Here is a 239,226-nt window from a genome sequence, read left to right as displayed (position 1 = left end):
AACCAGGCATGGAGGCCCTGAGGTGCAAGCAGTGATGAGGGAGGAGAGGCAAGAGAATGAGCATCATTAGCATGATTGATGCAGCAAGTACCAGGAGAGCACGAAGAGATCATTGCTATAAAATGGCATGGGTGAGACACAGCCAGGGAATGCTGTGCAGTGGGGATGGAGATGAATGCAAAATATGTTCGAGAGTCAAGCTGTGTTTATTGCTCTGCTTTCAGAAAAGCACCAGGTAGTCTGGCACTGCAGTCTGTAGATGTGATAAATAGGAAGACCCCGTGTTTCTGGGGCTAATAACCATTATTTGATATAATTTGATTGCCATTAAAAAAAAAAAAAAGAAATCTCATTTTCCTAGGAGGCTATTGTAAGCCTCTTAATTTTGGTCAAATGAACGAACAAAGATTTGTGTGATTTCTCCAAGAATAGTAGAATAATCATTCATTGCAGAAATGTTAGAGTGAATTTCTTTGCTACACAAGTGCTGTTTTAGCTGCAGTGATTTGTTTTGTGGCATATACAGAACTCGCTAGGCTGCTGTTTATTGCAGACGGCGAGCCTGGTTTATAGCACCGCTTGCCAGCACCTCCAGTTGATCTGACACCCCCAAACAATAGCCAGGCTGCCATTCATTACTTTCGGCAGCTCATTTCCATATGGTAATTAGGAGCCCGTTTGTAACATACCAGCACGGGTATTCCTGAACTCATCTTATTGTTCTGCTTCACATCTCGAGGATGACAAAGGCTCCTTATCAACAGAGGTAGCTGGCTTTGGGCAAATCCATCTCCTTTGCATTGCCCTGGAGAAATCAGCATCCATCACCTCGGAGGACATGACACACGGCTTGTGTCGGTATTGTGGCTTGCGGTGGGGAGCAAAACAAAGGCAGGGGAGGATCCAGGCGGCTCGGGGGAAGCTTTCCCAGGGAATTGCCGGCGGTGACCGCTCGCGTTCGCGGGGAGCGGGGCTGGACCCGTCCCTCCCTGCGCGGGCTCTGCTGAAGTTGAGGATGCTCTGAGCTGCCCGTGTCCGCGGGGAGGCGGCTGCGGAGCTCCGAGGGGTGAGCGCGGGGCCGGGGGACACCCGGGGGACACTGGGGGACACTCGGGGTGCACCGAGACCTGCGCATCGCTGCCGCTGCCGGGTCCCCCCCCCCCCCCGTCCGGGGCGGAGCTGCCGTCGGGCTCCCCCCGCTCGGGGGCAGCGGGCGGGCGCTGAGCCCTGCCCCGCCGGGCCGGGGGAGCCGGGGCCGGGCTGGGCTGGGCCGGCAGCCCCGTCCCGGGCTGCCCGCACCGCGGAGCCCCCGCCGAGGTAAGGCCGGGCGGGGAAGGGCGGTGCATTGTTCTCCGGGAGGGATGCGGGGCACGGAGGGTGAGGGATGCGGAGCGATGCCCGGGGTCCCGGCGGTGAGAGAGGGCAAATCCCCCTGCGGACCGCCCGGTTCAAGTTCGGGGTCTGGAGGAGCACGGGACCGCCAGGAGAAGCCGAGCCGGAGTCTCTCGGGGAGGGTGAAATTCCCGATGGGATGCTGTGATGGGCTGAGCAGCGCCGATGGGACCTGCTCTCGCTGGGGCGATGGCCAGCACCTGGCTGGGGGGGCTGAGCGCATCCCCAGCATCTTTCACTCTGCCAGGCAGGGCAGACACACCGCTCTGGGCATCTGCCCCTTCACTCCTCTGGAGAAAGGAGTCGAGCAGCGCTGCGCTCAGCCCCGCCGCAGGGTCCGTCAGGGATGTGGGCAGGCAATCGGACAGAATTCTCTCCCTGCGGGTCGAGGAAGCCCTTCCTCTGCCTTTGTTACATTTGTTTCCCTGCCCGGCTTGGCCTCGAGCTCTCCCTCTTGCCCAGAATAGCCCTTTTCCCAGTATTGTTCTCCGTGTGTTTCCTCTCGCCTCCTTCTTCCTCCCGTGCTTAGCGCAGGTTCTCTGCAGACCTGATACCCTGACACGCATTTTCCCTCTCCCCTATGGCATTTTTAGGTCCAGATCTACCTTTTTTAGAGAAAAATTTTCTTTTTTCCTGAGTTTTTAAATTTGACTCAATCTATCATTCCATGGGTTTGAACGAAATTGAAATAAACTTCTCTTAGGACCTGCTACAGAACAAGGATGAGATTTCCGGCTGCCTGTGCGCTTGAGATCAGTTGCAATTACACTGAGCACTGTGTGCTTTTAGGCTGGGCTTTCTAACCTGTCATTGCTATGATACAGAATAAGGTAACACTTTACCTTTGACCTCACTGTTGCCTTTTTTTTAATATATATATAGATGGGATTAGGTGGGTCCTTGGCTCAATGAGCACAGCTTTGCTGAATGCAGCTGAAAACTGTAAATGTTGAACGCATCGCTCTTGGAAACAAGTTTGAGAGTGCCAGAGGGTGAGATCCAGGGAGAGACCAGGTCAGGAGCTTGTTAGAACAGTGTCTCCAAAAGAGTCCAGCCCTCACCTTCTGTACTGCTGCTTTTCAGGCACAGATCCATTTGAAAGTGTTTGTGTCTCTGCTGGAACAGGGCAGAGCACAGCTGCTGCCAGGGGGGCTGTTGATTTTTCCTTTAGGGGATTGTGTTCTTTAAGCACTGCCTTTATTTATAGTTTTGCCTAATGGGAAGCAAAGAGCAGCTGAGCTCATTCTTGTAACTTTTGCTGGATTCCCAATAGCTGCAGTGAAGTAGTCAAGGCTTTAATCAATTTTTACTTGGCTATAACTTGGGAAATCTTTGAGCAGCCGCAGGGGCACTGGCTGGAGAGCTGTGTCTGCAGGCTGGGGAAGACTGCAGTGCTTTAGTTATGCCTGCTTCATACAGAGGCAGGAACATATGTTCAGAAAAATATGTGTATTTTCACTTGTGTTCTCTCTGCTTTTTAAAAATAACCTTCTTGAAGCTGTCCCTTTTCCTCCTGTTGAAGAGTTAATTGCAGAAGTTACCAGTGTTTGCCTTGGAAAGATTTATCTTTCCTGCAACAGCATGGATTTCAAGGATTGGTCTGTTTTACAGAGAGATTAATCTTGCTGATTCCCTTGGACTTGCATGGGTGCAGCCACATTGAACTTGATCCTTTTAGTTTGATTCTGATGAATTGAACATGTAAAAACCCTTGTTAGGAGTTTGCTTCTCAGTCCATTAGAAATGTGCACGTCATCTTAGTCAAAAGAGATTGTACAGAAACTTTCCAGTGTGTTAACAAGCCCTGGAATTCCATAATTTTGAAAACATGACAGGAGTGAATGAATTACTGAAGTGTAAAATGCAGGTGACCATTTTTCTGTGGTTTGCTGGGGTTGTGCTTTCTGAAGCTGGGTGTTTTCTGGGCACTGAGATGAAATTGCTAGAGAGATCCCCGGAGTAAAGGTTGTGATCTCAGCTGCAGAAATTTGGGCTCTTTGCAATACTTTGTGCTACAACACAAAAAACCAGAACTCCATGCACCACCTATGACTGATTTTTCAATCTGTGTTATCTGGCTCAGTCTTGTGAGAGTGTGGAAGCAAAATGTGACATGAGAACACTCCTGTGAGCGTGGCTTTGTCACCACTGTGAGACTCTGCTGATGTGGCCATGGTTGGGCATTCTTGGTTTAGGCAATTCTGCTCGTAGTTTCTGGTAATTAAAGCAACAGAAGGTAAAAAAGGAGGCCCACTGCAGGGCTTACATGATTTTGAAAGGGCTCTTGCATATTTTCTGTATCCTATTTTCTTCCTCCAGTGCTTCTTAGCATTGAGTGAATGGCAGGGAGAAGGGTGGGAAGGACCTGGATAAATGGAGTATTCTGGGATCCAAGAACTCTGTTCGTGCCTGTTGCACCTTCCCAGGGAAGTGGTGGGCCAATGTGTCAATTCCATTTGCAAGCAGTAGTGTAAATTAAAGCTGGGGGATAAGCAGGTTAGAAGGTTAATGAGATGTCTGAACTTAATTGATTTTCCATACAAATTGGCTATAATGTCTTTTGTTTGCTTTTTTCCCCTCCCAGGATGCTGTGTTACAGCAGTTACATAAATATGAAGAGTAGCAAAGAGGGAGGCAGGGAGGGGGGAGTCATGGCTGTTTGGAAAGCAAGGAAACCTTGGTTGTACTCTTGGGAGTGGGCTGATGTGTGATTTTGGGCACAGTAAGGTACCTTTGAATTGGAATGAAGGTACCTTTGGTGGTCACTGAGCCTTGGACAGCAGAGTGCCCTGGCTGTCATGCACAGCTGCTCAATCCCAGGGTTCAGAGGAAGCTTTTATTTAGATGTAGTGTTACACAGGCCAAGCTGGGAAAACCAGTAGAAGAGGAGCTATAATTTGTGTTAAATGATTTCTAGGTGCTGAGGTTGTCAGGTGGCATCCCCATGAGGGTGGCACCACCTTCTGTAAGCCTGGCCTGGCTTTAATATCCAGAGGAACAAAGCTGAAAGTGGATGTTGACTTTATTCATCTGACTGGAAGTGCCTGACTGAACAATGGATCATGCTCAGGGCACCAATTTTTGGTCTTTTTCTGTGTAGGTTTTCATTCCTATTGGGAATGTATTTGAGTTAGTGGTTGCAGCCAGTCCAGTTCCATGGGTGAGAGGAGCTGAGATCCTTCCTGCTCGCTTGGTTCCTGGGCAGTGCTGGTGTTGCCCAGTGCCCCTTCCAGTCTGTGCTGGTTTCAGGTGGCAGGTCCAGCTCAGGAGCAGCACCAGGCTCTGCCTGAGGTCTGGGCTGGGTGGCACAGGCAGCCCAGAGGAGTGGAACACCAGGACAGGAGCCAACTTTGGTCACCCCTTCCAAGGGTGCCATGGAGAAGGAAAGCCATTGTGTGCATGACAATAAAAGTTACAGCTCTTCTTGAGCTCTTTCACTGTGAGAGCCATGTGGTTAAATCACATTTCAGACTTTTCCTCTTGGATTATATACCAAAACATAAAGAATAAACCAGCAAATTCTCTAAGGGGCTAATACTATGTTTTGACTCGTGTTTATTTCAAACTGGACCACCACAGTGGAACAGCTTTTGTGCTTAACATGGAAATTGATTGCAGAGTGACTGTGAAGAGTTGCCTGCAGACAACAGTTTTCATACAGCAGCTGTATTTTGATTTAAGGGTTTCTGAGCAGCCGAGGACAGCTGCAGAGCACACACCACTGCAAGGGAGATAAAGAAAGATCAAGGTTTTTAGACCACCATATCAACACAAGAAGGACTGGTGGGAGACCTGGGCTTGGCACCTTCACATTTGTAATCAGGCTTCAGATAAACCAGCACACACCAGATGCTGCAAGATTGCTCAATACTTGAAACTCTTTGCTGAGAACGACTCAGTCAAGAGTGGAGGGCAGGAAATAGGTCGCTGGACATCGTTTGCATCCTTATCTTGTGCATGTCACCAGTAGTGACAATGTGTGACAATGTTTAGTTGTAGGAACAATTCCTTGGCCAGTTTGGAGCATGCATATCTTATTTTTTGAGCAGGCTGAGCAATTTGCGTCCAGTGTGATGTCGAAAACCCACGGGCAAGGCTGCTATTGTTTGGTTGCAGCCATTTCAAAGCATTAAGCCTTCCTCTTGCCCCAAGTCATAATGCATCAGTGCTTTCAGCAATGGTTAACAGTTCTGTGCTTAAATGATATAGGTTAGAGAAAGGAGGGATCTCTGTTTTCTTTTGCTATTTAAAGCAACACAACAAACCTTTAAACCATAATTCCTTCAGAATTCTAGTAATTTTTGAAAAACATAGAGTGCACATTGAATACATGCAAACTGTAATTTGGGTCCTTTGTTTTCAGTGTTTACAGGGCAGTGTCAGGAAAGGAAATACTTTTATGTGATGGCCTCTTTGTTTAGAGCCTAAACTCTCAGTAGGTCAGCTTTACGCAGAGCTGTCAAAAGCTTCAGGTTTTTCTGCAGTTGTCAAAACTTCAATGCAGAAGGGGGATGCTGAAGGGGTAGAAGAAAATACAGCTCTACTGGGATTATCTGGCAGTTTAACAAACTATTATAAAAACTTTTCTCCAAGAGTGTTTGCCAAGATGCCCCAGAACTCAAATGTATGAAGGTCCAAACCACCCAGGCCCTTCATTCCTCTGCTAAGACAGGATTGATCACTGCTACACTCCTCAAGTTCAAAGCTGAACTCTTTCAGACCCTTTAGGTATGTGTTGAGGTTGTGTGGTCGAGTTATTGAGCCAAAAGAATCATTTCAGCTGCTGCTGGTTGGCCTTGGAGAATGCAGGCGATCGATTATCGCCGTTATTGATCGGCAGTGATCAGTTCCAGTGGTCACAGCCCGGTCAGGCTCTGCTGTGTGGCCTTGCCTTTGCAATGGGAGATGGGCATGTAAAACCCTTTAATATATGTAAGAAATGTAGCCCTACAGTTTTTCTCATGCTAATGTCTGAGCTATCTTTAGTTCCTTTGAAAGAGAGTTCCATAGGCTGGTTAATCTCCCCATATATAAATCTCCTTCATACAATTAATCTTTTATTTTTTTTTCAGATCCCAGTGTAGGGGAGAGATGGTTTAGAAACAAATCCATTTACCTTGTATTGCATTGAAAACAAAACCCTGTGTACTTGAAAGCAGAAACAAAGCACATACACGGACACATTTTTCTGCCTGGTCTTGGTTATTATTGCTGTGTGGTGTCAAAACAAAAGATCTCATAGAATGTTTCTGCCTGCAAAGAACTTCCCAAGAAAGAGATTGCTTTCAGTCCTGAAAATTCTCATGGAAAATCAAGCAGCAAAAGATGCAAAATTGACAAAATCTTGAGCCTCCTGAAGTGAATGGGAATCTTAAGATCAGAATTTGGCCTGGAGTTTTAAAGCAGTACCTCATTGGAATACTATATTTATGTGCTTTTAGAGATATGAAATTGCAGTTTTACTGAAATACCAGTTGCCAGGTGTTCCAGCTTTATGAATAAATGATCTGGCTGATTTTTCCCCTCTTTGAAGTGAAGGATAAGATTAGGAAGCAGACGCCTGGAATACTCAATTATTTTTAAATCATATGTTAAACAGATCAGCAGAAGTTGGACATCCTTTCCCTTCTTTCCCAGCAAGTCATAGAAGCACTTGGAGAGGCATTAGAAGCATCTGGGGACAGAGATCACTTTGTCTAGTTTAGAAAGAAGACTGAAAGTAATAAAAATAATCAGTGGATATTTTTGAGGAGTGCTTTCACTGTAGTCAGCCTGCCCTGGCCCTGAGAACACAGCAGAGGCTGTTGTTTTCTACTCAGAACCTGGGGAATAATTTTGTGTGGTCATGCTCATTGCACTCTGTGCTTGAGTTTAATGTAAGGAAGGGGTAGAGGATGATGGATACAGTAGGAGGATGCTTTAGAACAGGGAGAAAACTCAGGTTGGAAACCTGTAGAAGGGTCTAGAAAAACAGGAGGAGAGGAGAGCAGCTAGGCAGAGTCATTCTTGTGGACTGGGCATGGCACAGGAGGAGGCTGCCATCTGAAATGCAGCCTTGGGCTGAGATCACAGCACGCTGATGGATTTTATGTGACAGAATTCCTCCAGAGGCATTGCAGTGCTAAATGTGTAGGTTATGGGAACACGGGTCCTGCATCCGTCTTTACTGCTTGGATGTTATGGAAAGCAGATGTACACATCTGGTAGCTGTTGTGCAAGGGGCTGAGTCCAACCAGGAAAGAAAGCAGTTCTTACAAAGGTAAAATGTCTTAAATCTCAGAAGGGAGGGAAAAAAAAAGTAGGGGTGTGCATGTTTAAGATTAAACACTGACATGCTCTATCAGGGTGTTTGTTTCTGAAGGTGATAATGATGGAAAAATGTGTGTCTGGAGCTTAGGAGGATCTCCAGGCTGTCTCTCGTGCATGGACAGTGCTTCTTGCTTTTTTCTCACACTTTATCCCTACTCTTTCTTAGTTTACACTTCTGTTCCTCATTTAGAAAACAAACTGCAAGCCCCTCTGGATTGCAGATCCAGCAATTTAAGCATATTTAACTCGGGACACTGAGTTCCCTTTTGTGCATAATACCAAGGAAGTGTCTTTGTTTGCAGGAATGTTGCCTGACAGCAGGACCTGGCTAAAAGCAAATTTTAAATGACCAAAATCTTAATAAACTCTCTCAGTGACATGACTGCACCACACAGGATAGCTGCACACGGAGCAGAAATGAGAAGCGTGGGAACTGTGCAGTGATGTGCTGCAGTAGGAGTCCTTCTAATGGGTACCATATTACTCAATTTTATGGTGAAATAGATTAAGTGTTTCAAATCGCTTGTTTCTCCTCCACTGTCAAAAAAGCTTAGCAGATAACTCATAGAATCTAACATTTTAGCAGCTAAAACACAACTGGCACTGATTTTAAGCATCTTTGTTAGTGGGTTGGAGAGATGTGTATGTATTGTGTAGCTAATGGAGATGCTGAATGCCTGGATTTGGTTCATCCTTCTCACTTCCAAAAAACTTTTTTTTTTTTTTAAATCAAGGCAACAGAATTTCTTCTAACTCTGCTGTTGTCTCAAACACCTTGAAAATCAGTTGCATCTTTTTCTGATTGAAGAAAAAGGAAGAAGAAAAAAAGAGAAAATAGAAGAGAAGAGAAGAGAAATAGAAGAGAAAATTTGGAGAAGTAACCTTACCAAAGCCTCCAGCCCCACCTGATTTTGCTTTCATGGGAGGCAGAAATGGGAAGCTCCAGGAGGAGTCTGCTTGGCAGCCTTGAGGCTGATGCATTATCTGGCACAGAGTGATGTGCTTATCTGTCAGTATTTCCTAGTGCTGACCATGTGAGTCTGCCTCTCTTGGCAACAGCAGAACTCATTTTCCGTGTTTCTGCCTTCATTGCACTTACAAGAAAATCACTGTGAGGGTTGGCTGTGAGAATCTGCTGGAAACGAGAGAGGAGCCATCTAATGATGGGTTTCCATGAAACAGAAGGTGAAACGGAGTAATTATGTTGTGTTAGTTTGGGGCATTCAGGAGACACCAGGAAACTTGGCCAGCTGTTTCTGTGGGTATTGCCATGAGCCTGATAAACACACCAGTGTCAAGGCTTGTTCATTTTATCCCTTAGGTGAGGTGATTATCACTGGGGAAGGAGAGAAAACCATGGGCTTCATCAAGGCAGCCTGACAGTGGTGAAGGGAGGGAAAGAGGAGGGGTGTTGTGCATACTGGGACTTACTGGGATGATACAAGGGTTTGCTTCTCCTGTGCAATCCTTGCTCATCTTTAAAAGTTTCAGTGACCACTGCTTCAGTACTACCCACAGGAGAATTGGTTTTGGATGCACTATGAGTGGTCTTTAGGGATGGAGATTTCTTGATTGTCCACCCCTACTCAAGGGAGGATGTGGGTCAAAGCCACCTGGGTGCATGGTGGGTTTGGAAGGGAGGAGAAGGGTCTTTGCTGTGTGTGTATAAATCCATCTTTAACCCTGGTTTGGAGTATTTTGAAGGTTTCTTGCTGTCTGGAGTTAACTTGCCTGCTGACTTGGTTCTTTCCACTTTAAACACAGGAGAGCTGGTGTTTAGCCTAATTCTCACCTCCTCATTCTCAGCCTGAACCTCTTTTTTTAACCCAGTGTGAGTAGCTTCGATGCTTAATGACAGAAAGTTCTGTTAGCAGTGCATTAACATCTTGTCTTTGAGTAGTTCCACTCTGTCAGAGCATCACGTGCTTGTTGGGGCAAACTACACCTCCCTGAGAAATCCCTTTCCCTGCTCCAAACTCCTCCATAATACTTGAATGGAGCCTGGGCTTTACAGCAGCTGAGATACAAATGTTTATTCAAATACATTTGAGTGTGTCATCTTTGCTCTCATCTCCACCGTAGCTGCGTGGGATTTTAGTGGCACCAGGAGTCAGACTCCCAGTTTGCTTTAACAGTTGTTGTCTCCAGCTCTGCTGTTGGAGCACAGAGTGATGGGTGTGCTGTGTGCCAGACTGTGTGTCTGGCACTTCCTCTGCAGAGTTGTACTTGTTTGGTTTTGTTTCTGCATACTGGTGGTGCTCTGCAGTCCTGTCCTCCTAAAATAAAATGTGGTGAAAGGAAAAAAAACCCCAAAACCCGAGTAAGAAGAACCATGGGTGGGACTGAGCTGGGGCCAGCAGGCAGAGGAGGGACCAAAGTGTGCCAGTGTTCAGTGGGGAGCAGTGAGGGTGGGAATGGAATGAACTGCCTGGAATGAACATCCTTAGAAACTCTCACCCAGTGAGTCCAGGTAAGTGAAAGGTGACCTGACACTGGGAATCTGCCCATTGTTGTGCTGAGTAGGTGCAGTCCTGCTGCAGGCTTGGGGAGAACAGAGGTGTTTGCTTTTATGGCTCTTTGTATCAGCAAAGAAAGATGTGTCACTCCTTGCCTGGTGCCAAAACGTGAGGATAACTTGGGAGATGTGTTCTGCTCTCTCAGCTGTGGGAACTGCAGGGAGAGCTGTGGCTGCTCAGGGTGGGAGCCTGCAGCCTGGGACTTGTCTTCTGAGAGTTTACCAACACAACTCCTTTGTGATGAGTCTTTTAGAGATGTGTCTTATAAAGGTTGCAGGCTCAAACCCCTGCTTTGAGGTGCCAGAAGTTGCATTTAATTTTCTCCTTTCTTTCTTCTTGTTTTTTTTTTTGGTTTTTTTGGTTTTTTTTTTGTTGTTGTTTTTTTTTTTTAATTAGAAATGTAATTTCTACAGTTGCAGTCCAGCCTTTTAAATCTTGGGTACCTGGAGAACCTGATTAACCCTGAGGTGTGTTGGCCTAGCCAGGTGTGTTGTAACAGTTAATCTTAAACAACAGTGGGCACACTTTACTCAGTGGTGGAGTAGGTAAGTGCCTTCAAAGCACAGCAGGGGGGTAGGAGGAAGCAGAGGAAGGTCAGAGACTACAGTCTGACCTTGATGTGTTGTCCTCCACACCTGTCCAGCTGCAGAGCAGTGGAGTCTGGGCCTCACATCCCCAGATTTTAGGTATGAGCTTCCCTTTGCCAGCATGGGTTTGCATCCTCAGGCTGCAAAGTGGGGCTGTGCAGAATTACCAGGAGATAAGAGGAAATGGCCAATAAGCTAATTGCAAAAAGGTACATCCTGGTTCCTTTCTCTCAGGACTAGTCTTGAAATCAGGAGGAGGAGATGGAGGCAGAGGTATGAACTCCAGTGATTCCCATTTAGAACATTGTGGTGGATCTAACACAGCATCAGCTGGAGCTGCCACTGGCTGTGCTGCTGGGATGTCCCTGCAGCAGCCTGTTCACCCTGCTGAAAGAATGAGTCAAGTAAATTGTTTTACACAATTAACTGGAGAGAATAAGGGAGAATGGGATATTTGTTTCCTCTGAGCATCCTACAGGACAGCAGGGCATAGGGGGTATTTTATAACCACGTGTGCTTGTGCTCTATTTGGTACTAAAGGGTGGTTGATGCTGCCTCACCAGGGTCATACTGTGGTTAAAATGGATTTTCCTGGCAATTTATCACTTGTGCCTCTCACCTTCCTCTGCCTCTCTGGGTCAGGGATGTGCTGCTGGGGTGTGTGTGAACACTGGATGAGAGGAGGGGGATCTGTGCCTGACATCATCTCCAGCTCTTCCACCCAGCACTTCCCAATCCTGTGCCCTGGAGCCATCAAACCAGGCCTGGGGAGGGGGTTCAGGGCTGCTGCCCCTCCTGGAGTAGCCAGGAGTGGAAATTCCTGTTGTAGAGATAAAGATGTCTGATAACACTTGAGGTGCTGCTCTGCCCAAAGTAGCAGATAAGCTTTTGGAAAAGAATGAAAGGTTTGGGAGGAGGAGGTGGTGTCTGATGAGGAAGTTTGTAGTAGATGAATGATAACATCTGAGTGTAGTCTGCTTTCTTCCTCTGGGGCTACAACAGGTGGAAGATTTGCTTTCAGCAGCAATGCCCATTGCCTCAGGATGGAAAGACTTTTCAGGTCCCATTCGGTCCCTGAGAGCACTGGCTCTTTGCAGGTTTTCTGGAGGTCTCAGGGTCACTCCTGATGCTGGCTCTCATGTTCCTTTAGCATAATTTACTCCCCAGAAGAAGAAGGAAAGGCCTTTTGGAATTAGCTCATCTTAACTCTTTTTTCATCCTGAGAAATTCTGCAAGTTTGCAAGCCTTACCTTCAATTGTGGAATGTGAGAGGTGCTCCCTGAGGCTTGTGACTTTAAATCCAGAGGTTAATTCTGCATGGAATATGAAACATATTTGTGTACAGGGAGAAAAAACATGGAAAATTAAAAACAAAGCAAAACCTGTTCTTCCTGTGTTTTTGAGGAGTTGGAAAGGTCTGCTTGAAATGCTTCCTTGGTTTAGGGGTCCCTTCTGGGAGCAGGTCCTTGCAGCTTGTGTAGTAACTCAGAGTAAAGGAGTTTAAGGGCTACAATCCCAAGTTGAGGGGCTGCAAATGAACATCAGAGAAAGGGTGGGTTTGCACAGGGAAATGCAAAAAACCCACTACAGATGTTGGATGGGGCAAACCAGCAGGCAGGAGAGCTCCTTGGTGTGGTGTGAGGAGTGGTAGCACAGAGAGCTGAGGAAGCAGGTACCAGCCAGCTTTAGGGATGCTGTGTTAGGGAATTCCCAGATAAAAAATCCCTGCCAGGCCCCAGGATGTTGGCTTGAAAAACGAGCAGAGTGTTTGAGGCAGAGCAGAGGGTTTGAGGTGGATTAACCCTGGCCCAGACAGAGTTGACAGGATCCAAGCTGGGGGACTTCTTGTAGTTTTAATGCAGTTCCTCAACATTGGCATCTCTCTCCTGATGACTGCCTTGGGCTGTGAGAAATACATCAGTATTTGTAGCAGTGTCCATGTGTAACTGAGTCAGTTCTCTTCTGGACTATGGTGACTTTCTTTTGCTTGAAACTGGGATTTTTTTTGTGCCTAAGCAAGACATTGAGTAAGGCATAGCACCTTACCCTGGTGGGAGGAAGGATTCCGAGGGGTTTATTGATGGTGCTTTGTGCCTTTCCCAAGGACAAAAGGTTTTGAAAGTTTTGCATTTGCCTTTTCACTGGGCAATTATTTCAAGCCAGCAATTTCTCTGCAGATGTGACACCCATGTCCATGGGGAAAATGGGGTAAGACAGGAAGAAAAATTTAATTAAATTCAAATTTACCACTGTCCAGTAAATCCTCAGGACTAATATGACACTAATATAACATTAGCAATGGCTTCATTGCTAATTCATTACCACAAATCTTAGGGGTTTTTTTAATGCAGGATACTTCTTTTACCTGCAAGAACCTTCTGGCATGGTTACAACTCCCCTCTTGTCTAAATAATACAGTTTTGAGCAACCATTCACTGGGATAAACGTGTCCACTTGGGGAGTTTAATTATATTGATCAGCAGAGCACAAAATCAGTTGTGTCCTTGGTTTTGGTGAAAACCAGCAGCAAGGCCATAGCTGTCCTGTCAGACTCTGCCATTAGAATCCAAACTGTTTGTGTGAGCTGGGCAGGAATGTTCTGGTATTTACCCAAAATTTGAAGAAGACACTTAGCAGAGGAATGTGCTCTGCATGCTCGCCATTCCGCTAGGAAACTCTGCATATAAAGGAAACCTCAAGCAAATATTTGGAAGGCCAGGGGGGCTTCAGAGGAACAGCACATCCTCCAGATTTTAGGGAGAACAACTCATCCTCACGTTCAGTTGTCCTCTGTGCAAGCTCTGTCCCAACTAACGCTGCTACCTGGGTGGTTCCAGTGATCCTCTTTGCTTCATTTTAATGTCTGTGTGAGTACCTGATATTCAGAATGGGATTAGGAGAGGTGAATTGCTGCTGAAATTGGTAATAATAGAAAGCAAACCTGTCTGACAGCATCTGCCCTGTGATCTTCAGAGAGCAGGTAAAAGGATCCTTAATTAACATTTTGCCAGGGTGGGGTAGTGTTTTTGAGAATTAATTTGAGAAAGTTACAGCATGAATTGTTGTTGCCCAAGTTGGAACAGCCTAATGAATTGCCATAAATTAGCTCCCAGCCTATAGGGAATGCTGTGTTTAAGGAAAAAAAGCTGTAAGGATTGCTCTAGGCTGAAGGCAGGGAGCTGACTCAGAGAAACTTGTTAAAGGTAAAACAAGAGTGTGGTGGCTCTCAACTGTTGTTAAAACATTTCCAAAAGCTCTTTGCTCTGCTCCTGTTTGGCTTCTCTGCCTCCTGGCTCCAGGATTCCCTTCCAAGCTGGTCAGAGGCTCTGGTGCAGGCAGGATGTCATGGTTATACAGGTCCCAAGCCAGTTATTCCACAAATATTTTATCTGCCTTGTGTCCTGGATTGCTGCACATCCCTTATTAACAATTGGTTGGGTGATAGGAAATGGGAAGCTGTTATAAAGCAGTGGGTAATTACTTAGTTTGGGACTAAATTGATATTGCTCCCCAAGAAAAAGCCTTGCCAGACTGTTCTGTGGATGCTGGAGTAACACAGATGGGGCTTTCCCTCGGTGGGGGCTGTGCTCTGCTTCAGGACTGGTGATAAATGTGTCCCCTCAGTGGCTGCTCAGGAGGGGTGAGCACATTGCCACCACAGGATTTATGGTGAATTTTAATGCTTATCATCCAACACCTTGCTGGAAACAAGTGTGGCATGATTGGAGGGCAGGTTTGGAAGAGCAAAGATCCCTCGTGTAGTCACGTTGAGAATGGATCTGGGTGGCTTTACCTGTGGGACAGAACCATCAGAGACACTGCTTCCCAAGAACCTGCTGGCCCAAAGCAAGGTGCTTCTCTTCCCGGACAATAAAACCTCAGGGGTTGTTTAAATGAGAGGCACCGAGTCCCTTTAACTCGGTACAATTGCCTGGGAGGGTTAACAAGTTTGTGATTTAGTGCCCCTGTGCTGCTATTCACTACCATGAAATTCTTGTGTTAAATGCCCTGTCAGCTTTGCCACTCTGAAGGTGATGAAAACTTGATACAAAATTTAAAGTCTCAAGTGAAGCCTGTAGAAATTATATGAATAAATTGGGTAGCTTAATACCCATCTCCTGGCAGCACCAGCTCCTTCAAGAGCTGATTTTCAAAAGTTCTGTGAGTGCTGGGAAGTTTTTTCCCAACTTGGTTAGAAACTGGCTTGTGTCCAGAGGTATCCAAGTGGCTTTAAGTCCTGGTAAAACTCCAATTTATTCAGACCTTGCTCTGGAAAAGGACAAATATTGTCATGCCTTTATGCTTTGGAGGTGCAAGAATTTAATCATCTGTGTGTTTGTCTTGCTGGAGGAACAATCTGAATTGCTGAATTCAGGGAGGGGGGGGGGGGAAATAGCTGTAACATAAACCAAACAGTATTTCTAAAGGCATGATGTCTTGACTGAATGGTTTTAATCAGCATAATTTGAATACTCTGTCATTGCTTAGCAAACAAAGCCCTAGTTGGCTCACAGAGCTATTGAATAACTAAAGCAGGCAGTATCCCTGCCAGGGTGTTCTTATCTTCCACTTTGGCTCCTGTCTGTGCACACAAGTAGGATGAAATTGGTGCATGCAGAGGAGGGAAGGGGAGCTCTTCTGCAAGAGCAGGGAGGTGCTCCTTTGAGATGTCTGCCCAGAAAACAGCTGCCTGTCTGTGAAAGGGCTTCAGGCTCCACTTCTAGAAAATAGCCTTGGGTACCTCCTCATGTTTGCTGTGCAGGTTATTTGGGTTTAAGCATGTTGTGAGCAGGGGGTCTGGTTTAAGATATCAGGTGGGGAGAAAGGTGGAACCCATCAGGTGTATCTTACAGATTCATTTTTAAAAAGAAAAATTGCTCATGTGAAGCTGGCTGTGTGTCAGATGCATGCACAGCTGTGCAGTGCAGGATCTCTGCCCCTTGCTCTGCCAGGCTCTGGGTGAAAACCTGGGCTGCTCACATAGGCACTGGCAGGCAGTGCTGTACCTGAGCTCCTTCTCTCTGCTGCTCTCCTGCTTGCCAGAGGTGCCAGATCCTGGAAGAGAGAGAAAGTGCTTGGGCAGTGGCTGGAGGTGCTCCTACCTGGCAGACAAGCTTTGGCTTGCTTTTCCTGGGGGATCCCAGCACTCCTGAGGTGCTGGCAGCTCCTACCTGGCCCTGGGGAGAAGGTGGCCATGGGATGGGTGCAGCTCCCAGATCAGTGTGGTAAAGCAGGAGGTTTGGACGAATTGGTGCTGCATGAAATGGATGCAAATAGCAAAGGAGATGGAGGAGGAGGAGGAATCCCCGTGGCTGTGGGGAGCTGACAGGCAGGTACTTGCCCAGTGCTGCTCTGTAGCTGCAGACCTACTGATCTCAGCCCTCTCCTTCCAAAAGGAGATGTAAATGTAGGCCCTGAGCCAGGATTCAGCCTGAGCTTTCTAACAATACCTTTCACTGCCTCCCTTTAAAAGCAATTTCTCTAAATAGGCTGTTGGTGTGTTGGAGGTGAATGTGCAGAGCACACATGGGTGTGCAGAGCACAGCTGTGAGCAGGAATAACCACACAGCTGCTCTCCAGGAATTCCCTTCATCTAGCTGCCTTTGCAGGTGGTTGTGTTGGTGGCACAGCCTTGTGTGTAGGGACACTGTCATCTTCTGATGTCCCTGTGTTTCTGAAAACTGACCACTACATTCCTGGTAGTGTTAGATGGAGAATTAATTCTCAAGGCTTTCCAAGGCACATCCATGCTGTTGTGCAGGGGTGTGTGCCAAGGTGTTCTCATTCTCTTACTGAAATCTGACACTGTTTGAGCTATCTGACTTTCAGGGTTGCTCTGAACCAATGAACCTGGGCTGCTATTTAAATAAAAAGGTTGCTTAATCCAGAGATCTCTCTTAGAGAAAATCTAAACCAGCATCAAAATAACCCTGGGAAAAAAATAAAAAAATAAAAATGCTGCTGCTTTGAAGGAGGAGAAATATGACAGAGCAGTGTCTGTGCCTTTGCTAAATTATACAGGGAGCAGGAAAACTGCTGTTTGCTGATGCTTCTCTGAGTTATGACCACATTATCCTGGTGCTGCCAGGCATGGCAAGTGGAGCTGTGGGGATACAGCTTCCTTAATGGCTCTGCTGCAGTGATCCCCTCACTGGAAATCTTCCCATTTATTGCACTTGCTGCATACAAGCTTTGCTCTCAAGCCATCTTTTCCCTCCTTGTTTTAGGCTCTCTGTTTTGGGAACTGTCACAAGGTATTTTCAGATTAATCTTTCTCTCTTCTCCCCCTGCAACCTTCTCATCCTCATCACAATGTGGTCTCTGGCTCTGTTTGTAGCTCCTTACATTGCTGAGACAAAGGAAAACCCACCTTCTGTAGGCTGGTTTCAGGCCAAGCCTGCCTTATTTAAAATTAGTGTGGGCACTTGCCAGAAAGGAATCCCAAGTCACAGTGTTTGAATTACCACGGTGCTGGCACTGGCTGTAAAGGGAAGAGCAAGACAATCCACAAAATGAGTTTATATTTTCATGTCTAGCTGTGTATTTACAGGATGTGAAAGTTTATAGCCGTGCAGTGGGAACCAGCACGGGTAAGGAAGATATTCTGCTGGCAGGCAAGAGCAGCAAGCACTGATTTCCCCAAAAGGGTTTTGTTTTATGAGGATGTTTGTGGCACGTGTTCTGCCCATGTCAGTGGAGGTGAAGAGCAGGTCAGCCCTCTGCTGACATCTCCTCGGCCCAGGAGCAGTGTCTGTGCATATTGCAGGGCATGTCCAAAAAAGCATTTCATAGCCTTTTCCTTCATTTAGGATAGGGTAAGGAATATAAGCAGCAGAGAAATGTTGCAGCTGGGTGTTTTGTCGAGTGGCTAGATGTGGTTTTTGGGACAGAAAGCTCATTACTGCTGTGATTTGTTGGTAATAGGGGTCCTTTACCTACACAGGTAGGTCACTGTGGCAGGAAATGAGGAATATGATGGTGCTGTAGAAAATATAATTCCTGTTTCTACAGTGTCTTCTGATGTCTGTGCCTCTCTGCCCTGGGGATTTAACACGTGAGGAGAGTCCCTTTTTCCTGGGGGTGAGTGCCTGGCCCAGGTGGATGAGCAACTTGCCAGGTATCAGGTGTTGGCCATTCCTGCTCCTGCACAAGCTTTGGGGGACAAAGGGAATCCCCCCTGCTTTGGACACTTTGTGACATTCACTTGCTGCTTCACCTCATCTCCAGCTCCTCGTGGCAGTTGTAATTTCCTGCCCCTGGTTTGCAAAGGGGTGGCCTTTGGTTTTCCCCTCCAAAGAGACCTTTGGGGGACTGCTTTGCCCGAGTTTTCCCTTAAACATCCCTTGTTTAAAAGACACAGCCACAGATATTGCAACAGCACCTCCACACTTGGCACCTGCAGTGCAAACAGTGGGGAACAAGTGCCACTGATGTGACAGTGTGCCAGCAAGGGAAGCAAGTGCCATTTCCCCCGGGATCCTCGCTCCTGGATCCCTGCGTGCCTCGGCTGGGAGCGAGCGCTGCCGCAGCCTTTGTTCCTGCTTTATTGGACCTGTCCAACAGCAGGGCTGGGATTTGCTCTGCCAGCCTTTCTCCTGTCTATTTAATAGGTGCTCGTGGGCATCTAATAATCAAAAATGAAATGCATGAGAAGGTGAGGCTGCAGGCTGGAGATACACGAGCTTTCAGCTGTGTCTGCGAGGGATTCGCGTCCCTGGGGATGTGTGTTCATAAATGCTGGGCTTGTTGATGGCATAACAGAGACAAAATTACAGGTCTGTTCTCTGTCACAGCTGTGTTGTCCTCTTGTATAGACCAGGCATAAATTTGGGGTTCCCAGGGGAAAATCTGAGTAATTATGTGTGTGTGTGTGTATTTTAATGTTACCCACGTAAGCTAAAAGGAAGAATTTCCCACTTTTTGCTGCCACGTGTCAAGGGTTTTTCCCCCTGCTCCTTTGCCAGTAGATGTGGATTTTTAATATTTTAATTTAAACTGTTCTTTCCTCTCTACAATTTGATGTTGTCTATTTCTAAACTTTAGAGGGTGCCTTTTTCTGAGTCAAACCAGCAGGATTTCTACTTTTTGCTCATTGCATGTCTCAGAAGTCAGCGAGTCATCTGATACTTTTTTCTCCAAAATGTATTTTTCAAAAAAAGGTCATGTAACAAAATTTCCTGCAGTAAAGATGGTTTTAAATAGAAGCCCCACTTGGAGCTTCTGAACCTCAAAGCATAATGCCACCAAAGACTGTAAAATCAGGAGGTGGGGTGGGGTGTAAATCTCCATGTTAAATCACATAAAGCCAGAGTCCCTTGAGAATCTCTAATGCTGTGTGATGGATGAGAATTTCCCAAAATAGACATTTGGATTTTTTTCTTTCCTGAAAGGACTTTGTCTCACCATGCCATTGCTGACAGTGATGCATAAAAGCAATACAGGGAGCGAGCTCTTCTCCTGGTTCTCTTCCTCTGGCAGAGGAATAGAATAAACACTGTGTTGAATTCATATGCCATATTTCTCACTGGGGCAAAAATTTAAAATACTGGGGAGGAAATATTGAGCCTGACTGCAGTTATCTCACTGTGGCTGTGCAGAGTACCTGCTTTGATTTCTGTGAAGCCACTCAGGACAGAAAATGGAAATTGAGCTCAGAGCCCTTCCCAAGACTGCTCACAGGAGCATTTTACTGCAATTCTCTTTGTGCTACCCTAATTGTGGCATACAGTTAAAAGCATGAAGTTAAAGCTACGTTTGAGTTTCTGCTTTCATGTTCTCTCTTTTTCTTGTGCCTGTACTTCACAAGCTTTGCAGAGACTTTGAGCTGTGTTGTTAGAAGTGTAGCAACATCAGGTGAGGCATCCCTGGGGAACAGGGAATGTTTTTTGGTCACCCAGCAAAGAATGTGTTAAAAATACCATGATAGGCAGTGCAGCAGCCAAGGCAAAGCACCATGGCTTGGTGCCTACTATGGCAAATAAACAGCTTGAACTTTCATGTCAGGTCCTGGAGAGGCTGAGGTGCCCAGTTTTCTACACTCTTCAACAAAGCTCTACCTCAGACAGTGCCTTGTCACAGGGTGTGCCCTCAGTTTGTGTTCCTTGGCTGCAAATGGTGTGGGAGTGCAAATCTGAGCACATTGGGTGCCCAGTGTGAAAAATTAAAGTCATGTTCACTGACTGGAAAGTGGCCAGACAGGGGAGTGTGGGCCACAGAGCTTGGAGAACTTCAGATGGAGAGAACCAAAGTTGGCTGTCACCCATCAAAGACAGTTTAGAATCCAGACTCTGATTCCATTGAAATTAAAGGGGAGAATTTTTGTTCCTTACTAAAACCAGGGAAAACTTCTTACAGTGGTGAGAGGAGCCTCATGTGTGTAGGTGTTTACACAGTGTACAGTATCAGGACATCTACCAAATCCAAAGTGGCATCCCCAGCTGCAGTCAGCCACCTTCTTTTCTGCTATAAATAATGAATCCATTTTTTGCTGCAAAAGTAGTCCCATTGGGGAAAACTGATCAAGGCCATTTGCAGGGTTTTGGAGCTTTTAATAATGTGTTTTCCAGCTGGGATGCTTTGTCTGCTGTGCTGCTCCTCGAGCTGAGCTGTGACACAGCTGGTGTGACACAGCTGGAGTGTGGTGTGGTCACCCGGTGAAGCTCTTGAGGGACTTGGTTTGTCACATCTTGGGCTGAGGACTGGAGAAATCTGTGAACAGCTTCCCACCCATTGCTTCCAGTGGCACAGCAGTAATCTGAAACAGCCCCACTTTGCCTGTGTCAGGTATGTTTTACTCTTTTAGACTTAAATCATTATTTCATTGTAGTTTGGTCTGTGAGGATTCACTGATTGTTTGTGAAGCAATCTGTGATCTATTACTGAGATGAAATCGTGTTTCCTTACAGCTGTGGAAATGTAACTCGTGTTGAGTTTGAAAGCAATAAGGCTTCTGTCAGGCAAGGTTTTCCTGACTGTTCAGAGGATAAATTACTTTTTGGGAGAGTTCTGTTACACGAGGTCATGTGGGTGGGAAGATTCAGAACTCCGGTGCTGCATCAGTCTGAGAAATTAGAGGTGCTTGGAGGTGCAGCAGTTTTAAACAGTTCTTGCAGGGAAGGTGAGGTGTTAGCTGGTGGCTCTTGCTGAGGGGCAGTTTGAGACCCTTTAATGTCCTTTAAGTGTCAGGTTTCATGTGAAAGGGCAGGAGGGGAGTGGAGAAGGTTGGGGCTGCAGAGATAGGTGCTTCAAGCTGGCAGTAGCTACAGACTGCTTTCAGACTTGGAGCACTTCTACTGACCCTGCTGGAGACAGCAGAGCATGGCTTGAATGATCAGAAGCTCAATTAGCAAATTCAAATGAAAGGGAGCTGTTTCTGTTGTGTGTTGTGAACAACCTCAGCCAATAAACAGCGGGTTTGTGGTTATAGAATGGTTTGGGTTGGAAGGGACATTAAAGATCATCTGGTTCCAATGGGACACCTCCCACTGTCCCAGGCTGCTCCAAACCCCATCCAGCCTGGCCTTGGACACTTCCAGGGATGGGGCAGCCACAGCTGCTCTGGGCAACCTGTGCCAGGGCCTCACCACCCTCACAATATAAAGTATTTTTTCCCAATATCCCATCTAACCCTGTCCTCTGTAAGTCTGAAGCCATTCCCTCTTATCCTTCACAGCCCCTGCCCTGGGTGGGCTGCAGTGACACCTCCTCTGCTTGCTCATGTTGGTGGGTGCCATCACTTCTACTGTTTTTCTCATTTCAGTTTGCTCTTCCACTCCAGCCCTGGGCTTTAAATACCTGCTGCTGAAATGGGATGGGTTCTGATTAAAATAAACATGATACAGCAATTAAGAATGTGATTATAGAATTTGTGCTTCCACCATCGGTAGGTGGGTTTAAACAAAAATGGGGGTGGGTAAAAGTGAAACCAATTTCGTATTAAAAAAACAAACAAACAGTTCTCTTCAGGGCTGTAAATCAGTTTGTCAGATTTCTAAGTGCTTTGATTTAAGCAAAGGTTTTCTTTTGCTGCCCTAAAATCAAAATGAAGCCAAAAATCACAGAACTGAATTAATTATCTTTGAGTTAAATCTTGAAATTAATACTGTATGAACACTTCAGATCCAAAGGGGATTACAGGCAAATACTGAGCTGATGGAACAGTTTAGGGATGTTCTGAATTGCAAAACAGGCATTTAGAAAGCATTTCTGGAGCTGCACCTCTGGGCTGGGAGAGCATGGAGGGAAGGATGAGGCAGCTTAGGGCAAACAGCTGAGAAGAAATTGGACTTGGCTGAGCCTGGAGAGTCTGAATGAGAGCAGAGGACACAGAGAGGAAAGAGAATGGCTGAATGTTTCTGTCAGTCAGGCTTTTCCCCCTGCTCCATCCCATCCTTTCTCAGGTGCTGCTGGTGATGTTTGCAGTTTGTTCGGTGGGGTTTGGGTGTTTTCTGTCGGGAGCTGTGGCTGAGGAGGGAGGGTGGAAGCTCTGGCTGCTCCTGCCACCAGTGAACCTGAGCAAACATCCTTGTATGGATCTGTTTTGTCACCTGGGAAATGAGCAGCAGCCCTAGCAGGGAACTCAAATCAACTGATCAGCAAGTGCTTGGGATGGAATTTTACTTTGGCTCATTCTTGAATTAGAGTGGGGTGTGAAATTCTGTGTTACCATGATGTGGCACAGATCACCTCATTGTGATAGCAGGGGAGGGGAAGAGAGAACTTAAGGTGGTTTTTGTGATGAAGGAGAATAATTAGTGCATTGCATAGTTTTTAATGCTGTAACAGGACAGGTATCAAGTGCCAGATTCTTTCTTGCACAATACAAATGAGTTCTTTATCCTCTCTGTCCACAGTAAGACTATACATGATTAAATAATGGCTTCATTTCCCAAAGAACTGTAGATGAATCTAAAGGCTCTATCTTCCCTGTACAGGCACCTACACAGATTTTGTATTTGTTATAGAAATAATTTGAAAAGTTACTTTGTTTTCCTAGCATTCTGGAGTTTTCCCTCTGTTTGAAATGCTTTGACTTCTCTGTTCTCATATTTACCTGCTGTGACTAGTGGTGCAAGCTCCCTGCACAGTTAATTTCCTTGGATGATTTATTTACCAGTGACACTGCAGAGCCCTTGACACAGTAATTGCAATGATGTGATCATCCAAACATCAAAGGCAGGAGCCCCTGGTTTCTCATCTCCCTCTTGGTGCTGCAGTCCTCCCACCTCCCCTTTGTGCTTCCTCTCTGTTGCTTTAATCCTTTAGGGGAAGGAAAGAATTATGTCATAATTGGATAAGAACTGGGGAGTGCTGGATTAGGTTTCTGTACATAACTGCTTCCCTGGCTGGCTTTGGTCAGAGGTGCCAAAATGCTCTGCCCCATCCCTTGGGCTTTGCTGTCCCCATGTCCCTGCCTGACCCAAGCTTTCACTGGCTGTGTCCCAGCCAAGATGGGTTGTGCTGTAGCTGGGCAGGGAACAGGGGTGGTGCCTGCTCTGCTCATCCTGGGGACAGAGTGGGGGTGGCTGAGTGGGGAGAGCCCTGCTTTTCTTCTTCCCTGTCTGTTTTTGCATCTTCAGGGACCAGATAGGTCTTGTGCAAGAGGGGAAGGTGCTCACCCCTTCATGGGCTGAGCAGGACCTTGCTGTGCTTCAGTCCTCCCTCTGCTCCCTGACCTCAGAATCATGGAATCTCTGAGGTTGGAAAAGCCCTCAAGGACCATTGAGCCCCACCATAATCCCAGCACTGCCAGCTCCACCACTAAACCACGTCCCTGAGCATCACACCTAAATGTTTTCTGAACATTTCCAGGGGTGAGGGCTCCACCAGTTTTTTGGATTCTGTCTCTGCCTGCTCCCCAAGAGCCCAGCCTGCAGCAGAGGCTCCCTGGGACTGGTGCATGGCTCAGGCCTCTGTCCTTGTCACCTCTGCTCTGTGGAGCCTGTCCCTGCAGAAGTGATGCTCTCCCTGGCTGTGATTCTAGAATCTCCCCGGCTGAGACTGACCCTGGCTGGGTCTTCAGAGCAGTCACCAGTCCTCTGGTGTGTGCAGCAGATACCTGACTGCAGTGAGTGCTGCAAACCAGACCTTGAGCATGCTGGAGAAACACAATGTGCAGCTCCTAGAAATGTTTTCTACTTCCCCAGCCCTTCTCTCTTTGCTCTCTTCTTTCATTTAAGAAAATACATCTTGCAAGAGAAGATACTGGCGGGATGAAGCAGAATCAGAACAGGCTTCATTCAGCAGGAATTTATTTTAATTTTAAAATTAATTGAAATGAAAATTCCTGCTTCTGTAGGAACTTGGGTACCTCAGAAATGAGGCTCTTTGCTGGTGTGATTGGGGTTGAAGAGCTCATCTCTTGCACTCTCCTGTCAGTTGCTGTGGGGCTGGGCAGATGTTGCAGATGTTCATCCCTTTGCTGTTGGATGGTGCTGGTTCCCTCCCAGCTCTGCAGCCTCACTGCAGCTCCAGAGCTCAGTGGGAACCTGGGATGCTTCTCCCAAAGAGCTGAGCTTTGGAAGAGGCCCCTCAGCAGGGAGCTAAATGTTAATGTGGGGGATTAAAGACCGCTTGGAAGGTGAAAGTCTGGCAATGAGTGTTGAAGTGCTAAATCACTGCTCAAGGCATGCTGGTTTCACCAATTTAGGCTGAGACCATTAATTAACTTGTTCTGTGAGTGTGCACATCTCGCTTAAGCAGCTTTCTGTTATTTGTGAGGAGTACAAAAGGGGAGAAAGTACTAGGAAATATACTGATATTGTTTTATCTTTTGAAAGACAACTGGAAGCTCCAGTTCCTGCTGAGAGCAGAGTGGGGTGAATTCCCACTCCAAGATTATGCACTCTGGGATTTGAAGGGACCAGCTGACCCAAGGCAATGCACTTAGCCTTTGGCACAAATTCTCTCTCTTCCCAGACAGCAGGAGCCAAGGCTGCTGCTGCTCCATTACATGCTAATAGTCTGAGAAATGAAATACAATTATTAGTTGAATTGTCAAATGGACTTAGAGCCTGAATCAGAGGTTGCTTTCCAACAGCAACAGGAGCATACAGTAAAAAAAAAAAACCAAAAAAAAACCAACCAAACAAAAAGGGAGGCAAAAGGATTACTGCAGGGTTTATTTTTATTATATGCTTAAGGACAGTGCAGTGGAATGTTTGGTAGAGGGGATGCAGCTCTGGATGAGGCTGGGATGTAGCTGTGCTCCAGGCTCTGGAACTGGCTTTTTGTGTGCAGTCAGGTCTGTGCTTCAGTTCCTTTATTGTAAATGAGTGGGCTCAATGAGAAGATGGCAAAATCTATCAAGTTTAATGTGGTCTTTTGTATTGAAGCTGAATATCAGTGTTCAGACTGATACATGTGTCAAGTCCAGCACTGCCATCCTGGAGCAGAATGGATTCTGTTCTTCTGACTCTGGCTGTTGAGTGCTTCAAAACACACAGCAAGTCCTGGGGCTGCACTGGAGCTCTTGTGGGCCAAGCTCCTCTCTCCCTGGGGATAACAGGAAGATGGGATGGGAGCAGGTCCAACATGGAAAAAGCCTGGCACTTTGCTAGGTGCTAGGGTAGCTTTGCTGCAAATTTTGGTGTGGGTCATGTCCTTTTGTCTCTTAGTGAAGGTGGTAGGAGACAGGGAGCAGCCAGCTTGTTCCCCTGCAATGGGAAGAAAAATTCTGTTGGGAGACAACTGCCCCTACTCTCTTAGAAAAAAAAATAGGCCAGGAGTGTTCAAGCTTGTCTGCAGAGCTGTAGGTCAGCATGGAATCTGCTCTTCCCAGAATGGAATGCACAGTGGGGTGTGGAGACAGAGGATGTTTGGTTGTAAGGGTTTTGTTTATGCCAGAAGCTTGGCTGGGTGAAGGCAGATGGAAGTAATTTTAAGGGACAGGAGCCAGCTGACAGTTGCATCTTGATTCAGAACAACTATGGGTGAGCCAGTCCTTGGAGGAAGCTTTTACCATAACCCCTGTCATTTAGTGGTTGTTCTGTGCCCTAAGAATGAGTTTTTATACTCCCTTACTGTCTGCCCATGGTGTTTTTAGATGCTGCTGCAACTCCAGCCCTTCCTGGTAATCACAGAATGCCAGATCGCAGATGATGGGGGAATGATGATTTCCATGATATTTGCAGCTCTTAGAGGTTGTAGCCTTTTGCTTTTGATTTCTTTTCTGACATCCTGAAGTCCAGACTCTTGGAATGTTGATATTGCAATAGCTCCTCTCCCTTTGGTTGGTGTGTGAATCTCAGGGCAGCTGAGGAGATCCTGGAAATAGGAACCTCAGAAGTCAAATGGAAAGAAGCCCAAATGATGATAACTGTATAATGCATTTCTCACTGCTTTATGCTGTCTTATCCCAGACAAAGCTTTATCTTTCATCCCATAATTATGTGATTCCCTGTAGGCAGCTTAAAGTGAGCTTTGGAAAGGTCGATAATTTTATCTATTAGATGCCTCCTATGATCTCTAAGTGCAGACATGGATACTTGAAGGAAGGTTTCGAGGGCAAATTCCTGTCATTTCAGGGAACTTCACTACAAGACTCAATTGCTTTGAGCCTGTTAAACAGGATTGTCCACATTTGCATTTGTGATATGTTTGGGTAATTCACTGCTGGAGGGGGCTGCTTCCTCTGCCACCTTCCCTTTCAGCTTAAGCTTTGAATGCATTCCTCCAAGTTGCTTTTCTTTTACTCCACCTGTCCCAGAAAATGAGCAGAACCAACAGCTAGCATTTTTTGATCTTGGAACTAATATCTTGAACTTAACAGGCATATAAAATGTGTCCAGTTTTGCTTTTTGCTTGTCACCATCTTCTAGGTTGTATTGTATATAATGGTTCACACTAAATGAAAATAAACTTTCATAGGTGGTGAAGGGAATAGATGTTTTCCCAGGCTGAATTCAGCTGCAGCTGTCTAGGACAACACTTGCAGGGTGGCTCAGCAGTGTGATTCAGGGTGCAGAGATTACTCAGACCAGTGATTACAGGAACCACGTCCATTCATTCCTCAGCACTGCCTGAACCCACTGCCCCACGCTGGTACGTGGCCTTTCCCTAAGGAGAAAAAGAGCAAACTTGTGAGCTGCAGGCTAAAGCAAACAGATAAGAAGCTTTGAAAACAGATGGGACTGTTTTGAATCAAATCCTGGAAAGGGGGAGTGAAAGGCACTGGACTCATATGCAAGGGGGATGGACTCACTGCTGTTGTCACCGAGGTCTCCTCTTACAGGATTAGTGATTATTGCCTGAGAACATCATTTATCAGAGCCCAAATTGGAGACAGAAGTCTCTAACCTGACACCCCTTAGCTAAGGCAGAGTCATTTCTCCAGCAAGGTTCCCTTGACTGTCTCTCCAAGGCTCTGGGACCCCAGTGCTGCAAAGCTGTCAGGGCTGGAGACTCACCAGCCTCGCTCCTTGGGAAATGACAAGCACTGGGAACCCGTGGGATTGCATCAGGGATTCATTTGGCTGGTGCAGAGATGAAGTGAAACCGTTGGATTCGTGTCTGGAGGGGAGAGTGCTGCTAATCCTGAGGTGCCTGGTGCTGTGGGAAGCTGGGTTTGGAGCGTGCTGCCAGCTGAAACTCTGCACTGCTCTCTCAAAATGTTTTCCTTCCTTCTGCCCTGGTAACTGCGAGTTTGGGTGTGGTACCCTGCAGCCTGACCCATCATAGGGTACATGTGGATGTGTCAGCACATCCACATCACATCAGCAGAGGGACCCCACTGCCATCTTCTCACGATCCCTGCTCCTGGGCCAGGCCCCAGCTTTGTCTGATGGGCTTTTAGGAACATCTAGATCTAATCTTGAGTGTAGCCTGAGCTTTTATTTAACTGCAGCAGAGCAGTGCTTTGGTTAGAAGAGTGCTTCTGGATGGAAAAATACCTGAAAATGTCCTTAAAAATGCCCCTACCAAAACCCCAAAAGAGATCATCAAACCCCTACCTCTGGAAGTGTCAGGGACCAGAAGAAATAAAGAGGTGTCCACCTCCCCATGGCTGCACAGGAGGCATCACCTGGAGAATGCAGCAGTCCCTGACACACCAGCAAAGTCACAGCTCTCCAGGAACAGGGATTTTCACTCTCCTGGGTTGACATGGGACAGCTCCCAACTGTGCTGTGTATCAAAACAGCCTCTTGAGAAATCGTGCTCAGCTGCTGGAGCCAAGCCCTGGTTGCCTTGTGGGGCACTGCAGATTAGTGCTGGTGCACAATTGTGCTCTTACCACAATCTCAGACATTTAATTAAAGTAACGTGGAACAAAATGGAGAAAATTAGTTAAAAATAACAACTCTCAGAAGTACAGCTTGTCTTTTTATTAGGCTTGTCCTCACTTTCTCTGCTGCTCTGATAAGAAGGATGTTCTCCCTCTGGGATGGAGGGAATAAACTGGGATGAAACTCATTTGTTGGGGCATTATCTATTAATTAATTTTGAACACTAATCCTGTCCCCATACACTGTTTCTTTTTCTCCTGGTTTTAGGTATTAGAATGCAGTTCTGTTTGAGGAGAGCATGGGCAGCTTGTGCTGTGTTCTAGGAGGGAGGAGGTTGTGCTGTCCCCCTGTCCCCAGGGCAGGGGGAGGTTTTCCTGAGCCCTGTGCTGCAGCTCACTTTTGGGAAGGTGGGAACTTTCCCAGGAGCCCACCCAGCACATGGAGAATTTAATATTCACTTCAAAGGATGCCCTGAGCCTCAGCTGCAGCCTCTTGTGGGTGTGAGTCCCCGAGGGCAGGGGGAAGGGGCTGATCCCAGGTGGAGCTGGCACTGCTGGGAGGGATTTTGCCTCCACAGTGGGACATGAGTCCTGTGTCAGTCCCAGCAGTGCCTGTGGTCCTGCACTGGGCAGGAAAGCACTGCCAGAAAATTATTTTAGTTGAGGAAAAAGAAAAGATAAATCATTTTTCTATACATTTCTCTTTTTAGAATAAACCAAAAGAATATTTGAGCCTCTGGACAATATGAGCTGGTTTTCTTTTTGTACCCAGACTTCTGATGGAAGACATTCTGGTTTCAAGTGGTCTCTTTAATCTGATGGGAAGTTTGCCATTCAAATGGGGGGAAACGTGGACTCTCCCTTTAATCTTTTTTGATTAAGTGATATTATTTTTTTTTCCTATTCTTTTTAGTCCTTTCTCTGGCTCAGCAGTTATTCCTGGCTGCCCCTGCATCCTGCTCATTTAGCTTTGCCCAGTCTTTCAAAATCAATATGTGCTGCTAAATTACTGGAGTTGGAGAATAAAATAAAAAAAAATAAATCCAATATGAGGTTTTGGCATCTAAGTATTGCTTATAAAGTCCTAGGATGGTCTTTAATACAAGCCATCTTGCTTTCTCATTTCTGGTATATACATAAGTGTCCATAAGTGAAAATCCCTGTTCAAGGAAAGGAGTAATAATATTCAGCAATCCTGGAAAAGGGCTAATTCTTCATTCTGATCCAAGTTTCTAAGCTACTGCAGGTGTCTCAGGCAGTGACTTCATGTGCTGCCCTGCAGATGCTTTCCCACAGTGGCTCACTTTCTAGTAACAGGGTGAAGGGTGACCTCTGTCCTGTCATCCTGCCATGAGTTCAGGTGGATTAAGGGACAGACTGGAAAAAATGTGTATGAAACGACTTCCAGCTTGCCAGTGTGCTCTCAGAATACACAGTGCAGGAAAACATTAATTACCTGGTGGCTATGGGCACTGATTTCTCACAGGGGAATTATTTGATATATGGTGTATTTCACTCCTTAAAGCAATGAGACATTTGGGGTCTGGGTATGGAATTGGAACCATGATGGCCTTGAAGAGCTGAGAGCAACTTACAAGGAGGAAAATTGTTCTCTTTGTAAAAACCAATGTTCTTTTTGGCAGTGTGTTTTAAATTATGTTCCTTTCTAGTCCGAGAGCAATTTTCTTCTACCAGAGATCATTTTATCTATAATAAAACTGAATTTGGTTGGTTAAAACGTGGAGCAGAACTGACTGAAGGGCAGTCCCTGCTGAGATGGGGTTATCCACAGGGTTGTGCTGGGTTCAGAACCATCTGTTGGCACTGGAGGGACTGACCCAGCCTGGAAAGGCTCCAGGAGGTTTTGGATCAGATTGCTGGTCCCTCACATGAATAACACACCATCAGAAAAGGGTCCACTGGGAATATCTGATCTGGTTAACTATTATCTAAGCCAGTCAGTCCCAGTGGAGGTTATTAAATCCTGGTGAAAACTTAAACTATCTACCTTAAATCCCTATTCCCATGGCATTTCCTAATAGGCTATGGTATTGTTGCCATCCAAAGGCATTTACACCGTGGTAAGCATTTACTGTAAATACCTGAAATGCAGAGCAGGTCTCCCAGCACTGGGGTTTGAGCTCAAAGCTTCTGCCATAAAGGAATTTAACCAGTGAGGTCCTGGGTATTCCCGTGGGAAAGGGGAACTTTCCTGTGGTGCTGTTGGTTCATTGATTTATATTTGTCTGGTATAAGCAGGAAAACAAAATTAGGGCCTGGGGATTTTTTTGATGTGTGTGTGACTTGCTGGGATTTTTTATGAATTGCTGTTTCCCCTCTGTGTAGGCAGCCAAATGATTCTCTGCCTCTTTCTCCTGGTGTTGTGGAGACAAATTTAGAGGGTCTGCTGAAAAACCTGCATTGTTCAGTAAATATTGGCACTTTGGTGGGGAAAACCATGGAAAGCAGGGTTTAGTACTGGAGTTGGTGAGGGGATTTGAGCAGTCAGGGCACTGGGAACAAGGAATGTCCCTCTGAGAGTCCCAGCCCCTGTCTGCGCCACACCACATGCACAGAGCAGGGGTAGTGAAGTGTTTTACTTCTCCCTCATCGCGCTGTCCCTTCTGGAACCGCACATTGCAGTTTATTTATTTGTTTAACAAGCCCGAGGAGGAGGAGGAGGAGGCTCCGTGCTGCGGGGTTTGGGCTGCAGGAGCCGTGTGCTGGCTGCCCTCTAGTGAGGCACTGCCGGGGACGGGAAATCCGGCATCCCCCTGGGACAAGGAAATCCTGCATCCCCCCCTGGACAGGGATCCGCATCCCCCCGGGACAGGGATCCGCATCCCCCGGGACAGGGATCCGCATCCCCCGGGACAGGGCACTCCTGCATCCCCCGGGACGGGGAAATCCTGCATCCCCCGGGACGGGGAAATCCTGCATTCCCCCCTGGACAGGGATCCGCATCCCCCGGGACGAGGCAATATCCCGCATCCCCCGGGACAGGGCACTCCTGCATCCCCCCTGGGACAAGGAAATCCTGCATCCCCCCCTGGACAGGGATCCGCATCCCCCCGGGACGGGGCAATATCCCGCATCCCCCCGGGACAGGGATCCGCATCCCCCCGGGACAGGGCACTCCATCCCTGCGGGAGCGGAGCTCGCCCATCGCCGCCCACCATCCCCGGCAGCCCCAGATTCCCAAGTTTTTGACCAGAGGAATCTCTTTAAGCTCAGTCTGATGATGCTCCTCCTTCCTGGTGGGAATCTGCTCACGGCCGATTAGTGGGTGTTAAGTGAGAGGGGGTATCGGGGCTTTGCGAGAGAGACGGGACCACTTAAAGACGTTTTAAAGCACGATTTATTAATCTTCTGCAGTTCCATGAAGGAGTGAGAACGTCTTCACAAGGTTCACTAAATGTTCGTGGTCAGCAGTCACAAGACTACTGGTCACAAGGTCTTTTACAGATTAATTAGCCAATAAACTAATGGCACAAAAGAATGTTTCTACTTTCCCACCGATAGTTAATTATTTTGTTTTATACATCTCTGCTGCAGTGTCTACATTCTTAACCAATTATATAATGACACATAAACTACTTGCTGTACCTTAGACTTCTTTTTACCTTTATAATTACTTCTGTATCTTAACTTTAAAACTTCAAAACTTCCTACAACTTAATGTCTTTCTATTTAAACTCACATATATTACTTGCCATTCTAAATCTGGAAGCTTTCTCAAATGGCATGTCTATGTCTAAGCTTGGATTTTGAGAGCTTTCTGTGCTTGGAATTCCCACAAGGAGGTAAATTCACCTTTCCTGAAGAGCATCACCATCACAGGAGGTGGGAGGCTGTCTGTGGGGATGTAGTATCCGTATAATAAAATCTAATAAAATTGTGGGGAGGATTTTAGGGGCTGCAGGAGTGGATCAGTGGGCTGGGGTGGTGTGTGTCCTGTGCTGGGAGCCCCCTGTTCCTGTCAGTCGTGGGACAGGCTCTGGGCACCACAGTGTGCTGGCATCCCTCTGTGCCAGTCACACCATGCAAGCACCAGCTGAGGTTCTGCTTCATGTCTGTAGGGCTGAAATGTTTCAGGATGGGCTTTTTTATCCTGTGTTTCTCTAGCTGTTTGCACATTGTAGTAATCGTGGTGTGCACAGGTGTGGGGAGGGTTGAAGCTGTGCAAGTCCTGCCAGCTGCCACCATCATCATTGTGATCACTGGGATTAAAAATACAGTTTTTGAGGTGAGGTTAGCAGCCCTGGAGTCCTTGGGGATGCAGGGCCTGCAGTGTGGGCAGCTCCCCTAGGCTTGAGCTTTATGTGTGAGGGCCTCCAAAAGTGTAAGCAATGCATGCTGCAGCTGCCAAGGAGAAAATCCAGGGAGAGATTTTGGCAGCGCTGGATGTTTTTAATGCTGGAGCTGCCCTCTCTAAGCACAGGTGTGTGGATGCAGGAGGGGAGCCGCAGCAGAATTCACCCAGGAGGGGAATTGGACAGATTCCTTGCATAAGGGCAGGCTTGAAACAGTCACCAGTGCCCTGGGCCATGGAAAGACCGGTCCTGCAGCAGCAAAATGCTGCTGCTTTTTGGGGATACCCAAGGGCTGGAGGAGGGAGATTGGGTAAACAGGGTTAGAAGAGCTTAGTCAGGATGTGTTTGTTTAAAGGATCTGCTTCAGCCTGACTCCTGTAATTTGGTAACAAGTATGTTTCTGCTCCTTGGAAACACTTCATTCATTAGCCTAATGGAGGGAAGGATTATGCAGAGATGAACCTAAAAGATGCTAAGCAAGGAGGGGTTTGCATCTGGACTGAACCTGATGCAGCAGGAGTGGCTGCTGGCCTGGGGGACACAGGAATGTCACCATGGAGCTGTGCTGTGGTTCAGCCTGCACCAGGGTCTTGGCTGTGTCCCTGGTGTTTTCTGTAATCCATGTCTGTTTTATAGGCTGGGACATGGAGGCTGTTCGGTGTGGCTGTGGGTAAAAATCTGGAAAAATGTTTCAATTTAGCATACCTAAGATTTTTTTGCAAGGGAAAATAGGTATTCTGCCTTGTAGTGTCCCATAAAGACACTACACAAACAGTGAAATAATAAAAAGGATTAAATCCATGCAGGGTGTGTAAGACGGGATAAGCAAAGGCTGGAGAACTGTGAGTATTAATTGATTAGGCTTCTCCCAGCAGAGCAGTCCAACAATGGGCCAGAAGTGCTCTCATGCACTGATACTTTAAGATGTTTTAAATCCTGAATGTCAGAATCTCCAAGTGGAGCTTTGTGGGTGCTGTAGGCAAGGCAGTGGCTCCTTTAGGGGTGCAGGTTTTACACTCACACTCTGGGATGCACAGTGAAGCAGGTGAATCTCCCCCCAAACAGCAACAGAACTGAAATGCAGCAAAGCACAAACAGTGCTGCACTCATGAAGAGTGAGGTGTTCAGTGACTTCTCCCTAGGAACTCATTTTACTGGGAGAATTATGAAAAACCATCCCAAGATCTGAGCTCATTTGGGCTGTCTTGAAGAGCTGAAGTGAGGTTGTGTTTCTGCTGGTGTTGAGGGGCAGTCCCACAGCCACAGGTGGGCCAGTGGCTCCTGTGCCAGCCTGGAATCAGCCTTTCCCTTGGCTCTGTGCTGGCTCAGAGCTGGTTGCTCTGTGTTTTGGTGCATTTCTGTGGTGCACCCCTTAGGCAACAAAGCAGCTACTGAAACCTGCAACCATGGGAGATGAGATATTTAAGGGGTAAGAAGAGTGTAACAGGTTGTACTTCCAGATCAACTGGACCCTTTTGAAGCATTGATGGATCCTCTCCTTTCCTTCCATGGGAGATGAGGGCAGGTTGTTTGTAAAGTGATGCTATTGTCTTAATTTCTCACAGCTTGTGACATAGATGGGGCTGGAGGGAAGAGAAGTGGAAACAGGTCTCCTCATTCCTGACTGATCAATAAAATTAGGGCTGTAGAAGAGGGGGTGCTTATATGTAAAAAAAAAAAAAAAAAAAAAAAATCTGGGAGGAGGAAGGATTTGTTTTGCTACAACTTTGGCATTGAAGTTCTAGGTCCCTATTTCAGTCATCGAATAACCTCTTTGAAAGTAGCTGGGTGAAAGTCTCAAATCCTACAAAACCACTTGCTGCTTTGTTTTGTTTTGTTTTGTTTTCCAGGCTGGGGCAGGAGCAAACACATGACTTACACACCTCCAGTGCCGAGCTGGCCTTCAGCAGAGGCAGCAACAGGCTGAACCAGTTTGCTCATTGCTCTGCTCTGCTGACAGGCGCTCTCTTGTCCCGGGTGCCCTGGGAGGTGCTTGGCCGCTTCTCCGGGTGCTGCAGGAATTCCCCTGCCTGCAGCCAGCAGCTCGGTGCTGTGCTGTGTGGCCAGCAGCCTTTGGCCAGCGCCAGCCGCCCGGACAAAGCTGTGCAGGAGAGCCGAGCCGAGATCCAGGGGCTGAGCAGAGTGTCTGGATCCAGATTCAGGAGAGGTTTATGGCGTGTGGCAGAGGGTGAGGTGTGCGAGCAGCTTTCCCTTCCAGGAGGTGCCTGTCTCCTGAGTCTCAGGTGAGAGGAACTTCTTTGGGTTGGTGAATTGATTGAACCTGGGAGACTGACAGCCTTAGGAGTTGGGGGGATGTCCCTGTGGTTGGTGGAGGTGCTCCTGGAGCTTGGGTCAGAAGGGACAGAGCACGAAGGGTGTTCAGAGGGTTCTCCCAAGTTTATTTTGCATGGGTGTTGCTCATGGCAGACCTGCTCCTGGTGTGGTTCCCAGTGCTGGGCTGGCTGCTGGGTCAGCTGTCCATTTGGACATGAGGCTTAACCATGTGGGAATGCTGCCCTGGCTTGGGCCAGGTGCTGGAACCTGTGCCAGAACCTCAGAGCCCCAAAACGACAGCAGCCAGAGCTGCTCCAGCTGTGGAGGGCTCTGCTCCCCTTGCTGAGCACAGAGCCCCACCAGCTGCTCTGCAGGCAGAACAGCGGCATTTGGGTCCAGTTGCAGTGTGGGTTTTTCTGTTGTCCAGCAGTAGCTCAAGGGCAGCTCTGGGAGGGCTCTGCACCCCCAGCACTGGGGCTTGGCACCCCCTGAGTTCCCCCTGGGAATGGCCACCCTTGGGGTCTGCTCTGTTCTGAGCTCCCTGCTGCTTTGGTCACTGTGTGAGATCTGCCTGAATCCACTACACACAAGCAGTTGGAAGCTGCCTGACTGAGGCTTTCACAGCCACTTGTGTACAAGTCCCTTAAATTTCAGTCTAAAGATGTGGAACTGCTGGCTGCTTTTCTCCTTCAGCTTTATCACAGTGGAAAATTTGCAGCAACCCTTGGAATATTTAGAAGAGAAATTGCTGATCTGAATGTGCTCTGGCACAAGGCACAAACAGCTGGAAAATGTGCCTTCCCCTGCAATATTTTAAGGATGTGTAGCATCATCAAGGGCTGTTCACTGGAGCTGGCACTGTCAGCCTGTGCTGTATGACAGAAAATAAATGTTCTGTGCCCACCTTTCAGTAGGTTGTGTCCCAAATAGGCAGTGAGCAGGTGACAGATCCCGTTCTCCTGTGACAGGCAGCTCAGCTCTGCCTTGGGAGGGCTATGGGAGTAAATCCCTGCAATGGAAACTGGCAGCAAGCATATTGAGAAACAGATGGTGCTGTGCTACAATTTTACCTGCTGTATAAGGCAAATGCATCACTTAGCAATATGGAAGAAGGAATTGTATTCCCTTGACTGCTGTGTTCTTGGTCGGGGGGAAGCATTATTTGATTTAATATTCAGCAGCAGGGAAAGGGGGAAAGGATGTTCAATGTAACTATTTTTATATTTTTTTTAACTCCCTGAGGATTTGAAAATGTAGCACCAGCTAGATTTGTTCTCAAACCCCAGAATTTATTTTCCCCTCCTGTGTGAATTCCAGCCATGAGTTAGCTGGGTGCTGAAGGAGCTTGCTGTCTCTGTGCAGAAGGGACAGATCATCCCCATGTCCCTGCCAAGGCCACTGAGTGCCTGGGGAGGGTGGGAAGGACAGGGCTGTGATGAGGGGGGACAGTTCCCTCTATCTGTGCCCCTCAGGATCAGTGTTACTGTCCCTGCAGGCAGCCTATGGGACATGTGGGCCCCTTTCAGCCTTCAGCTGTGAGTTCTTTACCCTCCAAAGGCCTAGTCCTGGAGTTGTTCCCACCCAAAAGCTACTGCCTGACTTGAGGAACAGGTATATGGGGCAGGAGGGAGTGAAACTGGGTGTAGCAGGGCCCAGTCAGAAGTAGCTGGAAGTTCTTCTTCCTCCTTTTGTAGAACTGTAGGGAGAGGAGGACCAGGTGCTCCAGTTTTCCTGGGCTGGATGTCCCCTGTCCCCTTCCAGCCATGTGCACAGGATGGCAGTAGGGTTTGTGGGAAGCATCCTCCAGGACCAGCTGGGCAGGACAGAGTGACCAAACAGGCAGGCAAAGAGCCTTTTGTGCTAGTTTTGCCCATTAATGTGAACGAGAACAGCAGACTTCAAAAAAAAAACAATCTCAGTTTGATCCTCTGACCTCCAAAAGGGCCTAATATAAGCACCCCAGCTCTACTTCCAAGCATCCTCTTCCTGCTCCAAATGGCTTCCTTTCCCTGTCTCATGTCCTCTCCAAGGAGGAAGGGAAAAATGCATTATAATTCTGCAGGCTTGGCAAGTGAGGAATCACACCCATGAAAACAAATACCTGTTAATTAGGACCATGAAATGCTGATTGAATCACAGCTCTGATAATGGCAAGGGCAGTTTTTCAGTCTGCTTTACATCCCAAGGAGGCAGGGAGAGGGAAGCAATGGGATTTCCTATTTGAGGAAGCCAATTTAGCCCCTCTTATCTGTTTAGTTAAAAATTTCTCTGCCAACAGGTACTACTCAGTCCTGCATTGTTTCTATTGGAATCGAGGGGAAAACTGAAGTTACTGCCTGGGATAATTGTTAACAAAAAGCAGAATTCTCAATTGTGCCTGTTATAGCAGGAATAACTTTTAAAATGTATGAATGGTCTCAGATTGACCCCCATTGGGGAGTTCCTGCTGTTGCAGGATGGCCAGAAGAGAGATTAGGAAACTATGGGGAGCCTGGCTGGGCTAAAGCCCCACTCTCAGCATGTCTGCTCTGCTTCCCTTTTTGCCAAGGGGATGAGGGAAAAGCTAAAAGGAGTTAAAAAGCAGAACAAAACACTGGATCCAAGGTATGTTGAGTTTCAACAGCCTGTTTTATCCACAGTCCTTTGGCAAAATGGGAGAATGGGCTTTACCGTCACCTCTCTTCTTTTGGTCTCCTCAGTCAGCTACAAAATGAGTGACTCTGAGCTGTGGGCTGAGGTAACAGCCCTGCCTCTGCACCCTTGTCCTCACCCTCCAGAGGCACTGGGATAAGGGGTTGCACAGTTTTTCCTGTGGGTCTGGCCATGGCCACCAGCTGTGGGGACAGATGTGCTGGCAGGGGGGAGTTGCTGTGCCCCGTGTGTCTGCTGGGGCTGTGAGAACGGGGTGAGGTGTGGGTGAACCCCTCCTGGCAGGGATGGGGCTCCATGGCCAACACCTCACCCCATTTCCCACAGGGCTGAGGTCCTGCTGACCTCAAGGGGTGATTCAGCCCCTGTGGCCATCCCAGCCTTTCCCTCCCGTTTCCTTTCTCATTGTTTGTGTTTCTGACATTTCTGACAAACGTCACTGCTCCCACCCTGCCCGTGCTCCCACCCTGCAGCATCTGATACCGCTGCTGGCTCAGGCCTTTCTCTAGGTGATTTCTTTATAAAAGGGAGAGAAAATTGGATCAGGACTCGTTTCTTTTGAAGGAGCTTTGCTCAGCTTGAACGTGCAAAACTTGTTGTCTCGACCTGTCTTGTGAGAAGAACTTGGATTTTCTGTACCATCAGTGCAGATTTCTTGTCCAGCTCCAGGGCAGACACAAGGGTGGCACTGGGGGAGGACTGACCTGTGTGGTGGCTCCAGAAGGAACCTTGTGAAGCACAGAAAAGCAGAGTTATGGTTCAGGATTTTGGTGCAGATCTTGTGGGCCACAGCTGCATCAGCAATGGTTTCACGACCTGTATGAGCTCCTGGGGCTGCATAGAAAAAGAATTTATTTTTATATAAGTGTATTTAATATATAATTTTGGTGGCTTGAATAGCTAATGAGTGCAAAATGCCTGCTGGGACTAAGGAGAACAGAGCAGCAGTGGCAGGAGGAGCTGCAGGAGGTGAAGAGGTCCCCCTGGGGTCGGTGTGTTTGTTGGTGGGGCAGCACACGGGGCTCCCAAGGCATGCCCGGCCTCCCCCTGAGCCTATTGAGGGCAGCTGCAGGCTTTCCACTGATTTCAATGGGCTTTGGATCAGGCCCATGGCATGCTGCTTGTTTGTTTTGGATGCCTTCTGAGGGTGAAAACATCCTTTCAATGGCTGCTCTTTCTCCTTCTCCTTTGGATCAGCTGCTCCTTGCACCCCACAGCTACGAGGTGACCCCTCTTTGGGAAAATGCCATGAGCTGCTCAGCTTGTTTCCTTCTCCACAGCAAACACCCTGAACCCAGGCTCACCTTCAAGAGATTCTTTACACCAGAGCTCATCTGTTCTAACAACATCCCAACCTGCCTCCTTTCAAATTTTAGATGGTTATTGTCCGTTTATTTGTCCAGAGCTGGCAAATGAGCACTGTGCAGGTACTTTGTTAATGAAATGAGGCACTAATTGTTGTAGCAACAGATGAGACATTGTGAAATGTTGTTTTTGTGTTTCCTAACTCTGGAAGTGCAATTGCATCAGACCTGTCTTCACAGAAAACATCAGTCCACAGCACCTAAAGTGCTGGCAATTTATTTGATAAACACACAGTACCAATTTCTTCCTTTATTAACAAGTGCTCTCTCTTCCCACTGGTTGGTGATTCTCCCCTGGCTGGGAAAATGCACAGCTCTGCCTCGAAAGGATCTGAACTGACCTCACCTGTAGCAGGTGCAACAAGATCTGTTGTTGTGCAGGATCAAGTCCCAGATAAAAATGTCCACAGGACCATTCTCTTGGGCATCCTGGAGTGGTGGGGCTGGGGCCTGGGGGAGATGAAGTGAGTGATGGGAGAGCATCAGCATCACATCAGCTGCTCTGCTGTGCTCCTGCCCTCCTCCCTGCCAGCCTCTGCCAGCCAGCAGCCATGGGCATGGGTTGCCTTAAATAAGGATTTGGATGGAATGCTTGTATCAGTATTGGTGCTCTGCTGTGCCAGATGCTGAATGCACACAGAAGTGACTCCTGCTCTGCTGGGTTTGTGGCCTGGAGCTGGGGATAGGGGGAAGAGCACAAAGGCACCCAAGATGCTGTGTTGGTTTGTGTTTGATGGAATGCAGTGATCTGAGCAGGTCCATAGGGAAGGTGCTCTCCTAGGTACACCTTCCCTGGGCTAGGCATGACCCATGAAGTCTAATCAAGGGCACAGCATTGCTCTGAGTCGTGATTTTTCTGGAGGCCACAGCATCCTGAGTTACTCATGCTAAGTGAATGAATGCGCTGAGGATATAATTACAAGAGTTAGATATCACTTCTTTTCACTCTTTAAAAGATTCTTCTCAGGAAACTGGTAGGTTTGGGCTCTTATTTTTGTCTTGGTGACCATATATATCATGCAGAATGCTGAAACTTTACTATCTCATTTATGCTTCCTCTTACAGAGCTGTAGATCTCTGCCCAGTATTTAGGTTATGTAGTAATTCTGCCCCATTTGCCACAGATTAATGAGGCTATAAAATAATCATAAAGCTGGGGCAGCCGTGGTTTTTCACGCTCCTCACGTACTTCTATCTACTGTGAAATACTTCATCCAGAAGTAATTACCTGGCTTCTCCAGGCTCCCTTTAATACTCCTTGGCGACTCGAAATGAAGGAGACGCTGCCCCATTTTTGTCTGGGACATTAGCAGGGCAATGGCTCCATCCATGGTGGTGCCTGAGGGAAGCTGAGCAGGTGTGGCACCTGTCGGGGAGCACAGCGTCCACCTGAGTGACCAGAGCTGGGGAGGAAACCCTCCTGCTGCCAGGGGGGTGTGGGACAAACCAGTGAGGCTGGATGTGTCACCTGCCTGGAACCCTTTGGTCCTCCAGACTTTGAACCTGCCATTTCTGTGATAAGACCCTGAAGCATTTTGTGGCTCTGGTAAGGTGATGGACAGGAGGAGAGTCCAGCCACAGAGAGGGATTTGGCATTGCTCCAGCTGCTGGGAAGCTGCTGCAGCAGGTCTGGGTGGGAGGTGAAGGGACTGCACTGACTCACCTGAATAACTGGGCACAGCAGGTAGAAATTTTGTCAGCATGGTGTGTCAGTGCACAGAAGATGTTACAGTTTTGCCTCCAAAATTAGGATGCTGAATGTATTTTGTGCACTTTATTACTTCCCCCTGCCAGTTTGGGGGAGGTAGAGGTACTTGACCACTGAGATTGGAGATGTAGAGGGTGTTTGTCTCTTTCTATAATTTATTTTCATGGGGTGTGATAGCTGCCTGTCCCTTTGCTCTGCAGGGTCTCAGTCCCTCTTTGGAGGCTCCTTGTCCCCTCTCAGGCTTGGGAACCATCTCTGAAGGCTGGTATTGGGGTATGAGGCACAGCACAGCCTGCATGGGAGTGAGAGTGACCTGCTGCTGGGCTGGGACCTCGTTAGGAAGCAGTGAGGTGAAATCAGCAGCTTGGAGAGAAATTGCTTTTCCTTCCTCAGCTTCCAGAGGCAGCCACAGTCTCTGCCTGCGGTGCCATCACTTCCCGTGGATGCTTCCCAGAAGGATAACCCTGATCTGGGGGTCGGGGTGTCCTCCCTCTCACAGGGGCTGGCAGGGGTGAATCATTTCCTCTGGCAGCTCAGGGAGGCTCTGGGTGAAGCCCTCTCTGGGAGGGTGGTGGTGGTGCCAATCTCTGCAGCTCTGAGGATGCTCCACGTTTCCACCCTGTGCTGTTTGATCTCTCATTTCCTCCAGATGTGACTTGGGAGTAGCACCAAGTGCAGGATGATTTCCCCCGTCACTGGCAGTGACTCTCCCCTCCTAAAGGAGCTTTCCTTGAGAAGGAAGCCCTGCCCACCAAGCAGAGAACAAGAGGGTGGTTTTCCAGGGTCCTGCCCCATCCTGGAGCAGGGAAGGCAGTGTCACACCCTGACCTGCTGTGCTGTGTCCCTGGGCAGCTCTCTGTGCCCAGACAGGTGCAGACAGTGGTGCTGGTGGCTGGGTAGATGCCAGCCTTCCTGCCAGTCCCCATCCTGCTCTGCTGGCCAGCACCCACGTGGCTGAGAAAGGACATAAACATAATTTGGAAAGCATTCACAGCCTCTCATGTGTGTGACAGAGACAAATCCTCTTTCAGCTGGAGATCAAACTCTTTTCTCCCATCTCCTCATCCTTCTTTCCTCACAAGTCTGGTCTGGTGTTTCTCCTTACAAGGTATCTTTACAGTGCATACTGACATTGAGACTGCAAAGTTCTCCCACCTTAGAAATCCACATTTATAAAAATTTAAATACCATTTGTATGCAGGTGTATGTTAATAGTGACCTGCATTAGAGGTCCTGCTCCCTGCTGCCAGATGTCACGTAGCCTCTCAGCATCCCCAGCTGATTGTGTGTTTGGAGAGGTTTCACTGAAGCCAGTGGAACTGTGGCAAATTACAGCCCTGCTGCTCTGGCCACAGGGTGCTGGAGGAACCAGGTTTGTGTTCTGCAAACTGGGTGATGTTGTTCTGGTGGTGATAGAGTGGTAATGCAGGATGATAAAGCCTGACTCGTGAAACTGGAGCATCTGCCACTTGTTCAGAACCTGACCTGATTTTGTACTTCTGGCTATGGCAGGTATGAAATTTGCTGTTTGAGGAATCAGACAGCAGCTGCTTAATAATTTATAAAGTTAAAAAACTGTGGCACTTCATTTCTGATGTGAAGTGCTAATTAGTTTACTATGGGATCCAGACTGCAGGAAATTCGTGTTTCTGGCACAGTGGCTGTTCATCTTTAAAAATGTGTTTGTCACGGTGTTATGTTTATATTATTAGTGTAGAGCAATATAGTACAGCCCAGGCTCTGTGAGAGGAGGGAAAACATCAGCACCTCATTTAGAAATATGTAAGGCTGCTGTTAAATGAGCTTAGTAGAGGCTGTGCCTCATCTAGAGAGGAGAGCATTAGGTATCAGCCTCCCCCTGGAGCTGTGGATCATTTTGGGTGTAACTGTGGCTTTCAGCTACATCAGGCACTTGACATAGGTGCAGCTCAGTGGGCAAAAGCTGGGAATTGAAATTCTTGGTGTAGAACCTGATAAATAAATAGCTACACTGGATGCTGTTAGCCATAAAGGAGAGTAGCATGGCCCTTTCATTCTTTCTAAATTAAAATTTGATAATGTGAATGACAGTAAATAAATCTTTGTGGAAGTGTAGACTTAATTTCTGAGAGGTCCCCAAATTTGTGCTAATATGAAGGATTAAGTAGGTTAGTTAGAGGCACATTGTGATTAATTCTTTTGATAATTTCAAGGAACCAAATTGATTTGCAAACACTTTTACCATTAGTTGAGTCCTGTGTCAAAAGCTCTCGATCAGGGCAGGTTGGATTACAGATTTATCCTGTGCACTGGTGCTGCTGCTTAAGCATCTTATGTACTGAGAGGTTAGAACATCAAAGAGAGGGTGCCCAGTGTCTGCATTTCACTTAAAGTTGGTAATTAAGGGCCAGAGTGTAGCAAAACCGATTTTTGAAAAGTCCCTTCGTCTTTATTTGGGGTTAATTGCATTAATGCTCACAGCTTGACAGGCTTGGTTCATGATGGGAATTTAAAAGTACAGTTGTAGGGGATATGCAGCCTTCAGCATTGTCTGAAAGTCCTAATTCCCAAGTAATCCTGTTGTTCATGCTCATGAAACTGCCTACAAAACAGCACCTTTGAGCAGTTCTTAAGTTTATTTATAAAGGCAGTGTAATTGTGTGCTGTTGGCTTCTAACTTGAGCAAAATGGGAAGATTTTCATGCAGATCTGCACAGAGGTTTGTACAGAAAGAAGAAACAGGCCTGGGTGAGGCAGGATGAAGTGGGACTGCAGCTGTTCCCGGTGGCAATTCGGAGGACAATGAGGTTTTGGGTTCTGGCATGGACCTCAGTGATGCTGCTCATTGCCCTGAGCCCACCCAGGGGTCAGGGCTTGAGAGCTGGAGCCCCTGGAGCTGAGGTGAGAGCAGATGTCAATAGTGGTGTGTGCCATGAAACAGAATTCTCTCTCATAACTTTGTGAGGGCTCTCTGTGGGGTTTTTTTTTGTGTTCCCTGAACTTTACTGCTCACTCTCCAGAATGGTTATTGGCTGCAATCAGGTGTAATCAATATGAGTGGAAATTATGGATTAGTGCATGTTTTAAAGCTCTGGCTAGGACAGACATCTGCAAGCCTGCAGAATTAGGCATTTTATGCATCGGCACAATAACTCACCTTTTTTTGTGGAAGGTTCAGAGACAGAAAATGATCAAAGCTTTAATTTCATTAGCTATCACCAAGGACTCTGTGTGTGTGTGTGTGTCCTTTCCTGTATGCCTAATCAAAAGTCTTATCTAGGAGCAATACTGCGTTGTAGATTTAAAAGCAGATTGATGCTCTTGTCCTCTGGCCTCACAGGCAGATGAATTCTTTATTCATGTGAACTTCATATGAGCAACTTTGAAAAGAGGAGCAGCAATTCAGATAAGCCTTGTTCCATTAATTTTGGCATAGAAGATAACATGCAAGGAAGCCTGAAAATCCACTTGGGATCATCTTTTCCTATTATGTTGGTAGCAAACCTTTGTTCTTTTTATTATTCATTATTCTGGATCTGCAGTCAATAATGTGAGGAGAGGCATGAGTCTGCCACACATCAAGTTTTCTGGTGCCTTTTAAAGTGACATTCTCCTTAGATCACTGTTGTGTAGGCTTATTCCTTATCAGCAATGAATGCTGTGTTGTTCATATGACTGTACATCAAACAGATCTGCAGTAGCTGTCTCTTGTGCTCCCCTGACAGTGCTACATATCTACAAAGACATTTTCTGAGAGCTCTCTCTCCCTCCTTCTCCTCACAGAATAGAAATCTGGATGGTACAGCCTTTGGAAACCACCTGGGTATTTATCCTGCTGGCTTTCCCTTGCTGAGTTTTGTTTTCTGTTTTGACTCTTATTTAGGTATTTCAGACTAACCCACATGCAATCAGGTTCTTAGAGTAGAAGTCAATAACAGACTGAGACTGATGTGAATGGATAATTCATCAGCTGCACATAACTCCACCAAAATTATCCTGAATTGCATTTAGCTGCTTTTTGCATCACAAACTTCCTTTTCTCTTTTTTCTTCTGTGTGTGTTTAACACTATCCAGGTTCAAGGAACAGTGCACTCCTGTACTCGGGTCAGCTGGGAAGGTGAAGTCCAGGTGGGACTTAATTCTTACTTCTTTTATCACCTACTCCATCTGTCAAAGGGATGAAGAGGTTGGTGAAGTTTCTGTTCATGAGACTGGACTTGAAGTCTGTGTGCCCTGAATGAGGGTGGGGAGAGGGTTCTTGCCTTGCCCCAGCCCACCCATGGAGCTGTAACTTTGCTGTAGGAGCAAAAAGCCTGCACAAGGTCATGAGAATATTGATTTGAAAAGCACCTGGGAGCAGTGAGGAGGGAAGGCCTGAGTACCTATGGCTCTGCCTTCTGAGATGGAGCATCTGAGGCCATTGCTCAGGCTCACAGGAGTTTGTGAAGCATAAAGAATAACTGTGTAGAACATGTAAGTGTAAAGATACCATGGATCATAGAGCAATTGAAAAAAAATAAATGTGCAAACAAACCCAAAACTGGAAAATCCTAGCACAAATGTGCTGTACTCTGTTAAAAAAGAAAATCATCATCCTTATTTTTCAATCTAGTTAGGCAATAGGGGGAAAAAGGCAAAACAAAAAGGCACTGAGGGCAGCAGGCACAGCACAAAACCACGTAAACTTTTCCTAGTGGGTTGGTTGGATTTTCCTGGCACAAGACAGGGCTGTTCCCTGCACTGTTTCTTTAGCTACAAGGGTCCTTTTCTTTTCTTTCAGAAATGGCACTTGAAAACTGGATCTTTTTTTTATCTCTGTGTTTAAATTTGGATATGACTTGACCGCAGTGAACGGATGCCACTGGAGATTTTCCTGGCTGATTCCCCTCCAAAGTAGTGTTTGTGGGGGGATGGCAATTCCCTGCTGCCAAGCCTGGCACTGGAACCAGCTCAGGTTACTGGAATAGCCCCATGGATATTTGTCACCACTCTCTCCCAGTGGAAGAGGGAAACCTTTTGTATTTAGTACCTGTGGATTGCTGTCAAAGTCCTCTGAACACAGTGATGTGCAACACCGGAGGAGGAACACTTCTGTGGCTACAGGCTCTAAGTAATTCCAGGGGATGATAAAACCCTTGGTGTGGGAATGTGGATGCCAGATTTCAATGTGCAGCCCAAATCTTTGCTTCTCTCTCATTACAAGAAGCCATATCCTTCTCTGCTTCAGCTCACTTTGTAGCAGCTTCTTATCCATTTGAAATATGGTCGTTGTTTTCCCCATGTGAAAGCAAGACTTGGAGGGACTGAAACTCCCTGGCAACAGCACAGCCAAGGGACACCGGCACCAGGAGGGCCAGGGCTGCTTTCACTCTGTTGTGCATGAAAGGGAAGATGGTGATCACTTGGAGACACAGGTCTAAAGCCTGTCTCAAACAGGCAGGCAGTCATCTGTCTGCAGAATTACATCACCCAGCCGCCACAGCGTGCGAGCTCCTGCAGCAGGAGCAGGTTGATTAGAAGGAATGAAGTGGGGTTTGTGGACATTTCCTCTCTGCTGTGGGCACGCAGGTGGCTTCCTCCCATCAGCATCCTTTGGGATGGACAGGCAGTGCCCTCGGGGAAGCAGTGCCATGGGGTTTACTCTCCCACCCAGCCTGTGTGCAAGCTCTTCCTACCCCTTCCATTCATTGCACTGCACAAGAGTTTACTCTTATACAGGTCAGCCTTGCTGATGATTTTAGCCAAAAATCTGTCCCTTGAATAGTTTCCTCAACAAGGTGCTGATGGTAGCGTGTTGGGATCCCTGCAGCTTCTGTCCCAAAAAGCTTAGAAAGTGTCAAATCCTCTGGCGGGGGGGTTTAAAAAGATTAATCATGCTCCATCATCCACCCTCCCTGAGCTTGTAATAGGGAAGAGCACTCAAATGAAAGGTTCGGTTTGGGAGCTTTAACACTTGAAGCCCCAGAAGGGCAGGATGCTGTTTAATCTTAAACTGGCTGGAGGCAAGGCTGGAGTCTCTTGTGGGTTATTATTGCAGTGTTTATTTGCTGTGGGCTGTTGTGAAGAGCTCGGCTACAATGCCCAGCTTTGTTTTCCTCATGCAGCAAGTGCTGCGTTAATGGAGTTAGTTTAAGAGTAGAGCAAATCATCTCTTTAGCACGTTTTGGGTGTTCTACCCATATGATGCAACAAGCAGGGATGAAGAGAGGGATGGCTGTTGGTATTTACCACAATCAGAGCTGGAAGAGAACAGTGCATCTATTTCACTGGCACAAGTTGTGTTCAAAGCCAGGCTGGATGGGGCTCTGAGTAACCCGGTCCAGTGTAAGGGGTCCCTGCCCATGGCAGGGGGTTTGGAGCAATATGAACTTTAAGGTCTCTTCCAAGCTATTCTGTTCCTGCGGGACTGATTCCCCCTTCCCCCCGCCGCTCTCCTCCACTTGCTGGTTCCCAGAAGTGCCTTTTTCAAGTAGGATTTCTACTGTATAATTTGAGCACGGGCTCAGCCGGCAGAAAACGATGACAGCTTTGTTCCCTGTATAGCAGATAATGAGGTGTTGGAGGCAGATAGCGCTGGATTCGTGTGTGGAGCGCCTGCCCAGCTCACTCAAGTGCGGCAGCGCTGAACGCCGGCGAGCGCCTTCCCCTCCTTCTGCAGCGCCTGAAAGGGGTTGTTGTCAGGGCATATGGCAAAAGGGTTAAAATTTAATTAGAAAACATAGTGGTAGCTACTGGAGCTTAACGGAGCTTTATATAAGCTGCTAAGGACAAGGCTGCTGTGTGAGCTGCTGGTAGGGCTGAGCTACTGCAGCCGCTGGCTGGGCGTCAGGAGCCGGGGCATGCCTGGGAATCTGCCCAGGAAGCGCCGTGAAAGAGGAGTTTGTTTTAAGGCTTGACCCTGGCTCCGTGCAACACCCCTGCCCGCCGCATAAAGCCGGCCAGCCTCACGCCGGGCGTCTGAGCGAGCCAGGGACGGGGCTTGGAGCTGCTCATGGCTTCGGTGCTGATGTGCGGCGTGGAGGATCTGCTGCTGGGCGGCAGCCGCCTGCTCTGGACCGTGACGGTGGCAGCGCTGCGCCGCTGGTACGCGGCCCGGCTGCGGGCGTGCCGGCAGGCGCTGCGAGCCTGGTGTGGCCTCCGAGATGTCTACCAGGTAAAAAAAATATATATATAACCCAGCTCGCCGTCACGGCTTTTCCTTGGGACGGCATCCCGGCACCTGGCCCGGGTGCGTGCTCTGCCTCCGGAGCATCGAGGCAGCGCCGGGAAGGCGCTCGGAGGATTCTGGAGCTGGCTCTGGGCTGATCCCGGTGTTGCTTTCAAAGTGCCGGCTCTGTGCCTGAATTCAGGGTTTGGGGGAGATGTTTGCTGCGCCAAATATGTTTTATCAGTCGGTCAATCTGTCAGTGTTTTGGCAGCCAGCTGCTCCTCATAAAACAGAGGGAGCCCCTCTGGCTGCTGTCACCGTCCTCGCCCTCGGCATCTGGGGATGGAGCTCCGGGAGCTCCTCTCTGCCGGTGGGATGCTCCCATGGGAGAGCCTGGCTGTGGCTTCTGCTGTGTTTGTGCCACTGAATGGTGGCAGCTTGTAACGTGATAGTGCTTTGCATGGCAGAGGGATTGCTGCTGGCAGTCCTGGAATGGCATCTGGGGGGCTCCCCTTCGTGCAGGCTGGAAACTCAGCCCTGTACTTGCGATTATTGTGGTCTCCAGTTCCAGCGAGGGTGGTGTCACCCCTTTTCGAGTCTGTTTTTGCTGGTAGTTACTTATTTCTGTGTATCTCTGTATTTCTGTCTCGCATGTGAACTTGTGCTGTGCGTGCTTGCTCTCAGCCTCACCATGTGTGTTTGCAGGGTGAATATTTCAAAGCAGCTTCTCCCCTCTCCCTGCTGTGTTGCAATACAGAGAATGACACAGCTCGTAGCAAACAGCTCTCCAGGGCCACCAGGATGCAACTTCCATGGGAAAGTCGTGCTAGCAGGACATCTGTGCCTGTTTAATCCTAAAGAGATCTGTTAGTATTTAGCTTCAGGGTAGGCTCAAGACTGGGAGAGCATCTTTACAGTGGTAGATGTACAGGTGCTTGAATGTATCTTGGGCAGATCACATATGGAAACAGTGTGTGATGTGCCTGACATCACTGTGGGTATGATCCATACATGGATCATGATTAGTTAGGGAATGCAGGAGTAAAGGCATCATTACTCTTCCTTGGCTCTTTACTGACCTGTAGGAATGTGGTGGGTTACAGTCCTGACTCTCTTCTTCCTCTCTAAGTAAATCCAGCTACACCTGTGCTGTGTGGGTGTTATTTTTAGGGTCCATTCACATAAAGAGCATGCAGCTTAGACTGCCTCCCCTCTCCACTGCATCCCCATGGAGGTAAACCCCATCCCTCCAGGGCTGGAATAAAGGCTGGCTGAGGATCAGCTCTGACAACAGCTGTATTCAGCCTGCTCAGCTGCCATACTCTGATGGCTGGCTTGAGGTGAAAAGAGATTTTTTCAAGACAAAATGTGACCGTATCTCTGGCCAAACTTACTGTATCCTAGTGTGTGTCTTTTCTTTATGAAAAGCATCACTGACAGGTGCCTGTGTCTCAAAGTGGGGATGTGAAAATGGGTGAAAAGAGGAGATTGGTCCTTCTCCATCCTACCAGGCAGATCTTGAGCCAGGGAAGTGGACAGGGAGTGCCCCCTCCCCTCTGCCCACAGCTTGCCCTGCTGGGGACATGCAGGGACCTGTTGCTCCCCACTTGATGCTCTGAGAGTCTTCCCTGGGAGGTGAAACCTGGCAGGAGCAAGGCAACTCTCACATTTTAACATCAGGAATTTGCTGCTGGTAATTTGGGGTGTATTAAAGTGAGGTGGCTGAAAGAATGCCCTGCAGCTCTTCCTTGTTGGGTTGTGTAACACTTGGCTTTTTGTGCTGAAGTCTTGGCTCTCAGCTGCTGGAACCTCTGGCTGAGTCCAGTGAGTGCAGGACTGAGCACACAGCATTAAATGTCCCCCAACTGCTCAGATACCAGAGCCCTGCAACAGCCTGAACTCAAACTGCTTTTCTTAATTTTTTAAGCACTTCAAGCTATGGAAACAACTAGAGGCAGTGGCTGGGTGACCCTTGCATACAGGGAGGAACTTTGTGCCACCCTGGGTTACGTTTCTTCACCTCAGGCTCAGTGGAGCAACACAGGGAGCAGCACGAGCAGTGCAGAGCACTCCATGGGGTTGTTTCTCTGAGCATGTTGCAGTGTCTGTGGGACAGGATTCTAATCTTGGATGTGAGATTTTGTGTCCCATCATTACCACAGATCCTGCATTCTCTTGAGCAAATTGTTTTCCTCTGTTCTTTGTAAAAAGGGTATGGCAGCACTCCTACTTGCCAGGGATGCTGTTTGTCCTCAGATTTTTCCTCAGAAGTCCTGTAGTTTTTGCAGCCACACGAAGACACCTTTTTTCCCTGTGTTCTTATTAAAATGGAGTCCTGAACAGGTGCTTTGTGTGTCTGAGCGGGGTCCCCACCTGTGTTTGAGAGCTGGCAGGTGCAGAGGTGGTCACGGGGCAGCGCTGGCTGGCAGGGCAGGCTCAAATCCTCTCTGCCAGCATAAAGCCCTTACCTGCCTTAGCAGCTTTAAGCACAGCTAAAACCCACCCCTACATGCACAAACCAGCCTTTGTCAGTCACCTTCTCCTTAGTGTTTCTGGCATGTCTGTGTGGGAAACCTTTCACCTGTTGTTTCACCTGGTCACTGGTATAGGAGCTTCATCCCCAGCCCAGGCACTAACCCAAGCTGATCCCTGCTCCAGGATGCTTCCCATCATCTGTCCCACCTGCCAGAAGAGAGGGGATGTCCTCCTTGCCCAGAGCCCATTCATCTGGGGGAGGTTGTGAGGCAAAGCACTGCTGGGGTGTCCCATTTCACTCTGAAATAACCCCTGAACCCTCCCGAGGGGAGGGGAGGGTGTGGGGTGATTCTCTGGGCCCTTGGCTTGTCCACCAGGGAACATTGTCTTGTCCGTGGCAGGGAGTGTTTAAAGCCTGTCCTAGAAATAACAGATTTGCAGAGACAGCTGATAGAAAAGCTGGCACAGGTCTTCTTTCTAACAGCAGCAAGTTGCTATGAGTTATTGGGGCTGTTAGGGCTTGGAAAATTCCTGGATGAGAATTTGGCATAGAAGCCTTCACTCAAGGGTTCCCATTTCCTACCAGAGGAAGGACTGAAGGCTGTATTTTGTTGTGGAGCTCTGGCACATAGTTCTGTGGCTTTGGGGGGTCTTCCCAGAGCCCCTCCTGATGCCTGAGATGGGAAAACATGGCATTTCTAGGTGTCCTGATACTATTCCCAAAGAAATCTTTCTGCAGGACCCTCCACGTGCTGGTTTTATAGGCCATCTGTCTTAGGTTTAATTATAGGACAGTAAAGCAAAGTGAAATTTTTGTATAAATGAGGTTAATAAGCAGCTGCAAAGCCAAAAACTTTTACCTGTGTTACCACTGGCCTGGTTTTCACTGAGGGAGTGACATGAAGTTTTCCTCTGAGATACCAATGCTAGTTGCCACCAGTACATCCCACAACACAGTGATTCCTCAGCATGGCTAAGCAGGATCCAGAAAAGGCATCAAAGTCTATTTAATGATGCAGCTAACTCTTATCAGTTAAAAAATGGTCACGTTTAGGGTCAAGGTTAAATGTGTGTCAGTCAATCTGCTCTATGCAAAGTGGTAAAGACATTGGGAAGACTGTAACTCCCTGCAGAACACAGTGGCATGTTGTGATGGATCTGCTGGATGTACAGCCAGATAAGGGAGCATCTCTGTGGTTAAGCAGTTTAGGAGTAACTGAAATTACCAATTGCACTGGTAATTAGCTGATAAATTATGGCGTAAAAGTGTAAATTTTCATATGGGTCTTTTGGACAAAGTGCTTTTTAACCTGAAAGGTCATTTCCTCTGTATGAAGTGACAAGATTTTGCTGATGCAGCACAGTAAATCAGCTTTGTCCGTGTGTCTGGCCCATGGTACCTGGGGTGGAGGGGCAGGAGAGGAAGCGGCCGACTTCTGTTTCCTCCAGTGCTAACGTAGTTGGTTTGGATAGTGAGCACCATGCTTCCTCTGCTGCCACACCTTAACTTTGCATTATGAAAAATGCTGACAACAGATTGAGATGCCTTTTTTCCTCCTCCTTTCACAATGATGAAAGGCGGTGCTGGAGTGGTGAGGGAGAGCACAAAGCTGGGGCTGCGCTCTCAGGGCACAACTTTGTTCCACACCAGACAGACCCTAGGGGTGACATTCAGCAGATGCATCTCAGGTGTTCCTACAGGTCAGGGCTTTTCAAAGGGAGCTTGAAAACCTTTTTAGAGGACACTGAATATGTGTCTGTGTTCCTTCAAAGATTTAAACTCGTGCTCTGGGGATTACGGGTTACCCTGGGAGAGCTTTGCTCTGGCTGCTTTCATCCAGCTGTTTTTCTTTTGGGAGGGATCTGATCTAATGCAGTGATGCTGCTCATATGTCACCTGCCGAGCTTTGGCACTGCTGGATCTCCCATCATGTCCCAACCTGGCACGTGGAGGTGTCCCCATGGCTGGGACTTTTGGGGAGCCTTTAGGAGGGCTGAGAACAAGCTCTGGGCACTGCCTCCTGACAGCTTAGAGTTAAACTTGGCTCTGCACACTTCCAACAACAGCTTTCCAGAGCTCTCTGCCAGATACATTTCCATCTGAGCTCATGATATAGCATTTTCTGTTTGAGAGAGTTTATTCAAACAAAAATATGATTTTGTTAAATTTTTTTTTTTTTTTTTTTTAATGGCTTCTCCCTCTCCCCTCACTGACAAACTTCACAACCAGACTGTGAACTTCATCTCATTTCCTTCGGGGTGTCACAGTGCCAGTTTCAAACAGTGCCTTCTATTCACAAACCACTTGGGCCTGTATAAATATTTTTCCTCTTCGATGTGACGCAGCTCATGAAATACGTTAGATTTCGAATGTCGCTGGCACCACTTCTCAGAGGCAGAAAGTCCTGTACAAAGGTATCACTGTATGAGCTTGCCTGGATAAATCTCCATTCTGGCCTCTGCAGAGAGGCTGGCCAGTTTGCTCTGACTGGACACAAACTGTGTGAAAAGGTAAATTAAAAGTGTTTCAGGCACGTGCTGGTTTTTCCTGGCTTTACTTTTGTCCTTCTGAGTGTTTGTCTCCCTGTCACCCCTTTTGCTGGCATTGTCACTGCAGCGCTTTGTGATCTTGGATGGACTGTCCGTGTGCTTAAAATAACACTGTGCTATCTTTGTCCCCTCATTTTCTGAAAATCAGGCCACCCCTTGTACGGTCTGCATTGCTCTTAAAACCTCTGAGTCATAATTAGTGATTAGTAATTCTGCTAATCTTCTGTACAGATGGAGGCCAGTTCATTCTCAGAGACTGCAAAGAGGATAAAGCTATCAGTGCTGGAATATATTAGCTTAAATACCCTCCCATACACAAATACACATGTATACACTTTTCCCCACTAATTGATCTGTCATTCATTTAAATGTGCATCAGTGGTGTGTTGGGGAAGATGATGGGGAGAATAAGTTTGATCCAAAAGCTGAGAAGAGCTTGAAAGTGCTGGATTTAGCCACTAAAAGTAATCTTTCACAGTCCTAGCAGTGCTAGGATTAAGACTGTGATGTTTCTGTTGCTTTTCCAGCTGAGCTGGGACAGGTGCCTGGGGATGGGCGCCCCAGTGTGCATCTCCCTGCTGGCCATCAGGCACAGGAGTGTGGTGCCAGCAGGGCTGGGAATGGGGCTGGAGAAGTCACCCATGGCACTGCTGGTGGTGTGCTGGGTCCTGAGCAGCCTGGCTTTTCCTTTGGCTGGTTTCTAGGCAGGGAGGTGTGGGCTGGGCAGAGGGTGTGAGGTTTGGAGCAGGGTGCTGTTTGTTAAGCCCTAGTGAAAGTGGCAGTAATTCCTCTCTCATATCAAGCTCAGTTCATCTGTTCACCTTGCTGGGGGGGCTGGGGTGTGCTGCATTCCCTGTAGGGTCACCCTTCAGTGAAGGGCTGTGGCACTGTTGTCCCCAAACTCAGCTCATTCGTGCCTCAGAGTTGCAGAGATTTCCCTCTGCTCAGCTCCCAACAGCTTCCTGCCTCTTACAGGTAGGAAGTGTTTCTTTCAAACTTTCAAACTCAGCTTGAAAAGAAATTTTTCCCAATTATAAAAAGTTCCCTGTACAGCTGAATTATGCAGCCCTGGTTTATGTTTGTTTGGAAGCCACGGATCCCCAGAGGAGCTGTGCTCTCCCTCCTCCAGCTATTCCTGTCCCTGTGGTTATCCCAGCAGGGCAGAAGCTGGCACCACCCAGGTAACCTTCACGTCATTTCTCTAAGGAAACATGACTCACTGTCTATTTTCCATCTTATTTTTGGGGCTTTGGAGTCTGTTTTGGAGACCAGTGCAAGTTTGTTGCTCTGAAATCCTCTCCCAAAATTGTCTCGCTGCCACCTCTTAGGTTGCTGGTGCAGTCTGGAGCAGCTGGCTGGACCTGACCTGGCACCCTCCTGCCTGATGTGGGGCCAGCTTATGGGTTTTTCATGAAACCTGTGATATTGAGCATGGAGTGGAAAGCTTTTGTAGTCTCATGACTATGAGAATGTTGACTTTTACAAAATAACTCTGGGAAAAAAAGACAGCTCTTTGTCTGCAGCTATTTAAGGGGTGGTTATTTGATCAAAGCTGGTTCTTTTGAATTAAACAAGGAGGGTGAGACTCCTCTGGCACCTCACTGCATCCTGGGTGTCTGGGGTAGCTGCCCTCTGGAGGTGTCTGCGCTGATGGGGAGGCGAGGGGAGCAGGGCTGACTCACCCTGTGTGATGGCTGGACCAGGCAGTGCTGCTTCTCTCCCCAGCACTGTTGGGAAGGCTCTGTCTTTACACAGTGCTCTGCAGCTTCATGGAACCTCCTGTTGGCCTCAAACACTTCTCGCAGAGCCTCCTATTTGGGGGACTTCAGGGGCCTCAGGACCTCTGAGAAGAGGGAGCCACATCTGTGAGGTGTTGCTGTCAAAGTTTGACCTGTTTTCATTCTAGGAAAAGCAAGTTAGTTTGTTCCAGGTGTTGAACTTATTTTTTTTTTTTTTTCTATTAAAATAGATCCCTGGATTTAAAAAATTGGGTAGGGAGAGTTCACAGTTTGTCCTCTGTGTGCATAGTGACTGCTCAGTTGAGAGCATAAGTAACTGAGTAAGAGCATTCAGATTTTTGAAGTAACTGCAGGTGTAAATTTGAGACCTTGTGCCTCTTGTGTACCTGCCTGAAGGTCAGGCTGGAACTCTGGAACTTGCAGCCTCCTGGATTTGGGTGCACATTTCTTCGTTGTTGTGGTTTTTTCATTTTCAGTGAGAGCAGTGTCAGTTGTTTGAGTTTTCTTTGAGGAGAGCAGTTTCTGTGCCTGTGTGATTTCTTTGAGAGCAGTTTCTGTGCCTGTGTGATTCCTTTGAGAGCAGTTTCTGTGTGATACCTGTGCTCTGCCTGGCACAGTTACACAGTTTGTGCTGCTGTGTCAGAGCTGGGGGCGTGTGAAGCCTCGTGGGTTGATGTGCCAGGGGGGAAGGAGTCAGGGACTGAAAGCAGAGCTCAGTGTTTTGCACACAGAGAGCAGCCTGCAAAGGAGCAGCAGAACAGCAGGTACATGATTTACTCCCCTGCCAGCAGCAAAGTGCGCTCCTGTAGAGCAGGAGCAAGCTGAGATTGATGGCCAAGGGTGTGAACTGTGTCCACACACTCAGCTCCCTCCCCAGAGTGCAGCACCCCACACCAGAGCAGCAGAGCTGTGCTTTGGGAAGCAGTTTGGGCACCCAGTGAGTGCAGTGCTGTCCCTGGGGTGTCTCTTGCAGGGAGGGACAGTGGAGATGTGAGTTTGTGAATGTGCTGAGCAGACCAGCTCTGGTTGTCTCTGGTCCTGTATCCCTTCAGATGGGCTGGTCCCTGCTGCCACAGGGCTCAGCCTTGCTCCAAGGGGCTCAGACTGGGGATGGCTTGAAGTTTTAGTGCTGTTCCAAGTTTTTCCACAGTGGCCCCTCCTGTCCCCGGGTAGGAGTGTGGGGTGGAGGAGCTGGGAGGGCTGATGGCAGCTCCCAGCGAGCACAGAGCTGCCAGCATGGGGATCCTCAGCCACTGCTGTGACACAGGGACCATGGCCCCACACCAGTGTCTCACTGCCCCAGGACTGGCACCTATGCTATGCCTTTGGTCACTAGCTGCTGGGTTTAATTTGGTTTTGTTTTATAATAAAGGGGTTAATATCACAGGGAAAAAAAAAAAACCAAAAAAAACCCAACCGAAAACCAGCCCACAATTGTAATGCTTTCCCATTTTTAACAATCCCTTTTCAACCCCTTGTGTCCCCTGACTCACTCTGGAAGGGCTTTTGTTTCTGAATGTGTAATCAAAGCAGCAAATGCGAAGGTCACTTCCTTCAGATTATATGGCAACGGAAGAAGTCCAGGAGCGTGTCTCCCTTCTTCCCCCAGCTCAAATGTACAGAAAACATGAAGGCTTAGTGCATGCACGTTGGGAGTACTTCTTGGGTTTCTCAAGTCCATTTCAACCAGCAGGGTGTCTGATGTGGAGGTAAGAGGCTGTATTTTAATTTCTGATGCTTAGCAGTGACAGAAAATGTTATTTATTTAGTGCTCTTGCAGTGTGTCCTGAGTTAAACATCCATGCAGAGCTCGGAGCTGTGAGCCCCAGAGAGCCAGAAAGCAGCACAGAGTGAAGAAAGTTGGGGATGGTGTGGGCTGAAACCTTTCTGCTTGCTCTTCTCTTTGCTTTGAAGGATCAGTCCATAAAAATTTCTTTGCATCTTTTGCACTCCATTGAGGAGATAAGGGGCTGTTTGTTTATCCCAGCATTTACAGCTGCATTTTCCTGCCTTTGTTGTAAATGCTGCCTTGGCTCCTTTAGCAAAGGGCTAAATCCAAGCTGGGTTCTGGAAACTTTGCTGCAGCTGGAGCAAAGATCTCTAACTTCTGGTTAGAGAGAAAACCTCTTTGCAGAGATTACCCTTTTGGGCTGCTCTGAGATATGATTTAACCCGAACAAAGCGCAGATTCATGAGTCCCGAGAAAAGGCGGTCGGCGCCTGGTACAGTAACTCCTTTCAGCATGCAACTATTAAATATCTCCTCATCAGGTCCCCTCCCCTCTCACCCCCCAAAAAACCCTTGTGAAGAGGTGGCCTGGAGATGCAGCAGTGCACACAGAGCTGGGGGGTAAGGCTGCTGAGAAAGAAGCCTTTGATCCAAAGCACTTGTTTAGCTTTAAAAGAGAAATGTGGAACCATCTGGATCAGCCCCCCTGAGTGCCTGGCAAGATGCTGGCACTGGGAATGTTGGCTCCTCGCCTCCACAGAAACGCTGCTCGCTGCCTGCTCCAGCCCATACCCACTGCTGTGACTTCTCTTGGTTTATTTATTTGCTCTCTGCAATTTTTTTAAGAGTTTCAGATATTTAAATGACTTGTGCTTTAGCCTTCTTTTTGATTTATTTTTCATCTCCTTCTTACCTGATGTCTGCCCAAGGCTGGCATCTGGATTTCCTGAGGGGCTGTTGCCAAGCATGAGTGGCTGGAAAAGTCCAGGGGTGTATGCTGGGTGCAGGGACTGGATGGGACAGGAGAAGAAGAGATTCAAAATGACTTTAGAGATGAGATGCTGCCTGGAGGGGATGGCAATTATTTGGTCAGGGTTTGCTCTGCCTGTATCTCCTGCTTTGGGAGCCCTCCCTCAAAAACCCAACTCGGGGTTGAGCAGGGAGGTGGTGGAGGGGACAGAGGAGCATCCTGTGAAAAGCCATCAGAAATGGGGGAGATTTTCAGGGCTGGGGAGACAAAAAAAAGGCACCAAGGGCAGGGTGTGGATCTCCAGAGTTGTGAAAACTACTCTTCTATAAAGGTATTTTTTCATCTTCTGCAACTATTCCTGTAACAGGGAAAGCTGAGTTTGTTCAAGTGGGTCAGGGGTCATGGCTTCTGGGGTGAGATAAAACACAGGAAAAGTTACCAGGAGCTCTGCACGGAATAAACCCTGAGATTGGTGTTGTAGAGACTTAGGCAAAGAAGCTGGAGCTTAACTGCTTTGCCTCCTGGCTGGGGAGCAGAGGTCAGGACAGGTCAGAGGAGGGCAGGTGGCCAGTCCTGCCCCACTGTGGCACTGCTTATTCAGGGACAGAGGATGCTGCTGCCTCCAGGCACTGCCCCTTCATGGGCAGCACTGCATTTGTTCTATCAGGTTGCATCAGGAAAGCACTCTGATCCCACAGGATTCCTTTTTCCCCCAAAATTCCCAGGAGGTTGCACTGGAACAAGCCACCACCGTGGGCTGTGTGCAGTAATGACCTGCCTGCAGAGTCTCAGCACTGCTGGTGATAAGCGTGTCTCCTGCAGACACAAATTTACTGGCTGTGTGCTGCCAAGGAAAGCAGATGTTGGATTTCATTGACTTGATATTTCTGGCAGATTTGTACTGATTGTTTCCTATTAATTTTCCAGATAGGTGTTTGCTTTTTTAAATAGCATTAGCTGTAAAGTTGCCTGCCCATTCTTCTCTTGTTGTTTTAAATACACTGCAGAGTGGCAGGAATGGTACATCAGCACTCGTAGAATGGCATGGCCTGCTTGAGAAACACTTCAGTTTTCAGCTTGAGACACCTTTGAGGAGAATACTCGTGCAATAAAGGTGCTGATCCTTCAAGAGGGTAGCTAACCTCTCCCCTCTGTCAGAGGGACTCAGCATTTGTGATAATTTGCCAGGAGAAGTGAAACGCTGGCTGGGTGCTGCTTGGCAGCTGGAAGTCTGGGGCCAGACTTTAGCAGCAATCCTTCCCCCTGCCTCCTGCAGTGGGGCTGGTGCTGCCTGAGCACTCGAATGCTTTCATCCCTGTGCTGGTGCCCAGTGAGCAACCCCTGCACCCCCATGTGCAATGGAGCAAAGGCAAGTACAGGGAGAGCCATGGGTAGCATCAGGAAAGGCAGCCACACTGCAAGATTTCCTCATGGGGGGGAGAGGGGTGAGCTCTTCACATTGCACACTCCTGGTAGGGAGCAAGAAGCTGAAATTCTGCTGCTTATGTTTGGCTCTTGGCAAAGAGCTGGATTACTGGATTTAGCATTTTGAGGAAGATTCAATTAAATTGTTTCCTAGATTTCAATTTATCGCTGTTCTTCAGTTTTGTTCAGTTTTTTGGGGTCTTACTACAGTGTGCTCCTCATTATTTCAGAGAGTTTTGGGAGAGGAGGATGAGATTTAGAGCCCCATGCCCTGCTCTAGTGAGTGGGATCTTTCTAATGACCCCAAGAGGCTGTGCCTGTCATCCTGTAAAAGCCATCAACAGAGTGAATGAAAGAGTCCCTTAGATCTGCCATCCCCTGCAATGAGAAATAATAGAATAAATGGGGAAAAGGAGGGTTGCATGGAAAATCTGTTGGCACGTGGCCCTGCAAAGCCACAGTGCCTGCAGTGAGGGAGAGAGCACTTGGGCTGTTCCTGTGCCAGACTTTTTCACTGGCTCAGCTGGTGGGGCTTACATGAAAGTCAGTTGATGCTCTGCAGGAGCCAGTTTTTTCATCCCATCTCCAGCTCACATGGCTATTTTAGGAAGGTGCCATGCAACCCAGGCAGCTTCTCAGCCCCCTGTTCCAGGCACTGTGTTTTATCTCCAGCTCATTGCCAAACTTCAGCAGAGCCAACATTTCCATGTAGAGCATCATCAAAGGGGCATCAAAGCGCAAAGCTTGCACTTTTCTCCAGCCTGTCTCATCTTAAAACGTTATTTCAGTGCATGTCATTCAGTTATGGCTTTAAGTGTCCCTGCCTGGCTGGTCCTGAGAAAGAGAATACCCTGAGGTTTGCATAGTCCCTGCAGGGGCTGTGGGTAAACATCTGATGGATGCAGGGCCAAAGTGGCCTCTGCAGCCCTTGGGAGAGGTGGGGGTGGCACTTGGAGTCACCTGGTTGGTCCTGCAGGGTGGTTTGCCAGAGCACAAAGGATGAAAGATGTAGCCAGCCCCAGTGGAGCATCACTGGCTGTTTAACTTTAAGCAGATCCTGGCTTCTGTTAAAGGTTAATAGTGAGATAACAAATGATTTAAGGCAAAAAACCCTGACCCTGTTAAAATTAATGGCAAAATTAATTGACTGCACTGGAGACAGGACTTCAGCCAAAGGCTTCTTTATGACTTGAAGATTAGGAAGGAGAGGCAGTATGTCTGGAGACATGGTCTGCCCCCATAAAGCGGGAGGGAGCTCTGCCACTGCCCTCTAAGGGATCACTGCAGGTTTATTGTGTTTAGAGTGCGGTGTCATGGCAGGAACCCACTGGCTGTCCTGGCTGGTGTGAGCAGAGACTGGGGAAACACCAGATTTTGGACTCAGAGCTGACCCACTGGGCATTGCAGGAGGTGTCAGTGAGCCCAGAGGGGAGGGCACTGCACTGCTCTGTGGCAGAGGAGCTGGTGGAGAGGCACACAGTGGGCTGGGATGTGGCAGTGGGTTGGGGCAATGCTTCCCTTCCTCACATCTTCACTTGTGGGAGAGTGGAGCATTTCTAGTCCTCATCCATCAGTTTCACCCCAAGCACCTCCCACCACGGGACACTGAGTGATGGCACCTACACTGCTCAGGGAAGACCTGTGGGTTGCAGACAGGCTCCCCAGAATGTGCATCATGGTGTTTTTGGAGATCTGTACAGGCTGTTTAAAAAGCTTCCACAGCAATGCTGGTATAGGCCCAAACTTCTGTCTGTTATTTTCCTGCTTATTCCTCAAATTTCTGAGTGACTCCAAGTGCTGGAACATGATGAAGCTTTGCTCTCCCAACAGACACACCAGGAAACTCTGAGGTCATTTAAACCATTATAACTTTTTCCCTCTTCCCCCCAGCTGCATGCAGGCCCCTTCCTTCCAGAAGGACAGGCAAAGGCTTTTATTTTCCTGAGATGTGCCTGGTTAGGGCAGCTCCTTATTGCAAGACATTCTTGCATGTGATTTCACATTTTGATCAGGCTGTGCACGTTCAGGGGCCAGACATAAGCTGGCTGCTTGTACCAAAGTCAATGAAGCAGTGCTGATCTGAGGCAGCTGAGGAGCTGATCCTAAATGCCTTCAGAAGCAAAGGAAAAAAACCCACCTAAATGCCAATGAAAACCTGAAGTGTAGGGGCTTCAGTATTAAGCTTTGAAATCTCTGACAGGCTTAAGAGTTACAGAAGAGAGGTTTGGATAAAAAAAAAGTCTTTATAAGAAATTATCGGTGATGCTTTAATGGGTGTTTAAGTGCAGCTCAGGTAGGGATTTGGAGGTGAAATCCTTTGAAGATCCAGGCTGGTGCTCTAGGCTTGTGCACCTGGAAAACAGCACTGCTGCCTGTGAGTCGCTGCCAAAAGCAGGATGGAAGCATTTTGGGATGGCTTCATGGCACAGGCTGGTGGAGTCAGTGTGCAAAGGGACAGCAGCGCCTTCTCAGAGAGGGAATTTTGCTCTTTGGCTTTTTTGTTATCTGTGTTATTTTCTTCAGTGCTCTGCCTGAGCCACTGTGGTGTGCCTGTGTCAGGAATAAATGAGCCAGTTTTTATGATCTCTGTACTAATGGTGTACCACAGTCCAATTCCTCGCCTCTCAAGCTGCAGGTTTAAGGCTGTGTGCTGGCCATTTATGTAGAAAAAATGCTTCCCCTTTCTCCCTCATCACTGGGTGCATCAATACAGGTCCTGCCTATAAAATATCTTTTGGAGCTATTCATCTGCCAGTGAAGTTTAATTTCACGTGGTTACTGTGCCAGTAGCTCATGGAAATAATGTGCAGAGGAGTAAATCCCTGGTGTCACTCTGGGATGTTTCCAGGAGCACCCTGAACAAAATGTTTTGTCTTGGGAGGAAGGAAAGAGGAGAAGTGGGGGAAGAGGTTTGCTCCTTCCAAAAGACTTCTCATGGAATTCAGGGTATTAAAGGTGTGAAGCCTCACTGGATGTGAGTGGGGGTGGTTTTGAAGCTTCTGCTGGTGAGTATTTAGGTGGCTGCAGGACCCTGGGCAGGTTGTGCTCGTTCAGGGGTGCAGTGTGTGCAGGCTGCTGAGCCCAGACCATGGCACATCCCCAGGGAGAACAGCTGGGATGCAGGCACAGGGCTCCAAGCCTCTCACTGGCAGACACAGCTCCCAGTTTTGTCTTAATTACGTGCAGCTTACGTGTAATCCTCTCTTCTCTGGCCAGAGAGTTTTTAGGGTTTGGGTTTTGTTGTTTGGTTTGGGATTTTTGGGTTTTTTTGGCTTTCTCTAGACCTTAAAAAAAAAAAAAAAAACAAAGCTTAAAAATAGAAGTCAGTGGCAGATAGGCCAAGTGACTTCTTTGTAACTTGCCCAGTTCTGGGAGGGAGAAATCTGACCTGGATGGAATACAACACTTTGGGGTTTGCTCCTGACCCAGACCCTTCATGATTCTCCATTCCTAAGCTTCCCTTCAGGAGATGTGTTATTCTGACAGCTTTTTTTTTTTTTTTTTGGCTTAAGGGTTTGGTTTTTTTTGAGATTTCCTGTTTACACCCTGTCTAATTACTCTTTTCTTTTTCTTATTTTTTCCCTAACGGGATGACACACATGGATGTCTAAAAATATTGCATGTAACAACCATCTTTGCATAGGGAGGATGTTTCTGTCCAAGAGAAATAGCATAAATATCCTGCATGTGCTTTTTTTCCCCAAATAAACATTCAGGCTCAGGATATTATAGGGAATTGGGCTAAGTAGCCAAGAAGTAGGTTTTTTTCCTCTGCCTTGCTGATTTTCTTTTTAAGGGATGGATGTTTTGGAAAATCTGCTTTGATGATTTTGGGTGGAGAATTTGTCATATTTTTTTTTGGTGACAAAAAAGGGAGGACAAAATGTTGTTTCCTCTCAGCTAATGAAACCTTGATGATGATGCTAATTTTCTATGTAGAGTTACAATCTCACCATATGCTTTAATTTCCACACATGGATATTCTGAGAATTGTTTGTTTCCCTTCATTATCTGCCTTTTTTACTGAAGATTTGGGTGAATCAGATTCTTGCTGACTGCCTGTAAATTAGGAGAGCTGCAGTATTTTGATATAACTGTATTTCTGCAGTGGAAAGTATTTATCTCCTTTCAGTCCTCTCAGTTTTTGAGGTTTTGCTGCTTACTTGTGTACAGAGAATACAAGTGACTTTGGGATGCTGGGTTTTTATTGTTTCCCAGTCTCTCAGCATGGTTTTGCCAAAAATAGGGCTGTGTAATGTCTCTCTCCTAATTTCCTATTGGGAATGAGATGAGACACTGAGATGCTTCATGAATTTTATGCTGCTACTTCTTTTACTGGGTAATAGCTTAAATATTAGCAGGCTTTTCAAAAGTAACTGCTAAGACAACCAATTTGAGGGCATGTTGCAGAGATTGTTCATTTGTGCAGACAATGCCAAATCAATGAGAATAAGCTGAAAACAGATGTGTGTGTGTATAAATATCTCAAGACTGTTCACACTGGCTCTTGACTGAGCCAGACAGCTGTGCTCATCTCGTGATGGATTGGTCCAACACACAGAAAATCAATTATATTGTTCAGATTAGCAGGGCATCCTGAATTAAAGATGAAAGAAAATGTCTCAGCGAGGGCTCCAGGGCTTTGGGTCTTTGAGGAGCCTGGTGCCCTGGGAGTTGGGGCACAGCACAAGTCCCTTCCCACAGCCCGAGGAAACAAACCTGCAAGTGGATTTGCTGATAATGAATCACATCAATGTCATTGGGGGAGTTAAAAAGGAGTCCATTGCTGCTCCGGCTCCAGGAGCTGAGAGTCTCCAGTTGCTGAACTGGAAGCATCTTTCCCTGGCCAAAACCCATTGATGAAGGTGATGGAAGCCTCTTTATGAAGCTCTCCAGCTTCATCCAGCATCCTCATCCAGCAAGAGGATGGGACCAGATTGTCGGTACCTGTGAGAGTGCTGGAGCATTGCTGTGGCACTGCTGGGCCCATACAGGGCTGGTGGAAGGGGATTGGCACTCCAAAGCTTGTGAGGTGAGCTTTTGGTTCCATGTCCTGTACAGAAAAGGCTTGTGAAAGGTGAGTGTTGCCCTGTACGTCAGAGGCCTGTCTGCACAGGGAGGCAGCTGGATGTGAGCAGAGCTGTCTCCTGGAGATGACCTCTCTGGTGGGCGACATTCCTGATGTAGGATGGGCTTGTGTTTCCCTGTGATATTAATTTGGAGTGATTTTCTTCTGATTGTAAGAAGAGGGTGAGCCAAGTGCTCTCTGCCCCATCAGGAATGGGGTGTGGATGCTTGGAGTGAGCTCCTGCACAGCTGCAGGAACCAGGGTGCTGGTGGCTGAAGCTTTGGGTGTGCAGGAGGAGGAGAAGGGCTCGGACTGTCGGGGTTAACACGGCTTTGTTTGGAGATTGGAGCCTACAGATGCAAAGCTGACGGTCCCAGCAGCAGATTGGTGCTCCTTGAGCAGGCTGTGGTGCCAGGCAGTGAGTATCCCTGTGCTTCATCCTGGGTGGAGAAGGTGTCTGAGCAGGAATGCAGCCCTCAGGTGCTCAGTAATGGGCTGGGGGAGGGCAGGGGGGTGCAAGCAGCTCCTCTTGGCGCTACAGCCACAGGCATTTCATGCTCTGGACATTGCTGTCCTGTAGCTTTGTCCCTGAAGTGTGGCTGGGGTGGCACGAGCCCGTGGCCACAGAGCTCTGGGGACTCAGGTGGGAGCTGCCAGGTTTGTCACAGCAGAGGCATTTCCTGGTGCTTTGTCACTGGGCACCGTGGCATCTTCTGCAGCTCCTTGACTGAACTTCCCAGCGCTCTGGGAAGTGGATGTGTGATTTCTGAGACAAGATTCCCGATGTCTCAGGGTGTAAATGTCCATATCTGCATTTTTAAATGAGACTTCTAAGATGTTTCCTTATGTTGTCTCATCAGTAAAATCAGGGATAATTATATCTTGCCTATCTTCAGGGGTGTCATGAGGTTTGTTTACTTTTGAGGTGCTTTGCAGTTACCTTGGATAGCTGAATTGAAGCACGGATGATGCTTGGTATTTCTTTTATGTTTTAATCCTTCCAGATACCTTTCTTTCTTCTCAGCACGAGGCTTTGTGGATGTGTTTGCTATAACAAAAACCTTTTTTACTTAACAACAGACAACCGAGGCAATTAAAACAGTCAGAAGTGATTGATGTGATTTCACTGGGTGAAAACTAAAGCAGCTCACAATTAAATAATGGCAACCCTCGTGCTATCTCAGAGCAACAGATGGGGAATGATTTAAAAACACTATTGGGTTCGACACTTGGCAACGGGGGCAGATTGGTAACAGTGTGTCAGAGCCAGAAATATGCTCCACCTTGAAGAGTGCGCTGATTAGATGATTAATTGATAGTAATGGGCAACTTAGTTATGAGCCTGCCATGGCAGCCCTTCAGCTCTCAGGAACAAATGGACCTGGGAGTGGATTATAATGGATTTAAGGGCTCTGGGTACTGTGTTTGGGCAGCAGATAAATCTCAGGGAGCGTGCTGCAAGCTGGAGTTGCGGTGGTGCAGCTTTGCTTCCAGAACCCGAGGGATGAAGTGCTGGAAGTTGTCCCTTGCAGGGAGTGCAGGGTGTGGGGATGATGCTGTGCAGGGTGCAGCAGCAGGGGATGCAGGGGTGAGATCGCTGCTGGCTCCGGCTGGAGCAGCGTTGAGCTCTGACCTGCTGCGCGCACCATGTGCCGCTCCTCATCTGGCACTTCGTACAAATTCGTGTTTGTAGCAGTAAGACAAAGGGAAAGGAAGGGATTTCTTCACTCCAGACTCGCTCTGCAAGCGCTCCCTGTACCAGTATTGCTGTTTGGTGGGCGATGTGATGCTCAGCAGTGCCAGAAGTTGCCGGTGTTTGGGCACAGATGCTGCAGCCCAGTTTTCCCGGCCGCTACAGGGAATTGTGCCTGGAGATGAACATCTCTGACCTGCTTGTGGAGCTCCTCGGGAGGGCACTCCCTCTCTGCTTCTGGTCCAAATGAGCTGAATTAGCTGCAACAATGAAGCTTTGTTGGTTTGGGTGCTGGGGGCAGAAGGGCTGGCTGTGTCTCCACAGCCCTCACTGTGCAAACGGGGGCAGAGCTGGGAGGTCTCTGCGGTGGTACTGGAATCACGTATAAATTGTGTTTATTTTGAAGTCACTGCAAGGTTTGGGTGTGCAGCATGCACAGGGACAGGAGGTGATGAGAGCTGCTGATGGCACTACAGCTCAGCCCTGTCCTTGTCCCTATTCCTGTGGAGCCAGAGGGATGTGAAAGGAGAAACCATTGCGTGCTGCTGTTTAATCCCTCTGGGAGCCCCTGTCTAAGCAAACCACCCCCTCCTCTGCTCATAGCTCACAATTTACAGTTGGCTGGGAGCTTGTGCTGTCAGGAAAACGAGTTACATTGAGGTTGGGAGGACAAATATGAAAGCCAGGTTTCCTTCACCAGCTCTCACCCGAAGAGTGCTGAAAAGCTGGTCCTCACTGAAGCTGCTGAAAGGCCCAGAATTAGAATAGATATTAAATAATGTAAAAGCTTTCATTGAAATGTATTAGATTTCAAAGGGCAGATATTAAAAGGGTATAATGGGCAGCTATTTCTGAATTACTCACCTCCTAAAGAGAGGAAGAGACTTAGTTTGCAGGAGATAAATGTGACATGAAAGAGGTTTCAGATATAGCATCAGAGGTTGCAAAGCTCACCCCATTCTTAGTCATGCAGTTCAAGCACCTTCCTGATGTGTGCAGCTCCTATGTAAGAATCCCATGGAGGTGATGACTTCCAATAGCTAAATGAAAATGTTACTGTGCTGGTAGAGACTCCATCTCTTCTGGACACAGGTCAGAGGACCAGATCTGGGCTGACCCATCTGCAGGGAGGGTTGGATGGATCTGGGTTTCCTGGGTCCTTGGTCATCTACTCCTCACCAGAGCAAAAGCCTGTGGCTGTGGCACTGGCCAGGCTGGTTCATCCTCACGTTTAATTCTCACAGCATTTATGGGGTTTTTTTTATCTGATCCTGAGTGCTGCTAAGCACCCTTAATTCCATCTTGAAGTTGACAGGAACTGAGAGTGCTGAGGCAGCTCCCCAGATGGAGTCCTTGGAGAAGGACTCTCAGCTCGTGTACGGTGTCAATTCCCTTATCCATCAAAATCAGACACTTGCTTCACACTGCCCTTGTCCCCAAGCCTCACGTGCTCTGGTGCAAGGCAGGAATCCTGCCCTTCCTGACGGGGCTGTGTTGCTGTTTTTGCAGATGACCGAGGGCCGGCACTGCCAGGTGCATCTCCTCGATGACAGGAACTTGGAGCTGCTGGTTCAGGTACAAACCTCACTCTTCTGGGGACAGGCAGCCAGTGCCACATTTCTCTGCTGGTTTTCTTCTGGGGGAGGAAGTGAGAGTTGAAGAAAAGTTATACCTCTTAGTAGAAAACCTCACAGGAGTGGAGTAAGCATGCTTGGACAATATGTGCTTCTCCTGACACCTGGGTTAGCTGAAGGACTTCCCTGTGCATCGTGGGCAAAATATTGCAGTTCTGCACTCAGTTTTTGCTTTCACCAAAATTCATAAAATATATTAAACACACCCCTTGTGGTGGTGGTTTTTTTTGTCATTCACATGGGAAGAAAACTCTGTGGGTTTGAGGATGTTTTATTCCTGTAACAGATCTCAAAGCACAAGATCCTCCACTACACAATATTATCTTAATTGAAAATTCCTTCCTGCTGTAAGTGCAGGAAAGCCTGGGTTGCTGCCTTCTCCCCCAGAAAGAGGAAAGCAGCACTCAATCTGTGCCCTTCAGCTTAATGTCATGAATTAAGCACCAAATTGCCTCTCCATGCTCCACACAGCTCCACTGAGACACCCTGGTATGAATCTGATATGTCACTTCTGTATTCAGTTGTACAACAGGGTTTTAGCATGGCCTTATGTACTCAAATGCCAGTGTTTGCACAGAAAACTTCTATTTTTTATTAAAAGCCTGGACTGAAATGGATAAAATTATTTTTATTCTTTCAATAGCCCAAACTTTTGTCTCGGGAGTTACTGGATCTGGTGGCCTCACACTTCAACCTGAAAGAAAAGGAGTATTTTGGGATAACATTTATCGATGATACGTGAGTATGTTTATTTAGTTTAAACAGCTGTGTCATTATTGCGGTGTAAAACCTTATCTCTGATACCGTGGCAGCTTGGTATGATGGAAAAATGACTTTTTCTTTCAAATAAGAAAGGGTTTCATACCTTGTGCTTGTGCTGGGGAAAGGGGAAGGCACAAAACAGAAAATATTTGGAAAATATCTTCTGGGCACAAACCAGAGAATCCTTGTAAAATATTTTCCTGATGATTTCACATTTCATATTTGTCTCACATGGAGAAAAAACTGATTCAGTGATAATTTCCCATGTGAACACCCTCAGCTTTCCTCCTCTGCACTTTCAGTAACAACAAAAAGGTTTTTGCATTTATTTCCAAAATGAATTGCTCCTACTGCTTTGCACCTGAATCTCAGATGTATTATTGAGCCTTTTAACCCCAAGTTTCCCGGGCAGAGTGAGCTGTGAGTTGAGTCCTGCCCAGAACCACGTTCCTCTGGCTGAGCCTGGGGGTGATGCTGTGCCAGGCTCTGTGGCAGATCTGTTCCATGGCATTAACCCAGGGTCAGCTGGCTTCATTGCAGACTCACCTGCTGCTTAGGCTCATCTCTCAGCAGGGCACTGAAATGCCTCCCCTCATCTGCTGGCTGCAGGGCCAGCATCTCCAGAGGAGTTACCTTCAGCTGAAGCAGAGGTGCTCAGGGCAGTGGGGACATGGAGCTGTGCACTAAAACAGCCCCTAAATCAGCCTCTTGTCTAGTGGGAAGAAAATTAGTTCCTGCTGCTTCCCATTGTCAATTTTTATGCAGTCCTGGATGGAAGCCTTCACCTTCAAATCTGAGGCACATCCCATGTGCAGGACTGGCCTGGGGACACACTGGAGTTCATGGAGCTGATGGGAGCTGCTCCCTCTGGGCTCTGACCCCAGTACTGTGTTATTTTTACCAGCCACTCACATCCTGGGCTGTCCCTAGAATATTTTTGTCCTTTCACTTGCTGGAAAATACTTTCCCCCAGCTCTTCTGTAAATCCCTTGAGGATACTGTTTGTACTTGGCTTATTTTTTTCCCCCAGAAGAGCTGCCATGAAATTCTTCTGGATGTTTTTGGTTGCTGGCACCGAGTCATGGTGAGGTTTAAAGTGCTGCCAGGGGATTATCTAAAAGCTGTTAGCTTCCCCAGAAACTCCAGTGGGATCCCAGGGTGTGTGCACAGAGCTGGGTGCTTGGAGGGAGTGTGTGGCCTCTGGAGGGCACCCATGGCTCAGCCTTGCAGGGTTAAGGGTTAGGTAAAAAAAGGAAATCATTTAAAGAGATGTTTGCCTGCCTTGGAGCTGAGTCGTGAACTTTTTAAAGTAACACTTGGAGTAAACAGGGCTACTAAAAAGAATTGAATTTCTGTATTTTCCATCCCAGTTTTTAACCTTCTCCCCAACCTGTTTCCATAGAGGTCAGAGCGTCTGGCTGCAGCTGGATCACCGTGTCCTGGACCATGACTTGCCCAAGAAACCAGGGCCAGCAACTTTGTACTTTGCTGTTAGGTGAGTAATTGTTTCCACCAAGCAAACATTACCACTCGGGTTGGTTTATCACCAGGGGGTTTTGTTTAAAGGAACTGATTACAGATTTGATAAAGGAAATAAATGTCAAACCAACATGTTATTTTTAGAAGGAGATTAAGCCCTGGCTAAGTGCTGCTCTCTTTTGTATTTAACTATGAAATAAAGTAGGTTGGAACTTGCTACTTTTTAAACTGTTACTAGGACATTGTTCCTAAGGTGGGTTTGGGGGTTTTGTTTTATTTATTTATTTTTTAACCTCATATTTTAAATATCTTCTTTGCCTGACTTGTCTTTGAGTGTGCTAAATTGCAATACAGTTTATTCAAACAACTTTACTTACTTCTTTTCTTCTGTTTACTTAAGGGTTGTCTGTACTTTAAAGGGATTGCTGATGGTTGTTTTGCTCACAGCTTAACCAGTCCCCAGGAAAGAATAAAATCCCTGGCAAAATTATTATTTTGGCCAATGTAATTGCATTACTTTAGGGCTGGCAAAACTCTGCTGGTTAAGGGCCTGAAAAAAACTCTCTCCTACGAAACAGAGCTGTGCTGGCAGAAGAGATCAAGCATCATATTCTTAATATTGTTGGAGTTTTTGTTTCCCTTGCAGTCTATGAGGGAACGTGAGAGCAGACTGACCTCATTTGCTTTTCAGATCTGGGTAAATTTATGCCTTGTGTGCTTAATTATTTGAAGCACTTCCAAGGCAGAGCCTCTTGTGTAGCTCTGCTGGGTTGGCAGCGGCGCCTCCCCACGTCCCATCCCAGGGGAATGGGACAAACAAGTGGCACTTTGTTCTGGCTGAATACATGCTGATGTCTGATGGTGTCCAGAGCTCCTCTTCCACACTTAGCAGAAAGAAAAAGCTCCATTTATAAAGGGATGATGGGCTTTTCACTGTATATTTACAATGTTTGATCAGGACCTGTGAGGCCAGAGCCTATGGCTGCCCAAGAAAGCTGTGAAGGTAATCCTGTAATTTGAGCGTTCTTTTGGTTGGAATTTATGCTGTTTGCTCTTGGTGTTCATTTTGGCCCTCTCTGTTGCAAGATGCTCCTCAGCAGGACAGGGTGTGCAGAGACTTGGGCAAGAGTTAATGTGTGAGGAGTGGGCTTGGAAAGATCAACTTTTAGAAGGGAATTTTAAGCCTGACTACTCTGGGGTCATGAGATCCAAAACAGGTAACCAAGGAGGTGGGCAGTGAGATGCAGAGAAGGAGGAGGAAGATACAGAAATAATTAGCACTACAGAAACTGCCTGATGCACAGAAAATAGATATTCCATCAGAAAAACCACTTCAGAACTTGCAGTTTCCAGTTGCATTACCAGAAATGGAGGAATCTCCAGGTTCCTGGTTTTTTTCATCGCTTCTCATCCCTGAGCTTTTGCTGTTCAATAAGGAAACATGTGACAATCCTTTGAGATTTTAATTATTGCCAGGGTGGCATAAACTCCATCCAGTCTCAGAGGTTTTTGGATGGAACACTCAGCTGAAGGGCTCGATGATGCAGATTGAGGACTTTCAGAAGCATCATTTCAGCTTCAAGAATGCTGATAGCATCAGAAGTAGAAGCAGAATGTGCATTTTATGGTGTTCCCAAATGTGCCTGCCATGCCCTGAACATCCTTATCTCTGTGGTCCAGTGTTCCCCATCTGCATGGGGTGATAAGAAGGTACAGTTTGTACACAGAGGAAATGGAGCACAGGGACACAGCTGGGATTAGGGGCAGTGCCCCCCTGTGCCCTCACCCTAAATCCATAGATCCTGCAGCTTCCTGCTGTGTACCAGCAGTGACTGAGAGCTGCCTCTCTTCAGAGCCACAGCTGCCCTGCTTTTGAGGGTAAGTCAGCCACACCTGACCCTGGCTGAAAGAAACTGGAAGTGCAAATGAGGTCATTAGCTGAGGAAAATCATATTTTGGTGCAGTGAAGCAGGCTGAGGAAGGTCCACTCTGTGAAGGGCTGGTCTGGCAGCAGGCTGGGAAGGGATCAAGAGTGTGGGTCCTGCCCTCTGCTCTGCATTTCTGAAGAGAAACACTCAAGGGTATTTAAAGTAAAGTTAAGCAAAGCTGTTGGAAAAAAAATATATTGGAGATCAAGAGAGGGTGGAAATACACCTGTGGCTTGTAGAGTTTATGGGGAAAGGTGAGTCATGGAAATGTATAATAGCTTTTCAAATGTCTGGGGCAGGCTGCTGGGCTGCCCCTTGGACAGGCTGCATGCTTGTGAAATGTGTAAATTACCTGCAGAGGCATTCTGGAGAGTGCTTTAAAATTAATTTGATGGAACACGCTGTAGGAATGTGAAATATTAAAGCAATTACTATTTAATGTATCACTTTTCTGAAGTCACAGCATAAACACTGCAAACATTCCTGACACGTGTGGCAGGTCCCAGCTTTACTGCTCCCTTCTCTGTGCTGCTGCTGGGGACTCGCTCAAATGTCTTGCAAATCACCCATGCCAAGGTGATCATCAGTGCAATCACCAGGGGATGGAGCTTGAGGAGCCTCAAGCGCAGCTTGGGGCTGTGGGAGAGTTTGGTCTGGTTCTGATTGCCCTGTGTGGGTCATCCAGCCCTCCTGCTGTCAAGGACAAGGCATTGGGAAGCCCTGGGTGATCTGCACTGCTGAGGCAGTGGTGGTCCAGGTCTTTGCTTGGCTGTAAAAATGTTGTGTTTTCTGCCTGGCATTTAGTGGGAGCATCTGGACCTGGAGCAGAGGGTATGGCTCTTATTAACATTTCTGCTCTCCTGGAAGGAAGGTGGTCCTGCAGGGCTGCCAGCAGCCCCAGTCCTCCAGCAGAGTGTTGGACTGGCTTCCCCACCTGCAGCACGTTCAGAGTTGCCTTTTCCACTGCTGTGACTTCACCTGCGGAGCAGGGATGGGCTTTGCTCCTGTAGCATTCCACAGGGTTTTCATCTCATTTGAAAAGTCATCACATATCCAGGATCTCTTGAGCCAGGAGTCCCTGTTCCCTGTGTGCTGTCAGGCTGTGATTTCTACTTGTTCCCTCCTAAAAGGCAGGAAATTAAATGCAGTAGCTCATAGTTCCTCTGTGCTATTTTATTGCTAGAGAACAAAACCCTGAGGAAATAAAATGACTTGGGAGGAAGATGAAACCTATTCAAGAGAGTAACTCATGTTTTTGGTTCTCTTTTTAATTTTCAGGTTCTACATTGAAAGCATTTCCTTTCTCAAGGACAGAACTACAGTAGAGCTGTTTTTTCTGAATGCCAAGTCCTGTGTACACCAGGTAAGATTTGGAGCTTCTTGTGCATCTCTCTTCTATTGCTCCTCTGCCACATACTCAGTCCTGAGAACTTGGTAGGGGCTGTGTCTGATTTCTAGAGCTAATTGAAGTATTAAGGTCTCAGCTTGCTGACTCTCTCCTTGCCTTGAATGCTGATGCTTCATGTAAATGGATGAGGCTGATGGTGGTTTCCTAGTCCTGCTTTCACAGCCCTGCTGTGTTCTCAGTGCTCTACAATGAGTCTTAAATACTCCAAAGCTTTTAAGATACTTGAAATCAGGGTTGTAACTTCCCAGGTAGGCTCTGCTCAGTGGCACATCCTCCTACGCTGCAGAGCAAACACTCAAGGCAAACCTCTCTTCACTGACCTTGAATCAAACTTGTCTTAAGAAGAAAAGGCCTGTGAGGAAGGTCCTGTGTTGTGGATTTGTTCCCTAATTCCTATATTTCCTGCCTCAATTCAGTGAGATGTTAAAGTAACAGTAAATAGTAATAGCAAATCCAATAAAGTAGCAATTACAACCAGTTGTTGGAATACTTTCTGTATTTACTTTCTGGTTGAAAAGCTTCCACTGTTTTCTTAAAATATTCAGATTGGTAAAACACATGCTTTTAAAAGTCACATCAGGATGTGGTAATCAAAATCTTAAAGAATAAGGTTGATTTGCTGCAGATACATCTTGGTCTGGAATAAGAGTGGTGTGACAGCAAATTTTACCATGCCCCTACATGTAGCTGCAGTTCAGTGAACTTTACTCTGATGCTTCTGGGATTTTCCAGTTAATGTCAAACTCTGGTGCCTTTTGTTTTCACTCATGGTTCCATCAGTCTGAGAGGGTCACTTGGTTCTTACAACCTCTCCTTGGGAAACAATCCTTTATCACTGACTGGTGGTGGAGCTCTGTGTAGCCAGCCAAAGATTTTACCTTCAATATGCTTCGGATTTTTGAGATTTCTTATTCAGTATCCAGTGTTCCTTATTTTTTTAAAGAATATAGAAACCTGAAAGTGGTTAATGGGAGAGCTGTGACTGTGCTTTGTACAGGAATTGCTTTCTGGAAGAGTAAAGGAAATTAGTACATTTTTACAACACACTGAAGTCTGAAAGATGCTTGAAGAACTTGAGGCCTCACTGGTTTATGGGTATTAAAAAGCAAATCTCCATTTGACATATTATCCACTTAAAATGAAGGGTCCTGGCAGCTTGTAGCCATCCTTAAATTGCTCCTTAACTGGAACAGTTTAACAAGACAGGTAGCACAAATAATTTTGGAATTGGAAAATGGATCTGGTTTTGTGATGGAATGTGGAAAATGCCATTGCTATTGAAACAAACCCTGGTCAATATGAAAACGTTTGGGTGCCAGTATGTGTGTTTATGTGTATGAATAAAGCATGTCAGAAAGCAAAGGAGAAGAGAAACATAAAAGAAGAAGATTGAAGGCAGGCTGGCTTTTTTTCCTCTATGGCTTGCAAGGTGTGTGCTTTAATTGTAGCAACCCAAAGAGTGGCATCCCTGTTCCTGCAAGCAAAACTGCCAGAAGCAGGGGGTTTCTGTTGTGTCCAGTTTCTGTGGGCAGCAGAAGGATGAGGATGAGCAGCATCACTTCCTCCTGAGAGAAGGTTCTCTGGGCAGCACCAGGTGATTCAGCACACAGGGAAAGCTGGGGAGCCCTGGCTCTGCCTGCAGCCTTCTCTGTGCTGGCAGTTTCACAGCCCAAGCCTGTGGCTCCTTCAGCAGGAGCCAGTTCATCTACTCTCAAGTAGCTTTTAACCTTCCAATTAGCTCTTGTAAAAATATTTTGTTCTACGTGACAAACTTCAGGTCAGTCTCTAGGTTTCAAGTGCTCATGAAGGGCATGTGGGCCCAACTGTAAGGCCCTGGATGTGGACAGGAGGATGCACAAAGGCTCCTGAGATGTGGTCCCATGGCCTGACCTCTCCTGTGGTGCTGCTGGCTCCTTTGTGGGCAGGGAAGAGCCATGGGATGAGTGAATAGGAGCAGATCCCCAGCCCCATGAGGCAAGCGGCTGAGGCTCACTGATGACAGCCAGGAATGTTCCCTGGCATTTCTCAGTCACTCATCCAGCTCCAGGAGATTAGACCTGCCTCAGTTTGGCTTTTTGGTTTCGCTTTTTTCCCCCTTTCCTTTCCTTTCCTTGCTGCATTCTTGGAGTGAGGAAACCCCAGTGTGTCAAAAAGCAGCAACCCACACCCAGCCCATGTGCTCAGGAGAGCTCCTCAGTGCACAGGCAGTGCCAAAGGATGCCCTGCCAGGGCAATATCCTAACCTGGATCTCTGCATGAAGCCTCTGCTCTCTGTGGGCCAGGAACGTGGTTCAGGATAGATGCTGCAATACCTGGGGTGTGCTAAGACCTGCGTGGATAAGATTGTTTAAAAGTCAGCCGTGTTTTTTTGCTTTCACAAAGGTGTTTCCAATGTTTTCACTGTAGCTTTTCTCCATGGGGAAAACCCAAATCCAGGGTGGTGCAAATGCCTGATGCTTGAGTGCTCTTGTGACATTCTGGAGCACTGGCATGTGTTGACAGCACAGCAGTGTGTGGGTACCTGTGCTCCCATGGCTTCTGTCTCTCTAGAGGACAGTGATGTTTTTCTGGGCAGGGGAGGAGAGGGTGATGCTGCCCTGCATGTGCCAGGGGCATGCCAGTGGCACATGGGACACACCAGGAGAGCCAGACAAAGGCTTGGGTGAGCACAGCCAGCACAATGGCACAGCTCTGCACCAGCCCTTCCTGTGAGGGGATTTATCCTCGGCTTACAAGGTTCAGAGACTGCATCAGAAATGTATTTACAGTGCTCTTTGAGATGTCTCTGTGTGAAATCCTGGAAGTGGCTGTATCAAATCAGAGAGAATGGAATCCCCCTAAGGAAGTCCAGCACCTCTGGGGTCAGGCTGGAGCTGCTGGGCAATGTGTGCTGCCCAACTTGTACCAGATAAATAAAAATTTAGGGTAAATACTACAGCATATTACTATATTCTTAGTTACATAATGTATTACAAAATATGATTACGAGTAATAAATAATGAAATCAAAACCTGCATGACAGCTCTGAAAAGGGTGAAGGCTTGCTTGGTCTTCTGCAGTGCACAGCCATGATTCTCTTCCTCACCTTTCAACCCCACATTCCTTCTTGCAAATCTCTGCTCCTTTCTGCAAATCAGGTACTGCTTTACCCTGCCAGGACTTGGAGGAATCTGGGGCTTGTGCATTTTGCAATCTCTGTAGACATTTTGGCAAGGAAGGGACAAGATAGACAATAAAATCTTATCTGCCAAAAAATAATTTCTTTCAACTCCCCACCCACTCCCCCACCTCTGTGCTCCTCTGTACAGTCAAAGCTCCTTTGTGCCTCTGGGACCTTTGCTGGCACGTGCCAGGTTTGTGCATCCTCTGTGACCTGTGCTGTTCCCTGTGCATTCTCCTCTGCCTGTGAGCAGCTGGGGAGCTGGGGGACACCTCTTTGCCTGAGGCACAAGAGGGCTGAGACCTCATTTTTACTTTTGTGAAGCCTCCTTTGCATGTGAACAGCACACAACATTTGCTGTTGCACTTACAGAGCGCCCGGTGCCCCCTCACTGCACAAACCTTGGCATCCAGCTGAGACAGCAAATGCTGCCAGAGCTCTCACCCTGCCCTCCTTTCATGTCAAGATTCCCATTTTCCCCCTGGTCTGGTGCTGCAGTCCCCAGGCCCTCTCAGTCCTGTGTGGTCCCAGCAGCTGCCTGGCTCCTGCTCTCCAGCATCCACACTCTTGGAGCTTGGAGAAGTCACATGCATTGGCAGGAACAGCTTGGACCACCGAGCAGGAGGTGGGAGCTGGTGATAATTGTATATCCAGGTCTGTGGAAGTGCATTCCAGTGACTTGGTTAAAAACTCATTTATCCACATGTATTCTGGGAGAATGCAAAGGCTGGAAGTGCTTTGTGTACGCCTGGGCTCTCATTTTCTTACGTGCCTCTTTTTTCCAAGGCTTTGAGTATCTCTGCCTGAAAACCTTCAGTGGTGACAACTTCAGTTTAAAAGCCTTCTCTCCCATCACTGACTTCAAGAAGCTGGGTTAAGGTTTATAGCTGTCTGAAACCTACTGTAGAGCTGGAATTTGGGAGAGTGGAAGTGCTTGTTCCCAGGTGAAATGGGCATCTCAGCATGGCTGTGTTTGCACAGGGAGCTCTGTAACGTGTTCAGTGTGTTATTGCACAGCCCATGACCATAGCTGGGATGCTTTTAGGGAGGTGGGTCAGAACTTGGTCACGCACATGCTGATGATAAATTTGAGAAGATAAATTAGTCTTTTCTTCTTTTGAAACAGCCAAGTTTGGAAAAATAACACCCTACTTGGCTAGCAAAGCACTGTCAAGTTTATTATGCGTTAGGGCTAACCTCCATATAGCTCTGCAGCCATACAGTTGAGTCTTTGCCAGGTCTTAAAATATGTTCTGTAAACGAAGATCTTGGTCAAGTTGGCTGTCTTCCCCTCTTCCTCTGTATCTCAGAGTGTTGGGGGGTTTATTTAAGTTCCCATTTGCTTCAAGGACTTGTAAGAATTGCTTTAAAAAAAGAACAAAAGAAAAAAAAAAAGGAAAAGTTAAAGGAAATGTAAGTTTTCAGAGGAGTCTGTAACTGTGATAGCTCCATGAACAGCAATGCTTGTGAGCACTTGGCAGCCTGAAGACCAGTGCTTACCAAGAAGAGCTGTTGAAACAGACCCCTGGTGTGAGCATAAAGTCTGGCTGGTTCCCAGCTCATGGGGAGCAAAGTGGTCATATATCAGAGAGCTCTCGAAAGTTTTATAATGGATATTTCCTAATTCCCCCCCCCCACCTCAAGGGAGCGGGGAATGTTCCCATGTAGCCTTGTAACACGGTGTAGCCTAGGCTATTAAATACCCTCTGTCCAGTGCCTGAATTGGCTGTTCTGCTCCCAAAGACAGCTCATGTAAAGCCCAGGTTGAGGTTCAGCAGGCCTTCTGCTCCTCCAGGGCTGTTCTGTCCTGTGGATTCTGCCATGGCAGCCACCTCCATGGCCCAGCCTTCATAGCAGCACGCCAGCAGATGAGGAGGATGGAGCGAGGTTGTGCCTGTGAGCAAAACGTGACAGGAGGGGGAGGCAGGACCCCACACTGATGTAGGTGGGCAGATCTCCATGGGGCCCCCCCCATTCATTACCCCCAGAGACCCCACATGGGGATGTGCTGGTGGCTTTGGGGAGGGGCTTGGCCATAGGGTGGGGACAGCCCTGAGTGTCCTCTGAGAGCACTGAGGTCAATCCAAGTGGTGCTGTAAAGGGTGATGGTGCCCCAGGGACCTGTGAGGCTCTTGGGGAGGTGCAGGCTGTGTCCCAGCTGGGCTGGCCCATTGCATATGAAGATTCAGTTGGTTTGCAGCCAGAGTTTTGTACCTCACATCTCTGGATGTAGTCACCTCCTCCTGGGACTAACGACTGGGTTAGTTGCCATGAAGAGTCCTGCACCTTTGATGTCCTGGCCACAGAGCAAAGATGCTGTGACAGCTCAGCCTGTTGTGTTGTTGTGTGTTGGATATCTCGCTGTGATGGTGGCATAGGAAAGCAAAAGGCTGTGATTATGTGTTAAGGCTAATGACACTTGCTCTGTACCCTGGCTTGCAAACCAGGGAAGTCTTTATGCCTCTCCCCCATTCTCTGCTTTTACTCTTGTATTAATGAGAATGTTTAGCAGCACTAAACAGGTTCCTGTTGCACTGTGCAGGCGAATCTCAGAGTAGCTGCTCCTGTCCCTGGAGTTCCTTCTAAGTGTTGGCTGAGGCACAAAAGGCAAAGGGAAATGGATGAGAGGGGCTGGCAGAGACAGCGAAATAAAGGGTGTTACAGGGAAACCTGAAGCTGCTCCTTACCAAGAGACACTAACAGCTTTTATTTTTGAGCTGGGTTGGCTTGAGCCGCTGAGGTGAGAGGTGGCAGGTCTGGCCAGGGAAGAAGAGCTGTGTTTGGTCTCAGTGCTCCCTTGTGCTCGGTATGAGGGGCTGTGGGGTTCCATGCATGAAATGGGAGACATCATGGACCATCTAAATGCTGTGAGGCAGCTGTGAGACCCTCTGAGGCACCCAGGCTGCAGGGCCCAGTGAGGGAAATGCAGCACAAGGGGAAATCTCTCCTTTGAGGAAGGTCAGGAGGAGCAGGCTTGCATTTGCTCCTATCACAGCTCGTGTTCTGCTGCTTTTGTGCTTTGCTTTACCTCCCTGAGGTGTTGGAGGCAGACTCTTGCTTTGCTGTGCTTTTTCCAAGCTGGGAGTTTCCGTCCTTGGGAATTGAGTCGCAGTTAAGATGCTCAGCAAAGCCTGGTGCATCTGCTGCAGAAGGGAGTAGGATGGTGCCTCCAGTGCATGGCAGGGCACTGTGAACAGCAGGTGACAGCACCAGGACTCAGAAGTAGGTGTGAATGCTGGTAATTGGGACAGGCAGTTTAAAGCTGGAGGTTATCCATGTGCTGCCAGCGTTTGTCTCTGTGCAGTAATTAATTACCCAGCACAGCCACTCCGACAGGACCGGTGACAGGATCTGCCTGACCTAGTTCCTCCTGCACAGCTTGTGTGGTGTAACAGGTTGTGGCCAACACCCACTGCCCTCCCCAGCCTGTCAAAAAAAAAGCCTTAAACACTGAAAAGCTTCTAAGCTTTCTGCAGTGCTGGGGCCTGCCAGCCCATCTCCCTGGCTGCCAGGACAGCAGCAGGGATACTGCATCCCTGCTGGGAAGTCACCTCCGTGCTGGATAAGGGCACAGGCACTGATTTGTTCACTGGTCCACACCCAGCTCATTGCCTGCCTCTGTTTGTCTGGGTCCTTTCTTTCCCTCTGACTAATTGCACCCTTCTTGCAGCTTTTTTTAAAATCACCTTTTGGTAATCACTGGTAATTATATTCAATCTTGTGGCTGTCTCGAGGCTGTTCAATCATAGGGTGTGCATTTTTTGGGGGTGTCTTTGGCTAATACAGATTTTTCAGGAATTAGTTTGAGGCAACAAGTGTGTTAGTATCTCCGTTCTGAAATCTTCAGGTGAAATGATTTTGTTGTCAGCCTTTAACCTCTGGAGGTTTCATGTGGTTTGAACAAACCATGTCCACTTTCACTTCTTGCTCTGGCTCTAAAGAGTTAAACATGACAGTTCCTGTGTGTGCTTATTTTTTTAAATCTGCTTTAATCTGAGTTTACGGCCTAAAGATTTGCTTAACACAGTTAATGCTCATCTGACTATCATCACTCTTGATCTGAGTTTTCATCAGGATTTCAGACTTGTATCTCTGGCAGTAAATTCTAGCGTTGTTGCTGTGTCTAATGAGGGTTCACTGCTCTATCCATGACTGAGTGTATGATTTTTATCACGGTCTAAGTCCACGTCTGTGCAGCAAGACTTGAGCTCCTGTCTGAACTGGGGGCTAAATTTTGCCCATGGGCCCAAGGTTGAGTTGGTCTTTCCCAGATGCTGGGATAGTGATACTCCTGCTCTGCAGTAATTGCCAACCAGTTTGGACACCTGCTGCAGCCTTTTATTACTCTGATGTTTATCAGGATGACAAAAGCCACCACCTGAATCCGCTGGACCAAGTACAGTTTAGATAAGCCAGTGGTCTTTTGGCTGAATCTATCTCGTTGATTAAAATGGACAGCCCCCATTAGTGCAAACTCTAATTGAAAAATATCAGTTTCATCCCCCTCCCTCCAGCTGCAGTCACCAGTTTCTTTAAACTCATTTACATCTCAAATGTAGAAGACTCAGATTCCATTATCTGAATGACATACATCTACTTAACCTTGTTCCCACTTGGGATAAATCTAGGAAAACCTTCTACCTTCATCTTCAACACGTGGCCGTGGGAGAACTGGCTGCCCTGGCTCTCAAGGTCCCTCACTTGCTCACTGAAGTCTCTGCTTGAATTACCCTGGTGATGGCAGGCAATGCAAATTAATCTTCTTACAGTCATTTTCCTCATCTATTTTTGAAATCTGACCTTGCTGATAAAGCAATACTAAAACAGAAACCCCCATCTGCCAACCTCCAGGCTGAAGGATGATTATAAAATCAAAATATTGCCTGAGTGGGTAGAGTCACAGTCCTGCACTCCAGAATGACACATATCACTGTCTGGATTTGTGTCAAGCCAAGGGCTGTCCAAACTCCATGACAGCCCAGGGCAGAGCTGGATTACATTGCAGCAATGGCCAATTGGGGAGCCAGATGGCAAATAATGTTATATTATGATGAAAAATACTTCCAGGCTCAGAGGGAATTGTCCAAGACACTGTCACTTGGAGAGCATTAGTCTGTCAAATGCAGGCTGAGCTGGGCTTTGGCATCCTTTGCTTCAAATCCTTGCTCTACTACTTAGCTACTGCAGGACTCCAGGGCAGTCCCTTCACTTCCTGCACCTTTTTTTTCCTGTGATTTTTAGTTCCCTTGAAGGATGGGTTGTTCTTCAGGTTGGTTGTTATTTTGTTTTTTTTTCTCCTGAGCCTGGCTTAGAGTGGCCCCAGTCTCCTGCCACGGTTACTGTGCAGTGACACAGGATAATAACTAGGGCTGGTCCATCCTGTTCTCAGGCTTGCAGCAGCTGGAGAGATATGATGGCAGCCCCTCTCCTGGGGTGACCTGTGTGTCCCCTTTGCTTGCTCAAGACACCTGCAACATCTTCAAGAGATCAATTTAGGGAGGACCCTCTTACCTGTTCGCTTCTTTACAGTGTCTAAGCAGATGTGTTTGAAACTGAGGGCACTGGCACAGCAAATCCCTCATTCTGAAAGTGAAGACTGAAACTTCCTCATCTGGAGAAGCCAGTCCCCCTTCATGGTCTCTTTGGTCTCCTAAAACCTTAAATGAAGTGGTTTGTGGGATCACTGTTAGCATTTGTGCCATAGCAGCCCATAAAGTGACCAGAGTTTCTTAAGGCCAGTGTCTAGGAAAAAGCAAACACAGAAGAGCAGCCTCGTAATTACTATTGCTAATTAGTTAATGGCCGTGAGGTGCTTTGAAGATGAAAAGTGAGGACGTGCTTGGTTATTAAGTCCCAAACACCCCTGTAAGGGCAGCAGCAGCTCTTGCTGTGGGTCAGCAGAGACTCTGCTGCAGCAGCTCATTGAGTGCTGCCGAGCTTGTCTGGGAGCCAGCAATAAATCGAGAGGGCTTTGGAGAGTTAAATCTCCTTGAGTTTCTTGTAGGCTTAAAAGGCGATGAGCCGAATGTGGCTGATTCTGCCTTAGGGCAGGGCAATGGTCTTGATGAGCTTTTAAGATCCCTTTTGTACCTGTTTTCCCCGATTTTGTGATGCAGGGACAGCTTTGCTGAGCCAGGTCTCCCCTTTCCTGCTGAGCTGAGGTTCCCAGTGATGGCATTTTCTCATATCTGAGTTCTCTGCCTGCTGGTGAAGGACACCATGGCGCTGGGGTGACCTGATCTCCCGTAATCCTCTCACCACCAAAGCTGGCATCAGAGGTTGCTGGGGCAGATGCAATTTAAGCTTTCAAAAAACCAGCTCAGATGTGCATGACAAAGACTAACCTGATACAGACCTGGAAGTAACAAAGTGACTTGAAATTGCACCTACGTGAAGAGCTTCTGGGCTGCAATCTTGCCTCTTTTCTTAAGCATCAACATGAAAGAGATCTGAAGGATGCACTTCAAGCTATTTTTTTTCTCTTAACTTGTGATGCGCCCCTTCTCTTCTTCTAATAAAATACGTCTGGGAATGCTTTGCAGGCTACTCCTGTGTAGCTGGTGCCACACCTGTTGGGAAGGGGAAATTCCTCTTGGTCTGCCTGTCAGAGAAGCCTGGGGGAGCACTGCTGCTGGATGTTTTATTGACAAAGCTGGCAAAAAAACTTCCTTTCCATGAAAATTGAATTATTTGTTTGTTCACTTTTGAATTTAGTCTCTGTGGCCCAGACCTGCAGCTGTGGTAAATTAGCTCAGCCCCAGATGTGCCCTAATATATTTTGAGATGTCATTTCCCTGTATCTGTATGTAATTCTGTGGATCTTCCTGCTGCTTTGGTTTTGGCATTATTTCAGCTTTCGGTCTGCTTTGTTTCCTCATTCAGCCAACAGATCCTGGGGAGTAAGGATGTGTTGGGACCTCAGTGACATGAGGCAGGCATCATATCCACTATTTCCATTTGCAGAAGGTCAATAAGAAAAATCTGTGTTCACTTCTGCTTCATAAGCTCAGTTTTGCTTTACCCACTGTTGGCAGGATGCAGGAGGAGTGCAACTATCAGTGCATCTCCTTCACTCTTCCAGTGTCACTGCTGGTCCCAGAGATAGAACCAAGGCCAGGGATTTTCCTGGTAAGAAGCTAACCTGGAAAGTTTGTACTAAACTCACAAGCAGAAGGGTAAAAAAAAAAAGGATCCTCATGTAGTTTTGATGCTTTAGCACCTGTGGAGTTTCTGAGTACGTAGTGCTGTTAGTACAGGGCTGGTTTTGGAGTGGGCTGAAGGCACAGGAGATTTCCAGCATGGGGTCCATGCAGTTTTTGTGAACATTGCTCTAGAACTCCAGTGGAGTTGGAAGAAATGAAGGCTGAAGGATGCAACTGAGCAGGACAAAGGACTCAGTTATGCTGTCCTTGTGATTAATCAGTAAGACTGGTTTAGCACCAGGGGGCTGGGTACCACAATCACAACAAACAAGGAATAGTCCTAAAACTTTAAGCAGTAAAACTCTTCACCAAGAGATGGATGTAGCTCCTCGGTTTTCTCTTGTCTGGGATGGGGCTGTCCCTGTGGATAGACGCACCCAAGCTCAGCTTCAAACGAGCTGGGAAATACCTTTTCTTGTAGGAGGTTTAGATCTTGTCAAATACTGATACTTGTCGAACTGTTATGTGCTCCTGGGTGCCACCCAACCATGGATCTGCCGAGCCCCATCTGGCAAGTGTTGAATGCCAGGCTGGGCAGGGCGTGGAGTGACCTGGTCTGGTGAAGGTGTCCCTGCCCAGGGCAGGGGGCTTGGAACGGGATGGTTGTTAAGGTCCCAAACCCAACCAGTCTATGATTCCAACCCAAACCAGTCTGATTCTGTGACCTGTGAACCTCGCCCTGAGGAGAGGCTGTGCTTCGAGCTATTGAAATCCCTTGGCTGCGGCACGGCAAAGTCCGGCAGCGTGCGGGGCTCGGACACGGAGCGGCATCCCGTGAAACGCAGTAATAGCAAGATCTACAAAGAAATCAGGCGGAGGGCAGGGCTGGGGGTGGGAGGCCGGGCTGTGTGGCGGTGGCAGCGGGGGGACACGGGGCGGGGAGCGCTGCTGTGGCAGCGAGAGGAGCCGCTCCGGCAGCGAGAGCCGCTCCGGCAGCGAGAGCCGGCGCCGCCCCTCCCGCTGCCCCCTCCCCGCCGGCCCGGGCGCGCTCGGCTCACGCTCCGCTCTCTCCGCCACAGGGGCAGATCGAGGTGGACAGCGAGACCGTCTTCAAGTTGGCCGCCCTGGTGCTCCAGGTGAGTGTCTCCCCCCGGCTCGGTTTGGCTCAGCGCATTCCCATTCCCGGCGTTTTCCCCCCGCTCCGCAGGGACGAGCCCCGCAGCGTTGTTTGTGGGATCCGCGGCTGGGGAGCGGAGGGGAAGCTGGAACACATAGGAGTTGTTTCTTTTTTTCTCATAGGCGAGTAAGAAATATTTATTTGAGGAGTTCTAAGTTGAAAGAGTGAAAGCTAATCAAGGGAAGTCATTTATTCCGGGCAGGTTTCCATTCAATTTATCACTTAGCCTAATTTAAATACATTCCAGAGATCTGGGAAGAAAAGTGTAAATATTGTAGCTCAATCAGCTACATTATGCCTGTGAATCTTCTTTTCTGAGCATATGGTTTTGATACCTCTGTTATGTTGAAATATACAGTGTCAGTTTTCCCTCTCATTAATCTACTTTTGTTCTACTTAGAGTTAAGCTCCAGTTATTTACTGCTTTCTATGAAATAAAATCCTACCTTTCAAATATTGGGGGTTTTCCCCATTGCACTGTCATTGACAAAGTGCCACAGCAAAGCTGCAGCAGCAGCAGCAGCTTGATCTGCCTGAACAGTTGTTTTCATCTCGAGTGAGCACAATTCTTCCCAACTGCTGACCTGACTGTACAGCCAACCTTTGCCTGGATGAGGGAGGAGGGAGAATTGTATTTCACTTCTTGTGCAGTAAAAGCGACATTTGATTTGCAATGTGAAATTCATCCCCCTTTTGGAAGCAGTTTTATTTGTGCTGTAGGTGGATTATCTACAGCTGGGAGCACGAGGGGCCAAGTCCAGCTCTTGAGCACATGCAGACGGGCTCCGTGTTTTGCAGGGAGTGTGGCGGGGGTCAGGATCTGCCTGCAGAGCTGTGGGAGTGGGGAAGTGAACAATGCTGGGAAAATCGAGGGTTTTGAAGAGATCATGTTTTAATTCTGTCACTGTTTTTCAATTGTAGGAAGCTAAAGGGGACTATTCCAGGTAATAACATTTTCCTTTCTAATACTGGTGTGCTTGATGGATGTGTTTTTCTGTGTTGGCATTGTATTGCAAACAATCACAAATGGGGGTAAAGTCCAGCTGCGAGCAGTGCCCGAAGAAAGTGAAATGTGTTGCTGGGCTGGATAAAATCTGAGTCTGCAGGGTGAGTAATGCCTTTTGTGAGCAAGCTCTGAGTCAAAACAGCGTTTCAGGCCACCAGGTTTTGCTCCCCTCCCAAATGTGGGTGCCACAGTGGGAGAAGAGGAAAGCTCCCACGCTTCCCTGTCGGAAAGCCTGTGCTTTGCCAAACTTTTGCCAGGCAAACCATTGCCTGTGCTTCTGCAGACCTGTGTTTGGGTCCGTGTGGGTGACCTTGGCCACAGCCCGTGCAGTGGCAGCACGTGCAGGGACGTGGGGCCATCAGCTGCCCCAGGGATCAATGAACCTCATTCTCCTGCAGCTGCCACGGGGCCTCTCCCTGCCCACACTTGACCCAACACTTGTGTTGTGGCTGATGTGCGACCCCCTTGCTCCGCTTGAGCTGTTTAAAGCTGCATCATCAGGTCTGGCTTCCCCTTGGAGGTGCTCCTTACCCAGCTCTGATGGTGATAAGGGGCTGCAGGGAGCAGGTGGGGTCACAGCCGGACCTGCTGGAGCCACGGGGAAAGACCTTCCATTAGGAACAGCTCACTAAGCAAATAGAGATTCAGAAGATTGGCTTTGGTCACGTTAATATTTTACTACTTGCTGAGTTTCCATATGGGAGGTGTGTTTTATGCTTTAGCTACAACAGCTTTGGGGGGCGTTCAGTACAGACCTGTCTGCCCAAATGCAAGTCACGTTTGACTGCCAGAGTGACTCTGCTTTCCCTCGAGGGGGCAGTTGTCAAGTAAATGCCAGTGCCAGTCTCTAGACCCCATCCCTTCAAAGGCCTGTCCGTTCTCTGCCAAAGGACACGCTCTGTGGAGTCCATCAGACTTCCTCCTCCTGTTTGTTGGCATGCTGTCACACCTGCAGGGAGAAAAAGATGTCTTTGATCAGCTGGGTGGGCTGGCTGTGCAAGCCATTTCTGTTCCTGTTCATGCTGTAGACCTGCTTTGTGACCCCCAGGATACTGCTTGTTCCTGTAGTATGCTGCATTTTTCTCTAGAAAAGCCCCTTATCTTGCCTGATCCCTACAGAGATGCCCTAAGCTTGGCTCAGTTTAGGCACAGATAACCAGAAAATCACTGCTGACTCCACAATAAGTAACTTGTTAAGCTGTAGCAACTGGTGGCACAATTGTCTTGATTCTCAAGAACAGGGGTTAATGTTAAAAAACACCTTAGTGGTGAAGAGCTCCCTTATGTGCTTTAAACTTAACACTGCCTCCTTATCATTTGCCATAAATAGGTTTGTAAGTATGGCTTCAGGAGCCCAAGAGCTCTGTCTGTGGTTCTTTTCCACGGTTCCCTGGACACATTGCAAGGAGTGGATTGCCTGTGGTTACCTTCAGAAGTATTTAAAGAAAATTTTAGGGAAGAGCACTCTGAGTGATTTCCAAATGCAGCTCTTCCCCTAAGAGTTGCATGGAAATAGCTGCAGCAATTGTTTCCCCTGTTCAACTGAGCATATGTTATGCCCCCATAGCAAATGAACACAGCCAGCTGTCCCAGGCCCAGTGAGCACACCAGGAGTGAAGGAATTCCATGTCACATATCACAAGTGGTCCTTTGGGCCAGTGCTGATAAAGCACTGGCTTAATTACCAGCATATCTTAATGACAATACCGAAGGACTGGCCTCTGCTGCACAGCTTGCTGTGCTGCACAGACTGTCCCTGCAGCAGTGCTCCTGTGCAGTGGGATTTGCCTGCCTTTGCAGTGCCTTGAGTTTAGTGTGTTCTCTGCTTGCTGTCATTTGGACATTCTGCTTTGAATCACCTTCTGGAATGTGGCTCTTGCACCACCTGTGCTTCCGTGAGAATGTGCAGGTTGATTTTTTTGATACTGGATTAGTGCTGAATGAACGCAGGTAAATACAGGAATCACCTGAAGTGCTGGAGATCAGCTCTGTGGGAGTGAGGATTGGCCCAGTCCAGGCCATGCTGGGGATCTCTTGCTGTCTGGTTATTTACACACATCCCATAGGCAGCTTTTGGGGACACCGTGGAGCATTCCCACTGATGTCAGCTCCGTACCAGGACACGGCAGACTCCTGTGGTTCTACAGGAAACTCTTTCCCAATCCAGTGCTCAAATTCTCAGATAACACCCTGATGGGAACAGCAGCCTCCTGAGAAACACCCTCCCCTGCCCCATGCTGAGTGGGTGAGCACATTCCTTGGAAATCTGTTTCTTTTCAGTGAGTGAACCTGACACGTGGGCGCTTGGAGAAAGTAAAAACTTTTGATTTCTACACCAAAGGTCACTCTGGAGGGGATTTGCAATCTGGTAGCACTGTCAGGATGGGAATACCAGGGACTTTGGGGTTTGGTCCTTGTGGGTGCTTTGCAGTAGGACCCCAAGGTGCTGGGCTGGATTATTACAGGACAGGGGTTTCACAGAATCATAGAACAGTTTGGGTTGGAAGACACCTTAAAGATCATTTAGTTTGTGCCATATTATTTGGGGAGAGACTTTATGTAAGATGAACCACCCAAGTCCCACTTTGAGAGAACTCTTCTTTTGAAGACATCTTTATAAAACTTAAGGGCAGGCTTCAGAATTACACCACAGCACATCCTGATTTAGACAGCTCTGGATTGTCAAAGGCTGCCTGGACTGGCTGTGGGACACAGGAGGAATGAGGAACAGAGGTGGCAGCAGACCAGGGCAGGTGTAGCTCACCATGTACCCATTTCCTTTTCCTGTTTACCTAAATGGTGATCCCAGCCAAGAGCACTCCCTGCTGTGTGTGATGCAGAGGATGTCACGGGATGCTCAGTGAGCTCTCCCTCTCCCTGCTGCCTGGGATGGTGGCAGAGCTGGGCAGAGCAGGACAGTCCTGCAGCTCTGCTGTCCCCAGGGATGCTGCAGGTTCCTGCCCCTCTGCCTTCCCGTGCAGCGCTGGGCAGGCATTGCTCAAGAGAAAGGATGTAACACTGCCTCGTGTTTGCTTTTCACGACTCATCCGTGGCTTCCAGTTGACTGCTCCTCTATTTAAGCTGAGTTCCCAGCACTTTTTACCCAGCTCCTGCAATAGGAACCCCAAGCAAGCATTAGTCATTGATTGGAGTTTTGAAACTCTGCGTGAGTTAATTGCGTTTCTCCACTCTCTTATTAGCAAATGAAACAAAAATCTGCAAGTCTTGTTTTATGAAAACTTGCTTTTTAAACTCCATGCAAAGGTTTTAGAAAGAGAGTGTGATTCAAATTGCAGCTTCTGGCATGGCTCGGTTTTTGGGGAAAAACATACGTATTCTGTTTATTTTAGGAATTTTATTTGAATTTTAAAGAAACAATGTTTTGGCAGTCTGTTAATTATTCATCTTGTAAATATGCAACATATAAAGTCTGGCCTCCTTGGGAAATAAATGATTTATCTGTATTTAGTTTACAAATTAAGCATCTGCCCTCAAAAATGCTGTAAAATATTATATACTTTTATTTTCCTTTATAGCTTGATGAGAGAAGTCCTAAATGCTGTCCTGGCATTGGAAAAATGTTTATCACAATCAGATTGGCTACAGGGACTATATAAGGAAAGTAACTTGGGGAAAAAAAAAAAGAAGTTTATTTTCTAACTGATAATCTTGGACTGTATTTTCCCCAGTACCATTTCCAGGACCCAGCCATGCTCCCTGGAAGTTAATTAAATTGCTGGAGGAGGGCTTCTATTTTCTTTAAATAGCTGACGCATTCGTTTTTGATTCTGGCCTGTGGGCTGCAAAGATAACTCCCGACTGGTATAACATAACACAGACAAAATAATGAATTCCTGATAGCTGACATGTGCAAGGCACCGGGGTTTATCGTTATGGGCGTGATAAAGGCAGTTTGTAAAAGGGAAAGGTTTGGGTGAGAGATAGCCCTGCAACTGAGGCTATGGAGTAATTGGTTCAGAAACTCCTGAATTTTAAAATTCTACTTAGAAAAAAGTGAAGGTCTTGATCAAGGAGCAGAAAGTAGTATTAACAATTTGCTCTTAATTAAAAGCAAGTGCTCAGAGCGAGATTTTTGGGTGATGTTTCGTTGGGAAGCTGAATATTTTGCCAGTCAAACTGAAAGATCACTTGGTAGAAAAGAATGTGGGAAAGATAAAGGCAGTGCTAGAAAATAGCAGTTGGAAAGAAGTTAATAATTGTCTGATAGCAAAGCACCTGCTCACTCCACCGCTAACCCCAAGATTAAGGTACCCTCAGGAACAAGACACACCTCAGGTCTGTTGGAGGTGGCTTGTCCAGCCTGTTTCTGGGAATTTTGCCAGGTTCATGTGACCAAATTCCAGGTGTGGCCACACCCAGGACTAGGGTTGGAGCAGGAAGAGAAATTCGGGGATGAGTTACGAGGGGACACATCTCATTTGGCAGCCAGAGACCGGAGCCCAGTCTGGACCCTGCTGCAGCCCCAAGTGTTTCCTCACACCCATCAGTGGGTGATAGAAAAGGGCTGGTGGGTCAGCAGAGGATTCACTCTCAGAATCCATCTAGTGCCTGTAGCAGCACTGTAGTTTAGTTTCTGATGTTCTTTTCCATGCAAGTGCCCTTTTTAAATGCCCGTGCACTGACACCCTCAGCCTTTTTCCAGGCTGTCCCCAGCTCCCCGTGGGCTGTGTCTGCCTGGCTGTAAATCAGTGCTCAGCACTGGCGCTGCCTTGTGCCCCTTGTGCTCCTGGCCCTTGTTTGCCAAGTGACTCATTGTGTGCTTTGCCTCTCAGCTCTGACTCCCAGAGTATTTTTCTTTAAATACCTGGTAAGGCACTGGCTCTGAACCATTAACTCTCTCTAGGTCAAACCCAGCTGCCTGCTTTCCTCAGCACCCTCTTTTCAATAAGCAGCTAATTTAGTACAAGATGAGCAAAGGTCTGCCTACTCAGAGCCTGTTAGGGGGTTGAGGAGGTTGATTATTTATTTTGCTTTATTTGGGAACATCTGATGAACCAAGGTAGTAAGTAAGCAAGTTTAGGGAAAGTCATGTTTCATATCTATTTCATACAATGATGATGATTGTCCTACTGACAGATATCAGATATCCGCTGTCCCATGAGCTTAATTGAATTTTATACCCTTTTCAAAGGAAGCTGGTTGAAGACTGCAGTAATTTTTCTCTAGCAGAGTGAAAGTTTTTCTGTCCTTGGTGAATTCCTGCAGGTTTGCCGTGAGGAACAGGAGCTCTGAGGGAAGGCAGCAGGCAGAGGGGAGCCAGGCAAGGCACTGCTGAGCTCCATCTCCCTGAGCACTGAGGCAGCAATGGGGAGATGAAAACATTGCTTTCTCCTGGTATTTTATTTTTCATGTAAACCAGGTGCAAATACAAAGAAAAAGTACTTAAGATGCCATTTCTTGGATGGACTTTTCTTAGCAACGGGGTTTTTTCCACTGGTGCTACTTGTAGATTCATCCAGTTCATGGCAGACTAAAGCATGTACAGTCTGCAATGATGTAATTGTAATGTTTTTTTACAATTTCCTATTTTAAAGCAGTTCTGTAAGGACTCTCAAGGAATTTGTATAGAATGCTTATTATGTAGCAGATTAATTAGGTGGAAGCGCTGTGGGTGGAAATGAGCAAAAAGGATTAGATGAAGAGAGGCAAAAAAAAGGATGTTTGCAGTAATTTAATAACCTGATCTCATGGGATTTCCTACTTGTATATAGTACTGGAACTCTTAATATTCACACATAATTATGGAAGTTTGGTAAGGAACATTAATTTTTAGATTTCATATGCATGATGTTTGTACAGTTTCCAGAGGGGCAGAAAAGGGGTTATTGTGTTTTGTCCTCTTCAACAGTCCCTCCACAGTACTTTCTTTTCTTTGTTTTTTCTTTTTTTTTTTTTTTTTTTAATTATTTTTAACTCAGAGAGGAGAGCTAGAGTGGGTACAACCCAGCCACCTAGAGAGGTCTCTTTTGTGTGCTCTGCATCCAAAACAGATGAGTGACAAGGCAAGCAAGGTGCCAGGAAATTCAACATCCCCCAACTTGTCTCCCATGCAGGGGAGAAGCTGTCACATGGGGTAGCATCATGACATCCACAGCCATAGGTAAAAGATGTTTTCCCCTTGTCCCTAGAAATTCCCTTAAGTACAGGTTCACTATTAAAACACGTGGACTTTTCCTGTTGTAAAAATCACATTTCATGGTTTTGTGTTGGAATGTAATCCCCATCTTTTTGTCAAATATCTGAAACACTTTGCCAGGTCCACAGGGATTTTTTTCCAGTCTTGCACCCTCAGCTGTGAGCAGGAGTTTGGGCTCTGGTCTGGTTCCTAACAACATCCTCATTCTAGAAAAGGAGAAGTAAATATTTTGCTTTTCCTTCCCATGGTGGCTGAGATCTATCACACGAGGTGTATTTTGTGCTTTGAGGAAATGGAACGACAGCTTTTCAACCTCAGCTTTTTTGCTTTTGCAGATTTGTCAGGTCTTTATCATTATTTGGACACTTTATTTTTCTTGTGGTTCCATGTATCTCTGTATCAGCCAGGCTGTGATAACAAGCTTTAAACTTTGCTACTGTACTCAGACATGCTAAAACCCCACAACTAATATGGCTAAGCTGACTTTTGTGTGAACAGGAAGAAAGTGTGAATGTTAGAAATAACAGTCTCTTGTTGGGATCCTTCAAGCGTTGTGTCAACTGTGAATATCCATCTTTTGCTTGGCAGTAAATCCCCAGGTAAAGCAGAGCCATTCTGCTTTTGTCTGGTCTGTTAGGGGAGCACTGCTAACATGTGCTGTGGGTATGACCAAGCAGCCCTTTAAACATGGGCACATCATAGCAGGTCTGTGGGATGGGATCCACCACCCCATTGTAAGTGGTAGGTCCAAGGACCAAAAGGGTTTGTCTTCAGAATATTCGTAATTCAGGAGCTGTGGAAGAAGACCTGAGGATTTAGAGCAGCTCCAGGTTGCAGATTTTCGCTAGCCATGGAGAGCTGCTTCCTTGACACCCTGTTCCTTGTCTGCAAAGTGGAAGCTGTAGCATTGCCCCATCTGCCAAGGTGGCTGTGGGAGCAGCTCGTGCTCCCATTTGTCTCCTCACCATGTCCTGATACAGAGAGGTTTGTGCATGCACAGCTGAGGGAGAAATGCTGCATTTTCCTTGATGTTCGTGGCCGTTTTCCAAAAGCCAATGTATGGGGTCACCAAACCCTGGCAGATCAGCAGGTGCTGATGTCCTGCCCAAGACCTGGACAGTGCTTGAGAAGTAGAAAAATTTGGCTCAGGGAACAGGGAACTGAAGGTCAGGCCTGGGAGTCCAAGGCTCTGGTCCAGGTGTGGGGAATGGTCATCCAGTCCCAGCCACACTTTCTGTTTGGTGCAGGTCCCCCTTGAGCTGTGAAACTAAAGTTGTTGCAGCTGCACAAGGTGGGAACCTGCAGCATAGCCACAGCCTAAATGTCCAACAAGCTGGGGTTAAAAAAGCCATCTGCACTGCTTATCAGGGTCCTTTTCACAGATGGGGTTGGAAGGCTCTTAAATGCCCCTTCAAATGGCTCTCTGAGCAGGCGGCTGCTATCTGGTGTTCAAGTGGCAGCCTCTGCAGCCCTGCCCCGGGCAAAGCTCCCGCTGGCTGCGGGGAAAGTCGGGCTCCAGTGGTCCTGTACCAATGGGAGCCCCTTGTTCATGGCCTTTCCACATCCTGGGCTCCCTTCAATAGAAAAATAACTTTCTTGAGTGTGCCAGCAGACCATGAACTGAAAGGTTGGGAAATGATGGGAAACGTCTGGCGTTTGTCACAAAAGAGGATTTGTCGGAGGGCACATTTCAAAATCCTGCTGCCAAGATCCTGCTGCTCTGGCATACTCAAAAGCTGCTAAATCCATTGTCTCTCCCTGTACCTCCCCTGCCCTCTCTCTTCCTTCCCCCCCTTTTTCCTCCTGCACTTTTAACCCTGCTCCTTTTTTTCCCCTCCACTGCCTCACTGCTTGCTCCTCACACCTGTTTCTCCTCGTGGTACCTCAAAGGGCAAAGCAGCCTCCACGGGAGCCCGAGGTTGCCATGCTCTGCTCTTCCATTTATTTTACAACAAGCCCAAAGCCTACAGAACAATCACCTGTTGCTGGAGCAGCCCAGCTGCAATGGGATGATCCACGTTGCTGGTTCTCATCTATGAGTGTGAGGCATGGGAGCATCTTGGAGACCTTGGTGATGTTTCCCTGAGTCTGGTCACTTGAGAAAGTCACTCGAGGACCAGGCTGGGGTGTGGGCAGCAGCACAGGATGTTCTGGTACAATTTGGTGCAAAGGAATCTGGTGGTCATTCTAAAGAAATAGGGCTGTTACTGACATCAATTGAATAATCTGACCCTCTGAAACCCTTGGTTGGTAAGCTTTAAGCATCTGCTCTAATTGTGTGCTGTGTTTGGAGTATTTATTTTGTGAGCTCTAAATACCTTGAAGAGCATGAGGTGACAAATCCTAATAGAAATATTTTGAATCATCTTCATGATGTAGGGTAATAGTGTATCATCCTTTTGCTGTGCAGCTTCGCATTTCCTTGATTATCATATATAATTCTCAAATTTGCTGATATTTAGGTGCCCATGAAATAACTTTCAGGTTAATTTTGAGAGGCTGATTGACATTTTCTAAGACAAAGCCACTCTAAGTTCTACCTGTGCTATGCCTTAAATTCATTTCAAGAATTAACTGAACATAAGATAATGACATTAACATAAGATAATGATGTTCAGGAGAGCCCAGCAGTGACTTATTCCATTGATCCTGTGGCAACACAAGAGAAAGTGTATGTGTGAGGTCAAGAGGCTTCAAGAATAGAGGAAGGCTGCTATACAAAGCACTTTCCCTGGTGATAAATTTGTACCTTATAACGTGTTATAAACACAATTCTGCAGAGGCAGACACAGGCAGACACACCTGCCCTTGCTTTAGTCAGTTAAGAGTTGTCTGAAGTCCTGTCCTCATCGAGTTGTTAAGATTTACAAGAAATCTGTGGGCTGATAAGCTTCTATGCTGTAGTCCAACATATGGCTTTTGCTGCTGGGTGTGCCACTTGCTCTTCATGTTTTCTTAATCTCATTAACCACATCTTACTCCATCTAAGCTCTTACTTGCAGTTAGCAAGGGGCATAAGCTGGTTTTTGACAGTGGGTGCAGGGAAATGCCAGGGAACCTATTGATAAATGGTCCTAATTAGCACAGTTCTGTAAATCTTTGCCTGGCAGGGAGTGTTGTATCATTCCATTACAAGCTGTCAGGATGTACTTTCTGGGGGTATAAATATGTAACCCCTTTTCAATTTTGAGTAATGTGCTCTAGGCAGAGCATGCCATGATGGCCTGGCTTGGTTCCTTCATGGATTTCTGGTGGGGGTTTTAGCAAAATGCCTAAAATTTCTCTGTCACCTCAGCAGGTTGGAGAATGCTCATGAGATTGGTCCTGTTTTGCTGCTGGGGATAGTTTCAAGTGGGAAGTCCTATCGGTAGTATGGTACATGATTAAATATGGTTACTGGTTATTTTAGAATCAAGCTCCTTTCCTCTCCATAGAGCTAGCACTGACGAGCAGGGCGTGCTGGGGACAGCATCTTGCCCAACGTTTGATCATGTTGGGACAGAATTAATTATGGGCAGTACCAGGAGAGCAAGTTGAGGTTCGGTGTGAGGAGGCTCTGATGCAGATTTTTATTATTTCCATTTGCATTGCCCAGATTGATTCAAGTTCTGCTTTGTGTCTGCCAGAGAGAAAACTCCTGTTTAGAGGGTGGAATAGGAAGGAAAGGGTCTGTCTGCCTCTTTTGTTTAATTCTTCTCCGTAGTGGAAAAATACTTGAGATGAGAGTTTCCTATATTCTCCTCCTGGGGAATAAACAAACCTTTTGCCAAAAAATGTTCAGTCCCATTGACTCTGGGCAGTTTATGTATTGAAATGATGCCAAAAACCACCAGTCCAGAAACCCCCTCCATAGCAGGGGTCAGATTAAATTCAAGTTGGGCCTTCCCATCCTCCTCCTGGTGGGAACCCACCATGGACGTACCAGATACAGCACTGGGTGTTTGGCTGGCAGATAATGGGGATGGTGGGACATCTGGAGCCGGGGCTGTCTGCCCTGGGATTGCTGTATTGTCTCGTGGTAGTCGTGAAACCAAACAGGAACAGGTCATAATTCAAACCAGCGCTCCTGCTATCGGGAGTTGTCACCTCTGGGGAGCGGCTGGGTCTCAGAGGGCTTGGGAAAGTGATCCTGAAGGTCAAGGAGAGACTTGCTTGGTGCAGATGAAGTGATAATGGACTCTGTGGAAGGAGGGGGAGGACCATTTGAGGCTTTTATTATCCCTGAAGCCGTGAATCATCCCAAACGCTAATCCTGGGGCTTGCAGTCAGCAGATCCAGGCTGCTGCGTGCCAGCCTGCACTGTCTGAAGGCATCAAGGAGCTGTGCCCTGTCTCTCCCAGGTCTTTTACATTTTTCTAGGATTGTTTCATGCTTGATCTTACAATTATGCAGCAGGAAAAAAAAATCCTCATCTTGTTTCACAGAGAGTTTCAAGCCTTATAAGTCCATTTTGATGGACTTCTCCCAGTGCATGTGGATGGGATGGCGTCTGAACCTCAGGGTGTGAGGTTGGGTCCTGTCAGGAAGACGAGTCCCAGGGGCCAATTTCACCTCATAAAATCAGTGTATTCTCTGCTATTGCAAGAAATGGGATGGGTTTGTAGGTTGGCAGAAGAAGAGAGAAGGCCCAGCGCTGCTGTAAATGGTCACAGCTCCGTGGCCTCTGCTTGCTGACAGTCTGCAGCAGGGCTGTGGTTCTGGGTCAGTGCTGCAGGGACGTGTCCCCTGTCATGGGACAGACGTGGTGACAGCCCTTTGATCACTGCGTGTCCCAGCTCAGAGCCCACAGGCCCTGCTCAGAGGCGGGTTTGCTGGCTGGCCCTCAAAATTTATATTCAGCGGTAGACATTTTCATATTGATGAGCTGCTACTCATCACTCAAGCTTAACTAGCACCCTTGCTTTGGCATTGATGAGGATGAAGTTGCTACACAGCCAGATCTAGAGAGGTGAGGGGCCCAAAAACCGGAGGGGAAGGCGAGCAGCGCTGTTGAAGGCCACAAATGTTGCAGAAGGTGGCATTTCCGAGCATGGGAGATGCAGCTGCCAGGATTTGTGGCATTTCTGCAGACTCTCATTGATGGGGAGGCTCCTGGCCCTGTAATGGCTGGGGAAGGAGAGTTTGGGAGCTCTCCAGCCGTGTGTAGTGGTGACAGCTGGGTGTCAGCTGTCCCCTGTGCCCGCTGCCTCTGCCAGAGCTCAGCCCTGGCCTCACAATGTCAGCCTCCTTGCCTCAGCCCTTACAACCAACCTTCTAAATAGAGGTTTAATGACCACCCATTAAACCTCTGATTATGAATACAGCGGGACTGAGAGAACCTACATTTACAGAAACAGCCCTTTTGTTTGGTAAAAATGAGCCATTTTTTAGTACTTCCTTCCAAAACCTCTCCTGCTTCACTGTAGTTCCCTGCCAACTCTGCCTGCTACAGCAGCCATTGCAGTGATGAGTCAGGTTTAAAAATAGGAGGAAAATTGTGTTTTAGCAATCAATTATCCTGTGAGTCTATGACTGAAGTTGGACAGGACCTTAGGAGGTCATCCAGCCAAGCCCTCCAGCTCCAGAAGAGTTCAGGCCAGGTTGCTCAGGGCTTGGTATTTTTGGTTTGGGGTTTTTTTGGTGGGTTGTTTTGTTGGTATTTTTGGGGTGAGCTTTTTGTTTTGTTTTTGTTGTTTTTTTGGTTTCTTGTTTTTTTATTCTTTGCTCTGGTTTCTGAGACCTCAGAAGAGCGTGCTCTGTGTCTGCATCTCCATGTGACCCTACAAACTCCTGGTAATCTACCTTCACTCTGCAAGCTGAGATGTCCTGCAGCCTTTTGATCCCATCAAAATGGGCCTGTAAAAGGGTGAATAAAACTCAGCTTTTGTGAGCATTGGCTTTATTTGAGTGCTGGAAGGAGAGATCCTGATTTTCTACCCAGCTGTCCCCGTTTGTGGCACTTGAGTGCTGGCCAGCTTGCAAAGAAAAATGGATATTCCTGGCAGAAGAGTGCAGCAACCAGCACTCCTCGGTGCTAATTGACCCCTTCTTGGCAGCTTCATCAAAGACGCTGAAGAATAAATAGGCTGTTGATTGAACTGTTTCCTGGTCCCCAGAGGTGGTCCCCCTTACTCAGGGCTGGGGAAGAGCCTTGCAGAGCCATTAGCCCGTGCTCCCAAGGAACAAAAAAACACTTTCATCTCCTCTGCTTTCCATGTGGCATGTGGGAGATGGAATCGTGGGGTGGGGGGGTGTTGTTGTGCCCCCTCCATGTGCAGGGCTCCATCCAGAGTGACCAGGGATCCGCTCTGGGGATGCGCAGAGTCTGGAATTTGACGGAAGCAAAGGGGAACATTGCTCTGGTGAAAGCTCTAATAGCTCAGTCTGATGAGAAGAGAGGTTGGGAGCAGAAAAATGCCTTCAAGGAAAGCCTGGACAAAGTTGAGGCAGATGCTGATGGACGTGCCTGGTGCATTCTTTGCATAGAGAAGTCGTGTTGGTGCTTGCTGGCGCTGCTGCGAAGGCACGCAGAAATCCTGCCGAAATGGGGCGTGAAGGTTTCAGCTGATTAATTAATGGACCGTGTGAGGAGAAAATATGAACCATTTTACTAATGCCTGTAAATAGGTTTTAAAAAATTCTGCCAGGGTTTTGTCATGACAAATTGCATTCACATACTTCAAACCCCCCCCCAGTATTTCATTTCAGGTTGGGCCTAGAGTCCAGAATATTTGAACTTTCTATACAATGGGCAGTCCAGGAGAACTGTTTCACTGTTTTCACTGAAAATATTTTAAAGCATATGAACTGAAACCCTTTGTTTAGAATCAGAGCACCCATAAACTTCTGAGACTTAACAAATACCACGCTGCTTCATGAAGTGTATTGTTAAAGACAGACCAAAACTAAGGACAGAAAGCATTACTTTTGGGCAGAGGCTTTCCTGCAGCTGTTTCAGGGCTCATTCTGCCCTCAGCAAATAGAGTGAGGGTGTGCAGAATAAATATTGATACGGTGGTGGCCTGAGCATCACGTGTGTGTAGAATGAGCCTGCATGACACCATATCCATCACTGTCATGTGAGAGGGCCTCTAGAGTTACGTTGCCATGACAGCCTGACATGGGGCAACACGCCACGTTTGTGAGTAGCAAATACAGCCCTTCCTTCTGCCCAAATTAATGAGTCCATCTCTGATTCACTAGCACTGACTCTGGGCCATTTTTGCTTTTTCAGTGATGAGAACACTAGAAAAGACTTGAAGACGCTGCCCGTCTTTCCTACCAAGACACTGCAGGAACATCCATCACTTGCTTACTGGTGAGCTGTTTAATTTATAATGCAAAGCATTGCTATGAATGACAACAACAAGATCACTTCTAAGCAGTTTGCAAACTCTTCTGAAAGTTTTCAGCCTAGGACATGGAGTTAATTGCTCATGTTCAAGCATTTCCAGTTTTTAGGAGATAATAAATTATGCAAGATCTGATGCAAATTCCTCCTTGAAAGTTTGCTCAAATTTAATTGCTGGATCAGAGAATGTGGGGACCCTGCAATAGAAGGAGCTGAAGTCTGAAATCCAGCCAAACCTGGGTTTGCAGAGAGCACCTCGGTCTTCATCTGTCACACAGTGGAGCCTTTGTGGTGGGCTGACCTTTGCTGGCTGCCAGCTGCCCACCCAGCTCCTCTCGACAGGACAGGAGAAGAAAATAATCTAGAAAGGCTGGAAAGACAGTTCCAGTTCTGGGGGTTTGAATTTGCTGTAAAGGAACACAGCATTTAGGATGAATCAGTGATATTGTTTCTTTGGAATTTATGCCCTTTGTGCAAATTCAACTCTCTCATTTGTTTTGGTTTTTTAAGCTTGATGCGTACGTGATGGATTTTCAAGTATACCATGCTTGCTTATGATTTGTTTGTCTCTGAATGAATACTGCTGGGTTTTTCTTTGCTTTCAAGTGTCTGACACAGAAATGCATATTTTATTTCACATTCCTCCAAAACAAAATGTTGAAATATGTAACAGGAAAAATGCAAAAAGGTCATTGCTGACAAATGTGTGGTTTTCTTTCACCTATGAAATGTCAGGGGGAAAAAAAATACAGGGGAATGAAAACAGCTCTGGTTAAACTTCTTCTGTCTTACATATGGAGCATTAAGCAGCCTTTGAAGTTTGGGTCCTTTAGAACGTTAAGATGAATTTACACAATTAGCACCATTCTTCTGCAGCAGCATCTGCAGCAGAACAGGCTGATCCGAAACGGTTCGTTAATTAGTCTGGAAGGCAGGATGCGATGGTGGGGATCAGCCAGGCAGCTCCACGCTGCCTAATGAAGGGTGGGAAAGAAAGCAGCAAGAACCAGAATGTAAACTAGAGCAAGAAACATGCAGAGGGACCCTTCTCTGCATGCTGAGCAGGTGGCTGAGCTTTGACAGATGCTGTCACACATGAACAAAGTCACTGAGCCTCTAAATTGCGTTTTGTGCTTGGTTTGCAGTGAGGACAGAGTAATTGAGCATTATACACAAATTAAAGGTCTGACCAGAGGACAAGCCATTGTTCAGTGAGTATGACACTTGTTAATTCGTGAATATGATATTTTTACTTTTCTGCTGTTGTTTTTTGTTGAGAAGTGGCAAGGCAGACTGTTTGGGTCATTATTGCCTGCAGACGATGTAATTTGTATCTGTCAGATTCTCTTTTTATTGAGTTACATTGCAAAGTGGAATTATTTGAAGTCTCACATGCAGTTCAGTATTTGTGTAGTCATTTGGGTACCTCAAATACAGAAGAAATTGTTTGGATCTTACTTTATTGGAAAATTCTTCTCCATACTTTGCCATCAATTAATTTTCACTCCAAACCCTTAAGGGTGCATTTTGCCCGAAGTCCTGTAAGACATTCTGAAATGTTTAGAATTTGGCTTTCAAAACATCAAAGTCTTCCAAGCTGCCCACTGAGCCTGTGGAATTGTATTTTTCATTTACCATTAATATTTACTGTTCTTCCTACAAGCAGATGCAGTGGGGTATGTTATGAGATGTTTGAGATGATGCACAGTGCAGACTCCTCACAGTTTTTCTCACATACCTCAGTGCCTGTAAATCTGTCTCAATAATCTGTGGTCTTTTTTCAGTAGGAACAAGGGAAAAATGGTCTGTTCAGTGGTTTTCTGAATTGCCTCATGAAACAGTTGTACAATGGCATAAACACATTCATTTGGAGCCTATCCCTTGTAACCAGAGCTCCATAATGGAATAATTATAGGCAAGTCTTTACTGCCAGTGTCTCCCAAAAGGCTCACATGTTCAGTTCAGAATTTTTGCTTTCAGTTCTGTGATTTTCTGATAAGAGATTGAATGTTCTGTTGTATGAGAGATTTTCCTTTTGCTTTAGCTGGGCCAAAATACCCCATCTTTCCCCAAGCCAAGATGATAAGTTTTTTTTCTGAAAACATGGGCCTTCAATTATTAAGGCCTTCAAAATATGCAAATGATAAATGACGTGTCCTGGATGTATGTGTGAAAAAAATATGTTAATAGATATTACTCCCTCCAGAGAAAATCATCTGATATGCTATAAATCTGTCTGCAGGTACATGAAAGTGGTAGAAGCTTTGCCAACATATGGAGTTCATTACTATGGAGTAAAGGTCAGTAACTGCCTATAGATAATGTGATTGCTGAGCTTATTACGTGGGATTGCATTCCTAAAGGAGCAGTGGGATGATTCAGTGCCCTTCTATCAGTATGAAACCCCACATTTTTCAACCTGTGTAATTTTTCCCCATTCAATGTACTTTAAAAATTGTTTCCAGAAAGCAGAAAGGAATCTTTGTAAAACCTTATGTAATCCTATCAGGAGCTAAATTCCTATCATCTTAATTAAACTGGATATCACTTCTAGACCTGAAGCAGTCAATAGTTTCCCCAGAGACGTTAATCAAGGTTAGAAAAATAAAATGTGGAAAAGACTCCTAAGTGGCAGTTGATTAGTGGTGCGTTGTTGGAGCGGGGAAATGCTGAGAAATACTTTTGGAGAGTGATGGAAATGCACCATTTATTCCCATTTGTAGAGCAGAGCCGGGGCCAAAGTGTTTTGTGCCGAAGAGCTCAGCAGAGATGATGTCTCCTTACTTTTGAGTCATGGCCATTACTGTGGTACCTGAGAAACTGATGTTTTGTGCTGGTGTTTCCTCCTGTGGCTGTCCATGCCTGAATTTAGTCATTGGCCACAGATTTTTTTCTGTCCCCTGTCCTTTCCCCTCACAGCCACTCCTCCAGCCAGTGACACCCCGTTGTTTCAGCAGCACTGTCGCTTTTCTGTCCACCTTGCACAGCCACCACCTGGTTTTGTGCCTCTGCCTCAGAAGGCAGAGGGAGAAAGTTTCCATGTTCACCCCAGCAATCCACTTCACCTCAGTTTGTTTGCCAGAAAATCTTTGTTCTGTGCCTACCTGTACCTGTCACAGAGTGAAAAGGGCTGTAATCTTGGAATTTCCTAATTCTTAAGTAGCTCTTGTTTGACGTAGACATCCATTTTTCAGGATAAACAAGGAATCCCGTGGTGGCTTGGAATAAGTTACAAAGGAATTGGCCAGTACGACTTACAAGACAAAGTTAAGCCCAGAAAAGTAAGTTTTTTTGCATCTGATTTTTTTGTGGGGGGAACATGATATGGTGTTGCATGTCAGAATATACTCTTAAACTGTTGCTTATTAGACTGGTGGGCAAAAGACCAAAGGCTGTGGAGGCAGAAGGAGATTTCTGCTGCCACTGAGGCAGTAAATCTCTCCCTCTCCTAGATGGTGGAAACTCCCCTTGGGAGCTCTGGCTCGTGTGTCTTGAATTTGGTGGTCTCAGGATGGGAATTTTGGCAGCCCCCAGGGATAACAGAAATATGAAGCTGTTGTGTTTCTGCAAGGCCTTGTGCTCGGGCAGTGTTTTCACTTCACGTTTGTAGATGTTTTTTTCCTGCATGAAGCATAAAAGGCTCCACCAATCAGACAGGATATAAGGGGAACTGAGTGAAATTGAAGGCTTGTTGAAGTAACTGTGTGTTTCCATAATTTCTAAGGAGGAATTGAGAATAATGCCAAGTACTGGGGGTCATTCTCCTTCTCCAACCCCCTGCTTCCCAGTGTGTCTGCTGCAGAGCGAGCTCTGCCCACAGCCTCCTGTGCTGCTGGAACAGGGCAGAGGCTCCTGCCTTGTTCTGCTGGCTCCCTCAGAGCCCCACAGTGAGCCCAGAGAGCAGCCTTGGAAACCACCACACACCCAACACATGGGGTGCTGGGAGCTCCCCCATCCTGCAGCCACCTGCGTGCCCTTGTGACAGGACTGAGCCCCAAAAGTCTCTGAAGGGTTATTTGACCCCCATGGCTGGTGGGAGAGCTGGGGCTGCTCGTGCTGGAGCCGTGCTCCTGGGCTGGGGCTGTCGTTGTTTCTGGTCATGTCTTCATTGAAACATCTAAGCCATGAAGGGATGGGGACCTGGGAGTTTGCTGTTCTTCTTTCCCCAGGAATGATCTGGGCAGGAGTTCACATGAAGTTGTGCTCCCCGCCAGGGAATTCTTACATTTGCAAAATGATGTTGTTTAGTGTATCAGTGCCAAAAAGCACAGCTTAACAAAACTTCCTTGTTAAAGAGTGATTTCCTCCTTCAAGCTTCCAGCCTGATCTTCTCTTTTTCCAGAGCAGGCTATGACTTGGTTTCTTTTGGTGTATTTGGGTACCTGTGTGTCCAAGGGTGAGCTCTCATGTCCTTCCTTCTCTTTGTTCAGTAAAGTACAGAGTTTTATCCCAGGTGTCTCTCCCATGCCTGCACTAAGAGACAGTAACACAAGAGGAACCCTTTGTAAATCAACTCAACTTGATGAAGCCCTTGAAAGTCAAAGGAGAGCATCAGGGAGGTCCTCTTGCCTTTGAGCACTTCCCTGATTTTAGGCAACATCTATAAGATTTTCCAGCCAGGAAAGGATAATTCTGCAGCCAAGATGTCCAGCTGTGACCAGCAATGCTATCCAAGAAAACGGAGCCTGCCTGGCTGGAAGCATCGCTTCGCCAAGCATTTCTTATGCTTGTGGGACTTCAGTTTACAACATCAACCAGGCAGATTAAGAAAATTTTTTAAGGTCAGCAGGGCCCAGATACCAAGTCACACCCTGCTACAGTTAGTTATGAGGTGTTGGCTTTGAATGCAGCGGGAGTTGTGTTTAAGAAAAATAAAACAAAAACCAGAGGTCATCTCTGCAGTGCAAGTATTATAGTGGAAATGAGAATAGTTGTTGGCTTGACTGAAATTATAATTGTACAAGAGAGGATAGAGATTAAAAGGGAAGGTGAGAGAGGGGAGCCTAAATGCAGGTAGAAGGTTTAATTACAGTTATCTCATTGAAACTGTGGGGATGGATATGCTGTGGTATCCTTAAGGGATAAAGGCAGAGGGACAAAAACAATGTGAGCCACAGCTTGTCCTGAGCCATGACTGCCTTCAACAATAAAAGTAATAAAGTAGCTCAATATACAAACAGTTTCTTTATATGAAAAATGTTTCAGGGGTTGAAATACAAAGTGCATTTTGGATAAGTGATTGGAATCAAATCACTTTCAGGAGGAAAAGCAGACATCAAGTCTAGAGGGGCATCCACACCCAGACTTGGGTTTGGAGTTAAAATGCTGAGATACTGCTGCTTATTTCAGTGTAACTGTGATGCAACAGGCAGAAGTTCCTTTTAATCAGTATTGTTGTTTGTTCATATTTATGAATGTATCAGAATTTATTTCAGAGAGAGAAGAGTATGTACAGCTTGACTGAATCTCCCAGGAGTCCCTCTGGAGCAGCAGGCAGGAGGAGAATAGGCATGTAAACTATTCCTATCTTTTGGAGCAGCGGTGCTATTTTTGCTGGATTTAGCAGAATTTTCTTGCTTTGCTTTTTGGGAATGGAGCCAAACTCACAACTGCCATGTGCTGGTGCTATCCAGCTGTTTATACAGTGGATCAAAACTGCTGTTGTGTTTATCCCTAGCCATCTGGGAAAGAGCATCCTCATTGTGCTCATCTTCTCCACTTGGTGATGTTTAAATATACATGCAACTGATTAATAAATAGAGAATAGTAAGGGAGAAAGGCTGAGTCCAAGTCTAATGGGGACCAAGTTGGCTTTCCCAAATTTTAAAGCTGCAGGTAATCTCTGGGAGTCCAAACCTCTCTGATACTGGTTGTGGTGGGAAAGCTGCAGCATTTTGGGTGGGAGGCTTTTAACAGGAATCAGTGCCTGTGCCCCAGTGAATTCACACCAGGGGGATTTATTCTGCTCCCCATCTCTTTTCTGCAGTGCTATCAGGTGTGTTTGCTTCACCACAGAATCACAGGCATCTTGCAAGAGCCAAGTCCATATTTAGAATTAAATTTTACTAGTAATAATAGAAATAAAATATGTTTTAGCTGCACCCATTAATGGAGGGTCAGTTAAATCCAAAGAAATATAACCACCCTCTTCAAAAATTGAAATATCTTGGCTTTATCCAAGTAGGTATTTCAGCAAAGACACCTAAATACGAGCCTTGGAGCACAGTGGTTATCCCAAGATTTTGTTATTGGATCAACACCTGTGCATGACATCCAAGGCTGGGAGCTCCTCACAGGAAGCAGCTTGCAGGAGAGGCCTGGATGAAGCAATCCCCAGATCCCTATCACCCAGCCCTGCCAGAGCTCCATGTCACCATCCGTGATGGAGCTGCGGTGTCGGGGAGGCCGGTGTGTGACTCGGGGCTGGACCTGGAGAACCTGCCCTGGCTGTGTAGAGCTGGCTGGGGAGCTTTGGCTCCAGCTATTAATATTTTGCTGGTTGACCCGAGATGGTTTGGACAAGGGAGTTTTGTTGCTCCAAGTCACTCCTGGGAGCTTGTATTGCTTCAGGAGCAGTTTCTAGCAAATCCCAAGTGTTACCTTGGCTTTGTCACCCAGGACTGGCAGCTGGGGCACTGAGAGAAGCAATGTGCTCCAGCTCCCTAGCAGACTGAAAAGGGAGAATTATTTTGTGTGTCATTTATGAAAATTGTCTTTGTAGATAAAAGCAGTGGCTCCACACTGGCTGGAGGTTATACTGAGCTCACTTGATTATTATCCTGAAGTCTCACAGGGCATTAAAACAGACTGGGTTTGGCAACCCTTGCTCAGATTTGAGCTCAGACCTGGGATTAGCGCTGCAGTCCTGCTGCTTTGCAAACATATTCTGTTTCAGTTGCAGTTAATATTGAGAGTCACCTCCTGCTTGGAGAAGTGGCTCCTGCTTGCTGTGGGGTGACATGCCAAGATCCTGTCCCTGGTATCCTCTGAATCAATTAGGAAAAGTATAAGACAGGTCCCAGGACTTCGTTTGTCATTTCAAGCCAGAATAGAACTCCCTTTATCTCTACCCCATTCTTCTCACTGGCGAGATAAACAATGCATGTCTTGTTAATGGAGGGTGTATTAAGGCATGAGTTGAGTTTATTCTGCGTTCAGCCAATATGAGGAGATCCTCTGAGGGCTGGAGAAGGCAGCTTGCTGGCTCTTTGACTTGTTCTCCCACTTCATTGTGTTTCTGTGGGCGACTCCCTCGTGATAAATTAACCGTGTTATCTGAAGAGAACTAATCTTGCTGTGGTGTTGTTTCAAATGTCCAAGAATATCGCTTCTACTGCTTGATGTCTTGACTGCATTGTGTTCTCAGAAGTGTTTCTGTTAGCATATTTTTGTTTTGAAATGGATAATGTTTATCACAGGATGGTGTGAGCTGGAAGGAACCTGAAAGATCATCTCATTTCAGCCTGCCTGCCATGGCAGGGATGCTTTCCAGTATCCCAGGTTGCTCCAGGCCCCATCCAGCCTGGCCTTGGACACTTCCAGGGACCCAGGGGCAGCCACAGCTTCTCTGGGCACCTGTGCCAGGGCCTCAGCACCTTCACAGTATCCCTGGCTGGATTTAATACTTCCAGGGCTTTGGCTTTCCAGACCAGACCCCTGGCTGCTCAGACAATTTCTCCATATTTCTCCTACCCTCTGTAAGTTGTTTTTTTGTGTCCAAGTTTGTCCAGGAGCTCTTTGTTCATCCTTGCAAGCCTCCTGAGACTTTTGCCTGACTTTCTCTTTGTTGGGATGCATTGTTTCTGAGCTGTGAGGAGGAGGTATTACGATATTCCTTTCTTAATTCAACATGCTAAGAGTTGATGCTGAAAGTTTTCCCTTGCATAACATTTACTTCATGTAAATTTGCTGTCCTGCTTTGCTGAATAGTTCAGAACACAGCAGCATTGGAACAGCCTTCTCAGCAGGCAGCTCTAATTAGGCAGAGATTTCTTTTATGGTGTTTATTTCTCACCAAGCCATTGATTTAGATAGAAGATACTAAGCTCACATAATTACTTAAAATAAACACAGAGCTTTTACGAGACTGCTCTGAAATTTTATTCTTTCCAGATGTGCAAAAAAGTTGTTTCAACGCCACCTCTGCAAAACACGAATGTTTTTGGGCAGTTTGATTTTGAGACATCTCTCAGTCTTACGATGCCAGTGCTAGTGAGGACCAGGCAAAAAAGGATCATAAGGTATTAGAAAAAATTATGATTGAAGACCTGTTTTAGAGGACTGGCTTAATATTTCAGGGATGAAGGATGCCTGCAGGTGAGCTGTGCCAAGTTATGCTGGCAGAGGTGGGAGCTGTCTGCCTCCTTCCCTCAGAAGTTGCTGCAGGTGGGGCACTTGGCTCTCCTGTCATCTCCTCAGGTGCCTCCCTCCATGGGCAGGCACAGCAGCACAGCACAGGATTCCAGCTGAAGGCAGGGTGCCAGACAGCTGAGAGCAGCGGAGGGGCTGAAACACAGCCCTGCTCCCAGCGCTGCTGCCAGGGTGGTAATTTCCCTCATCGGGTGGGGTGCATTCCTGTGGGCAGAAATCTTTTATGTTTCCTTGCTCTGAATTGCCAGATTTGTCTGCAGATTGCTGTTCCCAGCCAGCTCCCGAGGTGCTGGTTGCTGAGCCTCCTTGCAGGCACTGCACGTACCACCAGGTGCTCTGGAAGTGCTTCCTGAGGGAAAGGCTGCTCCAAACACTGTGGCATGGTTTGCACTTCTGTGCTGACCTTACCCAAAGACCCCTTGGGTAGAAAGCCAGAGATTGGGGTGATTCAGCTCAGAATTTGTCACTAAGCTTGGGAACACCCCAGGTGCGGTTCTGGCAGGTGGGCTGGTGCAGCAGCATGTGGCCACACAGCCCCTGCACTCAGCTGCTCTCCACATTTTCACCTCCTTGCAAAAAGAAACTGCAAAAAAAATACTAAAATATTTTTTAAAAAAACAACAAAATCCATCAGGCTCACAGCAATATTGATCCAGGAGCCCCTGAGCAGTTTTCCTGCTCATCTCTTCGGGAAGGGTCTCTGCCAGCTCCTGCCTGCAATCCCGATCCTGACAGGGCTGTTTCTCTGAGCCAGTTTGCTCCCACTGTCAGGCTGAGAAAAACTTGCATTTTATTCAAAACTGGATGCAAGATCAGCCAGGTTAAAAAACCAGCTTCTTCTTTTAAGGTGTTTCAACATTTAGGCGTGCCATGTCTCTCTGGGTCGCCTTAGACTATTCCTGTTCTTTTTGTGCGGGAAGGAAGGCGATTCCTTTTTGTTCAGTGCTCCTTGGTATCTGGAATTGAATCACAGTAGAAATGCAGGGAAGCCTGAACTCGTGGGCTGGAAAAGCAGCAGCTTGGGGGTAGGAGTTTGGCTGGTGCACAGAGGTGCCTGGGTAATGAGATGTGATCAGAGCTTGCACCTCTGCCTTCTACAAAAACAAAAAAAAAAAAATAATCAGAAAAACAACCTTGACCAGGCCAAGTTCTACTCAGAGTCAGACAGGCAGCCCCTGAGATGCTCAGTAGTTTTTGGGAGCATTTAAGGTTCTGACAACCTACATGGATGGGAAGGCTATTAAGAAAACATTAATTAGCTCAGGTGGACTTAATCATCTGGTTAAAGGAAACATACATTGCAAAACTTCCACAAAAACATTTTAATTATTCCTAATTGTTCTTCCAGCCCTCAAAAACCAGTTCCAGATTTCCAGATTTTTTTTTGCCACTCTTTTGTCTTTAAATATGCAGGTAGTTTAGGTAAGATTGAAATTAGGAACTATTTAGGAACATGTCTGTACAGGGTAGGGAGTATTTGAAGGGAGCAGGATATCTCTAGAGCAGTGATGGTTTCCTGAGTGTTGCCTTTTGACCACGAGTTAGAAAAATTTCAGTTAAAGAAAGTTATTACTTTATTGCTTTATCCTTGTTTGTATCGAGTCCATTATTTCCCTCTTGTCTTCACGAATCCAAGCGTGTGGAGCAGAAACTTGTAATACTTTCATTTGGGATTATTTTTATGTGCATCTGTATAAATATTACTAGCTCACAACTTATTCTGAAGCTGTTCATTTAATCGTCAGTCTTTTTTACAAGGACCTGAGTTAGGAGAGTTTGTCAGGTGAGGTGACAGCTAAGGAGCTTATGTTGTTCTTAAGTGAGATAGTTTGAGGACAGGGCACTTTTCAGTCCTCAAGAGCAAAGATGCATCGGGTACAACGCCAATTCCCATCTCTCCTGCTGTGGAACAGCAGAGGGGGGAGCTGGAGTTACCTCAGGCTTTGGGCAAGGAGGCAGAAATGTCTTTGTGCTGAATGTACCCAGCTGCGAATGCTTGGGGCGCCCGTCAGCTCCTTTTGGGCTGGAATGGAGCTCACAGGGTGGGGAGGAAATGGGGCAAAACTCTACCCACATCCTGAGGCAATTCCGTGCAGGTTTTCTTCAAAATGCAAACGCCTTTTTCTTTCCTTTCTGGGCACGGCAAGCGATCCCGGATTTGCACAGAGCCCTGTGTCCCTCTGCCTGGGCAGGAGGCTGCTCCAGGTGCTGCATTTTGTCCTCCTGCCAAACTCGACCCTCCTCACCCTGGGGCAGGTGCCCCCTTCTCCCTCAGCCCTCAGGAATGTCCAGCGCGTCCGGAGGGCAAAAACCCCGAAGGAAGTGATAAAGGGGACGGGGAATCATCATCCCCCGCCACGATAAAAGGCAGCGAGGCAGTTTTTTTTCCAGAGGTCATGTTTGAAGCACGCCCATGGCTTTTTACGAGCGTGGGAGCGGGCCGGGAACGCCGGGATGATGCTTCTGGTCGAACCTGTTGCCTCTGGGTGTGAGTCAAGGCTGGCGGGGCCGGGCACGGCACCGCGGGGACCCCGGGCAGCCCCCCTGCCCCGGCCCCCACAGCCCCAGGGCTGCTCCGAGGGGTGCAGCCCCTCTCTGGAGCCCTCCTTGCTCCCTCCGCCGCTGGGTTTGCCCTTTATCTGGGGAAAAAAAGGGGTGTGGGAGGCGTCGCAGGGGAGCGGGTGGGTGGTGATGTCAGGCGTGTGTCAGCAGTGGGAGGCGAAGCTGCGGAGCGGAGCAGCAGGGCAGAGGGACGGAGGGACGGCACGGCAGCCTGGGCTCTGCCCTGCCCTGCCCATGGCTCCCTGGCCACTGCCCGGCCGGGAAACCGGGACACCGGGATCGGGATCGGGGCTGCGGCGAGGTGAGTGCGGGACGCGGGGGAGCAGCCGGGGCTGTGCCGGGATCCCGGCTGGGATCGCTGCTGGAGCACCCACGGGCGCCTCTTGCTCAATGTCCTGGCAGACTGCTCGGCTCGTTTCCTTTTGCGTTTTTATAAATGTATTTATTTTCAAAGTTCAGCGCAGAGTTGTGAAGAGGCGCTTCTGGCACGGTGTGGCTGGGCAGGAGGATTGTGAGAAAAACACAAACTTACTTAAGCAGCAGAGGGAAACTTCAACAGTCGTCTAGAAAATAATTTGTTTGTTCAAGTAAATTACATTTCCACTTGGCTTCACTTTTTCTACAGCAGGTTCTAATAGTCAGTTGTAGTCCTAGGAAAGTTTTAATTAAATGGAGGGAAAGGCTGTGGAAAGAGCCACTTTTCCCCCGAAACACAAATGCATTGGGTTATGTGTCATGGTGTTAAAAATGTGTTTCAGATGCATCACAGGTTAAGACCTCATTTTTTACAGAACTTGAAGTCCTTCTGTAGTGGGAGGTAGCATGGCATGTCAGGTTTTGGCAGAGGCCAGTGGGAATGTTGTGTGTCCTGGGGGTTTCTGGTGTGGTGGCTGCACCCTTGGAGGCTTTGGGAAAACTCCAGTGGGGAAAGGAGGGAGTTGCTGTGATGGCCTGGGTGCCTTGGCTGGATCCCTGGTGTCGGAGGCTGATCTCTCACTGACCCCTGTCCCTGCCTGCCAGCTGGATGGAAGCACCTCCGGTACCTCCATGTGAGCTGCAGCTCTGGAAAGCAGCTGATGTAAAATTCCAGCATGCTGCTGCACCTCTGCAGCCCATCATGGTCAGGGGGACATCCCTGGGGACACCCTGTGGGTCCCCATGTGCATCCAGGCACCCTGGCACTGCTGGAGAAAGGGGCAGGAGGTGGTGCTGCCAAAACCTGCGAGGCTGGGCTGGGAAGATGCAGCCCCCAGTGGCTGATCCCCAGAGGGTGACTGATGCTGCTGCGAAAGGAGAGCAAATTTATATGAAATCCTGATCCCACGGGTGCAGCTGCCAAGCCCTGACTGACTTTGATCTCTTCTCCCAGCTGGCACTTTGCAGGAAATATGTGGGTTTCTAGCAGGAGGATGTGCTGGGGGTGGTTTCCTCCTGTAGCTGCTGTTGTTCTGTACATGCTGTACCTCTGCTCCAAAATGTCACGCTGGATGTCTCAGACAGTGTCTTCACAGGAGAAAGGTCTTGGTTTTTCCAAGCTGCTGCCATTCCCTGGGGATGTTCTGACTCAGGGAAGTAGACCATAGTTGTCTATACAATTACTTTGTAAAGAGATTTTTGCGCTTAATCAGAGAGAAAATGACTTTAGCTGCCCTGCCAAGATCTCTGGGAACTTCTAGCAGCGGAATTAAATGTGCTGTTGATGGAGGTAGATGTTGTCACTGGCAAAATCCTCAATTTGCTACACATTGTCTGTAAGAGTGTAAAATTACTGAGGGGGCATCCTATATTTATGTGCTTCTTTTAATTGATGTTATGAATGTAGTTATTGCTCAGTCCGTGCTGAGGATACACAGGAATTGTAATTTGCTGAAATTGTATCACCTTGGGGTGAGAGGACTGGTGATTTAGTGACCATGTTCTGCTTCTCTCTCCCCAATTCTCCTAGCTATTTCAATGGAAACAGCTGGAAAATCTCTATTTCCGTGAGAAGAAATTTGCTGTGGAAGTACACGATCCCCGCAGGTGAGGCTGGAGGAGGCAGTTCTGTCCTCGGGGTGCATCTTTACCCAGAGTGGGAACTCATCCTCACCTGCTAGTGGATGGGGTGGGAGATGCCTCAGAGCTAACACCTGAGTACTCTGGGCTTTGGGACTGATCCTGATCCAGCTTTTGGCGGGGCAGACTGGGGCTGTCACAGCTCTGGGTCTCCTCTCAGATTCCCTGTGTGTCCATTCAGGCAGTTCTTGGAGCAGGAGGAGGACTGTTTGTCATGGCCAAATCTGCAGCAGCACTGGGTGATGGGATGAAAGAAATCTGAGTTTTCGTATCCCTAAAATAAAGGCTGAGCCTCACCTGGTTAAGAGAACTTCAAACCTTGAAGACCTGTCTTGAAATTGCATTTCTTTTCACCTCCTCAGAATTTCAGTGTCAAGAAGGACCTTTGGTCAGAGCGGGCTGGTGGTACAGACCTGGTATGCAAACACTTCCCTGATCAAGTCCATCTGGGTGATGGCAATCAGTCAACACCAGTTTTACCTGGACAGGAAGCAAAGCAAAGTAAGTTATGAGACATTTTACTGCAAGCATAGGTTTCAACACGTTTCCTGTATATCCCTCAGTGTATGTTTTTCCACGGATTAACTACTCTCCAGAGAAAAACTACAAATTGTTTTTGTCAGCTTTTTGAACAGCCTATTAGTGGCAGTATTGTTACTAGATCCATTTTAGCCTGCCTGCAGTTAAGGTCTGTGGAAGTGTAATCATCAAAGAGGGAATTCCCATGTCTGGGTGTCTAATTTGCCTTTTCTTTTGTCTCCTTTCCTGTGTTTGTTTTGAAAGCTGCAGAGATTTTGAGCTGGGAGATGGTTCAGGTTTTGGGGGAGAGAGGAATGTCAAGCAGCCCTTGTATACCACAAGCACCTGTGTGATGCTGTTGCTTTAGCCCTTAATTTTGTGGGAGATGAGATGTGAAATGTCATCTCCTGTGATGTGCTCTGAAGTTAATTAGAGGCAACTCAATGAGGCTGGATTGGTTTTTTTTAACTCCTTCAGGCAAAAATTCCATCAGCCAGAAGTTTGGATGATATCGCCATGGATCTGACAGAGATGGGAACACCAAAAGTGTCAAAGCTGGTGACTTTGGAGGCCAAGAACCAGCTCATTATGGCCAGCAATGGCAGTTTGATCTCATCAGGTAATACTGCACATAAATGGGAAGTAGCCATGTTTAATGGGGCTTGTGTTTGTTAAAAGGGAAATGAGACAATAAAAAATGCCAAACAATAAAAATGGCCCTTACCTGGAAGTCCTCTGATACAGAGTGTGTTTTCCAGGCTCTCAGGATTCAGAAGTCAGTGAAGAGCAAAAGAAGGAGAAAATTATGGAGCTAAAGAAGAAAGAGAAACTCCTTCAGGAAAAACTGCTTCAGAAAGTTGAGGAGCTGAAGAAAATCTGCCTGCGAGAAGCGGTGAGAACTGCACCTTACACTGGGATCGGGCAGGTGGGAGCCCTTTTCTCTCACTGGGCCTTACCTGGAGCCCTTCTGTCCCCAGGAGCTGACAGGCAAGATGCCCAAGGAGTATCCTCTGGGTGCTGGAGAGGAGCCTCCCCAGGTGAGAAGGCGCGTTGGCACGGCGTTCAAGCTGGATGACAACCTGCTCCCCAGCGAGGAGGTGAGCGTGGCAGCTTGTTTGCACAGCAGGGCTGGGGTGGCCAGACCAGTGCCCAAAGCCACTTGTAGATAATCCAGCCCTTCCCTGGGTGTTTTAAGAGGAGGCAGCTGGAACAATTGCTAGTGTGGAGTGAGAAATTTTGATGGGTTCTGCCCTTCTTTTGGGCACACTTTGAATAGGCCAGGAAATTGGCTGTTTCTAAAGGCCTTAAGTTCACCCGACCTGAACCCCTGATTTGGCCACAGCTGCATGAATTTTAATGGATATTTTGCTGCTAATTAGAGAAGATCAGGTGCATAATGCCATTTGGCTCTGAGCTTTTCTGGAGCACTGACTTGCGTCATCTTGGGATGGTGTTTGAACCCAGAACGTGGCAGGGGTGTGCACTGTCCTCCTGGCAAAACCATCTGTCTCTGAGCATAGTTGTGTGACAGATGACAGGAGGAGGAGTTTTACCTGTGGCTTAATGAAGGTTCCACCTGAGTAAAACCTCCCTGCATTGCTCAAGAGGCTGAAATGAACTTTGCTGGCAGAGACCAACTCGAGTGATATGGTAATTCAGATGTTTGCAGTTTCTGGACACACTCCATTCCCCCTCATTCCTTGTGAGATTTGTTAGCAAGCTGTATCATCCAAGTAAGTAGGTGTTGGGCACTTGGCATCTTTCACCAGAAACTCACTGCCCTGCCTCACAGGGCTGCTGTGCTCCTTGTCTGTAGCAAAGTGATTTTGTGGACTGCTTAAATGCTATTAAACCAAAATCCTGCTGACCAGATTTAATAACGTGTTGCTTAGCTCTTCTGCAGTGCCTTTCATCTGAGCTTCTCAAAGTAGTTTACAAACAATTAATTAAAGCCTGAAACTCCCTCTTACGTAGGTATGGTGATACCAATTTCCATTTTTATTTTCTCTGAAGTAGGGAGAGATTTTGAACAGATGTTTTCAGGGTTGGACTCATAGCAGGAGGTTTAGCAGCCTAAACCTGAATTTAAGAGCCTGTGTTATGTCACCTGGGATTCAGAGCTTTGGACCTTGCTCAGGAGATCTCAAAATTGTACCCTAGCCAGAAATAAGATCTAAAACTTTCATATGCTGAGATTGTCCTGTGTATTAACTTTGGCATTTCTGTATTTTGTGCTCAAGATTTCACTTCATCACCACAAAAATAGATCTTCTTTTTAATGACTTTCATTGATAATTTCTCTCTGGAGTACAAGCAAATAACTCATCTCACAAATTTGCAGGATCCTACTTTGCAGGACTTGGAGAGCAATTTTATCATACACCAAAAGCTGGTGGAAGCTGCAAAGAAACTTGCCAGCGAGCCAGACCTGTGCAAAAACGTGAAGAAGAAAAGAAAGCAAGAGTATGCTGATGCTGTAAAAAAGCTGCAAGAGATAGAAAACTCCATCAATGAATATAGAATCAAGTGTGGCAAAAAACCAACCCAGAAATCAACTCTGGCTTTACCAGGTGAGAGAATTCCCCGTGTTCTGATGCAAACAGGAGGCGAAAAGAGCAATTTGGCTTATTCAGAAACTTTGTTTACATATTCTCTATATGGTTTACATCTTCTCCAAGGCAGTTAAATAAGAAAAAAAAGATGGAACTGCTGAATCTGACACACTCAGTGCACTGCTGTAGGCTGGGGGTAGACTGGGGCAGAGTTTCAGGAGCAAGCTCAGACGTGTTCCAGCACCAGATGTGGGCTGAAGGTGCTGCTCACAAAAAGGCTGGCAGCAGCACCTTGGGTGAAGCTTTTCTGATGCCCCAGTTCCTGGTGTGTTGAGTGCAGTTGTCCATCTGAGATGCCACATGCACCATCTCTCCCCCGTCCCTCCCGTGGTGCTTCAGTTCCAGTAGAAATAGAGCAGGCAGGTTTTTCTGCAGGATCGAGGACATAGGGATGAAAGACACCTCTTCTGGATTCAAAATTCCTGATTTCCAGGGAGTCATAAGTGGAGTTTATGAATGCAATTAATTAGCAAACAGATTTTTGCCCACATCCATTTGCCAGTGGTGAGCACAGTAAAAGCAGATACTCTTGGCCCCTCTGTTCTGAGAGTGTGGTTCTCCTAAGGGAAGTGAGATTCTTGCTGCTTCATAGGATAATGTGTGAAAACCTGTTAGTATCCAAGCCAGTGGAAGGAGTTTTGGATCCTTACCCCTGACACACCACGGCATCACTGGGCTATCCATCATCACAAAGTGATTATTCTGAAAGGCTGATGATTGGTATTTAATGTGGCCCAGCTTGTTCTTGATTGACAGAGGGGAGGGAAACATCTGTTTTTCCAGCCTCTTGCTCACCAGTCTGGATACTGATTGTGGAAGGTCCTGTATTACCTGGGACACCTGGTGTGTGGTAATGACCAGGAGGGCTGATGAGCAGAGAGATCCATCCATCCATGGGCACTGATGTTTGTTGCTGGCACTTTCAAGCCCTGCTGTCCAAGCCAGCAAGAGGCAGCTACATTCCCATGCTCTCACCCTGCAGCGTGTATTTGTTTACCTGGAGCAGAGCTGTCACCTGCTTCAGTAATTGATTTTATGTGGAACTTTGTCACTGCATCAGCAGTGCTCTGGAGCTCCAGGTCTGGGTTTCAGAAGGCTGAGAGCAGTGATGAGTCATTTGTGTCTGAATTCGGGGAGTGGCTTGTTGGAAGTAATATGTTAAACAGTCTCATTGATTTATTGAATCAAACCATAGCTATTTCCATCCCAGCCCCAAGGGAGAGGAGGTGAAGGACATATTGGACTGCTTTCTGTGTTCCACTTTCTCTTTCCTTTCCTTGCTTCTAGCCCAGAATTTCTTCCTCTTTTGCAGGGAGTTGCACAAACCTGGGATTTAAATTCAGATATGTCACCATATCTGAATATGTCAGCATTTCACACCCCCCCCTGAATCCAGAACTGTAGCTTTAGGCTGGCTTTTTTCTTTTCCTCAGCAGGCTTTGTTCCTCCCCACACTGGGCCCAGTTCCATCTTTTACCACCCCGTGGTCAAATCCACATGAATCAGCTCCCCTGGAGCTTTTTCCCAGTGTCAGGTTGCAGGCAGAGCTGCAGCCCATCCTCGGTGGTCTGACAAGTGCCCCCAGGGCAGGGGCCAGTCCTGATTTTTGCTGTTCTTGAACAGCTGCTCTATTTACTGCATTCCTGTAGCCAGGCCTTTGCTGGCAGCAAATTGTGACAGCAGGAGCAGCGTACATTGCACGTGCTGCCGGTGGCTGAGGGCACAAGCAGCTGTCATACACAAAGTGGCTGCCACTGTCATTTTCTGTTGCTTCCTTTCTCTCGTGCTTGGAGGTTCATGGAGATTTTTTAGCCCACCACAGAGAGCCATATCTTGCCAGAAACAGCCAAGGATTGAGCTGTCCATGGGTTCATTATTAGTTCAGCCTCATTTCTCTGCTGCTGGTGGTCTGCTCCAAACCTGAGCAAGGACAGGCTGTTTCTCAGTGAGGGACAATGTGTAGCATTAAGGTGAGACAGGTACAGTGAAGTGCCGTGAATAAATAACAAAATGTAAAAGAAACAAAAAATTAGTGTGCCCATGCAATAGTTCCTTTTATCTGTGTTCTTGGAATTTGCAATACCTTGATGGAAATCAGTGGAATTATTCTGGATTGATCTTAGTTTAATTGAAACAGGATCTGTATGCAGATGAAACATTCAAAAGTGAATGCCAAATTTTAAAATGCTTTTTGTACCTACCTGGTGGGGTTTCAGGTGTACTAGAGGAGATTGGCTGCTAACAGCCAAGGTCTGCATGTCTGTGTAGGGTCCTACTGAAGCACCTAAACACCCTGTGGGATCTGTTGGAGGTGGGGTGGAAAACACCTTTGTAAATCTTGGCCTGATTCCTGCTGCAGATTAAAAAAAAAAAAAAAAAATAAAAATTCTGCTTTGATAATTACCTGGGTCACTTGCTGAACTGCAGTGAGCACAGAGTGATGAGGTACCAGGACTGTCTCCAGGCTGTGGGGGTTAAAGAATATGGATTGCAGTGTTACAAGTGTCAGCTGGCTCTGAAACTCTAGCAAATAAACTGTATGAAGATATTTGTAAGTTGATGTTGGCTCTTTTATGCTTTAATTATTTATTGTATTTATTCACAGATGATATAATTCCATCTGAGAGCAGCTCCCTGTCAGACACAACCACCTATGATGATGGTATGATGCTTTTCCTTTTTTTTTTCCCCAAGAAGTTTGTCTGTTCAGTGATACTTCTTTGACTTAATGTCCTTGAGCATGTCCCTGGAAGTGTCCAAGGCCAGGCTGGCCAATTTTCACACAGGGCTTTGAGCAAAACCTTTTAGAGGAAGGTGTCTCTGTGATGAGCTCTGTGGTCCCTTCTAATACAAGTCATTATAGGATTCTATAATTTTGGTGGCTTTTGATGATAAATTACTTTATAGCAGAGGAAGAAATAGCTACTTAGGAGTGTCCTTCCTCTTAATGGGTTAGTTATTGAAAGTTTCTGCCCTGTGAGCTGACCTGAGTCATCTTTAGAGAAGGAAGTTGGTTTTAACAGGACCAAAGTGCCAAGCTGAGGACACTGGGTGTCAAATACATCATCCCTAGGGCCTGGCCTAGAACTGAAGGACTTACAAATGGAGGGAATTAGCCCAGCCCTTCTGTCCTCACAGCTACCATAAAACAGAGAAAAGTGGAATAGTCACAGATATTAACGCTCTACTTACGCTTATCTGCTCCCTAGTGAGCTTGCATCTTGCATGGGTTGGTGTTTGCTCAGCTTACTCATTTCACACACACACCCACAGACACACTCACACCCTGTTCCACAAGGTGGAAAGGACTTGGCCTGCCTCTCCCTTAAACTGGATAATCGTCATTTGGGGACAAACATTATGTAAATTATTACTCACTTTTCAGTTCGGGCCTGATTCTGATCTCACTTTGTCCCAGTTTTAGACTTGAACAAACCAGGTGGTGCTGTAAAATGGATTTACACCTGATTCCTGCTTGTACAAGTAGAAGTGGAGCCAGGCTTGTGAACACGTTTTCTGTGATGCTCATCCTGCATTTATATGTATTAGTTGGAGTTTCCTGTTGGCTCTGTCGGGACCTGGTTGTGCCCTAAGCAAAGTGAGAACAAGGATCAAACCAGCATCTTCCCAATTGCCTTCAGCCAAATGTGTCTGTCAGTTGTCTTTGCTCATTCAATTGCTTTTGAAGTCAGTCCCTTTTAGGTTGTTTCAAAAGTAATTCTTAAAATGTCATTTTCAAGAGCTGGAAGGTGAGGGAGAGGAACTGGCTTTTGCAGCTCTTGGCTCTGGAAAGGATTCTTCTGCAAACAGATGTTTTCCCAGGAAGTTCCATTCTGTGATCTGGCACAGCCCCAAGCTGGGTGTAGTTTCCATAGGAGTCGGTGCTGATGGGATCTGTAGGAGCCTCCACGATGTCCTGTCTGTGTGGAGAGAGCTCAGTGCAGGCAGGAAATCTTCTCTAGATCCACAGCTCCTGTCATTGTCTCTGTACTGCAAAGTGCTTCTCCTTAGGGGCCACAGATTTGCACACAGGGCAAAAATATCACAGGTTTTGCTCTAACAAAATGCATATTCCTTTCCAACAGTCAGTGAATCACTTCCTGCAGCAGCACAGAGACCCAGCTCTGCACAGCTTTCTCCAAGACTTCCTCCACCAAAGTCCCTTGGGGTGGAGAGAATTCATCTCAGGAAATCATCCATAAACGAGCAGCTCTTGGAAAGCAGACACTCCAGGTAGGCACATCTCACTGCTGCTGCACTCTGCTGCCAGGAGCTCCATCCTGCCCCTGCTGAGCATTCCAGCAGAGCCCACTGCCTCCTCTGGGCTTACAGGATTTGGTGATGGGAGCTGAATTTCCTGGTTAGGAACAAAAATCTGTATAAGCAGTTGACAAAGTATCTCAAACCAAAGAGTAGTGTAGTTTTTGTCAGGAGGTTTAAGATGGGTGAGAAACTTAATAGCAAGGGCTGTATTTAAGGAGTTGCTCATGCCTACTACTGCTGTCATTCTTTGTGTCAGCTTCTGGGTTTTTTCAGTGTTAGTTTAACAACTTGTCATTTTCCTGATGACTATGCTTAGTGGATTCAGGCAGCACCAAACCCTACCCATCCCTCCTGATGGCATCAGTATTTCAGCAGGTACGTTGTCAAAGCAGACATAATTCATGTAAAGCCTGATGGAGAATTCTGTTTACAAGAAGAGTTACTGGGATTCAGCCAGCTTCCATCATTAGTGCCAGCTGTGTGTATCTATGGGATTTGGGCACTTTCTGAGCTAGAACAGCTCCATGGAGCACATCAGTAGCAGTAGATGATTGATCTACTGCTAGATGTCAGTAGATGAGTAGATGTCAGTAGATGAGTAGATGTCAGATCTGGTGCTACCAGCTGTTCCCAGTGTAGGGATTCCCACTGATCCTGAGATTTCTTGGACTGTCTCATGTGATCAGGCTGTTAAAGACACTTAAGAATATTTTAGAGGTTTGAGCAATGCCATGTCTTTGCTCTTTTCTCATCTATCCCTCAAGATAAGCAGAACACTCCTCCACATGAGGTTCAGAAGTTAAATTACAGCCATATGTACCCATTCAGCTGTGATGTGCTTCATTTGAAAACCTAGTTTGTTTGCTTCTCTGTTACCTGCTCTGCCTGTCCTCTGTGGTTCCATCCTTTGGCAGCAGCTTTTCCTGCCGATCCTCCTGTGAAGACCTCCCTTCAACCACAGGAAGGGGTTGAATTTTTATTCCCATTTAACAACTCTCATTTTTCACACATCCGCTTATTGTTATTGTTTGTTCTGCCCTTCCTTTCGTTTCTCCAAGACCTCAGGCACCCACACATTGAGGTGTGCTGTGACTTGTGTGATGTTTAACCTCACTGGTCTTGTCTCCCTTGCTGCAGGGACGTGCTTTCGACGCACAGCAGCCCTTTCCGGACGCTGGAGCGGCCGGCGCAGCCGCACGGCGGGAGGAGCATGCCCACCACCCCTGTGCTCACACGGAATGCCTACAGCAGCAGCCACCTGCAGTAAGGGACCTGTGCTTTGTGTGCCACACACAGCTGGGGAAGCACGAGAATACAAGCAAAGGGTGGTAGGGGAGGGCAAAGGGTCGTTTGCTGTGTAGTTTTCCCACAGCAGGGTCAGGTTCTCAAAATGTTGATTTAGAGCCATTGCTGTGGGAAGCCAGCTGTAATATGAGCTCATCTGTGCTATTAGGCAGCTGACAATCCGTGCTGGAGAAGGAGAGATGCTAAGTATCTTAAAATGTCAAGAGCTGAAGGTTTGGTTGGTTGGGGTAGTACAGCCTTGGGAGACAGATCCAAAGGAAACCCAGCTTCCCATGTTCTGCTCCAAGCTCGTTACTTGTGTAGGCTTTACCTTTCTAAAAGCTGAGGGAGCCCTCCCGTAAATCATAACCAAATGTGTGTTTGTGACCTTAGCTCTGTGTGTCCCTGTCACAGATTAACCTTGCTCACCATGACGGATTATTATAATGCAGATCTCCTACTGTTGCAGCCAATACAAAATTCAGCCAGACTGAGCTCTGCACATTGCAAATACTCTGTGTGGAAAGATAAGGCAGGAGTTGTATTGTGCTTGGACTGGGGAGGCAGCTGACCTGTCCATGTGTGCTCTCCCCAGCTCTGTGTGTATGGTTGTGTGAGACTGCCTTTAACCACCCAACATCTGTGTTGTTCTAGGCCAGATGTTTCCCCCCACCACTGCCGGCAGCGCAGCGGAAGTCTGGAATCCCAGACCCACCTGCTGTCCGAGACTCCTGCTGAGAAGACAGCCTTCTCCCTGTCCAAGTGCCAGCGGAGCAGCAGCACAGAGATCCTGGACGATGGCTCATCCTACACCAGCCAGTCAAGCGCCGAGTATTACTGCGTGACACCCACTCCCAATCCATATTACACCACCCAGACGCTCGACAACAGGACCAGGGGCCGAAGGCGGTCCAAGAAACACAACATTTCTGCTGCAAATTCGGGAAGCATGCCAAACCTGGCCCATAAGGATGTCCGCAGTGGTGCCTTCCACAAAAATCAGGAGCAGCCTTCCTCTAATTACTATATTCCTGGGTACTGCCCGTTCGCCGAGGCTGAGGTTTATTACAACGGAGGATACGTTTATGAGAGCGACACGGAGGGGCAGTACAGCGTCAACCCCTCCTACCGCTCATCGGCGCATTACGGATACGAGCGGTACCGGGAATTCCGCTCCTACCACGAGGACGAGGTGGACAGAGTTCCACACAACCCCTACGCCACCCTGAGGCTCCCGAGGAAGCAGGTGGCTAAAACGGAGCACATAACCAAAAACATTCACAAGGCCTTAGTAGCCGAGCATCTCCGCGGCTGGTACCAGCGTGCCTCCGGCCAGAAGGAGCAGGGCCACAGCCTGCAGGCAGGCTTTGAGTCTGACAGAGGATCTCAGAGGAGTTTGGGCTTTGCTGGTCTGCAGACGCCGTGCTCGCCGAGCAGCCGGGTGTCGTCTTTCTCCTCGGGTAATGTCCGATTCCATCTGTGCTGAGCGTTTTTGTAAGTCCCTGCTGTGCTTTCGGTTCTGCCCCCTGTCACTGCCTCAGTGAAGAGTGGAAGCCAGGGCAGAGCTCTGTCCTGAAAGGTGGATGAGGAGCCAAGTAGGATCTTGTTCCGTTCTTGGAAGGAAAGTCTTGCTTGTTATCTTCTCCTAAGGATAAAACAGCCTTTTGCTCTCTGTGTAAGGACAGTAACCCAGAGAAGGACAAAGAGCATTAGAGTTTCAGACAGATGTGTTCAGCAACTAGCAGCAGTGTACAAAGCTTCATGCCATGTAAATGCAGTGGCTGTGATACAAAATACAGTCCAGTGAGCACCACTCAATGTGTCAGAAAGCACTTTAAAAGCTCCAGAAAACCACCTGTACAGTCCCTGCCTCTCTACAGGGCTTGTAAATCATATTTGTGTTTGCACTGTCTGCCTGTGTCCTGCAAAACCCCATAGAAACCTCTGATGAAAAATGTCCTGTTTGCCTCAGCTGTTTCAGCTGATGAAAGGTCTAATTTGTTGTAATCCTTTTTTTAATTCCAGCATCTTCTACAAACACTGCTGGGAACTGGAGAAACCCCCTTGCACTGGGACTTTCAGACTACGATACGTTGTCTCATTCCTCCTACGCCAGCTGTTATGGGAATGTTTATGGCAACCTTCCTTTGCAGAGCAGGTGAGTAGAATATATGAAGATTTCCAGCCCTTCCTGCTGCATGTCACAGGCTCTTTAAACTTCTGAGCAAATCAGCTTGGTTTCAAAGAACAAGGATGAAGAGTAATTACAAATTGATGTTGTGAGAGCGGGTTTTCTGTGTGGAGCAGATGAGCTGTACCAACACTCACTGTACCCTGACACTGAAGCTGTCATTAGTTGCACAACTTTTTCCTGGTGCTGGACAAGCAAACATCTTGCAAACATCCCTGGTAGCTGTGATGTTCTGGGCAGTGTTGCAGGCAGAGCCCAGTCCCTCTGAGGGGGAGTCTCTCCTGAACCCCATCAGCAGTTTTGTAGGACACAGTCCTGGTGGGTTTCTGAAGCTGTAGTGCTCCTGCTGATAAACTTTTGGGAAAACAAAAGGAAAGAAAACCCCTCTCTTCAGCCTCATGTGTGAGGTGGTACCACTTCTGCCAAGCACATCTCCCTTGGCAGGGCTGGTCCCAGCAGCCATGGGGGATGTGCTGCTGCTTGCAGGCACCCCCTGCTTGTGGGGGCTCTCCCAGGGTCTGCTTGGTCCTTGCAGGAAATCCTGCAGCTCTCGCTGCTTCTGCGTGGCATTTCTGAGGTGTCCCCCCCAGTGTAGAGCACTTGGCTGTGAGGACAGGAAGCTCCTGCCCTGGGGAGTGACTCTGCCCCCACAAATGCCATCACATTTAAATACACTTATGCTCAGTGCAATAAGTACCCCACGTGTGCCTCCTGCTTTGTGGGTTGCAGTTTGTGCTTGCTGCCAGACCGACTTGTGTGAAAATACTGAATTTTTAATTTTGTTTGTTTTAAAATAAATGAAAGTGTAAGGGAATACATAAAAGCTGCTGCTACATCCTTTTTTTTCCCTAAGTGCTACAGGCTGTTTCACTGAAGTGATTTTAAATATCTATGGCAACAGTGTTTAAAAATAATGTTTCTATTAATTTTTTAATTTCTTATAATTGAGCTTTGAAAATTCTGCTTGTATTAGCAGCTTTATCTAAACGAGGTTCATTAGCTATTAATTTTCCATATTCTGAATCACTTGTCTGATTGTTAATCTGCTTTATTTTCTACATTGATGTGATCATGGCAAACAAGCAATCAGTACACCCAGCAGTCTTGGCAGAGCAATGGAAAGTGTCCCTGCCCAGGGTGGGGATGTTGGAACAAGATGAGCTCTAAAGTCCCACCAAGCCAAACCAGTCTTCGATACTGTGACAGTTTTGAGCAGCTGAAATTCCTCTTGCACACAATTTTACTGATTAAAGCACAAAAGATGTGTTTGTCTTTGGGGGCAAACTTGAAATAACCAGCCTAACTTTGAGCCCAGGGGGGGTGCATGAATTCAGGGGCCTGGGGAAGAGCCTCAGCTGATCCTGGTGCCGTGTGTGTGTTGCAGGACGTACGCAGAGCCGAGCCAGCTGGGCAGAGATGAGGAGGATGGCTTGGAGGAAGGGCTGCCCAGCAGTGAGCAGAGGCTGTACTGGCACGAGGACTCCAAGCCCGGGACGCTGGTGTAGCCCCCGTGCAGACCCTCATTCCTACCCCTGCGTGCCTTGCACAGAACGCCGCGGCTCCGAGGCGGACCTCGGGTGGAACTTGCAAAAGGAACAAAAAGAGGAAGCAGGCTGTTCTGCTGGGAAAAGTTGAATTCAGCATTAAGAGGGACTGTAGCAAACTGACAAAGTCTTACCACGAATGGCGTTTCTTTGTGAATCCGTACAGCCCACGGGAGCCAGGGCAAGCCACAGTTCATCTATGACCAGATGCAGCACTTGGTTGAAGTATTTATATTTAGCAAGCACTTTTTGGGAAGATTGGAAGGTGTTGAAGGCAAACCTCAGAGAAAAAAAAAAATGTGAAAAGGAGACACTTGTGGAAAAACCAGGAATTCTAGGAGCACAAGTCTGATGTCTGAAAGAAGAAGTAAAAATGAAAATTTATTCTGCCATGGCTTATGAGGACCTGGAATAGGTTTCATAGGCTTGTGAAGGATAGATACTGTGTGTGTGAGTGAGGCAAAGGATGACTGAATCAGTATTGGAACATTACTTGAAGGAAGGCTGGAGTTTTTTTATTATGGAGGTTTGAATGAGTCTGTCCAGTTTTTGGGGTGTTGTTAAGAGTGTTTGTTAGCACCACAAGCAAGTTCTGGAAAGAAAAAAATTCGCTGACGTATACATCGTGTAAAACTATAGGTAGTTGTGGATTTGGAAACAGAAGCAGTCAACTTTGAGCTCTCTTTTCCATGATAAAACATAATTAATAACGGCCCACTTAATGACCTTTCCATGGTACAACGGTGTGGAGGAGCAGGCAAATTGTCACTGTGGCCACACGGTGACCCCTGTTCATCGGGTGATGAGCGTTGCTGTGCCACAGTGGGTCGAGGATCCGCAGTGGGGAGCCCCAGGGAGCGATTTGGTAGCAATGGCCAGTATTTTAAGGTGGATGCAAACACAGCCAAGTGGGTGCCTTAAAATGAGGGGCATTAGGATTGTACCGCGAGTCACCTGAACTGCTCGGGTGCGTTGCGGAGTCACTGAGTGACAGAACAGCGTCTTCACAGAACCATTCGTGTAGGAAAAAACCATGTGACTGCAGTCTTGATTTAAGAGGGATAAACCTACCTCAGGTCATCCATCTGTAGGAACAAATTGGGGTTTTCCTGCCTGATTGCTGATGACTCGTCTGCATACGGTAAAATCTCTCTCGTTTCTCAGCTGTACTGTGCTTCAGGATTCCAGAAATGGTGCTCTTTTGTTCTTTTATACAAAAGATTAGTTACTCCTTGTTCATATTGTGAATAGAAAGGTTTCTGATAAACTTTTTTGACGTTTTTTACCAGTATTCCAGAGCATGTAATATATACAGAAGGACACACTTGTTAAGCTGGTACTTAGTTGTTTGTATTATTAGAGTCGCGATTTGGAATTAAACAAACAAAAACAAAATAAAAAATAACTTATTTCCTTGGTTTTGCATATTTGTATAGCCTTCTAGAAATGCGAAAGCTCTTTTTGCTTATTCTTTTACTACTCCTGAATTTTTTAGACCTATTATTTTGTATAGGTCAATAAACTAAAAAGTGTGTTACCAAAACCACTTCAGCATTCCTCCTGTTTCTCCTTGAGTGCTTGGGAAAGTGCAGTGTGTGTTATTTCAGGGGCTTGAAGTAAATCACTGTGGTCTAAATTCTTTTGGCCTGTGGTGTTGGGTGGAGTGCAGAGGGGCAGTGGCCTCATCTGAAGGAAGGTTGGCCCCAAGCAATCTTCAGAACATCAGAGTATCGGGTCAGAATTTCTGCTTCTCCATCAGCTGTACTGAGGGAGCCAAGCTGGGCTCACTCAGCATCCCTCCAGTGATACAGAGACAGAGGTGTCCTTGTCTTGATGAAAATACTTGATGCTCATCTACCCTTGCTCCTAGGAATTGCCACAGCCTTTCCTATTTGTAACATGGTTTTTGGGGTTTGTGTTGCTCACTTGCTGGGTCCTCTTTGGAGTTTGTGCCCCCTGAGACACCCACCTATCTTTAAGAGTGATTTGGGTTTCAGATGCTTCTGGTCACCCAGTAGTTGAGATTATTTGGTTTTGCTCTCTTCAGAGCTATTTGTCATTCCCTGCTTTTTGTAGTGTCCATAAACTTCACAACCACCACTGAATTTTATTCTTATTTCCAGGTTGCTGGTGAAAACAGGTGTTAAAAAAACCTGCAGGTGTGCCCATTAAAATTACCCCCATGACACTGTGCTTTTGCATTTCTCCAAGCAGCATTTGAGGTTTGTCTGCTGGCAAGTTCTTCATGCATTGACTGCTCCCTGCTGCTACAAACCATCAGTGCTTTGAGCAGGGAGCTGAGTGGTCCCAAGTCCAGTTCCTTACCCAGAGCTCATGGAATCAGCACTCTCAAAGCTTTTCCTACAAAAAGGAAAGGAGATGTGTAACAAGGCCTGTGCCCCCTTTAAAGCTTTGTTTGCATTCCTTTATTTTAGTGCTGTAGCCACAGAGTTTTGTGTTGGCTTTTCCCTCGGCGTTCAGGATTTAGCTCGGCCCAACACATCCGTGTTGGCACAACACTGACACTCAGCCTGGCCCCCAGCTTGCTGGGACAGAACCAGGGTGATTCTGGAAGAAATTCTTGAGAAGATAGGAATTTGAGGTGGGTTTGGGTTGAGGATGGTCTGCTCTGTTTGGAGCATTGTGTATAAAACCTCTAGGCCAGAGTTCAGAGCCCGGTTGCGGTTTCCAGTTAGCAAGAGCTGAGCAGAGGACCTGGAAATTGAAGCTCTTGAGAAATTGTAGCTCTTGAGCCCCTCTTGTCATTCTCCACATGCCTGGCTCTGCAAGGGTTTTGTTTTTAGGAACTTCTCTGAAGGGTGGAAGTACAGAGTGAAGAAGGAGGCCCAGAAGAAGAGAATAAGAATATCCAGCTTTTTTCAGATGTTGCTTAGGGTCAGTCTTGGGTGGCACAGGGAGGGAAGGGGAGACCATGACATGTCTGTGGCATCTCCTGCCTATCAAGCAAGCTGCTGCTGCACCCAGTTGTTGCCAGTTGTTCCCCAGGACCTTTAACTTTGCAGTTTGCAGGTTTCCAGCTGCTTTGTTGCGTTTCTGGAGTGATGTTTTGATGCAGATGTGGAACTGTTCACAGAGACCAGTCTGTATAATGCCGCTGAGGAGGTAATAAAGACATTCTTGTAATCATTATCTTATTTGTTCACAGCTGAAATACAAATTGCCTGTGTTTTGTTTGAATTCCTATCTCATCTGTGTGTTGCTGTTTAACCACAGCCTGCCTCACCAGGATAACTGAGGACATCTAGTGCCTGACAGCAGAGTTGAAGAGAGGAGCCTTCCTGCCTCTTGTGCTCCTCTGGAATCCTTCCTGACCCTTCCAGTATGAAGAAATATTAATTATAAATTCGTATTTGGTAATATCAGAGCAAAGCCAAGAGGTGAGCAAGGTGAAACACCAGACCCACAGGGTGTGATTTTACAAACGTCTCTCTACAGAAGGTAGATGTTGCTGATGGGAGCGTGGAGGGGAAATTAAACCCCACTTAAATCTGTTTGTAGTGGAATGTTTCTGAGTGCTTTTAGTTAAAAAAGAAGACCCAGTCCTTGCCAGGAATCCTTAAAAAGGAATTTGGGCACTGAGCTAAAATAAGCCATGCCTGATATTTTTAATTGCTGTCTGCGTTTTCTCTGCTGTTTTGAACAGTATTTGAAAATACTCTGAGATATGGGAGGACAGACACTGATGGGAGTTGCCACGAGCCCTGTGGGAGGCTGGTGTGGACATTCCTCCAGTGCAGGGACCAGGAGGGATGAGGCTCAGACCAGGAGCCCCTTCCCCAACGCAGGAAAATCTTTTAAGATCCCTAATCTTTAAAATTCCTGTGGCTATACTTACGTGAAATATTTTGGCCAAGGTGACATCAACATGTGACTCTTGCAGGTTTCTGCTGACTTCTCATTTATGATTTTGGACTTGCTCAGCTGAAGTGTGAAGAATGCAGCAGCAATGTTTGCAGCCCCTGGGTGGGTGAGAAGCCTCCACCGTGACCCAGCTCATCCCTAAATGTGTGTAGGAAATCCTATAAAGACTGAAGGTTTGCTCCATCTTCTGGGCTTTGGGATTGTTGCAGGAGAGCTGCTCCTGAGCCTGGGGAGGAGCTCCCTGCACTTGCCTGGCACTGTCTGGATACATTCACACAACTCCTGGGAAGATTTCTGCATTCTACAGTATTCTTCCATCTTCTTTGTACTTTTCTGTCATATCTAATAAGCTTTTAAGGTATAAAATTGACAGCTACAGCAGGACCTCACACAAGTAGTGAAATCTCTCCCAGGGAAGGATTTATCATCAGTTTTTTCCCCCACGCTCTGATGGAGCAAATGAAGCCTGAGGTGACATTTCCCCCTTGGAGGAGGGGACAGTGGCAGTTGTGATCAGTGCTGGGAGCCCAGGAGGACACATGACACAGGGCATTAATGACAGAGAAGCAAGACTTTTAACAAGAAGCAGCTCCTTGCCATCCATCCAACTTGGTTTTCCCTGTCTGTCCCTTATGATGAAGGGAATCACCATAAATCCTTCAGCAAGTCCTTGACTGCAGAGGGATGTGCTCTGCCTCCCAGGACATCTCCTGCCCCATTCCAGCACAGCAGGAACCAGTCTCAATTTATATTTAATCATTAGAGTGCCATCAAAGAGCTGCAGATGGAGAAGAGTTTGCAGCCAGGCAGGGCTCAGCTGGAGTAACTCTAGAAGAAATCCTTCCACCTGTTGCCAGCCTGAGGTTAGGGAAGGACGTGCCCCATGTGTACAGGAGGAGGTGGCCACGTGGCCCTCGCAGCATCACTGCCTGTGGGCACGTTTAGGAGGATACGAGGTGTGGGGCTGTGATAGGTTTGGATGCTGTAAAAGAAAGAGCCTATTTCAAGGTGAAGGGTGACATTGTTTCCTTAGGATAACTCTCTCATCTCATCTGCTTGTGCTGAATTCAGTGTTTCATATAAATGTGGAGGTGATTGCACCTTGCAGAGGTTTTGATGTGGCTTCTTGAAGAATCCTTGGCATTTTGTTACTGAAATTCTGATTTAGTGGTGCTGCCAGGCAACACTGCAGGTGAAACCATAGATTTGGCTTGAAAAGAGAGGGTACATTTTAACATTTAATTCTAGCCAGTGGTTTTAGCAGTTACTCCAGGGGTTCTGCTCTGCAAACCCAGACAAAGCACAGATAAATTGTAAGAATAAAGGTAGAGTTAGCAGTGAATAATTGCTGAATTGCACATGCTGTCATAGATGTGTTCTTACACAGTTTTCAAGGAGATTAATGTCTTTTCTCAAGGTCTGAGCTTGCATTTCTGATGCAAGTACTGAATCTCTGAGCCTGTTCTGCACACGGATTTGGAGTAACAAGCCCTCTGTTAATGGGAGTGAACATTTGGGTAAATGCCCTGTGCAATGGCCATGGGTAGTGTGAGATTCAGCACTGTGTTTGCCTTGTCTGTGGGAGCTGTGCCCATCAGACAGGAGCCAGAGCTGCCCCAGAGTCTCTGTCCCTGGTGCAGGGCTTAGTGTCCCCTTTTGATGGCCATAACCAGCCTCAGCTCTCTCCCAGAGCAGGTGAAACCACACTGAGGCAGCTCTGGGCACCTTTTGGGTTTGCCCATAGGTGCAAAGTCCCAGCTAGAGCCATAGCTCAGTCCCTGAAGTCATGGTCAGGTAACAAACACCGTGAGTTGCCTGCGACCTGTAAAATAACAAAATTACTCATAGTCTCTCACAGACCTGTTTTTATTCACCACAGGCTGGTTTTCTACTCCTTTTGGCAGCTGTTAGCACGGTGCTTTGGGAAGAAGAGGGGAAAAAAACATCACCCAGGGATGAAAACATTCAGGTATTTAGAAGTGCTTCACCAAGGTCACATAAATAGCAAGCTGGGAAAGGAAAATACCAAGTTAGCAGAAACTAGTGCTGAGTGTTTCAGCATTTTGCCCATGTTTGTGCTATAAATGATATCTGGGAGCAGAAACTCCCTCCTGTAGCTACAGAACTGCTCTGTGTAGCTGAACATGGTGCAGAGCAGCAGTCCTGGCTGTGCTTGGGGTGCTGCTCCAGCAGTGTTAGAATGTGGTCAGTAAAAAAAAGAGCTGGGAAGTGGCAGGGCAGGTGTAGTGTTGTTCAGTGGCAAGCAAGCACAGAAAGTCAGTCTTTGGGGGTCAGATTGGGAACAGGTTTTGGCTCTGAATGGGGCAAAGATTTGTCCTGGGTCAGCCCAGACTGCCAGGAGCAGCTCCATTGCCTTTTGTGTCATCTCCACATCCCCACCAGCAAAATCTCAGTGTCCACGTTTGTATGTGGGGCTGTCTCCTACCCCAAAATCCTGGGGGTTTTGTTATTTTAAAAAATGGTTTAAAACAGTTGAAATTGTTTAGAAATCCATCTGCTGATTATTTAACACTTTTTGATAAAAACCAAGGCATACTCATCTGGTTTGCCAATGCATTTCCCTACAGGATTGCTTTGGACAGGCCACTGTGGGTGGTCAATGCCCTGCCCCAGGCTGAAATGTTCTGTCCTTGATTTCTATCACGACCAAAGTCTTCTCCATGCTCCCCTTTTCTCCCTACACTTGTTAACGTTTCCTTTTCCCTGTAATCAAGAAGGTGGATGATGACAGAGGTTGCTTCCTACTGCATAGGTACTGTAGCTGCTCTCAGACTTCTCTAAAAATGGAAACTAAAAAAATAAATAAATCACCAAGTTCTTTTGGGGGGGGGGCAAATTAGAAGCATCCATGTCCCACTGAAACAGGAGATGCAGTTCCACTTGCTACTTTAGAGGCAGAGGGAATTACAAGACATCAGCACAGTGATGATGGGAGAGATCATGGGAGATGATGAGGGATCTCAGCACAGTGAGATGTGGTTGGTTGGGCTGGGGCAGCAGTGGAGGGCTCATATCCCCATCTCTGCTGCTCCACCCTGCCCTGATCCAGCCACAGCTGTGCCTGCTGCCTCTCACAGGGTTTGACTTTGCAGCTCCCTGTCAAGCGACTTGGGCAAATACTTCCAAGTCAGATGTCCTTACTCTATTCAAGCAACAAACTTAATCTGATATATTTTTATCTGGAAGAGTTTGGAGATGTGGTGGGTGATTTTTTTTTCCCCTCAGTGTTTTTCCCACAGGGTGTCTCTCTATGACTGCTCCTGTTCCTCAGTGGTTGTTATTGTTAAGATCCCATCATCTGACCCTTTATAATCCCTGTATTGGGTTACACTGCATTGCTGGACATGCTTGCTGTATGCTCCCGATTGTCAATTTTAGATTCTCCCATCAGCCTATGAGTTTCTTAAAAGTAATGCCAGGTTATGTTTCATGGGCACATTCCCTGACTGCTTCCAGTTGCACTTGGAAATGCCATGGGTTGGTAATAGAGGGGAATGAATGGGGGAGATTTATAAGCAAAAAAAAAAAAAAAAGCCAACATTATAAACATTGCTTTCCAATATTTGCCATAGCATGTGTCCCTTTATGTGTGTCAATTACCTTAAAAATAGAACAGTTTTAGGCACTCAAAACACAGGTTCATGGGCTGCCTTGTGTCAAGTGATGGCACAGGGCTCAGGCCTTCCTGATACTCAAGTTAAGAAATAGTCAGCCTTTTGTCTTTCAAGAGGGATGGGTTGGAATTTTTGAAGAGAATGTGTAAATGAGAAAAAGATCAATGAAGTGAAGCAATCCTGCAGGAGAGGCTGCTGGGTTTCATTCCAGAGTTCACCCATATGTGAGTACCTGCCTTACAAACATCAAGCAGAGAGTCAGAATGGTTCATTAGCAAGGGCAGGCCTCTTCTTCTGTCAGTGTGCTCCTGAAGTGCTTTTGTTTAATGCTTGTTGGGTACCTACTTAGTGTGGATTTTGAGCTGCTACTACCTGTAGGAATTGCTCTGTGATTGCTGCAGGTGCCTCTTGTCTTCTGCTGGGGCTTTGGGTGCAGTTCTGGCACAGCACAGCTCTGGTAACAGGACAGCAGCAGCAGCTTCTCAGTCCAGGGATTCCTGAACAGGTGTCAAATTGGTGTGGAAACAGCAAGTGTCACCTGTGGAAGCGTCTTTCCTGTCTTAATGAAGGCTGAGAAATGTGTGATTATTTTGGAAAGCTCTGAGGGGAGCACCAACAAATGTTCTTGGGAAGGAGATGGCAGTTTAGACTTGGAAAAGTGTTTTAGACCCACTGTGTGTCCTCGCCTCAAGGGTGTTGTTTGTTGCTCTAATGTGCTGTTACCAGAACACCAGAACACTAAGCAGTGTGTTAGGAAATTAAGTACATCCTGGAAACATAATTTATGGAGGAGAGACCTAAAGTAGGCAAAATATGATATCCACCTCTGAAATCTGTGGGATTAGCACCTGTGTCACCAGGAGAGGTGTCACCAGGCAGCCCCTTGCTCTGCATCTGATGGGGAAGGCACCATTCCCAGTATAGTGTTTCCTAATCATGGTACTGACAAGTGATATATTTCTGCTTAAGAGAAAAAGTGGTTTTCAAACACCTGATAGTGTTCTCAGTACCCCTGTTTTCCTTCTCAAGAGGACTTCATGGGTTTGACCCTGCTTAACTTAGATGATCTGACAAGACCATGGCCCAAGATGGCCTGGCTGAAGATCATGGAAACCCAAGAAGGTGGCATGGGGCTTTATTTACAGTCAAGAAATTAGCAAGTGAGAAGTAAGCACTGAATAGACAGCTTCTGTGGCCCAAACTGCATCGTTTGGGAGAGTAGCATACCGGCTACTGAAGAGCACTGATTTATTTGATAACATCAGGAAACCATTTATGGGCTCTACTATGGGCAGCAATCAGTGGGGGTTGGAGCTGCTGGAGCAGATAGATTGATGTGTGGGTCTGCAGTTGTGCTTGCTGCTGCATAATGTAAAACAAGGATAAGGACATCCCTGAAATACCAAAGGGGGAAATGGAGCCATTGCATTCTTGGCTTGGTTTTTATTATCTTTTCTTTCACCACTTATTCTGTTCTTAAATTTTTGCCCTCTTCCCTGCTGTGTAACAGCATGAAGCAAATGAGTACCTTTGGATAATGGACTTTTAATAGAGGTTAACAGGGCTTAGAACTCCATGTTTCATGTTACAAAACACAGCAAAGAGACACCATCATCATGCAGAGCCTATTTTGCTGCTGGCAGACTCCAGCAGAGCGTGGTTGAGACTGTGATGAGAAATATGGCTTAAAAATTGGCAGGGCATGGTTTCACAGCCTCTCCCCCATGGTTTTACTCCTGTGGAAGCTGCATTTGCCTTTGCAAGGTGAAGATTTGATTTGATACCCCTGCAAGAGAAAAATTTGAAATTATGAGAGGAAATCTTCCTGACCCAATGAAAGACCCAAACGGTGAGTAGCAAAATGATCCACCCTTGCTACTCTGCTGTTACAGAGAAACCATGCACATGGTGGGGCTGGAGGTGTGGCTTTCTGGTTTGCCATGTGAATTTAGTAGCTTATAAAATATTCTGAAGAAAGAAGGAGGCGCTTAGATGAAATGGACACCTAACAAAAAAGTCTAGTGAGTTACATGAGGTCTACAAATGCAAAAATTAAATCTTTGTAGTTGCTTATTAATTCTGAAAAAAAAAAAAAAAAAAAGGTAAAAATTAGGAAGAGGATGAGGCTGAGATGAACCGTCAGCCAAGAAGAGCTGATAGTACAAATGATGTTTGTGACAGGGACAGGCCAGTCAAGACACAGGCACTGGCATTGCCTGGATGGGAGGAGGGATGTGCCAAGGGAAATGCTTCCCCAGTAGCACTCAGGCTGCTTCAAAGGGCTGGTGCCTTGCATGGACCTCAAGGTGCATATTGTACCAGCTCTACTGCCCTTTTCCATCTTGGAGGACTTTCCCATAACCAGGATGTGAGGCTTGGGAGATGTCACCAATGGAGGGTGGCTGCACTCTCACCAAAACCCCCCGTGATGGTCAGCCAGGGCTTAGACCTGGCCAAAGGCAGTGCAGGGCCAGTGGTCTTTGGCCCTTTTGGGATAGATGGGAGATGTTATGGATACAGAGACCATTCTGATTCTTGCCAGAGGCCGGGTTTCACCTGCACATCTCACAGGTACCACTCGTGTCCCTTCATCCTGCCCTGGCGATTCCAGCGCGGGGTGAAGCCCTGAGCGGTGCAGGGTCCCGGGAATCCTCTGGAACGTGTCTGTCTTCTGCCTGCCTCAGTGGGGGAAACACCAGCTGCACTGAAATGTCAGAAGGGTTTGCACAGCTGACAGGTTGCTGAAAATGGAGCATCGCCATAAATTCTCTTTATCCAGCCAAGTGCAGCTTAATATAGACTGAGCTGCACGGGCTGTCTCCCGCACTGAGCCCGGGAGCTGCCACAGCTCATGACCAAAACATGAACTTGTCGATTTAACCGGATCAGCTACTGCTAGTGAGGGGGGAAAAAAAGAAAATCCTTTGAAATTTATCTTTCTCTTTAGGTTTAAAACGTATTAGAGGAAGGAGGGAAGAATGAACATGTCTGAACTGGGCCAAAACTCCGACGAAGATGTGTGTCCTGAGGACATTGATGAAGATGAAATCCTGGCTAACCTGTCCCCTGAGGAGCTAAAGGAGCTGCAGAGTGAGATGGAAGTCATGGCCCCAGACCCTCAAGTCCCGACTGGGATGATACAGAGGGATCAGACAGAGAAACCCCCCACGGGGAGCTTCGACCACAGGTCCCTGGTTGACTACCTGTACTGGCAGAAGGCATCCAGACGCATGCTAGAGGATGAGAGAGTTCCTGTCACCCTCTTGCCCTCTGAGGTAACGTGCAACAAATCACAAATATTTATTATGCATCAGCAGTGGGATCTGTTTTATAGCTTTAATACCTTAACCTGCCTCTGCTTCTGTCCCTTACGTAAGGTAGAGTACAAACAAATTTAGACTAATCCTAAAAGCCTCATCAGTGATAGAATCCAGCTTGGACTGATGTCAGGGTCAGTAATTTTTTAATTGCTTTTCCCAAATATTTACTTAAGCTTTTTAATAGAAAAAAAATCCTAATTCTGATTTGAGTAAAGCAAATCACTGAGAAACTGTCACAAGATCAGTTTTGGAGGATGTAACTAATTTGTTTGTGTTTGCATATGGAGGAACATCATGTTGCTTTTCCATGGAACATTATATTAATCATAGAAATTAAATTATTAATTCACAGAAATTAATTACATACTGGAGGAAAATCCTAAACCACTGTATTGTAGCAGGGTGAAACATTTGCTAACAACCAAGCATGCAAACTCTGTGAACCAGTTCAACCCTACTCAATGCAGTGCTTAAATTTATTTGACTATCCCCATGACTTTGAAATAAAGTTAAGGTCATACTTAGATATCTTTCAGGATGAGGACTACACTTAAAAATAGGTTAATAGAATTGAAACTTGGCCAGATGCAACACATCCATACTTGAATGTGAAGCTCACTAGAAATAAATTTGAGGTAACCAATTTATTTTATTTTTGTTTTAAATATTGGTGGTTTGCTAATACACACCAGTGTGGCACATCCCAGACTTCCCAGGGCAGGCTTCATGGGCTACCTTTTTGAGAACGGGAAATCTGTGCGGATTTTTCTCCTCCTGCAACACTCTTATGCTCAAAGAAACAAGTTTTAAAACACTTCTGAGGTTAAATCTGAGATCTGGGTGTGGAACTGGTCAAGCAGTGCCCATACCAAACCCATTCACCACCACAGCAAAGGGGAGCCACAGCCCCAAGGGCAGAAGTGACTGGGACCATTTTGTCTGAGTTTGGGTGTAGCACAAGCCATGCCACTGTTCTGCCTGAAGTAGTGTAAATCTCAGGGAAATAGCTTTTTATTAGTGCTTTTTATTAGTGCTTTTTATTAGTGCTAGAGATTTTATTAGTGCTTCATTAGAATTTCTCTGTGATGGCGGAACCTTTTGCAAAAAGATGCTCGACAAAGAAAAATCTCAGCTAGGAATGTCTCTGGAATTGGTAGACATTTGCAACTAATTTATTTGGATTGTAGAGGCCTCACTGCCCTGCACCTGCTTTGTGCAGGGGATGGTTTCGTATTTCTGGGCTCCAAACTGAGCTAATATTTTATCTTCAGTGAGGTGCTGAATTAGGTGTGATGCTCTGGGACTGCCAGAGCAGGCAGCCTTGCTGTCCCTTGTGCTGGATGATTCCACAGTGGTCACAATTTGCCCTCTTCACTCCTCTTTGGGCTGAGCAAACCATCAGGGGTTCACACTGATGTCCTGTGCTTTGTGGCATACAAGAAAACTTCCTCTCTTGTCAAAGAAATTATAAAGATTACACTAAATCCAGAAAGAGACTTTGGATCAGAGGCTTTTTAACCCCCAGAAGGGTTCAAAGACCATCTTAACATATCATTAAATATGCTCAGGATTTAATTGTCAGGACTTGATTTAGGAGGCAAAGATGAGAAACTGGTTTGCAGCCACTTTAGGAACAAATCGTTCCTGTGTTCCCAAGTAAGCTGGTACAGCCTGAACTAACAGCAATGACAATTTTAAGGATTATTCTCTATTGTATGGGAATAGAGGGATCTAAATCCAGCTGCTGCCTGTTTATTTGAGCAGAAAGTTATTTTAACAAAGATGTTTTGCAATTGTTTCAGCTGTGAGGTTTTGTCTTCCTCAGAAAAGTGCTGCGGAGGAGATGGAAGGAGAGGCCAGAAGCAGTGGCGAGGTGGCTGGTGGGAGGATGCCAGGAGCAGAGGGAAAAGAGAGACATTACCAAAATGAGCACGTGTCCGAGTCAAGAACACAGCCTGGGGAGACAAAGAAAGATGGAAGTGATAAGGAGAGATTGGTGGAGGAGGATGAGAAAGAAGAAGTAGAGGAGGAAGAGGAAGATGATGAAGAGGAGGAAGAAGAAGAAGAAGAAGAAGAGGAAAATGAGACCGAATTGGAAACAAAAGAGAATTACACCAATGAGAACAGTCACAGCAACCAGATAAGTCAGAAGCCAGTTGCAGAACCTGGAGAAATCAAAGAAAAGCCTAAGGAAAATGAAAAGAAAATATCAAAATTGAACATCCCCCAGAAGTTAGCGCTGGATACCAGCTTCATGAAGCTAAGTGCCAGGCCTTCAGGAAATCAAACCAATTTAGAAGACAGTTTGGAGAAAGTCCGAAAAAACAACCCAGACATGAAGGAGCTCAACCTAAACAACATAGAAAACGTCCCCAAGGAAATGCTGATAGATTTTGTCAACGCCATGAAGAAGAATAAGAACATAAAAACGTTCAGCTTGGCCAATGTGGGGGCCGATGACAACGTGGCGTTCGCGCTGGCCAACATGCTGAGGGAGAACAGGAGCATCACCACCCTGAACATTGATTCCAACTTCATCTCTGGCAAGGGCATCGTCGCCATCATGCGCTGCCTGCAGTACAACGAGACGCTGACGGAGCTCCGCTTCCACAACCAGAGGGGCCTGCTGGGCCACCAGGCAGAGATGGAGATCGCCAGGCTGCTGAAAGCCAACACCACCCTCCTGAAAATGGGCTATCACTTCGAGCTGCCAGGGCCCAGGATGGTGGTGACCAACCTGCTCAGCAGGAACCTGGATAAGCAGAGGCAAAAGAGGCAGGAGGGGCAAAGGCAGCAGCAAATGAAAGAGCAGAAAGAGTTGATAGCGATGCTGGAAAATGGACTTGGGTTGCCTCCTGGGATGTGGGAAATGCTGGGGGGACCGCTGCCCCAGCTGAGGATGCAGGAGCCCCCTCAAGCCCCCAAACCCCCAGTCCCTGCAGCTGTGTCACTGAGCAAAAGGCAGGAGAACACGAGGCCGCCAGCACCCGAGCAGCCGTGCAGAGAGAAACCCGTCAGCTTCAAAGTGGTCAAGCTGAAGAAGACTCAGCGCAAACCCCCCGTGCCAGAGTACGTGGAGCCCGCTGAGAAAACCAACCTCAAAGACGTCATCAAAACACTTAAACCAATTCCCAGGAGAAGACCCCCTCCCCTGGTGGAAATAACCCCGAGAGATCAGCTCCTCAACGACATCCGCCAGAGCAACGTCGCTTATCTCAAGCCGGTGAGTGCAGAGTGGTGGCGCTGAGGGCAGGGAATGGCAGTCACTTATAACCTTTTAATCTCTTTTTCTCTCTTGATTCTGCTGTATTTCTTCTCACATGTGGATTTCTCAGTCCCCTCTGGGCTGAGCTCCTTTGGAATACTCCCTCATGGGGAGTTCCATTTATTTCAGTTCTCCAGGTTAGGAAGAAAACTCCAAAGCTCGTTAGGATCTTGTTTCTCATGTTTATTAGGATGTTATCACAAAACTTGGCAGGTCTCTCTAGACTTTCTGCACAAGTTTAATTCACTTCAACCCGGAACATTTTGGCTCTGATGGCACAAAATGGCCCTGAACTGTGCAGCTTTTTTATCTTTATACTTATTCTTATCCAATTAACAATAGACACATATATTATTTTTCTTAATGACCCAATGACCCAACACCCATGTGCTGCACTGCAGCATTTTCTATCCAATCACCTACTACTACCCAAAAACCTCTAGAAGAAGAAAATGAAGAAGAAAGAAGGAAAAGAGACAACACCCTAAATCCTCCATCTTGTCTTCTGCTGTCTAAACTAGTTTAAACTCTTTTTCACCCAGTGACTTAAGAAAACTCTCTAATCTACACACTTACACTTTTAGCTTTTCTATCTAACTTTAACAGTTGTTTTCATGTATCACCACGAAAACATGCCCATAATTTTCATGCTATATGAAATTCAGTGTTCTCTTGGATCTCAGAGTAGGCATCAGAGACAAGGGCACACACTCTGTGTCTCAGACTCCATCAGTCACCTGCTGTGCTCTGAGCTCCGGTTGGAAATGCTGGGCATTGGCAGAGCTGGGAAATGTGCCTGCACGTGGCATTGTCACCCTTTTGTGAGGGTGTGCAGGTGGTTGTTTTCCAGCTGCACTGAGGTTTGGTTTGTGCAGGAAACTCACCACAAGCACCAAAGCTGCAGCCTTGTCCATCCCTGTCTGCATCCACAAGGTAAAAGAAAGGAAATTCACTCAGGAGGTGAACAAACCCACAGAAACTCAACCTTACTGCACTTGTAATGGTGTGTTACTTACAACAGGCACCTGCTATTATAAGGTGGTTGTTTCAGGAGTATAAGGTATAATTTTTCACATTAGTCCCCCATGAGCCCCATGTTTCTCTCTTCAATAGCTGTGTTTTTCCTTAGCTCTCATTTTGCATAAGGGAGCACTTGGTACACACTGAAATCCAGCCTGGATTCATGATCTGCAGCCCTGCTCCTACCTGCCTCACCTAGGAACAAGGAGTGTATTTTAGTGATCCTTTGCTGCTCATTCTCTCATTTGTCCTTATGTAGATCCATTGTAAAATTCTAGTGCTAACAGGAAAAAAGAAATTAGATCCACCAGCAGTGAAGATGGAACAAGGTACTGGTACTGTAGGGGATTTTATATTTGTTTTGCCACTGAAAATTGGCTCTCTGGTCAGCTCAAGTGAGCTCAACATCACCCTGACTTTGAGAATGCCATTCCAAAACCAAAAACTGCCTCTTGGGTATGCTGTCATTTTTTTGGGTACTAAATTCATGGGCTGCTTCTCAAAATGCTGGCCACCAGATTTAACCTCTTGCTCTTCTGACCTGTTATATTGCCTTGCATTGATTCAGGAAATCCTAAAAGCTGGTTGATGTATTTGTAGCTTGATGCCTGTTTGTGCTGCCAAGGCCCCAGGACAGAAAATCCCTTGTAATTAAAAAATAGTTAAGTAGTATTTTGTAACTACTTTCTCTTTCAATATTGACATTTTAATATAGTGGGCCTAATTTTGCTTTCATTTATACCTACAAGGAAATAATTACTCTTTCACTAAATCCAAACAGGGTAGTTTGTCCTGATATTTTGGCAGGTGCAGGTTCTGCAGTGACCTCAGATCCTGGTCCAGGATTACCCTGGACATTCTGTCCCCTAGGCAAGTTTTGGGGTTCTGAGTTTCTTTGGCCAGTCCAACTTGGCTGCAGCCAAGGCCTCTCCTCAGGGCATTTCTGGCCTTTCTAGGCCACTCTAGGGTTTGCATTTTGGTTCCACATCCCAGACCTGCTTGTGGAAAGCTCGCAAATTGTGCTGGTGACAGGAGGTTGGTCCTTCATTTCTGTGGGACCTGCTGCCTTCCCAGCTGTCAGGAAGGTGGAGGACAATGGCACTTGCTCTCTGCCAGGCACAGCCCTTGTTTTGCACAGCAATGGCTGAGAAACCTGGGTGCTGCCACATGCCAGGGGTGATACTGAGCCCCCACCATCCCCCCCAAAATGACCAGGAGGATTTTATCCATGAGAGCTGTGGGGTTAAAGGTAGAGGGATCATGGTGCATCCTAAATATGCCAGGTAACAATTGCTATCACAGCTCATGGAAAGATGAAATGATAGACACGTGTATTGGGGGCTTGGGGTGGTTTGTTTTGATGGATTGTTTGGGATCTTTTGGGTTGGTTCTTTTTTAGCCTCTTGGATTTGGGGCATTAGGGTGTTATTCCCCCCATCCTCCAGGATCTTGGTAGCTCATTTTTGCCTGAAGTCCCTCAGTCTCATTTCTTAAAGGGAGTTTTACTGCTTGAGCTGAGCTGGGTGTTTGTTCTCTCTGTGGTGGGACTCAATGCCTTCGTATTGATTTCCTGAACCTTAAGCATTGCAAACATCAAGTGGGGCATTCCAAATAAAAGAGAGCTCCCAACCAGAGCTCCTTGGAGTTCTCAGCTGTTGTATTTTTAGTTTCTGAGGGTTTGTATTAGGCTAAACTGGCCTGGTAAATTGACTGAGAAATTTCCTCCTCCTAATATTTCATGTCCTTGTCCAGGTGCCGCTGCCAAAGCAGCTGGAGTGAGAGACCAGACTGACCTGAAGAAAACAACTTGGAATAAGGACTATTCAAATTTTGCTTACAACTGTTTCAGCAGATGTTTTCTGCAGAACCCAGGTGGTGTATTCAACTCTTTGGGAACAAAGCTTGTGATACACACTTGTAGAAGTGTGGTGAAAACGGCTGGCATGGGAAAAGTCAGTGCTAAGCGTTTCCATCAGGTATCAAACAATCCCACTGCCATCTGTCTGCCAAGAGGATTTGAGGCTTCAGTTTGTTGTGGGAGTATTTTCTCAGAGGCATCAATAACCTTGTCTTTCTAGTTTGTCAGCAAACTATTTTGCTTCCACGTTGTCCTTCTGCTGCCAGATTCTGCAGGAACACGCTGTGCTTTTATCTTCTCTTTCTTTTCACACATGTGCTACTTTATTACTCTCTTGTCCATGAGAAATGTATTCGGTTTCCATGTATACAGCTTCATTTTTTAGGCTAAGGAAACAGAAATGAAATAAAGCTCTCTCTGTAAGATGTGTGCAGCACTTCCATTGCTAACACAGCGCTCACAGACAGAACGACTGCTCTGGTACAACGAACACTGCCTCTATTTCAGAACAATGTCTAGTGGGTATTGTACCTGATCAGCATTTAGATGATCCCATGCTCTGCTTTGAGAACTGTGATTTTCATTCCCTGTGATTCACCTGTCTTGCTGCAATCCTTAATTGCAGCCACCTTGGAGAGCACTGAAATGCCATTTTAGGTCTCTCTCTCCACGCTGTTTTTGTGGCAGGAGGATGAGCCTCACCTCTTTTCCAGGGGTTTAAGAAACTCCTAATTCCTCCTAGTATGATCTGTGAATAGCATGTCACACCCTGGCAGGGCTGGATTTGAAGGGGTAAAACCTGTATATACACAACTTAGTTTTTCCTGAATATTTTTGTGAATTGTTTTTTCTCCTCCCTCTTTACAATCTCTGCCCCTCTTCTGCTGTCTTTCTTGTAAAGCAGCTACAGGTAAGTCACACTCCTGTGAAATACATCCACAAGAGACCAATTGTTTTAGGGGCTTTTTTCTTTGTTTTTTAAAGCTATAAGGCACAGAGAATATGTGAAAAAAAATGTTCTTTATTGTATAGAGAACAAAAGCTTTCTCTGTGCTAAATGCACCTTCCTGTGGCTGCTTGATCCAAAGTCTCAGCTTTGTAGCTCCTGGCAGGATTTCCTTCAGGTGAGTTAATCTCTGAGTGGTTAACTCTTAGCAACTTTCCCCTGGCAGCTAAATCCCAGTCCCACCCTGCTCCCCCTTCCCATGTTTAATAGTCTTGTATTATCAGCAATGTCCAGAACCTCTTGAATCCAAGGTAGTCTCTACTATCACTTGTTAATTTTCATTTGTTCTTGTCCTTTTGGTACCTAACTCCTGGTCTCTTTCCAATCTCCACCTTCCAAACTTGTAAAGCTCCTTCTCAGCTTTGTTTCAGTTTGTAAATGTAATGCCCCAAACTTGGGAAAAACTTGGTTTTTGTATTGCTCAAGAGAGAGCAAGTAGCTTTAAAGTATCACATAACAGGGAAACGACATAAAAAATGAAAATAATTTTCATTGCAGCCTTCTCTTTTTGTAAAAGAGTAGGAAAGGAAGAAGCTTGGTACTTCCAACCAAGCCCTTGCACAGAGCACAGCAGCAAGTGACAAATGCACCAAGTAACTCCCCAGGAAAGCTCTTGCTGTTCTCCAGACTGGCTTCAAGGCCAGGCTGGTACAGCTCAGACTAGAGCAGTTGGGACAGGGAAGCACAAAGGAATATATAATATAGTTCTTTACAGTCTCCAGTTGAAGCTGCTGGGCACCAATTATTGCTACACCCAGAAGCTGCCAAACACGAATTTCCAGGGTGGATCGAGCATGACCTGTGCAACTCTGCTCTGATCCATGTTCTCCCACCGAGCAGCCTCTCAGTGATCGCAGGAGGAGGGAGGCAGACACAAAGATCACACCATCAGTTTGACTGCAGCAGAGCTGACACTAGTACTGCTCAAGGCACAGCTCTCAGTAATCCTAGAAGCAGAAATCCCTCTCAGGTAATTAACAGAAATGTGAAATCCCAGTTAAGTAGAGTTGAGTTATATAAGAGACCAAACCTGCATGAAGAAATACCATAAGTATTCCACTGTAGAGCAGCTGTTTTAAGGACTGCAAGAGCCAGGCTGGGACATTTCAGCTCAGAGGTCTCTCTGGCCTCAACAAAGCTGATACAGAGCAGTCAGAGCCAGCAGCTTAATCCCCAGCACGAGCCTCAGGGTGACAGATCTCCCACCACCCCAACCACAGACACAGGCACAAGCTCATGTTTCCAACCATTAGAATTTATTTTTCTTCATAACTGCAGTTTTTAAAATGCTACTGTAATGATGAAGTCATAGGCTACTATGTTCTTTAGGTGTGGAAACAGTTTTCAAAAAACAAAGACCATGCGCTACAAGTGAGGAACAGGCCATTGACTCTTCAGCTGGAATATACAGACATTTTTGATAAATACTGATCACCTTAACACTTAAATGGAATGACATGTTCAGAGTTCTACACAGTTCACTATGAAAACAGCATGGCAAGTTACATAAAAGCTTCAACTTCAAGAATCCTTGCTTTTTTGTTAAATTAATTACTTGGTTAGAAAAGAGAAATGCAAGAGTATTTGAAATGGAGTCCCACCTGGACAACTTTCCCCCCCTGTTGTTGGTAAGCTCCTGTTATCAAGATGATTCTGTCAGAGCTGGCAGTTAAGTTGTGTATATATAAAAGAATCCCCCGCACTGCTTTCAACATCAGGAGTTTTAACAGGCAAATATCTTCATGAATTTGGAATGGGTTTTCAAAAATTGTATCTTGACATTTATTGCTTTTACTTGTAAACCTGAAATGCAGTTTATTCCTTTGAGGAGTGTTGGAAATACAGAGTCAACAGATGCATGTTTGACCTGTATCTTTGCATTCTGGGTGAGAAGAAAGAAAAAGATGACCCACGCTCAAGAACACATTTACACCTCCATCTACAAACAGCCTGTGCAGACTAAAGCAGGTAAGTCCTAAAGTAGCAGTATTTAAAAACATCAGTGGGGTAGAAACCCAGCTCATCCAAACTGTCTCTTTTTCTCCCATGCTTGGCCAGAGTTTAGCTGGTACACAAGGAAGTTTGGCTCTCCTACAAAGGGGAGCACTTCTATGGATGAGGATTTTGGAGAGCCTGCAGGTAAATGTTACTGGGACTGGCAGGCAGTGCCATGTATACTCTTCATGCTTACAGCTATTTAGACTGTTTCAGGGCTGCTAAAAGAGGGCTGAGAGGTGAGGACAGGAACCCAGACTGGGTACAAGCACTGCAGTTTTACCACGTGCCAGTTAAGCTGGTAACACGCTCTCTGTAACACAGAGCACCTGAGGGAGGGATTTGGAGGATGCAAGGGATACCTGCTTGTGATACATTCCAGCTCATCTGAGCATCACCAGGCTGAAAGGTGCTACTCAGCATAACCTGGCTAAACTGCAATATTTTAGAACTGAGATGAAAGGGATGTTGCTTTAACAGACCAATTTGTTACAAGACAGTTTGAGAGACTGCATTCCTTAGGTTTCCACCTCTTCCTCCTCCACCCCCAGAAGAAGAGACAAGCAGACATGGTTAAGTAAATATGTATTTGTGTAAACACCAGAACATCTTGCTATACAATAGAAAAAAAGTTGCTGTTCTTAGAGGAGCCCTGAAGACCTTGGAATACCTGTATCCTGCAACTATTAACCTGTACCACATGCATTTCCTGTTTTGTACATAAACTGAAAGCAAGCTTGAACAATAGTAAATAGCAACTACACTCCTGCAACAGGCAGAAATGCCACGTTGCAGCTGCTTACTCCTTCACTTTAGATATGTAGTCAGCCAGTTTGTTGATACTATCCTCCTGCTGTTCTAGAGCATCCAGTATGAAGCCCATGGGGGTCTTCTTCAAGCCTATCCCCTCCATCTTGTTCTGCAGCTTGTTCTGTATGTTCCGGAGCCTCAGGGAAGCATGGACAAACATCACTGCATGACAGAAACACACTCATTAATTGCTCATGCCCAAGGAATGCATAGTTCTTGCAGCACTTAAGATGCTTCCCAGCACTGTGACATCACTGGAAGATGATGATGTATCAATGACTGCTTAAGTAACCACAGGTACCCATTTAATAATAACATTAAAGATGGCTTATGCTCCTTTGTGTCCCCTCCCCCAGTTCTGTTTTGGGACCATTTAAACTCAGATAGCAAAGTTAACAGCTGACTTAGACTCTACAGACTTGTTTGAGAAAGCTCAAGTCACACACCTCTGCCCTCCAGAGAAGAGAACAAATACTTACAGAGGAGAGGAAGTGTGATCCCAAACATGAACACCATGACATCTCCCAGGTAGGAGATCAAGAAGTAGCTAGACAGCATGATGGCCACGACAAACGTGGTTGGGTACTGTTTCTTCATCTTGCGGAGTATATCCTTGTTGTGTGACATCCACACAAACCCCAGGAAAACCAGCACCACCACAGTGCCACCAATGAGCATGTTCAGGGGACTCAGAAACCTGGAGAAGAGGAACAACAACAAAAAAGAGTTCAGTTTCAGGAACCTTCATTACTTTTGTCCATATAGGAGCAGCCAGCTCAGTGGTAATGTTACTAGGGGGATTAGGCACTGAAAGGCAGTTGCTGCTGTCAAGACCTTCACCAAGGTCATCCTAAATAAAGGAAAAAGTACAACTGAAGAAGAAACCCTTAGCACGAATTTGGATAATCTTTATCTTCTCTTTCTGAGTTTAGCTCAGGATGATGTGTTTCTGCAGCACATCATCACAGAAGCACTTCCCACCAGGGCCCCTCCTTCCTCTGCAATCAACTCATTTGATATCACACCCAGAGTCAGCATACCCAGACAGCACATAGAGACAACACTGACTGATCTTTTCCCTTCACATAGCCAAAACCAGGCTCAGGCTAGGCCTTGAGATGAGCTAGCTCTTCATGCCATCTTATCTAGGTTTGCAAAAAGGGAAAGGTAGAACACTGAGTAAAGGAAGTTACTTCACTACTTCTCATTTCTCAAAAAACCTCATTGGTTTATATAAGAATTGTATGAACCTGCAAAAAGAGCTCACCTCTGTTAGCACAAGAGATGGAAGCCCAGTCCCAAGTAAGCATGCCTGAGAAGGAACTGGAGTATGTGATAAAGGCCTTACAGCCTTACAGGAAGAAGAGCCAGGACTGGCAAGAGAGTCACTGCTGAGGTTTGTGTTCTGTTATTGTTATCAGAGTTTCCAAGCAAACCAAGCCATCGAGTGGATCAGCTTTGGACTATAAACAGCAAGTCCCTTTTTTGGACAAAAGCAAGAACGTCACCTGTTCAAACTGCTTTCCCAAGTATTTAGAGCTTGTTCAGAATCAAATGTTCAGCACTGAGCTTGTTCCTGTACTCACCCAGAGCCCAGGCTCTGTGGTATTTCACTTAAATAGTATTAAGTTATGTGAATTCATGTGCATTCTGATTTTCTGGCTTTTACATGCACTGATCTGATTACACAGCAGCTGAGGCCTCTGGGCTATTACAACTATGGCAGCAGCATGACACCGCCCAATAGAGCCAGACATGCTCAAGGTTTACTCTTGCAGACTTTGCAGCTCATCCACTTCCCACTGCCAAGGAGGATGTTATGGTTTGTGGTCTGTGCTTCATATCCGGCCCAGGCAGAAGAAATCTGCTGCTGGACCGGTCCTGCCAACACTCTACCTGCAGTGCTAGGGAGCATTTCCCTGAAGCAGGAAGAATCCCCAAGAATTATTTCAGAGCAAGGACTGGCTCTTGATCCTTCAAGTCAGGAAATCCTGTGCCAACAGGAGATGGGACAACTGGACAGAAAAAGATTAAAATTCAGAGTTGTTCCCCACCTGCTTCTGCTACTCATGCTGAAAAGCCAATCGGGCTTTTTGGAAAGTGGTGACAGGCCAGACTTGCTTGTTGCATTTGAGTCACTCCCTGTAGCCAGCCAGATTATATTTAGCTCTGAACTGTCAATCTAAAGTTTCCAGGCTGGAAAAAGTGAACAGCATTGCTCTGGAAAGAAATCAGTTTCATCTGTGCTCCTTTGCAGCAGGAGGAGGGTGGCTCATGACGGGACCACACTGGTGCCTGGGTTATATATGTACTACTGGACATATGAGATTCTTAAAGTAGGATTCACCTCTACACCTCAGCTGTCTTGGAGCAGAAATGGCCAAACCTACACAACTCACAGCAATTTTGGTTTGGTTTTTTTTTTTTGTTGCTAAAAATCCACGGACAACATAATCCTGGAAGCAACAAAGATCTAGGCAGAGCTCCACATTACACTTTGCATCTGCCTGGAAAATACTCTCAAAGCCTTATCATCCCTACTACTCTTATTACAACTTCAGAAACTTGTGGTGAAGAACCATCCTTCCATATTTATAAGGAAGAGGCAAAGACTTCTCTGCTCTACATTTCTTTCTGTTATTACACAGGTTCTGTATAACTGACTGGCTGTAAGGGATATGAAGAGGGGTGAGGGGAGAATGCATTCAGAAGATCCCTCTTTTCTGAGGAAAGGGATTTGAATCACATGTTTTCTGAAGTGGGCTGCATTCCAACGTGTACAAGGCAACAGTGAGCAGAAGTATCAAGTGAAGGCATTCAGAGCCACAGGAACACAGATGGGGATTGCAGTTGCCACTGAAAACCAGTATTCACATTATCAGCCATGTGTCCACAGGCTTCACTACTGGTGATTACACTGCTGCATAGGGTGTCATATGCCAAAGCCACCTTACTGCTTGACTCGCCCGCAGCATAATTTACAGCACTAAGATTATCCTAGAAATTCATACATAGAAAATTCTTCTACAACAATGGCAGTTTTCAGGAAGACAGAACTCCATTATCCAGTTTCACTCAGATCTGTTGGCACACTGCTCTCAATAACACAATAGCTAAAATCTAAAAAGGAAAAAACAGGGATATGTAATTTTAGAACAACAGAGACTGGGGAAAAAGAGAGCTGTGTAACAGCTCTAGAAGTCACCTTAATGTTGAACCATCAATACTGATATTGGCGTTATTTATACAGAGGTCTGAACACAATGGGACCAATTTGTGCTCAGGCAGGGAGGCTGGATGTCTTTCAGAGATGCAGAGAAAAGGTAAGTGACCAGCCATTAAGTATGTTATAAGATACTTTCTAAATATAATTCCCTTTAGCAGGGATTTATGAGACCTCAAATAACTAAAAATGTAATGCACAGCATTGCAAGGTTACAGTGACTTGAGTTTATACTGCTCAGAGGACTTAGGGGAAAAGAAACTCTTTTAGGGTTGGACATAAAACCCACTAACTTCTCTGATCCTGAAAGCAGTGAGTGTGGCAGGACTAACAGCATTTGGGGTGCCAACAGCCCACAGCACCCCAGCTGGATCATCTCCTTTGTTTTCTGTGGTGACAAGGTACAACCCTGGAGGGATGCTGTGATCTCCAGTATGGCTGGGACAGGGTGACAGGAAAAGCCATCACCCAGATTCAGTTTCCTGCTGCCCTGCAGATATCAGGCTTCCTTCAGCATCCACCTAGATACAAAGTAGAGACAGGGAAAACAAATACATGAAAATAAACATCATGGATGGCTGCAGGGACACAGGCATTGTCCTGTGTCAAGTAGGACCACAGGACACTTTGTATTGGTAGAAGCAGCCTCAGGAGAGCAGGGATGCTGGGGGTGCAATTGTGTGGGAAGAAGTACTGGCAGCTACCCCTGGCCAACAGAAACAGATGAAGATGAAATACTTTCTTTTTTTAAACTAGATTCATATTTCTAGGCTCTGCCCTACATGCATCACAAAACAGGTCAGAATTCTCACAAAGGAGCAGGAAAACACAAAAAGCTCTGTTTTCAGTGAGCTATCACATCACCTCTTCTTGTCAGGTTGTTTCATACCTGCACACTTGTGCACAGCCTTACAGCAGGAGAGGGGGAGGACACACAGCTGTAGCATATGGAAAAAAGAGCTTGGCAAGCTCCTTTGTGTAAGGCAAGTAGCCTCCGGCAGCACAAGCCCAGAAATAGGATAGGCCACATAAAAAGCAAAAGCGAGATAGCTCCATCCTCATATCATCTCCATTTTAGATGGCTGTCTTGGGGTGATTATTCAGCAGTTGCTGTCACATCTGTTTCTTTTGCATGTGACCAGGCAAGTCCGAACAAAGGCGCTGAGTAGGAGACTGGCAGTCATTGAGAATGTTTTTTTTATTTAGAGCAGCCCAGACAGGCTGAAATAAGCATGAAAATTCCTTCTCAAAGGCCTTTTGCTCCACCACAGCCCAAGGACTGGGCAGGTTAGAGCACTAAAATGTGCCCATTTGTATTAATTTAAATAACTTGAAAGACCAAGTTCCGCCTCCTCTCTCCCCATACTTTGAGCTTCACTGAGGTTATACAGCTGTAACTACAGGTAGCAGATAAAACTGTAAATAGCACATTGTCTCAAGGGACAGCCCTCAGCATTCATGGATTTAGCAATGCTTCTGTACCTACTGTTGCTCACTTGCATGGTTTTGAGAACAGGAGACAGATTCCCGCCTGCAGAACTGTCAGACCTTTACGAAGTTATGCACCAAGATTATTATGCAACATGTTTTAAAATTATGTGTTTTGCTCGCTCAATCTTTCATCAAGCATGAGAGAAACTAAATATTTTGCTGCCCTGGAGCCTTTGTTTCAGCAAAGGGAATCACTACAAGTGCATCAGCTAAGGTAGTGGTCTGGAGAAGAAACAAGGAAAAGAAATATGAGACAGTTGTTGATTGCTGGGGTTGTATAGATGGACAGTAGATGCTTTGAAGAAGTGGCAAAGGAAAGAGGCATAAAACCTCAGGCTGCAAGGAGAACATTATTCCAAGACAGAATGAGCACTCTGATGCAGCATTCTGAAATTCAGCACGCTTTTTTAAAACTGTCAGATTTAGAAGCTAATTTTTAGCAAGTACATGGCAACAAAAGCCTAGATGAAATTACATTAATTTAAAGTAGTTAAGTTTGAACTGCATGATAGAGAGGCCTTGTTGGAGTAGGTGGAAGAACAGACAAATTTCACTTATTAACCAAATTGACTGTTTGAGGGAAGTTGCAAGATGTGGGAGGCACTGAAGGCCCTGATTTTAATAAAAATTCAAAGAGGACTCACAATGACAGGGCCCTGGCTCAGGGTAAGAACAGGGAGTCCAGTTCCTCTGTAACTGGGAGAAAGGGTAGAGTTTTGTCAAGATCTTGGTTTTTATCAGCAATCTCCTGCAACAGAGTTGTAGGGGGTGGAAAAAGAAAAAGCAGACAGGTCCAGAATCCTTCTGCCTGTATTTGTGGAATGCCATTAATTCAGGAGTTTTAGTTTCTTGTTTATTGATTTATTATTTTCTACCCAGTCCTGTAGGCTGAAAGTAAAATCTGTGTTACTGTAAAGCACAGAACTTCCTTTACAGGTAACAGTAGCTATGGGAAAAGGCAAATGGAAGGAGAAAGGCAGAGACACGATGCAGTAAAGATCATTAGAATTCCACTATGCTCATGGTAAGGTTATTCCATACTTTGTGGAGAGAAGGTAAAAGGCTGGAGAGGTCAGCTTTGTTGTAGAAGGGGCAGTAAACTAAAGCTGTGGCACAAAGCACTGTATTTCCAGTAAGAAGAAAGCTCCAGGCTACAATTTCTGTGTCAGCCCAGCACAACCACAGTACTACAACAGCTGAAAATACTATCTTTGCATTTCAAGTCTGTCTATATAATTAGATGGTTTATGAGCAGGTAGAGTTGGTCATAGGCTAAGTTTAGTTTTGATCACAGGAAGACCACTCCATTAGTGGTTCCAATAATCCTGCCCTTAGGCCTGGACAGAGCCCTGGAGTTCCTAAAAAGTCATGATTCATCATTTATCAGAGGTTCCTGCCCATTACAGAATGAAGTGAAAGACAACTTAGTCATCAATTTAAATTTATCAGGAGAACTTTCTTTACCTTTCTTCCAAAGCCATAGTCTGGCCAAATGAAAAATATTTTTATTAAAAGAAATGGATATTTTTTCCCTGTTGAGATATTGTCCCATTTCCCTTAGGATTCTTTATCTGATTTTACTTCTGCTTTAGAAGAATCAGGTTCATCATATACCAAACACTCTCAAACATGCAATAAAAAAAAAAATAAAGATCCCACTTCACGTCTTGTTCAACACAGAGGGTTATCACTGCAACATATCCCCACCAAAAGACAAAAGAACAAGGCCTATGCCACTATACTGAACCTGAAACCATCATATGCACCAGGAAGAAAAGGCAGGATTCTGAGCCAGTCTTTCCACAGAGCACTGGTCAAATTCCCCTGTGAGCCAGAGAACCTTTATTACCTTGGATGCTGGGTCAACAGCTTCAGAAGCCCTAATAGGATGCAGAATGCTTACCAACTCCCCCCCAAAAAATTATTTAGGAGAATCATTTTAAGCCTCTGCAACATAAGAGATAAGATGCACTTCAGCCAAAGCCATCCTGGCCTGGTGGCTGGGCAGTTCTCCAATTTAAGTATTTGTGTGTTGCTTGTCGAGAAGAGTGGAGTATTTCAGTTTCCATATTAAAAGCTTAATCATAATTTCTGCTGCATGTCTTGCTTAAGAGCTTTCTGACCAAAGATCCTAGAGCAGTACCTGAAATAGAGTCACACAGCCTATGATTCAGAAGGTGACTATAAGGTTATTTCCTGATTCCCTTCAGGAATGTTGGGTGTGACACAACACTGTATCAGTGGATGGTCCTACCTCGAAGGTCTGAATCTTGCCCATCAAAATGAAATGAAGGCATACCTTACTTATTTTATAGCCAAGATTTTTGGTATGAGCTAGTTCAGAAATAAGAATGGCTTGCCCTGACCATTACTTTGGAACAGTAACAGAGAGCAGAATTTATCTATGCTTTTTTTTTTTTAAATTTAAAGCTGAGCGTGTCTCAGCCTGAGCAGCCCGGCTGGGCGGGTTCAGGAGGAAGCACAGATCGCTGCGCAGGATGCGGCTCCGTGCTCCGGGAGCAGCGACATCCCGCAGCCCCAGCATCGCTGCCTTCTGCCCGGCGCGGTGTCCGCAGCCTCCGCCTCGGGCACAGGGCTGCAGGAGCAGCCCGTGGAAAAGGGAGATAACGAACCGGAGTCCTCAGAGCGGTCACACCCCACCAGTACATCACAAACCTGACTGCCACCGAGTCCCCCCGCCAAGGGAGGCTGCAGACCAGGCCCCTACGTTTTTAAAGACCAAAGGCATAAGGAAGGGCAGGAAGGGGAACGAGAAGGAAAAGAGGGGAAAAGGAGCAAGGAGGAAGGGAAAAGGCAGCTCCCCCGCCTCTGTACTCTCACATCCCGCCCGGGCCCTTTCCCGTGGCTCCGGGCCGGGTCGCAGAGCCCCCGCCCGGGGACCGGCCCCGGCCCCGGCCCCGGCCCCGGCCCCGGCCCCGCACCGCGAGGCCGCGCACTGACCCCACGATGGAGACGAGCGCGGCGGCCACCATCAGGTAGTTGGTCTGGTAATAGAGCAGGTTGCTGACCACGCGGTTGTTCCATTTCGAGATGTCCTTGAGGTCGGGCAGGGCGAAGCGGTCCGAGCCGGGGAAGAAATCGTCCCAGGCCCGCAGCGGGGCCACCTGCACCTCCATGGCCGCCGCCGCCGCCGCGCAGGCTCGGGAGCGCCGGGCACCGCCCCGGGGCGGCTCCGGCACCGACAGCGGTACCGACAGCGACACCGGCACCGACACCGGCACCGCTTCGGGCCCGCTCCGGCACCGACAGCGGTACCGACAGCGACACCGACACCGGCACCGACACCGGCACCGACACCGGCACCGCTCCGGGCCCGCCGCTCCGCCCCGCTGAACCCACGAGAGAACGAGCAGCAGCGGCAGCGCAAGCGACGGGCGTGTGTCACCGCCCAGGGCTGGCAGCTGACAGGGGCTGCTGTCAATAATCGCTGTACATTCATTGTTCCTTCAGCAAGTGGTGATGCACGTTGAGCATTCACGTGGGGAAGCCACTTGGCATCATCTGTGAAGCAAGGGATGAGTGGGGAGGGCACCACGAGAAGTGTCAGCCCCAGACAAGGAGGCATTGCGGGGTGTCCCATGGCAGGGGGGCTCTGTTAGTGGGCTTCAAGCTGAATTTTCTGTCTTGAGGCTGAATTTTCTCACCTTTTGCAAAGTGACTGATGTCATCTAATAATTTCTACAACAGAATTTGCCTAATGAGAAAAAAGAACTTTGGGTTTCAGGCATTGCGTAAGATTACATCATCTAAATAAATATGCATTAGGAGGGCGGAGAAGATGTAGTATATAGGCGGGTTCATGTAAATTTTACTATATAATAGATGGAACTTTTTACCCTCTGGAGTGCTTGATTTGTTGAAACTTCCGCCTGTACAGATTAAACAATGTCTCCTTTCTAAACTAGTCTCTGTGTTTAGAGAGCTCCTAAAATGGACAAGAGGGTGACTGTGCCTTTGGAGGGAAAGGTTGGTGCCAGCAGCTGTGGTGACCCCAGCAGTCAATGTTGGAGCACTTGTGTTTTCACACTTCAGCCGCCATGGCTCGAGCAGGGGCTGTCTGCATCACCCCGGGTTTGCTGCGCTCCTGCACCAAGCATCAAAATCCTTCTCAAAATGTAAGCAGACTGCCACTTGCTTCTCACAGCTCCATCCATGAAGGATTTACATCCCTAAAGTTTGGGACCCCAAGACTTGAGTGCAGCCCAAGTTCTGCTCATCTGCTTCCTGGGCTGCACTGGTTCTGGTTTATGTGTGCACCCTGTCCAGGCCCTGCCCAGGGAGTGCAGATAAGTCAAAAGCCATTGCAGCAGGCGGTGACCCCCAGCCTGATCACATTTAGGTTCCAGCCTTCCTGAAGGCTTTAGGGCACTATGATCTCCACAGGCTTTGTCCCTGAGCGTGCCCTCCATGGCTCCCAGGAAGTTCTGAGTCCAGAGGAGAACACCAAGATGAATCAAGGGATGGAGCAGCTCTGCTGTGAGGAAAGGCTGAGAGAATTGGGATGGTTCAGCCTGCAGAAGAGGAGGCTCTGGAGTGACCCAATTGTGGCCAAAGGGAGGCTGCAAGAAAGATGGAGAGAGACTATTTACTAGGGCCCGGAGTGATAGGACAAAGGGGAATGGCTTCGAACTGATGGACAGAAGGTTTAGATTAAATATTAGGAAGAAATGCCTCCCTGTGAGGATGGTGTGGCCCTGGCACAGGCTGTCCAGAGAAACTGCCCAGATGACTGTCTCATCCCTGGAAGTGTCCAAGGCCAGGTTGAACGGGGCCTGGAGCAACCTGGGGTAATGGAAGGCGTCCCTGCCATGGCAGGGGTGAAACTGGATGGGCTTTGAGGTCCCTTTGAAGCCAAACCACTGCACGACTCTGTGATCATGAGCGAGGCGGGCGCAGGGAGATCCCGCGGGTGCGCGCAGGCGGGACGGGAGGGAGTCTCTGTGCCAGGGATCGGGGGTGCCCGGGGGTTTCCGTGCCCGCTGTCGCCGCTGTCGCCGCTGTCGCCGCTGTCGCCGCTGAGCCCGCCGGGCCGGCTCCGCCCCGCGCGGGGCACTGTGGGAAGCAGAGGGAACTATGGCGGATGGTGAGGAACCGTAAGTGCCCTGTATGTGTGTGCTCGGCCGGCCCTGCCCCGGGCCCGGGGTCCCCTCTCCCTCCTCCCCGGTCTCTGTAGCGCGATACTGACCCTTCTTTTATTCTCTCTCTTTTAGGGAGAAGAAAAGAAGGAGGCTAGAGGAGCTGCTGGCGGATGGGTTAGTGCGGGGCTGCGGGCGAGCGGGGCAGGGGCAGCGCTTGCTGGGGCGGGGGTAGGTGAGGGCGAGCCGCAGCCCCGCAGGAGCTGAGGGCTGGGAGGAGGCTGCGGGGCCCGCGGGAGGCGCGGGCAGGGAGGAGGGAGCCCCAGGAAAGGTGGCGTAGGTGGGGCAGGGCCCTGGAGCAGCGAGGGCTGGGGAGAGGAAGCTGCCGGGGAGAGGAGCGAGGGGCTGCCCCGGAGCGGGGTGGGAGTTGCGGGCTCGCAGCTTGGCATGGTGTGCTCAAGAGCTTGGTGACGAGAGGGGGAAAAGCTGCCTTGCCGGTCAGGGCCCTGGGAGCGCCTCTAGGCTAGAAGCAGGTGACTTTAAGTTTTGGCTGAAAACTAAAAATTCAGACTGCAGAACAGTTGTCTCTGCACATTAAAACTCTTTCAAATCTACGCACTTGCCTTAAAGGCGGTGAAAACGAATGTTGAGAAATCTTTAGCATCATCTGCTTCCACCCCTTAACTCTACTCCATTCCATGTGCTTGTGTCCCTCTGCCCCAGGGAGCAGGCGGGCCTGCCCGGGCACTGGCAGTGCATGTGTGTCGGGATGAGGGTCACAACATTCCCTGGGCATGTGGGATGGGAGGGCTGCATGCCAAGTCCCCCCAAAAGCATGGAGCTTTGCAGATGTGAAGGTGGCAGGGAAAAGTCTGAGCTTAAAGCAATGTAAGGACTGTGGTGCTCTGATATTTCAAACAAAACCGAAAATGAAAATAACGAAATAAATAAGAATGTTGTTGAGCTGTTATATCTGGTCATGCTGTAACAGTGCAAAAATTAAACACTTGAAAAAACTGTCTCTGCAATAAAACATAAAATCTCAGGTTGAGTTACTGATGTTTTTCAGATCTCCACAATGTCCAACCCTCTAAAAAAAAAAAACTAGTATAATTGCAAAAGTGAAACTAGATCTTTTAATTTTTATCACTTAGGAAGGAAAATACACATCTAAACAGAAAAGGAGTGCTGCTGTTTAGTAGCTGTTTATAGGGACTATATAAAATAATTAAAAAAAATTGTTTTTAGTGTCACCAAACACAGCTTCCACACTCATTTGCAGAAACACTAAACACTATAATATTCATAGAAGCAGTTTTTGTGATGTCTGTTGACCCATTTTATTTGCTTAAGTCAGTTCTTAGTGCACCCCTTGAAATCTGGTGTACAGCAGATGAGGGGTTCTGCAGACGGGGTGTTGTGTTTATTTACACCATTTCCCATTATGTGAAATATGTGTATTTTCACATTATTGTGAAAACTGGAGGAGATATGAAAGTGCAGCTGAGGTTGAAAGACCCTTATGAATTCAATTAATTTTTGTAGGTGTTATTTAACTGCTCATGTAGTAAGTGACCTCCCTCAACAGTTAACGAGGAGAGTTTAGTCTGCAATCAAATTATCATGGAATCCTAGAATGGTTTGGGTTGGAAGGGACTTTAAAGATCATCTCATTCCAACCCGCTGCCATGGGCAGGGACATCACAGGTGAATTATGAATTATTTATTCCTGCAGTTTAGAGAAGTTTTTCCCTGTTACTGAAAATCTTCTGCAAAATCAGTTGCCTGTGAGTTACTATTGGCATACCATGTTTTCCAAGTTCTGAATTCTGAGAAGATAAAAGAACTCACTCTAGATGTTTTCACCACATTTACCTTTGATTTTGAAATGAGTTATGAGGAAGTTATAATAAATTCTAAACATTACCAAAGAGTTATTAGACAAGTGCTTTTCATAATGCTTCATAGGAGAAAGCAGATAACACTTTATCAGTGGTGGCATATCCTTTGCTGCTCAGGATTGGCAGAGCTCTTTTATAACCAACTTAGTTTTATATTAACATAGAACATAATCATATTTACTGAGTGGAACTACTATTTATTTAATAGGGAAGTAGGTGTTGATCTTATAGTAGAAAATTACTTGAGAGCTGATTTTGAACTATTCCAGTAAGTTTCTTAGAAATTTAAATCTATACTTAAGTACTATTAAAAGTGACCTGCAAAAGGAGAAAAGGGTAGTGGAGTATTTGATGTAAAACTTTGCCTTGGAAATTTAAAGGAAGATAACTGAAAATATTCATTTTTTTTTCAAGTGAGACTGTTACTGCAGACAGGCTTGGGGATGCCTGAAAAATGGAGCAGTTCTAATTCCATGGTATCACTTGAGGGTGAAGAACATTCAAGATTCATGTCTTTTAAAAATACTTGTCTAAATAAACTACCCTGAAGATTCAGAGAATGATGTTGGGCCACATTACTTATTAATTTTATTTAATTAATTAATTATTAATTTATTCAGTGCCTCACAATTGCAGTTACAAAGTGTCAAAAAAAGATACAAGACTTGTCTGATGAAAAAACCATCACCCTCAAATTCTAAAGGAACAAGCTCTCTTTCTGTGTCCTCTTCAAATCTGAGGGAAATAAAAGTAATAAGACTAGACCCTTTTTTCACTGCAGGTCAACTTTTACTAGTAACTGTTAAATCAGTGGGTTTATTGAAATGCCTGGGTTGTTTTTCCCCTCTGTGCATATTTATATTATTGCTTTCTAGTTCCACAAATAAAACCCACTCATGCAAATGCTCACGTGCATAACTTACAGGCATAAAGAATATGCAGATGCATTTGTACGAATGGTCAATAGTTTGGGTGTTCTTTGTATAGAAAGTTAGAGGTGTGGCTTTTCCTGTCTGATTTTGCAGCTGAATTTACTGTGTTCTGTGCAGAATGGCTGTTGATGGTGGGTGTGGGGACTCTGGAGACTGGGAAGGTCGCTGGAACCATGTAAAGAAGTTCCTCGAGCGATCTGGACCATTCACACATCCCGATTTCGAGCCAGGCACTCAAGTGAGAAAGACTTAATTTCAATCAAATATCTGTAGAGTGTATTGCAAATTAATGTAAACAGGTTCATTAATTGACCACCAGAAATGTGTGAGTACTAAAGCTGCATGAAAAGCTTGTGTTTTAATCAACTGAACATTATGGTCCTAGAAGAACATGTTGTGTTCTTTTTATAAGTTTGTATTTTTAAGTTGTCAACTTCAAGCTTGATGTCATCATATATAAATATATAGCAGTGTATGAATTATGCTGGTTTTGAGTTTCACATGAAAAACAGCACATTTATATCTCCCTTTTAAAGTAATTTGATAGAGGGAAGAATTTATTGTACTTAAAGAAGAAATTAGTGTTAATTTGAGTACTTTGAGAACTGGATAAAATGTGTAGTAGGTAGAATATTTTAAGTATTTCTTCTGCTTTTCTTCTTTTGTTGTACATTTTGTTTCAGAGCTTGTGGTCAAAAGTATTTTCCTGTTACCTTTTTAATGTACTGTTCCATTATTTACTAGTTGGAGACTGGGGTCAAGTAGAGCAGTTCGCAGAAAGCAATTATATACTTAACATTTTCAATTCTTTCTGTCCAGCAACGTTGTTTATCTGTTTAGATATATTTTGTATTATATATCAGTGAAATATTTGTAGAAGGAAAGCATTATCACCTTAAATAATAATGCGTGGATCTTGCTTTTTTTGAAAATAATATAAAAGTAATATATTGATATCAGAAAAGGTCTTAATTCTCTCTTAAGTGGGGATGTAGGAACTGCATGAAGTCAATAACTGACTGAAGTCCAATATATAATTAGTCCTGCAAATGTAAAGTTGCTTTATCTGTAACTCACTAGGCAGTGAAAATTTATGGGAACATATTTGTAAGGGTTATGAAACAAAGGACAGATTGTATTAATATTTTGTTTTATGTTTTCTGCAGGCCCTTGATTTTTTGTTAAGCACATGTAAAATACTAGTTATTGGAGCAGGAGGATTAGGATGTGAACTCCTGAAAAACCTGGTAATTACTCTGTTTAAACCCTTTCCTTCTTAGAATTGTCTCTATTTATTTTTCTTTTCTTTTTTTTTTCCTTTACAAAACTTTTGTAATTGGCTAATTTTGCAGTTCTGGTTGTATATAGCTATTAGAATTTTAAGTTCTAATCAAATGTGTAAAATACATGTTGATACAGACAATAAAGATCAAGAATGCACTTGAAAGGTGGTATTTTCACATGTTGCATATTGTTTATTCAGCTGTCTCAAAGCTTGTCTTGAGGTACAGCAGGTTGCTTTGTGTGAAGATTGCATGCCTTAGATCCAGTCTGATATTGGTGATTTTCCCTAATTGCCAGATCTAGGGAAATGAAGTCAACTAAGGACAAATCATACTCCTAATGCTACAAAGAAGTTTTGTTTGGAATGCAAGAGTTTAATTAATTACCCTTTTATTGTGTTTTTTTTCCTCACAAGTACTGACATTTATCTCAGTATATCCCTGTTATGATCCCATTTGAGTTTGGTAGTTTGGACTATTACTCCCCCATGTTTTTATTTGGGAACAAGGATTTCTGTGCATCTTTTATTATGCATAGGATAGGTCTGTTCAGAAAATGTAAAGGGAAAAGTTTCAAAGTCTTTATATATAAAAAGATGGAGTCTTAAAGGAAAAAACATATTTTGTATATGACTCAAATTTTTTACAGTCAATTCAGAACACCACAGCTCATTTCTTTTCTCTAAACTCCGTGTTTTACAACCTTTATTTCCTTTAACTGCAGTTCACATTGTTTGTGTGTGACTGATGTTATCACTTTATCAGATCAGACCCACAATACAGTTTTAAAGCAATTTTACTGTAAAGTTATTTGACAGATGTAGTGATGATCTGCATGCAAATGGAGACGAGGCAGAGCTTCTGTCAGAGGTTCAGTGTGTTCTTAGGGAGGTGATTTTTGTGTTTGCCTTCTGCTTCAGCATTGAATGCCATGAGGAATGATGCCTTGTTTTGAACTGTGATAGCTGGGTCAAAATGCCAGACTTACTTATGCCACCTGTGAAAACGGTCAATGTTCCAAACATTAACAGCAGTTTTAGAAAAGCCTTTTCAAGGAATTAAACTTTATTTTCCTATTCCTGCTAAGCATGGAAGTGCTTATGGTATTTGCTTAAATTCTGTGCTGTTTTTCCCCAATGGTTTCTTGATTTACTCCAGCCATGAAGGAATACTGCAGTTTCCCCTTGTAGATCAGGCTAATGCTGGCTTCCCTGTGTTAGCATTAGGTAGGCCAAAGCAATATTGCCTTCAGGAGAGCATTGTCTTTGGCTGTTGGAATGTTATTAATTCCATCTGTCTGAATACCAGCATTAGCAGCCCAACAAAACCCTTTTGAACAAAGAATGACCATGTACCTGTCTGCACAGGCAATGAGGAGCCTCATTTGTTCCTCCAAAGGTTGCTGTTTTGGCACGTGGAGTGAATTCTGGAGCTTTGTGAGCATTTAATTTCCTGTTAAATGAAGCTGACCTTTTCTTTTCCCAGGCACTGTCTGGCTTCAGACAGATCCATGTTATTGACATGGATACTATAGATGTTTCTAATCTTAATCGACAGTTTTTGTTTCGGTGAGTGACATTTTATATTTTCACAGTTTAACTTCTGTGTCTTTTTAAATGTACCTAAATATAAAACATGTTAATATATTCGTTATTTTGGTTGGATAAGAGGTCATTAAAGATTATGGACCTTCATGTCACAACAGTGCTCAGAATTAACTAAATGTTGCATGTGATTTCTTCTTATCTTGGGATCTCTGGCATCAAGAAAATCAGCCTATGTTCCTTGCCATTCCAGTATGACTAATGGAAAAGGTGACAGCAAGGAATAAATGCACACAGACTGAGATCTCAGATTTTCTGGTACCTTTTTCATCCAAGTACAGTGAAAAATCATTGGATTTTTTTGGTACTGATAACCATAGTTAATTTTGAGGCTCTCACATCTGGTGCTTTATGGAGATCATGGAATGCTTTGGGTTGGATACCTTAATATTATCCAGTTAAATAAATTGTTCTAAAGTAACAATTAGCCACTTAATTCAGTATTGCAATGTCAAGATTGGAAAGACAAAATCTGCTGAAATAAAGCATTTGGAATTGCTTGGGTTTTTCCCAGACCGAAGGATGTGGGGCGACCAAAAGCAGAAGTTGCAGCAGAATTCCTGAACAGCCGCATTCCCAACTGTGCTGTTGTACCGTATCCTTTTGCAGAGAAGCCCTGAAGGCTTCAGTATCCTAGAAAAGTCTGTAGGTGGTAAGAGTATCTAAAGTATTCTGCTGCCATCCTGTTTCTCAGACAATAAAGAACACATTCATTCAGCTGGTGAGTTGAGAATTCTTTCCTGTGCCATTAGCATACAGGGAATCTGCATGGGAAAGGCTCAGAAATTGTTTTGCGTTTTTCCACGGAGTGTTTTTATTCAGGTGCAGTACTGTAATTTTCACTGAGATACTGGAATTATTCACCAGAGAGTTTTGAGTAAGCACTGGTAGGAGGTAGTTTATAAACACAGAGCAGCACTTACTGATAAAGGACTTTGTGAGAGCACGTATTTTGAGCTTCCTAAATATTTCACCTGCTGAACTTTGCCATTTAGGATTATTCCACTGTGCCCTTTACTAGTTTTGTGAGATTCAGCTGTGGGAATTTGAATCTCAGATCACACAAATTTTTGGAAGATGTTATATAGAATTACAGTAATAAAATAGATAATATTTTGGTTTTAGGTTAGCAAATAGAAAACAGTAAACTTAACTATAAATATATTCCTTTACTGGGCTTGCACTCAGATATTTTAAAAAGATCCAAGACATGGATGAAAGCTTCTATCGACGTAAGTGGAATTTGTTTGCCTGACAAACACCCACTGTTGCTTTAGGAGAACCTTGCAGATGTTGCTGCTCACTGCTTTTCCTGGTAGTTTGCTAATTATTTCAGTCTTCCACAGTATACTGGAAGTAGAAGTAACATGTAGACAAAATTTAAATACATCTATGATACAGGTAATCTAGGGGAGATAGCTAACCTACAGTCACTGTCCATTCTGTTATGGACAGAATACTTTGCTTGTTTTAAGAAGTGTGCATTAGTATAGATTTTGAATAATGTTTTTTCCTCCCTAGAGTTTCATATTATTGTTTGTGGGCTGGACTCTATAATTGCAAGAAGATGGATAAATGGCATGCTGGTAAAGTTTTCAATCTTCTTAATGCCTGATCATTGCTTGAATTTAGATGACTAAAATTAGACATACTTGTGTAGAATGTGTAATGGTAATGAATGAGGGCTGTTGAAACTCACAGCTTTCTGTAACTATTTCTGTTTTCTTTCTGTGAGCAGGATGAAATGCAGGCTCTCTTACCTGCCCTTTTCTTGAGAAGTGTTAGCCAACATTCGTGCAGTGCCCTGCAGTGATAATTTCAAAGTTAGGTTATATTGCTTGTGGCCTTCTGTAGTCAGCTTTTGAAAATCAAGAAAGAAAACTCCAGAGCTGCTCCAGATGCTCCCATTGTGAATTTTTTCTTCATTACCTGAACAGTGTTTATCATGCTGCAACTTGTAAATGCCATTATTTGGAGCTGCACTGTTACAGAATTCAGTGACCAGAAAGCTGGTAGTTTTATCATGAATTTGTTTATAAAATAATGATCTGGAGTTAAAAAAATACATAAAAAATTACAAAAGCAAAACAACAAATCAAAAATCAAACCTTCAACCAACCAACCATTTGCTATGATGAACTATAAGAACATATATAGCAAAAAATAGCATTTATCAGGGGAGTAAGGGGAGGAGGTAGAGGGTGAAGGTGATTGATAAAGTCTTATGCACTGACAAATAAGTACTGTTTTATAGGCCCTTAAAATAAATTGTATATTAAGCACTCAATAGTTGGGTGTACCTTTAAGAATAAAATTTTAGGACTTTTTCTCTTCCTGCAACTTATTTAAAAAATCCAAACTAAACAAAAACCAACACCACCCCCCACTTTATTTGTTAGATGTCATTTTTGCATTATGAAGATGGTGTCCTGGATCCAAGTTCCATCATACCTCTGATAGATGGAGGGACAGAAGGTTTCAAAGGAAATGTTCGTGTGATTATTCCTGGTATGACAGCGTGTATTGAATGCACACTCTCGCTTTACCCACCACAGGTAATTCAGCCAGTGAAATTGCCAGTTTTTCATATTCCTCTGCTTTGCTGGTTTCTTTTCTTAATACTACATCTAATGTATGGTGGTTTCTGCTGGTTATCCTCCCCTGCCCAACCAGGTCAATTTTCCCATGTGCACCATTGCATCCATGCCCAGACTGCCAGAGCATTGCATTGAGTATGTCAGGATATTGCAGTGGCCAAAGGAACAGCCTTTTGGAGGTAATTAATGCATTGTACTGGTGTTAAATGAACATTTCTCCTTTTAATTAACTTGAGTTGGGTGTATACTTTTATTAAAACAATCCTGCCTCTTATCCTTGTGTGGTTCATTGTCATATTGAATCTAAGCCTCCTCTGAGCTGGAGATGGATTTTCTCTTCTTGAACTCACTCTCCAGTTCCATGTTTGCTCATGTTTCTCACACTGCACAGTGTTTTTCCTCAATTAAAATGTAACCTGTAACAGCTCTATAAATTGTGCAGTGATGATAATTTGTGTATAGGATGTGTTAAAACTAAAGATTTTTGTAAAAATAGTACTTTGGTTGTTTAAAATGTCAAGTTTCAATAGCTTCATGGGGTATTAATTTTAAATTAAATCAGGGATTTTTTTAGACAAAAATAATGCTGTGTTTCTGAAGAACTTTTATCATTTCTTTATTGTAGAAGGTGTTGCACTGGATGGAGATGACCCTGAACATATACAGTGGATTTACCAGAAGTCTTTAGAAAGAGCATCACAATTTAATATTAAAGGTGTTACCTACAGACTCACCCAAGGTAAGGGGATGGCATTTCACCAAGTTGTGCCATTTGCACCTAGGCTGGATTGGCATTCTTTGTATTTGTTATGACTAAGCTGACAGCTGTGCCGAGATAGTTCTTCTCTCCCTTGAAACAGAAGCAAGCAGCTTGTTTCCTGTGCCAGCACAAATATTTCTGTGACGAATCAGATGTTCGGGCATTCATGATGAATCAGAGGAACTTATCTGAGATAAAAGTGAACATTCTTTTTGCCATTTTATTTTTAACTTGGAGCAGCTCCACAGTTTACATTACACAGTGACCACTCTTGCTGGGTCAAAGAATAGAAACAAAAGGACTTGATTGTCTTTTTTAGCAATAGCAACATTTTGTGCCAGTTCAGGCTGCTTAAGTCTATAGAATCTGTTCCTCTCTGCTGTCCCTGCCTCTGTTCACATGCAAATGCACTATGCTGACACTCATTTAATCAGTTTTTAAACACTAACCAAGTACAAAACTATTTCCTTTGTGCATTTCTCCAGTTAAACAGGAATAGAACATTCATTTCCAGTGCTAAAAACAGAATACTTGCTTCAGAGTTTGTTCAGTAGTTCTCTTTGTTTGATACCTGCTTTTTTTTTAATGTGCTTGATCCATTCCTAAAATAAAAAAGTGTCCAACTACTGCAGCAGCATGTCATTACACCTGTTTGTTACAGAAATTCCTGGACACTTGAAAGTACCTTTGGACCCACCCTTTGAAATTATTCTGTCTAAAAGTAGTCTCTCAGTGGAGTTTCTTGGAAAACCCAGAGCTGTATGTTTTGTTTTTACAGGGGTGGTTAAACGAATTATTCCAGCAGTAGCTTCTACAAATGCAGTAATTGCAGGTATGCTGACTCACTTCACTTCTGCCTTACTGACTTGAGAGTGGGACAACAATTTGGAATTGAGAATTTGGAGAGGATAATAGTAATTTTTAAAAGTGTCTGATTTACAGTCTCATTTCTGTTTTCCATAGAGAAACTGTATGTGACTGAATAAATGGTATGACTCTGGGAGAGAGCAAAAGCATTTAAGGCTGGGGAGAAAAATTGCAAAACACAGTACATAGGCTTGATACAGTCTTAGATTAGTGCCAAATCTATGGTGTTAATGCACAGAATTACCAGCTGCCTTCAGATGTTTATTTTTCTCTTTATAGGTTGTTATATTTAATTGTTTTTTGTCACTTTTGGTACAACTGTGTGGTGTCTGCATGTGTGGTAGAGCTAGGTGAAGAATTTTATTTTTTTTTTCTCATTCCAGCTGTTTGCGCCACAGAAGTTTTTAAAATAGCCACAAGGTATTTAATTTCTTACTAATAGCAGACCTGATTTCCAGCAGAATGCCATGCATCAACACTGACATATTTTTCATTACAGTGCATATGTTCCTCTTAACAACTACTTGGTGTTCAATGATGTGGATGGATTATATACATACAGTTTTGAAGCTGAAAGAAAGGTTAGTGCCATTAAAGGCTTGAAGGGTTGTTTCCTTGATTTGCATTCATGCACTTTGTGTGTATATTTGAACCTCAGTATTGAATCAACTGGCCCCTAGCACTGAATAACAATATTTATGAAGTTATAAATATGGAAACTACAGCATTACTGTAGTTACAGCGACTTCTGCAGAATAGAACTACAAAATAAGATCCTCAAACCTAAGATGACACATGGGCAGGTTTTCTCAAAAAGACATTATGGCAAAAATTGATCTGGAAGTTTGTAGTATTGGATTTTATGTCAGATAGAATTTGTCATTCTTAAATACTTAAGTGCTGTTGGGAGTCAATCTGACAAACTTCAGAAGGAAATGGGTTTTCTCATTAATATTTGCAACTAATAATATTTCTAGAGCTAAAACTTAAAAAAACCACAACACAAACACTTTAGAGACTGTACCAGCAGCAGTTCTAAAATCATCTTTAACATAATGTGTATTTTTGTGCTGTTTTGTGGCAGGAGAACTGTCCAGCCTGCAGCCAGCTTCCCCAAAACATAGAAATCTCCCCATCAGCTAAACTGCAGGAGATCCTGGATTACTTGACAAATAATGCTTCATTGTAAGTTGCAACCGTTCTGACTAATTTGATAATTTGTTAGTTTAATGCTTGAAAAAGGTAATTTTTAAATATTTTTAACCTCATTGCCTGTTTTGTGTTTTGTTTGTTTTTAAATGTTTTTTATATAGGCAGATGAAATCTCCTGCAATCACAGCAACTATGTTTGGGGGAAATAAAACACTTTATTTACAGGTAATCTGAACATACATAATTGACTTTAATAGTCTGAATTTACTTAAATTTATTGAATTTGAATAAAAAATATTTTGGCTTTTTTTTTTTTTTTTTTAATTTGCAGACAGTAGCTTCAATTGAAGAACGAACAAGGCCAAATCTTTCCAAGACACTAAAAGGTATCATGGATTTTCAAGTTAGAGAAAGTCAGTTTCACCCCTCTGTGTGGATATTTAGTTTTATCTTGCATTATGCAGTAAAATGTGCTTCATTGTCCTTTTACATTCAATACACATTCAGTTTTAGTTTCACATTTCTCAGGTGTATCAATTGTTTAAAGGTGAAGTGCAGGCAGATGCGCAGAACATTGCAATAAAGCAACCAAATAACTGCTGTAAATAAAACACACTTCAGTAGAGTTTTATATGTATTTCTCAACAAGGTCTGTTTCCTGGTTAAGTTAGATTAATATTAATTTAGCCAGGGAGCTGTTTGCAGCTTTATTTCATCATATTTATGGTTTGTGGGAATAGCATTTCTAAATTTTTTTGGCTTCTTTTAAAGGCAAGAGGGATTTAATTAAATTAATTAAGCTTTTCTTTCTCTTTCAGAACTGGGGCTTGTGGATGGCCAGGAACTTGCAGTTGCTGATGTTACTACACCACAGACTATGTTATTCAAGCTTCACTTTACCACTTAATTTATTCATAAGTAAAGTACAAATACAGCAAGAGATATCTGTGCCCACTTTATAAAACAAACATACTCTGTGGGTGTTAAAGCAGCCTGAAATGTTCCTGTTAGTGTCAGCATGGTTGAAGGTTAGGAAATCAAAATGAATCACCATATTTCAGAATTGTACGTAGAAGCCAATATTTGGTGGATTATATTTGTACAAATGCTTATTCATGTACAGATCTCTGATGTATAGAAATACACTTTTCCCTGGTTTTGTTGTCAAAATGTTCATGCTAATGTACTTTCAAACACACGGAACTTGAAGGTGGCCAAAAACCTTGTTTTCAACACGTGTGCACACATATGTAAAGAAAATATGTTTTTAAAAGGAACCAAAACAATCTGGTTTTAAGTTGTGGCACTCCTGAGACTTACTGAGTCATCTTAAACCAAAGGAGGTAGTAGATTAAAATTAGCATTTCCCTTTTATTTGGCATTGATTTGATCAATTTTATGGAAGATGTTAAATGTGGAAGAGATGGCTTTGTTTACAAGAAACACAAAAGGAGAAAATGATCAACTGTACATGAAAATACAGATGTGTCTCATCAATGTCCCCAAGGAGCTGCCGTGCACAGCACTGCAAGATTATGTTCAAATATCATTGGTGCTGTTAAGGTATTTATTAATAAAAGAATCAGAAAGACACCTGAGGTTTTGGCTTTTCTGTGGACATTCAAGAGCATTTATAACCTCCATTTAAAAATCTGGGGCATCATTTGGCTGCTTTAGTCAGAGACCTAAGCAGTGCCGGGTGCTACAATGTGAATTCTAGTCTGATATGATAGCTGTGTTTGAAGTTTACAGTTTTTTAACTATGAGCAGCATAGTTTAAAAGGATGATTAATGGGTACAAATTGAACGAGGGAAGATGGGGGAATAGCACAAGGAGTAGTGGGTACAAACTGAACGAGGTGAAATATGGGGATAGGACAAAGAGTAATGGGTACAAACAGGAAAAGGGGAATTCCAGGTTGGATATTCTGAAGAAATTCTTTCCTGTGAGGGTGGTGAGGCCCTGGCACAGGTCGCCCAGAGAAGCTGTGTCTGCCCCATCCCTGGAAGCTTTCCAGGCCAGGTCAGACGGGACTTGGAGACGGGGAGTGGAGGGAGTCTGTGCCCACGGCAGGGACTGGAAGCGGACGCTATTTAAAGTCCCTTCCGGCCCTTGATCTGGAGCGTTCCCCGGCGCTGTGAGGGCGGTGCGGTGCCCCGGGCCCGCCTCCCGGCCGTGTGGGGAGGGCCGCGGCTGCGCCGGGCCCGGCTGCGACGTGGATCCGGCGGCGCCTGCGCGGGGCCCTCGCTCCGCTCCGCTCCCTCAGCACCGCGCCCGGCCCGGCCCGGCCCAGCGCGCCGGCCCCGCCGGCAGCTGCGGGGAACGGGCGCTGCCGAGCCGCCGAGGATGAGCTGGTTCAACGCCTCGCAGCTGTCCAGCTTCGCCAAGCAGGCGCTGTCGCAGGCGCAGAAGTCCATCGACCGGGTGCTGGACATCCAGGCCGAGGAGAGCCCCTGGCCCGACGCCGTCATCCCCGACTACGGTGACGGTAAGAGCGGGCGAACCTCACGGCCTTCGCCTCGCCCGCCTCCTCCGCTGTCTCTTTCTTACCCTGGGGAGGTTTAACCGGCCACCCCGCCCAAAGCCCCCCCGGTTTATATAATTCGGAGCCCCTCCCGGTCTGTCTGATCCACATTCTGATCCCTCCCGCGCCCCCCGTGCGGGGTGACACCGGCACGAAGCTCAGAGCCTGGCTGGTGTCACCAGTGTCCTGTTTTTATCGCATGAGTAGCCCTGAGCCTCATAGCTCTGCTTCTCGAGGCGTTATTTGTTTATATTTTTTTTTTTTCTTTTGTGGCTGACGAGTTATTAATTGCTAAAAGGGGGAATCACGCTCTTTTCAGAAGCTTGCGTGGATTCACTCTTTGCAACAGGGAGGGCAGAGTAGAAGCTGAAAGTCTGGTCCATGTGAACCAAATGAAGTTCCCACTTCTAGTGGCTTCCAGTTCATAATCCTCAGACTTTTTCCTTTCAATCTGTTGAAAGGAATGTGCTGGTGGAAAAGTTGCCATGGCTATGAGGAAGTCTCTCCCCTCTATGTGTGCTAATGGAGAGCCTGAAGGAATGGTCAGCCCTAAGCTGTTTGGAAGAGAAAGAGCAAAAATGAGCCCTCTTATTAGAAATTCCCCCCAAAATAATATCTTAAAGATAAAAATAGTAATACTAAAAAAAGGATGGCAAACTAAGTCATCTGGAATCAGTGTAATTGTTACAGCTAGATCTAGAAGAACTATGTGAATTTGGAGGAGGAAAAGGTTATTTCCAGGTGAAGCCACAGCAGAGTGAGATTTCTGAAAATTGAAAGCTGTAGGAATTGAAAGTGTTTTCCAGGTTGGTTGCTCAGCAAAGGTCAGTTTGGGATATCTTTGTCCCTTTGAGGGCTCGGCAGTCGTGTAAGTAGTCTGGTGTCACCTTAAGATGCAAGAATTGTTTAGGGAAGAATATCATACTTCTCAAAGCTTTAGACTTGTCCGGTCATTTTTTAAATTTGATTTATATCTTAATATTCATGGTAGTTCTGTAATTCATAAGAAGAGCGGCAAAGATCAGCCTGTGTCAAGTTTTCAGGGAAAACATACTTGTTTTCAAGAGATATCAAAATATGTTCTGAATGTTACAGTTAACTTAGAACTTTTTCTGAAGCTGTTGAATCATGGACAAGGTAGCAATAAGTCAGATGCTTTTAGTAATAAATCACATGTTTGTAGTATTTTGGGCAATGAAAACAGTAATTATCTGAACTTCAGGCCAACAGCTATCAACTGTTCTGAAAGTGGAAGCTAGCTTTAAATATTGTAACTCAGCGTTTTTAATAGATGCTGATGTATAGAGTGAGTTTGTTTTTAAGTAGCCTGAAATAATTATGTTACCTAGATTATATTTGTAGGTACAAAATTGGATATTGTTTTTTGGTTTCTCTTTCTTACTTCAGATGCTACTGCAATTTGATGCTGAAATTCCTGCTGTTAACAAGTGCTGGAAAACCTTCAAGAAGTAAAATAATTGGAATTGTTAATGTTATTTTAGGGTAGCTTCAGAGTGGAACAATTCAGTATTTCTCCACAGAAGAAAAAAAAGTTCTCAGCTGGGCTGCTGCTGATTTTTATTGTCAGTGCTGTGCTGATGCTTGGTGTATAAGGAAAAGTGAAATCTGTCAGAAACTGAAGGGCAAGGACCCTTCTTACACTGTAAATTCTGCAAATACTTAAAGCTTTTCCCCTCTGTTTTTTGTCATGGTGTGTGAAGTGTTTATGTGCTACTTGCAGATAACTTTTAAGGCCTTGTAATTTTTTCCTCCTTTTAAAATCCATATAATTCTTTTAACTACAGCTTTTCAGATTCTTTTAGCAGGAGGCCACATTTGCTTTTGCTTGCAACCTTCAAAGTGGTTTTTTTTGTCTATCTCCCTTTTTTCCTGTTTTTATTTTTTAGGAACAAATTCTCTCATAAGTGGAGGATGGGACACATCTTCCTGGGGCTTGAGCTCAAATACAGAACCCCAGAATCAGCCAATATCTCCCACAGCAATCACAAAGCCAGTGAGGAGGACGGTAGTGGATGAATCTGAAAATTTCTTCAGTGCCTTTCTCTCTCCAACAGATGTTCAGAGTATACAGAAAAACCCAGTGGTGTCCAAACCTCCAGCCAAATCACAGCGACCCAAAGAGGAGGTGAAAAGCACTTTAAAAGAGTCTCAGCCCTCCAGCCAGCTGGAAGGGCCAGTGGCAACAGAGGCAGAAGTGAAGGATTCCTCCGTAGCTGTGCTGGACTTGAAAAGCCTTGATGATCCCAAGGAGAAATTAGAAGAGAATGCTGTACTTAAATCTGATGCCCAGCATGAAGCAAGCACAAATGAAGTTACTGACAAAAAGGTGTCTGCTCTAAATTTTGAAGAACCTGAAGATTCTCCTTCTGAAAAATGCAGTGTGGGAGGGGATGGAGCAGCAGGTGCACCCGAGGGCACTTCTCAGCCCCTTGGAGCAGGCGCGAAAGACCTGGGTTTGGAAGGGAAGGAGAGAAAGACTGAGGACAGACAAAGCAATACCCCATCACCTCCCATCAGCACCTTCTCCTCAGGCACTTCCACAACCAGTGATATTGAAGTTCTGGACCACGAAAGTGTGATAAGTGAGAGCTCAGTAAGTTCCAGACAAGAAGCCGCAGATTCCAAATCCAGCCTTCACCTGATGCAGACGTCGTTCCAGCTCTTATCCACGTCTGCCTGTGCGGATTATAATCGCTTAGATGACTTCCAGAAAATGACCGAGAGCTGCGGCTCCTCGGATGCTTTTGAAAGAATCGATTCATTCAGTGTGCAGTCCTTGGATAGCAGGAGTGTCAGTGAAATAAATTCAGATGATGAGTTGTCAGGCAGGGCTTCTGCTTCAGCGTCTGTCGCTGTCAGTCCGTCCGTGCCAAAGACAGAAACGGTTGACGCCCTGAAAAATAAATCGGAAAACTTGAATGATGCTCCTGTGTTACATGCTGAGGAAGCTGAGATGGAAGAGAGTGGGAGAAGTGCAACCCCTGTTAATTCTGAGCAGCCAGATGTTGTTTTGGTTGCTGCTGTGCAAACTGTTGAAGAACAGGTGGTGAAGGAGGAGGCCGAGCCCCAGCAGGATGTTGGGGAGCAATTGGTAGAAGAGGTCACTGAAAAGCAAGAGCTTAAAAAGGTAAGTAAAACATGTATTGCAAACACACCTTTAAATTGCAAGTGAAACTCCTGATGTTTTCTTACATTTCCCTGTATCTCTTATATCAGCTGATTTGAATGAGTTAATCGATGCTGAACTGTCTGACCCTGTAGAAAACTGTCCTTGATATCCTGCAGTGGAGCAGTACTGGTAAAATTTCTGATCAGATAGTTGTGAGTTTCACCTGATCCACCTGGTTGTCATTGTTGTGAATTGTGAGTAGGGGTGGCAAACAGGAAGCCTAATAGGTCAAATGTGTGATTTTAATTCTTTGGTGGCTACATTTGTATATTTTCTTGTATTTTTGTTATTTGTCTATATTCAGCTTTCCAAAATGTGGTATTAAGAAATTATTTTAAGGATGTGAGCTAAGAGCTTTTGATCCTGAATGGAAGTTTTCCTCCCTCATCTGCTTTGTGCTAGCATTTCACAGAGACCTTCCCACAGAAATAATTCAAAGAATATTGGGAGTCTTAATGCTTAATGTAAGCCATAGTTTTATAGAGCATCATCTCTAGTTAAAAACTTCATGTATAATTAAATATCACTGTTGATGATTTTGCTGAGGAACTTACTTGAGCCAGATGTGCTGGTTTGGTAGGATTTCTACACCTGTAGAAAACAGGTGTCTTTATGTTGAGGTGTGTGGCAGAAACATGGTAATCCTCACTGACTTCTGCCTCAAATTCCTGGAAACATTGACCAGTTCCGTTTTAAATAATCTTGTGAGGGAATGGATTGGGGTAAAGTCTGCCCCTCTTGTGTTTTAATTGTCCTATTGATCTGATCTTTATCTATAAAACCTTGTCCAGATGATTGATTCATTAACTGAGAAGCTGGAGAAGAGGGAAATACAGTTATTAAGTACTAGTAAAGAAAGGGCTCGCCTGGAAGAAGCTTATGATAACCTCAAAGAGTAAGTATGAAAATACGCTTTGTGCTGTAACTGTGACTTTGCTGTAATAAAATCTTGGATAAAACAAGGAGCTTTATGACTGGAACAAAGGTTACAGGGGACATGCACTGTTTTGGAAAGGTAGAAATAATGATTGCATGTGCTGTGATGGGATTTTTTTTAAAGACATATTATTTCTTGGAGCCAGAATATTTTTTGGGAGGGGGCTGGGGAAAGATTTTTCAGTAAGCAAGCAGTAGGAATGACAAATGTGGAGAGTCAGTCTTGGTTATTAATAAAGATCATTCTTAAAAGACTGGATTAAACTATTAAGAGAGACTGACTTTCCTGATACAGAGGGATGAACCTGATTTACTGAGTAATTTGTTGACTAAAATGTAGGCAGTGAAAGTATGGAAGAAGGGCTGGTTGTATGGAAAAACCTGAAATTAGTATTTAATTTGGTTAGAGTTAAAAGGGGAAAAAATGGACAGTTGTATTTACCAGCTCATTGATCAAATATCGAGTTACAAAATTTGCAGATATATGATGCTGTTGTTTAATGACTAAATTGTTCCTAACTTAAAAATTAAATAATTCACCCTCTATATTATACAGATTGTGGTTAATTAAAAAGGACTTTATCAAAGGGCAAAACATTTAAGATAAATTAAGAATTTAGTTGTTTGCATGGTTAAACTACAATAAAGATCTTTGGTGAGGACTTCTAATGTAGATGTGAGGTTTTTTGACTTGCTTATCATGTGTAATACAACTGAAATACTTTCTAAAAGCATTTAAGATAACCTGTTGCAAACTGTTTGGAGTGTCACATAACCATGCAACTGTTCTGAAATGTTCATTTTAAATGCAGTGAAATGTTTAGAATGAAAGAAGAGAGCAGCAGCCTTTCATCTCTTAAAGAGGAGTTTGCTCAGCGAATTGCAGATGCTGAGAAGAAGCTCCAACTAGCCTGCAAAGAGAGAGATGCAGCTAAAAAGGTAATTTGGCTTTTTTAATGAAATTAATATTTATTAGTTTATGACACAATTGAATTTCTTGAGGAAAAACAATAAACATTAACCCAGGGAAAATCATGAGGCTGTTAGTAACCAGCATGAGCTGTTTGCAGCCATCCAGACTACTTGGTGTTCACATCAGTGTTCTTGTATCCGTGCTGTGAACCAGCTTGGGGAACTCATTTAAGTTGGTCTGGTTTGGGAGAAAAAGAGATTTAATGTGTGCTCTCATTCACCTTGTACCAAATATGCACTTGCATTGGTGAGGGAGAATGGCCAGGGGATGTGAGAAAGGGATGAAGAATGGGAATGACTTCTTTAGAGGATTAACTGGTAGGAAAATTAAGGTCTGATGACAGATTGATTTGGAATGAGCAAAGAAATCTACAGCAACAAAGTTTATGGGGTTTAAATGTTCTTGACCTGGTGTCACAGCATTTCATTTCTCTAGCTTAATGCAAAAAGGAAACTCAAATCTAACTGGAAAACAAATATTTTTCAGCTGTTTGTCACTGTGTTGACACAGCAGAGAGTTGAACTGGAAAAATTATTCAGTATCTACGTGTGAATAAGACAGGTTGGTTTTTCTCCATTACAAAAGTTTCAAGAAAATTAAATGGAGATGGGGAAGTTGGAACAAATTGTGCAGGGGATTTACAGGGTCTCAGTCCTTGGAGGTTTTTAAAACTTGATGCAATAAGGCTCTGAGCAATCTGTTTTGATCAGATAATCTCCAGAGTTCCCTTCCAACTGAGATTGTTTTCCAAGCAAAGCCTTTTGAGCAGAAGGGCAGAAGAAAAAGGTGATCAGTGTAACTCACTCTGTATTTTTCCCTACATGTATTTTAATAAACAGTCCTAAGTATTTTATCCTATTATTTAGGAAGTAAAGACTGTTAAAGAGGAATTGGCTACTAGACTTAATACCAATGAAACTGCTGAATTACTGAAAGAAAAAGAAGAGCAAATCAAAGGATTAATGGAGGAAGGTGAGAATTATCTTTTTTTTATAGTAAAAATGTGTAGAATAGTTTGAAATGCACTGGCCTTGCATACAAGCCTTCTTTGTGTAGGGAAAAAGTGCTAAATTTGAAGCATGTTGGATATTTCTGAACATTGGAAGCATTTAGTGAGTAGCAAAGAGCAACAGGAGGGGTCAGGCAGGTACAGGTGGCTGGAGAGGTGTTTCCTGCAAGATGCATTAAGAGGTGCTGAGAGATAAAACCTGAATGTGCAGAGCAACATTCTGTGTTCCATTGAGAAGAAATCTAACAAGGGCATTGCTCATGGCATTCCTACAGTGTCTCCTTTAATACTTTTTAATTTTGGAAGTAAAATATAGACACCAAATGAGAAGGTAATTTTATTTTTTTTTCAACATGATGAGCTCACTTATTTTCAAAGCCTTTTACATCCTCTTCTATCTCACTGTAGCTCAGTGTAGCAAGGGTATCTCAGGATAAGATAGATTTAAACTTAAGAACTTGCATGAAAAACTGTAAGAATAAGTATTTCCATATTTATTGGAGTATTATTTTCATGAGACTGAAGAGCAAGGCTGTTGTGAATAGGGAGAATCCATAGAATATAACCAATATGCACTAGCTTCATGTTCAGTTTCTTCACAGGAGAAAAGCTGTCCAAACAGCAGCTGCATAATTCCAACATTATTAAGAAATTAAGAGCCAAAGAGAAAGAGAGAGAAAATATTAACACAAAACAGAACAAAAAGATTAAGGAAATGGAAGAGGAGTTGCAGCATTTAAAACAGGTGAGATATTTGTTGATTTTATTTTTATTTTTTTTTAAAGCTTTTTATATTAGCTTCAAATTTCCATTAGGATGGGCTCTTGATAAATTGACATTTTTTTTATATTCTGGAGACTTCTCTTTTTATAGAATCCCAGAATGGTTTGGCTTGGAAGGGACCCTAAAGACCATCCAGTTACCCCTCTGCCATGGGCAGGGACACCTCCTAAGCTCTAAGTTCCTTCCAGCCTGGCCTTGGACACTTCCAGGGATGGAGCAGCCACAGCTTTTCTGGGCACCCTGTGCCAGGGTCTCACTATTTCACATTATTGCAGCACTGAGTTATGATTTATGTGTGTATTGCTTGTAAAACCGCAGTGAGGTGTCTTCTCAGCTCCTTGTTTGCACTTGCACTGCTGTTACCATGTGAGCTGGAAAACCTGCACCACCAAAATTGGGGCAGTTGGTGATTGAGTCAAGACCTTACAAATCTCAGAGCCAGGATGTGGAATTTTGTGAAATTGTGGTGAAGAGCAGCTTCCTCTGGGGAAGGCAGGGAAGCAAAACCTTTCTTTTCCTGCCAAGTGATAGATGGTTTTAGTCACTTTATCCCAAATTGATTGCCACTTCTGTCACTGTTCTCAGACAGTGTTGTCAGCCCAACATCCTAGGGTTTGTTTCATGGTTCTTGTTTGCACTGACAGGTGCTTGATGGCAAGGAAGACCTTGAGAAGCAGCATCGAGACAGCATTAAACAACTGAATGGTGTTGTGGAGAGACAAGAAAAGGACCTTGCTAAACTTCAGGCAGAAGTGGAGGACCTTGAGGAAAGGAACAGGAGTGTGCAGGCAGCACTTGACAGTGCATACAAGTAAGCAAAGCAATCACACCTTGAGATTGTGGCTCTTCTCTGCGCAATGCTTGTGAAATATTTAAATGTAACAAAGTTATTTGCCAAGTTCCTGTTGGCATTTAAGTGTATTGGGGTTTGTTTTTTTCTCCCCAGGGAACTTGCAGATCTTCATAAAGCTAATGCCACAAAGGACAGTGAGGCTCAGGAAGCAGCACTGAGTCGGGAAATGAAGGCAAAGGAAGAGCTTGGGTTAGCACTGGAAAAGGCTCAGGAGGAGGCTCGGCAGCAACAGGAGGCTTTGGCAATTCAGGTGTGTCTGAAATGCAGTCAATAAACTCCTTAATTCAACAAGTGAATGTACTGAGGTGCTGTGTACACCTGATGTAATGAACCAGGTGGAACTCGTTTTTTGTGTGTACTTAGCAAATACCCAAAGGATTTCTTCCCCATGGAACTTGCTCCCTATTAAGGGGTGATTGTGCTAACCCTTAAAATACTAATTTTATTTAAAAGTACTTATAATTTTACTTGTCTAAATGAAATTATTTTGACAGGATCTATGTTAAGTTTGTAGTACTCTTACCTCTTAGAATTTTTAGTGATAAATAAATAAGTGTAACTATTTGTGTGTGTGCAAAAATGAAGCCTTTACTTGTAAACAAACATATCCTGTTTGCAAATGGTGTGATACTGCGGCACAGGAATAGGTGATGATACAACTTGTGGCAAGAGTTTAGTAATAATTTCTTGTTTATTTAGGTGGCAGACCTGAGGCTGGCACTGCAACGTGCAGAGCAGCAGGCAGCAAGAAAAGAGGATTATTTACGACAGGAAATTGGTGAATTACAACAGGTACGATAACAAACAGATGATGCCAACTTACATCTGCAAGGAGGACTCTAAAAGCTCAAAAATAAAATGCTACCATGACATGAGGAGCCTGAAAGAGAGGCTTTATTTTCCTGGTTACCTGCAGTGGTTGTCCTTTACAGAGGAGCAATAAAAACATTAATGAAAATGTCTTTTTTAAATCTCATAGTGGAAAAAAAGTCATCATTTTGTTTTGATGCCCCTTAAATAGCATGCTGTCCTTTTAAAATACGAGACAAAATACAGACATTAATTATGTGATAGTCATCTAAAATTGCTGGTAAATATACTTTTGAATGACTCTTTATCTACTCCTTAAGAATATTTTTATTGTTCTTAAGGGCCAGAATATAGATAGTTGCCAAAATGTTTCAAATGATATCTGGAGCTCTGGAATTTCTGGGCCCTCGCTCTATTATGTATCTAAAAATGTTTAACTTCTCTCTTGGAATTTCACACTTTACCGTGAGTTTGAACCACATGAGTGTTAGATTGTAAAGCAATAATTTTAGAATTCAAAGCAGCTGCTATTTATTTAGATGAATTCTGTATGAACCTTTCAATCCATCATATGGTTTTAATTGTATTTAATTTGTGATTTCAGAGGCTCCAAGAAGCAGAGAACAGGAACCAAGAGCTGAGCCAAAGTGTTACCTCTGCTACACGGCCCCTGCTGCGGCAGATAGAGAACCTGCAGGCCACGCTGGGAGCACAGACCTCTGCATGGGAAAAACTGGAAAAGAACCTCTCTGACAGGCTGGGTAAGGTGGTTTAGCTTTTACTGAACTGTGAGGCTCTGGGTGAAGGTGTGAGATGCAGGAAGGTAAATGTAAAGGGCTTAATACTTGCTCAGTGTTTAGATGGTGGATCAGGAGAGATGAGCACCAAATGCTTTCCTGTAAGGAAATGGTGTGGGGCAGGGGTTATGCCAAGGTTCTTGGACAGGTAATCCACTGGTTCTCCGTAAAACACACTATAACATAAGGTGGAGGGGTTAAGGTGTACATGTCCTTACAGCATCTAAGGGCATTGAGACACTGAAAGTATTCCAGGAGCCTGATGCTGAGACTCCAAATTGTAAAGTTTGGAATTTCTTACCTAACTGCATAGGTGATGATACATAGATTGTTTGATACAGTAGGAACCTATTGTTTTAAATGCAAAATACATTAAAAGCCCAAAGGTGGACCCAAAGAAATTATCTCCTTTCTGGAGGCAATCTGTAGTAGTATATTGCATTCTGAAAGAGTTTGAAATCTCTTCATTCTGCATGTCTTTGATCCTCTGTCTGTGTGTGGAAAATATTTAATTACCTATACAAAAGAAAACAAGATGTATTTTTTAAGAAAGATTAGTTGCATATTAAAAAAAATCTCAAATTCAATTTTAATGTATAAGTAAATGTCTCATATTCTAGATGTTTGATCAAAAAAGGTTAAATTCCATGGGGTTTTTTTTCACTATTAGGTGAGTCTCAAACTCTTCTAGCAGCAGCTGCTGAGAGGGAACGTGCTGCTACAGAAGAACTTCTTGCTAATAAAATTCAGATGTCTTCTTCTGAATCTCAAAATAGTCTTTTAAGGCAAGAAAATACCCGTCTTCAGGCTCAGCTGGAGGTTGAGAGAAACAAATTGAAGAAAATGGAAAATGAAAACAGCAGGTGAGTTAATTTTTTGGTTATCAGCATTTCTTTATAACTTGTGAAATGGAGTGTTGATATGACTGTGCAACATTTTGGCAGAATGTTACAAATAATGTTGTTTAGTATACTTTGTTTCATGCTAAAGATGGAAAAGTGTTACATTCATAGCATTTTGTAGCATTGCAGCTGTGTTTGTTTTAAAAGCATCTGAATCTACAGAGAATAGAATGCAGAATACTTATTTAGTGACTTTACCTCTTTCCTCTGTGTAGGTATGAGGTTGAACTAGAAGGGCTCAAAGACGAATATGCAAAAACCTTGGAAGATGCAAAGAAAGAAAAGGTATTGCCTAGTTCAGCTGTGATCTCTGCTGTGGTTGAAGTCTGAGCTAGCAGGAGATTAACATGTTGTATTTATCTTTGCAGGCACTGCTGGCTACTCAGTTAGAGATGGAGAAGATGAAGGTTGAACAGGAGAGAAAGAAGGCTATTCTTGTGCAAGAAGCAGCAAAGGAGAAGGTGGCAAAACCTGACATTTCTAAGTCTTACTGATATTGTCTTTATTTTAGTAGATAACTATAGCTGAAACTTTTAGTACCTGTCAGTATCTTTCCAGTGAAACAGGTGTTGTGTTAGACACACTGAAATAAGTTTTGAGTAATAATCTATTTAACCTGAGAAGAGGTAAAATATGGATTGCTGTCTTAATCCTCTGTGTTTGAGTGCTCTTGGATCCTTTTGCTTCTGAAGCTACTTCTTTTCTTTGCTTAGACTACCAGCATTGCTTCCACTGAATTCCTGTTTTTCCATGACTGTGTGTAATGTTCCACATGCTTTCCAGCTTAAGTCACAAGTCACACAGCAGTCCTCAATAGTCATCATTAAATTCATTACCACTAATTAGCAGTTAGTATTCAACTAAAACTATTTCTGTTGTTTGTTTCTTACTGTCTGCAGTCCTAAAAATCTAAGTGCTTTCCCCTTCAGAGGTTGGCATGCTTGTAGATGCTGCTTGGAAAAAGGGCCAGTCTGTTTTGAAGAGGTAGCAGTGAATTATTAGCATGTGAAAAATCTTGGAATTTAGGTCATACACTTTATTTAAAAAGAAAAAGGCCTTAGCATTCATTCTATGAAGAGATGTTCTTCTGGGTGTGAGATATTCTTTCTGTGATGCATTTGGACATACACAACTGCCTCTGAGTCTCTCTTGGCTACTTGAAGGAGAACCTTTTTTCAGTGTAATTTGTAGCTTCTGTCTTAATTTCTTGAAAGGTTTGAGATCTTGAAGATCTGCTTGAACTTTCATGTTCTAGGTATGGGGCAAGTAGAAAATCTATCACATTTCTATGTTCTATAGTTGTTGTTGGAAAAAGGGAGGCTATTTATAGAATCTCTTTTAGCATGTTGTGAATGTTGTTTGTTTTTTTTCTAACTGGTGATATTGGATGTCTTTCTTTATTTTTAAGGACCGAAAGTCATTTACAGTTGAAACTGTATCGAGTACACCGTCAATGTCCCGCTCCAGTTCCATAAGTGGGGTGGACATGGCAGGTCTCCAGACCTCTTTCCTCTCACAGGTAGGATAGATCACCTATAATGTTTTTTTTTTTTCCTTCTTGACAGACCACTTACTTTCCTCAAGAACTTTTAGTAATGTAGAAAATGACTCTTTGAGAGTGTATTCCCCTTAGACAAGGTAACATCCTGTGCAGAAACATCTAAAATTCTTAAAGGGCATCTGTGATTGTAAAGCCCACAATTGATTGATTTTGTACTTGCACTCCTGGTTTAGGGCACACCTCTGCTCCCTAGGCAGCATCACTGACAGCTGTACTCTGCTGTCTCCTACAGCTGCTCCTTCCCTGTCAGTCCAGTTCATGCTGTCAATGCTAAATGGCACCTGTGGAAGGGTCAGGAGAACTTGCCACTAGGGAACTATCCCAAATTGTACCTGCTCACCTCAAGCTTTCATTTTGAAAACAAGCTTTAAGCATTGCAATGCTTGTCTAGCATGGTGTAATTTTAAATCTTAAATTATGTTTTATTTAGGAGAGGGAAGATCCCAAAATGGGCATGTTTTTGTCTAATTTTCAGCTTCTCTAACCTTCTCTTTGTAGGATGATCCTCATGATCACTCATTTGGACCAGTAGCTACCAGTGGGAGCAATCTCTATGATGCAATAAGGATGGGATCAGGTTCAAGTATAATTGAAAACCTTCAGTCACAGCTAAAACTGAGAGAAGGAGAGATTTCACATCTACAGGTATCTTTTCAGAAAGCTTGGTCAGTATTATGAGAATTCTGTGAACCAGCACAGCTGTGTAGGGATGAGGGTGAGAAGGGTTTGTTGCTTCTTCTTTTTTATTTTGGCAAGGACCTATCCAGAAAACCTATCTGTCTGAAAAGCAAAAAAAAAAACCCAGGACAATGAGATTTGAGGAGAAAGTGAGAGTGGATCTGAGATGTGCTGTTTTGCAGTCTGGTGATATTTTGATATGGTGTTTTATAAATACAGTGAATTCTTCTGCTTGTTATTTGTGTTTACCCTAGCTGGAAATTGGAAACCTGGAGAAAACTCGATCAATAATGGCAGAAGAGCTGGTTAAATTAACAAATCAAAATGATGAGCTTGAAGAAAAGGTGAAGGAAGTACCCAAATTACGCATACAGTTAAAGGTAAGTGAATTTCTGGTGTAAATCCATCATAAAATATAGATAATTGCATTTCTTTAGGAGTAGTCCTATCAGTTTAGGAATACATTCAAATCTGTCTCTAGGCATAAGTGACTGAAGAGCCTGTTTTTCGTTTTTTTTCTTTTATGTAGTAGAATCTAAAAATGCCCACTCCATGGTTAGACAGACACTTCAAAACACATCTGTTGGAAACATGTGCTGTGCATAAGACTGTGTGCTAAATCAGGGAGAGACCACTTTTGTTTCTGTCATTTAGGCACTTGTCTGGAACTGTATTTTTTAGTGGAAGGAGTATTTTGATAAATAGCATGGGTTTATGAGGTTGATGCAGAAGCTGAATGTGTGTCCAGTAGAGATACAGGAAATAGGACAAATAATTTAATCCTATTGAATTGAAACTGAGATATTTGAAAAAGTTTTGGAATAATTTTTGAATACAGAATGTTCCATTTTCTCATGAAACATTTCACAAACTGATCATTCCTGTAGTAAAACAGTGCACTTTTCTGATTTTAATGCTTATAGCAAGTGAACTTGAAAGTGCTTCAGGATGCCCTCTGAAACCATTACTAACTCTGTTTAGGATCTTTGGAACTTTTAACCTTTAGGATCTTTGTCTTCCTTTAACACCTAGAATATAAATTTAGCTGTATTCAAAGCACAAAGTATTTTTGAAGAGTTTACTGTGTGCTTCACTGTAGTTACACTTTGATAAGGCAATGCTGCACTTATTTCCCCTGCTGGTGGTGTAAAACACTGTCCCAGCAGCAGCTTGTTTGAAGCTGAACACCAGTGAAATAACAAAGTGTGTCCTTGCAGGATTTGGATCAGAGGTACAACACCATTCTCCAGATGTATGGGGAGAAGGCAGAGGAGGCTGAGGAACTCCGGCTGGATCTGGAAGATGTGAAAAACATGTACAAGACTCAGATAGATGAACTTTTAAAACAAAGACAGAATTAATTCCCCGTGGGACTCTTTAACTCTTTGGTGAAAGACTGTAAAGATAACTGTTTATGTAAATGCTGAATTTAATTGTCTTGTAAAAAAACCTGTATTATAGAAAATGTGACTATATAATAGAGTTCATATGTTGACAGAAGAATCAATGCTTTAAGTGTCCTGTTCTGTCTGCAGTTAAATTATTTGTGCAATATTTAATTTTTTTCTTCAGTCATCCCTTTATTTAAGTTTTTGCTAAATAGTGGGTCATTTTACATAAACAGCAGAAATTATGGTTGTTACCTTGTGAGACAGCACTGGAAGGTATGAGTAGTACTAAAAGCAGTACTAAAGCAGCCCTTGATTCATAATCGTTGTAAACCTAGGAAAATCACATTGCAAGTCTTTCTCAAGTGTTCATGTGAGTTTTTCTAAAATCTCATCAGGTAATTTTTCATAAACTAAAGTAGCAGGGACTTGCTGTCTGAAGCACAACTGGTGGATATTTTTATGACAGGAAAATCTTAGATTTGTGTTTACAACATCTGAAGGTGTCAGGGTGATTATTCTTAGACAAATCCGATTAGTCTGACTGCTTTACGGTAAATCACCGAGTGTGAGACTCAGATGAGACTTCAAATTACAGCTTCATCTTGTATATTGCTTGTGTTCTCATGAGCAATCTGGAGACAGCAGCTCTGCTTGTAATGATAAATGCATTCAACTTTTAACACCAGAAATCAGAGCTATTAAATATCTGTTCTAGATTTAGTAGCTGATTTTTAACAGTAGCTAGAACAGTTCAGAAGAATGCAGGAAACTGATTTTTTTAAAAAAGAAATTGCTGCAGATCTCATGGTTCCTTTTATATAAGTAGCAAGGGTTAGACTTCTTGTAAAATTGAACTGTGGCTTAATTATAGTTTTTGAGCAAGTCTCCAGTGGCTGCAGAGTATTTCTCATGCCATTCCTTAAGCAAGGTATTGGTCAAACAGCACTCACATGACTTGGAGTTGAGCTGCATTTTTGGTAATGTCAGAGGAAATGTTTGAATGGGACCCTGGGGAATGCTGAGAAGAATTCTTTCGTCTTCCTCTCTGCATTCCAGAGAGCAAATATTTTGCTGCATCTCAGAACCTACTCGTGTGAAATACTGGGCAGCTGAAATTCTTTGCTTATCACACCAGTGCCTCTGTTGGGAGAGGGTTTTTTTTCCCAGACCAATGCACGTTGTAATTTGGGAACTCTTTTCCTGCTTGGGTATTCAGTGGCCTGACAGACAAGAGATGTGAAGGATGAGGAGTTGCTTCTGGAGAAATGCCTGTTGGTAATACGATTTTACTATGGGTGTTAAGAATTTATTCCTCACTGGGAGAACAGTTAGTCACTGAAGTTACACAGGCAAGGGAATGTTCATGGAAAATCCTAGTCTGATTTGAGATTCAGGCTGTTACTCTGTGAGGATTTCATTAAAGCCATAGAGCCAGAACATTTAAATTTGTTATAACTCCCCAACTGTCAGAAACTTCTAACTGCTTTAATAAAAATACTTTTTTCTCTTCCTTTTTTTTTTTTTTCATTGGGAGGTGGGAGGGAATTACCCTCTTGTCTTCATTTCAGTTTTGGAAACCACGGTGGTATGATTTTTCTTCTAAAAACCTCAGAATTTAACACTTTCCATATTAAAACATGACTGGTTGCTCCAAGTTTCTGAACTCAGACCAATCAAGCCTAAGCAAAAATCATATGTCCATAATAATGTCCATATTAAAACACTTGCTGGAATTTTACTTATTTAGAATTATGATGTACAAGGGTTAGTTCAACCTTTTCTTAAGAAAACAACTCTTTGTGATGGTCAAAGATTAGAAATTCTGTTCAGCTTTTATCTACTACAGCGAATCAATAACTTCCTGATTTTCACCTTTCTTTTTTTTTTTTTTTACAATCTTGGCAGACAAATGCAGCAGCAAAGAGAAATAAATTATCCTTTGAACTTTGATTGGGATCTCTTGCTCCCAGTGCTTTTGAAGGTAACATTTCCTGTGTAATGTGAGCAGATGCTCCTGAAGGGCAGACAGGCAGTTCTGAGTATGTCTTAGGCTATTTTGGTTTTCAGAAAGATCTTGGATAAAAAAGAAATTTTAACATGCAATCAGCATTAACTGTTTTAGATGTAAAAATGCAAAAAGTATTAGATTTTTTAAATTTTAGTAAAGTAGATGTAAATATTTGTATTGACTATTTTTGGATTCTATATTCCCTTGTAGTGCAGCCTTTACTATCACTGAGAATCAGATGGCCTTCTGTGTCTTAATCATCAAAGCCTTAGAAAACAAAGTGGCTGTTGAAGGTAACATAGACTTGAAAATATCCTGGTTTGCTCATCTTTTGTTTAATTGTATGCTTGTTTTGAAGAAACATTAATGTCTGCTTGAACACAGTTCATTGCTCTGAGATTGCCTAGAAAAGTAACGTGCAGAATGAAAGGAATTAGGTTAGAATTCTAGTACTCACTTTTGTCTAAATTTATTTTAGAACATTCCTTCTGAAGGCAACTAATTTAGCTCTCATTTTTGCTGCATATGCAAGTATGAAGTAATGTTATTTAAAGGTTACTCAGTGTAGTGTTGAGAGGGAGCTGAATTGCTGATGGAAAGGCCTCTGGATGTCGGTGGGTTTGGATGAGGAATAGAGTACTCTGGTGCTCACTTCCTTTAGGAACTCAAGAGCCCATGTTCAAAATCCCATGTCAAAAACACATGAGAGAGGGGTTCTATTTTGTTTTTCCTGCTACACGTTTGTTGTAATTTATGTGCTTACATTTTACTAAGGGCTATAATGATCCTTAATATTAGGTGGAATGGTTATCACAGTGAAATTAAACCCCTTGGTTTCTAGTTGTAAAATATGTATAAACTGTAAAAAGCACGGGTCAGCGTAAAATAAAATTTTCCGCTAACAGTGTGCTCTGGTTCTCTTTGAGAAAAGACTTAAAAATAGTTCTGGGGAGGGTGAGTGGGTGTGAACCGAGTGCTGTGAAAGGAAAATATTACTTAAGGTAGAAGATAGCAGATGAAGTTGGAATACAGTTACAGATGCCAGTTGAAGTCTTGCGGTATTTATGTACGAGGGGTTGGTTTATTTCTAAACGCACCGCAGCGATCCATGACTTGTGGATAATGGGACATTCAGATTAATTATCTTTATTCAGGTAAGCGCTGGCCGTGCGGGGTCAGCACCTCTGCCTGCACCCGCGTTCTCTCGCAGGTTTCCTGCCTCGAGCTGAGAGTTTGGTCCTCGTTTGCCACCTGGGAACAGGGGGAGAAGAGCTCTGGGCTGCGGTGGAGGATTCGGAGGTCTGGAGTGTTGGTGCCTGTGCCTCCCCCGGCGCTCATCGCTGCGGGAATTGGCTCAAAGCGAGGGAGGGTGCGGTGTGCCGGGAGAGCCGGGCCCCGCTGAACCTCTGCCTTTGCGCCTGGGGGTGTTGGTGAGCGCGGCCGTCCCGGGCCGGCCCCGGCCCCGCTGCTGCCGGCCTGGGCTCGGGGGGACGCCTGGAACAATGGGGTGCCGGAGCCTGCGCTTCCTGCCGGGCCGCGGCAGGAAAAGGCCCTTTTCCTCCGCATCCTGCGCTCGCCGCTCCCGGGGCGGCAGCGCTTAATTTCCGGCAGCAGAAGGAAGACGCGGCTGCTCCGCCGCTGCTCCCCCGCGGGCAGGTGCCCTTCGCTGCCGGCCCCACCTGAGCCGCGCCGCCCGACCCGCGCCCGGCCGGCTCCTCCTTGCCTGCCTCCTTCCCTCCCTTCCTTCCTTCCCTCCTTTCCTTCCCTGCCTCCTTGCCCGGCTCCCGCCGCCCCGGGCGGGGCGGTCCCGGCGGTGCCCGGCCCTCGCTCGCAGCCGCACGGGCGCTTCCCCGGGAGCCCGGCGGCGCCGGGCCGAGCGCTGCCCCCGGACATGAGGATTGAGGCCGGCGGCGAGCGCCGAGCAGCCGGAGCGGCCGGTGCCGTGGGCCGCGGGGCTCCTCGGGGCCGGCGGGGCTGAGACACGCGGTGAGATACGCGGTGAGATAAGCGGTGAAACACGCGGTGATACGCGGTGAGATAAGCGGTGATACACGCGGTGATACGCAGTGAGATGCGATGCTGTGCCGGGTCCAGCATGGGCACGACAGGCGTGGGTCGGGTACCGGATCCGGCTGGGCCGGGGGCTGGGTCCGGCTCTGGGTCTGTCACGGAACCCAGCAGGGCCTGGCACAGGGTGCAGGGCACCTCCCCGGAGTGCCAGGGGTGGGTAAGGGACACCGCAGGGTTTGTGATGGGAGAGGTGTGATCCTTGTGGAATACCCCGGGCTGTGCGCCGGGGAAGGGACCGGAGTGACCGGTCAGCAAAGTGCCCGGGCTGTGGAAGCTGCTCTCATTGCTGGGAACGTGTCCCTAGGAACAGGACAGTGTCCCGAGGAAATCTCCTTTTGCAGGATGTATCTAACTCCACCTTCCTCCTCTGCTCTAGGTTCCTGTACCTGGGAAATCTGAAGAAATCCTCTCAAACCAAACAGGTAAAACTACTTGTATAGTAGGAATTTTGCTAAAGGCTTCGGTTGAAAGCAAACATGGAAATTCTAGAAAATTATAATGCCAAAAAAGGTGGAGTTTAGATACAGGCCATACATTTTTTTTTTTTCCCTCAGGAAGTTTAATGGTTCAAAGCAGGGGTGTTAGATGAGAAGGTTGCATTAGCAGGAAGGTATGCAGCCAGCTTCAGGGTATACAGATGTGTGGGCCTGTGTGTCTGTGCATATGTATATATATAAATACACTTTTATCATATATAAAATTAAATATACAATATACATCTAGAATATACTCAGTAGTCACATTTCTTTAACGTGATGTTAAGCACTAAAAACAGGCATTCTGTGACCCTCTATTTGTGTCTTCCCAGTTTTCCCTCAGCTAATGATTAGTTCAAAGTGGAGAATGTATTATTTTCATACTTTAAAACTAAAAATCCTTCTTTTCTCACCCCTCCCCCCAGTTCTTCTACTTTTTCTTCCTTCTCACTGGATGTTACATGCTCTATACTTAGTTTCCACACTGAACTCTCAGGATCCCTTGGCATTTAGCTAAAGTAAACACACCCATTTTAGCTTGACTGGGAGTTTGTAGCACGTAATAACACTCAATGACTAATGATTCAAAGATAATCCTGAGGTTGTGCAGTCTGGCCTCTCAGTGAAAGTTTGGTCTTCACAGGAAAAAGAAACCACCCCAGAAATGCAAGTACAAATTCTTGATGTCTGGCTCTGACTGAATTTTGTCTTATGTGCTTGAAATGCTGCAGATGCGTTAATTCCTTTTATTGTTGTTTTTCTTATTTTATTTATAAAGTACAGAACTCACAGGTTGCCATGTTTATGTTGCTTGTGTTTGGATTGCTACTGCAAGAAATTCTGGCTAATTCCCAAGCTGAAAATCCTACTGAATTCCCAAACATTCCAGAAGAGCCACTCTACAGCTACAAAGCCATCAACCTCCCAGATGAGCATATCCCCTACTTTCTGCACAATAACCAGCATGTTGCTGAAATCTGTAAGCAGGATGCTCTTTGCCCATATAAAGTAAGTTTGGGGCTTTTTCCTGTTTCTTTGTTCAAATGTCCTGTTGGGGTGGTTTGCTTTTGGGAGTTCTAGCAGTTGAAGATGGTGATTAATTTGTTTCCTTGCCAATTAATCAGGGAAAAGGGTTTAGAACATATAAAAGACAGGAGTAACCTTGTTGTGCATGTGTGTCCACTTTGGAGCCTCTGCTGTGCATGGAGAATCTGGATGTTGTTTCTCAAACTCTGCTTGAAAACAGACCAAAAGCCTTTTATGCAAGATTTATGAGCATGATGTCATTTAAAAGCTAAAAACTTACTGAAGTCATTTCCCATTTTCCTGTTGCAAAACCTGATTCAGTCATTCTGTGTTGCAGAAACACTTGAAGAAACTAAAATCCTGCTGGGGTTATGAGAAATCTTGCAGATCAGAGAATAGGTTCAATTACCCAGTGTGTGATTATGTTGAAACTGGGTGGTAAGTTTAATTTTAAATGTCTATTGTGCATTATGGTAAAAAAATAGTGTAGTGCTCACTTTGATATAAATGTGAAGTAAACATTATTGCAATATTTAGAATTTAAAGCTTTTTTGAATACAGAATGGTTTTTTTAAAAGATTTTTTTGGACACCTGGGTATATATATATAATGTGTGTATTTATGCATAATGAGCCTTTCAACATTATTTTAAAAAATTAGAAGAAAATACTGCTAGAAAATACTGCTTTCTGCCAGAATGTTTTCATTATTCTGATTTAGCCTTGAATTCAGATTCCTAAAATAACTGTATTTCCTTTCTTAGCTTTAAAAACAGGAAAAAAATGTGAAAAAAACCAACTTGTACCCTTTTAGGGGAGAGTAGCTTTAAATTGTCATTGATATTTTCACTTACATGCAACTGATAAGTGCTTCCTGTTTTGGCATCTTAAATGCCAATAAAATAACTGGCTGGTTCTTCTGTTCCACTTTCAGTGGAAAAATGTTATCTGTTGAAGTTATTAGTAGAATTGAGAACAGACCTTGATTTGTTTCCTCTCTCCTTCCCTCATCAGGGCAAGTGACATCGAGACAGCCCAGCAGATATTCTGGAAACAAGCAGACTTTGGGTATGTTCGAGAGAGGCTCAGTGAAGTGAAAACCCATTGCAAGCCTGCAGCAACAGTAGGTATTTCTGATAGATGTGATACTTTGCACTTGTTTTTTTAAAAATAATTTTTGTTATTGACAGAATTCTGCTTGTTCTTAACAGGGGGATTCGTCTCTGACCTGTTCCCAGTACCTTCAGCATTGCAGAGCAACAAACTTGTACATTGATTTACGAGCTGTAAAGAGAAACCATGACAGGTCTCTGATTTCTCTGATTTGATGTGTTATAGCAAAAACGGGATGGCAGGGAAAAGGATTTGAGAATTTGTTTAACAAAGCTGGTTTGCCTGTTGCCGTGGGTTTTACTGCTGATCAGAGGCTTGTTGCTGAAGCCCTGTAAAGGTTTGCACCTCTTCATTGCTGGTGTAAAAACCCAAGTTCTCAGTTCTATGGAATGATGATGGGTGGTTGAAATCCTCCCTGATATAAGAGAGGAAAACGTTTCTGTGTCTCCAGTCATGTCCTTCCTTGATCAGATGATGTGCAAAATACAATTGTTATTGTCTGAGGAACCAAGACCTTTCATTTCCCTTTACACCAGATCCAGGAGCTGCATTTTTAGATACTGACTGACTGAGGAGAGATCTGAACCCAGATCTTCCACATCCTGAATTAAAAAACTACATATTGGAAGCTGGATGAAAAAGCCATGCCAGTGGTGCTGGCATGAACCCTCTGCCTTGTCTTTGAAGTCATTGTCTTGATCTGGTCATGACTGAGACTGACATTACCCTTCAGAATGGGTTTTGTCATCATCACGGCCTGTCCTGAAAGCTAATTTAGACAGTGCTTTTAGCTGGAAACTTATTTTCAGGAAATTTGTTCTTGCACATCAATCTTTATAAGTCGTATAAAATCCTTGGGTGGCAAAGTGGGTTGTGAAACCTGAGGTAAATTTTCCTAAGAAATTGTTAAAGACAAATAAAAACTCCAACCAGTGTTGGATGGTCCTGTCGTGCAGAGATGCATCACTTTCATGAAGGAAAATCTAATTAAAGTACTCATGTGGGTATGTGTAAATAATTCTTAATAACATTCTGGGTGGATTAGTGCTGCTTTCTAAGATGATTTCTAGACCTTCAAGGACACCACAATCTTTATTTGGGAGTTGTGGGAAATTCTTGATTTACGCTGAGGAAAACACTCAGGTTTTAAATATGTATGAAGTGCCCTGCTGAACTGAGACTAGCACTGGCTTGAGTATGTAATTGAGATTGCAGGGCACTGGTAGCCCTGTTGCACAAAAGCTGATAGACTTTTTCTAATTTGCATTAGATTCAAAGAAGACTTTTTCCAGAAGGGAGAAATTGGAGGTCATTGCACCCTCGACGTTCGAGCATTTTTGGCTGAAGGTCAACGCAAGAGCCCTCTGCAGTCTTGGTAAGAATCTCTTGTCAAGGCTGCTTCCAAGTTCACTTGCTAATTATTTTTGATTTTTGTCATTGGCATTGCCAGCTGTGTGCAGGAGATTTCATACTGAGGAAATACTTGCTCCTTTTAAGGTCAGTTTGAGAGTTCACATTAGAAACCTCTGATAATTACATCTCTGCAGAAAGTCTGAACCACACTTTGAGTAATTGTGTCCTGCTCGTTTGCAGCAGCAAAAGATGTGAAAGCATCTTGCAATTGGAAGTCCTAACCTTCAGGTGTTTTGTGGGCAAGCTGCTGGTGCTGTGCCTGATCTGTGTGTAGAGGGGGTGATTGCTCTGTGGGGAGACCCTTGAAGCTGCTCTTGTGTGTGAATTCCCACAGCCCTTGGTGAGGATGATCTGGATGTGCTGACAGTGTTCCCAGGGAGCCTGTGCCAGGAGTGTGAGGTGGGCTGAGTCCACAGGCTGAGTAAGAAGTGCAGAGCATCACAGTTTGCATGTTAGCCCTTCAAAGCTTGCCAGTTCATTCATGAAGGAACTGGAGCCATTAAGGTCCATATAATAATTCATTCTTATGCTTTACTTGTATTTTCTTTTTCTCCCCCCATTTTACATTGATGTTTCATTGAAGTCAAGAGCTGCTGCAGAGGAGGAAGACTTTTCTCCTCTAGCTGCTACTGTCATCACAACTGCTCATCCTTGTTTAGATGCAGGAACAATAAATACTGCCTCTACATTCATTATTCCAACCAAAGCATGGAAATCTCTCTTAAGTGTCTTTGACAAGGCAGATAGAGTTGGGTGGAGCCACAGATCCAGGCTTTGAGGCTCTTTGTTACATCCCTGCTGCCTTGATTTGGAGATCAAAGGTGCTGTTCACTCCTGAGATCAAAGGCAGTGTTTAACCTCTAGAAGCCCTGAAGAACCTTCCATTATAATTTCAAATCATTTTAATTGTCAGACTCTATCAGTTTTCAGCAGTCCTGTTAACTGAAATGGACTGGAAGGACAGTTACTAAACCTGGGACATATGAAGTACATTTGTTTAAATGAGTTGATGTCAAAGCATATTCTGTGTGATTGAATCTTTCTAGGTTTGCAGAGCTCCAGACATTCACTGCATTAGACTTCAGGCCTCTAGAAGATGAGAAGTGTGACATTGTTATTGAAAAGCCAACGTACTTCATGAAATTAGATGCAGGTAATTGGTGTCCTTAGTTTATTTTGTTTTGTACTGCAGTAAAAAAGCTCATATTCAACTTGCCCATCTACATTATGCCTTTGTGACAGTTAAGTTCACTTGTAATATGAAAAATGATGTAACTTTTTAGTTCCTTTTTTTGGTGTAGTTCCGGTGACGAACTTGGAAACTGAAATTCGAAAATCTTATAATTTCCCACAGATGATTTAAAAAAACCAAATCAGAATATTTTCCTGTTGTTTGCCCTGCGCAGTTGTTCTCTGGACTGTGGCTTGGCAGTGTTTGGCTTCGTGCCAAAGGCTGTTGTGGCTGTGTTTCTGCGTGACAAGTTCCATACCATGGAACACCAGGTGTGGGTGTCTGTGTCCTGCAGGACACACCCAGCAGCAGATTCTGTGTGCATTGGGAATAGGGATAGGAAACGCTGTTCCAAGAGGGGCAGCACCCAGGCACCTTCAGGAATCTGACATTTTTTGAGCTTCAGCAGCCTTTTTGTTGGTGCAGTGCTGATGGAGGAGGGTGCTGAGGACAAACCACGCAGCTGCAGTGGGGTGAGCTGTGTTTGAGCCTTGTGCTGGGCTCTGTCCCTGTGAGCCCAGCTGCTCCTCTTCCCCTGACACTGCCTGACATTTTAAACAAAGTTGTTGCAGGGAACTGGACCCTCCTCACCAAATACCAATTAGTGCAATACCAGCACACCTCCTTTGTGTTGCCTCCTTTGTTTCATGGAATTTTGTGCACCAGGAATGAACGGGAGAGAGGACCTGAGGAATGACTTGGGCTTTGGCTTGTGTGAAAGCACAAATTCTGTCTTGTGGTCCCAGAGACAGAGCTTCCCTCAGCCCCACTAAAGCAGAACCCAGACCTGTGCTGAAGGCCACTTTTCATGTTTTCTTGTGTCTGACTGGGCTGTGCTAAAGCAGGAGATCCTTTCATATCCTTCAGAAATCAGCTGCAGACTGTAAAGAGAAATAGCACATGAAGCTCACCTCATTCTTTCTTTTGGCCACTCTTCTTTTTCGTACTTTTTAAAAACATATACCTCAGATTTCTTTCCTTGATTCCTTCCTTTTAGAGGTTCCTTTTTAAGGTGTGTTAGGAGCATTCAAGGAGTCGGAAGCAGGGGAAGCTAATATAAAATGCAGGATGCTAATCAGGAAAAATGCATGAGCCAATGAAAGTGGAGCAAGTAATGCAGTGTTTTGCTAACTTTATTATTATTTATTATTAAATTTAATAATAAATTTTATGTATACTATTGTTATTTTTTCTTTCTCAGGTGTTAATATGTACCATCATTTCTGTGATTTTGTCAATCTTTACATTACCCAGCATATCAATAATTCCTTCAGTACGGATGTCAACATAGTCATGTGGGACACTGTAAGTCTGCTGTGCTTTTAACAAATTTGTATTTCTGCTGTATAGAGGCTCTGAAGGTTTTAGCAGCCAATCCTTGGCTCTCTTGTGGCCACAGCCATGTGGAACTCATAAATTTCCTGATCTTTTTAATACAGGTGCATGAGTAATAGTTAGAGAACAGATTTTCTATGACAAACCATGTGCTGTTGGAATGCTCAGCTTTGCTAGTGCACAGTTATGCCTTTCTTTAGTGTGACCTCAGAAATAACCTGACCAGTATTTCTAATCTGTAGCATTTGAAGTTTTGACTGGTTTTTGTAGGTTTTTTTCTCTTGGAATATTGAAGTAGATTTGCTCAACTGTTTCTTCTATATTTAAAAAGAAATGCAATCTTGCATGTTTGTAAATCAGTAATGTGCAGCCTGTAGTAAAGAAAACAGCTAAATTAAATCCTTATATATATATATATATATAAACAGAGTCTAATATTTAACTCCTTTAAGTAGCCATCTTGCAGTTACTCCCCTCAATCACCTCTCACATTGCCATGATAGCATAAAACAAGTTTTTAAGTGGGGCTGTTTCTGCTGTACTGCTGAATTGAAACCATGACTGTGAGTAATATTAGTTTTATTGGATAGTATTTAAGTTGTGTAGGAGGGTATTAAACTAAATAAAAAGCTGAGGGATTTGTATTATGGCTGATAATGTGCATAATTAGGTCCAGAAATAGCAGTTCTTGCATATGACACTGTCCCACACCAGTGATCATAAATCAGTGATCATGCTGAGTTTTCTTTAGTGTTTGGACAAGTAAACTTCAATAGAGAACTGCAAATATCCCCTGTTTGCTGTTTAATGAGAAACCTGCTTGGCTAGAAGAAACTCTCTTTTCTACTTCTATTGTATTTTAAAGCTAAAATCAGTGCCATCTGTCAGATAAGTGAACTCTCTAGGTGTTGCACAGGGACCTGTTAATCCAGCTTGGATGGCTTTCTGAAAAGATCAGGTGTCAGACAACATTGTAAATTACTTTGAAAAGCAACTCTTTTGTCTTATATTGTCTTGCAGAATCAAATAACTCTTTCAAATGTACCTTTAAAAGTAGTGCCACACTGTTATCATTTTAAATGAGCATAACCTACTCAGGCAGCTGGAGTTCATTGCTGTGTAAAACCAGGTGATGGCACCAGTCATCTGCTGATGAACTGTCTGTGCTCATCAAAAGGTGGACTTGAGCTTATTATTCATTCTCTTTTTTTTTTTCCCCTTGATGTAATTAGATTTGGCCATACTTCCTAGCTACTGTTCTTATTAAAGAGTAATGCCCTTAGATGTAGGTTAAACAAAGCAGAAAATGAGCAGGAATTCCAGTGGGTGTTGGTGTGCAGATCCTCTGCAAATGCAGGGAAGAAATGTTTATAAAGCACTTTTAAGGAGAGCAGAGAGGGTTGGAAAGTGGTGCTTTCATCAGTTCTCCACTTCTAATCTGGGAGAGCAGTTCTTGTAATGCATGGCCAGAAGGGAGTCTGGACTGTAAAATTCATTAAATCCTAATGGCAGAGCAAGAGGAAGGCCTCTTGAACCGAAGGAAATCTGGTGCCCTTTAGATTCTTTTACATTTCACCAGATTTCTGTTCTCTCCTGCTATCATTTGTAGTCCTATTTTCAAATTTCTTATCTAGAATGTTCCCACACAACTTTCCCAGCAGCCTGAGCCAGCCCCAGAGTTGAAAGGAAGCTTTAGGAAGAATCTGCACCAGGGCTACTGAGGTTTAATTGCATTTAATTGCATTCAAAGAGCAAGAGGTGGTGACTCAGCCCTGGGATGTGCAGGAAAGGTGACACACTGAAGGCAGGAGCCCCTGCTGCTGGGATAATGGTGGAGGGAGTAGATGGCTCTTTAAAAGCTCCCCACAGAACGTTGCTGCAAAGGGGAAAAGTGTTACTACTCTGTATAAAAACTTCCTAGGTGTTTCTTGCATCAAATCAGATCATTGCCTTCAATTTGTGATACATATTTCATATACAAAACAAGCTTGTTGTGACTTTTTACCTCAACCTTCAGTGCTGCACTTGAATTTCCAGGTGGGTTTTTTTTTAATCTCAAGGGTTGAGATGCAGGCCTTCTACCATCCCTGTTTGTGTTTCTTCAAATATAACTTGTGTTCTGTTGACTCTGGGAAAAGTAGTAAGTAGTTCTCGTTCCTAACTCAGATATTATAATTTGCTACTGAAGGAATTGTCTAGTTTGCTAACTTATAGAAGTTTTTATTAAAAATTAACTACCTGAGAGGTAATTTTAGTTGCCTGCCAGTGCAAACACAGAGTTTGGTGCTGTGTAATGTCTGTGTTCTGTGTTAGGCTGCCTTGGGTCCCATGGTGGTGTTGCACATATTAACTGTATATATAAAACTCATATACAGAACCTGTGAATCATGAAGAGAGGTTCTCATGTGCATTTATATAATTGTTGTACCCTTGGTTTTTTTGCTTTCCTCCTAGAGCTCATATGGCTATGGTGACCTGTTCAGTGAGACATGGAAGGCATTTACTGACCATGAAATAATTCACTTGAAAACTTTTGACTCCAAAAGGGTATGGAATTCTATATTTTGTTTTAAGTCATGGTCACTATGGGCCAAATATGACAACTTCTCAAGCTGCTTGGGGTTATGGGTGGCCCAGAGGAAAGCATTAATACCTTCCATGCATGTTTAATTTGTGTAATATGAGTATTCTACCTCAGAAACAAGAGACAGAGCTGTAACCTGATTCTGTGGTGTGGCTATCATTTATATAGATGGACCTAACTTTTCTGTCCTGAGACACAAAAACTGGTGAGAGGTGCTATTTAAGAATGGGTTTTGCTTCTTCAGGACTCCTGACTGAAATTAAGGGTTTTCAAATGGCCTTTCTAAAGTCTTCTTATTCCCCCTGAGGTGTTTCTTTCCTCTTGTTACTCTTGGCATTCCTGCTGCTTATCATTAAAAAAATATTACACCAAAAAATGCATCCATTCATCCAGAGCTCATTTTGCCCTCTTCAATCTAGTCCTAAACTCACTAACTGGTTTCCTTCTCTTTAGCCCATGTTTGTTCTGTTTTGGGGTGTTTTCATCACCTCTTCCCACACTTGCCTGTTCCAAGTGGGAGCTCATTTGGGGTCTTTGTTCTATTCATTTGCACAGCCGAGGGAGTCAGGCTGTCCTTGGCAGGAGCAGTAATTGCTGGCTCATTAGGAGCAGGGCTGGCAGGGAATGGGCTGGGGGAAGGCAGCAGTGGGGTGTAACTCAGGTTATAACTCAGGGTGTAACTCCTTGTGATCCCCTTTACCCAGGTGTGCTGGGGGAGGCAGCAGTGGGGTGTAACTCAGGCTGTAACTCAGGGTGTAACTCAGGGTGTAACTCCTTGTGATCCCTTTTCCAGGTGTGCTTTAAAGAAGCCGTGTTCTCTTTGCTGCCCCGCATGCGCTATGGATTGTTCTACAACACACCTCTGGTGAGTCCCTTTACCCCTCCGTGCTCACCAGGAGGGTGTGGCAGGGTGGAATCCGACCTGGGGAATCCCTCCAATATCATGAAACACACTGCAGTGACGGCTCCAACTCCAAGCAGAATGATCTTCCCTAAAGATTGGGATTTTAAAGTTACTCCAGCTGGTTGTGTGCAGTCTCCTATGTCACAGCTCAGGAGGTGCAAATTATTCCCCTTTGATGGGTGGGCACTGTGAACTAACTGGTATTTTTGCAGAACACAAGAGCTTGAACAGTCAGGCTTCCCTGAGGTTATTAGCTCACACACTCAGGCTCTAGCACTAGAGTTATATTTCTTCCTAAATGAAAGTGCCACTTGTGTTGCAGTGAATAGCTCAGTGCATGATACTGGGCTTTTGTTCCACAAGAATGGTAAAAAGCTGATCTCAAAGCTCAAGTTTTCTGAGCAAAATAACTTTATATGTTAACAACTGCTTTTTGAATTTCAGATCTCTGGCTGTCACGGTACGGGGCTGTTCCGAGCCTTTTCCCAGCATGTGCTGCACAGATTAAATATTACCCAGGAGGGACCCAAGGTATGAGAACTGCAATATGGAGCTGGTGGCTCTTGCCAGAGAACAAACTGAATCCAGTGGGGAATGGGAGTGTATCTGTACTTTTTGTCTTTTTGTCCTTCCACGTGATGCTTAGGGTTTGGTTTTTCCCTGTGAAGGCCTTCAGAGAACATTTGTGTATGCTTGTGGAAGTTGCCTTCATGTCTTATTTCTGTAGGACAGACTTTAAAGCTTTCTCCTTCTGACCTTAGGGTCTCATCCCTGTATCCATTTTCTCTTCTGGAGGCCTTTGTGTCCTTCCCAGCTGAGTCAGACACGTGTTCCATGGAGCAGCAGTGGGGATCCCAGAGCAGAGCTTGCCCTTTATCCAAGCCCTCGGGTACTGCTGAGCTCGGCTCAGAGCTGGAAGCAGCAGAATCTGGTCCTTCCATGCTTGCCCAGCACCATCTGTCTGGTCTGGGTTCCTCTGTTGCTCACCCTGATGGTTTTTGCACCTTGCCCTGGTGGCCAGGGCAGTTCTGGGCTAGCTGTCTGCTGGAGAGTAGCCCACGTATTATTGCTGAGGGGCACATTCATGGCTCTGCACAGGCATTTAGTTATGCTTCTCCTGCTGACACTAATGGGAGTCATGCAGTTAAATCTCTTTATTTCACTTGGAATGCTCACCCCTGTGAGTCCAATTAATTAAAAGAGGTAAAAGGAGGAACTGTTATAGAAGTAAAATATTTTTTTTCCCAAGGAACTTGTGCACAAGGCATCCAGAAAGCTGCTTTCCTGCTTTCAAAAACTGCCATGTAATGTGTAATACAAAGGCTCTTTTGTACTAAATAAAATAAATCTTTCAGAAAATATTTAGTTCTTGGTTAGTAATCAGACTTTCATGAAGGTTTTGATGCTTTGAATCCATCAAAAAATACAATGTGAATTTTAAGGTGGTTACATCATTTATTACATGTGGAAGGAACATATTTAGTCGCTCAAATCGTTGCCAGAAATAAATACAGAATAGTTTGGGATTGTTTTTTTCTGTGAGAGCTGCCTCTTAGCTAATACACTGCTGCTTCTTTCTTTTCAGGATGGGAAAATTCGAGTCACCATCCTCGCACGCAGCACAGATTACCGGAGAATATTAAACCAGAATGAGGTGTGGTCCTTTATATCTTTAAAAAAGATTTATTAGAAGTTAAATTTTGCTATTTGGGTCGATATTTTGTTTTCAGGTACAGCCAAGACATCTATTTCCTGGCAAATCTCAGACAAATATGTCCAATGTTTATATTAATTTGCTCTAAAATGTCTTCTAGGCAGTCTCCATTTCTGTACCCCAGACACTGAACCTTGCTGCCCTTTCCAAATATCCAGTGGAAGACTACAAATGTAATACTAAAAGTATTTCCTCTGAGCAAACAGACACTGCAGATCTGATAAAATTAAATTATTTCACTTTCAGATTATTTCTTTTATTTATAGCATCTCCAGAGTTGAAATCTAACAAAACCCTTTGTAATGTGTGCAGATTGGAATGCACAAGCCCTTGTATCAGAGTTTGTGCACTCAGAACATAATGAATTTTCTTATTGATTTATGTTTTCGAATCATGCAACTTCGTGGACATGTGTAAAAGCTTATTTCATGGTGAAATGATAGTATTTAATGTTTTCATACCTGTTTTCATTCTCTGCTGTCAGTACCTGACAAAAATGAACTGGGATTATCATCCCCACTTTATGCAGGGAGAAACTGAGGCTAGGAGGACACCAAATCCTTGTCTTTTTGTTATTCTCCCCAGCTTGTGAATGCTTTGAAAACAGTGTCAACGCTGGAGGTCAGGGTGGTGGACTACAAGTACAAGTGAGTCACTGCTGTGAGCTGGGTCTGTCTGTCCCCAGGTCTAACCTGGGCAAAACCCAAGGACTGGGAAGGAGAAGTGCTGGGTGAGATAGTCCAGCACACCCATTCCATATTGCACTGCTTAGGGCTGGCAGGCTCAGGTGAAAGCTGCTGCACAATGAACAAGGTTTGAAATCCCTTTTGTTCCCTCTCCCAAAGCCAGCTGTGTTCCCATCACTCTTTTCCATATTGCTCTGCAGTAACTGTGTTAACAGGGGTTTCTCTTCTTTGATGTCAGCGTCTTATTTTATGTGAGCCTTAGTTTAGTAATCAATTTTAAATTGATTTGAATTGAAATCAATTTTAAAATTGATTTAAAGTAAACTCTGATTATTTGCTGCTCTGGTGGCCCCTGAAGACACCACTTGAGGTCAGTTTGTGGTGCCAGGTGTAGTAGGCACTGTGCCAGGAAGAAATGGATTGAAGGAAAAGTTCCCAAACAATTCATGCCTGTCCCACATGGCAGCAGCTCCACTGGAGCTGTCATGAATCATGCAGGAGGAGTGAGAAACTGAAGCAGCACTGAGACATCTGTGTTCTGACCAAACAGAGACAGTGGGAGGATGTTTATCTGTGTATTTTACATGACACTGAATACAGTTCAGAAACAGGTCTTTTATGCTGGGTGTTTAGGTTTTGTTTGGGGTATTTTGTTCCTAGTTTTTTTGGTTTGTTTGTTTTTTTTTTTAAGGTGATGTAGTTTTTTAAAAGACAAGTGAAAAGAAAAACCCTTAAATTTTCAAAAACTTTGACAGGAATATTTTTGAAACAAATTCTTGTGAAGTTTTGCAACCTGCCTCCATTTCTTCCATTCTGAGTGACTGCAGGTTGCAGCATTTATGATTCTTAGTATTGTTCCTTGAAAAATCAGTTCTCTCTTTCAGTATTCCCTTAAGCCGATTTTGTGCTTTTCCCATGTTCTGCTGGGGTGGATAGAGCTGCCACATCATCACCACTTTTGCTGTGCTGTCTGCAGGGAACTTGAGTTTTCGGAGCAACTGAGAATTACCCACAACTCTGATATATTCATTGGGATCCATGGAGCTGGACTGACCCACCTGCTCTTTCTGCCAGACTGGGCTGTTGTGTTTGAGCTGTAAGTCTGTCCCTCCTTACCCCTCTATTGCACACACAACTGCTCCTGGTTGCTGCTGTGTGTTAATGAAGCCTCTCCCTGGTATTTGACCATGATTGTTTGTCTTGCAGCCTTGTTTAGACTTCAAATTTGGCAGCTGCTTCTCCTGGGGATCAAATCAGAGAAAGCTTTCATTATAAAATACAGTGTAATTATATCACACAGGCTTAGCCTGTGATTTCTTAATCTTCCATGGCATAAATATAATGGGAAAATGGCAAACAATGAGAAAACCTCATTGCTCAGGTTCTGCCTGGTGAGTCTGAGATCTAATGATGTTTTAGTGATCCAGGTGAATTGATTATGTGCATGTCCAGGGCTGTTATTGATATGAACTGATTATGTGCTAGCAACCCCCTGGAGGTTTTTATATCCTCCATTTTCTGCTCAGGACATGAGCTCCAGCTTGCTGGCCAAGGTCAGTCCTGTGTTGTCGTGTTTTGTCTAAATTACTCTTGTAGCTTCCTTTTAAACATATTTTGTCACAAAGTAGGGGTGTTAGCAGACACTCCAATCTACAGAACAAAGCTGAAATCCAGAATGCTTGTTAGAAGAGCTCTGAATTCTCCATCCTGGGAAATTCTGCTTTGGGAAGGCTGTAGAACTGGTGTTTTGCAGCGTAGGCTTGGCTCGAGAATGTTTTGTCCAGTCTCCAAATAAGTTCAGAAACTCAGGGATTGTTTTTCACATGTCCAAGAGCTGCTGCAGCTGGACAGGGACATGTCTGACCTGCAGATGTGCCTCAAACTGCCTCCAAGGCCACATCTTGAGAGCAGAAGGCAGCCCTTGCTGCTGTTTCAGTGGAGCAGAATTTGTCCATGGTTTTGGTGCCTTAGAACTGGACAGCAAACATTTCAAAATTTTCCTGTTTCACCCTGGTAGGTTCAGCATAATCTCTGTAGGTAAATCTGTTTTTTCTGCCTGTCCCTAGGTACAATTGTGAAGATGAACGTTGTTACCTGGATTTGGCAAGGCTGAGAGGCATTCATTACATCACTTGGAGGAAAAGGAATAAAGTATTCCCTCAGGATCAGGTAATGATGGCCACACTGGAAGGGTGAGGTGCTGTAACTGAAGGACTTCACAGTTATCCTGCTATGTTCTGGTATTTGAAATATGATATTCATTCTTTAGGCCAAATTAACTTCCCTGCTAAGATTAAGAAATCATTTGATATTAATGGCTGAGAGAAGAAGAGAAATGAAATTAATTGGCCATGAACCATTCACAGCATGGCTGTTATGCAGTTCCTTTGCTGATTCTTTTGCCTCAGAGCAGATCAGTGGATCAGAAATAATAAATTAAAATGGCAGATCCTCGATTTTTTTCTTGCTTTTTTGAATGGAAGATGTATTGATATTTTTTTTTCTGTCTAAAAGCCCTCATCTTGTTTTTCTAGGGACACCACCCAACACTGGGAGAACATCCAAAATTTACAAACTACTCCTTTGATGTGGAAGAATTTATGTATTTGGTGCTTCTGGCTGCAAATCATGTTTCACAGCATTCGAAGTGGCCATTTAGGGTAAAACATGATGAATTCTAAATTAGACTGCTGATTGAAATACTGTTTTTAATTAATCACAGAATGGTCTGAGTTGGAAGGGATTTTAAAGCCCATCTCATTCCATCCCCTGCCATGGGCAGGGACACCTTCCACTATCCCAGGCTGCTCCAAACCCCATCCAGCCTGGCCTTGGACACTTCCAGGGATCCAGGGGCAGCCACAGCTTCTCTGGGTACCCTGTGCCAGGGCCTCCCCACCCTCCCAGCAAAGAATTTATCCCTTGTATCCGATCTAAACCCACTCCCTGTCAGTTTGAAGCCATTCCCCCTTGTCCTGTCACTACAAGCCCATAAAAAAATAAATTTCCCCCAGTGAGGGAAATAACCCATTGTTAACTGGTCAGACCACTGCTTAGCACCTTGTCTTTATAATTCCTTTCTAATCTGGGAGGTTTTGATATGTAAAAACTATTTTTCAGACTATTTCTGGGTTTTTTGCACTGTATTTCTACATTCCTGATTCTGAAATACTCTTTATACAGAGATATGTCCACCCATTTCATGTAAGGTTTTCTGGGGTAGATCCAAGGTCAACAGACACTGCAAGCTTCTACTTTAAATTTAAAAACATTTTCACATTAGAGAGCACAGACTTATGATTTTGCGTTTAAATATAAACTTTGACTCTTGTCCCTGTAGTTGTAAATGTTCCAATACAAGAAATCTGCACAGTAGGTTCACTGAGTTTTCTGTCTCAGAGCAGGTAAATATTTTACTAAGTGAGTACTTAAAAATTCAGGTAATCTGGGTGTTTCCTACTTTTTCACAAAACCCAGCACTCTGCATTGGAAAGCTTGAGCAAATTGGAATAAAACTTGAATTTTTTGAGGATTCTAAAGGGAATGGCCTTCTAGTTTTTTAGGGGCAGATGATGAAATGTGTAGAGTGTCTTTCAGTTGCAGCTGAAAAGAAAGGAACTGATGAGGATCCCTGTTCTTGGAGTCACTAAAAGCCTAATTTTTAATATTCTTGTTTCCTCAAAATGTTGAAGAGTTAATCCAGAAAACTTTTAAAATGAAATCTTTCCAAAGCCAGTAGCACAGTTCACTGTTTTCAGTGAAGGGAATATTAAACCAAAGCTGAATTCTTTTTCAAATTCCCCCTGGAGCTGAGATGTTCTAGTGGGGAAAATAAAGGTAGTAGTTCTTTTGTCTTAAGTGGGGCCAGGAGGATGTGCAGAAGAATCAAGTTCAGTGAGATAAAACCCTGGAGTTGTGTGTTAAATTATGGATTTTTTGGGGAATGTATCCCCGTGCTGGAATTGCTGTTCAGCCATACAGGTGGCTCGGGGCAGGCACATGTTTGTATGGAAAAGAGGAGAGTTCTGCTAAATACAAACATTTCACTGCTCTAATTGTAGATGGTATTGACTTCCCTTCCCCTGCAATTTCCCAGAGTGTGGGTGCATTTACTGACCTGTCTGTACTGGTAGGGATGAGTTACTGTAAGCACAATTTTCATATGGATCTCTCACCCCCTTAATCAGTGCATAGGGGAAGCTAGGGAGAGCTGAGACCTTCATATATTTTCTGTATCTGGTGCAATTCTTCCTGGAGAGTGTTGTTGTGTGGAGAAAACTGTTTCACTTTAAAGGACCATAGAAGCAAAATTGCACTTCTTAATATGAGGGGGAAAAAAAAAAAAGTCCTAGAGCAATACCATTTCTTGTATTTGTATGTGTCAGTTGGGGTTTTTACCTTGTGGGATTTTTAAAGTAAAAAAAAAATATATATATACAACCTAAGCCAGTAAAATGTCTGTGTTTGAATGAAACCAAGTCAAAGGAAAGAAGACATTTAATTATGAACTGTGCACATAATTTTTTTTTATTAAAAAAGTTTTTTAATTAAAAAAAAAAAAGTGTAAGATTTTTGGTAATTTGCCAGGTTTTAGAGGCAAATGGTTTTAATACTATTAATTTCAGGGACTCACATGTCTCTGCTTTCTCCTGCCATTCTGATGAATTTCAGACTCATGTTCAGGCTGATGTTCTGAGGTCCAAAGTGATATTCAGGTCTATCTACTTAAGAACCATTCTATTTACTTAATGAACCATCATCATTCAGTGATGCTGCCATCCTGCACTGCTGGCTTTAGTGCAGGGGGTTTGAAGAGTGGTTTGTGAAAATCTTTGTATCTATTGAACTTCCTGTGAGGCTGCTGAAGGCAGTGAGTGAGTGCTTGGGTCTGCACAGGAGCAGCTAATGAGGAGCTGCTCTTTCAAGTGGTCACTAAAACAAATGGTTGAACATATGTGTAGAGGAGAGGCTGCAGGGACTTAATCCAAGGGCAGAATATCCTGCCAACATTCACCAGATTCAGCAAATTTGAGTGCAGTGTCAACACTTGATGGCCAACGTGTTATTCAGCCTTTATGGCTTAATATTGCTGGGATGAAAAGACTGTGTTGATTAACTTTACAAATAGTACAAAATTTTCTTGGCAGCAGAAGGTTTGGTTGGATTTTTGGGTTTTGCCAATAAATCCTGAGGGAATTTGGACGACAGGAGAGGTCTGGATTGTGACTTGAAGAGCATCTGGACCATCTTGGGTCTGTCTGGAAGTTGGAATTTGAGGAAATCAAAGAGAGACTTTTGGGCCACTTAAGGCAGGATATAGCTCTGGGTTAAGTTTTCCTACCATGGGAAGTTCTTTTTTACTTCTGATTTTTTTCACTTTTTTTTTGGTGTCTCCAGTTTACCCAAGTTTAGAGTCTAAGGGGGACCTTGGCATCAGTGTGATGAACTCAGTTTTGGGATTTTGTGTAATGTTGCAAGTCCTGAATGCTTTTGGGATTGCCTGTGTTTCCTGTACAATGTCAACCAAGAGCTGGATTTGGAATAAAAAATAATTTATGGATGCATGTGGCTTCTTTCCTTTTTACTTCAGAATTCATCAACATGTAATTTCAGTTTTTCCTTTGGCAAGTTCTGTGGAAGTTGGGTAAGTGTGAAAAATGGTTTGTGATGGGGAGGTGGCAAATCAGCATTATTAATCTTAAGAGTCTGATTATAAATATTAAAGCAATAAATTTTTAAAAGCCATTAAATAATAAGGGAATTGTTTAATTTTTGCTGTTAATCTTACCAGTACCATTAATGAGATAACTCAGGGCTTAGCACATCTCTTAATCCTGAAATTTTTTTTAAGGAGAAAAACCACAGAAAACGTTCTTCTTAAGAGCTTATGTGCTCAGAAAGGTAAAATGTTTGATTTCAACACTGAATAATTGTTTCAATTTTCAGTGTTTGCCTTAAGTTGAGCTCTTATTTCCACTCCTCTGAACACTCATTTCTCATGGATTGGGCTTTTTGCCTGTAATAAATGAACTGCTATTGAATCCCCTCTGACTTTGGCCCTGAAATGGCCACAGAAGGTTGGGTTTTGATGCTCATTCATGAACTTTCCTCATTCTTGCATTTCAGGTCCTCACCTCAGGCCTGAGTGTGAGGGTGCTACTGATGCCTTAGGATTTAACTTTTATATTTTTCACATCCTGTACTGCATTAGTGTATAACTAAACTCCATATAAAGTGTTAACTCTCTTCACATTTTGGTCAGACCAAACAATCCCTCTAGGCCTGAAACTCAAGGACACCTCACAGGCCCCAAAGTTTAAACAAAAGTGAATTGGGGAGGAGCAAACCTGGAGTAAATGACTTCATTAGCTGAAGCTGTAATTGGAGGATTACACCTGATATAAACTGACAAACTCATAATTGTGTGACCATTCTGGGAGGCTGTGGACTGCCCAAGGTGTATCTACTGGAGGCCTTTAATAAAAAACAATTCTTACTCTCTTAATCTTGTTCTAGGTCGCTGCTCCAAGCCTGGCTCAGAGTGGGAGCTCTGCTGGGTCAGTGCTGGGGCTGGGCTCATCCCAGCCTGGTCCAGCTGCCTCACCCAAACCCTGCAGCTTGGACTGTGCCAAAAGTGCAGCTGGAAACAGCATTTTGTGTCTGGGGGAGAGAGGTGCACACAGGGAACCAGAGAGGTGAGGAGGGACAAACAAGTGTAAGGTTTCAGATGGATAAAACAGGCAGAGAGTCATTCTCAAGCTTGGAGCTCAGGAGGCCGTTGGGAATGTGGTGATAAATCAAGGGAAATGTGTGGAAACCTCCTTGGGACAGAGCCAAAAAATGAGGGGAGTGAAAATATTCATGTCACAAACTGCAGGGAGGTACAGGAGGGGGAAAGGTCCTGAATTCCCCTGAGTCTGAGCCAGGAGAGGGGAGCAGCATCCCTGACCAGGGGGGCTGTGGGGAGAAGGGACAGGGCTGAAAAACTGGAGGTGACCTGGGAGTTGTGCTGGAGAGAGGAAGGAAAGGGCAGGGAACGGTGAAAAGGAGGTGTTGCCATGGTTGGGTAGAGCTGACAGCACATTCACAGGTGTAATTTTTTACTGGCTGCTGTCCTCTCTTGGAAAACTGAAATATTTTTATAATATATTTTTTATAATAATATATTTATAATAATATTTTTATAATATGATATAGATAAAATACAAAAATAACCTTTGTATATAAATATAATAGAATAAATAATATATATATATATATATAATATAAAATTAAGTATTCATTATTACCATTATCCTTTGGATAGGTGAACAAAACACAAATAACAATCTCTTAATTTTCTTTATGTTTTCTTGATTTCCCTTCCCTTTCCAATTATTCCATGGCAAATCCAAAAGGAGGAGAGGTGGGGGAAAAAAAGGTAAATTGCACTATTACTGAGAATAAATTTGTTCTGAATATGTATAACTTCTACCGTGGCATTGTTCTTTTGATTTTTTTTTTTTTTTTTTTTAAATCACACCTTGTTTTGGCCTTTAGAAAAGAATTTTTTAATGTAGTACACAAAGTACATAAAGCTTTTGAGTAGTGGGTGAGAAATCAATTGTCTGGAGCTCAGGTCCCCCATCACTTGGGAACAAAAGAGTGTCAGGAATGTTAATTTTGGTTGCCAGGTGTTTGAGGGTTGAAAACTGAACAAAGATGACGTTCAACCAGGATTTTAAAAGAGAAAGTTGAGAATGCGTCAGTTATTTTCTATATTGAGCTGATAATAAAGTCACTGTCGAGTATAAATAGTCTCAGTAAAGAAAACATACAGGAAAAAAAGAGAATTTTTACCAAATCAGTCATCACTGATAAATACTGGGGAGGAGGAGGCTCAGGGGGCCCTTGTGGCTCTGCACAACTCCCTGACAGGAGGGGACAGCCTGGGGTTGGGCTCTGCTCCCTGGGAACATGGGAGAGGACAAGAGGAATCAGCTTTAAATTGTGCCAGGGGAGGATTGGAATGGATATTAGGGAAATGTTTTCACCAGAAGGGTTGTCAAGCGTTGGAAGGGGCTGTGCAGGGAAGTGATGGAGTGCCCATCCCTGGGGGAGATGAACAGATGTGGAGATGGTTTGGTTTGCTTGTGGTTTGGCACTGCTGGGCTAAAGGTAAAGGTTGGACTGCACATAAAAGCTCTTTTCTGCATTACAGACTCCATGATTCCACGCTGATCACCCCCATGTCAGGTTCTGAAGTTGCTGTCTGTGCCCAGGCTCTCCCTGGCAGTGCTGGGCTGTGTTTCCATGTCTCGGTGCTTTGGGAAGGTCACGCTGGCCCCAGCAGCAGGCTGGCAGGTACAGCCTCAGCTCGGGGTGCTGCTGCTCAGGGGGTCTCTGCAGGCTGGAAATGCCCCTTGCCTTGCAGGGACACCCTGCTCCAGGCTGGGCAGGAGAGCTTCCAGTACCTTGTGTAGCAGAGTGCAGTAGGTGTCACTAGAGCCCTTCCCAACGCTCAAAGGGAAGCTCATTTCAGATGCAGGATCACCGGCAGCAACTGCTCCTGCAGTCATGGTTTTGTTTTTCCTCCTTCCTGTTTGTAGAAGCAAAAAATTAATCCATGGAGGTTTTCGCTTTTAGCCTGGGATGATTCAAATGCTATAATATCGGTATATTTTTCTTCAGTTTTTCTTTAAGCAACTTAGTTGGTGCTAGAAAATAATTGTCAGTTAATCTTTTGTAACAAAATCCTGCTTCATGTTTTGTGCTAAAACCACTTTGTGCCAGACTGTCACCTTTTAGTAGTTAATGCAATTCCTGTTTTGCTGCAAAAGTCTTGATTTTCACTTGTGCAGCACATCACAGCTGTGCAATATATCCTGCACCTTCCACTGGCTAATCACTGCTCCAGTGCAGTTCACTAGGAAGGGTGGTTATGTGCACATGCACCTGGGCCAGGGAAATATGAGCCACTGACACTTGAAAAATAGTAAGAAAATATTGAAAAATGATGGAGCTGTTATTCTGTTTATTTTTAAGAAGCATGAAGACAGTTGTTTTTAAAGAAAAATATTTGAGGTTTGCAGATTGCCCCCTTTTTGAATTTATCCCCCAGCTGGTCACTAAAGATGGGATTGGCTGACTTTTCTTTTCAGCTCTGGGAAGGTTTGAGCTGACACAGGGCTCTGGCTGCCCAGGGCGGGCTGTGGTGTCCAGCCTTATCCTTTTGCACTGGCTAAAGCCAGGGGAGATGATTTGTCAGCCTGACATCTGATCCACAGCTTTCAGCAGCTGAGCAAAATAAAAATGAGCTGTAAACATTAATACAGGGCAGGAATTGTATGAGTTGCCATGCAGGAAGGGTGGAAAGCAGGTGAGGTTTGTAATATGATGGAAGCATTGGCATAAGGTGTGATGCCAGGGCAAGGTGCCCCTTGTCAGCTTTGGTGCTTGTTGGTGTCCCCACATGTGAGGAAATGCCTGAACTCTCATTTTACTTTCACTGGTGCACTGCTGGGTTAATGGTTGGACTCAGTGATGTAAAAGGTCTTTTCTAACCTAAGGAATTCCATGCTGACTAACAGCAGGTCAGAGCTGCCAGGTGGGCAGAGCCTGTGAGGAGGCTGCCATGGACAAAGAAGGTCAGCAAATGACTGGTGCAATTCATCATCTCTCCATGGGTCTGTGTCTGCTGGGGAGCATGGACAGAGCCTGGACGTGCAGAAGTGTGGGCAGCTCTGCCTGTTTGGCGTTTGATTTCTTGTGCATCTTGCAGGTAATTAAAATCCTCATCATGTTCATGTGTTGGGTGTAGGAACCTGCCTGGCCCTTGGAGGGCACGGAGGGGGCTGTGAGGGACAGGGAGGGATGGCTGTGCTGCTCAGGGCTCAGGAAGAGGTGACCACAGTGGCCAGCATTCATTGCCCATGCACAGCAGCCAGCACCAGGGCGTGCATTTCCAGCTGACAGCTCCCAATTGTTTCCTCACCAATTACTGCACCCAGGCCTTGATAGCACGCTGAGATGTGCCTCCCACCCATCCTTCATCTCTGTCACACTGACTGGGTGTTCTGCCTTTGTTACGACTGGGAGAACTTCAGCAGTGTCAGAAAAATAAGCAAGCCTGTCTCTGGTGTGAAAGGCTTAAAGACAGGGTGGATGCTGTTAAATAAAAAACGTCTCAGTCCAGATGAAAATGTACATGGAAAAAAAACCTCATGGACCAGCTGAGCCCTCTCAGCTCTGTCTTCATTTGGGACCCAGTGGGGGATGAAAAGAGTAGGAACTTTTCTTTTGCTAGACATCTTTATACTTAGTAAAGTATTCAGCCTTTCTTATAATTTATTCATTGTGGTCTAGCATAGTCTAAAATATCAGCCCTTCCCTCTCTGTCCTTTTACATACGCATTTTTGATGCCTCTTAATTCATTATTTAAGCAGTCTGCGTTCTGCTTTACAAAACACCCTCCTCCCCGGTACCGTAATGCCATCAGTTATTTGTGTATCTGTGTCAGCAGCTTTCCAGCAGGGAAGGGAAGGGAAGGGGCAGGCTGGGATGCTGATCCCCCAGCCCTCACCTCCTGCACCCATCCCAGCTGCCCTGCTTGGGGAGGAGCAGAGGGCTGGGCAGGGAGAGGGGCTGAGCAGCCAGGGCTGGAGAGCTGCAGCTCCAGCAAAGCACTTGAGGATGAGCTGAAGTGATGCCTCATCATGTGCTGTTTGGAGGCCTCAGAGTTCCCCTGGGGGGGAAAGTGGCTCAGTGGCACTTTAGGGAGGGTGGGAGAATGGGACACTGCAGCTCTTGGCACGGTGGAACCCCTGCTCCTGCTGGGACCTGGAGTCACCCTCCTGGGACTCTGTGAAAATCCATTTTGGCAGCACATCCCACCCTGCAGAAGTGTCTGAGCTAGCGCTGGTGAGAGGCAGGGGACCCCTTTGATGGAGGTGCACCTGGAGTGTAAAGTATTCCCTGTCTTGTCACTAATTACAAAGTTGGATAGCTGTCAACAGGAACATTTGCAGCTGAAAAACGAGTCTGTACATGGCGAAGTGTGAGCGATGCTTTGATTGGAATTCTTGCAGCAATCTGTTTGCTCCCTGGGCACGGTGTTTGAAACGCTGCCAAATGTGTCATTTCCCCCCCAGATTCCATGGGTAGTTCCTGCATCCAGGAAAGGAGGGTCTGGAAGGTGCCACGTTCCCAGCACTGCCTTTCCCTAACAAAAGAAAATTGGGCAGATAGTTCAGTTCAGAGTATTATAACTCTCCCTCAAGGAAAAGAAATAAAGGTTAAGTAAATTGAGAGGAACACAGATGTTCCAAACCTCCTTCTTATGGCCTTGGTTGCAAAAATGCCATGGACATTATCTATTCAACATTTTTAACATTCCAGCCAAAGAAGAAGTTGGGAATATTTGACCTGTTAGTGCACGCTTCAAAGAAAGCATTTTCAAATACTGTGTGATAAATCAAGTTTTACTTACTTAATAGCCACAATCTTTTCTTTTTGAGTCAGGAACTCATGAGAGAGTCTAGGACTGAAAAACAGAACTGACAGCTTTCTGGCCATTTAATGGAAGTTCTATTTTATTGATCCGATCTGAAAGCGTTTAATATTAGCTTTGTGCGATGACATCAGCTGAGGATGCTGCTGTCACTTTGGGGACAGCAGGAGGAAGCACAATCCCTGCAAGGCAGGAGCTTGTTCTCAGCAGGAGGGACTTGGCTGAGGACATCCCACATCCCACTGACTCAGTGCTTGCCTAAACACTTTTACCTTATGTTTTGCAAATAATAAACAATTTTGCTTATTTCTGTGGCTTTGGGGGTTTGCCCCCTCCTGACAAAACAGTGTTTGCTTGTTCCCATATTTACTTTCTCCCAGCTCTCCAATATCATATTTACACAGTCAATACTCTTCTGCTGGCAGATTATTTTTTAATAGAGCACTTTATTGAAGTGGTGTCTTTCAGGAGAATATTTGCACTGCAGTGCACATCAGAGCACTGCTGTGTGAGAAGGGCTTCTCCTGAATGCACCAGCACTTCCTTATCAAATTTTGTGCTTGGAACATTTAGATGAAGGAGGATAAAAAGGAATGTGACTGCAGATCCTGTGTAGATCCTTGTGTAAATCCCACCATGGGCAAGGTCTTGCTGGACATTGACACGTTGTGAAGTAAGTACAGCACGTTCCATGCAGCTTTTTGGTCGCCCAGATTATCTTCCCATCACTTTTAAATTCCTCACACCCAAATTATTTTTTAAAATTTTTTATTTTCCTTTTTCTAATTACTGAAAAGAAGTCCCAGGTTTCTCTCATTAGGGGGCAAGTTAATTAACCTCCAGTATATTCTGTTACTCTTGGAGTTAACCAGACCCCAACTGCTTCTTTTTGATGTTATTTTTTGGTTATCCTGAGCCTGAGATGGAGGGTGGTGACTGGCACTGCCCACACTGAATCCCACAGCTCATCCCTCCTGGGACTTCAGTGGCACCAAGATTTCATGAGAGGAAGGGTTTGATGGCACTGGAGATGGGAACACTTCTGCTCACCACTCTCTCAGTCAGCACTCCACAGAGAAAAGTTTAGGCAGGTCTGTTGTAAGCAGCTCCATTTAATTTTGATATTTTTCACTATTAATTATCACTGGAAGCAGTTTCCAGTGAATTAAAATCCTCGTGTCTGTTGAGGAGTAGGGCTGCTCTGGGCGTGCTGATTTTCCTATGTGTCTGCTCATGCAGATTTCCTGAACCCCTGCAATTTTCCTAGCTTCTCACTGCTATTTGACATTTATTCTTTGTGTACTTTTCCATCTCATTAATTTATTAAACATCAATGGTGATGCAGGTCTTTGATCCACTTAAAAATTAACCACCTACACCTGTCTCCTAACCAGTTCTTGAGCCATGGCAATATTCCCTTTCTCCTGGATATTTTGGCTCATCCACAGACCCTTTCCAGTGCCTGTGTCTGAGATGATTTTAAAGACCATGTGATTTTTTTTTGAGTTTCCCATATTATTTTCAGATTTGCTTGCAGAAAGGTGCAGCGTAGAAATGTGTTGTTCAGCAAGGTTTGTGTAACTTTTGCTGACTTCCCAAAATAATCAGCTTTTTTGGCAAGGAAAAAATATCGTGGCTGGGAAATGGATTTGTCTTGAGCATTTCTCAAAGAAGGGGGTTAATGGGAAGAGATCTCCCTGCTAGCAGCTCTGTTGCTCTCTCCTTGCAGAGCTTTTGGGTGAAACCATCTGGCCCTGAGAATCTGCACTTTTCTCTGTGCTGACACAGGTGATGCTGCACCCCTCCTCTGCCAGAAACTCCTGGGTGCTCCTCATGCCAAATCCATCCCTTCAATATCCTCCTTTACAGGGCTGCTTGATTCCTGTCCACATTCCCAGATTTTTTATTTTTATTTTTATTTTTTTTGATGCCTGTTCTCTTCCTACAGGAGGTGAAATACATCATCACAATGTACCACAGCCCCTAAAACCTAATGGTGCTGTCAGAGCTCACTGCTGAACTTTGGTCCCCAGAAGGTGGGAGCTTCCCTCCTTGGAAGGAGCCCTTCCAAAAGCTGCCTCTGAGTTGCTAAGAAACAGCTTGTCACTGTGACATGGGCTGTAGGCAGTTCTGTACAGGTAATTAGAAGTCACTCCTGCTTTATTATTAACTATTTGTTGGCATTTTTTTTCCTTTTAAATAATTTTCCTCCCCGTCCCCAGAGCGTTCAGCACTCCTGGTACATCTGCATCAATTATGCATCGTCTGTGTGATTTTTCTTCCTGTGGAAACTTGGCTTGCAGGGGCTCTTTGTGATGCTCTAGCCATGACCTAACCCTGCTTTGCTGAATAATTCCTACCGAGACAACACAGTTTCCCTGCTGTGTTTTCCACGCTGCTGTGTCTCAGCAAGGCAAATAAATCAGGCTGTCTCCCACCACCAGGCAGCCTTGTTTGCTCAATTTTGCCATTCCATTTCTTGCTTTATTGAATAAGCATGTATTTATGTACCTTGTGTCCTTTCTCTGCCTGCCCATTTTTTATTGAACTCCTCTATCGTTTGGTTGGATTTTCCTGACAGAGTTTTGGATCTTAAAATGCTATTTCTTCAGACCAGCTGTCACTTCTGTCCTAACCTTGTCCCATGAGGTCTCTGTGCACTGCTTACGTGTCTAGCTCTGCCTGCCCCTTCACCTTCTCCTCAGCTCTTTTAGTTTTAATACCTCATACACGAAGTCTGGTTGGGTTTTTCCCCCCTTCTCTTTAATTAGGGTGACTCTCTTATTTTTGGCACTCTCCAAAATCCAGCACCCCTACAATGAGAACCCCTCCACAGCCTTTATGTTCTTCATGACTCTTCTTTGTGCACCAAGCTTGTGTCCCTCTGGGGATTAGCAGGGAGATGCTGCTGCACCAGCCCCAGCCTTAAATCTCTTCCCCAGAGGTAGAAGCAGTCTCCAGCCAGACTGAGGGGTTATTTTAGCTCACCTCAGCCTGCTCTGGAGCCGTGGAGGGTGGCTCTGGGGCAGCTCACAGCCAGCTGGCTCCCAGGGAGCCTCAAGCTCCACTTGGCTGGAGCCAACACCCGGCAGCTCCTGGGGAAAGAAATGGGAGAGCAGCCCCAGGATGGGGATCTGCTCCCACCCCACGCTCTGTCAGCCCCCTCCTAGTGAGGCTTCAGACTGGAGAGGGAGGTTTCTGTGCAGAATCACCAGTTTGGGAACACGCCACTTGGCGGGATTTCCCCCCCACCCCAAATCCCTGTTTCTCTCAGGAGAGCTCTGTGGAGCTTTGGGGATGTGGGGGAACAGAAAAACCTTTTCCCTAATGGCTCATCTTGCTGCTTAGTGACCGCCTGCCAAATTCAATGTTGGGAGATGCTGAGATCTGTGGGGCTGGGAGTCGGTGCCTAATGAAGGCGCGTCAGGCTGGGAATGAGGATTTTATACCCCGCACAGCAGAACTCCGGGATGTTATTTATAGCTGCTCACTTGCACCACAAGCACCTGTAGAGACTTTATTCTCCAGCCCCTCAGTGGAATCACAAATGACAGAAAGAGCTGAAGATGTAATGACCCTTGAAGTAGCAGAAATTATTTACCAAACCGTAGATAAGACGACAGATCTCTCCTGCACTGTGTTTAGGGCATCCAATCTATTGCAGATGTTACCATAGTCATGCTGTTTAATTTAAAATTGCCCTGCCTTCCTTGTGTCTCAAATTCTTTTCTTGGGAAACTAAATCCTTTCATAACCTAAATGCAGCAGAGGAGATGAAAGCTGCTGGTCTGGGGATGTGTGTGGCCATTCCAAGGGAGCTCTATGTAATTGTTTTTTAAATGGACATGCTTGCTCTATTTTTTTTGGTCTGGTTCATCCTGGTTTTGTTGTTTGTGATATGTCTTCTGACATATGCTCCTTGTCTAGCAATGAAAAGCTACCAAGATTAAAAACCTTTGTGAATTTATAACTGGCATAGTAAGAGCTCAAGCTCTTCTCATTTTACTGATTTTGCGACCTCCATAGCAGATATAATGCAGGGATTAAAAAGGAATGGTTACTATTGGTTTCCTGGAATAATTTTCTTTGTACATGGGTCAAAAGAATAAGGATTAACAAAATTATTAGGCATTGGAGACAATAGCCCAATCTGTCTGCCTTTAGCTTTTAAGGTGTCTCTTAACAGGGCAGGTGTCTCTGAGAGAGAACTTGCCACTCTCTTGAGGTGAACATGGCCCCTACTCCCCAAAAAATTGTTCACTTCAGACCAATTCCTCACTACCAAATACCCCATAGGTCTTTCTCCACTGAAATCAGTCAAGGATTCCAGCTTCAGCTTCATGTGAGGGAGTCTGATTTACATTTACAAGACATAATATGGTTGGTCCTAATTTTTCCTGTGTGCTTTCAGCTGCAGTGCCAAGCAGCGAGTTGTGTAAATCTCTCCAGTGTGAGCTTTACTTATCATTTAACAATCTCCTGTGAGCACTAATTTTAGTTTTCCCCCTACTGAGACAAGGTTTTGGAAGTGCTCAATGGATGTCCAGCACATGCAGGTGAAGATAACCCTGGGGATTAATTTCACCCATGGCTTTATCAGGGCTCCGTGAGACCCACGGGACAAGAGAGGCCTTTTACCCACAGCTCCTGGATTGTTCTTCCTGGTGGTGCTGCAATCAAAGCTGTCAAGGAAAATGATCTACAGGCAGTAGCTTGATTATATTTGTCCTGAGATACTTCTACACTAAAGGATTTTCAAGTTTTAATCAGTCTGCATTAACTGCAGTGCTCTTGTAGTTGATCATGGAAAGAAAGCAACTGTTGATTGCACTAAAAGCATTAAGTGACCTCTGCTAATTAAAAGATAATGTCAGTGCATCTGAGTGGAGTGCCTGGGTCTTTAGCCTTTCAGATAGACACTAAATGAAAATCAAAGAGTTTGGAGGAAATATTTGTGGTAAAGTTAAAAGACTTGTTTGTAGAAATAGCAGGTCATGTTTCATAAAAGTTATTTAATCCATTAATGATACCCAATATGCCAGAGAAGCAGCAATTTGCTGAAAAAGAACAAGCTCTTCCCCAGATGTGGGATGTCTTTACTTACTCTGCCTTAACTGGAGCATTTAGCTTGGGAAGCCTATGATATAGCGAATCCAGTGTGAGTCCCTCTGTTGTCCATAAATAAACCAAATGCTTTTTCTCACAAATGCAGCTCACCTTTTAAATGACCCAGACGCTCAGTGTTAAGTTCTGTGTTCAGTTATAGGGTAGTCAGTGTCTACAAATGCAGCCTTGCCTTTATTTCATTAATCTCACTGTCTGGGAGAGAAAATTAAACAGGTGGAATAGCTATGTACAAGCACATCCCTTGCTCCTTGGAGATGATCTCTGGTAAACATTATCTTCTGTTTTCTATATTTATATAGACACAGAATGGAAGCCCTGTGGACAGAGGAACAATGGCACAAATTCTCTGTGAAATCACATGGAGATGCTGTTGTGTCCTCCAAGGAGCCATCAGTGGCCAGAGAGCTCTTGGAGGAGGTGCCAAAGCAGTTGGTAAAAGTGTGGGATAATTTTTCAGGTTTCTGCCTCACTCTGACTCCTTCCTCTGTGAGAAGAAACAGAAAGAAGGGAAGTTAAAAATTTTTTTTTTCCATGTGGAAGAAGTTAAATCCCACATGGGAATAGAGAAGGGAACAGAATGGTTCAAATTGTGGTGTTGAAAATGAGGTTGACTCCATGCATAAAGCAGAGGCTTCCTGGGGAGGAGAGGGGAGGTGTCTGCTTCTCTTCAGATTAAAAGAACCGTTCTGGAAGCTGAAGGTAATCTCTTCCCAGGCCTTTGTAAGTGAGCTTCACAGCTGCCAGATTGCATTTGATCCCTGGCTGAGGAGGCTGCAGGGTGAGGAGCAGCACAGCACCGGGTGTGAGCCAGCCCTGGCTGGGCTCTGCCACAGCCTCCATCCAAAGGCTCTTTCCAGGCAGAAAGGGGCTGATTTGCCGCCATCCCAAAAGCTACAGGACGAGCTGGGCTCAGCCTCCAGGGGTATCAAGATTAGAAGAGAATTTTCAGACAGGAAATACTGATTTTTCTCAGTGCCAGTCACCCACCTCACAAAAAATACTGTTCATCTGAAGGGAAATGGAAATGTAAGCCTTTGATACAAATATCCCCTTTAAAGAAGCCTTCCCCACCCCCAACCCCCCACCCACTGGCAATAGAAAGTTACATTTACTTACGTGAAACCTGAAAAATTTTAACTTTGAAAACTTTCAACTTTGAAAAAATGCCCTTTCTGTTTGCCCTTAGCACTGAACTTTGTGGAATTCACCCTTTGTTCTACTGAGGTCTCAGCAGTGCCTGATGCCTCATTTCTCTCTTTTCTGTTTTACAATTAACCATTATTTTCAGTGGTTTTTTAAAGAGCAATATGCACACCTGAAGATATTTTAAAGAAACTATTTTAAAAGGTTATAAAGAATAAAATAAATACTTGGCATCGAGATTCTTGGAGTGCATGATGAATATTTTAACAACAAAAAAATCTAGCCAGAGAGAAATGAAAAGATTTAGTGCTCTAAATAAAACTCTTTGTGGGTTTTAATGTGCAAAAATGGACAACAATGGCTTTAAAGCCTCTCCACAAATACTTACATCTCTGCCCTGGTATACTCTGCATATGTTATATCCGTAGCCAGTAATGGTCTGTTGTGTCTCTAGGTGCTGAGGGAAGGTATTACACCAGTTTTCTCCTCTAGGACTTTGCATAATAACCTTTGGGCTTTGAGCAGCGAGTTTGGACCTTTGGAAAGACAGCTGTGGGTGTAAAGCTCAGGTTTTGGATCCGTGGTGGAAAGTGGGAATCAGAGAGAGGGGAGGGAAGGGATGTTTGGGGGGTGCTCACTCCCCACAGAGGGGCTCAGCCAGCACAAACTGGGGAAAGCTCTGTGCTCACATAATTTCTGATTGTCTTGTGGCTGCAGTGAGGGCTCAGACCAATGTGGGATAAATTTTGGTTGTGTCACTGCTTAACATTTCCATTTCTTTCCCTCCCTCACACACATCCCCACACAGCTGGAAAAGAGAAGCTTTCTGTAATATCAGCTGTGACAGAGGTGGAACATTACTCGAGTTTTTATTTGTGTAATTGGTCAATTCACTAGCTAAGAAAGCCTTTATTATATTTTTTTAATTAACCAAATGTGTAAGTGTCCATGAAACATGGATTTCTGTAATTATTTCTGTAAAATAATATCTTTGGCCTGAGCAGGAGCCCTTCAGTCCTGCTGTAAGGTTGCCTTTCTGCAAACCCTCCAGCTAATTGAATCTTATATATTTTCTTCCTTGCTGTTACAGAAACTCCTACTGCTAAATGTAGTGAATGCAATTGCTAAAGTGATGGTGCCAGTATAAATTATTAAAATTACATGGAGTAATAAAAATATGTTGTGTATAAAAAGATACAGAAAAGGCAGTAGGACTCAAGCTTTCAAGTTACTTCAGAAAATTCTCTATATCTATAATCTGGACAAGTGGTACAGTTGGGTTCTGTCTTTACATGTTTTCTAAAGCAGAATGTTTGGATGCCATACTTTTCAGGCTTCCAGCTTTCCTTGAAGAAAATGAGATGGTTTGAAGAGGGCTGCTCTCAGGTTTTTGATAACTTTTGAAAGCATCTTGGCTTGAAACATTAAAAACATAATTTCCAAAGTCATGTTACTTCTGAAAATCCATGTTGTTTGTTTGTAACAAGAAGCATTGATAAAATATGACTGTGTGAAGATCACTTTGTATCAAACATAAAAATTCATTAATTTAGTACATAATATCTGTTTCCTTGTTATTACAACAGAGGAGCTCTTGAAAAACATGAGAAACCTATTCCTCCTCTTCACTATAAATTAATAAAAATCATCCATTTGAGCTTTTCTTTCTTGCAGCAGGCACTCAGAGAATGGACATGGGAAGTGCCATGGAAAATTGGAAAGAGACACTAAACAGCACAGATGCAAGGTTAGTGTTACACAAAAAAAAAAGGAGTTCAGTGCATAATCTCAGCCCTTGATGAAGAAGATGTAGTGAAATGTTGACTTTAATTGCCATGGGACATAGATTAGCAGATGGTCCCATGGATAGACTGCTCTCCATGTCTATAAATAGCATAAGTTAATTTATGCAAGATCTTCCTTTTCTTTTACAGCTATCTCCCAATGTGTCAATATCTTATTGGCAAGGAAGCATCCAGCCCCAGAGCTGGAATGGAGACCCTGTTTCCAGCCTTGGTATCGTGTGATTATGTTACAGCAAAAAAAAACATCTGATCAAATAACTCCTGATTGAAAAGACAGGCTGTGACAGTCTGATCTGAACACACCTTCATTTCAGAAATAACTATCAGGTATCTGCAAGTCAGCTGGAATAATGGCTGGGAGAAGTGGGGGAGGCAGCACAGCTTGGAGCGGGCTCAGGGAGCTTCTCCCGGCTCTGTCTCAGGCTGCTGATGGTGTTTTGCTTTGCACATCTCCAGCTTCCACCTCCCTCCTCTTTTGCTTGAGGTCTCTCTGCCACAGTCACAGGTAAGTGGTGAAAAGGTTTTGGGACCTGCCAGGGGTGTGTGCAGCCAGCAACCTTCAGCCTGGCCCCTCTGTGTCAAGTTTGGCCTCCCTGACCTGCTCCCTGGAGCTCTTTTTCTTCTTTCCTGGGCTTCCCCAGGCCTCTCACTCCATGTCTCCCTGTTCAGTTTTTGTAGTGGAAACCTCTCTTTTTGGTTCACAGCTTTGGCTTCTCTGTCATTCTGGAAGCCTCATGTTTGGAGCTGTCACGGAGTAATTCGGTACCAGAATCTCGTGGATATTTCTGCTTCTGGGCTTGTTAAGCCATTTGTGCCTTGTCCAAAGACCTTCTAGAATCCCCCACTTTTAAGCTCTTCATCCATCATTGTGCAAATGCTGGCATTATAAAGCAGGGTCCAAGCAACCTTTGTGTCCAGGTCTCCCTTGCTACTACAATGAATTAAAGAGGTACCGGTAAATACGAAACCAGCAAAGAATTTTCCAAGCCACCCAAGTACAGGCAGTATTTTAAGCCAGAGCACTTTCTTTTCCCAACAGTGTCACGGTGTCTATAAGCCCCACAGAAGGGCTGAGCCCTCCCCCTTCACCACCTGGACAGGTAAATGAAAATGTAACAGAGGACCTGCAGTGATTGACTTTGTGCCATTTTGAGCCTGATGTCCATCAAAATCAGCCACTAGAAGTATGTACTGATAGACCAAGGTCCACAACCTGCTCTGTGATAAATCTGAACCCCCTTTGGTCCAGTAGGGATATTCTGGATTTACCTACATGTAATTTAGAGCAGATTTTGGACCCTGCCCATGAGCATTATGCCTTTCCCTCCAGGAAGGAAGATTGATTCTGACCTTACTTAAACTAAGCAGCTTTAATCGTTCACTATAGAAACACCAAGACTGGGCTGGGGGCTGGGGCACAGACATGGGAATCCTATAATCTTTGGTTAAGTTGTAATGAAATTGTCCAGGATGAGAAGGAAACAGATGGATTCTGATTAATTTCTCACAAGTGTAGACCTCAGCATCCGATGTAACATATGTGGTGAGCAAATGTCACTCATGCCTCCAAAGTGCAGAAAAAATCACTATTGTCAGGATATATTCATTGGCATATTGGCTGCTGAACTCCCAAGGGTGCAAGGATGCTGTGCATTACATTTAGTCCTAAATTAAATATTCAGAGGCAGAGATACCTAACCCTTTCCTGTATGCCTCACTGGTTATCACAGTTGAGCTTAATGAATTGAAAGAGGGAGGGGAAGGGAGATTTCTCCCCCTCCTTTGTAAATCATTATTTACTGTGGGAGGAATATCAAGATGAGTTGGTATTTCTGCTTTAGAGTGTTCAGCTGACTACCAATAGAGCCTGAGTTAGGGAAAATAATGCAGCTTTGAGCTGTAAATGAGCAACTACACGACTTTCATCTTGTATTGATAGAAATCAGAGCCCAGCTCTGTGTTTGTGGAGTTGTTCTGGGTTTTGTCACTTCTATAATCTATTCCATGTAATTGCATATTTAAAGAAAATGTAGTTCATTTATTGATTGCCACAATATTGTTTCAGGCAGGTAAGATAAGAGGCCAGAGCTGCTTTCTCTTGTCTCCACAGAGTCTTAGGGAGTGGAAGGAGCAATGCACGTGAGTAAAGCGAGGCCCCATCTGTGCTGGGGAAAGAGATTCATTACAGCTGACTTGTCCTGTCAGAATTACTGCCCCAGACTGTTTCTCGGAAAAGGATGTCACTAAGATATCTATTAGAGTATTTCAGCCACAAACTTGAGAAATGAATATTGAGCAGTGGGGCTCCTCTGTGGCTCAGGCTCTGCCCCTGGGTGCAGCTCCCCACTTCCAGTCACTCCCTCTGCAAAATCAAGTGACGTGTCTGTGTGTGTCTTCTCTTCTCAAAATTAATTCCTCATTAGAAAAATGCGGGAAATTTGATATTTTACTCTTTAACTCACTGTAGGTTGAAATGTAATGTCTGTCTTACACATTTCCCTCTCCACCTTTGGCAAACACTACTCCACATTATGAGCTGGTTTGTTTGTCTTAATGATCTGTTTAACAAGTGAGTGTGCATCTTTTTTGGTGGGGAAGCTGAATCATCTCAAAAAGAGCTTTATTTCTGATTGAGGAATCCATGGCTGATAATGCTGGGGAAATCTTGAGGCAGCCACATCAGCTGCTGTCTTACACTGGTTGAAATTGGCCCTTCACATGCAGCCTTTTGTTTCTTCCTGAATGGAAGATGCAGCAAAGCTCAGTAATAGTTGGAACTACACTAAACAGTCCCCATCTCCTGGAGTCATAACCTTCATTTTGAGACCCCTAGCTCTGGAAAACTTCACCTTGGGTTCTGGTTTCCCTCTCTCACTGTTCAAAGTTGTGCCCTGTGTTGGACTCCGGGCTCCTGGAGCACAGCAGTGTTTGGTTTGACTCCATTGCTCATTAGAGACAACTCTTTGCTTAAACCTTTAAAAATTCTAATGAGAAGACTCTGATTTCTCAGGAAACTGATATGCAATTCTGGTTTTGCTAAAATTCCTGAGTTTTTCTTTGCTGGCTTATTTCCAACATTTTTTTTTTTCCTGGCATTGCCTTAATTATGTACCAAAAGTGGGTAGCAATTTGTGTGTCTGCTTGTGAACACAGTGCTCTTTGTCAGATGGAAACTCTTGTTTTCACTATTTCTGTTTTTTCCATGGTGCCTGACAATGCATCACTTACAGTTCCTTCCTTTAAGCTGGAGTCAGTGCAATGAGTCTAAGTTTGATAATTGCTTATTGCATCCAGACTGCACAAGGCAAAATCACTTAAATCCTCTGTTGATCTCCAGAGTCACTGAACAAGACTAAACTATCTCATTTTTCCTTGCTTTCACATGGCACTGGAATTCCCTATAAATGTTACAGTCTGCTTTGCTGTCCTGGAGACCAGGAGCTGTGCTGGGACTCCTTGGCCTGTAAAAGTGACATTGTAGAGCTACAGCAGGGCTTTCTGACCCAGCTTGTGTTGTGTGGAAACCTCAGAGTCTCATGATGCTAAATCATGAGACTAATATATAGTTTACAGCTAAATCCATGGTTTGCTGGACAAACCTACCCACTGCTTTGCTTGGCAGAGGTTTTTGTGGATAACCAGGCAAGCCTGAAGCCGTGGGAAGAGGTGAAGCCAGGGAGACTGGTGGGAGATGGATTTATAGGGAAGATAAAATGGTGGGTGCAGAGATTTGAGTTAATTAATTGCAAAGCTACAGAGAAAAGGAATATAGAACCAATGCAGAATTATCTTGTGACCAGAAATATTTCCCTAAATCAGGTGAGTGAGAATTTACTCACTCAAGTGAAGCTGTTTTCAATGAGCAGAGATGAGGATGGGACCTGAGTGCACGATGCCTTTGTCTCTCCAGCTGAGGCATCACACATGAAAGTCCCAATCGCTGCTTCCTGTGTTCAGCAAACCAGTAGAGATATAAAATTGGGGCATAATGATGAATGAAACTGTGGGATGTGTCTTGATTATCCCAGGTTTCTAATGTATAATTGAATTATTTTCTTAAGTGTATTTCAAGCCCTTTGATTTCTAGCCTCTGTTTTTAATTACTCAGCCCCCTCTTGCCCTTGTGCATTATTATGCTGCTCATTAGCATTCAGTGAGACTACAGAAGTTTGACTTCTGAATAAAGTAGCGTACAAAAGAGAAGGGATGCTTTTTATCTTACCACTTAATAATTTAAATGGAACCCTTTTCTTTAATCAATGTTTAATAGTACAATAGTTGTTTGTTTAAACTGCGCTTTGCCTAATTTTGCAAACAAAAAAGAGAGGCAGGATAAACATGTTTAGAAATAATAAGCTTTGTAACCATTTTAATCTTCAGAAGACTTAAAATATCTCCAGCACTTCTAATGTCGGTTCATCTCGACAAGGCAGGAACGTGGGCCCTGAATGTCTCTGTATCATTTATGCAGTGCTAAGAAGCACCAGCCTATTTTTTATTTGAGGGAAGCAGAAAACCTTGCTAATTGCAAAACTGAAAGCTACTCAGCAGCGTTAATATTGTTGGCATGGCCGCCAGCTGTGATGATTAGGATGTGTGACAGAGGGAGAGATAATTTGATCACAGGCCTGGGGACCAGAAGCTCCTGTGTCCTGCTCCTTCCCAGTGCACCTGCAATGGCAAGGAAAATACAGGGGGAGATTTAGTCCAGCCCCACAGTGCCCAAGATTTCTGGGAGTGCTCTGCAGGGCACAGTGGGTGCCAGAACTGTGAGTGTAACTCCAGGGTGAGGGAGGGGATGGGAGCTCAAGCCTGGGCATTGACTTGCAGGAGGAAATAGCTTTCTGGGGCTAGAAATTTATTACTAATAGGGCAGTAATTAATAATCAGGTGTGGAGGCTCTGCAGGTATGGAGCTTGTTCTGTGTCACCAGCAAATTGTGGCTTTGGATGGGATCAAACACTGTGGGACAAAAACTGGGAAGCTGAGCTGTGGCAAGGTCAGGGGGACCCTCAGAACACAACATAAAAGAGATGGACTAAAGCCTCTGTCCCTCTGCTTGGCTTCCTCCTATGCAAAACAGGAATTGATCAGGGATGTGTTGAGGATTTAGAGATATCTGGAGACCGCTTTGGAGACATTAAAACTAGTGAGCATAATATCTGCATTTCAAAGTACTCTTTGGAAATCTTAATTCGTTTTGACAGCAACCCAGTGCTAGAAATGGGGCTGTCTCTGCTGTCTGGATGGGAAAACTGAGGCCAAGAGATGGGAAGAAATTATGAGCACAGGGCAGCACAAGGCCAGGGAAAGCTGTGAACTCCTGTCTGCTGTGGCTCAGCAGCCCAGTAAAAGCACCCACAGCTGGTAAACTGCTCCATCCACACATATCAGGGGGTTGTTGATCCTACATAATCCCTGTCTGATATCCTGACCAGCCTACTTTCAACAAACTGTATCCCAGACAGGAAGATGAGACCTTTCCTCCTGCTAATTTGTGTCTCCTGTCCTGTAAATCTTTCCATTTCCCACCGGCACAATCCAGTTCCCTCCCTTTTACCCACATCTACTTCTCACATTTCTTTATGCAACCTTGCAGCTCCTTCCTGCTTCTGCCTTTTCTCTCTCCCCTTTCCTAGGCTCGCTAGAGGTCTGGAGGGGTGTTAAGTGTCAGGAACAGTAGGCAAGAAGGTGACAGCTCCCCAGGTAAGGAATGAGATGGAGAGATGTGGTCTCATGCCGTGGGCTTGTTCCCTCCTATTTTGACTATATTGCAACTCCTGCTGATTAAAAGAGCATAGCTGTGTTGTGCTAGCATGGGATGAGGGAGAGCCAAGGCTGGGGATTTGGACCCTTTTTTTCAGGCTAAGTGAATTTATGCAGGATGTGAGAGCCTGCTTCTGGATTATTAATTTACTGTGAATGGTGGTGTGGAAGCTGCTGAGATTTTTACTGTTTTTCACACGTGCACCACAGAACTTGCACAAAGAAAACTAGAAAGGCAATTTGCAATTCCACAACAGTAGCCAACGAGTGTTCTCCTGTGATAAAAGTAGCCTGCTCTGTTCCACAAGGCATTTTTACAGTGGTTCTTCCAATTTAAGGAATGTTTGTCTAGGAGGATGACGATTTGAATCACAACAGGATTTAGGTAATAGAGCTGAGATCAACCTACTGTTGCACTGAGCCCTGTGGTTACCTACGGTGAGACACTGCCCTCTCTCACAGAAATGAGACTCGATTCTACACATATTTAAATGCCTGACAGCCACCGAAGCATTTATTTGGACGTCACTGTTTAGGTGAGCAGCAGAGCTACGGGAGAATCTGAGGCTGTGAAGTGGGGGGATAAAAGGTTCTGCAGAGAGTCAGGGGCAGAGCAGGAAGGAGACTCCGATTCCCAGCGGCTGCTGGAAAGGCAAAGTGACCCCGACTTTGTAGCCAGGGAAACACCGGGTTTCATTTTGAACATTTAATCCAAATCGGCGCAGATGATGGTTTATTGATGACCCGCAGGACTGTGGACGTGAGGTAAGAGGCGTGGGGAGGTTACGGCCCGAGCCCCCGCTCCCTTCTCAAGTTGCAGCTGTTTCCGAAAGATGCTGCGAACTCCGGGCCGGCTGCGAGCCAGCAAACATCTCCCGTGTCTTCCCTGGGCTGAGCAGCGGCCACTCGCATTCTGAAATAAGGTCAGGACTCCGTCAGGCGATGAAGAGCCCGGGCTGAGCGGAGGCTCTGTCTCCGGAAGGCAGCGCGATCTTCCCCGGCAGCAGCATCCCGGCGCGGAGGAGGGAGGGAGGGAGGAGAGGGCGGCTCGCCCGAGCCCTGGGGTCAGGGACCGGGGGGAGCGAAGGGAGGATGCTCCGCTGGGGTGGGAGAGACGCCGGAGCCGTAACACCGTGCTTCCTCCCCAGGCTCTGAGGAAGAGGAGGAGGAGGAGTGGGAGGGGAGTTCCAAAGCCACTTTGGGCGCTGCGCCGCTACGTGCGGGAGTCTGTGCGGAGCATCCTCCTCGCAGCCTGAACGCCGGGTGCTCTCCCCGCTCCCCCGTGGGTGATTCCCCCTTCCCCGGGGTGATTTCCCCTTCCCCGGGGTGATTCCCCCTTCCCCGCACGCTGCTCCTGCCTCCGCAGCCGCTCCCCGGGAGACACCGCGGCCAGGTGAGCGGGGCCGGGCAGCGGAGCTGGGGCACGGCGGGATGGGCTGGGCAGAGCCGGGGCTCCCCTCCGGCTGTCCTGGCTGGAGCTGAGGGACCCCTCCGGCAGCTGCCGGGCCGGGCTGGAGCCGGGGATCCCCCCGATTGCCGGGGCCCGGGCGGGGGGGGTGTGATGCGCGCCGGGGGGAGGCGGCTGGGAGAGAAGCATGGCTTCAGCTGCGATGTAACTTGTGTTACTTACATTGTAACCGAGAGTGTGGCGGCTAAGAGTGATTTATCTGCTCCCCAAGAGGCCACGGGGGCAGCGGGGTGCCGGCCGTGCCCGCGCTCCCCAGAACGGGCTCAGCGAGCCCCTGGGGCCGGGCAGGCTCCGGGAGAGCGGCTGTGTGTCCGTCCGGAGCACTCCGGGTACTGCTCCCGGAGTTAAATCTGTCTCTGCACTGGGGCGTGTGCGCGAAATTCATTTACTGCCCCCGTTACTCCAGTGATGAGGGTGCCGCTAGCAAGGGTCAGGCTTGCTCTTTAAATGTCACTCTTTTTTTCCTTCTTTTTCTTTTAAAAAGTGTTTATAATTTCAGCTACCGATTTTATAGCTCCTGAAATACTTTCATTTCCCAGAGCAGTTGGCTTCCCACTACTGGAACTTTCACCTTTTTGAGTGGGAGGATTTACTTTCTTTAAAAGAGAGCTCTAACAATACCCACTCCTTTCGGCGAGGCACGTGTCATCTCCCGACCCCAACAACTTCACTTTGACAAAAGAAAAGCTGGAAATAATTACTTAAGAGATGCGACTTTGTCTGCTTCAACAAGTTGCTTTGTTCTCTGCCCGAGTAATTTCCTCCAAGACGCGTGGTCATTGTGGTTAGCAGAGGATGGGGAGATGGGGGTGATGTTAAACCTGCAGTCACCGGGGATTAATGCATGGGCATGACATCACCGACAGCCAATGGAGACATGGGTTTGGACACGTCCTGACCCAAACTCTCTTCCAAACTGGCGATCCTGCCGTGCTCCAGGGGAATAGGGCCAGGTGGTGCCATGGGGGTGCTTTCCTAGCGCGGTGTCACCGTGCTCCTCAGCCTCGTGCCCTCCTCTGAGATAGCCGACAATTCATCAAACTTGTGTGGTTAGTCTGGTTGGTTAAAGGTTTCACTTCTGGGGAAGGGATTATTGAAAATGGGTAAATCAGTGCCTGGGCACGGAGAGAGCTGGTGTGGCTGAGCCGGCTGCTGGCAGAGTGTAACCAGCCAAAGAGTTCCCAGCCCTTGTGGCAGGAGAACTGCCTGAGCAGTGTGTTTGAGCACACAGTGCTTTCACCTGAAGTAAATTGCTTTCCTTTGCCTGGTTGCTCGGAGAAGAGCTTCTCCCCTGGAGGTGGGCACAGACTCTGTGCCAGGGGAGTCAGGAGGGGCACCCAGGGGAAGGAGCTTTGCCCTGCTGTGCCAGCGGCTCCTGCTCTGCTCTCACCCTCACCTTGGTGCCTCCGTGCTGCCAAGGCCCTTGGCCTCAGTTCCTGTCACTTTGCCCTAGGGTTACTCAAAAACTCGGGGTAGCTTTTGGAGAATCACAGCAGATGTTGCCTGGCATAGTCTGGCTCCTGAAATGTTCATTTCAGAGTTCAGGCTGCCTCTTCTGTCTAATGTTCCCTTAACCTTCATCATTTGCTGCAGACTCATCCAATTCCCCTGCAGGTCAGGCAGGGGCTTCCCCACCGGCTGTGCGTGACCCTTTTTCTCACTATCACAAATATTTTCACTCAAATCACTTATATTTCTGTTTGCTAGGATTCTCAATGATAAAACATAAGTTTTTGGGTCCAGACTTCACCCCTGAAGTCTTTCAGTATTTTTGGTTGTGATTTGTATGTAGGTCCACACACACAGAGTCCCTTATCAGTGCCATTGCATCGATAGCCCTTTGCATTGAGGGACCCACACAGAATATTAGCAATATGACTGACATGCCTCAGAGCTCTGTGTAAGATCCTTATGCCTTCATTGCCAATAAGACGTGACAGGATACATCTAATGAATTACCTTTAAATTAGAAAGCAGTAAACAAGCCATTATTGGATTAGAGGAATATTAAAATTAGAAGAACGTAACCATCTTTTGATATCCTGTGGCACATTTTTACCAGCTAAGAAATGACACGGGGAGCTGCAGAGAGAGAGAGAGGGTCTCTAGAGAACTGTAATGATTTTCATCTGTGCGAAATAGATTTTTTTTTAAAATGCTATTACTTAGTGTCTTACGTTTAGATGATGCTGTAGCAGATTTCTTCTTTTCTTTTTCCCTTCTAGTTTTATATTGATGTTTGATATATTTGTCTGAGTGAGTTCAGTGCTTGTGGAAGGTACAGGCTTGACATATTCTGATAGCTAAAATCTACCAATTATTGAAGAAAAACACAGGCAAAAGGAAACAAGAGTCTTGGTGATAAATTTTAGTCCAATACTGAAGAGCTTTCTGCCTTTCCAGGGTGCAGAGATTGTCTGCATTCATGCCACTTTTTCCTCAGCTGTTTAGAAGGCTGCTCCAGCTCTGGTGATTGTGGAATGTTATTTAAATTGCATAAAAACAAAATTCACCTTGACTTCCCCGAGCTTTATATAAATTGCTAAGAGTCCAGCAGTTCTCCTGGTCACACAGCTCAGGTGCAGGTGCTGCCTCTGGATTGGATCTGAATTGGCAACTGGTTGGTGGTACTTGGGAGCAGCCCCAGATCTCCCCACACCAATCTTTTATTAATTGGAGGCCAGCACCTGCTGTCCTCTCTCAGGCAAAGCTTCCCAATTAAGGGCTGGGCTGAGAGTGAAAAGGGCAGAATTTGGCAAGTACTCTTCCAGTGTTAGGAAAAAATTTGTACATGGAGAAGTAAACAGGAGATTACTTGATGGAAAACAATTAATTTTCAGTCTTGTGTAAAATAAATTTTTGAAATTATCATAATTCCACCTCTCTTGGTTGACCATTGGAAAAACAAGCTCTTAATTTAGAACTGAACTTGAATTTGTGAGTGCAAAAAATTGTTTTCTTAGGACTACCAATATTTTGTAACTCTCTAAGACCAATCTTTTATTCTTTTAAACTCACTATCGAAATGAATATGGAGCAGCAAGATACCTTTGAGTCCCAAGCCTCATTCCAGCCGCTGGAGGAAAATCTTGAGCTTAATGTTTTGTCCTGTATTTTGGAAGCACACTCAGAATAAAGATCTCCTCTATACAAATACTTTTCTTCCGAGGTATTGGATTTTCCTTGTCTCTCTCTCTCAGAGTTTATGGCCCTGGGACTCCTTTTCTCAAGGTCTAGTAGAACTCCTTCAGCATCTCTTTTTCCCCTTTGAAAATGTGATAACCATCAGGCAGGCGGCCGCTTTGAAGCCGGTGCCAGCCCTGCAGATCAGGAGATCACAGCTGACTCTCACCTGGGGTCAGGCAGCTCGAGCAGAGCTGCTTTGCAGTGCCAGAGCATCCTGAGCACTGCAAGAACGGGGATTTCTGTCGGGCTGGGGCACCCAAGCCTCTTTGCTATTCTGAAGAGGCTTGTAAGGAGGAACAAAGGACTGCGGATTTCACCCATTTTGCTCTGTTTTATATTTTCCAGCAGTTATTTTGGAAAGGCTGTGAGCTGAAAGGCTGATTTTCTCAGGCTTGGTGCAGCTATGCCAGAGTAAAGCTCAAATGAGGGAAAGCAGCACCGGGTATCTCTGTGACTCCAAGGGTGACCCGTTGTTTTTATTCCCCTTTCTGTTGTGTTTCAATTTCAGTTACACTTTACAGGGAATATCTGTGAATAAAAACCATTGTGGGGTCAGGCCTTTCTCCTAGAAGGATATTTCCCTCTGCACAGCACCAGTACAAGTTTTCCCTCTCCTTCCACAGCAGCTGTGCTACGTGTGCTGTGAGGTATAACAAGGATAAATACATTAAGGGTCAGCAATCCCACCCTTGGTGTTACAGGATGGTAAAAGATGGTTAAAGAACTTATTCCCCAACCCTCAGTGCAGAGCTCTTGCCCCTCTTTTGTTCTCCAGCCTCTTGCCAAGCATGACTCAGTCATGGGCTACATCCCTTTGAGCTGAAGAACATGGAATCAGAATGAACTTTCTAGTTCTGGAACCAACAAACCTTTTCCTTACAGAGGAGAGAGCAGAACTCAGTGCTTTAGCTCTTTAAGCATTTGCAGGGTTTTTTTTCTGAGCCTGCAAGAGGCTAAATGCTAAAGCAGAATCATTTGAGTAATGCCTAGACATGGATAAACCAATTAAGAGGAGTTCTTTTAGCTTTTTAAAACAAATTGCAAATTTCAGGTTCGTATTTGCATAATTCAGGTTATTAATTCATGTGTTTGCATTTCCTAAACTGTGTGCCAAATTCCCATTTGGCACAAGTTTCTGAGTGTTGATCTCAGTGTAAAGGGGAAAAGGTGGAAATTGAGTTGTAGGAAGCACCAAGTGATTTTTCTTTTCAACAAAATTAAATGAACTCCTTTTTTTTCCTTTTCTGTGTCAATTCATTGTCACCTTAAGTATTCAGTGAGAACCCAGAAATTCTTAATTGATAAGGTACCCAACCTCTCCTTTGTGCATCTCTGGGATTTATATATATTGTAAGTTAATAAAGCTTCCAGCATCTGTTCTGTGCATGTGTAATTGAGGAGTGACTGCACCTCCATGTCCTTTGCTGTGTTATGTGGATTCCAGGGGTGAGCACGATGGTATTTTATGCTGTCGAACACAAGCAGCAACATCCCTGCATGAGTGAATCTGTTTGAAGGACCAGGTTGTGGCTGCTTTAGTCTGGAGAGCTGTTACCCTCGGATTTTCTCGCTGCTTCCATTATTCACTGAGAGTTATGTGTGTTTATGATAGTCTGATCAGCAAACACAAGTGTGTTGCAGATGCAGATATATTGGGAAGTACAGCGGTTTACATTAATGGGAAGGATTTATCTTGTTGCAGTGTTGAATTTATGATGCCAAGCTGTGATATTTCCCTGTTTCAAGAATGTTATATTGCAGCAAGCTGATATCAGGGTGATAAAATAAATGTTTCTTTTTTAATTCAAGCCACTGTAAGATGCTAATAATGTTGGAGACAGGAAGAGAAATGCCATGTTTCAGAATTTAATGTAATGCATCCATATTACAATTTCCTGGCAAAATTAACTTAGCTTGGACTCCTAAATGAAACTTCTTGGTATGTTTAAACTATTAAACAGGTGTGGTTGAGTTCTTTGATGGAACTATGGTTCTATGACACAAATAAGGGGATGAATGTTACCTGCTTAAATTAGTCTTTGGGACTCGGTTCCCTATAATTCACAAGGGCTTGTAGTGACAGAAAAAGGGGGAATGGCTTTAAACTGAATGAGAACAGGTTTAGTTTGAATATTGAGAAGAAATTCTTCACAGTCAGGGTGGTGAGGCCCTGGCACAGGTTGCCCAGAGAAGCTGTGCCTGTTCCATCCCTGGAAGTGTTCAAGACCAGGCTGGATGGGGCTTGGAGCAACCTGGTGGAAGATGTTCCTGCCCATGCTAGGGTGGGGTTTGGAACTCTAAACTCCCTTTCAGACCATACCATTCCATGATTCTGGGATAATTCTGAAAAGGAAGCTCTGGTTGCTGGTGGTGGTCTCTTCTCTGGACATTTGGGAAGCCCCTGTGCCTTGCTGGTTTCCTTCCAAGTTCCTGGCAAATGCTCAGCAGGCAGGGTTCCTAGGGAGGAAGGAGGGCTCATCTCTTCCTCTTTGCTGCTATCTCCTCCTCTGGCCAGTGCCAGGCTGTGGCAATGCCAGGGCTGTTTTATCCTATTATTTTATTATTTATTATACCCACTTGCTTTATTCCCAGAAAAAGTAAGAGAGTGTGAAGGAAACCTTCACAGTCTTAATGACAGAAGGTGTTGTGGCTGCCCTGCTCTGGGACACTGCTTCCTCCCTGAGGAAAGCTGGGATGTGAGTGGAGCTGGCCCAGGGTGGATGCAGGCAGGTGTAAAACCTGATCCTGCTGGCTGGAGGGCTCATGTTGGCTGTGTCACTGCCTGTTTAGTGGCTCTGAAGCACCATGGTTAGAAGTCAAGTGCTATGAAAATTTCCCCAAACACAGATCTACAGCAGTGAGTGGATCTGCACATAAAACAGGCCATTGAGTCTCAAAAAGGAGTAGTTACTTTGTGGAACACAGAGAGATTGTCATGAGCGTGCATTCCTGTTGTACAATTCAGTCAAACCGCCTCTGAACCTCTGAGCTCCATCTCCATCGTTTGGGAGCACATCACAGGGTAATTGAAATTGGGTTATTTAACTGCAAAGTGCTACTGGAGTAAGAGTTTAACTGTGGAAATACCTGCCAGTTATGTGCTGTATGGGCTTAACTGGGGCTGAAGGAGGAAAAAGCGAAATAATTATTTTAGTACTGAGCTATCCCTGTATCTTTTGTGTGCTGATAAAATGATGAATTCTGCTTTTGTTTAATACTAGATCAGTTTCTGTTCAGGGGCCACTGAAAGAACAAAACTTTGTTGGAGAAAATACCTTTTTAAAACCTGTGCTGATTGTCTTAATTTGAGAGAGTAGCAAGTAAAATTTTCTGCACCAAATTTTCATGGAAAGATGGATGTGAGGTGATGTGGGACAACTTCTGACAGAATGAGTGTAACCTTCCACCTGAGAAATGACACTTGATTAAGTGTTAGAAATTAATTGGTATATTGAGCTTATCCACACACTTAAGAGCATTTCCCTCCAGAACATTTCCTCCTTGCAATGTTTCTAATGCATTTTTTGTGACATATATTTCAGTTTATCAATAGAAGAATAGTCACAGAAGCTGTAAACATTGATTATGATTACTGTTTATAACTCTGAAAAAGGGGAAGCCACTTAAAATATTAATTGTACTTAAAATACAATTAGTGCAGCCACTTTAAATACAATTACTCACCCTCCAGTGTGTTTCAGTCACCTCTGAAATGCTCCATGAGGTTTCCTCACTGGTTGAACCCCAGATTGAGATAGGTGGTGCTTTTGGGTAGATGAGCAGGGAGCTGCTGCTTCCCTGTGTCTTTGCAGACACTCTGGGAATGAGAAGGAAAACAGATAATTCAAGCAAAACTCCTGGGTTTTGCATGTGTTAAGCATCCTTTTTCTTGAACATGTTCTTCAGCAATGGATAAACTATTACTGCTAAATCTTGCCTAGAAATGTAGAGGAGACAGTCAGCTCTTCACAATTAGCATATTTGGAATATACAGAATTGCATTATGGCTAAAGGTCTGATCTACCTTCCGTGTTTTCCTCATGTAAGAGGAAAAATAAAGCCTGAATAAAGCCAAATTAGTCTTATTTTAAATGTTGGGGTTTTTTTTACCTATAGAAGAAACATCTTCTGTTACAGTTAATGAGCACCGTTGTCTTTTGTTTAAAGTCTTTGTTACAGAGGCTTAGAGCAAAAGGGCTTTAATAATAAAAAGGCCTTCTTCTCTGGAATGTCTGTCTAATAATAGCCTGTATGATTTAAGAATAATGCTGTAAAATAATTGGCTTTCAAACGAATAATTTTGTATAACTAATTGGAGGGCAAGTGGAAAATCTGCATCCTCCAAATAAATGTATTGTGTCTCTTTAAATACCCAAACAATTTTCACTCTCATTTTTCCACCCTCAAGACAAAAATAATATCAAATCTCATTCAGGTTGTACTTAAATATGACCAAACTGATAATTACATTATTACAGAGAAGGGCAGGATAGCTGGAGGATATGTACGAGGTGCATTAGTACTGCAAATAGGAGCTGATTTACTTATTGATAGTGGAGACACGTTTTAGTCACTTTATAGAATTAACAATTGATCAGCTTGTTAGGTTCTAGTTCTTCATAAGCAGAGCATGTTTATTCATTATTGTCATTACATGGCACAGGCAGCCGAGGTCACGATTAGCAAGGCAAAAATCTAAAAATATTTAAACTTCATTAAATATAACTTACTCAATGGGCAGTTTCTGAGCAATGCACCAATTCTCACTTCTCTGACATAAATATGACTTATACCTGCCTGGCTAATTTGCATTTCATTAACATTTTTCAGAACCAGCAGATCTATTTGTTTTGCCAAATACCAGCGATTCAGGCTTGTAAAATTGTAATAAGATGGGCAACATAAAAGCATTGCTTTCAAATTGCCTTGGTCACTGTAAATATCCCCCAATCTGCAGCACTGGAGCTCAGAAACGAAACACGCTGCTGGAGGAGAATGGGAAGATGTTATTCCAATAAATATATCCATGATTGTTTGTTACTAAGGGTAAGTTATGTTTTGTAAATCAGCATTGACTTAGGCTTGAGCAAACCCGATAGCAAAAATTCCCAGAGAGGCTTCTCCTGCTATATATGACTAATATATTAAAGAAGATAAATAGTCATTTTTAAAACTTATTACACAGTAGGATTGAACACAAGAGGAAACCATTTCACAATTCTGAAACTTAAGGTCACCTTGAGAAGAAAAGGACACTCTAGATGAGTAGAAAAAGTCTCTTTCCTCCAGAAACTGAGATTCAAAGTTTACTCTTTCCACGCTGTCTTTTATAAAGCTTTAGAATCCCAAGTGTAAAACCAGAGTCTGTTTTGATGTGCAAATATTTCAAAACTGTGTAGTGGATAGGCACTTAGACACTAGCATCTAACCAGTGCTACAGATGAGCTTCCAGTCCCAGTAATAAATAAAATGCAGAATAATAATTAATGAGTAATAAAATCCAGAATATAAAGCTTTTTTGCTAGTGGGTTTTTTTTTTTTTTAATAATATAATCCAGAATTAAGGCTGGACTTTCTTTAAAGTTTAAATGTTTAAAAACCCTTTAATTAGACTGCTTTAATAATTTTCTACCTTTTCCTTTTTTATTTATAAACATTTTAAAAAAAGTAATGATGTCTATTTTAGTCATACTGAACACTATTAAGCTTTTGGTTCATAATTCAGACTTTTAGGGGTATGAAAATGTGCTCAATAACATTTTCTTAGGGCTTGCTAATAAAGTTAATGAATTTTTTTTTTCTATTAGTCAGTCCTAGCATAGATAATACTGCTCCCTTGTTTGAGCTGTAGCAAATCAGGACAGCATTGATTTTCTTTAAGAGATGAATAATGAAAGACCTACATTCTTAAATATGTAGATAAAGATAAGTAACTTAATTAAAAAATTATCAGTGGAAGGTAGTAAGATGAATTAGCTGTTTTAATTTGTTGTATATGTCAATAAGCTGTACCATAACCCGGAGTTTTACATAAAATCCATTTATGATATCTTTTTCTTCAATTTTCAGTGTAATTTCATAGTGTCTTCAGCTGCTAATCCTTTTGGAAATCGCTCATGTCTTGGGAATGTTAAGTTCTTGGAGCTAACTTCAGCTGGGTAGGTGTTGACTCTGCAGATGTTTAATGTCCAGAGTGCTGCAGCCTGATGGAAATAGCTCTGCCCTGATCAATAATGATGTTTACAGGCTCTCTCCTCGGCGGTGAAGTCAGGTTACGGAACCTGATTGTTTTTCCAGTGACTGGCAAATTCTGCTGTTTGATCACATGTGCTATGAATATCCCAGCTGGCGAAATTCCAGGCTAAATTGCTTGCTATTTTTTGACTAGCTTTACAAATTATACATGATGAAAAAAGGGAACGTCTCGGGGCCTCCGCCTTTCATCCGATGGAGGAGGCATCACCAGGGTACACAGGGTAGAGGAGGGGCTGGGAGGAGGAGCTGCTCTATTAACAAGTGGTAGCTGATGTTATTAAAGGAGGAGACAAACAGCCTGGTGCTGGAAGGGCTCCTCTGTGTCTCACACTCAGGGTTTTTTCCTTTTTCCAGTCTCATATTAACAGAGCAGGCACCCACACACGTCCCACGGGTGGATTCTCTGCTGGGAATAATGATGTGTATGGCATTGCACCTGGAATATGACTTTCACAGTCCTCATGCTTCCACTCTAAGGGACTCACCAGTGCTGCTGGTTTTCAAGCTTGAGTCTCAAATCTCAGTGCAGCTACAAATGCATCATTTGACAAGCACGGCTGAGCTGCTGCCTCAGGCCCTTGGGTCACTGCCTTTCTGTGGCAAACACATTGTCCAATGGCTGGGGTTCAGCTATTCCTGTCTTTTTTAGACATCTCTGTTTGGTTTCTAGGGCAGGACAGAGATGCTTCACAAAGATCTGCAGATTTTGCCTTCTCCTACGTCAGGGCTGTCCTGTGTGAAGTGACTCAGCTGGGTCACGCTGAGAAAAGAGGAGCAGATTGAAGGTGGGCCATGCCTATGAGGGGAAGGGTTTGGGGAGGCTTTCTAAGACCTCAGAGTAAAGCATTGCTTGGCAGACAGGACATGATTTGAGTAGGATGTCTCCATAAAGCTCCCACAGGATGGTTTTGACAGTAAAGTGTGATTTGGGCAGCAAATTTTACTTTTTCTGCTCCACCCAGCAATGCCCAAACTGCAAAGTGCTGGGTGCTCTGGTGCTTCAGGCTTTACTTTGTGTTAGCTTGTTTTATTAATTCAATCTTACCTCAGCTCTTGGTTAAACATAGTATTTGTGTCTCTAAGATGAGTAACAAACAGTGTGCCACACTGGGGGTGTTGCTGCTGTAGGAGTAATGGATGGAAGTCAGTGTTTCTTGTCCAGAATGAGACTTTCAGAATCAAAGATGTAAATAAGAGCCAAGGAAAATTAATTGTCTGTATTTTTATGACACGGTGCTTGGCAGATCTTTTTTAGAGAGGATTTTTAAAAAATCCTGTTCCTACTGCAAGATCACTGAAATTTACCCACTCAGAGAATGTTCCCAGTCCTCTGTGCCAGGGGAGTAATCTCTGGATTTTCCCTTTTGCTCATGGTTTTTCTCAACACTGTTCAACACTCAGACAGGACCTGGCTGTGGTTCTGTGTTTTGGGACTTTCACCTCAGGACATGAGTGGCCAGGGGTCTCTGCTAGGTGAGATCTCCAGGGGATCCCAGATAATTTCCAGACTGTTGGAATGGAGCTTAATCTGGATTTGAGCTGTGGATTCAGAGAGCTCTGCTGACTTCTCCTGAGTGGAGAGGAGGAAACTTCAGGAAGCAATACTTTCCACTTAGGGTGACCGTCACAGGAACATTCCATTATTAAATTAGAAATTTTTCATATTCTTGAAGACTAAATGCTGAGACCTTCAGGTTAAAAAGGCAATAGATTATTTATGCTATGCTGCTGTTCTCAGGTGATAAATTGGATGGTGCTATTGCAAGCAGAGAAATAATTAAGAATTCTGGTACAATTGAGAAGTCAAATTAGAAAGGATAAAATCATGGTTTAAGAAACCAACTGTCTTTGGCTGGAGAGTGAAAATAATTTAAAATGATGAACCATATCCTCCACTGGCCATTTATTTTGGTTTATGCAGCAATATCAGTGTTCCAAGTGGGTTCTTCTGTCTTCCTGACACACAGCTGCTGCAAGACACTTTATACTCACAAGTACTCCTCAAAATCATAATAAATAAATACCCAAGTAGCTATTCTATTTGCCCAAAGCCATCAGCCTAGAAAAAGAAAAAGGACCAGGAAGGTAAAATAAGGGTCGTTGCACTCTCTGGAAAATGTCCTTTGGATTTGGCTCATCAAACAATTTCTGTGAGCAGAGAAGTGCATTTTTCCCATTGTCTGTCAGCTTTAAGGGAGGATAGAGGTGGACAGGACTTCATCTATGGTTTAAAAATGAGACATTAGACTAAATTTGCAGTACATAACATGTGGGGTTTCCCTAGTGCAAGGCACAGCTCTACATTAAAAATGTGTGTCTTCATTTTTGGATGTGGTGGTACCCTCTGGTGAGTGAAGGTTTGGCTGCTGCAGCCTCTCTTGCTAATCTCAGCCTAAACATTTGTCTTTTGCAAGGAGGGGTTTCAGTTGGTGAGGGGAAAATATGAATCCAGCAAGCAATTTTTTCCATATTTTCTTTAAATTACTGTTGCCATCCCTCATCTAATTAGTGACTCGTATTAAAGCAGAAAACTTAAATTCCTGCTCTGGTCCTGAGATGTAGCACATTTTTAATGAAAGCAGTTTTTAATGTAAACCAATCCTGTGACTGTCTTTGCTGTCTTGCCTCTTGCCAGGCCATGGGAATTCTGTGTGCAATAACCCTGGAATTTGAGCCAATGGTGCAACCATTCCATGGGCCCCTTTAGGAAAACATCTCACAGTGCAGGAAACTCAGGTGGGAACAGTTAAACTGAGAGAGTTCCACTTTTGTGTTCCAGTCCATCAATCTTTAAAGAGACACCGGTAGGTCGAATGGTACAACACTGATCGATGGACAAGAAGAATCCCTTTTTAAAGTCATCACAATTCATCTCCAGTGGGCAATGGAGAAAATAAAATAAAAAGATACAGTCACTGTGGTCCTGGTGGGAGAGAACTTAATCAGCTGAGCACTCACACACTCTTTAGAGAGCTGTCTCTTAGAGTCCATAAGGGATTTGCAGTCCATTACTTTTTTTTGGAGGGCAGGTTCCTGCAAAGTGACAGTGACAAAATCTGTCTGTCCCCCAGTCTCTTACCAAAGGCTCCTTGACGTGAAACCACCTCAGGAACAGCCAGGACATTGCCTGGCCATCACCTGAAAGGCAAATACCTGCTGGGCAGGACAGCAGCAGCTGTCTCAGGACCCTGCAAAGTGCTCATGGTTGATTTTATTTGAGTGACATTCGAGTTACAAGCAGTAACTCGGTGTGGCAGTAGTAAATGAGGCACATTGAGGGGATATTTTCATGGTATTTTTGGTAGGGAAAGCTTCTGGAAAGTTGTACATGAGCTAGAATGACTATTCAGCTGCCCATCTGAAGTCACAAAAGGTGATATCTGAGATGTTTCATACCTGTTGCTAATTCCAATATAATTGAAATTCGGAGGTTGCTCTCTTTATTGTAGTTAAGTTTGAGTACTGTTTCCCCCAGGACAGAAATTCACAGACTATTTACTCAAGAATGGAAAAAATGTGTGCTGTGGGAATCTGAAAGCCAGGGTTGTGTGAACAGTCAGAAATCAGAGAAATGGAGGATTCATGCAATCCATTTCCTTAAACAGGAAATTCAGCAAATTGTTCAGCAGCAATATCTGAGTGTCTGCCCAAGGTGACTGAATTACTGCTTTTTATTCAGGTGCCAATATTCATAACCTTGTACAAACTCAGGAAGCACAATCCCACTTCTGGCAAACAATATCTCATTGATAAAAGAGAGAACTTAATGTGCAACCATGTTAACTTTTTTTTTTCCTGTGAATCTTTGAATCTTGAGGTGTTGTTTTTTTTCCCCCCCATAAAATCTCAATTTCCTGGATGAAAATAATTGGAGAAGGTTTTTCTTTTCTGTTCTCTAATTATTTTTAAGAGAGTTAATAGCTCTCTAGCAGAGATGAGAAGCTGATTAAAAGCTGATTGTTGTCTACCCTGAAAATAAACAATCAACGATTTGTTACTTTCAACAGATCTCACATCTTTAAGGCAATAATAATTGCCTTCAAGAGAGGCAGGGGAAGTGGGGGAAATCTCATACTTCATTTCCAACCCTGAGCATTTCAAAGCATAATCAAAATTATACCACTTGCTCTTCCCATCATGCACGTGGTTACAAGATCAAGGAGAGGCTTTTGCATGAATGAAGAACAGGAGAAGAAAATTCCATCGTAGGCAGATTGGGAACTGAAAGCCTGAAGTTCAGGTTTCCCTGAGCGTTGTGAGAATGAAAATGATAATTATTAAAAAAAAAAGAGAGACAAAAAATAAACAATATATAAAAAAGGAAGTTTCTAGCCCTAGCCAGGAAGAGAAGGTGGTGTTACTCATTCAAAGCCTGGCTGGGGTCATCCATCAGCCAGGGTCACTGGCTGAGCCTCCTGCATGGAAAGGTGTTCCCTCAGCTGTGAGAGGTGCTGGAAGGAGGCCCCTCTGACCATTCAGGTACTCGAGAAGGAAAGACAATGTTAACACCTCTCCTACTGTTTCTGAGGAGCAGTTATCAGCTTTTTGTGGCTGCTGCTGTCCTGTCCTGGCAGCCACAGGAAGGTGTCTGGGACCTTTAGAGGTTTGTTCCTTTTCCACTGCAGCTGTACC

General features: G+C 45.0%; 6 protein-coding genes across 22 annotated transcripts; 5 read left to right on the top strand and 1 right to left on the bottom strand.

Annotated features, from left to right (window-relative positions):
* Nucleotides 1–1,262: 1,262 nt before the first annotated feature.
* On the top strand, nt 1,263–125,230 carry FRMD4B (FERM domain containing 4B). Of its 4 annotated transcripts, none has more exons than XM_058845226.1 (23): nt 1,263–1,317; nt 66,618–66,683; nt 67,386–67,480; nt 68,907–68,999; nt 72,190–72,274; nt 83,701–83,757; nt 84,720–84,742; nt 98,175–98,258; nt 99,437–99,502; nt 100,534–100,591; nt 101,486–101,572; nt 111,169–111,245; nt 111,641–111,779; nt 112,275–112,416; nt 112,556–112,689; nt 112,775–112,894; nt 114,139–114,367; nt 117,015–117,071; nt 118,495–118,642; nt 119,810–119,935; nt 120,611–121,416; nt 121,982–122,114; nt 123,532–125,230. In XM_058845226.1, the coding sequence occupies exons 2-23, from the start codon at nt 66,618–66,620 to the stop codon at nt 123,650–123,652; spliced, it is 2,946 nt and encodes a 981-aa protein (XP_058701209.1). In that variant the 5' UTR covers nt 1,263–1,317; the 3' UTR covers nt 123,653–125,230. The 4 variants fall into 4 exon arrangements, with proteins under 4 accessions (XP_058701209.1, XP_058701210.1, XP_058701207.1 ...); XM_058845227.1 differs by lacking the exon at nt 1,263–1,317 and adding an exon at nt 34,436–34,581; XM_058845224.1 differs by lacking the exon at nt 1,263–1,317 and adding an exon at nt 47,036–47,466.
* An 8,780-nt stretch (nt 125,231–134,010) lies between these two features.
* LMOD3 (leiomodin 3) lies at nt 134,011–141,096 on the top strand. The gene is made up of 3 exons (XM_058845329.1): nt 134,011–134,483; nt 136,354–137,751; nt 140,566–141,096. Exons 1-3 carry the CDS (start codon nt 134,187–134,189, stop codon nt 140,590–140,592), a joined length of 1,722 nt encoding a protein of 573 aa, XP_058701312.1. The 5' UTR covers nt 134,011–134,186; the 3' UTR covers nt 140,593–141,096.
* A 1,820-nt stretch (nt 141,097–142,916) lies between these two features.
* On the bottom strand, nt 142,917–152,523 carry ARL6IP5 (ADP ribosylation factor like GTPase 6 interacting protein 5). Its single transcript, XM_058845023.1, has 3 exons — nt 152,158–152,523; nt 144,962–145,179; nt 142,917–144,644 (listed from the first exon to the last, which is right to left on the bottom strand). Exons 1-3 carry the CDS (start codon nt 152,331–152,333, stop codon nt 144,472–144,474), a joined length of 567 nt encoding a protein of 188 aa, XP_058701006.1. The 5' UTR covers nt 152,334–152,523; the 3' UTR covers nt 142,917–144,471.
* Nucleotides 152,524–154,241: 1,718 nt separating this feature from the next.
* Nucleotides 154,242–166,979, top strand: UBA3 (ubiquitin like modifier activating enzyme 3). Of its 4 annotated transcripts, none has more exons than XM_058845005.1 (18): nt 154,242–154,310; nt 154,428–154,469; nt 157,243–157,363; nt 158,292–158,372; nt 159,894–159,976; nt 160,527–160,607; nt 161,201–161,244; nt 161,534–161,598; nt 162,412–162,567; nt 162,686–162,788; nt 163,235–163,348; nt 164,148–164,201; nt 164,620–164,656; nt 164,736–164,817; nt 165,321–165,421; nt 165,550–165,613; nt 165,720–165,774; nt 166,207–166,979. In XM_058845005.1, exons 1-18 carry the CDS (start codon nt 154,291–154,293, stop codon nt 166,293–166,295), a joined length of 1,392 nt encoding a protein of 463 aa, XP_058700988.1. In that variant the 5' UTR covers nt 154,242–154,290; the 3' UTR covers nt 166,296–166,979. The 4 variants fall into 4 exon arrangements, with proteins under 4 accessions (XP_058700988.1, XP_058700989.1, XP_058700990.1 ...); XM_058845007.1 differs by having other exon boundaries at nt 154,272–154,321; XM_058845008.1 differs by having other exon boundaries at nt 154,282–154,300.
* A 633-nt stretch (nt 166,980–167,612) lies between these two features.
* Nucleotides 167,613–183,698, top strand: TMF1 (TATA element modulatory factor 1). The gene is made up of 17 exons (XM_058844899.1): nt 167,613–167,877; nt 169,821–171,061; nt 171,895–171,998; nt 172,852–172,978; nt 173,879–173,984; nt 174,624–174,766; nt 175,449–175,615; nt 175,751–175,907; nt 176,357–176,449; nt 177,072–177,228; nt 177,935–178,127; nt 178,382–178,451; nt 178,535–178,627; nt 179,575–179,685; nt 180,226–180,372; nt 180,660–180,785; nt 181,623–183,698. The coding sequence occupies exons 1-17, from the start codon at nt 167,736–167,738 to the stop codon at nt 181,764–181,766; spliced, it is 3,321 nt and encodes a 1,106-aa protein (XP_058700882.1). The 5' UTR covers nt 167,613–167,735; the 3' UTR covers nt 181,767–183,698.
* Nucleotides 183,699–184,850: 1,152 nt separating this feature from the next.
* EOGT (EGF domain specific O-linked N-acetylglucosamine transferase) lies at nt 184,851–203,985 on the top strand. Of its 11 annotated transcripts, none has more exons than XM_058845158.1 (17): nt 184,851–184,958; nt 186,251–186,296; nt 187,134–187,358; nt 187,714–187,814; nt 188,390–188,498; nt 188,587–188,681; nt 189,759–189,863; nt 190,948–191,054; nt 192,334–192,437; nt 194,922–195,014; nt 195,845–195,916; nt 196,400–196,486; nt 197,541–197,609; nt 198,255–198,316; nt 199,332–199,451; nt 200,422–200,524; nt 200,890–203,985. In XM_058845158.1, exons 3-17 carry the CDS (start codon nt 187,149–187,151, stop codon nt 201,034–201,036), a joined length of 1,584 nt encoding a protein of 527 aa, XP_058701141.1. In that variant the 5' UTR covers nt 184,851–184,958; nt 186,251–186,296; nt 187,134–187,148; the 3' UTR covers nt 201,037–203,985. The 11 variants fall into 11 exon arrangements, with proteins under 11 accessions (XP_058701141.1, XP_058701147.1, XP_058701140.1 ...); XM_058845164.1 differs by having other exon boundaries at nt 187,129–187,358; XM_058845157.1 differs by lacking the exon at nt 184,851–184,958 and adding an exon at nt 185,668–185,802.
* Nucleotides 203,986–239,226: the final 35,241 nt, after the last annotated feature.

Source organism: Poecile atricapillus, chromosome 9 (genome assembly GCF_030490865.1).
Source record: "Poecile atricapillus isolate bPoeAtr1 chromosome 9, bPoeAtr1.hap1, whole genome shotgun sequence".
Classification (NCBI taxonomy): domain Eukaryota; kingdom Metazoa; phylum Chordata; class Aves; order Passeriformes; family Paridae; genus Poecile; species Poecile atricapillus.
This window is presented reverse-complemented; position numbering and strand designations above follow the sequence as displayed.

Excerpts from the sequence above, each read along its gene's own strand:
- UBA3 (XM_058845005.1), top strand. The coding sequence starts at position 154,291 with ATGGCGGATGGTGAGGAACC. Across the intron at positions 158,373-159,893 it reads GTGAACTCCTGAAAAACCTG|GCACTGTCTGGCTTCAGACA; the intron begins GTAATTACTCTG and ends TTCTTTTCCCAG. Across the intron at positions 165,422-165,549 it reads TTGACAAATAATGCTTCATT|GCAGATGAAATCTCCTGCAA; the intron begins GTAAGTTGCAAC and ends TTTTTTATATAG.
- TMF1 (XM_058844899.1), top strand. The coding sequence starts at position 167,736 with ATGAGCTGGTTCAACGCCTCGCAGCTGTCCAGCTTCGCCAAGCAGGCG. Across the intron at positions 178,452-178,534 it reads AAGATGCAAAGAAAGAAAAG|GCACTGCTGGCTACTCAGTT; the intron begins GTATTGCCTAGT and ends TTATCTTTGCAG. Across the intron at positions 179,686-180,225 it reads AGACCTCTTTCCTCTCACAG|GATGATCCTCATGATCACTC; the intron begins GTAGGATAGATC and ends TTCTCTTTGTAG.
- LMOD3 (XM_058845329.1), top strand. The coding sequence starts at position 134,187 with ATGAACATGTCTGAACTGGGCCAAAACTCCGACGAAGATGTGTGTCCT. Across the intron at positions 134,484-136,353 it reads TCACCCTCTTGCCCTCTGAG|AAAAGTGCTGCGGAGGAGAT; the intron begins GTAACGTGCAAC and ends TGTCTTCCTCAG. Across the intron at positions 137,752-140,565 it reads ACGTCGCTTATCTCAAGCCG|GTGCCGCTGCCAAAGCAGCT; the intron begins GTGAGTGCAGAG and ends GTCCTTGTCCAG.
- FRMD4B (XM_058845224.1), top strand. The coding sequence starts at position 47,305 with ATGGCTTCGGTGCTGATGTGCGGCGTGGAGGATCTGCTGCTGGGCGGC. Across the intron at positions 112,895-114,138 it reads ACCTGCTCCCCAGCGAGGAG|GATCCTACTTTGCAGGACTT; the intron begins GTGAGCGTGGCA and ends ACAAATTTGCAG. Across the intron at positions 119,936-120,610 it reads TACAGCAGCAGCCACCTGCA|GCCAGATGTTTCCCCCCACC; the intron begins GTAAGGGACCTG and ends GTGTTGTTCTAG.
- ARL6IP5 (XM_058845023.1), bottom strand. The coding sequence starts at position 152,333 with ATGGAGGTGCAGGTGGCCCCGCTGCGGGCCTGGGACGATTTCTTCCCC. Across the intron at positions 145,180-152,157 it reads GCGCTCGTCTCCATCGTGGG|GTTTCTGAGTCCCCTGAACA; the intron begins GTCAGTGCGCGG and ends CCTCTTCTCCAG. Across the intron at positions 144,645-144,961 it reads GATCACACTTCCTCTCCTCT|TGATGTTTGTCCATGCTTCC; the intron begins GTAAGTATTTGT and ends TCTGTCATGCAG.
- EOGT (XM_058845158.1), top strand. The coding sequence starts at position 187,149 with ATGTTTATGTTGCTTGTGTTTGGATTGCTACTGCAAGAAATTCTGGCT. Across the intron at positions 195,917-196,399 it reads TGTTCTACAACACACCTCTG|ATCTCTGGCTGTCACGGTAC; the intron begins GTGAGTCCCTTT and ends TTTGAATTTCAG. Across the intron at positions 199,452-200,421 it reads TGGGCTGTTGTGTTTGAGCT|GTACAATTGTGAAGATGAAC; the intron begins GTAAGTCTGTCC and ends GCCTGTCCCTAG.